We start from the raw sequence: 288,358 nt of genomic DNA on the forward strand, positions 1-288,358 counted from the left end.
CCTGTCCTGCCATCCTTCATGTGTTTTAATTAACTACTTCATTATTTTATTCAGTTATTTATTTTATTTTCCTTTTTTATATATTTTATTAAGCTTACTACTAGCTCCTTTATTATTTTAAATGTTAGGAATAGAATGGACCTTAATTGCTTACCAGATACTCACCAAACAGGTAGCTTCTTCCCAAACCAATCACCTACCTGCTTGCATGTGATGTTTGATGCTATGTTTGATTTAAATTAAAACATTACCTGTATAATCCCCCCAGTGACTCTCAGATTCACTGCTCTCTCTGTTGATTGTGACGTCACTCTGATGTTACTTTTCGATTTTTCCCTGCTCCGCTGCTGCTGCTGCTTCCGCCATGCTCCTCTCTCTCTCTCTGTCTCTGGTCTCCGACTCTGGGTTTTTGGCGCACTTTTTAAACCTCTGCTCCTGCAGTGCTCCTCTCTCTCTCGCTCTGTCTCTGGTCTCCAGTTCACATGGGAAATTCAGGAATGGATGTCCTCCATGTACAAAAGGTTAAGAAATGGCATGCAGGACCTCCGCCCACAATTGAGTACCTAAATGACAATCCCACGTGGTAATTTTTAGATTTTTTTAGATTTTTAGATTTAGAGATACAGCACTGAAACAGGCCCTTCAGCCCACCGAGTCTGTGCCGACCATTAACCACCCATTTATACTAATACTACACTAATCCCATATTCCTACCACATTCTCACCTGTCCCTATATTCCCCTACCACCTACCTATACTAGTGACAATTTATAATGGCCAATTCACCTATCAACCTGCAAGTCTTTTGGCTGTGGGAGGAAACCAGAGCACCCGGAGGAAACCCACGCAGACACAGGGAGAACTTGCAAACTCCACACAGGCAGTACCCAGAATTGAACCCGGGTCGCTGGAGCTGTGAGGCTGCGGAGCTAACGACTGCGCCACTGTGCCGCCCTAATGGATTGGGCAGATCCATTCTGTCTATCTCTTTGTCTGTCTTCATAACTGCCTCTGAGTTATGAGGCTGATTTTAACTCCTGAAGGGGAAGCTGCGAGTGTCCATGGAAGGACTCAGCCAATTTTTTAAAAAAAGCAATGTGCGGAGAAAGGCAGCTCGCTGAATTCAGGTAGGCCAAAATAATGGGGCTTGATTGCCGCCTGCTGGCACCAAGGTAGGTTCCAAGGTGGTGATGGGCGTGGTGGGGGGGTGAGGATGTCCAGGCCAGCAGAGGTCCAGACTTTTATTATGGGGCCTGGAGGAGCACTCATCTGCCTTCTGATACCACTAAGAAAAGTCTTTGACCTACCTTAGAATGCCTCCTCTTCCTTGCCAGGTTTTACTAAGCAGTGCGTCCAAAGCATACGCACTGGTCAATTGGCTGTTAAAATTCCATCAAGGTCCTCTCGATGCCATAGTACCCCAATTAGCAGAGATTAATGAGGATTCATCTATCAGATGGGTGCCTTGGCAGCCTTGGAGACAAGCCCTGTTGAAATAGGCAGTTGGCGGGAACCAAGCAGGAATGAGGCAGAAAATCTTTGCACAATTATTAGAACCAGATGGGGTGAGTTAATTTTTTCTCCATGCTATCTGATCTAAAGCTTAACAGTTCACAGCGTCCAGAAGTTTATGTGGAAAATACATTTTACCGTTAGTTTCAAATAACACTGTGTGGCGATGTACCCTTCTAGTTGTGAGGTGGACTGCCACTTGTGCTGACAGAATCCCATTGATGCATGACAGAAAATTCTGTGAATGCTTAGTCAGTGCCATTTCCCTGAAGCTAACAGAATAATAACTCCATGTCAAAATAACAACTTCCTGGCTTTTGAGAGAGGTTGAGGGCTTCACAGAAAAATAGTTAATGAAACTATTCAAATGGGAGACAATGGGATGACCTTATGCACCTGTGAAATATATAGTGGCCAAAAATCCATGGGGGGATGTGTATCTAGATGTCAGTGATGGAAAGCTCACAAAAAGGACTTCTGAGGCTGATCCTGCTAAACTTTGAAGGAGTAGGGGGATTACAGGTGCATCTTGGGTATCTACCTGCTTAGAGAGGTCAGGATTTCTACTTTATGCTGACCACTCTGGTAGGGGTTCATTACAGCCTCCTCAACAACACCTTAATAATGTCCCTTTCAGCTCCCTTCATAAGAGGGTCGAAAAAAATTTGATTTTACCCGAATCTTCAGGGGTTCAGGACTCACTACTGCCATTCTTGGGGCTGATATGCTCTGTTCTTCTTCTGCAACCGCTGCCAATTCTGTCATTTCACAGGCTGATGGTGCAGGATCACCCAGGCAGAGTACCTGCTCCCAGCCCTGCCCCCTCCTATCCTAATTGCCTATGTTTAGCACAGATAGTGACCTGCCTCGAACAAAAAAAAGGGCGGGCTTTGATCCCTATAATTATTTATGTTTTTTGTTGTCAACCTTTGAGGCTGAAATTTCTGAGGTTAGAGAAAGTGCAATGGTGGTGGTTTTTTGCTGGGAGTGGTCTGGACTTGGGGTGGGAGGCAGATTAGCTGAATTTTGCCTCATTTAAATTGTAACATAAATTTTACTGGAAGTGAGGGTGAGCATACGAAAATACGAACATACAAATTAGGAGCAGAAGTAGACCACTCGGCCCCTTGAGCCTGTTGCGCCATTCAGTAAGATCATGGCTGATCTGATAGTAACCTCGACTCCACATTCCCACCTACCCCCTATAACCTTTCACCCCTTGCTTATCAAGAATCTATCTACCTCTGCCTTAAAAATATTCAAAGACTCTGCTTCCACTGCCTTTTGAGAAAGAGAATTCCAAAGACGCACAACCCTCCGAGAGAAAAAAATTTCTCCTCATCTCTGTCTTAAATGGGTGACCCCTTATTTTTAAATTGTGACCTCAAGTTCTAGATTCTCCCACAAGAGGAAACATCCTTTCCACATCCACCCTGTCAAGACCCCGCAGGATCTTATATGCTTCAATCAAGTCGCCTTTCACTCTTCTAAACTCCAGTGGATACAAGCCTAGCCTGTCCAATCTTTCCTCATAAGACAACCCGTCCATTCCAGGTATTAGTCTAGTAAATCTTCTCTGAACAGCTTCCAACGCATTTACATCCTTCCTTAAATAAGGAGAATAATACTGTGAACAGTACTCCAGATGTGGTCTCACCAATGCCCTGTATAACTGAAGCATAACCTCCCTACTTCTGTATTCAATTCCCCTTGCAGTAACCGATAACATTCTATTAACTTTACTAACTATTTTCTGAACCTGCATACTAACATTTTGCGATTCATGCACTAGGACATCCAGATCCCTCTGCATCTCAGAGCTCTGCAATCTCTCACCATTTAGACAGTATGCTTTTTTATTCTTCCTGTCAAAATGGACAATTTCACATTTTCCCACATTATACTCCATTTGCCAGATCTTTGCCCACTTACTTAACCTATCTATATCCATCTGTAGCCAACTTATGTCCTCTTCACAACTTTCCTTCCTACCTTTCTTTGTGTTATCAGCAAATTTAGCAACCATACCCTTGGTCCCTTCATCTGCCAACCAGAATATGACTCATTTACGCCTACTCTCTGTTTCCTGTTAGCTAGCCAATTTTCTATCCATGCCAATGCCAATATGTTACCCCTTACACCATGAGCTTTTATTTTCCACAATAACCTTTGATGTGGCACCTTATTCAATGCCTTCTGGAAAGCTAAGTACAGTACATCCACTGGTTCCCCTTAATCCACAGCACATGTTACTTCTTCAAAGAACTCCAATAAATTGGATAAACATGATTAAGGTATTCCCACCTCCATAAAACTGTTCAGAATCTGAAGGGATGACGTCACTTGTCCTAAATTTCCACCCTTCTTCTAAGGAGCACCTGGATAAAATAAGTATTGTTGCCGGGACCAGTTGATGAAGGCAGAAATGTAATCTTAAAGGCATTGTTACACATTTTGATTCTGCCTTAGATATCGGTCCTGATATTTACAGGGAGCTGGGGAACGAGGGGAAGGGGTGGGGGCTGGGGTTGTGACAATCATGAAACCCGGAAATGTGGGTAATGTGGAAACCCTGCCAAAGTAAACGGCAGGAACTCATCAGAATTTTGTTCTCCATTTCCAGGCTCATGGCCAACCAGCCATATTGAGAGGGAGGCCAGAGACAGGAAGCAGAAAGGAGGGAGGGAGAGATCACGGGTGCGTGGGGGGATGACACCACAGGGGGATCGCAGGTCAGTGAGATTGTGGGCGGGCTTCAGACCATGAATTGGGGGAGATTACGGGGGAGAAGTCGTTGTGGAGGGTATTTCAGATTGTGGGTCAAGGGAAGATCGCGGTCCTGCCCGAAGATTGGACAAGTGATCAATCAGCTCATTGCAATGGGGGTGGGCTAATCAAGGGAGTGGTGACTTATCACGGCAGGGTAGTTCGGGGGTTTGGGGAGAAGCAGCTTTGCTTCCCCAGCCCACATACAAAATGCTGGAAAACATCTGCTTGCTGGATATTGCCATTCTCACCTTCCTTCAGCTGCCAGGAGTCCTGGGCCCTAGGAAATAGGATCTGCTGCAGTTAAATGCAACAGTCTGATAAAATCTGAGGCAAGTAGCCTCATTTGCATAATTAAACCGTCCCTTGAGAGCACGTCACTTGCCTTTCCCTCAGTCTGCCTTGTTTAAACTGGAAGTTGTAAGACGGTCACCCGTTTACCCCAGGTACCTTCCCCAAAATATCGTGGAATCTTGTCTTACTCTTGATATCAATGGCACATAATAAGGGCACATAAAGTATTTGTCTCACAAACTACTTTATTTACCTTCTACCCAAACTATACAAATATACTCACTGTACTGGTAGTTGGTAACTCAACGTGCAAGAGTTCATCCTCAGGTAGTCAGTCCGCCGAATGAGTTCTCTTCATGTCTTCGATGATTGACCAGGTCACTCTTCACGATTGCAGCAACAATGTATTTGTCAGGTGTGGCTTTATACCCCTTTTTGACTCTGATCCCTTGACATATAAAGTAATGTCTCGAATTGGGTCATCCGATTGGGTTTCAGTGAATTATCAATCCCACCATGGCAATGCTTTCCAGACCATCTGCATGTGGTCATATCCTGCTCTCAGCAGGGAGGCTTTTAGGTGCATACCAGCAATGGATGTGACATCTGCATCTTGATAAGGCAGGAGGAAACCATTCACACATATTCTGACAGGCAATTGTCTATGAGAGTTGTTGCAGCCAGACTGTCTGATGTTGTAATAATAGTCTGGGGCTATCACCTTAGTGGCATGTCCTGAGTCGTCTGTGTGTCTGTGTGGGTCCTAGTTCAGTTAAACTGTCTTTATTTTTTAAAAGTCCAATATGAGCCCCAGCGATGATGTCAGTGGTCGGAATTCTTCTCCATTCATCCCAATGTCCTCCGCACTCCATGTTTTAAGAACCCATTTGTCAAACTCTGCATATGAAATCATCAAATGCCAGTTTACATCTGTAACAAACACATTTTGCAATTTGACAGAACAGTTAAAACACAAACTGAAATCCAGCAAAAACTGTTACAAGCAGATAGCTGTTAAATAGACTGTCGGCTGGGTTATTTCACAAAATAGCTCATCTGGCTTTAACTTGGATCTCCAACCTCTGATTTTATTTTTAAACCTAATTGAATTCACTTTATTTTAAAACTAATTCCCAAATCCTTTTAATAAACTATGAAAAATTGACAGGCATACTGTAGAACATTTTGAATAGGAAAATCTTTTGTTTCCCCATAACTTTGCTCTAGCCGCATTTTGTTATTTTTTGAATGTCCAAAATTCCCCTCTAAATTTGTGTATAGGGAGGTAATATTCAACCCAGACATTCTGGGGACCCTTGCTTACTGCTGCAGCTGGGACTGCAGACCTGATCAGGAGCTAGCATTGTGCATCCAGTTGTAGGGAAGGTCAGTTTTGCTAAGCTGTTATATGTAACTTTGGAAGCATAAATCAATTTAAAGTGCATACTTGCATAAGTTAAGTCATTAATATGGTGTTGCCATTGCATAATTTTGATAGAGTTACAGGATTTCAAAAATGACTTGAGCAATTGTACCCATGTAGTTAATCGTGCCCCGACTGACAATGCTCATAATTTTGTGAAGAGAAACACCCTGAATGTTCAACTATTATGCAATTACCAATGCCAGTTCCATCATGCGATTGCAAAAACTTCTGGTAACTGTCATGACGCATTTGACCTTTAAAAGCATCCCTGCCCTGTTTTACAATGAAATAAAGACTTGCATTTATACAGAGCCTTTAACAACCTTAGGATGTCCCAAATTGTTTCACACCCAATGAATTACATTTGAAATGTAATCACTGTGGTAATGTAGGGAATTTAGAAGCTAACTTGTGCACAGCAAGATCCCACAAACAACAATGAGATAAAAGATATGAGATTGCTACCATTGAGCCAAGGTTGACACCAATGAAGGTCATGTTTCAGAATGGCTCTTTAGAGACAATGGCTACCCCGTACCTCCATGGTGCATGGCATCACTGCATAGGATCACCAATGCATTAGAAGGGAGGTACAATGACTATCATATAAGATCAAGAATTCAGAGAACAACCAATAGTCATGCTGAAAGTAAGATTGAGGTGCCTGTTCCCATGGAGCTGTTTTTTTCTCCTCTATTTAAAAACAGTGTGCCTTTAAGATTCTGTTTATAAACTGTGTGCCTTTAAAAACTAAGGGGCACAGTGTGCCAGCAGCTGCACCTGTTTCCTAGGCAACAGCAGGAGAGCGAAGAGGTCACATGTTGTATTGTAACTTTTGACTGTATGTAAAGACTGGCTATAACCGGTTTGAACAGGAGACCAGCGAAGCATGTTCGACACTGAAGGAAGGATCCCTCTCTCCTAGCAGAAAAATCTACATTTATCTTCAGGCTCTGTATTGCTAATGGAGAGAAAAAGCCCTGGAAAATAACATTTGCAGTTTTGGAGATAGTAAATCACTTTTTTTACTTCCAAACTCTAAGAAGTCTCTGCTTCAGGATTGACTCTCTGTTGCCTGTTTGTGTTTTCTGGAATTCTCAGCAAAGTTCCTACTGACAGACTACCAACTTTAAAATCCAAATAGGCCTGTTGCTATACTTCTTGTTGAAAGAACTGTGTGACGCCTGCTGAAACCTAAGTGCTTTGGACGCCTATCCCTGAAAGACTGTTTGTCGAATTCGCCTGGACACTTCGAGTGGCATCTGATTATTCTACTCTGGGACACCTCACCGACTGGGAATGTAAATCACCAGGACTTACAACCCAGCTACTTATTTATTCCTAAAAAACATCATTTTTAAAACGGTTAACCATTGCTTTTTGAATGTATGTGTGTGTGCATTAGGGTTAAGAGAAAAAAGAAGTTATAAAGTCTTTTAGACATAGGTTTATCTCAATAGTGTTTAAGATTTAGCTTATTAACAAATAGTTAATTTGTTGTTGTTTAAAGATACCTGGTTTGGTCTGTTTTATTCTGGAGGTTAATAAAGTGTTTAATTTGGCTAATTTCCGGTAGGTGGGGAAAATTTTAATAATATGCTATGACCTATAGTGTAAAGACCTGCTATCTGACCCGAACCCGACAGGACCCGGTGACATGTGTCGGGTTTGGGTCAGGTCGGGCTCATCTTCCGGATCCGGCTTTCGGGCTCGAGTCGGGTTGGGCCGGGGCCGGGTCGGGTTGGGCAGGACACACATGGTAAGTGCTCTGCTGGTAAGTGTTAAAAAAAAAACTTAGCTGAGCTGGGAGTCCGGGATGAAACTGAGTCTGGCAGTGAGCGAGTGACGTCACTATGACATCATCACACATGCACCGCAGCTTCGTGGAGCTTCCCAGTCGGAGGGTAAGTAAAAGGATGGTTGGGTTGGGTTCTCATCAGGTCGAGTGGGGTTGGGCTCGGGTTGGGCTGGGCTCGGAGCAAAATTGGAGGGACTCGGGCTGGGTCGGGCTTGAGTCCACTGTGGATCGGTTGGGTTCCGGTCGGGTTCTTTTTCCTGACCTAAGCAGGCCTTTACTATGGAGTAATGGGACTGAATTGACAGTGCATTACTCCCTCCTCAACCGTAACACTGTATAAGTCATGAGGAACCATTTTGTACGCTTCTAGCAGCATCTCAAGATTTGTGATAGCCTTGTTATGTCCTTGCTGTCCAGAAAGGAGTAGATATTGTCATGTCACAGAAGGAGATGGGAGAAACAGATGGAAGCACCTTGGAGGCAGAATCATAGGCAGAAAAAGAAGAAGCAACTGTAAGAGCAACATACAAAAGAAGCATGCTAAGGTTACCTTTACTGAAGCCTACATTACTGCTTGTCAAATCATTTTCCTTACATAAGGAAGCCCTTTTTATACCCACGAGTCTTGTCCTTACTTCATTCTATTGTTCCTTGTACGTAACAATGACTGGAAAAATCAAACCTAACACATTACAGTCACTAAAAAGGAGATATCCTTGTTTAATGGCTCCAGAAAATCATAAATTCACAATATTATCTGAGGGGAATAATTCTGCTGCAGAAGAAAGCACTGGACTCCATTGTTATCCCATTCATGTGCCATGCATCTGCTAAGAGGTTGCATATTCCAAGCAAAAGTATCTGACGCTCTGCAAGTATTTTTTTCACGGAGCCCTGAGATTGTCATCCACGCACTTGGCAGCCAGCACCTGACATCCCTTTAACCTGCACTCAGCAACATCAGACTAGAATTCTACGCATTCATCCTCTGGTTTCCCAGTGCTCCGTGTTTCACCCAGTGACATTTCATCTTCTAAATTATTTTGGTGATCCTCTATCTGGGCTGGTGATTACAAGTGCAAGTGATAGGGTGGGCAAGTTTCTGTGCTTGGTGGCAGATATCGATGGACCAGATCTCTCATCACAAAGCATTTCCAGTGCTTCTTCTTTGTCTGCTGTTCCTGAAGATATAAACGATAAACAAGTGTTATCAGAAGTCTGTGATGGATGCATGGCAAGCCACTTCTTTGGTTTTAGTTCATTCGCAGCTTTGTTCCGTTCCCGTCACGTGCATTTGGGGGCATTATCTTCCTTCCTCTGCCAAGATTTCTGGGCCTACTTGGGTGAAACTTGCCTGTTTTTGGGAAAATTCATGTTCTTGTCCTGTGCAGCTATGTTTAAATTAACTGACCCCGGAATATCTGGTGAGGGCAAATTCCATGTCATGTGCAGCATTTTTAGCCCATGTTTGATGAATGAGACTACAAAAGGGGAGAAGTTTTTCATGTGATATTACAGACTTCATTGTCTTCTTCCCTTTGTTGATAGGTTCCGCTCATTGGTCGATCAGGATTGATTGTTATCATAAATCCTGGGTGGTTTCTTTGCTTTTTATTTGTTCGTGAGATGTGGGCATCACTGGCCAGGCCAGCATTTATTGCCCATCCCTAATTTCCTTTGAGAAGGTGGTGGTGAGCTGCCTTCCTGAACCGCTGCAGTGTAGGTACACCAATAGTGCTGTTAGGAAGGGAGTTCCAGGATTTTCACCCAGCGACAGTGAAGGAACGGCAATATAGTTCTAAGTCAGGATGGTGCATGGCTTGGAGAGGAACTTGCAGGTGGTGTTCCCATGCACCTGTTGCCTTGTCCTTCTAGTTGGTAGAGGTCGTGAGTTCGTAAGGTGCTGTCGAAGGAGCCTTGATGACTTGCTGCAGTGCATCTTGTAGATGGTACACACTGCTGCCACTGTGTGCTGGTGGTGAAAGGAATGAATATTGAATGTTTGTAGATGGGGTGCCAATCAAGTGGACTGCTATGTCCTCAATGGTGTCGAACTTCTTGAGTGTTGTTGGAGCTGCACCCATCCAGGCAAGTGGAGAGTATTCCATTACACTCCTGACTTCTAACTTGTAGATGGTGGACAGGCTTTGGGAAGACAGGAGGTGGGTTACTCGCCACAGAATTCCTAGCCTCTGACCTGCTCTTGTAGCCATGATATTTATATGGCTACTCCAGTTCAGTTTCTGGTCAATGGTAGCCCCGAGGATGTTGATAGTGGGGGATTCAGTGATGGTAATGCCATTGAATGTCAAGGGGAGATGGTTAGATTCTCTCTGGCTTGAGATGTTCATTACCTGGCACTTGTGTGGCGTGAATGTTACTTGCTACTTATCAGTCCAAGCCCAGATATTGTCCAGGTCTTGTTGCATATGGACATGGGCTGCTTCAGAATCTGAGGAGTCACAAATGGTGCTGACCATTGTGCAATCATGAGCAAACATCCCCACCTCTGATCTCATGAAGGAGGGAAGATCATTGATGAAACAGCTGAAGATGGTTGGGCCTAGAACACTACCCTGAGGAACTCCTGCAGTGATGTCCTGGTACTGAGATGATAGATCACCAACAACCACAACCATCTATCTTTCTTTGTGCTAGGTATGACTAACGAGCGGAGAGTTTCGCCCTGATTCCCATTGACTCCAATTTCGCTAGGGCTCCTTGATGCCATACTCCGTCAAATGCTGCCTTGATGTCAAGGGCAATCACTCTCATCTCACCTCTGGAGTTCAGCACTTTTGTCTATGTTTGGACCAAGGCTGTAATGAGGTCAGGAGCTGAGTGGCCCTGGCAGAACCCAAATTGAGCATCAGTGAACAGGTTGTTGCTGAGCAAGTACCATTTGATAGCACTGTTGATAACCCCTTCCATCACTTTACTGATGATTGAGAGTAGACTGATAGGGCGATAATTGGTTGTGTTGGATTTATCCTGCTTCTTGTGTACAGGACATACCTGGACAATTTTCCACATTGCTGGGTATATGCCAGTGTTGTAGCTGTACTGGAACAGCTTGGCTAAGGGCATGACTAATTCTGGAGCACAAGTCTTCAGTATTATTGCCAGGATGTTGTAAGGGCCCATAGCCTTTGCAGTATCCAGTTCCTCAGCCGTTTTTGATATCTTCTTCTTCTTTGGCTTCCTTGTCTCGAGAGACAATAGGTAAGCGCCTGGAGGTGGTCAGTGGTTTATGAAGCAACGCCTGGAGTGGCTATAAAGGCCAATTCTAGAGTGACAGACTCTTCCACAGGTGCTGCAGATAAAGTTGGTTGTCGGGGCTGTTACACAGTTGGCTCTCCCCTTGTGTTTCTGTCTTTTTTCCTTCCAACTGCTAAGTCTCTTCGACTCGCCACACTTTAGCCCCGCCTTTATGGTTGCCCGCCAGCTCTGGTGATCGCTGGCAACTGACTCCCACGACTTGTGATCAATGTCACAGAACTTCACGTCACGTTTGCAGATGTCTTTAAAGCGGAGACATGGACGGCTGGTGGGTCTGATACCAGTGATGAACTCGCTGTACAATGTGTCCTTGGGGATCCTGCCATCTTCCATGCGGCTCACATAGCCAAGCCATCTCAAGTGTCGCTGGCTCAGTAGGGTGTATATGCTGGGGATGTTGGCCGCCTCGAGGACTTCTGTGTTGGAGATACGGTCCTGCCACCTGATGCCAAGGATTCTCCGGAGGCAGCGAAGATGGAATGAATTGAGACGTCACTCTTGGCTGACATACATTGTCCAGGCCTCGCTGCCGTAGAGCAAGGTACTGAGGACACAGGCTTGATACACTCGGACTTTTATGTTCCATGTCAGTGCGCCATTTTCCCACACTCTCTTGGCCAGTCTGGACATAGCAGTGGAAGCCTTTCCCATGCGCTTGTTGATTTCTACATCGAGAGACAAGTTACAGGTGATAGTTGAGCCTAGGTAGGTGAACTCTTGAACCATTTCCAGAGCGTGGTCACCGATCTTGATGGATGGAGCATTCCTGACGTCCTGTCCCATGTTGTTCGTTTTCTCGAGGCTGATGGTTAGGCCAAATTCATTGCAGGCATCCACAATCCTGTTGATGAGTCTCTGCAGATACTCTTCAGTGTGAGATGTTAATGCAGCATTGTCAGCAAAGAGGAGTTCCCTGATGAGGACTTTCCGTACTTTGATCTTCGCTCTTAGACAGGCAAGGTTGAACAACCTGCCCCCTGATCTTGTGTGGAAGGAAATTCCTTCTTCTGAAGACTTGAACGCATGTGAGAGCAGCAGGGAGAAGAAAATCCCAAACAGTGTAGGTGTGAGAACACAGCCCTGTTTCACTCCCCTCAGGATAGGAAAGGGGTCTGATGAGGTGGCGCTATGCTGAATTGTGTCTTTCATATTGTCATGGAATGAGGTGATGATACTTAGTAGCTTTGGTGGACATCTGATCTTTGCTAGTAGTCTGAAGAGACCACGTCTGCTGACGAGATCAAAGGCTTTGGTGAGATCAATTAAAGCAACGTAGAGGGGCATCTGTTGTTCATGGCATTTCTCCTGTAGCTGGCGAAGAGAGAACAGCATGTCAATGGTGTATCTCTCTGCTCGAAAACTGTTCTGTGCCTTAGGGTAGACACGCTCAACCAGCTTCCGGAGCCTATTTAAAGCGACTCGAGCGCAGACTTTCCCCACTGTGCTGAGCAGGGGGATTCCACGGTAGTTGTTGCAGTTACCGCGGTCACCCGTGTTCTTATAGAGGGTGATGATATTGACATCGCGCATGTCCTGTGGTATTGCTCCCTCTTCCCAGCACAGGCAAAGCAGTTCGTAAGCAGGCAAAGAAAGTATAGCAGGCTTGGCACTCTTGATTATTACCATCCTTCCCAGGGGCTTTTCCGCTGGTTAGAGAATCAATGGCATCACTGAGTTCCGATTTTGTTGGCTGTATCCAGTTCCTCAGCCATTTTTGATATCATGTGGAGTGAATCAGATTGGCTGAAGACCGACATCTGTGATGCTGGGGACCTCAGGAGGAGGCCAGGATGGATCATCCACTCTGCACTTCTGGCTGAAGGTGGATGCAAATGCTTCAGCCTTGTCTTTTGCACTGATATGCTAGGCTCCATAATCATTGAGGATGGGGATATTTGTGGAGCCACCTCCTCCTGTTAGTTGTTTAATTGTCCACCACCATTCACAACGGAATGTGGCAGGACTGCAGAGCTTAGATCTGATCCGTTGGTTGTGGGATTGCTTAGCCCTGTCTATCGCATTCTGCTTTCACTGTTTGACATACAAGTAGCCCTGAGATGTAACTTCACCAGGTTGACACCTCATTTTGAAGTATGCCTGGTGCTGCTGCTGGCATGCCCACCTGCATTCTTCATTGAACCAGGGCTGGTCTCCTGACTTGATGGTAATGTTAGAATGGGGGTTATGCCAGGTCATGAGGTTACAGATTGTGGCTGAATACAATTCTGCTGCTGCTGATGGCCCACAGCGCCTCATGGATGCCCAGTTTTGAGTTGCGACATCTGTTCAAAATCTCACCAATTTAACACGGTGGTATTGCCACACAACACATGAAGGCGGGACTTCATCTCCACAAGGACTGTGCAGTGGTCAGTCCTACCAATGCTGTCATGGATAGATGCATCTGCGACAGGTAGATTAGTGAGGATGAGTTCAAGTAGGTTTTTCCCTCTTCTTGGTTCTCTCACCACCTGCCGCAGACCCAGTCTAACAGCTATGTCCTTTAGGACATGGTCAGCTTGGTCAGTGGTGGTGCTACGAGCCACTTTTGGTGATAGACATTAGACATTGAAGTCCCCCACCCAGAGTGCATTCTGTGCCTTTGTTACCCTCAGTGCTTCTTCCAATTGGTGTTCAGCATGGAGGAGTACTGATTCATCAGCCTTTGGGGGGTGGTAGGTGGTAATTAGCAGGAGTTTTCCTTGTCTATGTTTGACCTGGTGCCATGAGACTTCATGGGGTCTGGAGTCAATGTTGAGAAGTCTCAGGGCAACTCCCTCCTGACTATACCACTGTGCCATCACCTCTGGTGCATCTGTCCTGCTGGTGGGACAGGACATACCCAGGGATGGTGATGGTCATGTCTGGGACATTGTGTGTAATGTATTATTTGGTGAGTATGACTATGTCAGGCTGTTGCTTGACTAGTCTGTGGGACAGTTCTCCCAATTTTGGCACAAACCCCCATATGTTAGTAAGGAGGACTTTGCTAGGTTGAAAGGGCTAGGTTTGCCGTTGTCGTTTCCAGTGCCTAGATGGATGCCGGGTGGTCCATCCGGTTTCATTCCTTTACTTAGACTTCGTAGCGGTTTGATACAACTCGTTGGCTTGCTGGGCTGTTTCAGAGGGCATTTGAAGCAACCACATTACTGTGGGTCTGGAGTCACATGTAGGCCAGACCAGGCAAGGACAGCAGATTTCCTTCCCTAAAGGACATTAGTGAACCAGATGTGTTTTTACAACAATCGACAATGGTTTCGTGGTCACCATTAGACTAGCTTTTAATTCCAGATTTATTATCTGCCGGTTTCTGTGGCTATGGCCAGTTTGAGAGTGGAGTCCCGCAGGCGTCTTTGCTAGGCCTCAACTTTTTACAATTTGTATCAATGACTTAGATCAGGGGAGCGATGGCATGGTAGCTAAATTTGCAGATGACACAAAGATAGGTAGGAAAGTATGTTATGAAGAGGACATAAGGAGGTTGCAGACTGATATAGATAGGTTGAGTGAGTGGGCAAAAATCTGGTAGATGGAGTATAATGTGGGAAAATGTGGTTGTTCACTTAGGCAGGAAAAATAAAAAATTAGAATAGTACTTAAAGGGAGACAACTGCAGAACTCCAAGGTACAGAGGGATCTAAGTGTTCTCGTGCATGAGTCACAAAAAGTTAATATACAGATACAGCACGTAATAGAGAAGGCTAATGGAATGCTATCCTTTATTACGAGAGGAATTGAAAATAAAAGTAAGGATGTTTTGCTTCAGTTATACAGGGCATTGTTGAGACTACATTTCAAATACTGTGAAAAGTTTTGGTCTCTTTATTTAAGGAAAGATGCGAATGCGTTGGAGGCCGTTCAGAGGAGATTTACTAGATTGATACCTGGAATGAGCGGGTTGTCTTATGAGGAAAGGTTGAACAGACTGGGCTTGTTTTCACTGGAGTTTAGAAGAGTGAGGGGAGATTTGATTGAAGTATATAAGATCCTGAATGGTCTTGACAAGGTGGATGTGGAAAGGATGTTTCCTCTTGTCGGGGAGTCCAGCACTAGGGGGCACTGTTTTAAAATTAGGGGTCACCCATTTAGGACAGAGATGAGGAGAAATTTTTTCTTTCATAGTGTTGTGCGACTTTGGAACTCTGCCTCAGAAGGTGGTGGAGTCAGGGTCATTGAATAATTTTAAGGTGGAGGTTGATCGATTCTTATTAGGCAAGGGAATCAAGGGTTATTGTGGGTAGATGGGAGAGTGGAATTCGAGATACGAACAGATCAACCATGATCTTATGAATGGCGGAGAAGGCTAGAGAGGCTGAATGGCCTACTGCTGCTTCTAATTCATATGTTCGTATGTATATTACTAACTGAATTCGACTTGTTGCTGTTTTAAGAATATGAATTTTGAACCAATTAAGAAGTGTGATACCAAAATGTAACACTAAAATGTAATGCCCAAAGTGTGGTGCCCAAAATGTGATGCCACAGTGTGACACAAAAAGTATGACATGCTGGACAGAATATGTGGATTATTGTGCTAGTTTTAATACACACATAAGAGTGGATCTCCTCAGGTACTGCTCGTGGTAAGTCATAATATGTGTAGCCTTAGAAAGACAGAAGCATTATAATGTTTAATGCAAAATGTATCACTCTGCTGCTAATGTTTAGGTGCATGCTTTATTATATTGTAATTGTTTTGTATTCTTCAAATCAATACTTGGGCAGCACAGGTCAGATTGCCATTCTTTCTGTTTTTTTAATGCTGCAAAGTTAGTTGTCATTACTAAGTAAACAGAAACTAATATGACTCAGAGTTTCATCAGTGAAGGTATTGTGGCGATGGGAATGCACCTGTCAGTTTCAGGCTGCCGCTGATAAATATACATTTATAAGTTGCTCTGTATCTGTAACGAAATGTGACGTATTGCTTGAACAGATAATCCATTAGTAATATATATTGCAACAGCACAGTACTTGTCAGGCTGCTGTGCACATGTGCACCCACACAGCTGAGCAGGTATATTAGTGCCAAGGCACTTCATCGGAATGTTATACACAAAATATGACACTGAACCACATAAGGAGATAATAGGACAGAATGACCAAAAGCTTAGTTAGAGTTATGTTTTAAGAAATGTCTTAAAGGAAGAGAGAGAGGCAGAGATGTTTAGCAAGAGATTTCCAGAACTTAGGGCCCAGGTCGCTGAAAGCATAACTGCCAATGGTGGAGTGATTAAAATCAGGGATGCACAAAAGGCAGAATTGGAGGAATGCAGAGATCTCAGAGAATTGTAGAGCTGGTGGATTACAGAGATAGGGAAAGGTGGGGCTGCGGAAGAATTTGAAAACAATGTGAGAATTTTAAAATCCAAGCGTTGTCGGGCCAGGAGCCAATGTAGGTCAGCAAGAACAGTGGTGGTCGGTGAATGAGACTTGGTGCCAGTTAGGTTATGGCAGCAGAATATTGAATGAGTTCAAGTTTATGAGGATGGAAGATGGGAGCCAGTCCAGGAAAGCATCTTACTGTCAGGTCTTTTTTTTTCCTTCTTTCCTTTCTTTGGCCTCCTTATCTCGAGAGACAATGGGTAAGCACCTAGAGGTGGTCAGTGGTTTGTGAAGCAGCGCCTGGAGTGGCAATGAAGGCCAATTCTAGAGTGACAGACTCTTCCACAGGTGCTGCAGATAAAACTGGTTGTCGGGGCTGTTACACAGTTGGCTCTCCCCTTGCACCTCTGTCTTTTTTCCTGCCAACTGCTAAGGTTCTTCGACTCACCACTCTTTAGCCCCGCCTTTACGGCTGTCCGCCAGCTCTGGCGATCACTGGAAACTGACTCCCACGACTTGTGGTCAACGTCACAGGACTTCATGTTGCGTTTGCAGACGTCTTTAAAGTGGAGACATGGACAGCCGGTGGGTCTGATACCAGTGACAAGCTCACTGTACAATGCGTCCTTGGGGATCCTGCCATCTTCCATGCGGCTCACATGGCCAAGCCATCTCAAGTGTTGTTGGCTCGGTAGGGTATATATGCTAGGGATGTTGGCCGCCTCGAGGACTTCTGCGTTGGAGATACGGTCCTGCCACCTGATGCCAAGGATTCTCCGGAGGCAGCGAAGATGGAATGAGTTGAGACGTCGCTCTTGGCTGACATACGTTGTCCAGGCCTCGCCGCCATCGAGCAAGGTACTGAGGACACAGGCTTGAAACACTCGGAATTTTGTGTTCCATGTCAGTGCACCATTTTCCCACACTTGCTTGGCCAGTCTGGACATAACAGCAGATGCCTTTCCCATACACTTGTTGATTTCTGCATCGAGAGACAGGTTACTGGTGATAGTTGAGCCTAGGTAGGTGAACCCTTGAACCACCTCCAGAGCGTGGTCGCCAATATTGATGGATGGAGCATTTCTTACGTCCTGTCCCATGATGTTTGTTTTCATGAGGCTGATGGTTAGGCCAAATTCGTTGCAGGCAGCCACAATCCTGTCGATGAGTCTCTGTAGACACTCTTCTGTGTGGGATGTTAATGCAGCATCATCAGCAACGAGGAGTTCCCTGATGAGGAGTTTCCGTACTTTGGTCTTCGCTCTTAGACGGGCAAGGTTGAACAACCTGCCATCTGATCTTGTGTAGAGGAAAATTCCTTCTTCTGAAGACTTGAACGCATTTGCGAGCAGCAGTGAAAAGAAGATCCCAAACAGTGTAGGTGCAAGAACACAGCCCTGTTTCACGACACTCAGGATAGGAAAGGGGTCTGATGAGGCACCGCTATACTGAATTGTGCCTTTCATATTGTCATGGAATGAGGTGATGATACTTAGTAGCTTTGGTGGACATCTGATCTTTGCTAGTAGTCTGAAGAGACCATGTCTGCTGACGAGGTCAAAGGCTTTGGTGAGATCTATGAAAGCAACGTAGAGGGGCATCTGTTGTTCGTGGAATTTCTCCTGTAGCTGGCAAATGGAGAACAGCATATCAATGGTGGATCTCTCAGCTCGTAGGCCGCACTGTGCCTCAGGGTAGACATGCTCAGCTTCTGGAGTCTGTTTAAAACGACTCGAGCGAAGACTTTCCCCACTATGCTGAGCAGGGAGATTCCATGGTAGTTGTTGCAGTCACCGCGGTCACCCTTGTTCTTATAGAGGGTGATGATATTGGCATTGCGCATGCCCTGTGGTACTGCCCCCTCATCCCAGCACAGGCAAAGCAATTCATGGAATGCTGAGAGCTGGGCAGGCTCGGCACTCTTGATTTTTTCAGGGGTAATGCCGTCCTTTCCAGGGACTTTTCCACTGGCTAGAGAATCAATGGCATTACTGAGTTCCGATTTTATTGGCAGTTCGTCCAGCTCATCCATGACTGGCAGAGACTGGGCTGCATTGAGGATGTAACAAAGGCATGGATGAGGGTTTCAGGAAGTAATTCTACAGTGGTGCTGCTCAGTGAGCTATACAAAGCCTCGTTAGACCCCACCTGGAGAAGTTGTGGGCACCACATGTTGGGAAGGATAGATTGACCTTGGAGAGAGCGCATTGTGAATTTACCAGAATGATACCTGGCCTTCAAGAGTTAAATTGCAAAGAGAGATTACACAAACTAGAATTGTATTTCCTGGAATTTAGAATGTTAAGGGTTGATTTTCAAGATATTAAGGGGAGCAGATAGGATTGATAGGGAGAAACTATTTCGGTTAGTTTGGGAATCTAGGACTAGGGGGCATCGTCAAAAAATTAGAGCCAGACCTTTCAGGAGTGAAATTAGGAAACACTTCTTCATGCAAAGGATGGTAGAAATTTGGAACTCTCTTCTGCAAATGGCAATTGATGCTCCATCAAATGTTAAGTTTAACACTGACATGGATAGATTTCTGTTAGCCATGGGTATCAAGGGATATGGGGCAAAGAAGCATATATGGAGTTAGGTCGCATATCAGCCATGATCTCATTGAATGGCAGAACAGGCTCGAGAGGCTGAATGGCCTACTCCTGTTCCTATGTTCATGAGATGTGCTGTTTTATACCATTAGGGAAATTATACCAATTATGTATCGCTTTACTGTTATAGAGTATAATTGTTAATTAAGCACTGAGTCCATGCAACAGTCAATTAAGATGCTGCTGCTGTTAAGTAAACAGTGGGTGAGTTCATAAAAATAAGAACATAAGAAGTAGGAGCAGGAGCAGGCCATTCAGCCCTTCGACCCTGCTCCACTATTCTATAACATCATGGTGGATCTGATTGTGGCCTCAACTCCACTTTCCTGCCTGTCACCTATAACCCTTGACTCCCTTGTCAATCAAAAATCTCAGCCTTGAATATATTCAATGACCCAGCCTCCACTGCTCTCTGAGGAAGGGAATTCCAAAGATTAATGACCCTCTGAGAGAAGAAAATCCTCCTCATCTCCATCTTAAATGGGGGAACCCTAATTTTGTAACTGTGCCCCCTAGTTCTTCATTCCTCTCAGCATCTACCCTGTCAAGCCCCCTCAGAATCTTATATGTTTCAATAAGATCACTTTTCATTCTTCTAAACTCCAATGAGTATAGGCCCAATCTGCTCAACCTTTCCTCATAAGCCAACCCCTTCATTCCAGGAATCTGCCTAGTGAACCTTTTCTGAACAGCTTCCAATGTAAGTATATCCCTCCTTAATTAGGAGGCCAAAACTGTATGCAGTAGTCTAGGTGTGGTCTCACCAATGCTCTATACAGTTGTAGCAAGACTTCCCTACTTTTATACTCTATCCTCCTTGAAATAAAGGCCAATATTACATTTGCCTTCCTAATTATTTGCTGAACCTTCATGCAAACTTTTTGTGATTCATGTACATAGAATCACAAGGGCATCCAGATCCCTTTGAACCACAGCATTCTATAGTCTCTTTCCATGAAAATAATATTCTGCTTTTCTATTCTTCCAACCAAAGTGGATAACCTCACATTTTCCCACATTATACTCCATCTGACAAATTTTTGCCCACTCACTTAACCTAACTATATCCCTTTTGACACGAATGGATGCAAACCCCCTTGTAAATCATGTTGTGCATTTGAGTATTAATGTTAACTGCCATTTTATACAGCATGTTTTAAGTTTGTACTTCTGTGTTCCAATTGTCAAAATAGAGGAGAGAGGTCAGGTGGGACAGCCACTCGAAAAGAGTCTAGCTTTAGGACCCAGGAGATTCCTATCCAACCTGTGTGGACTCGAAACTGTAACCATTTGTGATACAGCCTGTCCTCCATTACACAGCTGCCATGTGCTAGAAACACATCTATCTGCAAGAAGGCACAGCCTGTCTTCAAGCTGCATAGAATTCTCTCTAAGGCCTTTTCAACAAGAAAAAAATGAAAGAGAAGCCACACTTTGACAAATCCAACAAGTAAAAATCAACAAGATAAGCTGCAAGTAACAACAGAAAAGTCTGATTTCTACCAATTTCCTCTCCGTCTAAAATAAAGTGACTTCAGCAATTTAGCAGTCTCCATTATTACCTTTGGGAGTGCACAGAAAAAGAAATTTGCAGGAGCAGAGATATCTCCAACAGCTCCTCCTCTATTTGGCATTTCTAATCGGTGATCTCCAACTTTTGGACACTCTTTTGTTTGATATACATGGACACTAGTTTTAACTGAAATTCATATTAGCTGGTAGTTAAGATAAGTTTCTATTTAATAAATGTCCTTGCCTTTTTTATGCCTTTAATCTTTCCTTGAATGTTTGTAAGCATGTGTGGCAAAGTTAAACCCCTTCCCAAGTTCAAGAGTATAGTAATAAACCCTAATTCTTTGATTTAACTTTAATATCTGTGTTGTTGAAGAGGTCTTTTATTATTAGGTTTTAAGGGAGGGAAAGAAATACAATCACTAGTCTAATTACAGACAGGCAGTTTAAAAAAAACAGGGAAATTTGAACAGAGGGGAAAAAATTAAATTAACTGCCTGTTCGTAACACTTTGCAGACTTGCTTTCCCATCTATCTTTGTATTGTTATGACCGAGGCGGGAGGAGTGCACTGTTTATTCTAGTTCCACTTCTCCACAGGTCACAGCATATATTTAAATTTTCCCACTTACCGATACGGTCAATCATATACTCTATTTTTCCCCACTAACACACTAACCAGGTTTATTTAATAAACAACAAAATTATCAGTTTATTATAAATCAAGTCTTAACCAGTAATGAAGTAAAGCATAAACACACAGACTGAAATTTTAAAGTTCCTTTTTTACCTTAGCCGCTCACACTGTCACATACATACATATACCGGTTAACCGGAAAAATAAAAGGAATTTTTATTTAGAGCTCTCTTACAGACAAAAAAAAACACTTGGGCTGAACTTGCTTATTCTTGAAGAAACAGCTGATGAGCTATGTTGTGTTCCAAAACTGGCATACAGCCTGGCCTCTGAGTACACATGGATGGGTCACTGGGATCTTTTAGAAAAGTTTTCAGGCGGTGTTGAGAATTAATTTAGCAGGCTTTTCTTCAAAGACAGGAGATGAGATGAGTTAACACAGTGGACTTTTCAGGGTCATTTAGAGAGGTGCTGGAAAGCTGAGCTGAGTTGTGGTCTTCTCTCCTTCCTTGGGAGTTCCCTGCTTCTTCTGCAGGCTTTTTAAAGAGATGGAACAGGCTGAGCTGAGCTGGGGTTCTGTTCTTCAGTTTTATTTTTTAAATCTCCAACCCCTTTTAAACAGTTCATTCCCAACTCTAAACAATTTTTTTCAGAGATACAGCACTGAAACAGGCCCTTCGGCCCACCGAGTCTGTGCTGACCATCAACCACCCATTTATACTAATCCGACACTAATCCCATATTCCTACCACATCCCCACCTGTCCCTATATTTCCCTACCACCTACCTATACTAGGGGCAATTTATAATGGCCAATTTACCTATTAACCTGCAAGTCTTTGGCATGTGGGAGGAAACCGGAGCACCCGGAGGAAACCCACGCAGACACAGGGAGAACTTGCAAACTCCACACAGGCAGTACCCAGAATTGAACCCGAGTCGCTGGAGCTGTGAGGCTGCGGTGCTAACCACTGCGCCACTGTGCCGCCCCAAAAGACAAACCAGAAACAGAAAGTCCATCTTCTGACCTGTCATTTCTCTGCATATTTTCCACCAGTTACCTAGGTTGCTATTCTATTTTTAACTTGAGTCATGTGACAACCAGTAAATGGTGTTGCCAAACAAGTCCTTTCAGTGTCTTCTTGATGTCTCTCTTGAAAAAAAACAGGTCCAACATTTTTTCAGTTTGACTATGAATTCCTCAAAAAATATTTCCAACAAAAAACAGAAGCACTTTCATAACAGTAATTGTCAGCAAATTTGGCTACAGTTAACTCTGTCCTTTCATCCAAGTCATTAATATAGACTGTAGATAGTTGAACATAACTTTGATCATAGAATAAATTATGAGATCTGCTTGCCTGTGATCTGTGACACTATCCCCACCATGGCTTGCAAGAAGAAGAAGTGGTCATCCAATTGATGCCTGCCTACCCCTTCTGATAACATTCTGACCTCATCTGTGCATTCCCCACTCCTTTCCCACTATCAGTAGCTGTTACATCAGCCATCTAAACCCTCTGGAATTCCCTCCCTAATTCTATCTGTCTCTCTACCTCTCCTCCTTTAAACTCACCTCTAACCAAGCTTTTAGGATCACATGTCCCAATATCTCCTTCTTTAGCTGGCTGCTGAAGTTTGTCTTATTCCACTCCTGAAAAGCAACTTGGGGTGTTTCCCTACTGTTACAACCAGGTGAGCAATGTGTCTTCACCTGGTCTTATTGTAACAGGGTTTACTTTTAAACAAACTGTGTTTTGAGCTCTCCCTTTGTGAATCCTTGTTCACAACTTTCCAATTATAAGGCAAAGAAATGAGCACAAACAGGCTTTCTTTGGTTTAAAGCAGAAAGATGAAACTTATTAAACCTTAAGCTTAACTCTAATATGGTTCACACCTATGGATATATGATGCGCTCATGCTAGCATGCACACATGATTAAACATTAAAAAAACAGAAAAGAGCAGAAGAAAAGATAAATAGAACAGTTTGAGGCAATATCTTGTTACTGTTTCTCGGGCCCGCTGTAGTCCTTGATTGAAGTTATAGTCTTGCGTTTCGTTGGGGCCCAGTAATTTTCTTAAAACTTTGTTCACCTGGCAAACCTTTCTGTCTTTGAGTTTCACGTGTCTTCAATGGTTTCAGTTCCCTGAGAGATGAGCAGGCAGGAAGACAGGCAGGAGAGAGATGTACTCAATTCAGTTCCAGGAGCACATGGCATGCTGCCCTCAAATCCCTTTGTTTGGGAGTTCAAATTTTTAAAAAAACCTCCCAAGTTGCCCAGCTGCCTAGTCATGTGACTAGCTCCTTATATGTAACAGTCGCTTCAAAAATCCTTTCTGGGAAGTGCAAATTCTCTGCAACAGCCATAGTCATGTGTCTAAAACTGGTCTGACCACTTCTGTGTATTGGGAAGCAACTGCTGGGGCCCCCATTGTTACAACATTGTCTGGCATTATGTAAATGTCCTTCCACTCAGGGCTTGCGATTTTAAGTTTCTGTTCATGTGGTGAAATAATGTGTGCCTCAGTCTTGGTTTTAATCTGGAACGCACTGCTTGAAGAGGTGGTAAGGCAGGAACCCTCACAACATTTAAGAAGTATTTAGATGAGCACTTGAAACGCCATAACATACAAGGCTACGGGCCGAGTGCTGGAAAATGGGATTAGAATAGTCAAGTGCTTGATGGCCGGCACAGACATGATGGGCCGAAGGGCCTGTTTCTATGCTGTATAACTCTATGACTCTATGGCAGGTGGGGTTTGCCTGACACCTCCACACCCAGCGGAATGAAATGCGATTTGAAGAAAATGGCACATTTCATTACAGAGTTTGGGAGAAATAAAAGATACAGAAAGAAAACTGTGCATTTCTCTCATTCATTTTCATTCATTCACCACTCTTGAAGCTCATTAAAAATTGTCTGTTCTGGGGTGGGGGGCCTGGGCTGATTTAATTACCTATTTTTTTTCTCCAGGAGAGTTAGTAGAGAGCAAGTCTTTCTTGAACTCTAACTCTATGACTTTAACTCTCTGAATCATGCAAAGACTTTTGTCTTCAGGGGATGGGTGGTTCCCTTTACCTCTGACTGTGGGGGAGGAGTCTCTGTTACTCTCTCCTTTGTTCTCTGAGACACTCCTACCTGCAGGTATTTGTGCAGACTTAACTGCATTTTCCGATGACCATTCGACTAGGTGAGGCATCACCCTCACAGTTTCTCTGCCTCTTAGAGGGCTCTCTTTGTTTCTGCAGGTTCCTGTAAATGCTGTTAGCAACTCTGGTGGGGTGCTTCTAGAGTCTGCATTTACGTAGGAGGATGTGGGGCCTAGCTTTTCACATTTTTCTGGGTTGTCTAACCGTGCGGTAGGGGTTTTCATCAGGGATTCTTCCCAGACTTCCTTTAACCTGCCCGCTGGATCACTTTTTTCCCCTTCTCTTTCTAAACCTTTGCCAGCCATGTGCCTGCCTGTCCCCTTTTGTTCTCGGCGGGGTCCCTTACAGTTCACCAACCCTCTGCTGCAGGGTCCTCCTAACACTTAGGGGTGCAGGTTTCACTGTAGGTTGGGGTTTCCCCTCAACCTGGCACATGTGGCAACTCCTGCAGTACTCCAACACATCTATGTGGATTTCTGGCCAGTCAATCTGCTGTCTTACGTGGGTTTTGTATACTGGCTCGTACAGCCACTGTAGTCTCGTGGGCCCTTCTTAATATTTCTACCGGTACCTCTGTGGCACCACTAATTGGTGAACTACTGTCCACTCCTGGACCTCAGTTCTCTCAGGATAACTCCATTTCCTCATCAGTACCTCATTCTTTAAATAGTAGCAATCAGGGACTACCTCTGCCTCACTTTCAGACTAGGCAGCCTGTGCTAACGCTTGCATTACTGGGTTGGCTTGCTGAGCCTCAGCTAGGGAAAATCCATTTAATTCATTCCCCAGGTCTCCTAACTTTCCAAGGAAAGTCTCTCCCAGGCAGACCTCATGGTCATTTGCCTGCAGTGCCAATGCAGTCTCCTCTGGGGGAGCTGGTTTGATCATGGCCTGACCCACTATACTTTCAGGGACTCTGCTGGAGATAGTCTACTGCCACCGCCCTGTCTCTCTGACGTCCTGCGGTCTTTCTTTCACTACTGGGGGGGTTACCACCTTCACACCTGCCAGATCATTACCTAGGAGCAGGTCAACCCCGTCCACAGGTAAATGAGAGACAATCCCTACAGTCACCGGTCCCGAAACTAGGTCGCACTCCATGTGCACTCGGTGTAAAGGTACAGACATACACTGCCCTCCAATACCATTCACCACCATTCTGGTGTTCACTGCACTCTCTGGGGGAAAGGTCAGGCCTTTTCCCAGTAAAAGGGATCTAGTGGCCCCTGTGTCCCTGAGAATCACTGTGGGCTTGCTTGCCCCACTCGAGAGATATAGGGTTACTTTCCCTTCAGATGCAAAACCGTGATAACCTTCAGGAATCCTATTAACTTTTCCTGCACTGGCCATAGTAAGTTTCCTGGGTTGCACCCTTACTGCAGTCAAAGCCACAGCTTGTTCTGTTTTCCATCAGAGACTCGGCTTCACTGAGTGGGTGTGCCCTGATTAACCTACCGGTTTCTCCTTTAGTTTCCAGCAGTCAGCTTTTAAATGCCCTGCCTTGTTACAGTGGAATCACACAGGTCTCCAGGTCTCACTCTTGCTCACAGCACCTTCCTTTTTAGCTGGAGGAGGGCCCCCTGTATCTCCTGCTTTCCTTTCTCTTCCAGGACTTCTATCACCTTCCCACCCTTTGTCCTTTTCGGATTTGTGGGGGTGATCAGGAAAGGTTCTCCCTGGGAAACCGACTTATAGATTAAAGAAAATTAATCGGCCAGAATGGCTACTTGCCAGGCTCCCTGAACCCATTGCTCCTCAACATGAGTTTTTATTGAGAATGGGAGAGAGCTTTTAAGTTCTTCTAACAGGATTACTTCTCTGAGAGTCTCATAGCTGAGCTGTATTTTTAAAGCCTTAAGCCACTGGTCATAAGCCAGCTACTTGCTTCTTTCAAACTGCAGATAGGTTTGATTGGCTTGTATTTTGAGGGTTCTAAACCTCTGGCGATATGCCCGGGGATAGCATTTTTGGTCAGTTCATAGTTTGATGAACTCTCATCTGGCAGCGAGGAATAGACCTCATGGGCTTTTCCAGTTAGTTTGCTTTGCAATAAAAGAGACCAGGTCTGAGCTGGCCATTTTAGTTGCCTTGCCAGTTACTCGAAAGACACGTAAAATGCTTCCACACCTTCCTCATTGAATTTTGTAATCAATTGGGCGAATTTTAGCAATCCTGTACCCAAGCCTGAATTCTGATCTTCCATATTGGCTATGCTTTCACTCGTGTTACTCTGTCACCTCCTAGTTAGCTCAAGCTGCCGTAACTCTTGTTCTTCACATTCCTTCTGGAATATTCTTTTGCTCTCTCACTCCTCTCTCACCCTTTCCTTCTCCTGTCTTTCTTTCTCTTCACATTCCATTTGGAAAGCTCTCCCTTTCTCCCTCTCCTCCAATTTAAGTTTCCTTTGTTCCAATTGTTTCTTTGCTAACAATACCTTTTATCCCTGTTTCTGCTTCTTTGGATTCAAGGGAAAAATGGTTGGCCACTAGCCTTAGGAGTTCAGACTTCCTAGCCTTGCCATGTACAGTGATCCCACACTACTCAGCCATTTTTCTCAGCTCCTCCATAGACAGTGCTTTTAACTTATCCCAAGTTACTTCACCCTGGCTTGGAGAGCTACTCGTTTCAGTTGCAGACATGTTAGTATTCAATCACACACAGCCACAAGAAAACCTGTATTGATTTGCTCTTTTTGATAGGGAACAATTTGGCTCCCACTTCCAATTTCCACTAGTTTGTTTGTGGGTAACAATCCGGACATTAGCACCCAATTTCTGTTATGACCAGGTGAGCAATGTGTCAGGGGTTTTATTGTAACAGGGTTTAATTTTAAACACACTGCGTTTTTGAGCTCTTGCTTTGTGAATCCTTGTTCACAACTTTCCAATTATAAGGCAAATAAATGAGCACAAACAGACTTTCTTTGGTTTAAAGAAGAAAGATGATATTTATTAAACCTTAAACTTAATTCTAATACGGTTCACACCTATGGACATACAATGCAGTCACGCTAGCATGCACACGTGATTAAACATGGAAAATAGGGACAGAAAAGAAAAGAAAAGATAAGTAGAACAGTTTGAGGAAATATCTTGTTACTGTTTCTTGAGCTTGCTGTAGTCCTTGATTGAAGTTACAGTCTTGCGTTTCGTTGGGGCCCAGTTTTCTTCTTCAAACTTTGTTCACATGGCAAATCTTTCTCTCTTTGAGTTTCACATGTCTTCAATGGTTTCAGTTCCCTGAGAGATGAACAGGCAGGCAGAGGAGATGTTGTTGCTTCAGTTCCAGGAGCACATGGCATTCTGCCCTCAAATACCTTTGTTTCGGAGTTCAAATTCAAAAAAAGCTCCCAGAGTGCCCAGCAGGTTTGTCATGTGACTAGCTCCTTATATGTAACAGTCTCTTCAAAATTCCTTTGTGGGAAATGCAAATTCTCTGCAACAGCCATAGTCATGTGTCTAAAACTGGTCTGACCACTTCTGTGTATTAGGAAGCAACTGCTGGGGCCCCCATTGTTTCAACATTGTCTGGTATTATTCAAATGTCCTTCCACTCAGGGCTTGTGATTTTAAGTTTCTGTTCATGTGGCAAAATAATGTGTGCCTCAGCCTTGGCAGGTGGGGGTTTGCCTGACACTGCGTTAAGGGATGTTTTTGTTATTGTTATCATAAAAGAAGTTTAACTTAAGTAAGTCTCATATCAGATATTTGTTGATTTGGAAAGTGGATATATGTAGATGCAGTAGTACCAAGTCAGAGGATTCTTTCATGAGATTATTTTTCAAGGTCAGTCAAAATGTTTTGCAGAAATCTCACAAAGTTAAATAAATTAATTTAATATTGCATTGTTCACACTCCAGCTGCTCAGATTTTCACTATGTGCTCAGTGTCCAGCAGCTGTGACACTGCTGCTGGTTTGATTAATTACTGTTCGCTCACTTCATTCTGTGGTCTTATTGGCTTTAGTCCCAACTGCATTATTTAAAACGATCAATATTCTGAACTTGCGCAATTTGAAACCTTGCCTTTGGCCTTGGCCTGGCTGAAAATGCATGATGAATCCATTGATTGCAGGTTGACCTCTGCCCACTAACCCTACCCACAACCCACCAACCATCCCAACCAGGGTTTAAGGTTTACTTTGAAATCAATCAATGATGTCAGCTGTGGGCTGCCTTTCCTCAAGTTGACCAACTTTTAGGTTTGTCATGGACCAATCATCCATTACTCTCCCCTTGCCAGACTCTCCATTTAGTGGGTCGTAAAAAAATGAAAAGCTTTTGAGCTTTTTATAAAACAGAATCAAAGGGCCAAATGTTATATTTGAGACGCCAGTCCTGCCATCGGGACCAGAGCCAGCTGCAAGGCACGTCGGGGGCAGCATCGGCCAGCTGCAAACAATTCAGTGGCGGCCGGCCAACTAAGCCTAATGAGCTGTGACACCCGACCAATTGCATGGCCCAGAGGCGGTAAGTACAGCGTCAGGTGATGCCTCAGCAGGTGCTGTCGCCTTTTTTAAAGGGTTGGCAGTCCTGCATTGAATTCTGCATTGTGAAGGTCTGGGAGAGAAGGAGATAATTGCAGAAACAGGAGAGATAGCAGAGAGGAGACCTCGGCTATCCCATGCTTCCTTGATGCCTCCCTTCAGGTGCTTTTGCAAACTGCCAGGGAGAGGAGGAACGTATTGCTCTGAATGAATGGGATGAAGAGACCTGGGAGCCAAATCAAGCAGGCCTGGTTCCAGATCACAGAGGAGGTCCGGAGGCATGGGATCACGCTGCACACATGGGCACAGTGCTGAAAGTGGCTCAGCGACCTCATCCAGGTAGCAAAAATGAGTACCTTTTAATGCCTTCAACTTCCTGGGCCTTTGATTTGGCAAAGCAGGAAGGTGCATTGGGAGAAGAGGGATCAAGCCCCCTAGATGTGGGCAAAGTGTTAGGGGATGCAAGCTGACTGGCAGTGGCATGACGAAGTGGCCGTGAAAGGAGGCTCCCTGTCATATCGCAATCTCACAAGGTCCCTGGAAAAGGGACATGTGCAGGAGGCACCTGTGTGCCCCCGTCAGTGGCAGCTGCACTGCCAGCATCCTATGTATTGGGATTGACTTCGCTGGGGGATCAACAGCTTCCTTCCCTCTGTCTGCAGGAGAAGACAGCACACAATCGGAGAGGGCAGGCCAATACCGGCAGTGGGCTGCCCATTCTCCATGGCTTGGCCCTGATGGAGGAGGAGGAGGCCATGGAGCTGGCTGGACTGCAAGGCGGCTGGAGCATCGCATATGGAGAAACAGGGGCACCTTCCGAAGACAGTGAGTAAAATCGCCATGGGGCTCTAGGCTGCAAATGCAGCGATGGAGCCATGCTGCTCATCAGGCAACTGGTGCTCACAGGGGTCTATAGTGTAGGGGTGTGTGCTGCGTCTGTCCTCTCATGCAGGTCAAGCGGTACCAAATCAGACAGCTTCAGAGACTGCGGGAGTGCCTGCCACCTCTGAGGAGGAGGAAGGAGCCTCAGAGGGTTCATCGGTTTCTCATGCACCTGCACCCTCCACCAGCACAGATATACGTACCTCAGTGGGTTTGTGCTCTGTCATGAATGTATGTGTGGGCTTGAGTATTAGAGAATACATGGTACTTGAAAGGGAAACTGAAAGTAGCTTTGTGTTTTGGGGAAAACACCTGACCTGGGGGTTGTTGTAAGGTCAAATAGCTTTGTAGCCACAGTGAGAGCAGTAAGCAAGACCTCTACAGAAGTCTTTAATAAAATATTTGTTCAATCTTTGTTAAAGTTACAGCTGTGATTTCAAGTGTGATTCATTTCAGCCTGAGATGTGACACGCTCCAGTTTAGATTTGAATGTACAACCTGGTGAGCACAGCACAGACCTGCCTGAGCAGCAGATGAAACTGTGACAGTCAGACCTCTGACAGTCAGAGAACTGGGAGGCCAGGCCCATGCTGAGCCCCAGGCTAATGACCTGCCTCCAGTGTTGACAGCATAACGGGAAATGCTGCAGCAAGAGGTCCGGCAACATCTGGCAGAGATGCCAGAGGTAATGCGTGCCAAGGCACGGAGGTCGGAGGATTCCATCCAGGCCTTGAGCTTGACATTGTCTCTGACTAGTGCATGAGTTGCGTCTTCCATTGAGAGATCAGCGGCACTGATGGAGAGCCACATCCAGCAGAGCACACAGTATCTGCAGAACATTAGTGCAGATCTGGATATCCTCGTCTTGACCATGGGCGCAAGGCAGCTGTGGCAAGGTGAGAGGGGGACTGGGGACCTGGATTCACCAGCAAGTCCTCTTCACTTTCAGGTCACAGAGAGGCAGAAGCCTGCCTTTCTAGGGAGAAGGAGTGACTTCCTCCTGCAGCTGGGGGCTCCTGTCAGTGTGCTCCTGGTGTGGGCAGCAGTCCCTCTGCCCCTCTGCCAGTGTCACCAGATCCTTCTTCTTCCCTGCGACAGAGGCTAATACTGCTTCTGTACAGGAGCCCCTCAGCATTCTGCGGTGCTCCAGACCTAAGGCATTCAGAGGACGACTGCCAAGGTCATCCTTTGCCAAGGCGCAGCAAAGTCAGCAGCCAGCCTCCACCTCAGCTGAGAGTGCAGAGGGAGCACCACATAGGCATTCATAAAGGTGAATAAAGAAATGCACAGAGTTATCATGACTGAGTGAGTCTTTCATATGCAAAGGGCAGGCTCTATTGTGAATGTTAATAAATTGTTTTTGATAAGCATTGACTCCCTCTCTTTCTCTTTTGTCAAGCCTGTGGCCCTTCGCTGCAGCCCAGCCTCTGTGAAGAAGCTGGAGGATACACAGCATGCTGTGAGGGTCATCTCTGGAGCCTTATCAGATCTGCGCTGCGTGATTGTTCAAAAAGTCCTAAAGGAAAGAAGGTGACAACATGACTGCATAAAGGTAGGTCATTAGTCATCAAGCTAGAACTGATAGTAATGATAAAATGCAACGAGAATGTATAAGGCCTCCCTTTCACGTATCTCATGGCCACTATTCTGTTGCCCCTGGGGCCCTTCATCTGCCTGGCTTTCCCATCTTCCCCTCTGTATCCTCATCATTCAAGGAGGCACTGCTTCTCACTTTCCTCGTTGCTCATCGGTTTCCCACTCTGCAGGGCCAGGTGGTGCAGTGCATAGCAAACCACGACAATAATAAAGACCCTCGCTGGGGCATACTGAAGGGCTCCACCAGACTGATATAGGCACTGGAATCGCGTCTCGAGCAGACCAATGGAAAAGTTCTGGCACCTGGGAGTGCCTTAAAATGCAGTTGATGACACCCTGCATCTTGGGAAATCCAGCGATAGCCCCAATCCTGATGGACCCCTCAGCTTGAGAGTTGGGATCCATGTGGAAGCGCACATAGCCGCCAGTCCTCCTGAAAAGGCCATTGTGACCTCCTCAACGCACTGATGGGCTGCTGACTGTGAGATCCCACACATGTCCCCAGTAGATCCCTAGAATGATCCAGAGGGGTAGAGGTTCAGTGACACTGTCTTAAGATTCTCACCAAGTCCCCTGGGGCACAGCTTGTCTTGTATCAAGGCGCAAAGGTCTCTGACAGCCTCCCTGGAGATACGGAGTCTTCATTGGACTGCCTCTTGGATACCTCCAGGTAGTTGAGCCTCGACCTGTAGGCCCTCCCTGGAGGCTACCTCCTGTGTGGGGTGGCTCCTTCTCTCTCTCGTCTGTACCCTTCTCCAATGTCTGGAGGCTGCTGCTGACCCTCCGACCCTCCTGTGGGCTCACAGGTCATTGTGGTGCCACTGCAGGCGCCTGACCCTCCCCCCCGCTCTGTTGCACCTCCATCTTCAACAGAGTCCCCAAAGCCTGGATGAATGAGGCCCTTGATAATTGGCCTCTCCCTGAATGCAAGTCCTTCTTTGCCAGCGGCCCTGGCCCTTCTTGCCCCCACATGTGAGACTTGGCCAGGTGTTACTTGCCCGTTGCCCCCTTCGTAATGGTCACTCCTCTGGCAACTCAAACAATGTTCCCCTCACTCTTCATTGCAATGCAAGATGCCCTCCCTTTGTCACCCTGCCAGGCCCTCAATGGCTGCCCTCCCGATGGTGTCCCTTAGCAGGCAGCCATGCTCTTCCACCTCCATGTCACCTCCTTGAAGGAGGTGAGCCTCTGAAGCCCTTTGAAACACATGTGCGATTTGAAAAATCCAATCCACACCATAAAATTGCTTCCAACTGGCCACTGAAGTATCTTAATTACCTGCCCAGTGCATCGTCGTCAGACCTCCACTGAATTCTGTGGTGATGTACAGTGCCTGGGCAATTAACGGCTCGGTACCGGGATCCCTATCCCTTTAAAGACATGGATCCCTCCTCCAAGAGCTGCTGGCCAATCAAAGGACAAAGCAGGACAAATCCAACCCGGCCAATTACAGCCTTATCAGTCTAGTCCCAATCATCTGCAAAGTGATGGAAGGTGTTGTCAACAGTGCTATCAAGCAGCACTTGCTCAGCAATTACTTTCTCACTGACACTCAGTTTGGGTTACACCCGGGCCACTCATCTCACGACCTCATTACAGCCTTGGTTCAAACCTGGACAAAAGAGCTGAAAAAGGCAGCATTTGACTGAGTATGGCATCAAGGAGCCCTCGCAAAACTGGAGTCAATGGGAATCAGGGGAAAACTCTCTGCTGGTTGGAGTCATACCTAGCAGAAAGGAAGATGGTTGTTGGAGGTCAATCATCTCAGTTCCAGGACATCAATGCAGGAGTTCCTCAGGGTAGTGTCCTAGGCCCAACCATTTTCAGCTGCTTCACCAATGACCTTCCTTCAATCATAAGGTCAGAAGTGGGAATGTTTGCTGATGATTGCACAATGTTCAGCACCATTTGCAATGACTCAGATGCTGAAGCAGTCTGTGTAGAAATGCAGCAAGACCTGGACAATATCTAGGTTTGGGCTGATAAGTGGCAAGTAACATTCGTGCCACACCAGTGCCAGGCAATGACCATCTCAAACAAGAGAGAATCTAATCATCTCCCCTTAATGTTCAATGGCATTACCGTCACTGAATCCCCCACTATCAACATCCTGGGGGTCACCATTGACCAGAAACTAAACTGGACCAGCTACATAAATACTATGGCTCCAAGAGCAGGTCAGAGGCTGGGCATTCTGTGGTGAATAACTCACCTCCTGTCTCCCCAGTGCCTGTTCACCATCTACATGGCACAGATCCGGAGTGTGATGGAATACTCTCCACTTGCCTGGATGGGTGCAGCTCCAACAACACTGAAGAAGCTCGACACCGTCCAGGACAAAGTAGCTCACTTGATTGGCACCCCATTTACCACCTTCAACATTCAGTCCCTCCATCCCAGATACACATTGGCAGCAATGTGTACCATCTACAAGATGCACTGCAGCAACTCACCAAGGATCCTTCGACAGCACCTTCCAAACCCACAGCCTCTACCACCTAGAAGGACAAGGCTAGCAGATGCATGGAAACACCACCATCTGCAAGTTTCCCTCCAAGCCACACGCCATCCTGACTTGGAACTATATCACTGTTCCTTTACTGTCGCTGGGTAAAGATCCTGGAACTCCCTTCGTAGTAGCACTGTTGCTGTACCTACACCCCAAGGACTGCAGCGGTTCAAGAAGGCAGCTCACACCACCTTCTCAAGGGCAATTAGGGATGTGTAATAAATGCTGTCCTAGCTAGCAATGCCCACATCCCCCGAATGAATAAAAAATCTGAGGTCCGGCAGCTCAGTCGTATCGGCAGAACCACTGGGACGGCGGCCACTGCCAGTACTGCAGAGGCCTTTGACCCAGGTCCAGCACTGGAGCCCTGGACCCCAAATATGTGAGGCGAGGTCGTCAGGGCCAGTCCGGCAGACCCCGGCGAGAGGTCGGGGGGAGGGCGGGCAATGAGTACAGGGTAGGGGGTGTCAAGGAGGTGGTTTGTTTTGTGTCAGAGGCCCTTTATGGGTCGCAGATTGCCCACGAGGAGGGTCCCTCCCAAACCCGCAGAGAGGTCGCCTCGTTTTACTGGGTGACAAGCCTGCAAGGCGAAGGTCCCCCCCGCCTCTGGCTGAATGCCAACAGCGAGGTGAAGAGGCCTTTAATTGGTTGTTAATAGGACTCATAAGGGCCTCAAGTGGCCTCTGGGTGGATAGGCCATCTTCAGCCTATCCCAACGCTGACAAAATTGCAGTGTGACGGGAAGGTGATGGGAAGGCGATGGGAAGGCGACTGGCCCTCTGACCCCACCCCCCCCCCCACCCCCGCCGCAATTCAATGGGAACCCCGCCTCCTAGTCCATCTCCAGGTGGCTCATAAAAATTCACCCTTCCGTGTTTGCCGCCATTGACGTGTCCCATGCCGACTTTATGTCCCCTATATGCCTCTGATCCCGTACACTTTGTTCCCTTAAAATTCAGCCCAACTATTTGAAACTTTTAGGCCCAGGCAGTGTGGTTTGTAATGCAGCAGAGGGGCCGAAATTTGAGGTGGACCTGCTGGAGTTCTCTATCTTTTCAGCCACATTAAAAATCAGAGGCACTTTCAGGAGTGGATGTAACATAATGCAATGTAAATGAAAGAAATACAGCATGCAATGTATTTTGTCTTTGATGCGCAAAATGGAATGCAGGGAGGTTGAAAGGCAGTTGGAAATTTGTCACTTTCACTCTGATCAGAAAGCACACTGTCCATCGTCTTGAAGTCCACATACTTGCTGGAATAGTTACTGGCCTGGATCGTAGCTGCAAATGACTGCAACGGTCTTATGAACAAGCCAACTTCCAGTCTTCAATTTGGAGTTATAATTTTCTAAGTTTTAATAACTTATAGGATATGTTAAAATGTAAAATTCCCCGAGGTCCTGTGAGCAAAGTAATGTTGTATTAAGGTAAGGCAGCAAGTTTCCTTCTGCACAATCACTGTCCCTCGCCCCACCCAATCCCCCTCAGTGAGCTCTCCAGTTGTACGAGAAATGGCTCAAGTGGCTGCCCAAAGTACTTCGATGATGCTGACCCCAGGATGTCATACAGAGCAGGGACATAGAGTCATAGAGTTATACAGCACAGACACAGGCCCTTCGACCCATCATGTCTGTGCCATTGTGACATTGACAGTCGGCAGGAAGAAATTCTGTTCTGCTCTAAATTTGCCCACCCTCCCCTGACCAGCCAGGAATTTTAAAGCTTTGATTTTTATTTGAAAATTGTAGATAGGCGACTATGTTAAATAGATTAAAAAAGGTGGGTGCTTAAAAAAAAGGCAGCAATTTAAACAAAGGGGCGATGGGATGATGGCTGTTTTTGTTTAAAACAGAAGTGGCTTTGTCTGAAAAAGATGAAGGGGGTTATTTGTTTGTGTTGTTAAACTTCGGGAAAAGGGGTAATGCAAATTGCATGACTGTATTTGGATAAAATTTTGAATTGTTAAGCAATATGGAAATTCAAAAGAGGCATGGTTACAGCAAAGGGGTGTGCCTTAACATTGTTTGATATTTGTACTGTGGTGTTTGGCAATACTGCAGATTGTCTGTTGCTGCACCTTTGTATATGACCGAAACGATTTGAATGAGGGATCTTTCCATCTCATTTGTTGAAACACGCTGACTGTCTTTAATGAGGTACGGATCCGAGCAAATCATTACCTACAATAAAGTGACGGTTGAAGTTTGACAAAGTCTATTTGGTATTTGGTTCTTACTTTGTTACTTTCAGTCTCTGAACCGAAGGAGATAAAGCAAAAGCCCACAACCTGATTGACAGGTAACTGAAAAATTTACTTGACATATTGCAGCTGCTGTTTGTGTGTGATATGAAAATGTAAGACTTTTTGTAAAGCAGTGTTAGAACTTGCAGGGGTTGCTTCTGAAACAGAGCCTTGTATCAGGGTGAAGAGGTTTCCAAAGGGCGTAGTTCTGGGTTAGTATTATGCAAGTGACAGCTGTTGGCAAGCTTATACGACAAGGTACAGTAAAAAAAAATGTTTCTGTTCTACAATTTAAACAGTATATTTTAAAATAATTTTATCTAACAATGTTGAAGCACACTGCGAAAAATAATCAATTCACTAATTTCTCTGAGTGATATCTTCTGTAATCTAAGGAGAAAATAAGTTCCATGTTGTCTCGTGACCGATTTGTGCTTTTATTCATTTTCTGATTGAAGTTTTAATGGTTTGACTGCAGACTGCGATGCTGATTTGAAAAAAGAATCGTTAAACAGCTCTAGTAAAATGTAAAAATGGTGACTGTCTGCGACCCACCCAATTAATACAACCTGTTACAATCAGGTCTGACAGGTTTATAAAAGCTTGATGTGCTTCTGCATGGACTCTTGACATTATAAAACATTCGCTTATAAATGATGACTGGTACTATCCACAAATTATTCCATTGAAGTAAGCAGCACTCTTTATAACATCAATATATATTGTACCTCCTATTTAGAATGGTTTCTGCATTTTTTTGATGTTTTAAAAGCAAACCAGCCTGGAAATCATCCTGTATGGTATTATCTTGCAAAAATAAACAGATTAATGTCTCCTATAGCAGACAGAAGAATTTGTACAAACATTGAGAACAAAGGTGCTCAGTGTTTGGACATTATTGCACCATTGCACCATGTAATTTCCATGTTACAGATTAATTAAAATGGTTTCAATTTTAATGCTTTTTGTCACTGTTCTTGGTTGCTTTTCAAAATAGCCCATGTTTTAGCATTCAATAATTTGTCGGGAACCCACTTTTTTTGGTTTGATTTCTTTAGAAATTGTGTAAATCATAGTCAATTTCATAAAGTATGATAAGTTTCCAGATTAAGAACTAAGGTATGGCTTAAAATTGAGCAACTGTTAACATCTGCAGGAGAGGCTTCTGATAGAGACTGTAGGTGGAGGTGAAAAGAAACCACAGAGTGGTTATTCTTCTCCATTAAAAACAACCCATTGATGAGACTGTGTGTTTCAATGCCATATATTCCAGCAATTCCATTAGTCAGTTTTTAAATACAGAAAAAAAGTAGGCTTCCTCTCATTGATGGTTTAAATATGGGACTTCAACCCCACCCTTCTGCATCCCCAAGGAAATCAACATAAGGCTGTCCTCACACATGTGTTAGTGCTTAAGGAGCAGTATTCACTGAGGTTCGGGAGTAGTGACTCCAAACTGCTATTGTTATCTGGGAAATGGCAGGAGGAGTCTAAAGAAAAGGAAAAACTAATTTTAGAATCTAAGGGAAAAAAAAGTGTTGTTTATTTCCCAGAATCTGATCTTGGCAAAATACATACTCGGTATGTTCTGCTTTGGATCAGATAGTGTTGATATGTTCAGGTCCTATTATGGTATTATCTTGCAAAAATAACTTCCATAAACCTCTTTGTCCATATCTCATTGCCACCATATTTATGCACACCCGTTAGATTGAAGAGTGAAGGCATTGAGCAATTTGTCTATCTTCCCTTCTCTGGTACCCACAGGAATCTGCTATTGTTATTCAATGAGGACTCATTGAAACAGCCAAAAAAGACCATGTTGTGAAGTGGCCCTGCCAGTTGATTCTGTTGACGTTTAGCATTGTTACCACTGCTGCATCCTGTTGTGTGAGGATGTCTTCCATGGTGTTGAAGAATTCATGCCACAAAAGTGAATTGCAACTCTGCTTTCCTTGGGTGTGATGAAATAGCTGGGAGTTACAAGGCAGATTCTTTAACAATGTCATAACACACAAAAGTGAAGGTCAAACAGTTTACAAATAGTGGTGGTTCCACAGATAAGGTTACCGACTTAGAACACGCTGCCAGTTATTTACTATTCTTAATAATGTTGAGTATAGTATATTTGTGTTTTCATTTATCCTACTTTTTTTATACTAAACTAAACATAGTAGATGAAACATAAATGTAAGTGTAGAATTGAGGGTGATGGGAGACTTGAAGGCACTTTGGTCTATAAATTTGGCTGTGCGATGTCTGTTTTTAAGGAGCTAACTTACTTACTATGCCCCCAATATGGTGGGCAGGAAATGTACATGCATTTCTGCTGGAAGTGCACTGCCTGCCAGATTGAAAAAGGACAAAAAAATAGGCAGCCTTTACCCACACCTGAAGCAGGCTTTAGGCCTTTTGCCTATCAAGTAAGGATCGTAATGCCTGCTTGAAGCCTCCTGTTCAAGATTGGTTTACTGTGAAGCAACCAGTGCCATCTCTGGTTGGGAAGCCATCCATCGGGATTGCCTGCCAACCAAGAATGTACCTAATTTAGCTGAATGTGGAGCTTCTCCAATCCCAGACCCATAGCATCCTCTGCCAACCTCCCGATCTGCCCCACGATTCTTGGATCCCTGTCCCCAGTCCATCCTGATCTGATCCCATACCCAATTCCAGGCCCACCAGCAGCAGCCCGATATTGCCCAACTTTTCGCTGGCAGGCTCCGATGCTTCATTGATTCCATTATAAATAATGAGGACTGAGGCTCAAATATGTGGGGAGCCTTGGGCCTCACTATTCAGGCACCACAAATATTCTTAGTGCTCTATGTGTGCCCAAAAATGGCATACCTGAGTTTCTAGGCCTTGAATCTGTCCACCTCCTGCTTATACCTCACCTGCACCGCTGACTCATTGGCTCCACATCTCTAGTTTATTGAATCCAATTCCTTATTTACAAATTATATAATATTGTACTCTACCTCTACAATTTCTTCAGTCCTATGTCTAAACTCACATACTCCTCTCTAATTTCAGTGGCAGAGCTTTTACTAATCACATCCTCACACTTTGCAACTCTTCTTAAATACTCTGGCTTGCTGCATCTCTGTCCATCTTTAAAAGTCTTTCTGCTTCTCTATCCTATCATCCTGGAACTCTAGTCTTCCCCCTCAAGTTCCTTCACTTTCTGTTATTTCATCTCTTCGCTTGTAAGGTGCTTTGACAATTTTGTATACATGAGGAGTGATATGTACGTTATCTATAACATAATATGATTTGTAGCTTATTAACAATAGGGTAGATATTCATCTTCAGCACCTGGCTGGTAATGTGGCGGGATGATTGCATACACTTTGTAGAACCTACTTGATTTCCATTCCATTTATTTCAATGGAATCAAAATTGGGATAATTCCATAAAGAGGCTGTGAGCCTTCTCATCAGATGGAAGCGGAAACCTTTCGCAAAATTTTTTTCAACCAGTAAATTGCTGGCCTATAAATTATTTTATGTTTTATGCAGTTTTAAAATATCTGCCGAAAGTGCTTTAAAATTGTATGTAGAATATTCTTTTACCATGCTGTCCTTTTTGCAATTAAATTTTGTTATTCATTTGTGTCCATGTGACAGATACCAAGACATCATGACATCCAGTCAACCGCAGCGCGATAAGCTGTTTTTACTTTCTGTTGCAATGGTAAGTTTTCATAATGTATCCGTTTTTATTTTGCAATATATATTGAGTAACCTTTTAATGATCTCTTAATGTGAGTTGAATTATGCATTGGATATGACAGATTTTGTTTTATTGAATGGAATTGTAGCTGAGTACTAGTTGTTCTAATGTTCTTGGGATTTTATCAGCAAAATGCGGTGGGCGATCTCCCTTTTCTAATATGGTAGTGAATGTTTCTGCGCAAATATTTACCCAATTACCTGTGGCCACACCTTCAACACTGGGAGCCCGGAGTAGATTGCTTAACTGGAATTTGAATTCAGAGACAGACTTCTTTGTTCAGTAAGGCGGCAATTAAGAAACAGTTTGCCTGAGGAAATAAATTCAAATCTCAGCAGCACAACAACTGGTAAGGTTATCTCATTGGACCACCAGCTAAAATTTGACACTATTCCCCTTTTAAGACTGCTAATATCCTCTTTAATTGTAGTTAACTCAGCAAGGAACAGTAGGTATTTTATTAAATATTGTATTTATTGTTAAGTGGAGAAATTATTAGAACACTTGCTGAAAGTTTTAAGCCATGAAGACATTCAGACGTGTCCCACATGCACAGCAGAATGCACAGCGATTTTAACTGCTGAGCTTCACCAGCATGGCACCAGACAACTTCCTGCATGAAATGAGCAGGGAGCAGTTGTTGTCCTTTGGGAAAAATTAAAAAGTTAGCATAAAGGCCCCTTCTGCCTCCAATCCTTTTTTTGACTTGATTTCACCTGGAAGGCAAGATCCAGGTGGGACGTCAGCGGGTAAGTCACCTGGTTGATTTTACTGACCACCCACCCAGTTCCTGTAGTAGGGTTAAAGTTGGTCCCTGTTAACTTAATATTCCCACAGTTTATCAATTTAATTCCCTTGCACGAGTTCTGACTTGTTTCATTCTTCAAACATAATGTCATTGTTAAATCAAAGAGAAACTCCATTATTGTTCCTTTCTACGCAGTCTCCAAACTGTTCAAAATAAAAAACTCCCCTTTGAAAATTGCTATTTCCACCTTCTGTTGTACTTAAGTCAGCAAAGGCTGTTTCCATTTATAGTCAACAAGAGTTTAATCAAACTTTGAATTGATTAGTAGGTGGAGAATCTACTAGAATGTTTGCTTAAGGTTTGTTCCCTCTCCCCCAACCTGAATCATTTCGCTGTGACACTCCCTCAATTAAAGGGCAATCTCTTTGACTTTAATTCCAAATCTTCACAGACTGATTATGCTTTCTTTGTGTCACACGGTGAGTGAATTTCCCCTCTATCCTAATGTTTGTCCCAATCCCTAGTCTCTTCTTTGGTTGGATATTCTGTGTGTTGCAACTGCTACACCCTGCAAATAACTTGAAAAAAGAAATACTGCATGTATGTAGTGCCTTTCACAACCTTAGAACATCCCAAAGTCCCTTACAACTAATGAAGTACTTTTGTAGTGTAGTCGTTCCTGCAATGTAGGAAACTTGTGTGCATTTTCTTTTACACATTATTATGCTTTATTCATCGGATTTTAATTTCTCAATAATAACACCCACTGCAAACTCTCACACTTCAGCTATTTGCTCTAAATGTAGGATAGAGTTTCCTCTTTGATCGCAGTTGGTGATCCAGGTACAAATTGTGTCCAAGACAGTGCTCGTTTTGAAGTTGTTTATTTTGAGTTTCTGCTCAAATTCATTTGTATATCTCCAAATGCAAAACCAGCCATGTACCAGGGCAATCTGGCAACATTTTAAAATGTAAATTATTTTTAAAAATTTGCCTTAAAAACTTTTTACTGATATATTTGAGTGGTAACTGGTACAGTTGTGTTAATCCATTAGAAATGATAAACCGGTGGCCTTGGCCATAGCCAAAACTTTGCATGCCTTAGGCAAGGCCATTGATCTACATCTTTAAAACAAATGGAACCCTGGATGTGATCCCCAAATTATTGCATAGAATCCAAGAAATAAAAATGAAATTTGACTCATTCAGTCCATAAATAAATGGCTCTACTGATTTAAAAAAAAATTACTTCTTGGAATCTGGGAATCATGTGGGCATCCCCATCCCACGTTACACTGAGAAGGTGATGGTGGGTCTTCCTTTTGAATTTCCTCTATTCTTTGTAGCAGGTTGTTATAACTGATTGTCTAGCTAGGTCACTCCATTGGGCAGTTATGAGTCAACCAAGTTGGTGTGGGTCTAGAGTTACATAAAGATGAGGCCAGGTAAGGATAGCAAAATTATAAAAGACTTCAGGATAATGCAGACATGTTAGAGGAATGGACAGACAGGTGGCAAATGTGATTTAATGTGGATAAAAATGAGGTAACACATTTTGGGAAGAAAAGAATGAAATAGGAATTTTTATGCATTGGAAATGTGCTGAAGAGTGGTCATGAATAGAGTAACCTAGGAGTTCAAATATATAATTCCCTGTAAGAACAAATGCGATGAATTAAGCTATAACAATACCGGCAATATTTTGGGTTTTATAAATAGGGACATGGAGTACAAAAATAAAGGAATAATAATTTTATACAGTATTGCATGCCATTCTGGACAAGTTATTAAGAATATTATTAAAGCCATAGAGTGCTATCAACATCTTGGGGGTTACCATTGACCACAAACTGAACTGGACGAGCCACATAAATGCTGTGGCTACAATAGCAGGTCAGAGGCTGGGCATTCTGCAGTGAGTAACTCACCTCCTGTCTCCCCAATGCCTGTCCATCATCTACAAGGCACAGATCAGGAGTGTGATGGAATGCTCTCCACTTGCCTGGATGGGTGCAGCTCCAACAACACTCAAGAAGCTCGTCACCATCCAGGACAAAGCAGCCCATCTACCACTTTCAACATTCACTCCCTTCACCACTGACACACAGTGGCAGCAGTCTGTACCATCTACAAAATGCACTGCAGTAACTCACCAAGGCTCCTTCGACAGCACCTTCCAAACCTGCGATCTCTCCCACCTAGAAGGACAAGGGCAGCAGATGCATCACCTGCAAGTTCCCCTCCAAGCATTTCCTTCACTGTCACTGGGTCAAAATCCTGGAACTCCCTTTATAAGAGCACTGTTGGTGTACCCAGGCCCCAAGGACTGCAGTGGTTCAAGAAGGCAGCTTACCACCACCCTCTCGAGGGCAATTAGAGATGGGCAATAAATGCTGGCCTTGCCAGCGATGCCTACATCGCATGAACAAATAAAAAAAAACAAACAGCCTATTGATGTTTGGGGTGGGAAAGTGTAGTTATGAGGTGAGACTGGAGATGCTTTGTCTTTTCTGCTTCAGTGAAAATAGTCGAAGAGGAGATTTAATAGAGGTTTTTAAAATTATGAAAGGTTTTGATGGAGTGAATAAGGAAAGATTATTTCCTCAATTGAGTCAGTAACGAGAGCTCATTTTGTTTAGAATTCTCACTTCAGTGAGAAGAGGTTAGGAGAAATTTTTTTTGTTGAATTTTTGAAGCATGTAATACTTGGCTACCGAGAGTGGTAGAGACAGAGATCACTGCATCTTTTATTGGATAATTATATAAATATTTGAAGCAGAGCAAGATGTAAAGCTATAGGGGAAGTGCAGTGCAGTGGAATCACTGTTGTATTACTCTAACATAAAGCTTTCATAAACATGATGGGCCAAATCACCTCCATCGGTGCTGAAAACTTCTATGGTTCTATGGAGCATAGGCTGTTTCAGGTTTGCTGATTTTCAACAACGATAGTTGACAAATATGCATGCTCACCTGCTTTATTCATTGAAAAGCACTAAAATCCTATTTACTATCATCTAATGTTGATCTCTTTGAAATCAACATCCTGTTTGTACTTGTAATTGGTATGAAACTGAGATAGCACCTGATGTTGCCAGTTTGAAAATGTTTAATGTAATGACTGAGTTGCATATGGCATAAAAACTTGTGTGATTGGTGATTCTTCACTTATCACTAACCTCCAACTTAGAGGTGTCCCAAAAATACCATCCTACATATTCTTCCTTTAGTCATTTAGTAGTACAGAACTTGAGTATTGCTGAAAATAGAGCCATGTTGTCAAAGCTTTTCATCTTGCACTCATCAGGACAATTGCAAGAATAACCAATGTAAGCGAAAATAACAACTTGTACTGCATGAGAAGAGAGTGCTGATTTGTTGGTAATTGAACTCTGGTAGAGGTGTTGCCATGGCAAATGTACCAGTTTACAGTGACTGACAGTCAACTGCCAAGCTTTGTTTAAAATTTAAACCAGGCAGCTTGATGCTGGTCAAGGCATTGCCCTGAGGAATGAACCAGTGAATGGCTGTCACTTATTTTGTTCAGCTGAAACAGGCTCAACGTTTGTACATATTCTTTCTGTCTGCAAATATAAATAGCTTCTAGTACGTGAAAATGCACCACAATGCAAGCCCTACTGACAATCTTAAATTGGTTGTCAGTGTAATTTTTAGCACACTTCTTAGCACAAGTAGTACAGAACTTGAGTATTGCTGAAAATAACGTCATGTTGTCAAAGCTTTTCATCTTGCACTCATCAGGACAATTGCAAGAATAAACAATGTAAGCGAAAATAACAACTTGTACTGCATGAGAAGAGAGTGCTGATTTGTTGGTCATTGAACTCTGGTAGAGGTGTTGCCATGGCAAATGTACCAGTTTACAGGGACTGACAGTCAACTGCCAAGCTTTGTTTAAAATTTGAACCAGGCAGCTTGACGCTGGTCAAGGCATTGCCCTGAGGAATGAACCAGTGAATGGCTGTCACTTATTTTGTTCAGCTGAAACAGGCACAACGTTTGTACATATTCTTTCTGTCTGCAAATATAAATAGCTTCTAGTACGTGCAAATGTGTCACACTGCAAGCCCTACTGACAATCTTAAATTGGTTGTCAGCGTAATTCTTAGCACACTTCTTAGCACAATGTTGTCCAATCGTGGAATCCCATCTAATGTTGGACAGTGTGTTTTGAATTTTGCTAGCATGGGCTGGTTGGGTACGGTCTGTACCTTGCCCTTTGCGAACAGCAGAAGGGACATGTTGTTTGATACAATCCGCCAGGCTTTGGGACGTACAGCCTATATTCCTAGCATCACACTGGCATTGAAATACATTACTCATTTGTGTGATAGGCAGAACGTCTTTTTGGCTTGCTGACAGCATCCTGTTAGTGGCGAACACCACATGTGTTGCTACTGCATAGAAGTAGCGTGAAACAGCTAGCCTTACCTCTTGCTCAAAATTTTGGGATACATCACCCTTCCAGGGTAATCAGAGGTAGACTGGGCACTTTTCGGGGCTGAAAAAGAATGCCTTAGGCCTATTCATAAGATTGCGCGATATATAGCGAGAAACGATCTGATCAGGGTAGCCATTGTCACACAGGATGTCTCTGATTCGCCTTATTTCAGCATCAAGCTCGCACGGTGAGCAAATGGCTTGGGCCCTTTTTGAAGTTGCCAATAAGGACAGTCTTATGGCGCGTGGAACTGTAAGAATCCCAACGTGTGTATTGTCCAGTGAAGGTAGGCTTGCGGTAGTCTGTAGTAGAGAACCCCTTAGCAGATTTCTCAACTAGTACATCAAAGAAAGGGAGCTCATTTGACTGCTCCATTTCAGAGGTGATTTTGAACACAGTATGGATTGAGAGCAAGCATAATAAAATATTAACATGAGTTTCTAAACATATATGGGGTCATTTGCTGACATGTATCTTCAAGTTCTGCATCACTGTGTAGGGCAACTAGGTTATTTTAAGCCGTACAGTACTGGGGCATAATTCCTCCATGAAAATAACTGCCTAATGGACAAACAATTGTGGATTAGCAGAAGCAGAAAAGCCCAATGAGATATTCCTTAGCAGTGGAATAATGTATCGTATTAAACTCCTGTTCTTGTAAAATGTTTCCAATCCCCCAATCCCTCAAGTCTGGCTTCCACCCTGCCTACATCATAGCCACCCTTGTTAAAGTCATAAATGATTTCCTCTGTGACTGTGACCATGGTATGTTGTAACTCCTTTTTCTTCTTGGTCCATTTACAGTATTTACCCCAGTCAGTCATAACATCCTCCTTCACTGTCTCCACTCTATTGGGACTGCCGCAGTGTTGCTCTTACAAGGCAGTCAGCACATCTCCATTGATGGCTTTTCTCTCCACCGTTCCATATTTCTTCAAGGACTCTTCATTGGCCTATTCCTTGCCTTGTCTGATATTGACACAATGGATAGCATTGGCCATTCCTGGCATCTACTGCTGTCACATATCGGGATTTTTGATTTCTTTTATCGTCTTCACTGAGGATTTGGGAATTTCTTATGTTTAAGGGTTGTGTGTTGTAATGAATTGATTTTGCACAATGGTTTATTTGTTAGTATTCAGGAACTGAAAGTCTGTTTTTTGAGTTCAGATATGTCTTTACACAGCTTGTGGTTAGGATCTGGAATGCACTGCCTGAGAATATTGTGGAGGCAGATTTAATCGTGGCTTTCAAAAGGAAATTGGATAATTATCTGAAGAGAAAAGATTTTCAAAGCTACAGAGAAAAGCTGGGGACTGGGACTAGGTGAGTTGCTCTCGCAGAGAGCCGGCATGGACATGGTGTAACCATTCTGTTGATCTATGCTTCCATGAAGCCTGTTTTAAAGTGACATCACTCACAATCTAAAACAATGGCTGAAATTTTATGTGCCCCCCACCCCCGAAGAGTAGGAATGGCAGAATGGGGGTGGGTGGAGACGTAAAATGGAGCGGGAGGCTCAAGGGGGCCCTTCCCGACCCGCTCCCGCCTCCACTGCAACCTTACACAGGGCAGTGGTGGTGAAAAACGACCCGCCCACCCCAGGCCAATCAAGGCCCTTAAGTGGCCACTTACCGGCCACTTGAGAGCCTCCGCCTGCTACCGCTGGGATTGCACCTGTGTCAAGCCCAGGCCCTAGAAAAGCCGCCTGTTAAAAGCGGGCGGCTCTCTGACTGCCGGGGGGATGGGGGGGGGATGGCCCTCAGGATTGGGCACCCTGTACCCAACAGAGGGCTGCCCTCGGTGCCCTGACCACCCCCAGCACCCAACACGTCCTGTCCGCTCAATCGACTGCGCTTGCTTCGCCGGGGCCCGACTGATCACTCCCGGCGAGGCAACAAAAAGTTGCCTGCATTCCGGGGTTCCCTGACATCTTCCTCACGAAGCTGGGCTGCAGTCCCAGCAGTCGCCATCGCTCCCGGTGGCGCTGCTGGGACAGAGAGCTGCTGGCCCGCTGAATGGCCGGCATCTCTATTAGTTGGGACTTCCTGCTGCAAGCGCAGGAAGTCCTACATCAGAACACTGAAAAGCTGGGGACCTGCAAAATGCGCATCGGATCCCCAGGCCAGGCGGAAGTGGATTCGCCACCAACTTTTTAGTCGGTGGATGGCACCCGTCTGCCAAGGGTAAAATCCTGGCCCATGAGAGCCCATTGTCTCACACCATGTCCATTGTCAGGAAAACCCCTATTCAAGGGTAATTTTGACATTGTGAGAGTGTAAAACGGTTGATAGCAAGTCAGCAGCCTGCTTTACATCTCTCCCAACTGAAGTCAATGGAGATTAAAATTGGGTCGATCATAAAGTCAAAAGCTATCTTTATATCTTTAAAATTACGCCCTTGAAAAGCCGCCTGTTAAAAGCGGGCGGCTCTCTGCCTGGGGGTAAGGGGGGGGGGCATGAGGTGCGGTGGTGTGGCTCTCATGATTGGGCACCCTATGCCCGACAGAGGGCTGCCCCCGGTGAGAATAGATGGAGATATTTTTCTTTAAACTTTCAATCGAGGCAGGATGAGAGTTAAAATAAAAACAGAAAGTGCTGGAAATACATGGCAGATCTGGCAGCATCTGTGGAGAGAGAGAAACAAAGTTAACATTTCAGGTCAGTGACCTTTCATCAGAACACAATTCTCTCTCCACAGATGCTACCAGATCTGCTGTGTATTTCCAGCACGTTCTGTTTTTATTTCAGATTTCCAGCATTCGCAGTATTTTGCTTTTATTTCAGGATGAGAGTTACTTTGGTTTTCTTGATGGGCCAAAAGACTTGCAGGTTGATAGGTAAATTGGCCATTATAAATTGTCACTAGTATAGGTAGGTGGTAGGGAAATATAGGGACAGGTGGGGATGTTTGGTAGGAATATGGGATTAGTGTAGGATTAGTATAAATGGGTGGTTGATGTTCGGCACAGACTCAGTGGGCCGAAGGGCCTGTTTCAGTGCTGTATCTCTAATCTAATCTAATCTACTGGCAAATCACTGAACAGGGCAGAGTTCAGAGTGTCAGCCATTCTCCTGGCTAGGAACAGAAGGCGAAGAGCAGAAAGTGACACAGAAGCAGGCAGTAAGACAGCGAATCTGAGAGGGAGTCTGGCCTAGTGAGAGGAAATGACCGTGAAGATATCTACAGCGTACCCAAAACCTGTAACAGTCACACATTTGCACAGAGGCTTTGCACTGGCTTCATATGATTTTCTCTCCTTTTCACAGCCCCTGAGATCTTTGTCAGAATGCTCTTTACCAGGGCTGGCTTTTCCTTAGCCTCTGCTCAGGAATATGTTTGCTCACTTCAGCAACCTCTTCTGGTTTCCTTGTGCAACATCCGGTGTCTACTCATTCAAACCATTCATATCCCACCAAGTGCCTCTATCTGGGCTAGTTAGTGACAGTGGGAGCATAGGAAATTCCTGTCATTGAAGGTCCCGCCATTGGGTAATTTTCTCTCTCTGCTGCTTCTTTGTTCTTTCTTGCTCCTGTGGAGAGAAATGGACAGAGAAATGCACTGTTTCCTGCTTTTCTATGTTTTTTCCTTTTACTCTTTTTGGAGTAAGTGTCTCAGCAAACAGAACACCTTTTTGTCCCCTTTTTTTTGATTGTTGATCACTAGCATTTGTTCTCACAACCCAACTGTAGGTGCATGTTTCCGAACACGAATTGGGGAGCAGATCTGTTGGAGAACAGATTGCAGGACTGCTGTGATGCCCTGGAAGCCCCTTTGCACTCTGGTATCCAAAGCCATGATGGCAGCAGTCTGAACTTCCGTTGCAGCACTCAAATGCCACTTGTGCTGCAGTGGAAGTTGAGTTATCAGCCATCAGATGCTGCATCATATTTGGGCCTACAAGTGTACTAATATAGTTGGCCTTTACTTCCATGCTGGAAAGGATGGGCTCCAACCTACGCTGAAAGCTCGATGCCAAGTTGGTGCCAAATGCTTCCATGCTCTTGGATATTGACTGCAACCTTTCTGGAAGGCTTCCCTATACATCAAGCATTTAGTTGTGTAGGCCCACCAGTTTCCTTCTATAACCAGCCCCTTTGGAGTGCTCATCTGAGTTCTCTGCAGCAGAACTCATGCTATTTCACCCCTGGCAAGCTGGCACCAGCACTATCCTTGTCTCCTTCCTTGACCGTAGCACACATGCCCAGATCCTCACCATATGCAGATCCTGCTAGTTACATGCAGTGTTATTATCTGAGCTGGTGGTTACCAGTATGAAATCAAGTGATACTGTGTCTCCATCATCACTCTCTTCTTGATATCCTCCACTGCCTGACCAGGTTGCTGTTTCTGAATATCTGAAAGGTAAAGGGCTTAAAGGTCAGGGTTGTGATGAGGGAAGGGAGGAAAGTAAGAGGTTCATGCTTATACCACCTGCAGCTGGTAAGACAAAAGAGATTGTGGGATGTGAGGAGGATTAGGTATGAGGATACTGTCATTTTCAATGATTTCAGCCCTGCTACTGGCCATAACCTCAGCAAGGGCCATTTCAACAATGCCCAGCAACTCAATGGTCTCCTCTATGGGAGGGTTAGGATGTGCATGCACACTTGTGCTCTTGCAGTTAGTTCCTGCTGCCTCCAATTATGTGTCACCTTGTCGTGCAAGGGAGGGGAATTTCCAGTGAGTGATGTGCAATCTGTTTGGTTGATGTGGCTGCCATGGTTGAGTACTGGCAGTATATACACTCTTTGATATGCATGTGAGACTTGCAGTACAAACAAGCAAAGAACAAAGAACAGTACAGCACAGGAACAGGCCATTCGGCCCTCCAAGCCTGCGCTGATCTTGATGCCTGCCTAAACTAAAACCTTCTGCACTTCTGGAGACCGTATCCCTCTATTCCCATCCTATTCATGTATTTGTCAAGATGCCTCTTAAACGTCATTATCGTACCTGCTTCCACCACCTCCCCCGGCAGCAAGTTCCAGGCACTCACCACCCTCTGTGTAAAGAACTTGCCTCGCACATCCCCTCTAAACTTTGCCCCTCACACCTTAAACCTATGTCCCCTAGTAACTGACTCTTCCAACCTGGGAAAAAGCTTCTAACTATCCACTCTGTCCATGACGCTCATAACTTTGTAAACCTCTAACATGTCGCCCCTCCACCTCAGTCGTTCCAGTGAAAACAATCCGCGTTTATCCAGCCTCTCCTCATAGCTAATGCCCTCCAGACCAGGCAACATCCTGGTAAACCTCTTCTGCACCCTCTCCAAATCCTCCACGTCCTTCTGGTAGTGTGGCGACCAGAATTGCACGCAATATTCTAAGTGTGGCCTAACTAAAGTTCTGTACAGCTGCAGCATGACTTGTCAATTTTTATACTCTATGCCCCGACAGATGAAGGCAAGCATGCCGTATGCCTTCTTGACTACCTTATTCACCTGCGTTGCCACTTTCAGTGACCTGTGGACCTGTACGCCCAGATCTCTCTGCCTGTCAATACTCCTAAGGGTTCTGCCATTTACTGTATACTTTCCACCTGCATTAGATCTTCCAAAATGCATTATCTCACATTTGTCCGGATTAAACTCCATCAGCCATTTCTCCGCCCAAGTCTCCAACCGATCTATATCCTGCTGTATCCTCTGACAATCCTCATCATTATCCGCAACTCCACCAACCTTTGTGTCATCCTCAAGCTTACTAATCAGACCAGCTACATTTTCCTCCAAATCATTTATATATACTACAAACAGCAAAGGTCCCAGCACTGATCCCTGCGGAACACCACTAGTCACATCCCTCCATTCAGAAAAACACCCATCCACTGATACCCTCTGTCTTCTATGACCGAGCCAGTTCTGTATCCATCTTGCCAGCTCACCTCTGATCCCGTGTGACTTCACCTTTTGTACCAGTCTGCCATGTGGGACCTTGTCAAAGGCTTTACTAAAGTCCATATAGATAACATCCACTGCCCTTACTTCATCAATCATCTTTGTCACTTCCTCAAAAAACTCAATCAAATTTGTAAGACTCGACCTCCCCTTCACAAAACCATGCTGTCTCTCGCTAATAAGTTTGTTTGTTTCCAAATGGGAGTAAATCCTGTCCCGAAATCCTCTCTAATAGTTTCCCTACCACTGACGTAAGGCTCACTGGCCTATAATTTCCTGGATTATCTTTGCCACCCTTCTTAAACAAAGGAACAACATTGGCTATTCTCCAGTCCTCTGGGACATCACCTGTAGACAATGAGGATGCAAAGATTTCTGTCAAGACCCCAGCAATTTCTTCCCTTGACTCCCTCAGTATTCTAGGGTAGATTCCCATCAGGCCCTGGGGACCTATCTACCTTAATGCTTTGCAAGACACCCAACACCTCCTCCTTTTTGATAATGAGTTGACTGAGATTATCTACACTCCCTTCCCTCGGCTCATCATCCACAAAGTCCTTCTCTTTGGTGAATATTGATGCAAAGTACGCATTTAGCACCTCGCCTATTTCCTTTGGCTCCACACATAGATTCCCATCTCTGTCCTTGAGTGGGCCAACCCTTTCCCTGGTTACCCTCTTGCTCTTTATATATGTATAAAAAGCCTTGGGATTTTCCTTAATCCTGTTTGCCAATGACTTTTCATGACCCCTTTTAGCCCTCCAACTCCTTGCTTAAGTTCCTTCCAACTGTCTTTATATTCCTCAAGTGCTTTGTCTGTTCCTAGCCTTCCAGCCCTTACAAATGCTTCCTTTTTCTTTTTGACTAGGCTCACAATATCCCATGTTATCCAAGATTCCCGAAACTTGCCAAACTTGTCTTTCCTCCTCACAGGAACATGCTGGTCCTGGATTCTAATCAGCTGATGTTTGAAAGACTCCCACATGTCAGATGTTGATTTACCCTCAAACAGCCGCCCCCAATCTAAATTCTTCAATTCCTGCCTAATATTGCTATAATTAGCCTTCCCCCAATTTAGCACCTTCACCCGAGGACTACTCTTGTCCTTATCCACAAGTACCTTAAAACTTATGGAATTATGGTCACTGCTCCCGAAATGCTCCCCCACTGAAACTTCGACCACCTGGCCGGGCTCATTCCCCAATACCAGGTCCAGAATGGCCCCATCCCTAGTTGGACTATCTACTTACTGTTTCAAGAAGCCCTCCTGGATGTTCCTCACAAATTCTGCCCCATCCAAGCCCCTAGCACTAAGTGAGTCCCAGTCAATATAGGGGAAGTTAAAATCACCCACCACCACAACCCTATTACCTTTACATCTTTCCAAAATCTGTCTACATATCTGCTTCTCTACCTCCCGCTGGCTGTTGGGAGGCCTGTAGTAAACCCCCAACATCGTGACTGCACCCTTCCTATTCCTGAGCTCCACCCATATTGCCTCGCTGCATGACCCCTCTGAGTTGTCCTCCCGCAGTACAGCTGTGATATTCCCCTTAACCAGTAATGCAACTCTCCCACCCCTTTTACATCCCCCTCTATCCTGCCTGAAGCTTCTAAAGCCTGGAACATTTAGCTGCCAATCCTGCCCTTCCCTCAACCAAGTCTCTGTAATAGCAACAACATCATATTTCCAAGTACTAATCCAAGCTGGAGGTTCATCTGCCTTAACTGTTATACTTCTCGCATTGAAACAAATGCACTTCAGGCCATCAGTCCCGCTGTGCTCCGCAACATCTCCCTGCCTGCTCTTCCTCTTAGTCCTACTGGCCTTATTTACTATGTCCTCCTCATTTATTTCACTAGCTGTCCTACTGCTCTGGTTCCCACCCCCCCCCTCCCCCGCCACACTAGTTTAAACCCTCCCGAGTGACGCTAGCAAACCTTGCAGCCAGGATATTAGTGCCCCTCCAGTTTAGATGCAACCCGTCCGTCTTGTACAGGTCCCATCTGTCCCTGAAGAGAGCCCAATGGTCCTGATACCCTTCTACACCAGCTGCTCAGCCATGTGTTTAGCTGCACTATCTTCCTATTTCTAGCCTCACTGGCACGTGGCACAGGGAGTAATCCAGAGATTACAACCCTAGAGATCCTATTTTTTAACTTACTACCTAACTCCCTAAACTCCCCCTCATCACTCTTCCTGCCTATGTCATTGGTACCAATGTGTACCACAACCTCTGGCTGTTCACCCTCCCCCTTCAGAATGCCCCCTGTCCGTTCAGAGACATCCTTGACCCTGGCACCAGGGAGGCAACAGACCATCCTGGAGTCTCTTTCACGTCCACAGAAGTGCCTATCTGTGCCCCTGACTATAGAGTCCCCTATAACTATTGCTCTTCTGCGTTTTGTCCCTCCCTGCTGAACAACAGTGTCAGCCGTGGTGCCACTGCTCTGGCTGCTGCTGTTTTCCCCTGATAGGCCATCCCCCCCAACAGTATCCAAAACGGTATACTTGTTAGATAGGGGGATAGCCACAGGGGATTCCTGCACTGACTGCCTGCCCCTTCTAGCGGTCACCCATCTATCTGCCTGCGCCTTGGGTGTAACCACTTCTCTAAAACTCCTGTCTATGACGCTTTCCGCCACCTGCATGCTCCTAAGTGCATCCAGTTGCCGCTGCAACCGATCCATGCGGTCTGTGAGGAGCTGCAATTGGGTACACTTCCTGCAGATGTAGTCGTCCAGAACGCTGGAAGCGTCACGGACCTCCCACATCTCACAGGTGAAGTACATCACCCCTCTAACTGTCATTTCTAGCACTAATTAGTTAATTAATATAAAATAAATAAATACTTATTAAATCCTTACTAAATTATGATTCACTTAACTATATGGTCCCTCGTGCTAGATTTCTACAATAAATACTAAATGCTATCTAAATACAGTAATCTCCTCCCTCTGGTTTAGTTACTCTACTTATTAATTAGTTAATTATTGTTTTAATCAATTTTTATCAGTTTTATTTTCAAATTCGGTACAGATTCCCTCCCAGCCAATCAGGTCACAGCTTTCCTGTGACGTCACTTTTTCAGTTTTTTTTCCCCACCCGAGGTAACTTACCGGTCCGGAACTCTGCCCTCCGAGTCTGCTCCAAGAATCCCCGAGGTGAGTTTTTTATACTTGCCGGTCTGGAACTCCGCCCTCTGATTCCTGTGCCCGTTTTTGGGAGATATCCAATTTAGCTTCCTATATCTCTTCCCCAGTTGACTGCGCTGAATGGGATCCCAGTATCTCCATCCCCACCTTCTCCTGCTACATTAAGGGGAATGTTGGATCGTGGTAATGCTAATGCTCCAAAGACAGGAGTTCAAATCCCGCCATGGTACCTGGGGGAATTTAAATTCAATTAATTAATAAAACTGGAATGAAATGCCAGTCTGATTAACAATGATCAGGAAACTACCGGACTGTTGTAAAAACGCACCTGGTTCACTCGCGCCCTTCAGAGGAGGAAATCTGCCATCCTCACCTGGTTTGGCCTACATATAACTCCAAACCCACAGCAATGCCTTCTGAAATGACCTAGCAAGTCACTCAGTTGTACCAAACCCTGACAGAAAAAAGAACTGTGGGTATACCTACACTGCACAGACTCCAGTGGTTCAAGAAGGTGGCTCATCACCAACTTCTCAAAGGCAATTAGTGATGGGCAACAAATGCTGGCCTTACCAGTGATGCCCACATCCTAGGAATGAACTAAAAAAAAGGATAAAAGGACTTGCATTTATATAGCATCTTTCAAATCTGCTAGAACTACCCCACCTCCCCGCCAGAATTCTTCACAGCCGATTTAACTACTTTTGAAGTGTTGCCACTGTTGCTTTTTTGGCAAACGTAATGTTAATTTTTAGACATCAAGCCCACACAAACAGCAATGAGATGAGTGACAAGTTAATCTGTTTTTTGGTGTTGCTCATGAATGTCTCATTACTCTTCAAATAATAGTATAAATCTTTTACATTGACCTGAACAGGCATTAAGTGCCTCAGTTTAATACCTCATCTGAAACCTCCAGCAGTGAATTGCCGTCTTGGCTCAGTAATCGTACTGTATGTCTGAGTGAGAAGTTCAAGCCCCACGCTAGGACTGAAACCTAAATTCCTGCTGACACTGCGGAACTGAGGGAATGCTGTATTGTCAGAGGTGCGGTCTTTCAGATGCAATGTTAAGCTGAGTTGCTGTCTGCCCTCTCGGGGGAATTAAAAGATTTTGTGGCACTATTCAATGAAGAACAAGGGTGTTTTCACAATGTCCTGGCCAATATTTACTAAAAGAGATTAACTGGTTAGTTATCTCATTGTTATTTGTGAGACCTTTCTGTACACAAATTGGCTGTCATGTTTGCCTATGTTATTTCACTTAGAGATATTGTATTGGCTTGAACCCACTACCTTTTGATTAAGAAAGCTGAAACTTGGCTCAGTGATACCTGCTGTTCCTTTTCCTGTAACTTGTAATTCATGGAAGTTATGTTCCCTTAGGACAGAAGGCTTGTTATTTTCAAGCACAGACATGTTTATTCTACAACTATTGGAGAACTTTTATTACTTCTCTTTTATAGAGCTTCCATTCCAAAAATATTGCCTCAAGGGGTTTACATGCATTAAAGGATTCTACAAGCAAATATATACTTTGCTTCTTTGGTATGAAGAAGTTTCTACAGTGCATTTAACTCATAGGGTGTTACAGATCTAGTTTTAACAACAGATGAGTAGCAGCTTGCTGCCATTATACTTACTTTTGCTGATCTTGTGAGGTCATTAAACTTCTTCCTGCACTAAAGAAAGGGTTTTCAGGGTTAGGGAGTTTCTACTTACTGCCTGCATCACTTCCCATTGTTTTATAATTTTTATAAAAGATCTGGAAGCTGGAATTTTGTCCAAAGTTTCAGACAACACAAAATTGAGAGCAGTGGCAAATGATTAATATCAGTCTGCACAAATGCAAAAGGGTCTTGATGAGCTTGATCAATGCGTGGAGAAATTGCAGATGCATTTTAGTACAGGAAAATGTATGGTTATGAAATTTTGTAGAGGAATGTTGATGTGAATTATGTGCTAAGTGTGACTAGTTTGGAGGTATTGGAGCAGGGGAGAACTCTTGGGTTTGCCAGGCTGCTAAAAATGTAAACAGAATATTAAGATACATAGCGAAGGGTATAACAATATAAATCTAGACAGGCCATTTTATAATTGTACTTGGCCCTGGTGAAACTACATCAGCAGTACGTTGTGCAGTTTTAGTCTCCCTATAATAAAAGGAATATTTAGTTATTGGAGGAGATACAGGGAAGGACTTGAGTATGAGGGAAAATTGATTACCCTGGTTCTTTTCTCTCTTGGAAAAGAAGACTGAGAGGGGGGATGATAGAAGTATTTCAAATTGCATCAGCTTTGGACAAATTGGATCAAAATAAATTTTTTTACTGTGTACAGAATTTAAGTACAAGGGGTCTTATTTACAATTTTAGGACAGCGAAAGAAAATAGGAAATGCGGGAAGATTTCTTTTGTTGAAAGGCTGGTAAATATGTGGAACAGATTACCAGAATGTGTGGTGAGAGAATAAGCCCGAATGATTTCAAGAAGAAACTAGACAGATTTTTGTCAAGAAATGGGGTTGAGAGTTATTAGAATTTCCCTATATTATGGATATGCAGGTAAGTGTGAGCTCATCCATTTTGGACCAAAAAAGTATAGGTCTGAGTATTTTTTTAAAATGGTGAAAGGCTAGGAGCAGTGGCGGTCCAAAGATATTTAGGGGACCAATTGCACAGATCACTAAATTGTAGTGGTCAGGTACAAAAATTAATCTAAAAGACTAATGAAATGTTAGCATTTATAACTAGAGGGCTATAATATAAGGTTGGTGGGGGGAGGGCTGGTTGTGTGTTGGGGGTGGGGGGGGGGGTGTTTTGCAGTGAGAACAGAAAGTGCCGGAAATACTCAGCAGACATATCCAACACTTCATGTTCTCATTTCAGAGTTCCAGCATCTGCAGTATTTTGCTCTTATTTTGGAATTTTGCTACAGCTGTATAAAGCTTTGGTTAGACCACATCCGGTGTACTGTGTACAGTTCTGGGCTCCATATCCTTGAAAGGGTGTATTGACCTTGGAAGGGGTATAGCACAGACTCACCAGAATGTTACCAGGACTCCAAAGGTTAGAATATGAGGAGAGATTGCATAAACCAGGCTTGTGTACCCCGGAATGTAGAAAGTTAATTTGATAGCAGTTTTTAGGATTTTTAAAGTAATTGATATAGATGGAGAGAAACATTTTATTGCTGGTGGGGGTGTCAAGGACAAGGGACTATAACCTTAAAATCAGAGCTAGGCCGTTCAGTAGAGAAGTTTCCATACAAAGAGTGGTAAAAGTGCAGAACTCTTTCCCCAAAAATCAGTAGATGCTAGCTCCATTAATACTTTTAAATCTGAGATCAATAGAGTTTTCCTAGACAAAAACATTAAGGGATCTAGAGCCAAGGCAGGTGAATGAAGTTAGGATACAGATCAGCCATGATCTCATTGAATAGCAGAACAGGCTCGAGGGGCTGAATGACCCACTCCTGTTCCTATAAGTGCGCTAGATGGGTCAAAGGTCTTCTCCGCCAGAGACAGTCATTATGCATTGGTAAGTGTCTTGTCATATATATCGACAGTTGCATCCCTTGTTTCAGTAAGATGATTATTGAGTGTCACTCTGAGAAATTTACTGTTCACCTTTTAGCAGTTCTCAATAATAGTTCAGCATTTTTTTTGCTTTAACTGCAGTTTGGCTTTAATTCCTGCATCTATACCCTTCAGAACATGTTCCTCCGATCCTGTAATGCCTCCCCTCCATTATTCAACTAGGTGGAATTTCCCTCACTTGGTTCCACTCCAATTGTAACCAGAGTATCTCCAGCAATGGCTTCTCTTCCTACCCCATACTGTTACCTGTGGAGTTCCCAAAGATCTGTCTTTAGCTTCCTCCTCTTTCCCATCTACATGCTCTCTCTTGGTGACATCATCTGATGATGACTACTTATTAGGCATTCAGTTATGACCGAGCCACAATTTCCTCCAACTTCTTCCAGATGAGATATTAAACTGAGGCTCCGTCTACCCTCTTGGGTCGATGTAAAAGATCCCATAGCACTATTCAAAGATGAGTGGGAGAGTTCTCCTTTGTGTTCCGGCCAATATTTATCCATCAACCAAAAACACTAAAATAGATTACCTGTTCGTTTATCTTATTATTTTTGTAGGACCTTGCTCTGTACAAATTGGCTGTTGTATTTCCCCACATTACAACAGTGATTACACTTCAGAAATAATTAATTGACTGTAACGTGCTTTGGGATGTCCCGACATTGTGAAAGATTTAAATGCAAAACTTTCTTTCTTTCCTAGTTTAGTCATTGGGGGAAGCTTGCACAAATACATTTGCATCCTAAAGTGATAGGGGTATGAGGTCTGTTTTATGAAATTGCTATATAGGGGTAAACACATGACAAAATAAGATAGCATCTGACTTTAGCAATGACATTCGCATATGCTATTGAAATAGCTTCTGTATGTGTATGATTTTATTTCTTTATATTATCTACAGGTTTTAACCACTGGAATTAATGCAAACTTTCCCAAAGGCCCATTGAGGACAATGGAACTGAGCACTACTGAGGGACATGATTCTCCTTTTATACTTTATCAGGTAACTCTCTTATAATTTTGACTGCAATTTATTTATTTTATATTTTTATTTAGAGATACAGCACTGAAACAGGCCCTTCGGCCCACCGAGACTGTGCCGACCAATAACCACCCATTTATACTAACCCTGCAGTAATCCCATACTCCCTACCACCTACCTACACTAGGAGCAATTTACAATGGCCAATTTACCTATCAACCTGCAAGTCTTTGGCTGTGGGAGGAAACTGGAGCACCTGGCGAAAACTCACGCGGTCACAGGGAGAACTTGCAAACTCCACACAGGCAGTACCCAGAATCAAACCCGTGTCCCTGGAGCTGTGAGGCTGTGGTGCTAACCATTGCACCACTGTGATCATGTAAAACCAATACTAAACTGTGAATATTAAGTGAAAGGGTTAAGATTTTTTGTTTTAAAAAAATGAGCAAATGGGTTTGCTGGCAGTCAGGGGCTGAACATGTCTTGAGTGTCCATTCCACTTGATGGGCTGTATGGTCTACTCCTGTTCCTATCTTTTATGTTCTTGTGTTCTTAACTGCACCAGACTGCACCCCCTGGCTTCCTTGTGCTTTGTGTCACCTGTCAGGCAAGTTCCCCACCTACCAAGAGGCACACATTATTTCGCTACATGAACTGTAAAACTTAAAAATTACAAGACCCTGACTGGAAAGACATTTGCATAGTAACAGGCAGAGTTGGAACAATGAGGAACCAGTCCCTGCCCCAATACACAGAAGAGACCAGGTCAAACCAGTCAGTCATGTGACCACCTGCTGGCCAACTAGGGGAGTTTTAAATTGGAAAAACAGAATTTGAACTCAGAAAGCCATGTGTTTCCAGTTGGAACAGGACCTCCTCTCCAGTCCTGCTTGCCTCCAACTTTTTCCCACAGAACTGAATCTTGTGAAAACATGTGAACCTCAAAGAGAGAAAAGTCTCCTATGTGAAAAACGTTTAAGAAGAACACTGGGCCCCGATGAACAGCAAGACTACTTACAATCAAGTGAGCTCGAAGCACAGTAAATAAACTCTTCTGATATTGCCCCAAACCCCTCTCTACTATATTTTCCTCTCCCCTTTTCTGTCCCTATTTGCATGTATGTATTGCATGTGCATGCTAGCGTGGGCACGTTATATATCCATAGGCGTGAACCATGTTTAAGTTTAAGTAAGTTTAATAAATTTCACTTTTCTTCTTTAAACCTAAGGAAACCTGTTTGTGCTCATTTCTTTGCCTTATAATTGGAAAACTGTGATCAGGGATTCACAAAGGGGGAGCTCAAAACACCATGGGTTTAAAATTAAACCCCGTTACAATAAGACTAGGTGAAGACAGCAACAGACCCCTAGACACCTTTCTCACCTGGTCGTAATGCACCACATCACTTTCTCATCCATACTATCTGTATGTACTGCCTTAAGTGGGTGCCTGGGTTGCTGAATGTAAGGTGGAGTTAAGAGCAGAGTGGGTGAGCCGTTGCTAGTGTTTCTAGAGGCAGAGAGGACTCTTACGAAAGCTTTTCCATTGTATCCTGGCTTGTGGGCTCTGGAAGAAAAATGCACTGTTAACTGTGGAGTGCTTTGGAATAACATTCTGTCTTAATCAGCTACTTTGTGAATATCTAACGAGGAAAGCCATGGCTGGTGAAGAGATTGGAGAATAAAAACAAAGATCTATGTTTTGATAAGCTCACTGAAGGCACAGAAACCTTCACATCTTCATCCTCACCTGCCAGGCCAGTTATGGGCTTTGCTTCCTTTTCACGTGGGATCAATTACTAGATAGTGGTATATCCTCCTCCTGTGGCCTGGCATTAGCTGGAATTCTATCCTGTCTTCTCCTGCAGGAGGACTGGGTAGTGTTAATTAGCTGCCAGCATTCATGCTTTTCCATGCTGCTGTGTGAAACCTAGCTGATCTTTTAATTTTCTCTTTTTTTTAAATCCCAGGGGATTGTGCCCAATTGTCATTCCCCAATTTTTTCCCCAGCTGAGATCAGCTAAATTAACATAGACTAGAAATCCACCAAGGAGTTTTCCTGAATAACAAACTGAACAATGCATTATCTACTAATCTACTCATACAGATAAAATAGATTTTTACTTTAGTCATTTGTACTGTCAATGCTAGACTAAGATGGTACTTGACTGCATATTTGATTGTAATGCACACCACCTAAATCTGGTATAAAAACAGAAAGTGCTGGAAATTCTCAGCAAGTCAGGCAGCATCTGTGGAGAGAGAAGCAGAGTTAGCGTTTCAGGTCTGTGATCTTTCATCAGAATGTTCTGATGAAAGGTCACAGACCTGAAACGCTAACTCTGCTTCTCTCTCCACAGATGCTGCCTGACTTGCTGAGTATTTCCCGCACTTTCTGTTTTTATACCAGATTTCCAGCATCTGCAATATTTTGCTTTTATTTATCTAAATCTGGTATACCATTTCCTTTTATTGTAGTTTACAACAACCAGCACTGCTGTGAAGTCATTTCAAATAACTGGTGCAGCAGACAGCACGTTCTACTTTGAAAACAATAATTGGTTGTCTTGCAATGTGACCCTGGACCGTGAACAACAAGCAACTTACAAGTTACAGGTAACCAGAAAGAAGAAGCAATTATTGAGACATTGGTTTATGACGTTGAGGATACAAAAATAAAGGATGAAGAAAGACAAGTTAAGAATTCTTGGGACTATGGGCAGCAAAAACATTTGGGGCCATCCGCCCTGCCCCCACCAACACCCCATCCATTAGAACCTGCCCCAACAGAGTAGGATGGGCTGCTGCTCTCTGGCACTGGGATTCCCAGTCATTGACTGGCGGCTTCAAGGACAGTGGAGGCAGCCTAATGGACAGGGCTCTCCGCCCCCTGTGGGCAACTATATTTGGCTGGGACCCCTGGGCAAGACCCCGTAAGCCCGTCCATTACTGTGCCCCTGAGATGATTCCAGGTATCCAGTGATTTTCATATTTAAATTAGTGGAAAATTGCATAACAAATCAGCAGTCAACAGGATTAACATTGACATTCATAGGCAGCTTTTATTTGCACAAAGATGAGTATTTTAAACATCTGTTGAAATAATGGAAGATCTGATAACGTATGTTCAAATTCAAGGGGCGTTATGACAGTTGATTCAGTGATTATGCAATTTATGCAGATTTGCGATTTTGAATATTATAGATTTGAATACAGTGCATTTTTTCAATCAAATAAAAACTTTGAGAACTTTGTGTGGCTGTAAACTGCAATTTAGAAAAGACTGGACATAATTTTGAATTAAAACTCTGAGCTGGCCCTGATTTCTATCTGGTGGAAATGCAGTTTCATCAAATGTAAGAATATCATGCAAAGCTAATGCCCATAGCAACTAATAACATCAAAGAGACTGAATTGAGGCAATAATTGGCAGAATGAAAACTGAATTTTTCAACTGATAAATAAATACTGGCATTTATATAGTACCTTATCACACATCTGTAAATATTTCACCCAATAAATTGTGATTTGGAGCGCAGTAACTGCTGTTAAGTATAGAGTAGTTCTCTGGAGTATAGTGTACACCATTCACGTGTTTTCCAGGAATGTTGTTCTGTTGCAGAAACATGGGGGGAATTTTAACCGAAAAAGAGAGTTTGGGTCACTATGGGATTCCCGACGCAAACCCACTTCCAACCCTCCCTTTCCAGCTATGAGACATTCAATCCACTGCAAACTTCTGAACTCCAGTCCCTCCACCAAGGCATCTGTACCCCACCAAGGCTTCCGATTTTCCCCCCACCCCACTCATGAAAATGAATTCCACCCCCCCCCCCCCCACCACCTCAAGGCCTCTAATTCCCCCCCTCAGGCCTCCGATTCCTCCTGCCAGCAAGGCATACAACCAACCCCTCACCGCCCCACCTCCCCCACCCAAGGTCTCCCCTGCCCTCAGGCTTGCAATTCTGCTACACCACCGAGGTCTCCAATTCTGCCCCTGAGGCCTATAGTTACCTCCACCCCGAGACATCCGACTGACTGCCCCCCCCGCCCACTTTGTCACATCCACCTAAGGCTTCCAAATTCCCCTTCAGGTCTGTAATCTACCCCTCCCTCAACAAGTCCTTCGACCTCACTCTCCCCACTCCTAGGCCTCCAACTTCCCTCACTGGGATCGGAAGCCCATTCAATGGACCCCTCTCCTCTACTCAGCCTGATAGAAAACCTCCTCCTTCCCACCACCCATGGTCAACCACCACACCACCCCCCTGCCCGCACCCCCATTCCCTGGCACAAGATTACCTGCTGCTTTGGCCTTCACTGATCAACTCATTGAACTTTTGTTTGATCTTCTGCTTTTCCTTATGTTGCCCAGTCTCAAATTTTTGTTTGATAACACTCCTGTGACGTGTCTTGGGATGTTTTACTATTTTAAAGGTGCCATATAAATACAAGTTGTTGTTGCAGTTTTCTGAAAATCTCATCATAATTATAAGAAAGCTTCTGAGCACACAAATTTTAGCAACCTTTTTTATTAGGCTCTATAACTTTGGGATAGAACCAGTATTATTTGCAGAGATGCATTCAGGCAGAAAGATCAGTATGCAGCCGTGAAAGATTGAGGAGATTTGGGTGTGTTGTATTTACATGTGTCACTCACCTATCTCCAGACTCACATTTTTTTAAAGCTGCCCCTTAACAACAACAGCAACTTGCATTTATATAGCATCTTTAAAGTAGTAAAATGTTCCAAGATGTTTCGCAGGAAGCCACATCAAACAAAATTTGACACTGAGCTACATAAGCAGATGTTAGGACAAGTGACAGGCTTGGTTAAAGAAGAAGGTTTTAATCGATTGAACCTGTCTTCTGCTCTCGGTTGTGCATACTGCTCATTTTGCTGCATTTCTGCCCATGGGTAAAACTCGAGGCCATTATTGTCCAAGTCAAGTTGAAATCTCGAAACTATTGTAGATCCCTTACTTGTTGCTAGCCTTATGTCATCTCATAGTTCCAGATCATGGCTTTGAATCTGAACTGAGGTCTAGAACATACCCTCCGCAATAGTTTACTGCTGAAACCATCCATTATTCTACCCAAAATGATTTTATGTCTCTCCTTTCGTTTTTTTTTTATACCTCGCATGATAAAACTTTGAACGGAGTAGAGGAGCTGAAAGATTTGTTCAGATACACAGAACTTGAAAAGTAGGAGAACAATTTGATAAAACTGCAAAAAAGTGATCTAACATTTTATAAAGAGCAGGGGAATGGAACTAAATGAAGAGCTTTCCAAGGCAATTGGTACAGGAGTGACAGATTTGAATGGTCTCTTTGTATGTTTTTATCCAAAGGTCAACAGAGGGTTTCACTTTTTGTAATTCATTGTTGTTTTGGTTTCTTTGTTTTTAGATAGTGGGCCTAAATGAAAAACAAGAGACAGTTGAAGGTCCTTTCACTGTGACAATCATAGTTCAGGATAAAAATGACAATGTACCTAAATTCACTAAAGAAGAGTATGAAGGAGTTGTACGCCAGAATTCCAGGCCTGGTATGTAACATTTTGTTAACTTAAGGTACAACCAGAGAGAAGAGTGGCCAAAATTTTGATAAGGCTGCTGTGCTGATGAGAGTGCTGGGGTGGAGAATCCCAGATCCAGTTCTAAATGATGAGGTAAGGTCATTGGAAAGATCAGAGTTGTTGAAGAGTATTGGGGAGAGTCAAATTGTACTGAAGGCGGTAACAGTGGCGCAGTGGTTAGCACCGCAGCCTCACAGCTCCAGCGACCCGGATTCGATTCTGGGTACTGCCTGTGCGGAGTTTGCAAGTTCTCCCTGTGACCGGGTGGGTTTTCGCCGGGTGCTCCAGTTTCCTCCCACAGCCAAAGACTTGCAGGTTGATAGGTAAATTGGCCATTATAAATTGCCCCTAGTATTGGTAGGTGGTAGGGGAATTGAGGGAAGGTTGGGATGTGGTAGGAATATGGGATTAATGTAGGATTAGTATAAATGGGTGGTTGAGGGTCGGCACAGACTCAGTGGGCTGAAGGGCCTGTTTCAGTGCTGTATCTCTACATAAGTAAAATAAATAAACTCCAGCTGTGATAGAAAACAATGAGATTAATTGATCCCTTCTGGGATTAAAAATCTTTTGCTGCTGGCTCTTTTGAGAGGCTTCAGGGCAACTCACGACAGTTCTCAGTTGCAAGAACTGTGCAGAGGCGTACTGGGCAGGTCTCCCAAGAGTACCTGCAAACTACCTTGGGCATGTTCTCTTCATGGGAGTGGGTGGGGGTGTGGAAACCCAATGAACCCCCGCACCATCACCCCTCACCCCTCCCCCAACACGCCCTCCACGCCCCCACCGACCAGAAAGGAGATCATGGAGTGGAATCTTGGCGGAACCCTGGTGGGGCCATTCACTACAGTTTCATTTCGAGACTGATCGGAATATTCATCCTCAACATTTCTATTTAAAGAGGTAGTAAAGATGTTTTCATATGCCATTTTCTTTGATACTGTACTTGGATAGAATGTTCATGGCAATCTTTACTTGATTGGCCATGTTCTGGTCATCAGTCTTGGAATTATAAAATGTGCAAAAAGTGCAAATGTCTGATTGTGTCTGCACGGCAGTTCTTGCTTTACCACCAAGAGTGACAAATCACAATGTGGTGAACATGGTTATATTACATAATTTACCTTGTAATGATTCTGTATGTTGGGCAATTCACTGTTTACTTGTTCTGAAAGTAATGTCTGCAATTGATCTGACGAAATTTCCTTAAGAATGACCTCAATATGTTGTAAATGCAATGGTAAACAAAATGCAGTAAAATTCTTACTCATGCTTTATTCTAATGACCTATAAATCAAAGACATTCTTTTAAAAAAAATTGTTCTTGGGATGTGAGTGACACTGGCAAGACAACATTCATTGCCCATCCTCACATATCACACACCTATTGCTGCCGAGGGTCCCTCCATGGGCCATGGAGCAGCCTTAAAGGAGGCTGCCCCCCGAAACCTGCTGGGAGTCGGCCAGGATTTACCCGGTGGTCTCTCTTCACAGCGGCGTTCCCACCCAACATAGCCAGAATACTGGCAGGGTAATAGCCTTTAATTGGGCATTTAAGTGGCTCAATTGGTTGCCCAGCGGGTGGTCTCACCACTGAGGTTCCCATCACCGGTAATATGCCATGGAAGGTGTCATCGACAGTGCTATCAATTGGCACTTACTCAGCAATGACCTGCTCACTCATGCTCAGTTTGGGTTCTGCCAGGGCCACTCAGCTGCTGACTTCATTACAGTCTTGGTCCAAACATGGACAAAAGAGCTGAACCCAAGAGGTGAGGTGAGGTGACTGCCCTTGACGTCAAGGCAGCATTTGAACGAGTCTGGCATCAAAGAGCCCTAGCAAAACTGGAGTCAGTGGGAATCGGGGGAGAACTCTCCACTGATTGGAGTCATATCTAGCATAAAGGAAGATGGTTGTGGTTGTTGGAGGTAAATCTTCTGAGCTCCAGGACATCACTGCAGGAGTTCCTTAGGGTAGTGTGCTCGACCCAACCATCTTCAGCTGCTTCATCGATTACCTTCCCTCCATTATAAGGTCAGAAACAGGGTACTCGCTGATTGTACAACGTTCAGCACCATTCGCGTCTCCTCAGATACTGAGGCAATCTTTTTTTATTCATTCATGGGATGTAGGCATCGCAGGCCAGGCCAGCATTTATTGCCAATCCCTAATTGCCCTTGAACTGAGTGGCTTGCTAGGCCATTTCAAGGGCATGTAAGAGTCAACCACATTGCTATGGATCTGGAGTCACATGTAGGCCAGACCAGGTAAGGACAGCAGATTTCCTTCCCTAAAGGACATTAGTGAAGCAGATGGGTTTTTACAACAATCGACAATGGTTTCATGGCCATCATTAGACTAGCTTTTAATTCCAGATTTTTATTAATTGAATTCAAATTCCACCTTCTGCTATGGTGGGATTCAAACCCATGTCCCCAGCGCAATACCTGGGTCTCTGGGTTACTAGTCCAGTGACAATACCAGTACGCCACCACCTCCCTTATGTCCGTGTCCATATTCAGCGAGACCTGGGCAACATTCAGCCTTGGGCTCATAAGTGACAAATTACATTTGTGCCACAAGTGCCAGGCAATGACCATCTCCAACAAAAGAGAATACAATCATCTTTCCTTGACATTCATGGCATTACCATCGCTAAATCCCGCACTATCAACATCCTGGGAGTTACCATTGACTAGAAACTGAAGTGGACCAGCCACATAAATACTGTGGCTACAAATGCAGCTCAGAGGCTAGGAATTCTGCAGTGAGTAACTCACCTCCTGACTCCCCAAAGCCTGTGCACCATCTACAAGGCACAAGTCAGGAGTGTGATGGAATACTCTCCACTTGCCTGGACGGGTACAGCTCATGTCAATGGGAATCAGAGGCAAAGCTCTGCTGGTTAGTCATACCTAGCACAAAGAAAGATGGTTGTGGTTGTTGGAGGTCAATCATTTCAGTCCCAGGACATCACTGTAGGAGTTGGAGTATAAATATGCAGGCAAGTGATGGAGCAGCCCACTATAAGACTCCACATTTGATGATGGCAGAAGTGCAGGTTCTCTCATTATCAGTGAAACTTTGTATGCACAGACAAACATGTGAAATTCCCTACTGTTATCACGCTGCCTGATTGCTATCTTAAAATCAAGCAGGCTGTGGTGGAAAATCCAAGCCTAAGCATAGAGCAGGTTTCTATCCATGGTGGTGGGCAGGACAATACATCAATTAATGTTCTCACCAGATGCCCTACACAGAAACCACTCGTATCTTGGAAAGACAAAACAATATATACTTTATTGGTGCAGATAAATCTAATTTTACAGAACTAAGATGTCTGTATTGCTTCGGGTTCTCCTATCAAGGGAGCTAAGCTTTGTGCAACAGTGTGAAATGGGTGATAGAAAATCAACAAACTATTTTACACTCTCTCTCAAAGCTAAAGTTTAATTCAATATCTCTAACAGTAGATGCAGCTGATAACTGTGTCCGTGATGTATCAGGAACAAAACCAAAGGAGGAAACAGCATTCAAATTTGGTATCACAGTTCTATCTGAGTCAGAAGGATGGGGAGTTGAGACTCATACCAAGATTTGAGTTTGAGAGGGATTGTTTCCATTGGTCTCTGAGTCAGTACATAGGGTTACGTTATATCCGATTACTTAGAATATACAGCACAGAAACAGGCCGTTCGGCCCAACCAGTCCATGCTGGTGTTTATGCTCTATCCGTGCCTCCTCCCATCTTTCTTAATCTAAATCTATCATTGTAAGCCTCTATTCCCTTCTCCCTCACATGCTTGTCTAGCTTCCCTTTTAAATGCATCTATACTATTCAATGTGGAACTCCCTGTGGTAGCAAGTTCCACATTCTCACCACTTTTTGGGTAAAGAGGTTTCTCCTGAATTCCCTATTCGTTTTCTTGATGACTGTCTTCTATTGATGGCCTCTCATTATGCTCTTCTCCACAAGTGGAAACATTCTTTCCGTATCCACTCTATCAAAACCGTTCATATTCTTAAAGACCTCTATTAAATCACCCCTCAACCTCTTCATAAAGCAACCACCCCCCCCCCCCCCACCCCCTGCCTCTTCCCCCTCACCCCTAACAGTAAACACGAGGAACTTATGACCTTTTTGGATACAAAGATAGAGACTATCCATTCAGCTGCCTCTGCCACTTCCCTCTCTTCCCCTAGCCCTTCGGGACAAACACCCCCAAAAATTCCCCGCTGCTCTAGCCCTGAACTCTTATCTTTCTGTAGATTTGGCCCCATCTCCTGCAATGCTCTCTGACCTCATCTAGTCCATGAAACCCACCTCCTGCTTCCTAGATCCTATTCCGAACAGTTGACCACTCAACTTCCCTTACTGGACCCCTTGCTAGCTGATATTGTTAAAGGTTCCCTTTGCTTAGGTTCTCCTTCTCTTCAAATTTATTGTCATCACTCCTTTCCTCAAATAAATCTATTCTTGATCCCTCTGTACCTGCAAACTACCTGCTCATTTTCCAGTCTCCCTTTACCCTCCTTGCACGTGTTGTTGCTTCCCAAATCCATAACTGCCTTATGCGGAGTAAGACAGTGTTGAGTTGAGTTCCACATATTCGTACCATCACCGGGACTGTCTACTTCCACTTCTGTAACATTGTTCAACTCCAACCTTCCCTCAGCTCATCTGTTGCTGAAACCCTTATCCATCCCTTTGTTACCTCTAGACTTGAATATACCAATGCTTTCCTGGCCAGCCTCCCATCTTCCACCCTACATAAACTTGTGCTCGTCCAAAACTTTGCTGCTTAACTCGCTCCAAATCTCGTTCACCCATCACCCCTTTGTTTGCTGACCTTCACTGGCCCCCTGTCCAACAACACGTCATCCTTGTTCTCAGCTCCTCCCTATCTGTGCAGCGTCATCCAGACCTACAACGTTCCAAGGTTTCTGCACTCCTCCAATTCTGCCTCTTGCTCACCCCAACGTTAATCGCTTCAGCTGCCTAGACCCTAAACTCTGGAATTCCATCCTTAAACTCTCAGCCTTCTATCTCTCTCCACTTTTAAGATGCTCCTAAAAACCTACCTCTTCAATCAAGCCTGTGGTCATCTTTCCTGATATCTCCTCTAAGGCTTGATGTCAAAAATGTTTTTTATTGATATTACTCTTGTTGAACACCATGGGACATTTTACCATGTTAAGTGCGCTATGTAAATGTTGAACTAGATAGTTTCTTTTGATAAAGAGGGGAGCGAGCACAACAGTGGGATTAGACATTACAAATGCATGCTGCCAGTGGAGAGTCATGGCTATTGGCTATGCACATCAGCAAATTGCATGCCTGCTGCCTACTATATTCCATCCAGACTCTCGCATGATGCCACTTGGGCGAGGTATAGGGGACATTGCTGGCATCTGTGGAACTGTACAAAACAGAGCGTTCAAATGAGGTAGGTAGGGGAGTAACATTTGCCTGTTTATAAAGTAAATAAATTCTCTTTCTATTCACAGGCAAGCCTTTCATGTCTGTACATGCCACAGATTTGGATGATCCCGAGACTCCTAATGCTAAAATTGAATACAGCATCTCACAACAAATACCAAACAATGATAACATAATGTTTTTCCAGATCGATGATCAAACAGGGGCAATCTCCACAACTGATGAAGGTATGTGGACATGAAACATTTCTGCGATCAACATGACAATTTAAACCATAGGACACTTCTCTACATCATTTTTGAGAATGTCATCTTTACACTTAAATACAAGTGGTGCCAAATGATACTGTGATATCAGAATGTATTTGCCACTGTGCTATAAACAGTTAACATATGAATGTTATTAAAGTATTACATTAGTTAGATAAATTCATGTTAAAACATACATGTATGATATTACATGAATACTGGTGTTAAGTATTGCCTGAAGTAACTAGAAGTAACAGTTGTTGATCTTCTGGAGAGTTGCTCACAGGTATTGGAATTTTTAAGGGTAGAAATTCGTCTTGGTCAGTAGCACAACATGGGCGTTATCCCATCGAATGGCTGTTCTACATGCCACCCGATAGTGAAGTCAATAGTGTCAGCTGTGGCTCAGTTGCCTCTGAGCCTCTGAGTCAGAAGGTTGTGGGTTCAAATCTCACTCCAAAGACTTGAGTACAAAATTCTAGACTGACACCCTAGTGCAGTATTGGAGGAGTGCTGCACTATTGGAGGTGCCACCTTTTAGATGCAATGTTAAAACAAAGCCCTGTCTGCACACTCAGGTGGACATAAAAAAAAATATTTCAAAGATGCACAGGGGAGTTGTTCCTGGATGTTCTGGTCAATATTTATCCTTCAGTCAATAAAAACAGATTATTTGGTCATTATCATATTTCTGTTTGTGGGATCTTGCTGTGTGTTGCTGCATTTCCTACATTTACAGCAGTGACTGCACTTCAGAAAAGTACTTAATTGGCTGTAAAGCACTTTGGATTGTGGTCCTGAGGATGTGGAAGGTGCTATATAAACACTAATCATTTTTATTCAATGGAATTGAATATCAGACAGGTGTATAATTAACAGCTGAGACAACTGTGCCTTAGACAAACTGCTGTCACATTTATATTATGGCAAACACTGTGAAACAGCAAATTTACTGAAGAAATATATCACTGACTCAGGTTAAAAAAGTACACCTTCAGAGTACTGCAATACAGTAAATTGGATCTGTCCTACTCCAAACCTCTTCTGTCTAAATGTCCACAACTTCATCGATTTATAATATTTGCTTAAGATGCAATTACTTTATATATTTGCTCGTTCTTCCTTCCTTCCTTTCCTTCCTTCCTACGTTAAACTTTCTTCCTATTTGTAGCACAGAATTTTTAACTTACTATACAGACCTTTTTTTAATGTTTTTCCACCACTTGCACTGAAGTTATTTTCTGCTTTGTTTCCTTCCACTCTTTTTTCATCTCCTTACCTTCTCATCTCTTTTCAACACCTCTACTCTGTTCTTCTCTTCACCCTCACCTCTTTCACCCCTCCTTTCCCCTTTCCTCCTCTCCTCTCCTCAACTCCCCCTTTCTTTTTCTCTTATCTCCTAATCCCTCTTCTAACCCATCTCTCTTCCTTTCCCAACTTCCTCTCTCCTTTTCCCATTCCTTACTTTGTCCACCCTTCCCTCTGCCTTCTCCACCTCTCTACTTCCCTGTTCCTCTGTCACTCCCCTCACTGCTTACCTATTCTGGTATTCCACCAGTTCCCTTTCACTCATCTTTCTCTCTCAGTCCCTTCTTTCTATAGTCCCCTCTCCTTCCCCTTCTCCAACATGTTCACTCCCTTTCATTTTCTTCTTTCCCAACCCCAAACCCATCTCCCATTCCTTGACTGTAACCCTGGCTGCTGCTCCCTTAGGGTAGGATTTCTGGGCCCTGCCAAGGGGTGGGAACATAGGCAGGCGGGCACTAAAAATAGTGCCATTGGCTGGTGTGCTGGTTTTCGTCGCTGTTCCTGCTGCTGGCGAGTTTCAGGACGGGGGAATGCAATCTACCCGATTCTGCAATGAGGCCAATTAAAGTAGTTAACAAACTCATTGAGAGCTGTCTGAGGACAGCATGAGATTTTGGTGGGGACGCATGGGTTGCATGCTGGGTCAAGGGCAGACCAGGCGCATGGAGATGGCAACACAATGGGGGGCCAGACATGACCACACCATTGACTTAGGCAGGCCCTTAGAAGGGAGCATGGCTGAGAGGGGCATTCAGCTTTTGGCACACAGGTGCCATCAGGTGTGCACAGGTTGCGGGGAGAGTGTTCTGTATGTGCTTGGGCAGTGCAGAGGGTGGTTACCCTGCTGGCATCTCAGGGACATGAGTGAAGAGGGGTAAGGTCTGCAAGGAAGACATAGCTGGTAATGGGGACATGACTCTCAGATTTTGGGTCTAGTGGCAATGAGGAGCAACATCAGCAGGAGAGGCAGAGCTCCAGGCATGAGGAAGGCAGTGGGGAAGGATCAGGGGCAGGAAGGCAATGGAGGTCATACCCACTGCATTGGCTATACCCCTCAAGATGGAGCTACATTGACATATTGGAGAGCCAGTGCCACTGGAGACTGCGCCTCTCCAGGCAATTGGTCACAAATATTTGTGGCCATGTCGCGGAAGACCACACACCTCACAGCACTGCTCGCCATGCCCTGCCAGGAGCCATCAAAGTCACTGTAGCCTTGAACTCCTTCACCTCTGGCTCCTTCCAAGGATCAGCAGCAGACCTTGGTGTCTCGCAAACAACACACCGCTGCATTTTGCAGGTCACTGATGCCCTATTTGCGAGAGTTGGGCAATATATTCAATTCCAGACAGATGGGGCCTCGTAGAACAGTGGATTTCACCTTTATCATTGGAATTCGCCCATATGCAGGGCATCATCAATTTGCACCTACGTGGCCATCAAGGCACCCAGTGACCACCCAGTCAGATTCATCAACAGTAAGGGCTTCCACTCCAACGTTCAGCTGGTCTGCGACTACAACAAGAGCTTCCTGCATGTGTGTGCGCTTTCCTGGCAGCTGCCATAATTCTTTCATCCTTCTTTCAGTCCAGGGTGCTGCAGCTCTTCATTTCACTCCCCAAATTCCTTGGATGGATTCTAGTGAACAAGGGTTACCCCTTGTAAAGCCATAGAGGCACTCTCACTGCAGCCCTCTGCACACCAGGACAGCCATCTAGCAGGCCATTGGATTTCTGAGATGTGTCAGGTGCCTGGGCAGATCAGTTGGCACCCTGAATACACTCCTGCAAGGGTCTCACACATTGTGGTGGTCTGCTACGCTGTCCATAATATGGCCCTCCAGAGAGGTGTGGACCTTGAAGAGGGTGAGGCTCTGGAATGATACAGCTCATTGGAGGAGGAAGAGGAAGAGCAGAAGATCGAAGAGGAGGAGAAGATGCAGAACACAGCTGCACTGGCTGCACATGGAGGTGGCTGAGGCCAGCGGAGTACTTGAAGGTCTCGTCAAGATGCTGTCAATGTCCAGGATCATCAAACCCAGGCACATTTCAGCTCAGCCCTTCTAACCGAGGAGGAACGGCATGGTCTGGAACTCACTTCAGGCTGCCTGTAAGAGCACTTCCATTGAAGACGCAGCCTGGAGTCAGTCAATTCTTAGCGCTAATAAATAATGCCACTCTGTCTAGCGATATCACTGCCCCACTTCAAGGACCTTTGCTTCCCTTCTCCATCTCTTCACTCTTTTCCAATGTCGCATTTAGGAATGGAAGCTTACATGTCTGGCATCATGTGCCAGTATTTACAATGTGTTGAGTAAGAAAAAAAGTGCACATTTATAGGTGAGGCACAACCCAGCGAACCATTCAGTGCTCTACGTGATGTGGTGGCCTACTATCAGCCATTTCTACGTGGTACTCCCCTTGTAGCCTCGGAGGAGGTGGAGGCAACCTCATTTGTCTCTGCGTGTGACTGAAATGCACATGGTGGTCGTCCTTGTTGTGTAGGTGGCAATGGGGGCATGTGTGGCCTCTATGGCCCATGCCAGCAGCTCATTAACATAGGAAGTTGCACATATCAGTTCTGGCAAGTCATCGATAGCGCTAGGGCTCTAAGCCTGTAAGCACCCTGGGAACACATTCTTCCCATGTTCAGGAGCAGCATGCACCCTCAGGTTCCTTAGCTGGTGTGTCTTTTTGGAGGTTGAATACCCAGAGGCCTGTCATGAGGGTCTGGCATTGCGTTCACCTTCCAGAAGCGAATAGGATAATTGAACCTTTTCCAGCACTGGACCCAATTCTTCCTGACCACACTTCATCTGCTACCGCTCTCAGCAACCTCAATCCCATGTCTGCTTGGTTTGAGAGGGTGGCCTTCTCCTGCCACCGTCTGGAAAGAGGACCTCCCTCCTCTCCCTCACTGCCTCAAGGAGGACTTCCAGGTTGGCATCAGTAAACTGGTCGCCAGTCCTCTGCCTTTCCTTTTTCATTATTGCTGTATCTGTTCCTTCAGTAAAATGATAGCCACGTTAATGGTGTTGTGGTCTGATTAAATCTCACCCGCACTTGCAGAGACCTGCCTCTGTGGCTGTCCAAGCCGCCCTCCAGCCAGTTAGCAGCTTGTCTCTGTGAAAATCGGGGGCTGTGACTGCTTCCCTCAGCTGGGGTGAGGTCAGGACCGGAAATGGTCCAAATGTCGACTTCCTGACCCTGGAAGAGAAATCAGGCCCTCTCGTCCACACATTAACACACATTAAATTTATCCACAGAATTGGAAATCATCAGCACGGCAACAATGTGAAGATGCTAACTTAAGCTCCAGACATTAGGCAGAGGGGTGTGCCAGTGTGGGGGGAAATGTTTACATGCATTTCTAACATAGAACAATTGATTTTATGGTTAACATTTGCGACATATTTTCAGAATTGTGAATATTTTTTGTGTTACATTATACGTTAACCTAAGTGAAGAAGGAAAATAATTAATATAAACTCTGGAAGAAATTTTTTGAACAATTGGATCCTTATTGGTGCCCAGCAATGGAATCAAACTGCTTTTCATTGGTTCATGCGTAATCAATTGTATATGTGCTAACTGCACATTTAAGTCCATTATTAAATGGACATCTGCTGGGTACAGAATGTTAACACGATGTCGATACTGGGTGAAATTTTTGTCATCAGATTTTAAAAGAGCACTGCCTTTATGAAAAAGTTTCCAGCAAACATTTCAAGTTTGTTTGCAAAAGTACAATTATTGTGCCACTTGCAGATTGATGTCAATGTGAGCAAAAGATCAATTCACATCTTCGTACTCCATTGAAAGAAAGGTTCATTGCTAACCAGCCCTTCACGAAGATGGCTTGAAGAGTAACGGTTTATTAATAATGTATTTTTTTACAGGATATAAGTCACTTGATCCAACAACGATCATTTCCTATCAGCTGATAGTTGTAGCAAAAGATTTGGCTCCCTTATCTCTGAGCATGAACGCTATAGTAAAGATTACTGTAAAAGAGAACCTGTGGAAGTCACCCGGGAACATAGAAATTGTTGAGAATTCTACAGATCCTCATCCCAAGAAAATCACACAGGTAGGACTTTCAAGTCTGAGAACAACATAATATGTTTATGCCTATTCTTAAGTCCAGCTGAAATGCACATCATGCGCAAATGTTTGGAAGCACAGGATCATGGGTCTCCACTCCTTTTTCCAGTCCATTATGCACCATGTACTGAAACACTTGGGGCTACAATCAATATTAAAATTGAAATCAGTAACCCAATTTCATTGGTTCAGATTTCTGAAAAAATATTGGCAACATTATTAATGACAAGGTTGGTCAGCAACTTTCAAGCAAGGAAGAGATGCCCCATAAGTTAGAAATAAGTCACAAGTTGCTTTGTGAAAACTGCATCATGCACTTAACGTCCCTGTGATTCGATGAAGTTGTTGCATTTACACATTAATTGCCCATTAAACTCACTACAGAAAGTTGTTTAGTAATTAACAGTGTCTGTACCCTGTTAGCAAAGTGATAATTGTTGATGAGTACCAATCAACATACTTTGCTCAAAAAGTGAACAATAATAAATGCCTCATTTCTTCAGATTGCAAATTGTTGGAGATATAAAAATGTCAAACTTTTAAGTTTTTCAATTTTTTACTTTTCTCTCTCAATCCAATCTTTCTCTTAATTTCTCTTTTTGTATCTGATTTGACATTGATTTCATCTCTTATTCACATTCCTTCTCATTCCTTCCTCTGTTTATTCCTCAGTCCTTTAATCTCATTGGTTAAGAAGTTTGTCCCATTGTTCGCAAAGGTCCCTGATGCCCTATTGCCTTCTCTGCACCATTATCGGCTTGCAATTGCAGCAACTGTGTGGACGAAATTTGTTAAAACCCAAATGTGCATGAAGAATTCTAACTACTAGGGCACGCCATGAGATACACTGCTCCAGGAAAATCTGGGCTATAGTTTTGGTCATTTTTCATTGATAGGCCCTGAAATTTCACAGGGGTTCTCCTGGTCTCCAACCATAATTCCAGCTATTTTGCACCACTTTCCTGGGGATTCCACCAGAGTTACAAGGGGAGATTGGAGAACTCTTGCAGAATTTCAATGCCATTGTTTTTAGTTGCTGTGGTTGTCCAATAAATAGATCTTCTGTGCAGAGTTTCTTTATGTATTTCTAGAGATTTTCTAAATGTTACAACACTGAAACGGGTCATTTGGCCCAACAAATCTATGTTGGTCTTTACTCTCCACAAGAACAAGTAGTCTTAAATATATTTACCCACCCTGTTTCTGTTGTGTTTAGGCCAGGTTACTGGGTTTAATTTCGATGCCCTATTTATCTCTCAGCAATGCAGATATCACACTTATATTAAATCACCAACAGGTTTATTTACAGCACATTAACTTTAAGGATTGTTACACAATTTCAGTACATGTCTTCCAGAGCAGCCAGCGTGTGTGTGTTCTGTAGAAGCTTCTAGCAGTGCGTCTTAGTTTCACTTTTACTCTGCAGCTCCATTCATAGGCTTAAGCAATCAAACACAGTGAACACAGATAGTGGACAGATTGATAGAATCAAACCCTAATCAATCAAACACTACAGTTTCCATATCACTTTGCTCCCTTTGCCTCCATCCATCTATCCAATCTTGAACGTTGGTGTAGCTTCTGCCTTGACCACTAACCTTGGCAGTGAATTCCAAAGCCTTGTGGTGTCAGGAGTCATGGTGGGGTGGGGCCGGAAAATACTTCCGGGAGAGGCCTGCCACAGGCCTCAATGCCGGGAAGACCTGATATTGCCAGCGGCGGCGAGGCCTCATGGTGCCCCCCCCCACCCCCCCCCACCAACCGTTCAGCAATGGGACCAGAATTTACATACATAAGCAAATTTCATTAAATACCTGTATTAATGAGCGACTCACTCCTGACGTCCGTGCCGCACTGATATTAGTGCTAGCACTCTCATGCCTTTTGGATCTCTCAGACAGGGGGAAGCGGGTTCAACTTATTCTGATTGATCTAGAGAATGGTAAGAAGGGGTTGAAGGTAAAAGTTTTTAAACTTTGGTGGGGGGGGGGGTGGAGGAAGGTCAGGTACACGAGGTAAGTATTTTTGGGGGGGTGGGGTGGAGAAGAGGGCAAGTAGTGAACTGTATGGTTGTGGTAGAGGGGCCAGAAACATTAATTTTAATTTTTCTAATTACATTTAATGTTGCTAAGCTAAGTTGAAGGGCTCGGAGCACTTTAAAAATGGCGTCAGTGCCTGCACAGTGGCGCCAGACACTGTTGCCAGGGACGAACGCCCGCCTCCACCACATCAGTGGGAGTTGGGGCAGTCTGCCCCGGCCATTTAAATGAGCTGCCGCATTTAATATCGTGGCGGCTCCACGACGAGCAGTCTACACATGCAGACTGCCATAGTGGCGGTGGCAATGTAAAATCCAGGCCTCTAAGGAAATTTCTCTTGCTCTTTTGTCCTGAATCTCTTGCATTTGATGTGTCTGTCAGCCCTCAGACCTCTCAACAACTGGAAATAGTTTTATATCTACGCTTTTGTTTTCTTTTCATAATTAAACATTTCTATCCTATCACCCTGGAATATATGTTGCTCTAATGCAAACATCTCTTATTTTTGAAGTCTGTCTTTATATTTGTATTGCTTATACAGGCAGCATCATAGTGAATCTGCATTGTACCTTCTCTAAAGCCTCAATATATTATCTACAGTGTGAGGTCCAATACTGTACACAGGATGAATAAGACACTGTGATCTTTTTAATAGGTTCATCATTATTTCTTGTCTTTTATATTCTATATCTTTTGTAATAAACCTGGAGAACGGTGGGTAGTCTTAAATTAAATGGGAAGTAAATTCAGAGGGAGTGTTAAGTCGGCAGCAGTTTTAATCCCCTCAGTTTCCCACTGGGCGGGTTATGTTTAAAATTAACCCTCTAGAATTCCATTAACTTTTTATGATTTATCAATTGAAGGCATTGTCTTTTAATGTCCTGTGAATCTGACCCCAAATCCCTCAGTCTTCCACAGCACCAAGTCTTCTTCCATTCAGAGCATAATTGCTACTGTTTTTAACCAAAATTCATCATCTCACACATAGGGCTGGATTTAAAGAAATTGGCGGCGAGCTCAAACAATAGCGGACCACACATGCCAAAGAGCCGCTGCGATCTCGTGCACGACGGCTCATTTAAAAGCCAGGGTGGCCCGCCTGCCCCCCATCTCGTGGAGGGGGTGGGCTGTCCATGCCCGGCAATGGCGTCAGCTGCCTGTGCGCAGGCACTAGCGCCATTTTTAAAGGGCAGCCAGCCCTGCCAGCCCATTTGAATTTTTAAACTCATACTGCCCAAAATTTATTAAATAAATTTCTAATGCCTCTTTCCCACCCCCTAATACCAATTACATTAACTATTTGCCCCCCCCAAACATTTACCTTCCAAATCTGACCACCCCCAACCCCCTCAGACTGCTCAAAGTTTGAAGTTCACTCCTTCCCACCATCCCCTAAACCCATTAAGTTTATTTGACCCTGTCCCCCCCGAAATGAAAATCTTAACTTCTCCCCCCTCCCCACCTGTGTACGCCAGCTTTCCCCGGACGGGAATTGAAGGCACGGGAGTGTTGGCCGCCGTGCCGAAGATTGCAGTGGGCCCGGAAGATTGAACATAAACTTATGCATGTAATTAATTTAAATATCGAAATCCAGGTCCTGCCTCCCAGCGGCGGTGGGGGGTGGTGGGGGGGCCACCATGGAACCTTGCCGCCGCTGGGAGGATTGGCCTCCATGGTGAGCCACTGCCGGCCCCATCTTTCAGCCCTGGAGCCCGACGTTGAGGGCTTGGTAACATCCAGCCATTGAATTTCATCTGACACCTTTTAGATCGTTGCTCCATCTTGTAAATTATCCTTTTGCAGTTTACTTTGGTCTTTTAAATAAATAAGTATACCTTCTATTTTGGTATCCTCTGCAAATGTTCACACCACTCCCTCTAGGCCTTTATTGAAATCATTGATATACACAGTGAACAGACTGGCGTCAGAATTGAACCCTGTGGGACAAACTGTCCTTAATTCCTATTTTCTTTGTTCTCCCTTCTAACCAATTTTTAATGCAGTTTGTGATGATCCCCTTAATTCCATACCCCTTAATCTACTCTAGTAATCTTCCATGTGGCACGTTTGCCAGATTTGAGGGCACTTATTAGCACATGGGATTATGATATTGCTATCACAGAGACATGGCTGAGGGAGGGGCAGGACTGGCAACTCAATATTCCAGGGTATAGAATCTTCAGGCGAGATAGGGGGGGGGGATAAAAGAGGAGGTGGTGTTGCACTGTTGATCAAGGAGTCAATTACTGCAGTAAGAAGGGATGATATTTTTTTAAATTTAGAGATACAGCACTGAAACAGGCCCTTCGGCCCACCGAGTCTGTGCCGACCAACAACCACCCATTTATACTAACCCTACAGTAATCCCATATTCCCTATCACCTCCCTACACTAGGAGCAATTTACAACGGCCAATTTACCTATCACCTACAAGTCTTTGGATGTGGGAGGAAACCGGAGCACCTGGCGAAAACCCACGCAGACACAGGGAGAACTTGCAAACTCCGCACAGGCAGTACCCAGAATCGAACCCGGGTCCCTGGAGCTGTGAGGCTGCGGTGCTAACCACTGCGCCACTGTGCCGCCCATATCTTAGAAGGTTCCTCAAATGAGGCCATATGGGTAGAACTTAAGAACAAAAGGGGGGCAATCACTTGGCTGGGCGTGTACTACAGGCCTCCAAACAGTCGGAGAGATAGAGGAACAGATATGTGGGCAAATCTCAGAGGTGTAAAAAGAAAAGGGTAATAATAGTAGGGGATTTCAACTTACCTAATACCAACTGGGATAGTCTTAGTGCAAAAGGCTTAAAGGGGGCGGAACTCTTAAAGTGCATACAGGAGAGCTTTTTGAGCCAGTATGTAGAAAGTCCTACAAGAGAAGGGGCAGTACTGGACCTAATCCTAGAGAATGAAACTGGATAAGTGGTAGAAGTATCAGTGGGGGAGCATTTTGGGGATAGTGACCAAAACTCTAAGATTTAAGGTAGTTATGGAAAAGGACAAAGACAGGCCAGAAATAAAGGTACTGAATTAGGGGAAGGCTAATTTCAATTTGATAAAACAGGATCTGGCCAAAGTGGACTGGGCGCAGCTATTTGTAGGAAAATCTACATCAGGCCAGTGGGAGGCATTCAAAAAGGAAATAGTGAGAGTTCAGGGCCAACATGTTCCCATTAAGGTCAAAGGTAGGACCATCAAGTCCAGGGAACCCTGGATGTTAGGGGATATAGAGGATTGGATCAGGAAAAAAAAGGAGGCTTATGGCAGATTCGGAGCACTGAAAACAGTGGAGGCACGAGAGGAGTACAGAAAGTGTAGGGGGTACTTAAAAAAGTAATTAGGAGAGCAAAGAGGGGACATGAAAAAACATTGGCAGTCAAGATAAAGGAAAATCCTAAGGCATTTTATAAGTATATTAAGGGCAAGAGGATAACCAGGGAAAGAGTAGGGCCCATTTTTGACCAAAGTGGCAAACTGTGTGTGGAGCCGGAGGACATAGGTGAGGTTTTAAATGATTACTTTTCATCTGTTTTCACTGTGGAGAACAACGATGTAGGTGTAGAGATCAGGGAGGGGGATTACGATATACTTGAACATATTAACGTTGAAAGGGAGGAAGTATTAGATGCTTTAGTGGGCTTAAAAGTGGATAAATCTCCAGGCCCAGATGAGATGTATCCCAGGCTGTTGTGTGAGGCAAGGGAGGTGATAGCAGAGGCTCTGACACATTTTCAGATCCTCTCTCGTCACGGGAGAGGTGCCAGAGAACTGGAGGACAGCGAATGTGGTACCATTATTCAAGAAGGGTAGCGGGGATAGACCAGGTAATTACAGGCCGGTGAGTCTAACATCAGTGGTTGGGAAACTATTGGAAAACATTCTGAGGGACAGGATTAATCTCCACTTGGAGAGGCAGGGATTAATCAGGGATAGTCAGCATGGCTTTGTCAGGGGGAGATTGTGTCTAAGTAACTTGATTGAATTTTTCGAGGAGGTGACTAGATGTGTAGATGAAGGTAAGGCAGTTGATGTAGTCGACATGGACTTCAGTAAGGCTTTTGATAAGGTCCCGTATGGAAGATTAGTTAAGAAGGTAAGAGCCAATGGGATCCAGGGCAATTTGGCAAATTGGATCCAAAATTGGCTTGGTGGCAGGAAACAGAGGGTAATGGTTGAGGGTTGTTTTTGCGAGTGGAAGCCTGTGACCAGTGGTGTACCACAGGGATCGATGCTGGGACCCTTTCTGTTTGTAGTGTACATTAATGATTTAGACATGAATATAGGAGGTATGATCAGTAAGTTCGTAGATGAGACGAAAATTGGTGGTGTTGTAAATAGTGAGGAGGAAAGCCTTAGATTACAAGACGATATAGATGGGCGGAGTTGTGGCAAATGGAAATTAATATTGAGAAGTGTGAGGTGATGCATTTTGGGAGGACTAAAGGCAAGGGAATATACAATGGATGGTAGGACCCTAGGAAGTACCAGAAGGTCAGAGGGACCTTTTTATTTATTTTTTATTTAGAGATACAGCACTGAAACAGGCCCTACAGCCCACCGAGTCTGTGCCGGCCATCAAACACCCATTTATACTAATCCTACACTAATTCCATATTCCTACCACATCCCCACCTGTCCCTATATTTCCCTACCACCTACCTATACTAGGGGCAATTTATAATGGCCAATTTACTTATTAACCTGCAAGTCTTTGGCATGTGGGAGGAAACCGGAGCACCCGGAGGAAACCCACGCAGACACAGGGAGAACTTGCAAACTCCACACAGGCAGTACCGAGAATTGAACCCGGGTCGCTGGAGCTGTGAGGCTGCAGTGCTAACCACTGCACCACTGTGCCACCACCTTGGTGTACTTGTCCATAGATCACTGAAGGCAGCAGCACAGGTAGATAAGGTGGTTAGGAAGGCATATGGAATACTTGCCTTTATTAGCCGAGGCATAGAATATAAGAGCAGGGAGGTTATGATGGAGCTGTATAAAACACTAGTTAGGCCACAGCTGGAGTACTGTGTACAGTTTTGGGCACCACACTATAGGAAGGATGTGATTGCACTGGAGATGGTGCAGAGGAGATTCACCAGGATGTTGCCTGGGCTGGAGTATTTCAGCTAGGAAGAGAGACTGAAAAGGCTAGGGTTGTTTTCCTTAGAACAGAGAAGGATGAGGGGGGACATGATTGAGGTATACAAAATTATGAGGGGCATTGATAGGCGAGATAGGAAGAGACTTTTTCCCTTAGCGGAAGTGTCAATAACCAGGGGGCATAGATTTATGGTAAGGGGCAGGAGGTTTAGAGGGGATTTGAGGGAATATTTTTTTACTCAGAGGGTGGTTGGAATCTGGAACGCACTGCCTGAAGTAGTGGTAGAGGTAGGAACCCTCAACATTTTAAGTATTTAGATGAGCACTTGAAACCCATAGCATACAAGGCTACGGGCCAAGTGCTAGAAAATGGGACTAGAATAGTTAGGTGCTTGATGGCTGGCACAGACACGATGGGCTGAATGGCCTGTTTCTGTGCTTTATGACTCTATGTCGCCAAAACCTTCTCCCACTACTTCTATACACTCAAAACACTTCCAGCCCTCCTTCCGCTACTCCAGGAACCCACTTTTCATTAAAGCTACTGAATTTCTTCTTTGGGAAAACTATAGTAAGGGCAGGGGGGTTGCTTTTATGAGGCTGGTTATGAAGAAGGGGGTTTCAGCACTGTCATAGGGTGCACTGTATAAATGTAACATCTAACACGCAGTCATTTGAATGAGACACGTATTTAGGAGGTACGAAAGTCAAAAGGTAATGTTGTGGAATAATCAGACTTGGCACGGGGAGTACTCGCAACTGACTTTTATTAACTTGTGCACAAGGAGAACAAACACAGTAAGAGCTCACATTGAGACTCAGTGCGATGTTCTGAAGAATTTCAGTAAAACAATGGCAATTATACTATTCTGCGACCAATAATCTTACAACAATAGTTCAATCCTTAATTTGCATTCTAAAGCACCAATAATATTACAATTCAGTTTTTGCTCTAAACGAATAAGATACAGTATTTTTAAATCCTTCGTTTACATATCTATCTCACCATTGGCCTTGCAGCTGGTACAGCGCAATAACAGAAAGAGACATTATGCTTCAACAACACTCTTCTTATCTCATCACCCAGACATGACACATTCCTAAGGAACAGTTAGTGTGAGAAACATACTGACCAGGCAAGCCCACACCCTTGTCCGAGGGTGGCTCACCTCAGGTTCCACAGTAACGTTGTGAGATTCTGTTGCCACAAACCCAGACATGTATTAAAAGGAATTTTAAAGCTGAAATGACCCCAACGCTCCATTCGTTTGGCTTATTAACCTTTATCCAAATGTATCAAAAAAGCATCACACAACAATATAGTTTCAAAGATAAAGCTTTTAAAAGCAAAAAAGAAAAAAAAAACACGGAAACAAGGCATTTATGTTTTGGTTTCAGATTTAATTTGTGATTCTTGTATTTTAGATGAATGAAACTATTTTAAAGTATATAATTGTACAATTAAAATACTAAGGATCATAGGAAGATTAGCTTTTGGTTAGCCCTGGTCTCCTCTATTTGAAAAGAACTGTACTGATCTGTTGTCCCACAGTCCCGCCACCCCCCCCCCCCCCCCCCCCTCCCCCATTCAAATTGATCCTATTCCTGCTCCCTCTTTCTTTTGGAGAGGTGTTCTTATTGGGCTCATTCCTTGTATTTACTCTCTGCTTTTCTTGATCTACAGGTTGTTCTCTATCATTTATTCCACATGTTTAGATTGTTAACTGCTGTATTTGATTGTGTCATGTCACATCCAATTTTTGTACTGCAGCATAAGTATTTTCATCTATTCAAAAATGTTTGGTGTGAGTATAAACTGGAGGAATTCCTTTATGCCCGCACTGAATTCTTTTCTTTAATATTTGTGGAAGAGATGAAAATAGTGTCAACTGTTAGATAATGGATGCTTTTACATCTAAATTTAGAAGTTATTCCATAAACTAATAGGCATTAAAGCTTTGCTTGTCATTCAATATGTCATAATATTGATCATTTTTTGATATGTTATGGGTAGAAAGGGGTAGAAATTTGCAAGACAGAATAGATTGAGATGGATACACAACATGACTGAAATAAGGCTTTGTGATGGCTATATATATTTTCTCTGGCAAGGTGGTGACTGTAAGGAAATGGTTAAATTCTTTATATTAACTTCAGCTTTTAAGCAACTTTCTGTTGGAAGGCTTCAAAAGTAAGTTTGATTTTCTGGTGAAAATTCAGTTTTTTTGATGCAGAGATTTCAGCTGATAAGCATGTAGTTGCAGGTTTTCTTTATCTTAGCAGGTGTCCTCTTAGGGATGCATCAGGCAAGTGATAACTCATCCAGTTGAATGATTTGATCAAGTCAGTCAAAATAAAGCCTTGATAAGGTGTATGGGAGGCCTCCTTGTTAAGACTGAGATTCATTAAGTGAATAATAGGATGAGGTAATACTTTGAAACTTGTGGATTCTCATATAGCTCGTGTGGAAGATAGGTATAGGTATTAGAATAGATACTTTGTAATTTGAGAAGGCTTGACCAACCAATTCCCTTGAGCTTGAGAACTGTAATGTAAGAATTCTTCGGTAATTCATATTATCCTAAGTGTAATCTTAAGTATTTGAGTAATTATTAAAATGGTTGACAACAAATGCCTTTGAACCTTATTATCTTGTGGAATAACATAAATTTATAAGTAAAACATCTATTCCCTAAAACATGAGATGACTTCATTGTTGCTGGGTCAGAATCCTAGAATTCCCTACCTAACACCATTGTGAAAGCATCATCATCTTGAGGACTGCAGGAGTTCAAGAAGAGGGCATCACCACCTTCTCAGAGCCACTAGGGATGAGCAATAAACGTGTTACCTACACATCAAGAACATATCCAGATGTGATTAATTGCAAACCTGATTAGTAAATAAAAAATGTGTGAAGACATCATCTTGGTCATATAATCGCAATACTCATATTTGCATGGTGCATTTAACCGTTTTTCTGCATTTGTTGGTAAAATTATAAAACATAAAGCAGACTATGCAAGTGTTTTTGGTCACTGTGAGTGCTTTACTTCATTGGTTACTGAATAATGGTTGATGCTTGTTAAGTGAATGTACACATGTGAAGTACATTTACTTGTATTGTGTTTAGGGCATCTTCTACTAAAGTTAGTGCATGTGGCTACGATGATGTTGCCGTAGCCATATCTGTGGCCAGTCAACGAAATCAATTGGTCAACACTACACTATTGCAGCCCTTCCCCATAACTAAGTAAGAAGTATATTTGTACACCCTCTGAGAAGGTTTGTGCTTGTTCCTGAGAGTCATGTTTACTGCAACTGGTTCTGCTTTAATAAAAGCAAAATGCTGCGGATGTTGGAAATCTGAAATAAAAATAAGAAACGCTGGAAATACTCAGCAGGTCTGGCAGCATCTGTGGAGAGAAGCAGAGTTAACGTTTCAGGTCAGTGACCCTTCTTCAGAACTGGCAGATATAAGAAATGTAAAAGATTTTAAGCAAGTAAAGCGGGGGTGGGGCAAGAGATAACAAAAGAGAAGATGTTGATGGGACAAGGTTACAGAATAGCTGACCAGAAGGTCATGGAGCAAAGGCAAACAATATGTTAATGGTGTGCTGAAAGACAAAGCATTAGTACAGATAGGGTGCTAATGGACTGAAAACTGAAGAGCCACAGGCACAAACATGAAAAAAACACAGTGGGTAGGCACAGTAGAAATAAACTGAACAAACTAAAATAAAATAAACACAAAAAATAAAAAATAAAAGTACAATGAGGGGCCCGTCCGCTTTAATAGTGGTTCAACTTTAAATGCTGCAGCTGGGTCCTCAGAAGAACTTTCCCTGCCTCCTCCACATATTTATTGGGTCTCCCATGCAGAGAGCATCAGTTGTCGGCAGGACTTGTGCCTTTGTCCCACTTAGCAAAAATCTACGATTTCAGCCTGGTGAATGGAAATCCCTATCTGGTGAACCTCTGGCAGCAGATTGTGGGACTCAGAATTCCAATGCTTAGATATTGTTAGAATAATTTCAACTTTGATAAAGGAAAGAGTCTAGTAATAATGCATAATGAATACTGGAAGTATTAATAAGTAAGTCTGAAAGCTATAGAAAAGAGCAATATTTAACATGGGCAGAAAACAGGCAAAACCATTAATCAGTACATATCTGCATTAAAAATGTGAAGTCGCATCTATGAATTTGGTGAACTGCCAGAACAATTTGTGGAATGTCAGATAGTTCTCTACATCAACAACCTACAAAAACTGGTATATATGTGCCTTTAACACAGAAAAACATTCCAAATCACTTCAGAGGAATGTTATCAAACAAAATTTGAACACTGAACCACATAAATAGATAGCAGAGCAGATAACCAAAAGTTTGGTAAAAAACATAGGTTTTAGGGAGTGTCTAAAAGGAGGAAAGACAGGAAGAGAGACAGAGAGGTTGTGAGGGAATTCCAGTGCTTACAGCCTTGGCAGCTGAAGGCATAGCTACCAATGGTGGAGCAATTAAAATTGGGGATGTTGAAGAGGCCAGAATTAGAGGAGCAGCTATCTTGCAGGGTTGTGGGGCTGGAAGAGATTACAGGGATAGGGAGGGGAGAGGCATGGAGGGATTTAAAAACAAGGAAGAGAATTTTTAAATTGAGGCATTGCTCAGCCAGGAGCCAATGTAGGTCAGTGAGCATAGGCTGATAGATGAATGAGGCTTGGTGCGAGTTAGGATATGGGCAGCAGAGTTTTGGATGACCTCAAGTTTATAGAGAGTAGCATGTGGGAGGCCAGCCAGGAAAACATTGGAATAATCAAGTCTAGAGGTAACAAAGGGAATGGATGGGTGTCTCAGCAGCAGATAAACTGAAGCAGAGGCTGAGTCAGGTGGTGATATGGAGGTGGAAATGGGTGATCTGAGTGATGGCGCACATGTGACACCAAGGTTGCAAACAGTCAGAGTCAGATTCAGACTGCTGGCAAGGAGAAGGATGGAGTTGGTGGCTAGGGAATGAAGTTTGTGGTGGGGACCGAAGACAATGGCTTGACAATGACAATATTTAGTTGGAGGATATTTCTGCTCATCCAGTACTGGAGTCAGACAAGCAGTCTGACAATTTACAGAGAGTGGAGGGGTCGAGAGAAGTGGAATTCAGTTAGAGCTGTATTTTGTCAGCATACATGTGGAAACTGATGCTGTGTTTCCAGATGATGTCCTGAAGGGCAGCATGTAGATAAGAAATAGACGGGACCCAAAGCTAGATCCTTGGAAGACATCGGAGGAAACAGTGCGGGAATGGGAAGAGCAGTCATTGCAGGCAATTCTCAGGCGATGACAGAATGGCTAAGAATGGAACCAGGCGATGCAGTCCCACCCAGCTGGTTAACAGTGGAGAGATGCTGGAGGAGGATGATGTGGTTAACCATGTCAAACGATTGACAGGTTGAGAAGGATGAGATTTAGGGCCCCTGGAGGCGGGGAGTGTGCGGGAGAGGCAGAAAATGGCTGAAGAACCCAGCAAAGCTGGAACGTAGAGGCCCTCATTAACATTTTGTAGGCCTGTTTCTTGCCTGGCTGTCTCAAATAGACAGTCTGGCCTATCGGTGGGAGGGAATGATGGTGACGGGAGGGCAGAGCCGGGGTTCCCTTTGGACGGTGCCTGGCAATTGGTAGGAGTAGACATCCACAATCAGGAGGTGGAAGTGATCTATGATTGGGACTGGGGATGTGGGGTTTAGCAAGGAAGGCTTGTCAGGAAGTGGGCAATTGTAATTGGAGGAGGCTGAGGGCTTCCGAAGGGACAATAGTTAGGAATGTGATTTAGGAAACTATCAAAAGTGAAATCTGAAATGCTATTGATCAAAACTAAGGGAAAGAACGGAAAGAGGAATTGCTGTGAGTAGTATGAAATGCATACGAGACCCAAACATAGACCCAGCCTTTGGTGAAGCATGTATCAAATGCTCAAATGTAACTGCTAAGTAAGATGCTACAAATTGCTGAAAAATGTCTATTGCATTCTGTGGAAGAAAAGTCGAGCACAGCCTTCCCCACACTTGTAAAGTGGGTGCAACAATGTTGTGTTTCTATCTTAATATTTCATTATTCATTTGAGAATAAGCTTTTAAAGACAGTCCCATAACCATCAGAACTTCACAATGTACAAATTAGGCAGAACCAGTTAGAACAGATTTGGAGCAGTTGGGTTGAGGAAGGCAATTAACGACTGCATATTGCCCAGAGATGAGATTATTTTGCGACAAATAAATATTTTTGCATTCAGTGTTGAACTATGAGTAACACTAAGCAATGGTTCAATGTAAGAATACAGAACTAAATAAATTTATATCACTGTAGTGCATTGCTATGCTACCTCTTGTAATAATCAATCCTCATCACTATTCCCACAGGAGGTAATTCTTCCATTTTTCACAATCTCGGTGAGCTCACATTGACACTGCTGGCAGCAAATAGCTCTCAATACTTGGAAATTCTCCACTCGAGTATTCATATTCTTAGAATTGTCCCTAATTGTTTGGTCATGCCAAGTAGACATGGCATCATTTAAATGCAGTCACTAATTAATGATTAGAATTAGAACATTACAGCGCAGTACAGGCCCTTCGGCCCTCGATGTTGCACCGACCTGTGAAACCATCTGACCTACACTATTCCATTTTCATCCATATGTCTATCCAATGACCACTTAAATGCCCTTAAAGTTGGCGAGTCTACTACTGTTGCAGGCAGGGCGTTCCACGCCCCTACTACTCTCTGAGTAAAGAAACTACCTCTAACATCTGTCCTATATCTATCACCCCTCAACTTAAAGCTATGTCCCCTCGTGTTTGCCATCACCATCCGAGGAAAAAGACTCTCATTATCCACCCTATCTAACCCTCTGATTATCTTATATGTCTCTATTAAGTCACCTCTCCTCCTCCTTCTCTCCAACGAAAACAACCTCAAGTCCCTCAGCCTTTCCTCGTAAGACCTTCCCTCCATACCAGGCAACATCCTAGTAAATCTCCTCTGCACCCTTTCCAAAGCTTCCACATCCTAGTAATAACTTTATCTGATTCGTTTCTTGCCTGGGCTTTCAACAACTCCTCTGCAGGTAGTGTGCAATGACTTATACAAAAGCAAAATACACAGACGTTGGAAATCTGAAATAATAACAGAAAATGCTGGACATACTCAGCAGGTCTGGTGCATCTGTGGAGGGAGAAACAGTTAACATTTCAGGTGGCTAACCTTTCGTCAGTTTTACTTCACTGTGCAGGTTCGGCTAGGACAGATTTTACAGATGGTAAAAGGAGGAGGTTTTCAGATTCCTAGGACATTGAGACCAGTTCTTGGACAGAGGGAAGTTATTCAGAGGGACGTATCAATTTGCTTTCAAAAAGGGTGAATATGGCAGTGAGGGGTGGATTTAAACTAATACGGTAGGAGAGGGGAAAGCAGAAGAGACAATAGAATAATTTGGAAAGAGGGAGGAAGGATATTGAAGGATAATCTAAATTGTGCATCTATAAATGTAAGGACTATAAGGAGTAAAATGAGTCCTTAGTCGTGCCCAGGTCCCTTTCACCCATCACCCCCAGTGCTCACTGCTTAACTGGAAGCCAATGTAAGTCAATCATTTGATTTTTAAATTCTCACCCTTGTTTTCACATTCCTCGTGGCCTTGCTCCTCCCTATCTCAAATCCAGCCCACAACCCTCCAAAATATTTGTGTTCCTGTAATTCTGACCTCTTGAGCATCCCTGATTTTAATTGTTGCATTATTGGTGACTGTGCCTTCGGCTGCCAAGGCCCTAAGTTCTGGAATTCCCTCCCTTAAACCCCTCTGCCTCTTGACCTCTCCTTCCTTCCTTTAAAATGGTGCTTAAAACCTACCCCTTTGACCAAGTTTTTGGTCATCAGCCCTAAAATCTCCTCATTGGCATGGTGTCGAATTTTGCTTTATAATGCTCCCGTGAAGTGTCTTTGGACATTTTAGTGTGTTAAATTATTTATTTAAATGAAAGTTAATGTTGTTGAGAACGGTTGGTACATAGGGAGGGAATAGATGTTGTAAGATAACTGAAACCTGGTTGAAATCAAATGATTAATGAGGAGTTTACTGGCAGTTAATGAGTTCTGATGAAGGGTCACCGACCTGAAAAGTTAACTCTGCTTCTCTCTCCACAGATGCTGCCAGACCTGCTGAGTATTTCCAGCGTTACTTGTTTTTATTTCAGATTTCCAGCATCTGCAGTGTTTTGCTTTTATTTTAGTTAACTGGCAGGGCTTTGTGTGTTTTACAAAGGACTGTGAAGGTAAAACAGGAAGTGGGTGGCATTATTTGTTAGAGAGGGACTGATTTATGATGGAGTTAGATGCTGGAAGTGGTAGTGAGTCTCTTTGGATGGCAAGAGAAAAAGCTAGTAATAGAAATATGCAACAGCCCACCAAATAATCAAAAGGAGGCTAATGCATTTTTGTGAAGTATGTTAATGCAGATGATTACCAAATATTAATCCTGGTCATGTCGTTATCAAAAAGGAGGAGGTGTTGGGTGTCTTGCAAAGCATTAAGGTAGATAAATCCCCAGGGCCTGATGGGATCTACCCCAGAATACTGAGGGAGGCAAGGGAAGAAATTGCTGGGGCCTTGACAGAAATCTTTGTGTCCTCATTGGCTACAGGTGAGGTCCCAGAGGACTGGAGAATAGCCAATGTTGTTCCTTTGTTTAAGAAGGGTAGCAAGGATAATCCAGGAAATTATAGGCCTGTGAGCCTTACGTCAGTGGTAGGGAAATTATTAGAGAGGATTCTTCGGGACAGGATTTACTCCCATTTGGAAACAAATGAACTTATTAGCGAGAGGCTTCATGGTTTTGTGAAGGGGAGGTCCTATCTCACTATTTGATTGAGTTTTTTGAGGAAGTGACGAAGATGATTGATGAAGGAAGGGCAGTGGATGTTGTCTATATGGACTTCAGTAAAGCCTTTGACAAGGTCCCTCATGGCAGACTGGTACAAAAGGTGAAGTCACACGGGATCAGAGGTGAGCTGGCAAGATGGATGCAGAACTGGCTCGGTCATAGAAGACAGAGGGTAGCAGTGGAAGGGAGGGCTGTGACTAGTGGTGTTCCGCAGGGATCAGTGCTGAGACCTTTGCTGTTTGTAGTATATATAAATGATTTGGAGGATGTAGCTGGTCTGATTAGTAAGTTTGCGGAGGTTGGTGGAGTTGCGGATAGTGATGAGGATTGTCAGAGGATACAGCAGGATATAGGTCGGTTGGAGACTTGGGCGGAGAAATGGCTGATGGAGTTTAATCCGGACAAATGTGAGATAATGCATTTTGGAAGGTCTAATGCAGGTATACAGTAAATGGCAGAACCCTTAGGAGTATTGACAGGCAGAGAGATCTGGGCGTACAGGTCCACAGGTCACTGAAAGTGGCAACGCAGGTGGATAAGGTAGTCAAGAAGGCATACGGCATGCTTGCCTTCATCAGTCGTGGCATAGAGTATAAAACTTGGCAAGTCGTGCTGCAGCTGTACAGAACCTTAGTTAGGCCACACTTGGAATATTGCGTGCAATTCTGGTCACCACACTACCAGAAGGACGTGGAGGCTTTGGAGAGGGTACAGAAGAGGTTTACCAGGATGTTGCCTGGTCTGGAGGGCATTGGCTATGAGGAGAGGCTGGATAAACTCGGATTGTTTTCACTGGAACGACTGAGGTGGAGGGGTGACATGATAGAGGTTTACAAAGTTATGAGTGGCATGGACAGAGTGGATAGTCAGAAGCTTTTTCCCAGGGTGTAAGAGTCAGTTACTAGGGGACATAGGTTTAAGGTGCGAGGGGCATAGTTTAGAGGGGATGCACGAGGCAAGTTCTTTACACAGAGGGTGGTGAGTGCCTGGAACTTGCTGCTGGGGGAGGTGGTGGAAGCAAGTACAATAGCGACGTTTAAGAGGCATCTTGACACATACATGAATAGACTGGGAATAGAGGGATAAGGTCCCTGGAAGTGCAGAAGGTTTTAGTTTAGACAGGCATCAAAGAACATCAAGATCGGTGCAGGCTTGGAGGGCCGAATGGCCTGTTCCTGTGCTGTACTGTTCTTTGTTCTTTCTTTGTTCTTTGAGAATGTATGGGGATAGTAACATTGGAAGAGATACTGAAAGGAAAAGATGTGGAAGGAAAATTGAATATTTTCAAAGTCATTGCTTTTAAGATGCAGCATTACTTTGGATCTGAAATTGATCAAGGACAGAATAAATGAATAAGATCAGTTTTATTTACTGACAAAAGGTAAAAGGCATTAGGGAAGAAGAAAAAGCGCAGACAATTTTAAAATGTCCAGGAAAAGAGCTGGATTGAGAGATCTATAAAGATATGGCAAGGAATTTCAAGAAACCGATAAAGGCTGCAAAGAGGGATTGCGAGGGAAATATCGTTCAAAATGTAAAGCAGAACAGTAAAGCATTCAAAATCCTGGAACTCTCTCCCTAACAGCACTGTGGGTGTAACCACGCCAGATGGACTGCAGCAATTCAAGAAGCAATTCACCACCTTCTCAAGGGCAATTAGGGATGGGCAACAAATGCTGGCCTTGCCAGCGGCACCCACATCCTGTGAAACGAATAACAAAAAATGTATGTCAGGAGTAAACAAAAGGGTGCAAAGCAGGATTGGTCCACTAAAAAAATGACAATAGGGAAGTGGTGTCTGAAAATAGATAAATTGCTGAAGTACTTAATTGTTGTTTTTCACAAAAGAAATGGGAAGAGAAATGCCAGAAATTGGGGATATATGTTGCAGGTGAATGTAGACTAAAAAAATTTTAAAATCACAAAAGAAGACATATTTGGAAGATTCAAGAAGGAACTAGACAGGTTCTTGTCAACAAATGGTATTCTGGGTTATTCGAAATATGACAAGGGAGCAGTATGGCTGGATGGGTTAGATGGATCAAAGATCTTCTCATGCCTGAGACTGTTACTATAGGGGGAACTTTATATCTGAGGAGGGAAAGCCAGTGGCATGGGTAGGCTGCCCACCTGGGAATCTGTGTGGGAGTGCCTGATTTATATTATTTGTTGGCCTCATTTACATCCGAATGGCCAGTAGGCTGCCTGAACAAAGGCTGGAAGGCTGCCAGCAGAAAAAGATAGAACAATTTGTGGACGGCCCACTGTTACTCAGTTAAGCTGTGGAGGAGGCAAGTTCACCAGGATCTCATGGGTGGGAAAGGGATGAAAGCCCAGGGCAGCAGAGGCCCAGATTTTCCTTGTAGGTCATGGAAAAGCTCTCCTGCTTCTCCTGGCCCCACAATGATACATTTAAAACTTACCTTTTAGGGCCGCCCTTGAAAGGCTTTACAGAGCAGGGTGTCTGCTGCAGCCACCCGCTCAGTATGATCCCAATTAGAAGATATAATGAGACTTCCAACTGAGACAGGCGGGCATGTATTTGACAAAGCCAGACCTCTACTCCCATTTACAAACTAGACAATACTGTGCTGTCTATCAGAAGGGGCAGTGGTTAACACAAAGAGGAAAGAGATGCAGGACATGCCTTCTGATGAGATGATAGTGCACACTAACATAAGCAGAGTTAGATTTTAACTTTGTGATCGTGTAAAATGGGTGATGGTATCAACAGCCCATTAACATCTCTCCCAATTTTTATAATATAAGACAGGAGGCTAATTTACACTATCTGATGAAAGGTCACAGACCTGAACTGTTAACATTGCTTCTCTTTCCATAGATGCTGCCAGACTTGCTGAATATTTCCAACATTTTCTGTTTTTATTGCTGATTTACATTATCGCACAATCAAAATCTACCCCGCAGTATGATATTTACATCATTTTAGATCCGGTAGATATTTTATAAATTAGGTGGGTAATTGCTAAGTTCCAGTAAAGCGGTTGCTATTTGTGATGATGAATTCTTCACAGGAATTTTGTGGGACTCTCCATTTTTAGAGTCATAAAGTGATACAGCACTGAAACAGGCCCTTTGGCCCACCAAGTCTGTGCCGACCAACAACCACCCATTTATACTAATCCTACATTAATCCCATATTCCCGACCACATCCCCACCATTCTCCTACCACCTACCTACACTAGGGGCAATTTACAATGGCCAATTTACCCATCAACCTGCTGGTCTTTGGCTGTGGGAGGAAACCGGAGCACCCGGCAGAAACCCACACGGTCACAGGGAGAACTTGCAAACTCCGCACAGGCGGTACCCAGAACTGAACCCGGGTCACTGGAACTATGAGGCTGCGATGCTAGCCATTGTGCCGCTTTTGTGGAGCTATTACACATTTCAAAATGAGATCACGAGCTTTTCACCAGCTATTAAGTGGCATTTTATTTGCATTCGAAATGTGAAAGAAAAATTACTATGATTGATTGGTTTTATGTTGTTCCTGCTAAGTAATTCATGTTTCATGAAAATGCCTGCCAGTAAACCATCTTGACTGGTAGTTGTCAAAACTTATATCTGAAAATATAGGTTTATTTACTTCCTTTCCACCAAGGAAGAAAATATGGGCAATAAGTTCTTAATTCTTATGGCTGTGCATTATTTCTCTAATTCAGGTGCAGTGGAATGAACCTGGTGCAATATTTGAACTCAAGCCAAAGGACAAGATGGCTTATCCTACGTTTCCATTTGTAATCGATGCTAGTGGTAACATTAGCGTGACAAAACCATTGGACAGAGAGGAGATCAGTGAGGTGCGTTCCTGTGTACACTGGTTACAAAACAGACTTTCCTCAAAGGATGGTACTAAGATCGTAAAGGGGCTGGAGGAGCAGAGCAAATAGGTGGTTTTGTACCTAGAGCCATATGGGCGATAATCTGGTAAAGAGCATTGCCTGGCCATTGTAGAACCTGCCCGATTTTCATGCAATTGATTTCAATACGTAGAGTTTGGATGCTCCATTATAGAGATGTAAAAACATTGGAAAAGTGGAATTATTTTCAGTGGGGCATCTGGGTGTACAAATGTGTCATTGCCCTGAGGGGCATGTCCAGCATCCATGCCATCTTCTGCTAGTACTTTCTATGCATGTTCAGAGATCTGTGAGGGAGCAGACAGCTTGGTTGAATTAGTTGAAGCTCTGCATTATGGCTTTCTTAACCTGATTAACCAACATAGTGAATCAGCAAATTCCAAAATGTTGTAGATTGGAGCTCTGAATCTCCAGAGAATATTCATATGGAAACTATGCCTGCTCTTAGAACCTCAACCAAGGGCCCTTCACTGCAGAAGGGCTTAGAATGGACACTTTCTCTGCGATGGGCTGCAACTTAGTTAGGCAGTCATAGGAAACTCCAGTCAATAAGTTGGAACTCCCGAAATGCAACCTCCATTTGCTCATCACCCCTGTGATCAGTGCTACAGCTGGTACTCTTCAAACCTATGGGAGCTGATTTTATGAATGCAAACAACTGGCAGGTGAAGCTGTGTGTCATAGCATGCATTTATCAAAATGGCTCTACTATTTGTATTCCCAGAGTGTTATTACCTGCAACTATAGGAGCGAGTGATGCAGATGTCCTAAGATGCATGCATTAGAGTGGATATTGGCCTTTGTCACCAACTCCTCTTGGCCATTTATAGGATCAGATGAACATCCATTAATATGCAGGCAGTGAGACACTCCCGCAACAGTGTGTTTCAGCTCCAGCATGAATGCTGGTGCGTGAGTGAATACTGAGTGAAAAAATTAATGGCAAAATATTGTAGCAGTCATGAGCTTGGTGGCAGTGTCCCTTCTCAACTTCGTCCACTCCATCCATTGTGTCCAAAATCAAATGAATGCCCTCTCCTTGTTAGCAGGTAAAAAGTTTTGATACACAGCAACTGTTTTGGCCTCCTTTTTTATAATCCAGTATTCATGCATATTGCAAAGATATAGCCACAGTTTTTGTAAGTGATGTAGTGATATTAGTTAATCAACATGAAAATATACTGTAATCTGTACAAGCCTTTATTTGGTGGTGTAAAAGTCATGCAATTTCCGATCTACTTGTTTCATATCTCTCACCATCCAGTAAGTATTTTTTAAATGTGTGTTTAGTATGTACTGTTGGCGTATGCTCTGGATGAAAAGAGAGTGCCGCTGGAAAATCCATTGGAAATTGTGATTATCGTAGAAGATATCAATGACAACCACCCAGTTTGTGAACATGCAGTAACGTTGATTGAGGTGCAAGAAAATGAAGATATGGGTGAGCTTAATCACATTCTAAAATGTTCTCTATGTAAAAGGACTTGGGATGCTATTAACTATACAAACATACAAACATAGGAATTAGGAGCCGGACTAGGCAACTCAGCCCTTTGACCCTGCTCTGCCATTCAATAAGGTCATGGCTGATCTGATTGTAACCTCAACTCCACATTCCTGCCTACCCCTAATATCCTTTTACCCCCCTGCTTATCAAGAATCTATCCACCTCTGCCTTAAAAATATTCAAAGACTCAACTCTGAGAAAAAATTTTTTCCCCTCATCTCTCTTAAATGGGCGACCCCTTATTTTTAAACAATGACTCCTAGTTCTAGATTCTGCCACAGAGGAAACATCCTTTCCACATCCACCTTGTCAAGACCTCTTAGAATCTTATATGTTTCAATCAAGTTGCCTCTTACTCTTCTAAACTTCTAAACACAGAGGATACAAGCCTAGTCTATCCAACCTTTCCTCATACGACAATCGCCCATTCCAGGTATTAGTCTAGTAAACCTTCTCTGAACTGCTTCCAAAGCATTTACATCCTTCCTTAAATAAAGAAACCAATGCTGTACATAGTACTCCAGATGTTGTCTCACCAATGCTGTGTATAACTGAAGCATAACCTCCCTACTTTTGTACATAATACCCCTCACAATAAATGATCACATTCTATTATCTTTCCTAATTACTTGCTGTACCTGCATATTCACCTTTTGTGATTCATGCACGAGGACACCCAGATCCCTCTGCATCTCCGAGTTCTGCAATCTCTCACCATTCTGATAATATGCTTTTTTTATTCTTCCTGCCAAAATGGACAATTTCACATTTCACACATTATACTCCATTTGCCAGTACTTTTTCCACTCATTTAACCTATCTATATCCCGTTGTAGCCTCCTTATGTCCTCTTCACAACTTACTTTCCTACGTATCTTGTGTCATCAGCAAATTTAGCAACCATACTTTCAGTCCCTTCATCCAAGTTATTTATATTAATTGTAAAAATTTGAGGCCCCAGCACTGATCCCTGTGGCACACCAATCATTACATTTTGCCAACCAGAAAATGACCCACTTATGCCTATGCTCTGTATCCTGTTAGCTAACCAATCTTCTATCCATGCCAATATGTTACCTGCTACACCATGAGCTTTTATTTTCTGCGATAACCTTTGATGTGGCACCTTATCAAATGCCTTCTGGAAATCTAAGTACAGTACATCTACTGTTCCCCTTCATCCACAGCACATGTTACTGCTTCAAAGAGCTCCAATAAATTGGTTAAACACGATTTCCCTTTCATAAAACCATGTTGACTCTACTGGATTACCGTGAATTTTTCTAAGTGCCCTGCTTTTAACGCCTTTCATAATAGCTTCTAACATTTTCCCTAAGACAGATGTTAAGCTAACTGGCCTGCAGTTTCCTGCTTTCTGACTCCTTCTCATTTTGAATAAAGGAGTTACATTGGCTATTTTCCAATCTAATGGCACCTTTACCAAATCTAGGGAATTTTGGAAAATCAAAATCAAAACATCAACTATCTCATTAGCCACTTCTTTTAAGACCCTAGGATGAAGTCCATCAGGACCCAGGGACTTGTCAGCCGGCAGCTCCAACAATTTGTTCAGTACCACTTCCCTGCTGATTGTAATTTTCTTGCGTTCCTCCCTCTTCTTTTCCTGATTTACAGCTATTTCTGGGATGTTACTTGTATCCTATATGGTGAAGACTGATGCAAAATATCTGTTTCATTCTTCTGCCTTCCCTCTATTTTCTCTTATTAATTCCCCAGACTCACTTTCTGTAGGACCAACACTCACCTTTGTTAACTCTTTTCCTTTTAAAATATCTCTAGAATCTCTATCTGTTTTTACATTTCTAGCCAGCTTTCTCTCGTACTCTAATTTTTCTTTCCTTATTAATCTTTCAGTAATTCTTTGCTACTTTTTATATTTTGTCCATTCTTCTGACCTGCCACCCATCTTTGTGCAATATATGCTTTTGCTTTAAGTTTGATACTATCTTTAACTTTTTTCTGCTTCCCCCTCACTATACTGTCCCCTACTACCACTACTTTCCTTTTTGCATCCCCCACTTGAACGGCTTCCTGTACCATGGTGCCATGGTAAGGTCGCTCGTCCACACTACAACCCTCACCCTTGTCCATACAAACTGCACGCACCTCAAACTTGTTGCACAATTGCAAGGGCTGAGGCTCCTCCACTCCCACCTTCTCAATCCACTTACCTGCCTGACTTGCAGTCACACTCTCCAGGCCCTGACCACTGTTCAAAATAGATGATCCTATCCGAAGAGGTGTGACTGCCTCTGGAACAAAGTGCTCAGGTAGTTTTCCCCCTCCCTGATGCTTTGCAGTGTCTGCAACTCAGCCTCCAGCTTGATGAGGAGCCAAAGCACCTCAAGACACAGACACTTACTAAGAACATGGTTGTCATGGATTGCCGTGGCATCCATGAGCTCCCATATACTGCAGCCATGACACAGCACCTGTCCTGCCATCTTTATTGTGTTAAGTTAATTACATTTATTTTTTCTTAATTGATTTATAGTTCCCCTTCTTACCAAAGTCCCTTCTTCGCACTCTGTTCCCTCCAGCAGCACTCAGTGCAGACAAGCAGCACTGAGATTCCCCTGAATTTATACTCTCTGGAAAACAATGATGTGTTAGCTTTGATAGAGCTCAGAAACCAGTTTAAGTTAGCTACCTAATTAAGCAGCTAAATCTACTCTCAGAGCTTGTATACCCCTGTTTAAAACTGTAAAAAAAAACTTGCCTCTTAACTTGAACAGTAATTTCAGTTAATTGCAAAATGTAAACAAAAAAAACTAGACTTTAGAGATTAACCCTTAAAATCCCTTCACTTACCAAACTCCCTTCTTCACTCTCTCGCCCTTCCAGCAGCACTCAGTGCAGACCATATACTGTCAAGCCCACTTAAATGCCCCTTGGCAGCAATGCCTGCCCCCATGGCAAAGGTGGAGTCATTGGAATATGACCCCACCCGATTGCCCGGGCCTGCTTGCCTGGTCCCAGCTTGGTTGAAGACACTTACCTTCTCTTTTGAGGGCATCTTGGCATTGAGGTGCCCTCTCCTTCATGCTTCAGCCTCAGCAGTGGTCACCTGTAACGGTGATGCTGCTGAGATTGTAGGCGCTGATTGGCTGCAGGTCTGGGGAGTGGGGATGGGCCGCCACCCTCAATTGGACAGCAGTCCCGGCGGCCACCGCCAGTAAAATGCTGCCCCCGGGTCCCACCACCCTACGATGTGGGATTTGCTCCCATTTTCGGTCCCGACAGCAGGACTTCTCACCACTTGACAAAATTCAGCCCCGAGTTTCAGACTTACCTGCACTTGGAAACATTTCTCTATGTCTGCCCTATCAAACCCTTTCATTATCTTGAAGATCTATATCAGGTTACCCCTCAATCTTCTCTTTTCCAGATAAAAGATCCCCATCCTGTTTGACCTTTAAAGATACCTCTGCTCAGATCACTGAAGTGACATTGTTGAGGTCCACATGAGTGTTCCAGACCAGGGTCATGGACTGCATGAGATAAAAGACAAGAGATAAAAGATAGCCAATTAAAATATTCTTTTCTTCTTTCATTTGGGTGCGAGATGGTGGGTGCTATGGCTTGCTGTGGTGGAAAAAGGGTCTATCGAAACCTGCATTTGAGGTGGAGGTTGTGGGGAAAATGTGGCCCTCAACCACTCCTTTCCCATCTCCTCCACCAATCACTCATGCTTGTCACACCCCCTTTTATCCTCTACCCTTTCACTTCCCCCCTCCATTTCTCCTTCGTAGGGCGGCACAGTGGCGCAGTGGTTAGCACCGCAGCCTCACAGCTCCAGGGACCCGGGTTCGATTCCGGGTACTGCCTGTGTGGAGTTTGCAAGCTCTCCCTGTGTCTGCGTGGGTTTTCTCCGGGTGCTCCGGTTTCCTCCCACAAGCCAAAAGACTTGCAGGTTGATAGGTAAATTGGCCAGTATAAATTGTCACTAGTACAGGTAGGTGGACATATAGGGACAGGTGGGGATGTTTGGTAGGAATATGGGATTAGTGTAGGATTAGTATAAATGGGTGGTTGATGTTCGGCACAGACTCGGTGGGCCGAAGGGCCTGTTTCACTGCTGTATCTCTAATCTTCGTACCATCTCCTCACTCCTAGCATTACCCCAACCTCTACCATGTTACAGGTTCACTTTGGCTCCTGTATCCTCCCTCATCCTTGCTTGACTATTATTCACCTCATTTCTATCCATCCATCCACTCTCTCTCCATCCCTCCAAGGATGTGTGCTGAGCTGCAAGAAGTCCCCATACCCTGGCTGGATTTTACAGCTCCCTCGACATCTGGCGTCTTGGCAGGGTCTGGAAAATGCCTCTGGCAGAGGCCTGCCACGGGCCTTGACACTGGGAAGGCCCGGCCTGATATTGCCGGTGATAGCGAGGCCCCCCTGCTGGTGGGGACGGGAGCCAAATTAGCATCGGGAAATTTATTTAAATCAACACATTAAGTACTTAGCCGCTCCGCCATCTATCCCGGTGCCATATTGGCGCTGGTGGCTGGCAGCTCTGCGCCTTCAGATACCCGTCCGGGGATCCTATGTGGGATACTGGTGGGGAGGGGGGAGCAGGTAAGTATTTCAGTGCGGGATAGGGTAGGCGGTGGCATATTGGTATTATCACTGGACTAGTAACCCAGAGACCCAGGGTATTTCTCTGGGGACATGGGTTCGAATCCCACCACAGCAGAAGGTGGAATTTGAATTCAATTAATCTGGAATTATAAAAGCTAGTCTAATGATGGCCATGAAACCATTGTCGATTGTTGTAAAACCCATCTGGTTCACTAATGTCCTTTCGGGAAGGAAATCTGCTGTCCTTACCTGGTCTGGCGAACATGTGACTCCAGACCCACAGCAATGTGGTTAATTCTTACATGCCCTCTGCAATGGCCTAGCATGCCTAACCGCTACAAAGTCAATAAAAAGGAATGAAACCGGACGGACCACCCGGCATCGACCTAGGCACCGGAAACGACAACGGCAAACCCAGCCCTGTCGACCCTGCAAAGTCCTCCTTACTAACATCTGGGGGCTTGTGCCAAAGTTGGGAGAGCTGTCCCACAGACTAGTCAAGCAACAGCCTGACATAGTCATACTCACGGAATCATACCTTACAGACAATGTCCCAGACACTGCCATCACCATCCCTGGGGATGTCCTGTCCCACCGGCAGGACAGACCCAACAGAGGTGGCGGGACAGTGGTATACAGTAGGGAGGGAGTTGCCCTGGGAGTCCTCAACATCGACTCCGGACCCCATGAAGTCTCATGGCATCAAGTCAAACTTGAGCAAGGTAACCTCCTACTGATTACTACCTACCGTCCTCCCTCAGCTGATGACTCAGTATTCCACCATGTTGAACACCACTTGGAGGAAGCACTGAGGGTGGCAAGGGCACAAAATGTACTCTGGGTGGGGGACCTCAATGTTCATCACCAAGAGTGGCTCGGTAGCACCACTACTGACCGAGTCCTAAAGGACATAGCTGCTAGACTGGGTATGTGGCAGGTGGTGGGGGAACCAACACGAGGGAAAAATGTACTTGACCTCGTCCTCACCAAATTGCCTGCCGCAGATGCTTCTGTCCATGACAGTATTGGTAGGAGTGACCAGCGCACAGTCCTTGTGGAGACGAAGTCCCGCCTTCACATTGAGCATACTGTCCGTCGTGTTGTGTGGCACTATCACTGTGCTAAATGGGATAGATTTTGAACAGATCGAGCAATGCAAAACTGGGCATCCATGAGGCGCTGTGGGCCATCAGCAGCAGCAGAATTGTACGCACCCACAATCTGTAACCTCATGGCCCGGCACGTCCCCCACTCTACCATTACCATCAAGCCAGGAGACCAACCCTGGTTCAATGAAGTGTGCAGGAGGGCATGCCAGGAGCAGCACCAGGCATACCTCAAAAAGAGGTGTCAACCTGGTGAAGCTACAACACAGGACTATCTGCGTGCCAAACTGCGTAAGCAGCATGTGATAGACAGAGCTAAGTGATCCCATAACCAACAGATCAGATCGAAGCTCTGCAGTCCTGCCACATCCAGCCGTGAATGGTGGTGGACAATTAAACAACTAACTGGAGGAGGTGGCTCCACAAATATCCCCATCCTCAATGATGGGGGAGCCCAGCACATCAGTGCGAAAGATAAGGCTGAAGCATTTGCAACAATCTTCAGACAGAAGTGCCGAGTTGATGATCCATCTTGGCCTCCTCCTGAAGTTCCTAGCATCACAGATGCCAGACTTCAGCCAATTCGATTCACTCCGTGTGATATCAAGAAACGACTGAAGGCACTGGATACTGCAAAAGCTATGGGCCCTGACAATATTCCGGCAATAGTACTGAAGACCTGTGCTCCAGAACTTGCCATGCCCCTAGCCAAGCTGTTCCAATACAGCTACAACACTGGCATCTACCGTACAATGTGGAAAATTGCCCAGGTATGTCCTGTACACAAAAAGCAGGACAAGTCCAACCCGGCCAATTACTGCCCCATCAGCCTACTCTCACTCATCAGTAAAGTGATGGAAGGTGTCATCAACAGTGCCATCAAGCGGCACTTGCTTAGCAATAACCTGCTCAGTGACACTCAGTTTGAGTTCCGCCAGGGCCACTCAGCTCCTGACCTCATTACAGCCTTGATTCAAACATGGACAAAAGAGCTGAACCCAAGAGGTGAGGTGAAAGTGGCTGCCCTTGACATCAAGTCAGCATTTGACTGAGTACGGCATCAAGGAGCCCTAGCAAAACTGAGGTCAATGGGAATCAGGGGGAAAACCCTCTGCTGGCTGGAGTCATACCTAGCGCAAAGGAAGATGGTTGTGGTTGTTGGAGGTCAATCATCTGAGCTCCAGGACATCACACCATCTTCAGTTGCTTCATCAATGACCTTCCTTCAATCATAAGGTCAGAAGTGGGGATTATCGCTGATGATTTCACAATGTTCAGAACCATTCGTGACTCCTCAGCTACTGAAGCATTCTGCGTAGAAATGCAGCAAGACCTGGACAATATCCAGGCTTGGGCTGATAAGTGGCAAGTAACATTCGCGCCACACAAGTTCCAGGCAATGACCATCTCCAACAAGAGAGAATCTAACCATCTACCCTTGACATTCAACAGCATTACCATCGCTGAATCCCACACTATCAACATCCTAGGGGCTAACATTGACCAGAAACTGAACTGGAGTAGCCATATAAATACCATGGCTACAAGAGCAGGTCAGAGGCTTGGAATCCTGAGGCGAGTAACTCACCTCCTGACTTCCCAGAGCCTGTCCACCATCTACAAGGCACAAGTCAGGAGTGTGATGGAATACTCTCCACTTGCCTGGATGGGTGCAGCTCCAACAACACTCAAGAAGCTCGACACCATCCAGGACAAAGCAGCCCGCTTGATTGGCACCCTATCTACAAACATTCACTCCCTCCACCACCGACGCACAGTGGCAGCAGTGTGTACCATCTACAAGATGCACTGCAGCAATGCACCAAGGCTCCTTAGACAGCACCTTCCAAACCTGCGACCTCTGCCAACTAGAAGGACAAGGGCAGCAAATACATGGGAACACCACCACCTGCAAGTTCCCCTCCAAGTCACACACCATCCTGAGTTGGAACTATATCGCCGTTCCTTCACTGTTGCTGGGTCAAAATCCTGGAACTCCCTTCCTAACAGCACTGTGGGTATACCTACCCCAAATGGACTGCAACGGTTCAAGAAGGCAACTCACCACCACCTTCTCAAGGGCAATTAGGGATGGGCAATAAATGCTGGCCTGGCCAGCGTCGCCCACATCCCATGAATGAATTAAAAAAAAAAGGGAGGGGGTGGGGAGTGGGGTCAAACTCTCTGGTGTAGGAGATGATGGCGAGTTTATAAAATCCAGCTCCCTCAATCAGTTTCCCTCCTCCCCTTCTTGGTGATAATTCTACAATTCCTCTAGATCAAACTTTTGTTTCTTTACTTGTCCCATTACCATTGCCTTTTTCCTTGCACCATAATCTTTTTGTTATTTAATCTCTCCTGCAATAGAACTTCCCTTTTGTTCTTTCCCTTTTCCCCCTTTCCCTGCCTCTGTACTTGATAAAACATGTTACATCTCTAACTTTCTGCAGTTCTGGTGATATAATCACTGACCTGATTAGCTCTGTTTCTCTCTCCACAGATGCTGCCTGACCTGCTGAGCATTTTCTGTTTTTATTTCCGGTGAACTTTAATGCATATGTTATTTTATGTCATTTTCTAAACTCAGGAAGCGATATTGGAGTTGTGAGTGCAACAGACATGGATGAAGAGGGAACACTGAACGCTGTTCTGAGCTATAAAATCCTCGATCAAGATCCAAAGATTCCAGAAGACAAAATGTTTAATATTGATAATTTCAGTGGAAAGATCCAACGTTTCAAAGGGCATCTAAACAAGAAAAATACACAAGGCTATATTTTAAAAGTCCTAGTTACAGACCTAATGGGCTCAGAAAGAGGTCTGTATAAATCTCACCAAATAAAATATAATACGACGTAATGTCTGTAGATATCGATAAATACTCAGGATCTCACGGCACTGTTCAAATGCTTTGCTTTTATTTGTTCCATAAATACTGTATTGTGAAAACAGACTTGCAAATTCATCCAGCAACTACTATTTAGATATATACTGCAAGATTCTGTCCATGTTTTGGTGGTCCTGGAATGCAAAATAGAGAAAAATGAGATGGGGAGGCTTACAGCTGACTGGAAATTCCCAGTCGGCGTCTGACATGTCTTACGTGGCCATTAACTCACTGAATTGGCAAACTGCTGCTTGCAGACAGGTAACCCTGCTGCCACCCCCATTCGGCCTCCTGGAAAATGGGCTGGTGGCAGGACGGAGTGGGGGAACCCGCATGCAGGCTGTCAGCACAAAATTCCATGCTTGCCAGCCTCCATTCCCAGCCCAAGGGGCCTCCCAATGCAATGGGTGTGAAGAATTTATTGATTACTGAAACAGACTAATGTATTGCTTATTGGTTGCAGACTTCAGGAAATATTATAAGAACTTAAATAATAAAATAAAAACTGAACATGCTGAAAATAGTCTTCAGGTTGGGCAGCATCTGTGGAGAGAAAAAGTTAATGTTTCAGGTTAATTCTGTTTCTCGCTTCTCGTATGCTGCCAGACCTGCTGAGTATTTCCAGCATTTTCTGCTTTTATTTCAGATTTCTAGCATCTGCACTATTTTGCTTTTATATCATCAGAATTTAATTCATTACCGTTTTAACCACTTTTTTTGTCTCCGTGCTCTTTCCAAACTTATAAATATTTTAAAGAAAAGTGTATTCACATATTAACTGTAACTTTTTCCCCACATCTTTTCTGTAGAAAATTGGTCAAAAAACCCCCCAAAAATGGGAAACCTCCATAATACGAATTCCCTTTCTGGGAGGTGCTTTTATAATGGCTTAAGTGCCACGCTGGTCCTGTTTATTTTTGCCTTGGGTTTCTGGCAGCCAACCTTAGCAAGTTTACTTTGGAGTTGCCAGTTACTAGATGAGGCCTGTGCATTGGGAATTGGCAGCACTAACGCAGGTCTCGTAATGTAACAGCAACTTAGAATAGCTATTAAGAGGATTTCAGATCCTGAACCTAGAGCTATTCCAAGTTGTTTGACAGTGATGGAGTGTTTAAACCGAACTGTACCTATTTGAAATGATGCTGGATGGAAAGTTGTCGTTCCAGTCTAATGTTTAAAAAAAAAAATCGGGCAGCACCCTCACCCCTTTGCCCATGCCCCACTTCCCACATATGCCTGGAACATTAAGAACATGCCAGAAGCCCTTCACTGGCTGCTGGTGCCTCACAACGTGGCCGTAGCTATCTGACGTGCCATGAGAGATGCATCCAGAGTGCCAGTAAATTATTCAACATAGAAACATCTATGGCACGGAAGGAGGCCATTCAGCTCATTGTGTCCATGCTGGCTGAAGAAGAGTTATCTAGCCTCATCCCTCCTTTTCAGCTCTTGGTCCCTCGCCCTGTAGTTACAACACCTCAAGTGCATAGCCAAGTGTTTTTTTAAGTGCGATGAAGGCATCTGCCTCTACCACCTTTTTCAGGCAGTGAATTCCAGACCCCAACTACCCTCTGGGTGTAAAAAGTTGCTGCTCAACTCCCCTGTAATCCTTCTAACAATTACTTTAAATCTATGCCTTCTGGTTATTGACCTCTCTGCTAAGGGAAATAGTTACTTCCTATCCCCTCTAGCTAGATCCTTCATAATTTTATACACCTCAATTAAATCTCCCTTCAGCCTTCTCTATTCCAAAGAAAACAAACCCAGCCTAGCCAATCTTTGCTCATAACTAAAATTCTCTAATCGTGGCACCATCCTTGTAAAGCTGTCTTGTACCCTCTCTACTGCAATCGCATCCTTCCTGTAATGCAGTGAAACCAGAACTTTACGTAGCACTTTAGCTGCGGTCTAACTAGTGTTCTATACATTTCTAGTATAACCTTGCTGCTCTTGTACCCTATGCCTCATTCAATAAAAGAAAGTATCCCATATGCCATCTTAACCACCTTTATCTACCTGTCTTTCTATCTTCAGGGATCTGTGGACTTGTACGCCAAGATCCCTCTGTTTCTCTACACCTCGCAGAATCCTTGCCTTGTTTGGCCTCTCCAGATGCATTACCTCACACTTCTCCAAATTGAATTCCATTTTTCATTTTTCTGCCGACCTGACCAGTCCATTGGTGTATCCTTTAGGGAAAAAAAAAACACCCACAAAAACACCCATCAACCATAACCGTCACTAAGCTAGTTTTGGTTCCAACTTGCCACTTTCCTTTGGATCCCATCAGCTTTTACTTTTTCTGGCCAGTCTGCCATGTGGAACCTTGCCAAAAGCCTTGCTAAAGTCCATGTAGACTGCATCAAATGTGCTACCCTCATCAACTCTGCGTGTTACTTCCTCAAAAAATTAAATCAAGTTCGTCAGATATGATCTTTCCCTAACAAATCCATGCTGACTGTCCTTGATTAATCTGTGCCTTTCTAATTTGCCCACCACTGAGGTTAGGCTGACAGGCCTGTAATTACTTGGGCTAACCTTTCCTTCCTTTTTAAGCAACAACAACAAATGGGATGACTTCACTTTCTGTAGTGAGATCATCTCCTTTGTGCACAGGAACATATACAATCATAGAATTTTACAGTTCAGAAGGCGGCAATTCAGCCCATCATGTCTGCGCTGGTCAACAACTAGCCATCCAGGCTAACCCCACTTTCCAGCTCTTGGTCTGTAGCCTTGTAGGTTATGGCACTTCAAGTGCATATCCGAGTACCTTCAAAATGTTATGAGGGTTTCAGCCTCTACAACCCTTTCAGGCAGTGAGTTCCAAATTCCCGCCACTCTCTGGGTAAGAAAAACTCCCCTCAAATCTCCTCCTAAACCTCCTACCTCTTACCCTAAATCTATGCCCTCTGGTTATGGACCCCTCCAGGCAAGGGGAATAGGGCCTTTCTTGCACTCTATCTAGACCCCTCATAATGTTATACACTTCAATTAGTTCTTCCCTCCGTCTCCTCTGTTCCAAAGAAAACAACCCGAGCCTATCCAATCCCTGTACGCTCTCTGTACCCTCTGTAGTGCAGTGGCCGGAACTGCACACAGTACTCCACCTGTGGCTTGACTAGAGTTTTATACAGTTCCAGATAACCTCCCAGCTGTTGTTCTCTATGCCTTGGCTAATAAAGGTAAGTATCCAGAATGCTGCCTTGACCACCTTGTCTACCTGTCCAGCCACCTTCATGGAATTGTGGACATGCACTCTAAGTTCCCTCTCTTCATCTACACTCCTCTATCCTACCATTTATTTTGTATTCCCTTGTCTTGTCAGCCTTCCCCAAATGCATTACCTCAAACTTCTCCGATTGACCTTCATTTGCCACTGTTCCACCGACCTGACTAGCCCATTAATATCTTCCTGCAGTCAACTGCAGTCTCCTTCTTCATTATCAAGCACACGGTGAATTTTTGTATCGTCTGCAAACTTCTTAATCATACCCTTACATTCAAGACCAAATCATTGATAGATACCACAAAAAGCAAGGATCCTGGTACTGAGCCCTGTGGAGCCCCACTGGAAACAGCCTTCGAGACACAAAAACACCCACCAACCATTACTCATTGCTTCCTGCCTCTGAGCCAATTTTGGATCCAACTTGCCACTTGGTCTTGGATCCCATGGGCTTTTACATTCATGACCAATCTGCCTTCTGGGACCTTATCAAAAGCCTTGCTAAAATCCTGATTCCTGTTTTTATTACCAGTTTCTTAATCTAACCCATGTTCTACTGTGGGTTCCCTGTGGCTTTTAGTTCAATTAAAGGTTTTTCTTCTGATGGAGGGAAGAGTTGGCAGTGACATTCTTCCACAGTGTGGTAGATATTCCTGGCTAGGTCACATGGTTTAGATGAGAAAAAGGGGGATTGGTTAGACCCTGGTCACACACAGGAATAAGTCCTGATACCTGGTTAGCTCAGTCACAGCCGGCTGCAGAGACTTTGGGTTAGGTTTGAAAAGATCTTGCCTTCTGCAAGATTCAAAACTCAGTAACAGTTCAATACTTCACCACTGATGCAATCACCCCCTGTCCTCTCTGCACGTTGCCACCTACATTCCAGCCCTGCCTTGTCTTCCCAAGCCAGCCTTCTGGCCTATAATTTGAGTGCTCAAATTTTGGCAAGACACATTCTATACCAACACGATTTGCTGAAATTTCCACTTTATTGATTGTTTGTTCAAATCAAAGTTTGGACTATTTCACAATTAAAGCTTTTTATTTCTTTCCTAGGACTATCCACTGAATGCATCGTCAATATCTCTGTTATTGATATCAATGACATGATCCCTATCTTTGAGAAATCGGAGGTAAAAATCAAAAATAAAAATTTCACCATGCCTGTAATATCTGAAGGACTCTAAGGGTTGAATTTTATGCTGTCCCCCGTGACAGGTTTGGAGGTGGGGAGAACATAAAATCAGATGGGATGGTGGTTGTGATTAGATTAGATTAGAGATACAGCACTGAAACAGGCCCTTCGGCCCACCGAGTCTGTGCCGAACATCAACCACCCATTTATACTAATCCTATATTTCTACCAAACATCCCCACCTGTCCCTATATTTCCCCGCCTACCTATACTAGTGACAATTTATAATGGCCAATTTACCTGTCAACCTGCAAGTCTTTTGGCTTGTGGGAGGAAACCGGAGCACCCGGAGAAAACCCACGCAGACACAGGGAGAACTTGCAAACTCCACACAGGCAGTACCCGGAATCGAACCCGGGTCCCTGGAGCTGTGAGGCTGCAGTGCTATCCACTGCGCCACTGTGCCGCCCCTGTGGGGGGGAGGTGTTCCTGCCACTAACCCGCCACTGACGAAATTTAATCCGGGGTCGGAAAGCCTGTGTATGGCCTTCCCGCCCCATTGCCAATTGAGGCCCTTAACTGGGAATTGTTTTTATTTTTTCTTGACATGTGGGCATCTCTGGCATGGCCAGCATTTGTTGCCCATCCCTAATTGCCCTTGAACTGAGTGGTTTGCCAGGCCATTTCAGAGGCACCTAGTGCCTGAACAAGGGGAAGGGGTGGGGGGACCCATGTGGGCCACCCCCTTGCCCTTGCTGCCGACCCCCTTTCCCTGCAATCACCACCCTGCGAGACCCCTCCTACCCTGACCTACCTGAGACCTGGCTGCAACGACGATCCTTGCCCTCCTGTATGGTCATCTTCAGCAGCAGCCATTGCCTCCACGGAGGTGCAGCAACTGCCAGCCTCTGTTTGGCTGGTAGCTCTCCAAGAGTGGGACTTCCAGCGACGGGATCCTAAATCCTATGGAAGGCCCGCCGCTGTCCACTTAAGTGCCTGATAGGCCCGCCGAATTTAGTGCCATTCGGAAAAGAGGCGCCGTGGGGATCTTGGCGTCGTTTTCCCCCGACATTCAGACCCCCGCTGCCAGCATAAAATTCCCCCCTAAGGGGATGTGTTTCTGCTGTTTTATGCAGCAGAATGCAGGACAGGGCCTGATTTGTGAATTAGAGTTTGTTTATGTTTATGTTCGCAGACATACATTTGGCAGAACGTTACAGCAAATCAGTATGGTGTTAACCTACACGGGTCAATGTAATTATTGAAGACCAAGTTGTTATTCACATTTGAGCCTAGACAGTAGATGTCAGCTATTCAACTGTGATAGACATTACAGCTTTGACAAATCCTATTCTCACTCGGCACACATAAGTACACAATTGGGCTGAATAGTAACTCAGGTCAATAATTAACAAGAGCAGGAATTTTAGCTTATTTTCCTTTTCCTAGTCCAGAGAAACTGAAGCCAGTTACATTCCTGCCCATGGCTGCTTTGGCTAAGAACAGCGATCAATGTTGAGACCTTCCTGTTCTAAATGGTTTGCTATCACACCACATGGTGTATGCATCCACTAAACGATCAGATCTATTCTTAATATTACTTTCTATATGTTTTTGTTGTCCCTCAAATTAAGCCAATTTGTAATACTTGCAACTTATGATCCTTTATGAGGCTATTGGTTGACTCACATTGTGTGGGATTGTTTCTGAGGACTGATTGTTTCCTGAAGATTGCTGATTATAGTTGTCATTTGGTCAGCCCTTGATGCTTGTGACGGACAGTAGAGTCAATTGTTATAAAGCACTGATAAATTTGTTTCCTGCTAAGTAGCACAGCAATTTATAATCCCACACAGTAGTAGTCCACAAGGTTCAACCGAGTTTCCTCTGCTACAAAAAAGGAACAAAACAAATTAAAATGGTTGACATCTTGCCATGTTCACTTGATCCATTCGTAACTCTTTCAGTTGAGAGCCATCGCACTCAGGCTTAATATATCCAGGGGCTGGGTGTGATGTATTAATTATTTTGATTGCAAAACCATGCCTGCAACATTTCTTTACCTGCTATTGTTTTGTGTTTTGTGTGCCAGTATGGTCCTATTACTTTACCTGAAAACATTTCATTGGATACGGTGCTGTTAGAAATTCAGGCCACCGATAATGACGAGCCTTTCACCGGCAGCTCTGAGATATTGTACAATGTTGTAAAAGGTGATGAGAATGGAACTTTCAAAATAATAACTGAAGAAAGTACAAATAAAGGAATGGTGCAGCTGGTTAAGGTAAACTTATGAAAAAATTATCATAGCTTCTGCGGTTGCAAAGTAAACTTTGTTGCATTTGAAGGGCTGTATTCTTGGAATGTTGTATGTTCAATGTTTTCCTGATAACCACTGAATAAGCCAAGTCCTATATTGTGATAAATCAGATCAGGTTAGGTAGCACAATGTGATACTTCATACCTTTAGCTCTCTGTGTTATATTATCTTTCTCTTTCACCTATTTTGTGTTGTCTATACCACATGCGGTGCACAAAAAAAAAGTAAACACACTATGTAACATAAGCACTATCTGCAAAAGAGTTGAGTTGATTCGCTCCTTCCAGAAGAACCTGGATAATAACAGGTTGGTAATGGAATTGGAGGTTATAGCATTAGGCATAGAATATAAAATACTCCAGGGGCCACAAAGGTTCCTGAGCTGTTAGTGCTTTGTTTGATAGGAGAGGGAAGGAAAATATAAGGAAAATGTTTGTGAAGGGCAAGAGGCCAAGGTTGAATAAGCGATTTGGGGATAGATGAATATTTTGGAGTTTTCTTGTTTACCTATGGGGATTAGGGAATATTTATACAGGCCTTTGCCTAGGATGATGCTTTTCAAACTTTTTTGTGGAGGGGTGGGAACATTGTAAAAATCAACATACTCTAGGACTGATTGCACATATTGACATGCACAGCTGCAAGCAAGGTCAGGGGATGCTATAGTATTGGCTGAGAATTTTTAAATTTGTTTTTTTTATCTCCCATCCTTTGTTGAAGGCAGTGTCTCATGTGAGTATCTGTACCCTTCTGGTACGTTGCTCAAATTATAATTCTTCATGTGACAATTATTCACGTGGGATTTGAGGCTTTGAATCTATTAAGCTATTCAGTAACAGGAAGCACTGCAGCCAAACCCAATCTTGAAATAGGTACTTCAGAAACATCTTTAAAATCTATTGTATCCAATTCTGGGCACCAAACTTTAGGAAGGATGTAAAGGTCTTAGATAAAGTGCAGAGGGGATTTACTCAAGCACTAGGTATCAGAGATGAGGGGTATCAGTTACATGGAGGGACAAGAGAAGCTGGGATTGTTCTCCTTGGAGCAATGAAGGTTCTGGGGAGTTTTAATAGTTGTTCAAAGTTGTGAAGAGTTTTGATAGAGTAACTAGGGAGAAACTCACCGCTGGCAGGAGGATCAATAACAAGAGAACACCGATTTGAAGTAATTGGCAATTGTACCAGCGGGGTGATGAGGAGAGATTTTTTACACAACATATTGTTATGGTCTGGAATGCACTGTATGAAAGTATGATGGAAGCAGATTCAATAATAACTTCAGAAAGGGAAATGAATAAATATTTGAAAGGAAAAATTTACTAGGCCGTGAAAAAAGCAGGGGAGTGGGACTAATTTGATAGCTCTTTCAAAGAGCCAGCACAGGCACGATGGGCCAAACTGCTTGCTTCTATATTATTCTATGATTCTAAAGCTCCCATTACAGCTTGGCTAGTTAAAGCTTATGTGATAAAGTGCAATATTACTGAAAAACTTTCTTTAACTATATGCATCTGCATGTACCATGTAATCTATTAAGTAGCATGCACTTGTATTATGATTTCAGAAAGTATGTAATCTTTTCTGCACAGTAAAATGATTAAATAAAACAAAGAATAACATTTAGGGTTGACTTCAACATAGCTGCAAAGCACATTAGTTTAATCTGTGTTAAAGTGGAGTAACTGACAGTGCTAAAATCAATCTAACTGACTGATATGAAGTTGTATTGGATAAAACATTTTGTGCCACTGAAATCTGATCTACGCATGATAGTTCTTATACAATCACCAATTCTGAATGTAATCCTCATGATATGCAGTATTCTTCTAAAGTTTAAATCAACACCTTTTCTTTTAAAATCAAGGATGATATAGACTCACTCATACAGCACCACCAAGTAAGTCCAGTGCCAAGTGTGACTTGGCTAAGAAGTGGTTCGACGCTTCTCCAGGGGAACATCATACTGACTTACCTGTCTTCTCTTGTGCATCTCCTGATTGCCAGCTATGGAAAGGCAATGGCAGTAGTCTAGGAGCAAGTAACTTAGTCAATTCTTTAGCCAGGGATGGTGTGTGGTACAAGAACATTCAGATAGAGAGAATATCAAGTTCAATGAAGTGAAGCGATAGTTAGATAAAACCCCAGTTTGTTTCATCAATGAGTACTGGTTTCACTTATTGAATGCAACACATCAAATCAATCAATGTAAAATTTGATATGTGAACCTAAATGATAACATTGAAATTTACTTTTCTTTAGGAATGGAGAGACTTGTTCTGTGTTGAGTCATTTAATTATTTCTACTGTGTCTGTTCCCCTAGCCGCTAAACTTTGAAGAGTGTTCAACATATACATTAAAGATTGCTGCCACAAATCCAGAACCTCTCGTAGCAGGAGTGGAGTACAACTCAAGCTCATTCACTTTCCTGATCGTTAATGTCACTGATACTGATGAACCACCATATTTCTTAGAGTCTTCATATCAACAATGGATATTCGAGAATGCCTCCAAGGGCGATACCTTGCTTAAAGTAGAAGCAAAAGACCCTGAAGGCGCTGGAGTGAGGTACTAATGGTCAGAATCTGGATACTGAAACTTATGTAGAAGTGCACACAAACACAATGCAAATGGCCATCCAAGACCACAGACTTGGAGATTTTTAAGAATTATTGTTGAGAAAGTTAAGCAAAGAGCCAAAGCCTTAATAAAAAAACCAGGAGAGACAACCAAAATTAAAAGTATTCCATGGTACATTGATTTAATACAAAGGAGTGGAATTACTATCAATATATAACTAGCTTTGAACATTATAGGATCAAGCATTGACACAGATGATCAATTACTTAAGGGCTCCATTTTTGTTGAGACCATGGAAATGTTGCCTAGGGAATTTAACTGGTTGAATAAACATTGGACTAATAGGCTACTCAGCTTAATGAACCTGCTCTGTCATTTTTCTAGCTGAGGGAAGGAGAATTGGGTTAAGTAATATAATTTATACTGTTTGTTTGATGGCCTGGAGATTTACTGCAAATACCTTTCAGTTTAGGAAGACATTTCACAGTATTTTCTCCTTTTGGAACTTGTGCCTGTTCACTTCCTTCAACAAAATAAGTAGTTAGGAAGATTCCATGACTGCACATTACATAAAGATCAACAGAAGAAGCTAAATAACAGTGCTGTAGTTAAAAAGATTTATAGTCACTGATGCAGTCATTAATACACTTAGCATGGAAGACCTTCACTACATAACTAAGATTACTATTCAAGTCCAGAGTATCTGAAATTTGTTACCCTTGGAAACAGTATCTGATATAAATATGAAGGTCAAATCATTAAATAGTGACTCAGACATATGGAAGTATATTTTCTCAGCGTACAGCAGATTGTCAGTGGGTGGAACAACCGGAACATCCACCCAAAGGCAGCAGCCAAAGGGCTTATCTATTTTAATATTCATGCCGACAGGCACTGATGGGCAGCTTGGTAAAGGTGGAGGGAGGGGAATTCTTTGTGGAGTAAAGCAGGTATTTTCTAATTAAAGGGCCATGGTGCATGTCAATGAGAAATTGGATTGAGCCATTCTTCTGTTATAAACTTTGGAATACATTACGTGAGCCAGGTGATATTTCAGTGCACTGATGATTTTGACCGGCTCGCTTGGCTCATTGATAGGACCTGCTGGGATAGACCTTTCACTGAGATCTGGAATGCTTCCCATTTTACTCCTCTGGAGGCCAGTTCTCTAATAGATTGAAGGACGTAGCTAGAAATGCCATGGGAAACTTAACAGTGGTCTGTGCTGGCAAGCTGCATCGATTTTGTTGTTTGGGTAGAGTATAATGTTAATAGTAAGGGAAGTTACAAGTAAAAGAAATACTTCAAATTGAAGTACTACTCATAGTAACTTTTGTCATAAATCATTTTATACTTCAGCTAAACTTCTGCAGTAACATTACCATTTCATGAGGGAGAGGAAAATTTACACATAGTTGTTTTAAATTGTAGAGCGTGACTGATGCTGGGAAATGGGCATTATTCTGACTGAGAAATAAGACTAATGGACTATTTATGATTGATTTAGATATGGACTAACATCTGATCCACATAACTGGTTCAGGATTGACCCTAAAACTGGAGAGATCTTCGTTAATAACAAGTTGGACATGGAGAAGGAAAGATATTATAATATTAGGGTCATTGCAATGGAGGAAGGTAAGCACTGTAAATTAATTCTTTAAAGTGGAAAGAGTAATGAGAATATAAGAACATAAGAAATAAGAGGAGGAGTAGGCCATTTGGCCCTTCAAGCCTCCTGCACCATTCAACAAGATCATGGCTAATCTTCTACCTCAACTCCACCTTCACTCACTATTCCCATATCCCTTAAATTCCCTTAGTAAGAACAAATTTGGGCTTACACAACAGATACTATTCTGCATTCCTGATCAAGGATAGGAGAATGGAGGAAAAATAGGGGAATAACATAAAACAACAATGTTCTATGGCAGCACATGTGCAAGGTAATAGGGGTTCCAATGCATGATGATCCTTGCATGTTATTCAGTTTGATTTTATTTTGTGAAAATGCTCTTGATTAATGCTATTATCTGCTCATAGGCTGTAGTTTCTATGTTTCAGTCTTTCATACATATATTTAAAAAGATGTTTGTATATGTGTTGCATTTTTGGGTTTGTACTCCAGATATTTCCTTGGGTTCAGTATTACTGTTTAATCTTTAAGTGGAACTTGCATCTCCATGAATCAAAATATGTTTTTAACTTCCTAAAGTGTATGTTTCCTGTTTTATATCAAGTTTTGGATGAGTCATAACTATGGAATTGTCATCAAAAAAAACAACTGATCCTCTGGGGAAGGAAACCTGCCACCCTCACCCTGTTTAGCTTAGATGTGACTCCAGTCCTACCCAATGTGGTTGATTCAGCTGCCCTCTAAAATGGCTCACCATGCCACTCAGTAGTATGAAACCATTGCACCACTTTTTCAGGGCAACTAGGGATGTACAATAAATCATGCTTTGCCAGCAAGCCCACATCCTGAGAATGAACAAAAACTTGGTCACATGAAAAATCTGGTATGCCTGTAAGCATTGTTGTGATAGACCTTTTTACAATGTTAAAGCTCATGTACATAATGTTAGTTGCATAACCCATTGCATGCAGATCAACTACAAAAGTGCTGAGTGGCAGCACAGGAATTGGTTAGCCTTTCTGACAAGACATCAATGTGAGGATAAAAGGCAAAACTCGTGCAGTGAAATGAACGTTAATCTGAATTCAAGTGACAAAAATTTAGTCTGCACCTGTGCTTGAAATTTGAAACCAACACAACCACAGAAGAAATTTTATGCTTCCTCCAGCATGACTCACCCACCATCTGACCACTAACTAACCTCCAATCCCACTCCATACAATAATAATAATTAGTTGATCCTCCTCCCCCCTCCCCCCACCCCCCCCCCAAAAAAAAGCTGTGACCAACCCCCTGTCTCGGTTTTTACCAGTGAGAAACTTACCTGCCGTGGCCACTTTTGAACTTTATTTCCCACCCCACTTCCTACTGACCCGCTGTCCCCCACAGCTACTCAGTATCGTTTATTTGCCAAAGCTATACCCCCCCCCCCCACTGCTCCCCAAGAGATTATATCTGCTGGTCTACCCACCTCCTATGCTGAAGTGAAACTCCAAGCTTGGGGAGGAAAGGAAGATTACACTCCTCTACTCACCGATGTTAAGATTTGAATTTTTCACAATACAAACATATGAATTAGGAGCAGGAGTAGGCCACTCGACCCCTTGAGCCTGCTCCGCCATTCAGTAAGTTCATGGTTGAACTGATTACTCCACATTTCCACCTACCCCCAATAACCTTCCACCCCCTTGCTTATCAAGAATCTATCTATCTCCGCCTTTAAAAATATTCAAAGACTCTGCTTCCACCGCCTTTTGAGGAAGAGAATTCCAAAGACTCACGAACCTCAGAGAAAAAAATTTCTCCTCATTTCTGTCTTAAATGGGTGACCCCTTATTTTTAAACAGTGACCCCTAGTTTGAGATTCTCCCACAAGGGGAAGCATCCTTTCCACATCCACCTGGTCAAGACCCCTCAGGATCTTTTATGTCTCAATCAAGTCGCCTCTTACTCTTCTAAATTCCAGCGGATACATGCCTAGCCTGTCCAATATTTCCTCGTAAGACAGCCCACCCATTCCAGGTATTAGTCTAGTAAACCTTCTCTGTACTGGTTCCAACGCAATGACATCCTTCCTTAAATAAGGAGACAAGTACTGTACACAGTACTCCATATGTGGTCTCACCAATGCCCTGTATAGTTGAAGCATAACCTCCCTACTTTTGTTTTCAATTCCCCTCATGATAAGTGATAACATTCTATTAACTTTCCTAATTACGTGCTGTACCTGCATACTAACCTTTTGCGATTCATGTACTAGGACACCCAGATCCCTCTGCATCTCAGTGTTCTGCAATCCCTTACCAGTTAGATCATATATTTTTTTTATTCTTCCTGCCAAAGTGGACAATTTCACACTTTCCCCTAATCCTGCTGAGGAGAGGCACACTAAGGTGCACATGTCCAAAAGGGTTGGTTTTCAGCTGAATAGGATTGCTGAAATCGAGATTCAGTTTCCAGGCAGGTCCAGTAATGCCCCAGACTTGTTTCAGGGTTGTAATGGCATCCTGCATCCTCCATGGTGTGCTTTGGGGAGAGGAATTCAGTTGCAATATTTCAAGGAGGAGGGGAGATCAGTAAGGGAGAATGAGGATCTGGAATTGGGCAATAAAGATTAGTATAATATGGGGAATTCAGGGAATGTTCCTGTACCTGGGCTGAGATATTGGAAATGTCCTTAGAAGACATCTTTTCGTTAAAACTTATGCTCTGCTTCACCTTTTCGGGAAAGTCCGCATCATTCCATGCCTCCACTTTTCCAGTATGTGAAGTGGCGTACCTGCCTTTTCAGGGAATCCCTCAATCATTCAATACTCAAAAACACTTCCCTTTCTCACAAGACTGTCAATGGACTGCTACAGTGTGAAGAAGCCCTGATTATATTTCATAGGCTATGGACAGACCTCCCTAGCAGAGCAGCTAGATAAAGCATATTTTGGTAAGCATCCTGCATCTTGCAATTCCTGCATTTAGGCTCGATGTTCCACTATCATTTTGTGTCTGAAAGCATATGCCTAGGCTTCACTACCATGGTCTGACTCATTCAGAAATGTCATTTGCCTCCTTCTTCTCTTCCTCCACCCACCTTCTTTATGGTCATAGGAACGTAGGACTTGCTAGATGAAAAAAGCCCAAAGTCTATCTAGTTTGTCTTCTATCATTGTATCAATGATAATGGTTGATTAATTATAGCAATCAATATATAACAATTAGTCTACAATGGACCAGAAGCAGGGGTCAGCAATGTGTCCATACACTGACATCGGTGTCCATGGTAAAAGATGTTGAATTCCTTGACTGGTAATTTCAGGGCCAAGACCTTTCCCATTGGCTGCTTCTTTCCGAGCAGCATGACTTTAAAAGAAATTGTAAGTGTCTGACCGGTGTTGAGCAGGAACAGCAGTTTCTGAACTTCGGACAGATTCAGGGTTTTCCGGCAGGTTCCAAGTTTTTCTTAAAAGCCCACTGGAAAACCCCAGATCTGTCCGAAGTTCAGAAACTGCCGTTCCCGCTCTCCGAAATGGTCAGAAAGAGAAGGGAGAGGGATGGGGGCTGGGGGTGGGTGGGGGTGGGGGAGAGAGAGAGAGAGAGAGAGACGGGGAAAGAGAGAGAGAGGGACAGAGGTGCAGAAAGGGAGAGGGAGAAAGAGGGTAGCAAAGAGTGGAGAGAGAGTGGATGGAGGCAGCAGAATAGAGAGGTGGGGACAGAGAGAAAGAGATTGGAAGAAAGAGGGGGGATGGCAGAGAGGGAGATGACACTGTGGGGGGGGAACAAAGAGGGGAGGGAACAATATCGAGAGGCGGGAACAACACCGAGAAGGGGGGATATAGAGAATGAAGGGGAGAGATAGAGAGAGACAGACAGAGAGAGGAGGGAGAAAGCGATCAAGATCACTCCTGATACATGAATATCTCTCCAAATACCCCACATTGCTAAAAGACGCATGCAGGCAGACATTGACTATTTGTGCAAGCAAATGAAAAATGCTAGGTATCTCACTAAATCAGTGTCCAGAAAGTGACGAGAAAGTAAGTCAATAAATTAGTCTTTCCATTTAAAGCTTCTTAACAAGAATACACATTTGTTATTTTGATAGTAAGATAGATATTTAATGTTTTTTCTTTCTGAAATTGTCTCACTGGCCCCCTATGTAAGACAAAAATTGTAATGTGGCCCCTACGCTAAAAGGTTGGACAACTTTGCTTCAAGCCTTTAACCTTGTGTTTTAAAATAAGCTAGCAGTTATGTAGCAGCTAAGTATGTCAAAGATCAGTAATTGCAATGTGCATCATTTACTACTCAGTTTGAGGCCAGATAACCTGAGTGGCCAAAGTCATTTGAAAATTGTCTATCATATAATTACGTTATATTAAAAGTGCTAACAGGTAATAGATTTGGCTTGGATGTAAATTGGTTAGTCTGGAGTACAATCTTACAGACAGTGACTAAACATTTTGTAACTGAATAATACATGCAGTAACAACTTCTGAACTTCTTGCAGAAAGGCTTTTTGTTAATAATTATCTTATCAGAGCTGAATCGGAATCGACAGTGATAGACTGAGATTTAGCCACAAGTGAATTTAAGAGAATCACTTTATTGGAGGAACTGAAATGTGCTCTTTATTTGTAATTCTGTTTATCTAATTTTGTCACTAACTTTGGCGAGTAAATGACATTTTGTCCATGAGAGATGTTTCTGTATTTTAGAATCCAGATCCTGGTTTAACAGCCTGTCAAGATGAATAAACGAGTCTTGGCTACCTACCATCAACCTCTCTGTCCCTTCCTGTCACACTGTGCTTTTCTGTTTCACATGACTCTCATGAAGTACTTTCAGCTCCAACTTATAAAATTCTCCTGATTTAGAGATCACTGGCCTTTTGTTGGTTGCTCTGTCTTCATACACATATTACAAGCAGATAGAGAAGTTGCACAAACATTGACCATCACGGGCTAAATTGTTTTGTGACAACAGCAGTGTGAGAAATGGTCCGTCTTCCTGTTGCTGGTTTTTCTACTGCCTTACCTCAATAACCACAATAACAATCCGCTCCTTGAGTTTCATGTTTAATTGGATGAATTTGCTCTCCTGACACAATGTGAATTCACAGAGGTCATCTGATAAGGTCCATCTACCACCCGTGACATGCTTATTCTCTCAACAAAAATAATTTGCATTGGCATTACATATTGTTTTGCTTGCTAGCTAGCTAATTCAGATGTGCTGCTCTCCATTGATGCTTGTATGATTAGCTACTTTAGAGGGAGAAATGTGTTTTAAATCGGACTGTATTTTGATGACAGTAGATTAGCTATATACTTTACATACAGATTAATTACCCCATGTCCATGGCTGAGTCAATAATTGTGTCAAATATCCCGTGGTGCAACATGTCAGTGCCTATCCCTGCCCAGAAGACCACTTAAGACTTTGTGTTTCCCCACTGCATTGGCTTTCTTATTGCTAGTCTTACGTTCTCTGGTGCTGGTATCTGGGTGGTGCTGGGAACTAAGGGAATTGTCATGCATGGAAGAAGCTGTGATGAAATAAACAATGAAATGGAAGAATTATGAATTTAAAAATTCATCTGCGAAACAAAATCACAAATATATGGACACGTTTATACACAGTCAAAATCCTGGAAACACTGGAAATCCACAAACCTGTCTGCAAAGATGGATCTTGTTAACCCTGACTGAAATAGTTCTGGGGAGAGCCCCTTTGAAATTGAAAGGAACTATTGCATATTAATGACTCTGGCATGAATGGACTAACAGAGGATGCTGGAGACAATCTGGTTCATAGCCAAACCAAGGCGAATAAGGTGTGAAGCAGCAACATCATAACAGAATGATTCTCATTTAAACATCAAACGATGGCCATGATTATTATATCTTGGCCCATTGAGTGGCCACAACAGGGGAGAGGGCCATGCATCTCCTAACCGAAACTCCAATGTGAGAGATTTTTACCTTAAAAAGGTAGCACTCTGGAGAGAGAGGGGGAGATCAAGCCAACATCAAGGAAAGCCTGTGAGAAGGATCCAGCAGGCAAGAGAAGAGCCCTGAAGACCAAGAACAGCCACCTCAGCAGAGACATCAGAAAGTGACTTCAAGACTAACCATCTGTGAAGGTGCAAACTACAACACCAGCTGTATTACAAGCACCAGAGCTCTACAATACCTCCACAAGTTCGAGACTGCGAATAATCAGACCTGCAATTTAAAAAAAAAGACTTTTCCTCCAGAGAAGACTCAATCATCTTATCTTGCCAAGGACTTTAAACCATCTGTTACCCTTTTCTCTTTATCTATTCTTGTGTATATATGGGTGAATGTGTGAGTGAGGTTGCGATCATTTCGGAATTTGTTTTAAAATAAAAGTTTTTTTTTTAAACCGATGTGGAACCTGTAATTTGTCTGTTTATTTGACCATAAAGACACTCGGGCTAGAGAAACATTTTAACAAAACATGATTGTGGTCATTTGGGAGGTGAACGGTGGGAACCACCCACACCCCTTACCATCTGACGGTAACAGAATGAATAATGATGTGAGCAAAGGTGTTTCGGTAGGATAGCAGTTAGAGTAAATGGACTCGTCTTTCTCAACTTTATTATGCATATCAGGATGTGTCTCATTGGTTGGGAGTGCAGAATAACAAAAGTTTATATTTTTCTCACTAATAAGTATCCTATTACACTTAATGATGGGTTATATTGTTGTATTGTCTGTGATTATTATGATTCTATTAATTTGGTTACACTTAAGCTCAAATTCTGCGGCGCAGCAGTCGTCGCACCACAAGGCCAAAAGCAGGGCAGCAGGGGGGTGACCTTGTTTCAGCGGGCGGTGGGACCTGGGGCAGCATTTTGCCAGTGGCAGCCAATTAAGTGGTTGCCATCCTATTAAGGATGCCAGCCTGTCCCTAAGAGCTGCTGGCCTAATCAGAGGGCAGTAGCCATTGCTGGGGCTGCACCTGGAGGATGAGGGCATATTGATGGCCATGCACACTCACAGTCAGAAGTGGGGTCAGGGTGTGCTGGGGCCAGTCAGGCAGGCCCCAGTGAGGATGCTGGGGATAGGTGGTGCCATTGACACAGGGGTGGCCATTGTGTCTGGGGGGCGGGGTGGGGTGGGGGGGTTCAATGCCCTCTTTGGGCCACAGAGTGCCCAAAAAGGAGAAACCTCTCCCTCAGCACCCCCCCCCCCCCCCCACCCCCCGATCCTACTGGGAGGCCACCACAGTTTATCCGGCTGTCTTCTGACATGGGAAAAATTCCCTCGGAGGTGGGAAGATGTCCTTAACTGGCCACTTAAGTGGCTTATTGAGTTCTGGGTGGGTGGGCCATCTGCCACTTTTCCCGCCACTGGTAAAATGGCATGGTGGCAGGAAGACTTCAGGGTATGCCACCCGTGCTTTCTCACGCCATTTTGCGCAGTTAGAGACAATCTGTACTTGGACCTCACGTCGAAACCAGCTGATACAAGCTCGCTCTCTCTCACAGCACATTGTCCACTTTTTTCAAAGAAAGGTCCATTTTTATAACTCTTGAGGGTGAGTTCTTGAAGTTTCAGTCGCTGCACTTTGTGAGCGTCACACCTCCCCCAAAAGGGAAAAAATGAAATTCCTTGCATTTCATTTTTATGGTGTTTTGTTTCTTGGTTTGGAAAAAAAAGGTAAGAAGGAAGGTATAGGCATCGCACCACTGCACACATGGTATCCACACCTGAATCTCACAACTGCTATAGCTGGTATTGTCTGTAACAGCCATTTCCTGTTCCAAGTTTAAGTTTTACATCATCCTTTCTTTAGATGAGGCACAATTGGAATTAATTTTTTCCTTTTTTGGGCGTTGAAGTTTTGTCCCAGGAAAGCTTCTGTTTAGAACATTTGATAGTCCCCTTTATCCATTCCCACTTTTACTGTGTCAAGTTTGTGACATGCAAATTTTCCTTACTGCATTGTTCTGGGTTGCTTGCAAATTCACTGTGCGTAAGGGCTTTAACTCCTTAAGTGCTGTTTCCAAAACATGTGGGTTTAATGGTTCTGGGACATTGATAATTCTTATTTCTAGGGTGATAGTGGGTGATTTTTTTTTCGCCCTTGTGAGGCATTTGGGTTCTCCTCCTGCACTTAGTGAGTTCTGAATCTGGCTGGGTTCAGTTAGCTCTGGATTTAGAAGCTGACCCTTTGATTTTTCACTGAGCACATCCACAGTGACCTCACTTTTAGTTTTCTGGTGGCTTCCACAAATGTTGTTTACTTCAGGGTATTTTACCTTCCCTTTTCCTTTTACATCAGGGATGGGTTTTTCCCTAATCTGCCCATGTCCTCTGGGACACTATTGCTTGCAGGTGGTTGTCCACCTTCCATTGTACTCCCCTTCAATTGGTGAAGCATCTCCCTCATTCTTGGCTAGCCTGTTTGGGAACTTTCCTTGTCCCTATTTAAATTTAGAAAGAAGGTTTCGGCTAAGCATATCTCTGATGCTTTTCCTTCAATCTTTGCTGCTTTTCTCTCAGCTCGTTTTAAATTCTACTGGCTGTATCTTAGCCTTTTTAAATTCTACTGACTTTCCCTTAGCCTCTTTAATCTTTACTGGCCCTATCACCCACTGTGGGATCTTTTGGGACTTCCTGAGCCCACTGTGCAGAGTTTTGTTTGTTCCCCTTAGTTTCTCCAGTCTCTGTGGACTGCTCTGGACCCTCTGGGTACAATACTGTACTTCCCACCAAGTCATTGCGCAGCAATAGGTCTACCTGCATTAGTAAGCTCAAAATGATCCAAACTGTCACAACCCCGGTGACCAACTTACTCTGCAGGTAAATATTAACTAAGGGAACCTTCAAGCATTTGCCACGAAGCCCTTTTACTAATACCGTGATATTTGTTCTGCTTTCGGGTGGCATTTCTGTGAACTTGGCTGCCAGTAGGGCACCAACAGTAACATTTCTAAACAACGCTCTGGGCTTGCACTCAATGAAGGAGAGTTTTCTTAGATAGAAAGAAATTACAGCACTTGAAGAGGCCATTCGGCCCCCTATGTTGGTGCTGGTGCTGACGCTAAGAGTGGAGCAGTCAGTAAATGGCAGAGTTAAACCTGTAATGTTCAAATCATGTTCTAATTTCTGCCTCAATTGCCACTTGTGAGATATTCCATTGTATAATAACCCTCAGTTCAAAAGCCTTATTTTTGCCTTCCCTCTGGCTCTTTCCAGTGAGAATCCTCATGCTCCATTTACCATACACCCAAAAGTAGAAACAATCTTTGACTATTTACCCTGAGTAAAGTACCCAGGTTTCACTCATTCCTTTAGTGGCTGCTCCTCGCACAGCACCACTCTCCCTAACACTTGGCTGTTGCTGCTTCTCCTGGATCTGCAGAAAATGCTGGACCTGGTGCTCATCCCATTCCCCAGTCTTCCTCTTTCTACACATCTGAGCTTCAGTCCCCTGATCTCCATCTGTCAGTCACCCTTTCTCTTCTTGCTTGAGCCCCAATCACCTGACCTCTATGCCTCAGACTCTCAGTCTTCCCCATTTGCTGATCCCCATTCCACAGTCTCGCTCTTGCTCTCCATCTCTCTCCACCCAGCCCATCTCTTGGCCCCATTGTCCAGTGTCCCTTTCTTTCCAACCTCCATATCGCAGTCTCCCTCCATATCACCTAACATCTCTTCCCAGTCTGCTCCCCTTTATCCCTGAGCTCCATTCCCCTGTTTCTCTTTCTCTCTCCCTGCCACAGTACCCCACTCCCCCTGCCTCCTACCCTGCCCCTACCCTCAGGCCCTGGTCACCCATGCATCACCTCCCCTCCCCTGAGTCCCAATCCTTTACCCACAGTCAATGAAGCCCTGCAACTATCCCGTGTGTGTGTGTGTTCCCCACCGCACCCCCCCAGATTCTCAACAACCTGTCGATCCTGTCTTTCCGGTTACCCTTACGTCTCTCAGCAGTGGTGGGAATGTGCTGTCACCGGGGGAATACTTCTCCTGGTGAATAGCGATTGATGCCAACGAGTTGGGTGGGAGGGGGTGGGGGCCGAGTTTTTTTTTAGAGATACAGCACTGAAACAGGCCCTTCGGCCCACCGAGTCTGTGCCGACCATCAACCACCCATTTATACTAATCCTACACTAATCCCATATTCCTACCATATCCCCACCTGTCCCTATATTCCCCTACCACCTACCTATACTAGGGGCAATTTTTAATGGCCAATTAACCTATCAACCTGCAAGTCTTTGGCATGTGGGAGGAAACCGGAGCACCCGGAGGAAACCCACGCAGACACAGGAAGAACTTGCAAACTCCACACAGGCAGTACCCAGAATTGAACCCGGGTCGCTGGAGCTGTGAGGCTGCGGTGCTAACCACTGCGCCACTGTGCCGTGGGGCAAGATGGAGAACACGACTGAGTTGAGAGATTTAAAGTGCAAAGTTCTCCTGGTAGTTGCTAGGAGATTCTTGGGCAATCCAGGAGTGTTGCCAACCCTATCACTGCAAGTTATGAAAGGTTATTACAGCACGTAATCAATAGCAGAGGGACCTACTGTACCTGTTACGATGGAGTTCACTGATAACAATGTTGGAAACATGAATCACCCATTATGTATCTTTTTTTATTATCCATACATGGGATGTGGATGTTGCTGGCTAGGCAGCATTTATTGCCCATCCCTAATTGCCCTTGAGAAGGTGGTGGTGAGCTGCCTTCTTGAACCGCTGCAGTCCTTGTAATGTAGGTACACCCACTGTGTTAGGAAGGAAGCTCCAGGATTTTGACCCAGTGACAGTGAAGGAATGATATAATGTGTGACTGGGAGGGGAGCTTGCAGATGGTGGTGTTCCCATGTGCCTGCTGACCTGTCCTTCTAGGTGACAGAGGTCACGGGTTTGGGAGGTGCTGTCGAGTTGCTGCGTTGCATCTTGTAGATGGTACACATTGCAGTAGTTGTGGAGAGAATGAATGTTGGTGAATGGCGGGGGGAAATGTCAGTCAAGTGGATCACTTTGTCCTGGATGGTGTGAAGCTTCTTGAGTGTTGTTGGAGCTGCACCCATCCAGGCAAGTGGAAAATATTCCATCACACTCCTGACTTGTGCCTTGTGGATGGTGAACAGGCTTTGGGGAGTGAGGTGGTGAGTCACTTGCTGCTGAATACTTAACATCTGAGCTGCACATGTAGCCACAGTATTGACATTGCTGGTTCAGTTCAGTTTTTGGTCAATGGTAACCCCCAGAATGTTAATGGTGAGGGATTAAGCAATGGTAATGCCATTGAACATTAGGGGAATATAGTTAGATTCTCTCTTTGGAGTTAGTTATTGCCTGGGACATACATGGCATGAATATTACTTGCCACTTATCAGCCCAAGCCCAATTGTAGTCAAGGTCTTGCTGCATGTGAGCACGATTGCTTCATTATCTGAGGAGCTGCGAATGGAACTGTGCACCATGCAATCTTTAGTGAACATCCCCAATTCTGACCTTAGGTTTGAGAGTAGGTCATTGATGAAGTTGGTGAAGGTGGTTGGGCCTAGGACACTACCCTGAACCAGTGTGCTAAATCGAATATTAAGGGTGTCATTAGTGTGAAGATGGGACTTTCTCCACAAGACCTGTGTGGTGGTCATTCATATCAGTATTATCATGGACAGATGCATCAGCGACAGGTAGGTTGGTGAGAACAAGATCAAGTAGTTTTTTCCCTTGTGTTGACTCTCTCACCACCTGCTGCAGACCCAGTCTGGCAGATGTGTCCTTCAGGAGTTGGCTAGTAGTGGTGCTACTGAGTCACACTTGATGATAGACATTGAAGTCCCTCAACCAGAAAACATTCTGTGCTTCTTCCAAGTGGTGTTCAACATGAAGTACTGATCATCAGATGAGGGAGGACGGTAGTTGGTAATCAGCAAGAAGTTTCTTTGCCCATGTTTGACCTGATACAGTGTGGTCCAGTGCCAATATTGAGGGCCACTCCCTCCCAACTTTATACTACTGTGACATTACCTCTGGTGTGTCTGCCCTGCTGGTGGAACTGGACATACTCAGGGATGGTGGTTGGAGGAGTCTGGGATATTGGCTGAAAGCTATGATTCGGTAAGTATGACTATGTTGGGCTGTTACTTGGCTAGTGGGACAGCTGTCCCAATATGGGCACCAGTCCCCAGAGTTGACAGTGAGAGTTGACTGGGCTGGGTGTGCCTTTACCATGCCTAGGTCAGTGCCAGGCTTCTGTCTGGTCTTAATCTTATTGTTTTTGTTGCTGTTTAATAGAATGGAATGGTTTGCTAAGCCATTTCAGAGGGCAGTTAAAGGTCATTCCTGTGGGTCTGGAGTCACATATAGGCCAGACTGGGTAAGAATGTAAGATTTCCTTTCCTAAAGCATATTAGTGAACCAGGTGGGTTTTTAATGACAATCTGGTAGTTTTGTGGTCACCATTACTGATGGCTTTTTATCCAGATTTCACTTAACTGAAATTACATTTCTCAGCTGCAGTGGTGGGATTTATATTTATGTCTCTGAATGATTAGTCTTGGCCTCTGGATTCCTACTCCATTAATGCAACCACTATGCTATCATACCCAATCTGGTGCAGGTTAATGGCCTATTCCTTAACTTCATAGTTACGGCCAGGTGAAGAGAGGGTCACAGTCGCCCCTCTTGCCCTTCCTCTTATTTGAACGCAATAGGGTTTATTCCTTTTTTAAACAGTGGTTGTATTGACCACCTCAGTGAATGTTTTATCGTTTACCTTTAATGTGATCGTGAAAGAACCAGTCAGACAGGTTTTCTTGAGTTTAAACAAGAAAGAGGGAAGTTTATTATACTCAACAAGCTAAACCCGGTCTAAAAAATAATTTTAAAAATATGCTACGCATTCACGCATACAGTCACACGAGGATCTCACACACACACAAATAGATTACAGAGTGGAAAGTAGGTTTTTGATCGGATTAAAGTCCAGAATAAATAACAGTAAAATACACGGTCTGAAGTTGGATGAATCGGTGGTCTTCCAGTTGGAGTTGTATTCTTGAAATCTTTGGCTGGTCAAAGTGCACTTTGTGGCTGGTGCACTTGGCTCAGGGTTTTCTTGACAGCTTTGTAAGTGGCTTTCTTTCCCTGGTCCCTGCAGCAATCTGTAGGCTTGGAGGGTCCACAGTTGCAGACAGTTTTCAAACTTGATGTTTTCTCGAGAGAGTGAGCGAAAGGGGAGGCACACAGCCGTTCTTGCTGCTGCACACTCAGTTACTGCTTGTCTCTTTGTATGTAACAAAACACCCAGTTTCTTCAGAGATGGACAGAGGGTCACATGACTGCCTCAGTGTATTCTCTGGAACCTTCCAATGGGATACAAGGTTCAGAATTGGCTGCACAGGCCCCAGGATGCCAATATTTACACTTGGAGGGGTTTGCTCTTTCAAAGTCAATGTGTCAAGATTGCCTTAACTGCTGTGCTAATGAAGCAATCCTGGGCAATTCATTCTTCTGGGTCCAGGGATTCTCAGACTTCTGTCTCCGGCTGGGCTTTGGAATGTGCAAAGGTGTTTCAGATGCAAATTAGGGTGGCCATCTTGGCTGTCAGTTTTTAAAAAGTTAACTGTAGGATTTTCTCCATTAAAAGTCTAACATAAGTTTCCAACAGATGAACTAATATTTCTCATTTGGCATATTATTATGTTTTCTTGACATCACTGTTACATTACCTAGTGCTCAGCATCTTGCTATTTATATGATGGGTTCTACTTTGTTGGAATTGCAGGCACAATGAGTTCCAAAATGGTGACTTATTTATTACTGTTCTGTATTGACTTGACATTGCTGAATGACATTATTTCTGTTTAGTTGAATAAAGACTGATCCATCAATTAATGATTGGTATTAAGTTTATTGTATTTGGCCATTGACCATATTTATCAACAACAGGAAGCTCAGAGCTGTAAGACTGGAAGATGATCAAGGCTTCTTTTGTATCAGATAACCACAACAGTTTTTTTTTAATGGGCAAGCTCCCTGAATACAGGCAAGCACAGGGTTACTAGATAGATATAATTACCCATTTCCCTGGCTCAGCCCTTTTCTGGGGACAAAGTCCAACTAAATTGTTTCAACTCTCAAATATGAATTATTTTGAGTGTATGCATAGCCATAGTAACAGTAATGCAGTGTACTATGATTCTATCCCAAAGCATTGTGCAGTGAAAAGATATTGTTGCTACACAAAATAGTAACTGCATTTATTCTCTTCATAATTCTTCAAAAAATTGTTTCTTCTTGCTAAATTGTCATAATTTGTTTTTAGGCTAGGTTTCACATTAAAAATCTTCCAGTCTTGCAACCTGTCTTTTATAATCTAACAATTTAACCCTTTAAGGCCTGGTATCATTCCAGTGAATATGTGCTGCATCTGAATCCCCAGTTTCCACTGTTCCTCTACCACATTTAAACATTTATTTTCTAAGGAGTATATGGTCTCCTTATTCTTCCTACCAAATGTACTAACTTACACTTATCTATAATGTTTATTTTCCAATCTGCAAGTTTATTAACGTCTTACTGTATTTTACAGTAGTCCTCCTATGTATTAACTATACCCCCAAGGACAGAAAACAGTGAGTTGTGGTAAATTGTTGTTTTTCAGACTGGAAGGTGGTAGACAGTGGCGTTCTCCAAGGGTCAGTGTTACAAGGTTAGGTTTGAGAAGCTGGGGTTGTTCTCCTTGGAGCAAAGATGATTGAGGGGAGGTTTGATACACATGTACAAGATTGTGATAGGTTTAGATAAGGCAAATAAAGTTCTCATTAGCTGATAGTACAAGGATTAGGGGATGCAGATTTAAGTTGTTGGGCAAGAAGTGCACGGGGTATGTGAGGAAGAATTTTTTTTATGTGGATAATGACCTGGAACTCGCTGCCTACAAGGGTCGTGGAAGCGGAGACGATCAACGATCTTAAAAGGAAGTTGCACGGGCACTGGAGGGAAATAAACTTGCAGGGCTGCGGGGATAGAGTGGGGGAAGTGGTCTGACTGGATTGCTTTACAGAGAGTCAGCATGGACTTGATCGGCCGTATGGCCTCCTGTGCTATTATGACTCTATGGGCTGGATTTCATAAGCCTGCTGCCGATTTCGGCGGCGAGCTCAAAAAATGGCCACGATCTTAAGTGTGGTGGCTCATTAAAATAGCCTGGCAGCCCACCTCCCCAATCATGTGGAAGGGGCGAGCTGTACGTCGCCCTCCCCAATCATGTGGAAGGGGCGAGCTGTACGTCGCCGACAATAGCATCAGCTACCTGTGCACAGGTGTTGGCGCCATTTTTAAAGGGCAGCCAGCCCTGCCAGCATCTTTACATTTTTAAAGAAAGATTCCCCAAAAAGAAAATAAATAAATTTCTTATGCCCCTTTCACACCACCCCCAATAACAATTGCAATAAGTATTTGCCCTGCCCCCCCAAAACACATACCTTTTAAAAATGACCTTCGCCCCCCCCCCAAACTGCACCAAGTTTAATGTTCAACCCTTCCCCCCATCCCCTACACCCATGACGTTTATTTGACCCCGTTTCCCCCCTTCCTGCACTGATAAACTTACCTCTTCCTTCCTCCCCACCTGTGTCACGCCTCAGTTTCCCGGATGGGGATTTGAAGGTGCGTGAGGGCGGCAATCCTCAAGATCTCCGTTAAATGTATTTTCAATGTATTAATTTGATCAATTTGTATATGTTAATTATGATCCCATCACCCAGCAGTGGGGGGGCCGCCACGGAGACTAGCCACCGCCAGGAGGATCGGGCCAGGCCCTGCAGGCGTTGAGATCCATGGCAGGCCTCATTTGGAATCACCTTCAGGCTCCCCCCAACCGCCCCCCCCCCCACCCCGCCACGGATTATAACATCGAGGGCTTCTTAAAATCCAGCTCTTTGACTCTATATAGTTTTGTATTTACCTCTAAATCCATTTATGTCCTGTCAGAGTCCTCTTCATTCTTTTCTATAGATCTGTGAGATATTGATTGAAATGAGCATCTATGTATAAATCTTAGCTGCTTTGTCACTAAAGATGAAGACAAGTTTTTCAGACTAGCGCAAGTTATGTTTGTTGTTTGTAGGATTGTTGCAATTTTGCTTTAATTAACCCCACACATAAAACCCCGTAAAGTTTAGTGTTATCTAAATATTTGTTTTGTGCTTTCTTACAGATGACCATAAAAAGAGTTCTGCAGTGGAAATCTCCATTTACTTAAAAGATATTAATGAACACCCTCCTAAATTAGCAAAAGATTCCTCTTCATTTTTCATTTGCCTCCCAGCTGAAGAAGAGAAGAAAGTAATTATCCATGCTGTAGATGATGATGCAGTAATTGGTTCTCCATTTAAATTTTCTATTCGTCAAAATCCAGGCACAAAATGGAAAATCGAACCAATAAATGGTAAGCAAAGACAAATAGCTCAAGCTTGTTTATGTGTAATAATAAAATCCAGGATTTCTCATTATAGTCTTTGAGTCATAGAGAGATACAGCACTGAAACAGGCCCTTTGGCCCACCGAGTCTGTGCCAAACATCAACCATCCATTTATACTAATCCTACATTAATTCCATTTTCCACTCACATCCCCACCTTCCCTCAATTCTCCTACCACCTACTGACACTAGGGGCAATTTATAATGGCCAATTTACCTATCAACCTGCAAGTCTTTGGCTGTGGGAGGAAACCGGAGCACCCGGCGGTAACCCACACGGTTACAGGGAGAACTTGCAAACTCCGCACAGACAGTACCCAGAACTGAACCCGGGTCGCTGAAGCTGTGAGGCTGCGGTGCTAACCACTGTGCCACTGTTCTAAAATTGTATGCAAACTGTATTTTAATGCCATTTGTTTTGTTTATATATATTTTAGAATATAGGGATTTCAGAGACTTCATGCAGCGAAACATGTTTAGGTGGCATGTTTCCAAATCACAACCTGTTGCTAAGAACCTTTTTTTAGACTTGCATGATGGCACAGGGCCTAATGTTGGTCTGTCATTGCATGATTGCCTGAAACAGGCCATGTTAGGGCTGGCAAACAGATGCACTGGTTGAGGTCATGTGGTTTTGTTTCATCAATGATAATCTGTGTGATATTTCTTTGCAGACAATAATAACGTAATTGGGTTGGATATTTGTCCTCATATCACTCTGACTGTGGACACAAACAGGAGTGTAGGGGTTGTACTATCCAATGCAATTTTGGTCCTGCTATTGGACCAGGCATCCAGCTCCATCAGCATTGATTGTTAGGCAATTGGCTTAGGCTGTTCTGAAGGGGTGACAGTCTGGGTCTTGGGAAGATGTTCCTACCATGTAACTGGACTTCCTCATGCTTTGTGTATGCTCCTCCTAACAAGAAGAACAAAAGGGTGTAAATATTTTTGTGTGCCCTCATCCTGTAGCTGCATGTTGATCATCATTTACATAAAGACAAGCAGAAGCATCAAGCGTGGCAAGAGGGAGAAGTAGTTACAAGAGGTGGCGGGTGATGGGGGTGTTTTTCAGCGTGTGAGGAATAGCAGAAAGGAAGTTCAACAAAATCGTTCATGCAACATTTTGAACAGTTAGGTGAAACAGGGACTTGGGGGTGAAGGCAAAGGACTTGGGCGGTAGAGTGGAAAGAATGAGAGATATGAGTTAGGTTTCCTACTGTAACCATCTTGGTATGATTGCTGAATTTCTTGGAACACTCTGTCTAGGTCTTGCATTTGTGCTTTGTGATATCTGCCAAATATTTCTTACATATATTTTGATGATGGTCAACATCAGTGTATGTAACAAGGCTGACTCATTAGTAACCATCTTCAGCTGGAAGTGCTGAGTGGATGATTTATCTCTGCCTCCTCCTGAGGTCCCCAACATCACAGATGCCAGTCTTTAGCCAATTCGATTTACTCCATGTGATATCAAGAAACTGCTGAAGGCACTGGATACAGCAAAGGCTATGAGCCCTGACAACATTCCAGCAATAGTACTGAAGACTTGTGCTCAGAACTAGCCAACCCCTAGACAGGCTAAGCACTGGCATCTACCCGACAATGTGGAAAGCTGAAATAAAAACAAGAAATGCTGGAAATACTCAGCAGGTCTGGCAGCATCTGTGGAGAGAGAAGCAGAGTTAACCTTTCTGGTCAGTGACCCTTCGTCAGAATGTGGAAAACTGCCCAGGTATGTCCTGTCCACAAAAAGCAGGCCAAATCCAATCTGGTCAATTACCTGCCCCTTAGTCTACTCTCAATCATCAGCAAAGTGAGGGAAACTGCCATCAACTGTGCTAGCAAGCGGCACTTACACAGCAATGACCTACTCACTAATGCTCAATTTGGTCCCTCCAAGGCCCTTGGCTCCAGACCTCATTACAGCCTTGGTCCAAACATGGGCACACAAGCTAAATTCAAGAGGTGAGGTGAGAGTGATTGTCCTTGACATCAAGGCAGCATTTGACCAAGTGTGGCATCAAGGAACCCAAGCAAAATTGAAGTCAATGGGAATCAGGGGCAAAACTCTCCACTGGTTGGAGTTATACCAGGCACAAAGGATGTGGTGGTTGGAGGCCAAACCTCAGAGTCTCAGGACATCACTACAGGAGTTTCTCAGGGTAGTGTCCTAGGCCCAACTGTCTTCAGCTGCTTCCTCAATGACCTTCCCTCCATCATAAAGTCAGAAGTGGGAATGTTTGCATATGATTGCACAGTGTTCAGTACCATTCGCAACTCCTCAGATACTGAAGCAGTCTGTGTCCACATGCAGTGACAACATTCAGGCTTAGGCTGATAAGTGGCAGGTAACATTCGTGCCACACAAGTGCCAGGCAATGACCATCTCCAACAAGAGAGAATCTAACCATCTCCCCTTGACATTCAACAGTATTACCATTGCTGAATTCCCCCACCATCAACATCCTGGGCATTACATTGACAAGAAACTTAATTGGACCAGCCATTGAAATACTATGGTTACAAAAGCAGGTTGGAGGCTGGGAATTCTACAGCAAGTAATTCAACTCCTGACTCTCCAAAGCCTGTCCACCATCTACAAGGCACAAGTTATGACTGTGATGGAATACACTCCACTTGCCTGGATGAGTGCAACTCCAACAACACTCAAGACGTGCAACACCATCCAAGACAATGCAGCCTGCCTGATCAGTAGCCCATCCACCACCTTAAACATTCACTCCCTCCACCACCAGTGCACGGTGGCAGCAGCATGTAACATCTACAAGATGCTCTGCAACATCACGCCAAGCTTCCTTCGACTGTACCATCCAAACCTGTGACCTCTACCACCTAGAAGGACAAGAGCAGCAGGGCACATGGGCACACCACCACCTGCAAGTTCCCCTCCAAGCCACACACCACCCTGACTTGCAACTCTATCACTGTTTCTTCACTGTCACTGTGTCAAATTCCTGGAACTCCCTTCCTAACAGCACTGCGGGTGTACCTACATCACCTGGATTGCAGCGGTTCAAGAAGGCAGCTCACCACCACCTCAAGTGCAATTAGAGATGGGCAATAAATGCTGGCCTAGTTGGTGACACCCACATCCTGTGAAAGAATAAAAAAAAATAACCTATGTTCCTGTTTGCAGAATTTCAGCATTGGCAGAGTTTGCTTTTATTTCAACCACTTTCTTGCTTGGTGGTATTTCACAAGAAAAAACATATTTTTTCATTGATTCATATTGATAATGTCCAATTCCAATCATATTAGTCAGCAGGCACAACTGGAGAGTCAGAACCAATTTGATAAACTGCAGGGTACAACTGAAAGCTACTAGAATTGAGCTTTCTGCCACTGTGCTTTTATTTAAAATGTTCCCCCAAAGAATGTGATGAAAGTAGGCTGCTAAAATGCTGCTTTTAAAGCTTTTAATTTTCCTTGAAGAAACTTTCTGGTGCAAGTTCAGCTGTAGTCTTAAACAGAGATGGATTTTCCTCAAGACTAGTTGAAGGCCCATTTTTAAAATAAGGAGGATGTGCCCTGGTGAGAATGCATTCATGGGCTTTTTTTAGCAGAGCATTCTTGTCACTGCATCAGTGAAATTGACAGGGTTTGGAAATAAAGTTTGGAATCGAAATAGTAATGAGCTTTTCTTAAGTCAAATTAAGACTCCCATATTTTGGGATTTTACTACATGCACACATGCTGCAATGTGTGATGTGGGTCATTGGTTGGTTTGCGTGTGAGTTGCAGTTCTTGGTAATAGAACATAGAACAGTACAGCACAGTACAGGCCCTTCGGCCCACAATGTTGTGCCGAACCTTTAACCTACTCTAAGATCAAACTAACTACCTACCCTTCATTCTACTATCATCCATGTACCTATCCAAGAGTCGCTTAAATGCCCCTAATGTATCTGCTTCTACTACTACCGCTGGCAGCGCATTCCACGCACCCACCACTCTCTGTGTAAAGAACCTACCTCTGACATCTCCCCGAAACCTTCCTCCAATCACCCTTAAAATTATGCCCCCTGGTGATAGCCCTTTCCACCCTGGGAAAAAGTCTCTGGCTATCCACTCTATCTATGCCTCTCATCATCTTGTACCCCTCTATCAAGTCACCTCTCATCCTTCTTCGCTCCATTGAGAAAAGCCCCAGCTCCCTCAATCTTTCTTCGTAGGACATGCCCTCCAGTCCAGGCAGCATCCTGGTAAATCTCCTTTGCACCCTCTCTAAAGCTTCCACATCCTTCCTATAATGAGGCGACCAGAACTGAACACAATATTCCAAGTGTGGTGGAACCATGGCCTTATAGAGCTTCAGCATAACCTCACGGCTCTTAAACTCAATCCCCCTGTTAATGAAAGCCAACACACCATACTCCTTCTTAACAACCCTATCAACTTGAGTGGCAACTTTGAGCGATCTATGGACATGGACCCCAAGATCCCTCTGTTCCTCCACACTACCAAGAATCCTGTCTTTAAGCCTGTATTCCGCATTCAAATTCGACCTTCCAAAATGAATCACTTCACACTTTTCCAGGTTGAACTCCATCTGCCACTTCTCAGCCCAGCTCTGCATCCTGTCAATGTCCCGTTGCAACCTACAACAGCCTTCCACACTATCCACAACTCCAGCAACCTTCGTGTCATCGGCAAACTTGCTAACCCAGCCTTCCACTTCCTCATCCAAGTCATTTATAAAAATCACAAAGAGCAGAGGTCCCAGAACAGATCCTTGTGGAACACCACTGGTCACCGAGCTCCATGCTGAATACTTTCCATCTACTACCACCCTCTGACTTCTATGGGCCAGCCATTTTTGTATCCAGACAGCCAACTTTCCCTGAATCTCATGCCTCCTTACTTTCTGAATGAGCTTACCATGGGGAACCTTATCAAACGCCTTGCTAAAATCCATATACACCACATCCACTGCTCTTCCTTCATCAATGTGTTTTGTCACATCTTCAAAGAATTCAATAAGGCTTGTGAGGCATGACCTGCCCCTTACAAAGCCATGCTGACTGTCTCTAATCAAACCACACTTTTCCAAAGAATCATAAATCCTGTCTCTCAGAATCCTCTCCAATAATTTGCCCACTACCGACGTAAGACTGACTGGTCTATAATTCCCAGGGTTATCCCTATTCCCTTTCTTGAACAAGGGAACAACATTTGCCACCCTCCAATCATCCGGTACTACTCCAGTGGACAGTGAAGACGCAAAGATCATCGCCAAATGCGCAGCAATCTCTTCCCTCGCTTCCCGTAATATCCTTGGGTATATCCCGTCTGGCCCCGGGGACTTATCTGTCCTCATATCATTCAAAATTTCCAGCACAACCTCCCTCTTAACCTCAACCTGTTCGAGCAAATCAGCCTGTTCCACGCTGTCCTCACAAACGACCAGGTCCCTCTCACTAGTGAACACTGAAGCAAAGTATTCATTTAGGACCTCCCCTACCTCCTCCGACTCCAGGCACAAGTTCCCTCCACTATCCCTGATCAGCCCTACCCTCACTCTGGCCATCCTCTTGTTCCTCAACTTATGCTGTTTTTAGTTTGTTTAGATATACATGGCTGAGGTCCCTTTTGATTCCCTGGAATAACTGAGGAAAGAGCCCATATCATGAGAGAAGTCAGCAGCATCTCTAAGGGAACATCTTATAGTGAAATGCAAGGATTGAAATGTGAGGAGTGAGAACATTAATTGATCAGTGCATTAAATTGCACCAAACAAGCCTTAGGAATCTACAACAGTAACCAATTTCTTCCCCCCCCCCCCCACCCCCCCAATGGGCGGGCTGTCCATGGGGAGCACATTTCATTCCTGCAGCTCACTCTCAAATAAGGCAGAGGCTGAAAACCCAGACAGCTGTCCTCTGCCTTGGCTGAAGGCTGGAAATCTCCTCATCAACCTGCACTTCTGGATTTATGTTCAGAGCCCAAAATCAGGTCCCTTTTGTCCTGAAGCATTTTTAATTTTAGGAGATAATTTAATAATGCTAATTTGCTTAGAGAAATCAAAATAGTTACTGCATTGCAACAAAATAATCTTAGAATTTTATTTTAACCACATTTGGGGATTAATTGAGGTGAAACTTATTTTTGGAATCCTTTTTAATGTATTTATGAATTCTTGTATCTGAGCAGTGTCACTTCTGCAATGTTTGTCTTCACAGGTACTCATGCCTATGTCACCATGAAATTTGGCCCACATAAGGAAGAAACAGATTATAAGACACTTGTGACAATTACTGACAGTGGCTCTCCACCTCTAGAAGGAAAGACTTTCATAGCAGGTAAAAGTTCATTGGAATCGTCTTAAAATTCAAAGTAGTGTTTAGTGCATTATTGTAATTATTGTACTACATATTACAACAAATGACTTTTTTGTAAGTAACTCATTTTGTTTTGTTTCATGACCCACAAATTCGAGCTTCATGGGTAAAGGAATAGCAAAAACATTACAATTCATCTGGTTAGTCCCAAAAACAAAGATCTCTCAATTGCCCAATCACTCATTTATTTCTGTTAAATCTTTTCACTTTGTCTGTCTCCAATGCTTCTGCATAGTTTATTCCCGACAAGCACTCTCTATACAGTTAAATCTTAACTGTGTGTGCATCTTCCTTTTTCTAAGTTTGAGCCTGTGTCCCCAGTTCTAGAGTTTACAGCAATCTTGAACATCTCAGGGTTTAATTCATCTCTTTCCTTAAATTTCCCAACATTACAACAGTGAATGCAGTTCAAAAGTACTTCATTGGCTGTGAAAGGCAATATATACAATGTGAGCTTCTTTTTTTCTGTTCTCTATTTGAATACTATTTCCCCAAAGCCTTCTCGAGAAGCAACAGCAAAATGAGGAAAAACTTTTTTACGCAGCGAGTGTTTAGGATCTGGAATGCACTGCTTAAGAGTGTGGTAGAGGCAGATTCAATTGAGGCCTTCAAAAGCGAATTGGATAAGTATCTGAAGAGAAACAAATTTGCATGGCTAGGGGGAAAAGGCAGGGGAGTGAGACTAGGTGAGTTGTTCTTGAAGAGAGCTGGCATAGACACAACGGGCTGAATAGCCAGCCACCTTCAGTGCTGTAACCATTCTATGATTCTGTGATAAATTAAGCAATCCCAGTCCTTCTATCTGGGTGTAGAGGGATCTAGGTGTATATGTGCACAATTATTGAAGGTAGTAGGGCAGGTTGAGAAAGTGCTTAATAAAGCATATGGGATCCTGGGCGTTTATAAACAGAGGCATAAAGTATAAAAACAAGGGGGCTAGATTTTACAGCACCACCGATGTCAGCCGTCATGGTGGGGCGGGGAAGGGGTAGGGAGGCGGGGGGGGGCACCGGAAATGCCTCTGCCAGAGGCCTGCAATGAGCCTTGATGCCTGGAAAACCCAGCCCCATATTGCCGGCAGTGGCGAGGCCTTCTGGTAGCCACCCCACCCCCCCCCCCATCCCCCCCACCCACCGGCCGCTCGGCGACAGGAGCAGAATTTAAATATTTTAAACCAATGCAAACAAATGAATTAATCACCTTACCTGCTCCCGACATCCGCCCTGCTCTGATATTGATGCTGGTGACCGGCACTCCCGCGCCTTCGGATCTCTGTTTGGAGGCGGGGAGGTGGCTTTGAAATGGGAATTGGATAATTATTTTAAGAAGAAGAAATTGCAGGGCTATGGGAAAAGGGTAGAGAGTGGAACTAGGTGAGTTTGCTCTTGCAGAGAGCCGGCACAGAAAAAAACAGTCAAATGGCCTCCGTCTGTGCTGTTACCATTCTATGATTCTATGATTTCTGCTCAGATGCTTTAAACTCGTTTTAAATTTGGCTGTTTTTCGGCACTTCTTCCAATGTTTGAATAAACTTGCTGTAATATGGCAACCTAAACTGTACGCTGTACTCCAGAAAGGGTCTTATGGATTTAATATCACCTCTTGGGATTTGTGTTTAATCTCTCTAGCTATGCATTCCAAGATATGATTAGCTTTCCATACTGCTTCTGCTTGTGATAGTTATTTCAGTGAGCTGTCCACCAATACTTCTGGATCCCTCTCCTTTACCAAGCCCTGTAGGTCACAGCTGTTTACTTTATGTTCCCACTGTTTTATTTCCCTTCCCTAGCCTATTCAATTTGTCTTTGTCCACATTAATGCCATTCGCCACTCATTAGCTGTTGCATTCAAGCCTATGCATCTTTGTATTTTGGCTGGACATTAAATTATTCAAGTGCCATGAGAATGGATTTCTTCTGAACATTGTAGGTTTGTCAATTAATGTTAGGTTATGTAAAGTTGCACTGACTGTGCTGTCTACAGGTGCAGTACCAGTGGAATGCAGACACCATTATCTGTTTAATGTGTAACAGATAGGGGATTCCATAATCATGGATATAAAAAGGTGCTTTTGTAACTAACAGAAAGTGCTGAATGGAGGACTGTTATTTCAGTGCTACATGCTGTTGGAACAATAAGCTAAATGGATGGCTGGAGAGATGATGTAAGGAAGCAAATATTTTGATTCCTGGGCCATTTGCACTGGTTCTGGGGAAAAAGTGGCCTATACAAGATGAACACGATTTTAGCTAAATCAAGCTAGGATCAATGTCCTCACTTGGAAAGCAACTAATGCTGTGGAGAAAGGTTTAAACTTAAATGAAGAAGAGAGAAAATTCAAGAGGAGGAGGCAGAAAGGAAAGCAGAATGGGCAGGACTGTAATGAAGATAAAAGAGAAAAGCAGGAAAGTTGAAAAGAACAGATCAAAAGAAGGAGGAATTAAAAGACTGCCAATCAGACAGAGGCAGGATTGAATTGTATGTCTCTAAATTCAAAAAGTGTGGTGAATAAAATAAGTGCGGGTTGCTTCCGGGCTCTGGAGTGGGGGTGGGCCTCTCGTTCAAAGGCACTTAGTGCCTGAACGACGGACCTGGCATCAGGAAGGGAGAGTCCTGCTGAGAGCCACCTCCCTGCCCTTGCTACTGACATCACCCCCCTTCACCCCCTCCCTGCGACCCCCCCACAACCCCGTGAGACCCCTCCCGCCCTGACCTCCTTGTGGCTTGGTCCAACGACACCCCCCTGGGCCTCGGGTAGGTGCTCTCCTGATGGCAGCTACCACCTCCACAGTGATGCTGCTCCGTGGAAGAGCTGCTGGCCTCTGATTGGAGGGAAGGACCTCTGTCGCTGTGGTTGTCTGCTTAAGTGCCTAATTGGCACTAGATTCGGTGGGCCTTCCACAGAAGAGTGACACGGGCCCTTAGCGTCGCTTTTTCTGAATGTCGAGACCCCCGTCGCAGCATAAAATCCCAGCCGAAGTGCCCTGAAGTGGTGCAGGGATTGCAAGCAACAGGTCTCAGTGCCCATCCATGATCTAAAAAATTTCCATTTCCTCTTTTAGAATCTAGTTAGTACCTTGCTTAAACTATCTATTTTTATTAATGCCTCTAGACATGCTCTGTCCTAATACTCTTATTATTAATTCACTAACCCCGATGGAATGTTTTCAGCAGTTTTGAAAGGGAGGGGGTTAGTACCTGAGGAGAAGGAAGATTTGCAATGCCACTTAGCTAAGGACCAGGAAGGGAAATTAGATAGTCGGCAGTTCAGTGGGAATGGGGGTCAAAGTAGCAGGAAGTGGGTCTCTTGGTAACTTGAGCACACAAAAAGAGGGGAGAGAATTCAAAAGGGATGGGGTTGAGGGCTAGGACAGGGGTGTTCTGAGGGAGGTTTGTCTTGGCGGGCAAGGAGAAGGGGTGGAAGCAGCAGAGCTATCTTAATCACCAAGGCTCCTTCGACAGCACCTTCTAAACCTGTGATCTCTGCCACCTAAAAGGACAAGGGAGGCAGATGCATAGGACCTCCACCACTTGCAAGTTCCCCTCCAAGACACGCACCATCCTGTCTTGGAACTATATCACTGTTCTTTCACTTTTGCTGGGTCAAAATCCTGGAACTCCATTCCTAACAGCATTGTTGGTGTACCTACGTCCCATGGACTGCAGTGGTTCAAGAAGGCAGCTCACTGTCACCTTCTCGAGGGCAATTAGGGATGGGCAATAAATGCTGGCCTAGCCAGCGACACCCACATCCCCGAATGAATAAAAAGAAATGGATAGTCTATATTTAACAAAGGAGTCCATGAGCTCTTCACACTTGAGTGAGGATGGTGTGAGCAGAAAAGAGGGGTTTAAGGAGGTGATTAGTAATGAAGAAAACAAGTCACAGGTTATCTTTGTTTTCCAGAAATAATCCTAGAATACTGAATTGTTTCTGCAGAGACTGAGGTCCCATAGAACTTGTTATGGTTGAGACAGATTGGACATGGCTGGTCAAGTTAGTTGTGTGCCAGCTATTCTTAACTCCATGTTATACTCACCACAAAATCTCGATCTAGTCTTTGGGAATTTTACCGGTTGCCATTTCTCTATAGTTGCCAGTTCAGAGGCTGTCTATCTGAGCATGTTAAGACAAATGCTTCAAGGAGGGATGATTTAAGCATACAATACATTCCTTCATAATCTTGCCTATGCTAAAATACTACTCCTGCCAGCTCTTTGCCTTTTATCACACTGATCTGAAATCACTAGTTGTATGTGTGGGGCATTTTCATCTGTGTTGCACTCTTCACCTACAGCTGACACCAAAATTTACTCTGCTCCATTCTATTCAAACTCAAACAAAATTAAGTAAATGAGTTTTATTGTATGGCATAAGATTGCAAAATTATCCAAAAATTTAATGTGAAAGTGGCTGTGTTGGTCTGTGTCGGTAACTCCTAAAGATTGCAAAAGTTAAAGTAAACAAATATGAAAGATAGGGGGAAAAGTACATGTACTGGAAATCTGAAATATTGAAAGAAAAATAAATATGCTGTGTGTGATCATAGTAAAGAAAACATTGAAATAGCATAGAGAATGAAGCCCGTACCCTAAATGCTTACCTATCTCAGTAATTTCTGCTTTTAAAATTTGATATTCCTTATAAAAAAGTACATATATTTAATGAAGTCACTGTACAATTGTCATATTGTACTTACAGAGGAATATATTGCTATATTGGGGTAGACATATCTTTCGGAGATCAGCATAATTTGTCAACGGTCTCTTTGGCTTGGCTGGTCATGAGTATTGATTGTCTTATGAGGGCAGTGTTTGGTCATATTGGCTTTCAGACTTCCTGATAATTCCCAAGATCTCAGTCGAGTCCACATATCACTCCTTCTGACTGGCATGTGTCACATAGATTCCGCACTGCCATAATTTGGGGACTGCATCATCTTACAGCTAGCAGTAGCCCGTTGGTAGCCTGCATGTTTCTGGTGATATTTACATCCAATTAAGTAGATCCAGCAGGCGTAGGTTTGAACATGCAGAGATTGTGAAGTCTCTTTTTTTGGCCATTTGCCAAGAATGGCTAAATAAGAAGGGCAGGAAAAGAACAAATGCAGCATTCCCTCAAACTAGATATAAGCTGTGGTACGCTTGGAATATTATTTGGTTGTCAGGATGTGAATCCACATTTCTTTTTAAAAAAATTTGTTCTCAGAATGTGGATGACCTGATAAGGTCACATTTATTGCCCATCTCACGTTGCCTTGAGAATTGACCTGGGTGTCACACTTATGCCTCTCTTGGGTGTCTATGAGGCTTCCAGTATGCTATGCGCTGTCCCAGTGCCTAGGCATATGATGATATCAGATGCTGCACACAAAGCACCGTATTGATTAGGACATTTATATGGCATTGTATTGATCATATGTGTATTTTATACAGTTTTCTTTGTTTTCCCCCCTCAGTTAAAGTCTGTAAATGCACAGATGCAAAAGTGTGCTTCATTCAGGTAGACACTGAGTCTGGACCATCAAGAGTAGCTCTTGCAGTTGGAATACTGCTTGGAACCTTTGCTGTTATAGGTAGGTGTGAACCAAAAACTGAGCTACAGGCATGTAAGAGCTTCTGATGCTAAAATATAATTTAATTTTTTTTCTAGAGAAGTGACTTTAATAATAACATTAATTCACAATTTTTCCATAGGTTTGATCCTTGCAGTGATATTTTTGAAAATGAGACGCAAGAAAAATGGGAAAAAGGTTAAAACAGATCCAAAAGCAGCACAGACTGGGAATGAAACTATACCTCTGGCTAATGCATAATACTAGAAACTGGAATCCCACACCCGAAGGAAATCATTTCACAGGATCTACTTTGTAGTCTTTTGAGGATCCTTTTCCAAATTCTTCTCTTTTTAATGAGTGACCAAAGTTTTGAATGCAACTTAATTCGGTGTTGATTTTACCAGAAACATTTATTTATAACTAGAATTTTACAGAGTCCTTAAAACATTTAGAAGAATGTGTGCTTGGAGTGAGTTCATTACATTCTATTGTGCCATTAAAAGTACTGTATAATATTTGGAATATCTTTCATCAATCTCACTTTCTAGAACTTTAATTTGAATCTTATTTTGAGTGAATGTGACAATAGAATATTCATTCTTGGAGTTTTATTGGTAGGATCTGTCTGATTTAAAACAAATAATTTGCAATTAAAATTTGATTTATGCCAGTTTGCAAATGTTTCTTGCCGAAATCTCAGTTATGGTAATTTTATTATTTTATTCGCTAAAATCTGTAAAAAGGGATGATTCTGGGTGAGCACAAGACAAGACAATCATATAGGACAAGCTAGTGTACCCTCTGCACTTGTCAAAGGGGCACTGTCTTCATGAATTATATTTTGGCATCCAAAATAAAAGGGCCAAGATTTTCAATATTTTTTTCTAAAAAATGCCTCGGCCTTAAGTTTATACCTGATCTTTTGCTTAATGAGTGAGACGAGTCATGCATCATTTCTGATTTGATGTAGTCACGTGCCACTGATGCAATTTGACCTGATTGTGTTTTATGTTTAAGAAAAATACTTTAGAAATACTTCATGAATACAGTAGACCTTTAAATATTCTGACAGATGAGCAATGCTGAGTTCGGTGATCTCAGCCAGAGCAGCAGTATGGGCACTGCGCTTGGTAAAAGCATCTTTGGGCTAAGGAGGAGAAAAATCAGCCAGGATTTTCATTCCTGAAAACTATAAAGTGACCCCTGCTGCTACACTGGCCATGTGCAAACATCAGATGAAGATATGGTTGGGCTTGGCTGTGATGCTGTCCATGTTGAACAGCCTGACAGCATTTACTATCTAGATTCACGCACAAAGGATGCTCCTGGGCAGAACATTGGATTGCTTCTGACATCTGTGGAGCTGTATCTCAACAAGCATCAATACCTTCAGGAAAAGAGGAGAAAGCAGGAAAGAGAATTAGATGGGTGAAGGTGGGGGTGAAATAGTTGCTGTAAATACACAGCTTCAGTAGCACTCCAGATATGTAGATTTTGTTGTTTGTTAGAATCGTTTGTGTGCCAAAGATGTCTTTCTTCTTGTATTCCCTCTGGCTCTTCATGCCAATGAAAGTACTGTGTAAATAAGATTTATGTTTGAATGATGTTTTTGTGCCAGCTGTTAATAAGTATCTTTCCACTATGTTAATATTAAACTGAAATGTTAAAGGCACAAAAAAGAACAATGCTTCTGATGCTCCTGCTGTGAGAGGATCAAAGGGCAAGTTTAAAAAAAAATGATTAATGCAATTCCTTTGTAATTTGGTGTGATGTGTTTGAGGTGGCAGTAGATATATCGTTGATTTTACTTGTGGAAATTGTTTTTGATCTCAAAGTGTTTTCTACTTAATGGCTGTATGTGCTAATTTTAAAGTGAAAATATCTGCCAATCTGACTTCTTGTGCTCCAGTGGTCATTTCCTTCTGTCCATGATCCTCTCATGGGCTTCCTTCTTACTGGTGCTACTGATAATTAATAGGACAGTGACAGGAATATCATGCTCCAGGACCTGGCCTGGAATGACTAGTTTGTTAGAAATTATTTTTAGTTTTTTTTTAATATCACACTATAATACCATTTTTGAACTTTTCAAAACTCTCAGAAACCCAGTGAGAATAGGGTCTCACCTGTCTGGTTGTCAAATTTAACAGCTTTACTTTCAAGTCAGAGAGAAAACCTAATTATAAAGGTTTATCAAGATGCATACAACTTCTCAAAGCTGATGCAAACAGTCACTGTACAATATCAGTATGTAACCTTCTTTGCGGCATATTTATCTCCTGTGAGAAAAAATATTCTGCAAGACATACATTTGAAATATTTTAATGCAACATTTTCCAAATTGTGGACTGCTCTTGAGGATTATAGTGCTAAGATAATGCAGTGTTGCCCTGAAAAAAATTGAAGTGTGATTGAATATGTTTATAACACTCAAGTAAAAGTCTGCCAGCTAAATAGCGTATTAGCTTTTCCAGTGTGGATATTGGAAATCATCGTAGCACAATCTAAAACTGCGTTGTACCCAGAATCACATTGAGCTTGTCTGAATGTTGTAATTAATTGCATAAATATAGTCCCCAATATCCGACATTAAATAACTAGAAACTCATCTCATCTTTTTTTTTTCTTGTAGGGTCAAATCAAGGTAAATGTATCTGTACAGTAAGTGATGTGATATTAAACGACATGAACCAGAAAGGTCTTAGTTTCAAATGATGGTCATGCTGTTAGCGAATCTTAGTCGGGATGATAATAGGGCCTTACTAATGGCCTCAGCATAGCTGGTCTTGGAAGGGAAAATTAATGAGAATTTCTACGTCCAGTGACTTGAGATCAGCTAAATCAGTACACACATGGGATCAAACCTGGGACCTTTGTGGTCAGTATATCTCTGTTCCACACTGAGCAGTGATCCATTGGAAGAGCACAAATGAAAGATTAAATGCTGAAATGCAAGTACAGCACTTTGAAGTCAGATTGTTTCTATATATATTTAGGAGCCAGGTGGTGTAATGGGTTAGTGCATTTTCCTTTCAGCTATGGTGTCTGGGTTCAAATTAATGGGATTAAAGTTTCCTCTTTCTACTGGCTGTAAGGGTCCTGTGTGAAATGAGTTTGGATAGTCTTAACTTAGCTCCTAGTGCAATACAAAATAGGAAATCTCAGAGAAAGTGGCCACGAGGATAGCTGGTGTGGGTAAAGGAAAATCCAACAGCTGTATTAGGCACATTGTTGGACATAATAAGGGAGAGTGTTGCTGTGCATCAGGCAGGTGCTATCCATGAGACTTGGGGAAGTTTTCTAAACTGGCACTGGGTGCCTAGTTGGAAACCGTCAGATCCTTCTCCTTGTTGCCACTGTATTGTTTTTGTACTTTTTATATGAATCACACAATTCCAAGCTGTAGTATTTTTATTCTTGGTCTAACCTCAATGCTAGGGATGACGAAAACTGCAATGAAATAAAAAACAACTAAGCTACTCTAATGCAACATTTTTGTATGGTCTGGGTATTAAAAAAACAAATAAAAATTGAGAAAACATTAAAAGATTTGTTGGAATACTTATTTAAGAAGTCTATGGGGTTTAATTTTAACATTCTTTTCTACTGTTGTAAACTCAGGTTTTTGTATTTCCCCTGATGATTTTCTGTACACTTCTACTTTGTTAATATGTTGATGCTTTAATTGTTTCATTGAGTCCTTAGCTCTGTGTTTGTTTGTGTGTTGTTACAGCCACATGGTGCGATCTGGGTGGTTCTCACTGTTCAACTACCCACCTGACCGCAGCAAGTGTGTTTTGTTATTAGAGTTTAACCCCTTTGGTGTTTTATTTGTCAAATAAACTGACAGCAACAGGTTTGCTTGTAGGTTTAAAAATGGAGAATTAATTGTTTATTGATCAATATGCTTTATCCCGAAATTGTCGGAACCGCATCTACTCACGCATTCACTTGCAGGCGCACACATACACACACACACACACACACACACAAGAGACAGATAGAGAGGGAGAAAAGGGAAAGTGATTTCTAGTGGGGGGGGGAGGTCACGATAAACCTGTTGAATTCTCTTGGAAAGCAAGTTCTCGATAGGTGCAGGCCTGAGATGATTGTAGATTTCTCTCTTGATTGAAAGTGCAGTTGAGGACGGTAGATAACTTTGAGTTCACTGCTGTTTAATGTAGAGTAGGATTCGACAGCAGGGCATGTGCCTTCTGGCTTTCTGGTAAACAAGCTGCTGGATGCTGCTTCTCTTCTCTTTTTGGCGTCTCTCTCTCTCTCTAGTATGTCTTTTTTATGGTAAAGCTGTGCTATGTCTCATCTAACAGGAGACATTCTGATCTCTTCCCCCATGGTGACCGTACAACGCCCTGGGATATGGTTACTTCACACCTTCTTTGCTTCAGAAGAAGACATTCAATTCTGGAATATTTTAGGAGGGGATGCAGTTGACACCTTTTAGCTTTGAAGATTTTTCCTTTGTCCTTGTCGGACAATTTGAATCCACAAAGGCTAATCCCTTTCTCTTCAGTGGCCATTTTGGACCATTGTTCACTTTTTAAAATAAAGGTCCATTTTTAAAAGACAAGTCAGTTTTTCATAACTCTTCAGAGTTAGTCCATAATTTGTATCATTACATTTCTGGTGTGCATGACAGTGGGCTGGATTTTACGTTCCCGCTGCCAGGAGCAGCGGTGGGTGAAAAAATGCACTGCCATGCTGTAGTACGTGGCGGCTCATCTGAATTTTCCAGTCGGGCTGCCCTCACCAACCCCCCCCACCCCACCCCACTAATCATGGGGCTGGAGGCCTCAGTGATGCTGTGAATGGTGTCAGCTGATGCGTGAGCAGGTGCTGGCACGGTCTTTAGAAGGCAACCAGCCCTGCATGAAAGCTCTTCCTTCATTGTTGTTGTAGTGCTGGAGCAGAAAGGCCAAGAGTGTCTGCAACACTGCACCAGCCTTCAAGCAGCACCCCGGGAACCCCTGTGCCAATGGTGGACCTACGGGAAGGGTGGCCCCACGGTTTAGTGATACCTCCCTGCTCACTCTCCTCAGGCTGCAAGGGAATGGTGAGAGGTCCTTTTCCCCAGCAATGGCAAGAAGAGGACCTCCCGCCTGACCAAGGAAGCCTGGATGGAAATCGCAGAGGAGGTAAGCTGCCATGGGGTCATCCGATGAGACTGGGTCCTGTGCTAGAAGAGGGTCAACAATCTCATGCACTCAGCAAAGGTAAGTGGCACGTTGCAGAGCTGCTCGATTTGAACTGGGTGTCCCCACATGGTATGACACATGGGTGCCACTGCCATGTCAAAGACAGGGAGGTCGGGGAGGATAGATGCCACATGACTAGCAGCCTATGCGCATCAAGTCACCCTCGTTTCCACCCTCCATGTCGCACCCATGACAGGGTGAGTCTGTATACCAAATATCCCCCAGCTGCTGCTGTTCTGCCCATGTTGTTACAACCATGATGTTGATGTTTGGAAATGTTCAATATCTGCATCCTTGCTCTTCCAGGCGACAAGGGCCCACAATAGTAGGGAGTCGTGCAGGACTGATGTCAAGGTGCCAGACCTGAGGCCGCTCATGCAAGCCAAAGAAGAGGCGCTGGAGTTAGCCAGGAGCCAGGGAGCACGTGCTGTTTCAGACGTGGAACTTGGGGTCCCGGGAGAACAGAGTGATTGTGTTTGTCATCAATCGTTCCTACAAACATTTCATATGCAGATGCTATGCTGTTATCATTGTGAAATTTGTACCATAAAGCCTTAATGTCTGTTCTTCACATTGTATCTTGTAGGGCGATGCTCCCGAGTCGGCCTTGGAGGCCCTGGAGACTTCGAGCACCTCTGAGGAAGAGACAACCTCGGAGACCGCACCGTCCCATGACACTCCTGCACCTTCTACCAGTGCAGATACACTCACCTTGGTGGGTAATCGATCGGTATTAGAATCTGGGTCACAAGCTGGTGAAAACACCACACACATGACCAAACAGCTGATGAGGCTGAGACAGCCGCCGCCTCTGATAGTTGGAGGACTGTGGGTGTCCAGGCCCATGTTGAGCCCCAGGCTGCTGATGAGCCTCTGGTATCGGCAGCACAGGGCATGCTGGAGTTGCAGGGAGCGGTAAGGCAACATCTGGCAGAGATGTCAGAGGCCATGCGCAGCCTTGAGCAGATGATGGGGAAGTCCATCCAGGCCATGACAGCTACCATGTCCCAGGTATTTGAGCTCATGGCCTTATCCAGCGACCCTCATGAAGAGCCAGATTCCACTAATATATGCAGACCTGCAAACCCTCGCCTCAGCCATGATCTCAACGCAGCAGTGGCAGGGTGAGAAAGGGACCAGAGGCCTGGAGAGTGTTTCTGCTCCTGGTCTTCCAGAGAGCACCAAAGTTCCTATGAGACTTGAGAGGGGGAGGTGAGCCTGCGCTCTACAGCTGAGGTCCACCCTCGGTGATTCCAATGTAGACACCTTCTCCTCAGCCCCTCCTCTGGTGAGTCCAGCTCCAGCAGCCACGATGCCCGACGACAGCCGTGGATTGGTGCAGGAGGTCTTCAGGTAGCCAGGGCCCTCCACTTCACAGGTGCGCAGAGGACAACTGCCAAAGTCATTCCCAGACCAAAGGGCATCCTGATCAGCAGCCTGCCTCCAGTCAAGCTGCTAGCGCAGAGGTCACACCTCAGAGGAGCACCCGCAAACGTTTAAAAAGACGCCTTGACACATATGGGTATTCATGGGTGAAACAGCTATGTCATACTCAATTTAAGTAAATGTGCTTTTCTGACAAGTGTAACCTTTCCTGTGTGAATAACGTTTGCCACCATGTACCGATTATGTGTCCTCCAATTACATCATTCGCGTGACAGTACTGCCAATGTAAGGAATAACATCATTGCCATGCCAGTATGTGTGATGTGGCATTGTACAGATGCAGTCACATGGGCAATGGCTCAGACATGCTGCCAGTCATGCTGGAGAGACATGTTACAGAGGCAGAAGACTTCAGACGAGATGAAGGATGGTGGTGTGTGAGGAGCATTTGTTGCACTTCAGGGATTGTGGATGCGCTCAACGATCAGGCGTTGTCTTGCATCCCTTTCTTGCCACTCACCATGTATGCCTTCCATCAATGCTGTCCATGCTCCCATGCGTGCTGCTGCTGGATGCCCTCTGTGTCCTCATTGTCCACGGATGCTCCTGTACCTCATCATCCTGTAAGGCCTTCCCCCTCTGTTACTGCAATATTGTGCAGAACGCAGCATACAGCAATGACGCACCCAAACCCGTTTGATACTGTAGGGCCCCACCAGATCTATCCAGGCAGCGGAAACACATCTTCAGCATGCCAATCGCCTGCTCGATCGTAGCTCAGGTAGAGCAGTGGCAGACGTTGTAGTGCTCTTCTGCATCACTGCTGTGGTTCCTCACCAGTGTTAGAAGCCATGTCAGCAAGGGGTAGCTCTTATACTCAAGAATCCACTCCTGAATTTGAGCCAGTGAAGAGCAGCGGCACCTGGGACTGGCGCAGGCTGAAGGAGTCATGGCAGCTGCATGGGAAGTGAGCACACACTCTCAGGAAATGCTTCCTGTGGTCACATACTAGCTGTATGTTGAGCAAATAGAAGCCCTTTCTATTGAGGTATGCGGCTGGTTGTTCTGTGGAGCCTTGATGGGCACATGCGTGCACCCCTTGCACCTGTGGGACTCCTGCAATGGCCCCAAATCCAATGACCTGCTCGGCCAGACTCTCGGGGTCAGTCCTGAAGTATACCTAGCCACTGACACTACTGTTCAAGTCATCGGTGACCTCCCTGATACAGCGGTGTACTGCTGATTGCGAAACCCTACACAAGTCACCGGTGGATCCCTGGAATGATGCAGAGGCGTAGAAGTTAAGAGCCGCTGTCATTTTGAGGGTCAAGGCATAGGGTGTTGACCTGCAGCCACTGGGCTTTGGTAATTATTCAGCAGTGCATAGAGATGTATCCGCCTCTCTGGACATCTGCAGTTGTTTCTGACAATGGCGCTTTGACATCTGCAGGTAGGTCATGTGGGTCCTATAGGCCCCCTGTCCTCTCTAGGCTAGAATGTGCCTTGGTGGCTGTTGCTGCTCGCTTCTGGAAGCTTCCACATGGGCTGCGCCTGCTTCTTGGTTCTGCCTCAGGTGGCGATGCCTCAACACGGCACGAGCATCCAGAAAGACAGGGTGGACCATCCCCATCTCTATGCTCGAGGTCAACTCAGTTCCTTCACAAGGTCAATGGCACCTACCTGGGCAGAGAATTATGTCAATTGACATTACCTGTGTTAGCTTTAAATAAGAATAAGCCAGCCTGACCCCTGTAATATCATTCCAGTTGCAAAAGGAGCTTATAATGCTTAACATTTTTGCCCTCCACCCCACATAAAGGGCTCATCCACTTCCATTGGTCCCCCCCTCCCCCAAACATCATTGCCCGACTCCAGGATGAGCCCCTTACCCACTCCCTCATCCCTCAAGCCATTCACGGGTGCAGAGTGGTTCGCTTTACAGCACAAGGATACGGAGTTCCCCTCCGCCCTCCCCCACCCCCCGCATTGATGCAGAGTTCAGACCCCCATCAGGCGATTTAACTCAGCTTGGCAAAGAACAGGAGAGCAGGACAGCACTTACTGACCTTCGTAGGCTCCGAGGACTCTCGCCTCTGGTGCCAGCTTTTCTGGGATGCGAAAGTGCCGCACATCCAGCTGAAGATCATAAACTGATGGCTGAATATCAACGTGATGCATATTAATGTATGCAGAGAGGCTGTTTGCATATGTAAAGTCAGTTCCCATCGTCGAGCGGCAGGGAGTCCGTCACGGAGCCACACCACTGCTAGGAAGATCGACTGTGGCTGCAGTCTTCCAGTACCGCCCGCCACGGAGCACGATGTCGGGAGCTCAACAAAATTCAGCCCAGTGTGTGTATGTGTGGGTGTATATCTATATGAAAAAACTTGAAAAATCAATTTAAAAGGGAAAGAGACTTTATTGATGAAACAAAAATAGAGATTATCTGTGTTATTCAGTTCAAGATGCACTGTATGTTTTCAGCTCATTAACTGAGCTACAGGTGACAGACTGGGGAAGTTGAATAAGAATATTGAGGTAATTAGAATTGGGATGGGAAGTGACAATCTCAGCTATGCTGCACAAAGTATACTTAGATGGTAATTTCACTACATCATCAAAAAGCTGCAGTATAACTGTGGCCTGATGAAATCCCAAGTATAAAAAGTTCCCAGATTTGCTTCCGCAGTGGGTCAGGGAGTAGCTGTACAACACAGATCCAGATTCATAGGAATATAGAAAATAGGAGTAGGCCATTTGGCCGCTCGAGCCTGTTCCACCATTCAGCTAGATCCCTGCACTATCCCCACATTCCTTGATATCTTTAATATCTAGAAATCTATCGATCTCTGTCTTGAACATATTCAATGACTGGGCCATTACAGCCCTCTAGGGTAGAGAATTCCAAAGATTTACCATGTTCTGTGTGAAGAAATTCCTCCTCATTTCAGTCCTAACTGGCCTACCACTTATTCTGAAACTGTCCCCTGGTTCTAGAACTCCCAGCCAGGGGAAACATCCATCCTGCATCAACTTGTTGAGCCCTGCAAGAATTTTGTCTGCTTCAATGAGATCACCTCTCATTCTTCTAAACTCTAGAGACTACGAGCCCAGTCTCCTCAATCTCTCCTCACAGGACAATCCCGCCATCCCAGGGATCAATCTGGTGAACCTTCATTGCACTCCCTCTATGGCAAGTATATCCTTCCTTAGGTAAGGAGAACAAAACTGTACACAATACTCCAGGTGCTGTCTCACCAAGGTTATGTACAATTGTAGAAAGACTTCTTTACTCTTGTACTCAAATTCCCTTGCAATGAAGGCCAACATACCATTTCCCTTCCTAATTACTTGATGCACCTGCATTTGAGTTTTAACTGACTTACGAACAAGGACACCCAGGTTCCTTTGGACTGCAACACTTCCCAATCTCTCACCATTTAAGAAATATTCTGCAAATCTGTTTTTCCTACCAAGTGGATAACTTCACAATTTTCCATATTATATTCCACCTACAATGTTCTTGCCCACTCGCGTAGCCTGTCTGAATCCCCCTGAAGCCTCTTTGCATCCTTCTCACAACTCACAATCCCACCTAGTGAGAAAAATAAATAAAAATTCCCGAGTATGTCACTCAACCACTTAAAATAAGGAACAAGTGCACAGTATAACATTTGTGTACATGTCTTTTTAGAGTGATGGTAATAAAATGCATTAAGGTTGCAAGTTGGAACATGAATTTTTACTTTGTTTTTCTCCATTCTACAATTGGTTTAAACCTGTTCTCTTCATCATGCATTTATATGAAAGAACTAAAAAAACTTTAACAAGTAGCAATAATAAAATAATTGCTAACTCTTTTAAGCCAGCATCATCAATGAAATGGACCCCAGGGCCACTGGTAAGGTACGATTACTATCTTTTATTGCAGAATCATGAAAACTGCACTCCCATGTGAAAGCTATCCTATCTTGCTCCAACTCTAACTCTCCTTTACTGTCAGATCATACATGCCTCCTTGTGCTTTAGGTCTTGAACACTACTGCATGCTATGGGTGGAAATCATCGTGAGATAAAAAAATTCCTGCCCAGTGTGCAGCAGTGATTGACTCCTGAGGCAATTCCTGCAACCAATGGAAGATGAGACAAATCAGGAAGGAAATATTACAATGATGGGTGGGGGGGAATGAGGGGGAGAAGAGTGCCAGAATGGACTGATGGTGTTGTGGGAAGGTACAGGGGCAAGGGAAAGAAAAAATGGCTCACTCAACTGGGAAGGGAATTAAATGAAACAATTTTAATGCAATTTAACAATCAGATTTAGCTACTGGAAGTTCCATATGTATACCGATAGTCCATGATATCCCAGCAAGAATAAAAGAGAAGTCCCCACAGTTTTTACCACCATATCCCACAATTTTCAGGTCTTAAACATTGCATCCAGGTCACTGAATCTGGTTGCTGTAACAGATATTGAAAGCTTGTGCAAACGTCAGGACCATACACATGGGAATGAATGTCTTCCGTAAAAGTTCAATATTGGTTTTGTAAAAAACATTCTGGCAAGAGGAGGGAGACCTTGTGACCCGGCTTAGCGATATCCTTATTGATAAAATCACACTCCAGTTACTCAGAAAATGTTTGTTTTCAGTACAGAGAATCACTTATCAGCACAGAAGAAGACTGAAATCCATTTCATAACGTAAGACTTTTATTTTGTAGCATTGCCGAGGAGTCACTTGCAATAGCAGGCCTATTCCAACCCTCTGCCTCCACACACCCTGACACAGAATCGTGGCTTCTGCAACTGCAAGAATAGCAGTACCCTGGTTTTTAAAATGACTTTCTTCAATCTGTTCTGGCATTAAGTTTTACATCAATGGGTTAATCAGCTGCACAGTAGGTCAGCTCTTCCTTTCAATCTACTTTTTCCTGCTGAGTATCCTCTTATTACAGTGTTTATCTTGTGCCATTGAGTAACTACCATTCAGGAAGAGCTGTTGTATCACAGCTTCCCACTTGCTGCTATTGACTAACAATGTGTGTGCAGGGAAAGTTTAACAGGAAAATAAAGCAGCAACAGGATCCATGGATCTGAGTCACACAACAAATAAAAGGTCTAAACCACCTTATGTCTATATTGGCTATCATTTCTGCCTTTGTTGAAAAGACCTCATTTATATTATATATTTTGTCATGCTAGGCCCCCACCTGCCAAGAATGAGGCACATTAATTTTGCCATGAACATTGATTTTAAACTGTTACTGGAGTGAAGAATGGACTTGTTAAACAGATCAGCCATGGTTGGAAAAGACATTTGCATATTAACAGACAAAGGACTATTCCCTGCCACATTCAACCCACAATGGACCTTGATCACCAGGTATTGTGTGTAAGAGGAGCATTCCAGAGACTGCTGTAATCTAAGATGTGGTCAGACCAGTTAGTCACATGACTAACCTGCTTGGAACCTGGGTTTTTTTGAATTGTACAAACAGTTTGAACTCAGAAAGTCTGTTTACACCTGAACTGATGAGACCCCTCCTGTCCCATCTCTTTCTGACAAGCCTTTGAATCCACTGAAGCCACATGAACCCCCAAGAGAGAAAAGTTTCCTACAGTAAACAAGGTTTAAGAAGAATACTGCGCCCCAACAAAAAGCAAGATCTACCTACAATCAAGGACTCTGCAGTGCGTGCGATGAACTGTAACAAAAACTCTTCAGATATTGCCTCAAACCTTTCCACTTTATTTTTTTCTTCTCTTTTCTGTCTCTATTTGCATGTGTGTATTGCATATGTATGTTAACGTGGGCGCATCATGTATCTGTAGGCGTTAACTGAATTAGAGTTTAAGTTTAACTTTAATAAATTTCAACTTTTCTTCTTTAAACCTAAAGAAACCGGTTTGTGCGGGTTTCCTTGCGTTATAATTGGAAAGCGGTGACAAGGATTCACCAAGGGGGAGCTAAAAACACGATGTGTTTAAAATTAAACCCTGTTACGGTTAAGACCAGGTGGAGGCTGAGAGGGACCCCCTAGACTGCTTTTTCACCTGGTCATAACAATTTCTACATCAATTGGGTCTGTTTGAAAACAGACAGCCTTGAAAATCTGCAGCCCTTCCAGTGCACTCCTACTCTAACTCTGGCAGGCCTACGCCAGAAGGGCTGGAAATTTGGTCACAACTGGGCTAAGTCATGTCTCAGTCCTATTCTGGGGACATTGCAGGGCCCTGCAAGGGGCCTGTACCAAACTCTTGAAAGTAAGCAGCACAGAATGGGGTGAGACTCCGAATGCCAGTCATTCTTGGCCTCCCATCAGTTTTCTGTAGCAATATATCTGGTGAGACAAAGTTTCCAAGCAGCTACTTTTCAGTTGTCATTAAGTGATAGAGTCATTTACAGCATGGAGGAGGCCATTCGGCCCATCAGGACCATGCTGGTTCTCTTTGAGCAATTCAGCCAGTCCTACCCCACTGCTCGATCTCCGTAGCCCTGCAAGCTTACTTCCTTCAAGTGGCCATCCAATTTCCTTTTGAAATCATTGATTGCCTCTGTCTCTGCTTCCACCACCCTTGTGGGCAGCGAGTTCCAGGTCATTACTACCCGCTAAAGGCCTGTTACCCGATCCAAACCCGATGGGACCCGTCGACATGTGTTGGGTTTGGGTTGGGTCGGGCCCCTCTTCCGGATCCGGCTTTCAGGCTCGGGTCGGGCCGGGCTGGACCAGACACACGGGGTAAGTATTAAAGATAAAAAACTTAGCTGAGCTGGGAGTCCGGGACGAAACTGAGTCTGCGCAGTGAGCAAGTGACGCCACTATGACATCATCCCGCATGCGCTGCAGCTTTGTGGAGATTCCCAGTCGGAAGGTAAGTAAAGGGATGATTGGTTTGGGCTCGAGTCGGGTCAGGCTCAGGGAGAAATCGGAGAGACTCCGGTCAAGTCGGGCTTGGGTCTGCTGTGGATTGGTTAGGTTCGGGCTGGGTTCTTTTTCCCGACCTGAGCAGGCCTTTACTACCCACTGCGTAAAAAAGTTCTTCCTCACATTCCCCCTGCATCCTTTGCCCAAAACCTTCAATCTGTGTTCCCTAGTCCTTGTACCATTAGTTAATAGGAATAGATTTTCCTTGTCTAACCTTTCTAAGTCTGTCAAAGTCTTGTACACCTCTATCAAATCTCCCCTCAATCTCGATGGCTCTAAGGAGTACAACTGAAGCTTTTCCAACCTAACCTTGTAGCTAAATTCCCTCATCCCTGGAACCATTCTAGTAAATCTCATTTGGACCCTCTCAAAGTCCTTCCTTCCTAAAGTGTGGTGAACAGAACTAAACACAATACTCTTGCTGTGGACTAACCAGAGCTTTCTAAAGGATCAACATAATTTCCCTGTTTTTGTACTCTATGTCTATATATATCTTTGGCCTCCTTATCTCAAGAGACAATGGGTAAGCGCCTGGAGGTGGTCAGTGGTGTGTGGAGCAGCGCCTGGAGTGACAGGCTCTTCCACAGGTGCTGCAGAAAAATTTGTTTGTCGGGGCTGTTACACAGTTGGCTATATATGAAGCCCAAGATCCCATATGCTTTGCTAACCACTTTCTCAATGTGTCCTACCACCTTCAAAGATCAATGCACATGAACCCCCAGATCCCTTCCTGCACACTCTTGAGAACTGTGTCATTAAGTATATATATTGCCCTCCTTATTCCTTCTGCCAAATTGCATTAGCTCACACTTGTCAGTAGTAAATTCGATCTGCCAGCTCTCTGCCCATTCAGCTAGCCTATCTGTATCCTGATGCAGGTGGTTCATATCATCCTCACTGTTGGCCCCACCTCCAAATTTAGTGTCATTGGTAAATTTTGAAATTCTACTCTGTATTCTAAGATCCAAGTCATTTATTTATAGCAAAAAAATCAGTGGTCCCAGCACTGAGCCTTGGTGAACACTACTATCTACCATCCTCCAGTCTGAAAAACAAACATTTATCATGACTCGCTGTTTTCTGTCCTTAAGCTAATTTTTTTGTGCAATTGGACACTGACCCTCCTATTCCAAGAACCTCAATTTTTTAAACCAGTCTTTTATGTGTACTTTATAAAACACTTTCTTAAATCCATATAGACAGCATCTACCATATTCCCTTCACCAACATTCTCTGTTACTTCATGAAAAATTTCAACTAGATTAATCAAGCATGATCTGCCTTTTACAAATTGATGCTGGCTTTCCTTAATTAACTTGTGTGATTGCCTTTAAGAGTAATGTACCTTTAAGATCTTAGTATGCTAATGAGCCAAGTATCAGGATGCAGTCTGGGACACTGTAACTGTAACACCAAGACGCAAATCCTGTTAATAGTTAGCTCTGCACTGTATATACTTGTTAGCTGTTAATAAACCTGTTTGAGATCTTCAATCAACTGAAGTCCCTGAATCTCATTTATTTTGCATCAGACAACATAAACAGCTTCTCATTACATGGTGGCAGCTGTGGTGAGAAGACCAAATCCAAGATTGAAGACCACAGGAAAATATTCAAATTGCCTGCGAGCAATCATTAAAGAGGCTGCATGCCATTTTGATGGATAGTTCTTGACCTAACGCCTCTCATAACTGTGACCTGATGATTGGGAGTAAACAAGTTGTTGCTAAGCAGTTCTAGCACTACTTAAAGGTATATCACCTTTTACTGTTCACTTGGAGGTTTGAAGAATGTTGGGGGACGACCTTAAGTGCAGACCACCTTACGAAGGTCACCAGAAGAAATGATGTTGCATCACACATGATCAGAGAGTTGTGGGTAGAGCCCAACAGAGTGAGACATATGCCCATGCGGTAAATGGTTGTATGCATTTGTTCTAGTTAAGATAGAAGAAAACCCACATTTTCTTTGGTTATGACTTGTAGACCTGTGAACCTTACAATAATTTCCACCCCAAAAGGAAAAATAATATTACACAATGGCAACATTTGGGATATATTTTTTCTGAAGACCACCAAATATTACATCATGGCAACATTTGAGATTTTTCTGAAGAACACACCCAATTGAGAACAAAGAACAGCTAGCTGCCTATCTGGAGTGGCTGAAGAACTGGCAGGAGAGCAGTTAGCAGGAGACTGCACAACACTGCAGTGAGCTAGGCTACAGACAGGACCCCGGGAGGTGTTGAAACTCTGAGACAGAGGCAATCTGCTAGAAGATCGGAGCTTGCACCTAGTCTGGTAGTGAGTCAAAAAATATGAAATGCAATAGCTGTAGCCAGTAGTTTTCTCAATGTTTTATTTGTGGGTGGGACCTAAGCTGAAAAGAATGGAAAGAACTCGACAACGCCACTGGAGGTTCATCACAAAGTAAAAGGCTAGCTGTGGCAGCTGCCAGTACTGCATACTGCATCTCTCTTTTTGAGTAAACAGTTCTCAGTTTAAAAAGCCAGCTCTCTTGAGTTTAAAAAAAAAATGACCAACTTTGTTAACAAAGAGCTGATCTCTCGGTTTAAAAATAAGTTGTGTAAACAACAAAAACTGTAGTCTCTCACTCTTAAAAGGGGCAGGCCCTCCAAAAAATTGAAGCTGTCTCAAAAAGGAAACAAAAATAAATGTTCCCATGAAAAACAAAATCTGTAAAAAGTCCTATATTTATAAAAGAAAGCAGCATAATTAAGACATTGGCTTTTATATTCTAGTTATAGATTGGAAGGCGTCAGACATTGTGCTTGAATTTAAACTGTTCTGACATGGATGGAACTGTGTTTTCTGGATCAAGAAGTAAGAAAACCAGAGAAACAAGCTATCAAAATTAAGATCGCCCTGGGCAACGAGGGCCTGCAATAGAGCAATGCATCAGGATTGTCAGCTGAGGATCAGAAGGACCGTAGCAAGATATGAACATTCCTGGAGCAGCAACTGAAGGTAAAGGTGAATTTCCAAGTACACTGTCTTGAGCTTTTGACCTACCGGCAAAGGCAAGATGTGTTCCTTGACCAGTTTGTTGCAAAGTGTCAAGAGGAAGCGCAATATTTTGACTTTGCAGATATTGAATTGCTGGAATGGGTTGTAGAGCTATTGATTGCATCTACCCCAAAAGAAGCCTTTCAAAAAGACCTGCTAGAAATGAAGAAAGGGCAGACCATAGATGCACTACTCAATGATGGAAGGAAATGTGAAGCCATCATGGCTGGGTGTCAACAGTTACAAGCGTTGGGAGCGGCTACGACACTTGATATGGTAACCAAGGTTCATAAGTCTTTTAAGATTTGTAGCAAATGTGGTCTGACTCACCCAACTCGCATTTGTCCACCTTACCAGGACCAGTGCAATGCTTGTGACATGTGAGGACATTGGGCAAGGCAATGCAGAAGACTAAGCTCAGACACTACACACAGGAATGGTGGCAGATCACATGCAGAGAGAACGTCTGCAAGACAGGATGGCAAACACAACAAAAGGTATGACAACACACAACAAAAGCCCAAGTGGGTACATCAGGCCAGCAGAGAGACAGATTGCTGGAAGGATGCGGGTAAAGAATGCACTCGTGAACAGCGAACAAGCATTCCAAATAGTTAATTTGGATCAGCAGGTCAATGCTATTACGCAATCTGAGGCATTTGCCATGATCAGGATTATATGTCCACAGGATAGCGGCAAGCATAAGCTCAGAGTGAAAATCAACACCAGAGCAAGTGCAAATATTCTACCCATCTGTGTACTGAGGATATGTATTTAAAGAAAAGGGAATCTATGGTACGACCCACCACAGCTAGGTTGACTGCCTACAATAGTTCTCCAATTAAGGGCATTAGAATTATAACCTTGCAGAGCTATGGGAGGTCCGAAAGACTACCACAAATGTTTTAAATTGCTGACACAACTGGACTAGCTGTCACAGAACTTCCAGTCTGCCCAAGATTTACAAATCGTCACAATACATGAAGTCAGTAATGCACCAAAGATGGTATCTTGAGCGTATCAGCTTGGTCCATGTATAGGACAAGACACATAAGTGATATGACTGGGAGTCTCTCCTCGGGCTTCAGCTCATTGCAGCAAATACCCAGAGACCAGAGGGATTGCTGGTGATTGGTGAAGTTGTCAATCATCATTTTTCAAATTTTTCTAAACAAGGGAAGATGAAGGCATCGTATGACAGGCAAGCAGGACCTGAATTAGCTCGATTGCAAGTAGGACAGAAGGCCAGAGTCCTCAGTCGTGTATCACGAACCTTGGTATCCTGCAGAGGTTGCGAGGATATGCGACCAGCCCAGGTTGGACAAGGCCCAGACACCCAATGGTGCAATTCTCAGATGGAATCTAAGTCAACTAAATGTAACTAAGAGAGGTATGACAACACTATATGCGACAACCCTGTGGCATCGCGGACACATTCAAAGTCAAAGGGACAAGTAATATGACAAACAGAACTGTTGAAACACATAGGGAGACCTTCTGTGATGTTTTGTCAAGAGTTCACCAAAACTCTACAAACATTCCATTATGGAAATTCTGACGATTTCACGTAAAAAGTGTAAATGTTGTGCTACTCTGTGTTATTAGACACCTTATAGGAGTACCAGGAGAAAGGGAGTTCTTGGTCACTGGCAACTTGCTAGGGATCCACCTTGGTCTGCAGCAAGCATAGAAGGAGGACATGATGCCAGCCAGCACTGCACCAGCTGCTGCAGAAGAAAAGGACAGGAAGGAGGGGAGGATGGGTTCCTTCTCCCTTGTGAGTACAGGACATCCTCCACCAAGGCCTCCTCCACCAGTACTAGTGCCTATTCTGAGAATCTGTGAGCCATCTGTGGTTCCAAGGCCATCTTGAAACCTGTTGCTATGTGTTAACTAGCCCACACCACACCTTCAGTGCAAGTGGTCGAGTGTGTGTGTATATATATATCAACTCCTGCTTGAGTGCTAAACTTGAGTGCTGCTTGAGAGAGGGCTGCAGGGTGGCTGAGCAAACTGACCATGGAACCATGGTGCAGGAAGCCATTCAAGCAGCGGGAGTTAATAGGAATGTAGTGGAAGTTGGGGACCGTATAGTCAGGGGGATGGATACCGTTCTCTGCGCCCAAGAGTGAGAGTCCAGAAGGCTGTGTTGCCAGGGTTCAGGACATCTGTTCGGGGCTGGAGAGGATCTTTCAGTGTGAGGGAGAGAATCCAGTCGCCATGGTCCATGTAGGTACCAACGGCATAGGCAAGGCAAGGAAAGAGGTTCTATATAGTCAGTATGTGGAGCTAGGCACCAAATTAAGAAGCAGAACCTCAAAAATAATAATCTCTAGATTATTACCTGAGCCTGTACAAATTGTAGTAGGGCAAATAAGATTAGAGAAATGAATGCGTGGCTCAAAGACTGATATGGTAGAAGTGGGTTCCGGTTCATGGAGCGTGGCATTAGTACTGGGGAAAGTTGGGGCTGTACACCTGAACTATGCTGGGACCAATGTTCTAGCGAGCGGCATAACTAGGGAAGTAGAGAGGGTTTTAAACTAAATAGTGGGAAGCAAGGCATCAAATTTGGGAACTTTGCTTCTCTCTCCACAGATGCTGCCAGACCTGCTGAGTATTTCCAACATTTCTTGTTTTTATCTCAAATTTGGGAAGCGGTGGTAAATCAAAGAGTAGAGATAAGGTAAGAGAGAAAGGTATTAATATGGGAAATGATAAACAGACTGTGTCAGGAAGGGAACAAAAGTACAAATCTAAGAGTAAATCAGCAGATAAGACTAGAAGTTACAAAAATAATAAAAGGACAAAATTAAAGGCTCTGTATCTGAATGCATGTAGCATTCCAAACAAAACAGATGAACTGATCATGCAAATAGAAATAAATAAGTACGATCTGATGGCCATTACAGAGACAGGGCTGCAGGATGACATAGATTGGGACCTGAATTTGAAGGGTACATGACATTTAGGAAGGACAGGAAGCTAGGAAAAGGTGGAGGTGTGGCACTGTTCATTAATGATGGTATTAGCACAATAGACAGGGATGACTTAAGTTCAGGAAACCAGCAGTTTGGGGTCAATATTAGAAATGATAAAGGCAAGAAATCACTTGTGGGAGTGGTGTACAGGCTCCCTAACAGTATCCATATGGTAGGATGGGGTATAAAGGAAGAAATAATGGGAGCTTGTCAGAAATGTACCGCGATAATCATGGGGATTTTAACCTACATATAGACTAGAAAAATCAGATGGGCAAAGTTAGCCTAGATGAGGAGTTCATAGAATGTTTTTGGGACAGTTTCTTAGAACAGCGTCTTATGGAACCAACCAGGGAGCAGGCTATACTAGACTGGTACTGTGCAATGAGATAGGATTAATTAATGACCTCATAGTGAAGGTGCCCTTCGGCAGCAGTGATCATAATATGATTGAATTTTACATTCAGTTTAAGGGAGAGAAGAGTGGATCTAAGACTAGTATTTTAAACTTAAATAAGTGCAATTATGAGGGCATGAAAACAGAGCTAGCTAAAGTGAACTGGCAAATTAGGTTAAGGGATAGGTCAATAGAGATGCAGTGGCAGACATTTAAGGGGATATTTCAGAATACACAGAATAGGTGCATTCTAACGAGAAAGAAAAATTCCAAGGGGAGGATCCACCACCCATGGTTAAATAAAAAAGTTAAAAATAGTATCAAACTTAAAGAAAAAACATATAATTGTGCAAAGATGGATGGCAGGTCAGAAGCTTGTACAGAATATAAAAAACAACAAAGAATGACAAAATGATTGATAAGGTAGGTAAAATTAGAGTACGAGAGAAAGCTAGCTAGAAATAGAAAGCCAGAAAGTAAGAGTTCCTACAGATATTTAAAAAAGAAAAGAGTTAACAAAGTGAGCATTGATCCTAGAGAAAGTGAGTCTGGGGAATTAATAATGGAAAATAAGGAGATGGCAGATGAATTGAACAGGTATTTTGCATCCGTCTTCACTATAGAGGATACAAGTAACATCCTGGAAATAGCTGTAAATCAAGAAATGAAAGGGAGGGAGGAACTCAGGAAAATTACAATCACCAGGGATGTGGTACTGAACAAATTTTTGGAGCTGTGGGCTGACAAGTCCCCAGGTCCGGACAAACTTCGTTCTAGGGTCTTAAAAGATGTGGCTAGTGAGATAATTGATGCGTTGGTTGTAATTTTCCAAAATTCCCTAAATTCATGGAAGGTCCCATTGATTGGAAAGTAGCAAATTTAACTCCTTTATTCAAAAAGGGAGGGAGACAGAAAGCAGGAAATTGCAGGCCAGTTAGCTGAACATCTGTCATTGGGAAAATGGCAGAACCTGTTGTGAAAGACATTATAGCAGGGCACTTCAAAAAATTCAAGGTAATCAGGTACAGTCAACATGATTTTGTGAAAGGGAAGTCATGTTTAACCAATTTACTGGAGTTCTTTGAAGAAGTAACGTGTTGTGGATAAAGGGGGACTGGTGGCTGTACAAAGAACAAAGACCAGCACAGGAACAGGCCATTTGGCCCTCCAAGCCTGCGCCGATCTTGATGCCTGCCTAAACTAAAATCTTCGGTACTTCCGGGGACTGTATCCCTCTATTCCCATCCTATTCATGTATTTGTCAAGATGCCTCTTAAACGTCTCTATGGTACCTGCTTCCACCACCTGCCCCGGCAACAAGTTCCAGGCATTCACCACCCTCTGTGTAAAGAACTTGCCTCGCACATCCCCTCTAAACGTTGCCCCTCTCACCTTAAACCTATGTCCCCTAGTAACTGACTCTTCCACCCTGGGAAAAAGCTTCTGACTATCCACTCTGTCCATGCCGCTTATAACGTTGTAAACCTCTATCATGTCACCCCTCCACCTCCGTCGTTCCAATGAAAACAATCCGAGTTTATCCAACCTCTCCTCATAGCTAATGCCCTCCAGACCAGGCCACATCCTGGTAAACCTCTTCTGTACCCTCTCCAAAGCCTCCACGTCCTTCTGGTAGTGTGTCGACCAGACTTGCATGCAATATTCTAAGTGTGGCCTAACTAAAGTTCTGTACAGCTGCAGCATGACTTGCCTATTTTTATACTCGATGCCCCGACCGATGAAGGCAAGCATGCCATATGCCTTCTTGACTACCTTAGATTGTACCTTAGTACTGTACTTAGATTTCCAGGAAGTATTTGATAAGGTGCCACATCAAAGGTTACTGCGGAAAATAAAAGCTCATGGTGTCAGGGGTAACTATTGGCATGGATAGAAGATTGGCTAGCTTACAGGAAACAGAGAATAGGCATAAATGGGTCATTTTCTGGTTGGATGCTTGGCAAGATGCAACAAGTGATGTGCCACAGGGATCAGTGCTGGGGCGTCAATCTTTTACAATTGATATAAATGATTTGGATGAAGGGACCGAAGATATGGTTGCTAAATTTGCTGATGACACAAGATAGGTAGGAAAGTAAGTTGTGAAGAGAATGTAAGGATGCTACCAAGGGATATAGATAGGTTAAGTGAGTGGGCAAAGATCTAGCAAATGGATATAATGTGGGAAAATGTGAAATTGTCCATTTTGACAGGAAGAATAAAAAAGAAGCATATTATCTAAATGGTGAGAGATTTCAGAACTCTGAGATGCAGAGGGATTTGAGTGTCCTAGTGTATATATCGCAAAAGGTTAGTATGCAGGTTCAGCAAGTTATTAGGAAAGCTAGTACAATGTTATCGTTTATTATGAGGGGAATTGAATACAGAAGTAAGGAGGTTATGCTTCAGTTATACAGGACGCTGGTAAGACCACATCTGGAGTACTGTGTACAGTATTGGTCTCCTTATTTAAGTAAGGATGTAAATGCATCGAGAGTGGTTCAGAGAAGGGTTACTGGACTCATACTCAGAATGTGCGGGTTGTGTTATGAGGAAAGTTTGGACAGGCTAAGCTTGTATCTGCTGGAGTTTAGAAGAGTAAGAGGTGACTTGATTGAAACATATAAGATTCTGAGGGGTGTCATGCAGGTCCCCACCTGCCAAGAATGAGGCATATTAATTTTTTCATATGATCATTGATTTTAAACTTGCTGGGAAGAAGAGAAAGCCTGTTACAAGGGCTGCCAGACACTTAGCTGAAAAAATTTGCATACTAACAGACAGTGTTTGTGGAGACAAAAGGACCATTCCCTGACACATTCAACCCACAATGGATTTTGATCACCAGACATTGAAGGTGTAAGGAAGAGCATTCCAGAGACTGCTAAGGTGATACTATCCACAAAAGCCAGGACTGGTTAAACCAGTTGGGTACATGACTAACTGACTGGTCCATGGTTTTTTGAAATAGCCACAGAATTTTTGAACTGAGAAAGACTGCTCCTGGAGTGAGAAGACCTCCCCTGTCTGCTCCCATCTCTTTCTCACAAGCCTTTGGATCCACTGAGGACACATGAACCACAAGAGAGAAAAATCTTCTACATCGAACAAGGTTTAAGAAGAACACTGGGCCCCAACAAAAAGGAAGACTTACCTACAATCAAGGACTCAACAGTGAGCTCGAAAAACAGAAACCAAAACCATATTCAGATATTGCCTCAAACTTTTCCACTTTATTACTTCTGCTTTTTTCTGTCTCTATCTGCATGTATGTATCGCGTATGCATGCTAGTGTGGGTGCGACATGTATCCGTAGGTGTTAACCAAATTAGAGTTTAAGTTTAATAAAGTTCAACCTTTATTCTATAAACCTAAGAAAACCTGTTTGGCTAGTTTCTTCGCCTTATAATTGGAAGTTAGTGAACAAGGATTCACTAAGGGGGAGCTAAAATAACAGTGTGCTTAAAATTAAACCCTGTTACGGTAAGACCAGGTGAAGGCTGAGAGGGAACCCTGGACCCTTTTCTCACCTGGTCATAACAGGGGTCTTGACAGGGTGAATATGGAAAGAATGTTTTTTCTTGTGGGAGAATCGAGAACTAGGTGTCGCTGTTTAAAAATAAGGGGTTGCCCATTTAAGACAGAGATGAGGAGAAATGTTTTTTCTAAGAGGGTTGTGATTCTTTGGAACTCACTTTCTCAAAAGGCAGTGGAAGCAGAGTCTTTGATTATTTTTAAGGCAGAGGTAGATGGATTCTTGATAAGCAAGGGGGTGAAAGGTTATCGGGGGTAGGTGGGACTGTGGAGTTGAGGTTACAATCAGATCAGCTATGATCTTATTGAACAGTAGAGCAGGCTCAAGGGGCCGAGTGGCCTACTCATGCTCCTAATTCGTATGTTTGTTTGTAAACCTACTGTTGTCGGTTTCAGAGCCTACAGGCATGTTTAAATCGTGATAATCATCAATTCTCCTAAAATATGCATGCTAAATTCACACTTTCAAACATTTGTTTCATATTAGCAGAGCAGCCATTTAGTGCCTGTTTTCACCCTTTGGCTAAAACAACCTCCCATTCCTCTTATTTAAATAACATGTGTGGAAGTCATGTAAGAATCACTCTAAAAACATGGTAAAGCAAAACTGTTACTTCTTTGATTATTACAATAAATAATGAGAGCTAAATTAGATAGCCCCTAAAATCAGATGCAGGGATCGGGATACATGATTAATCCAAAACCATTCAAAGAGATGCAGACAGAATGCAAACTTCATGCTGCCTGTTAATTATAGTGATTGAGGCCTGCAGCACAGAGCTGAACATGCTGTTGAGTGGCTGCACACCTCAGCAGTCACTAAAAGCTAACCTACACTACTTAAAACCAGACTGCACCTCTTAAAGGCAAAGTACATTCTGTCTGTAGCAGGATCTGGAACTGGTTACAGAAGAGTTGAGGAAGAATACACCTACCTTGGAGACGGTACAGTGAATATTCACTAGATTAGTCCCTGGTTTGAGAGGGTTGTCCTCTGATATAAATTGGGCCTATACTTTCTGGAGTTTAGAAGAATAAGAGGTGATCTTATTGAAATATAAAAGAGTCTGAAGTGGCTTGACAGGGTAGTCACAGAGAAGTTGTTTCCCCTGGTTGGGGAGTCTAGAACGTAGGGGCACAGTCCCAGTATAAGAGACCAATCATTTAGGACTGAGATGAGATGAATTTTCTTCATTCAGAGGGGTGTGAATCTTTGGAATTCTCTACCCCAGAGAGTTGTGGATGCTCCAGCATTGAATATATTTAAGGCTGAGATAGACAGATTGGGTGGAAAAAGGCAAATGGGCATGCCACAGAAGTGCTTGGTACTTTGGCTGGCCTGTTGGAGAGCCTGCTGTCACTCTCAAGGAGCATGGAGGGGCCTGGCTGCAATTTGGCACAAGGCATTGTGCACAGCTTGAAACCCATCCTTCCTAGTGGGGAAGTGGTAGCCAACTCCATTAGAGCACTTGCGAACCCAATCATGATGCAGCTTCTGATGGGCGATGTTTCAGCTTCCACATCTACTGGTTCTCCTTTATCTATCTGACTAGTTACATCCTCAAAAAACTCTAATAAATTTGTCAAACTGGATCTCCCTATAGGAAAACCATGCTGACTTGCTCTAATCATACTATGCTTTTCCAAATGCAATGTTAAGACTCCTTTAATAATAGTTTCCAACATCTTCCCAATGACTGATGTTAGTCTAACTGGCCTGTAGTTCCCTGTTTTCCCTTTACCTCCTTTCTTGAAAAGTGGTGTAACATTTGCCAACTTCCAATCTGACGGGGCCATTCTTGATGTAAGGAGTTCTGCAAAATCATAGCCAGCGTATCCACTTTCTCTGCAGCTATCCTAAAACCCTAGGATGTAGGCCATCTGGTCCCAGGGACTTATCAGATTTTAGTCCCTCAAGTTTCTCCAATACTTTTTCTCTGCTGAAATGAATTTCCTTACTTTCCTCACTCTTTTTAGCCCCTAGGTTACTGCCTATTTCTGGGTATGGAACTTGTGTCTTCTACTGAGAAGGCAGTCACAAAATATTGGCAGGCATTCATGTGCTGAGTGTGGTTGCAGACCAAGTGCACATTGAGTGAGTGGTAACTTTTGTGGTTCCAGTACGTCTTAGCATTGAGGTACAGTGCCCACAAAACCATGCAGTTGATGGCAACCTGTACCATGAGGAGGGCTGCTATCCTGGCAAAGCCACCTGTGTGCTCCGCCTGCTTCTTTTTGGTTAGAGCGAAAACAACAAAGTCCCTCTCCTCTCAGAGCCTCTGTCATCTCGCTAATGCAGCAATGAACGACAAACTGAGAGATGTTATATATGTCGCTTGTGCCAGCCTGGATGGATCCCAATACATAGAGGCTGAGTGCCACTGTCACCTTAACTGCAACTGGTAGCTCTGGCTTCACACAGCTCTGAGGCTGCAGGGTTGGTTCCAAAAGCTGGCAGTGTTCTATGAACACCTCTGTCATGAATCTCAGCTGGCAAAGTCACTACTCCTGGCTTAGGTAGAGGTAATAAAAATACTCCTGGAAGACCTGAGATGAATAAGACATCCTGCTGACAGCCCTTTCCCTTCTTCCACCTCCCCCCACCCCCCACCTTGTGGTCCTCTTCTTTGCTGCTTCTGCCTCATTGCCCTTCCATGCTGTAACCCAAATGGGAGGACCATTATGGTACCCATGACTAGGAGCAAGTTGCGTGCCCAGAGCCCTTGCAGTAAGGAACAACATCTTCCCCATGAGCAGCACCACTCCCTGCTGCCTTCACCAACTTTAAATAACTCTTTCAATACTTCCACAAACTCAAGCAGAGACAGTAAAGAGTAATAAGAAACTATGGAGTGTTATGAAAGTGCTTCCATTTTATGTTAAATATTTTTTGAGGATTCATATTTAAATTGTGGAAATTGATTCATTTTTTGGAAGGTTGAAGATTTCATAGATGCTGGACTTTGTTTTGTTGAAAAGACTCCATGGACATATTTTTTACAAGGGTCACTGAGAGGTCTTGTTTGAAAACAACATTTTACTGGAAATCATATGCCTTAAGCTCAATAAATAACAGATGCTTTGGCGACCTGGGGAAGATGTTTACAGAGAAATGACATGTCAAGATTTATGAGGGTCAGGAGGTTCTGATTGGCTGTTTGCAGTTTCACTTCTGAGATATTGTTTTGGTTCAGTTGGGGTGTGGACTGTGTTTGAAAAGCAACTGAAGAGCAACCTGCCAAGAAAGTAACCCCAGCTCATTTTTCCTGCACCTCTCTAAGAGACCCTGAGAGGTCCAGTGTGTCAGCTCTTCTTCCCTCCTGTCTTTGGAAAAACCCTGTGAACCAGAGTGTGAAGGGACTTCCGGGCACTGAAAGCTGCCCCAACCCGGTGCTCTCTACCACCACTGCCACCTACTGGCCTGGAGGTGCGCACCCTGAGGAGAATGTTCAATGAAGCAGATGCTGATCCAAACTCCGAGGAAATGCTTGTTCATCAGTTCACAGCAGCCGACGAGGAGACAGCGCGCCTCTCCCGTTACATCTGGTTGGGCCCAAACTAGAGTGTTGAGTGCAGTTCTGGTCACCACACTTTAGGAAGGATGTGAGGGGCCTTAAGAGGGTGCAGAGGAGATTTACCAGAATGGTTCGAGGGATGAGGGATTTTAGTTACAAGGTTAAGTTGGAGAAGCTGGCGTTGTTCTCTTTCGAGCAAAGGATATTGAGGGGAGATTTGGTAGAGGTGTACAAGATTATGACATGCTTAGATAAGGTAGACAAGGAAAAACTGTTTTCATTAACTGATGGTATGTACAAGGACTAGGGGATACAGATTTAAGGTTTGAATAAGAGATGCAGAGGGAATGTGAGGAAGAACGTTTTATGCGGCGAGTAGTAATGACCTGGAACTCACTGCCCCCAAGGATGGTGGAAGCAGAAACAATCAATAATTTCAAAAGGAAATTGGATTGCCACTTGAAGGAAATAAACTTGCAGGGCTGCGGGGATTGAGCAGGGAGTGGAACTGACTGGATAGCTGCACGGAGAGCTGGCAGGGACATGACTGGCTGAATGGCCTCCTTCTGTGCCGTGAATGACTCTATCAGTCTAGGACTCTAATACATCAAATGTCTGCTGCATAAGAAGCCTCATTTCAATGAAGTTCAACTCATTTTTAATTTGAAAATGAGATGATAGAAAGTCTAAGCCTCATTAATATGCCTTTATTTCTGATGGTGTTCAGTGGCCCTAAAATTGTATAATAGATTTTTTAAAAGTGTTCGACTGATAAAGTCTTCAATGTAAAAGTGTACAATTACTATTATTTTTCTGTATTCCACTGGAATTTTCAAAAGGAATTTTTTCAATTTTCTTGTGTTATCGTCGTCTTGTATTCCACTATTAAAGGATAAAAATAATTTTCTGAAGAAAATAGGGATTAGGAGACCAATCAACAAAAAGGTACTTTGTACAACATTGCATAGCTCCAGTAATCTGCTGGATAAATACATAACAACTTAGCTTAGGTTGGCCCCCATTGCCTGTTCCATTTCAGGGTGTGGAATTGCTTTAATCTCTTAAGAAGGCAGCTGTATGTCATAGTTGTGGGCTCCTTTTCAAGACTGTGAGCTTAATCAGTTTGCAGTTATTGTTTATAATAGCACCACAACTAGGGAATTTGATATCTGGTCATCTTTTCCTGTTGGTTGGCCTAGGCTTGAATCCTGAGTGGTTAACAACAAGCAGATCCTGTATATAAAATTTGATGTATGAAAAGATAATGTGGTCTTACCTGACTGTTCATATGTGCAACTTTCTAGTGCTTGATTCAAACTGAAGTCCAAGTACTCGAATCAATGAGGCCTGCACTGAATTTGAATCACATTTATCTCACAATTGTGGTTAAACTATGATTTTTTTCTGTGGAATAAATATAATGCATGGAGGAACTTCCAGCAAACTGACAATTTTATCATTGAGTGCCACATTAGGTGCTCACAGATCAAACATACAATATCTAGCATCAGATCAAAACTGCCTTCAATTGTGCTCCAATAAGGTTCATTTGCTCCATACGAACATACAAATTAGGAACAGGAATAGGCCACTCGGCCTCTCAAAGAACAAAGAAAATTACAGCATAGGAACAGGCCCTTCGGCCCTCCAAGGCTACGCCGATCCAAATCCTCTATCTAAACCTGTCGCCTATTTTCTAAGGGTCTGTATCTCTTTACTTCCTGCCCATTCATGTATCTGTCTAGATACATCTTAAAAGACGCTATCGTGCCCGCGTCTACCACCTCCGCTGGTAATGCGTTCCATGCACCCACCACCCTCTGCGTAAAGAACTTTCCACGGATATCCCCCCTCTCGGGCCTGCTCCGCCATTCAATAAAATCATGGCTGATCTGATTGTAACCTCGACTCCATATTCCCGCCTACCCCTGATAATCTTTCACCCCTTTGCTTATCAAGAATCTATCTACCTCTGCCTTAGAAATATTTAAAGACTCTGCTTCCACTGCCTTTTGAGGAAGAGCATTCCAAAGATTCACGACCCTTTGAGAGAAAAAATTTCTCCTCATCTCTGTCTTAAATGGGTGACCCCTTATTTTAAATAGTGAGCCCTAGTTCTAGATTCTCCCACAAGAGGATACATCCTTTCCACATCCACCCTTTCAAGACCCCTCAGGATCTTATATGTTTCAATCAAGTCACCTCTTACTCTTCTAAATTCCAGCGATACAAGCCCAGTCTGTCCAAGCTTTCCTCATAAGACAACCTGCCCATTCCAGGTATTAGTCTAGTAAATCTTCTCTGAACTGCTTCCAACGCATTTACATCCTTCCTTAAGTAAGGAGACCAATACTAAGTGAGAATACCAATTTTCCACCAAATTAATTTGTTATTTGACCTCACGTCCACAAGACACTGGATTGAGAATGCTCACATTTCATGTAAGACCCAAATGTCCACAGACAGGGGAGTTTTTCATTCAGTCTCATGGCTTAGCTGTTGAATGAAGATAAGCAATTTTTTTGAGAAACAGATATTTCAAAATGAGTAGCTCCAAAGATTTACATTCAGCTTCCTAGAAACAGGAATAAGCTTATCAGCCTCATGAACCTGTTCCACCATTCAGTTAGATCGTACCTGACCTGTACCTCAACTCAATTTGCCCATATAATAAAAGCAAAATACTGCAGATGCTGGAAATCTGAAATAAAAACAAGAAATGCTGGAACCACTCAGCAGGTCTGGCAGCATCTATGAAAAGAGAAGCAGAGTTAACGTTTTGGGTCAGTGACCCTTCTTCAGAACTGACAAATATTAGAAATGTCACAGGTTATAAGCAAGTGAGGTGGGGGTGGGGCAAGAGATAACAAAGGAGAAGGTGTAGATTGGACAAGGCCACATAGCTGACCAAAAGGTCATGGAGCAAAGGCAAACAATATGTTAATGGTGTGTTGAAAGACAAAGCATTAGTACAGATAAGGTGTTAACGGACTGAATATTGAACAGCAGCAAGTGCAAACATGAAAAAAAACTGAACAAACTAAGATGAAATGAAATAAATGCAAAAAAAAGATTGTAAAAAATGTAAAAAAGAGAAAAAGACAAAAAGAAAAAATAAATAAAAACAAAGTAAAATGGGGGGCTGTCATGCTCTGAAATTATTGAACTCAATGTTCAATCCGGCAGGCTGTAGTGTGCCTAATCGGTAGATGAGATGCTGTTCCTCGAGCTTGCGTTGATGTTCACTGGAACACTGCAGCAATCCCAGGACAGATTTGTGAGCATGAGAGCAATTTACCCATTTTTGCTTGGAGTCATAGAGTTATACAGCACAGAAACAGGTCCTTCATCCATCGTGTCTGTGCTGGCCATCAAACACCTATCTATTCAAATCCCATTTTCCAGCACTTGGCCCATAGCCTTGTATGCTATGGCGTTTCAAGTGCTCATCTAAATACTTCTTAAATGTTGTGAAGGTTCCTGCCTCTACCACCTCTTCAGGCAGTGTGTTCCAGATTCCAACCACCCTCTGGGTGAAAAAGATTTTCCTCAAATCCCCTCTAAACCTTCTGCCCCTTGCCTTAAATCTATGCCCCTCGTTATTAACTTCTCCGCTAAGGGAAAAAGATTCTTCCTATCTACCCTATCAATGCCCCTCATAATTTTGTATACCTCAATCAGGCCTCCTCCTCAGCCTTCTCTGCTCGAAGGAAAACAACCCTAGCTTATCCAGTCTCTCTTCATAGCTGAAATACTCCAGCCCAGGCAACATCCTGGTGAATCTCCTCTGTACACTGTCCAGTGCAATCACATCCTTCGTATAGTGTGGCAACCTGAACTGTACACAGTACTCCAGCTGTGGCCTAACTAGCATTTTATAGAGCTCCATCATAGCCTCCCTACTCTTATATTCTATGCCTCGGCTAATAAAGGCAAATATTCCATATGCCTTCCTAACCATCTTATCTACCTGTGCTGCTGCCTTCAGTGATCTATGGACAAGTACACCAAGGTCCCTCTGACCCTCTGTAATTCCTAGGGTCCTACCATCCATGCTTCATAGCTGTTGATACCCTTTACCTGTTTATCTAAGTCTTGAAAATTACTATTGACCTAGAATCCACAACCTTTTGGTCAGAGACTTCCAGGTCTCTACTATGCTTTATGCAAACTATTGTATTTGATTTCACTCCTAAATGGCCTGGCTCTCATTTTCAATTATATTCCTTGACTGGATTCTCCCACCAGAGGAAATAATTTCTACATATCTATATAGTCAAATCCCTTTATCAAAGACCTTATTCAGATCACCCCTCAACCTTCTAAACTCAAGGAAATACAAGCCAAGTTTAGGCAACTTGGTTATATAATCTAACCCTTTATGCCCCAGTGTCATTATGGTGAATCTGTTCTGTACCCCTTCTAAGGCCAATATATTCTTCCTGAGGTGCAGTGCCCAAAACTCAACACAATACTCCAGATAGGGTCTGGTCCAGAGTCTATACAATTAACACCCATAAAAAGTGACATTTTGTGATCGCACTTACTTACTTTTGAATTTAAACTCTTTAATACATAGGTCAACTTTTCATGAGCCTTTTTGGTTACTTTTTGTACCTGTTCACGAGCTTTTATTGATCTGTGCACATAAACACTCAAATTCCTTTATCTTCCACAGTTCCTAGTCTGTTGTCATTAAGAAAATATCCATTTTGCCTTTTTTGGATCCAAACTGGATAACCTCCCACTTTTAAAATAATAAAGTTACATTGATAGAGTAGATTAAGGAATAATTCTTCCCCCGGCAGGGAATCCAGAGGAAGGAGACATCATCTTAGAATTTGAAGTAAACAAATTAAAAGTTATTCATAGAAAACATTTCTTCATAAAAGGTAATAAGAATGTAGAGCAAAGTTGCCCTAGAAAGCCATTGATATAAATCAGCTGATATACACAGAGCCCTGGGCTTTCTCAAGCCAGGCTGGATACTGGCGTCTGCACAGCAGCAGCAAGAGTATAAGTGGCATGGTTATAAAGCAGCAGTGACATCAATACATCTCTTGCCTCATTTTCCTGAGGTTCTGCTTGGTGAAGGACCAAATAGATTGACACCCAAAAAAAGTGACCCTTTGTGATTGCACCCAGTCCCCTCAGATCTTAGAATCAGAGTTGGGTCAGGCAGCAAGCATATGAAGGCACCAAAAGGATTATTAACATTTCTCCCAGGTGCAGAAAAATTCAATCTTTGGAACTGAAGGCCTTTTGGCTGTTGTTTTCAGACAGCAACCAGACAGCCTCATATCGTTGGGTCCATTGCACTTTGCGGTGCATTCTATAACTTGCAGGAAGAGCAGGGAAAGAAAATCTGCCCAGTGTCTAAGCAATGTTAAGAGCTACGGCTTGTTGAGGAGGTGGACTAGAGGGAGCTTTACTCTGCATCTGGCTGGGTTGGCCTGAGCTAGAAATATTTGATGCTGACACTGGAAATGAAAAGATACAAACAGTTTCCAGTACCAGCATTCATCATTTCAGCGAGAAATTAAAAGAAAAAAAAACATCTGGCATTGGCAAACTTGCATAATCAAAGAAATCCAAGTCAATGAGCCAATATCATCTTTGATACAATTACATTTTTGGCCAACTTTAATTCAGGTCATTTCAAAGGTACAACATGTACTATTCTGGAGCTGATCCTCTCAACCAAGCGATGGTGCATATGCTGTCCTAACATACTAATCTCTCTATTTAATAATCTCCTGTCATCTGTTTTTCAAAAGTGGTATCATTTCTGAATGATTAAAATGTTAGATCATGTTAAAATGCTGTGGCCTAGCTCCATTCTTTTCACTTTTGATGTTTGTTGATTTTGTATCTTCATCATGTACATGCAAGCTCTTATCTTAATTCATACATCAACTCTTAGCCTAGAGCTACTGCTGAGCTCATATGGAAAATATTTTGATTTCCAACATGTCTGGGGAGACGAGTTTTCTTAAAGCACAGGAAAGAAAGGGCTGGTTTCAATAAACACACAAAATGATGGGTCTAGCAGAAGAACTACTGAGGTATGGGTTTCTGAGCATCTCATGTTTTTTATCCAGCAGCTGTAAATGATTCCATGAACTACATTTGCTAGAAGCACTGTGTAATTTGAAGATTCATTATTTTTTATTTATAAAGTTAATAAGCAACAAAATCCACTTTCTTAGTACTTCCATAAAATCAAGTTTTTCAGATCTATAAATGCAAATAGTTTTCATGCATTTAATTTCTGCTGTTTTTCTTTAAACTACTTTTCAAATTTCAAAGCAGTTTGCTAAGATTATCCTAAAGCTACTCAGGGTAGTAATAGAGGTCACTGGATGGTGGCTTTTAAATGATAACACTTAGAATCCATGATTAAATGAAATGCTATAACGGTAACATTAACAGTGGAACTGAGGCTATAAGAAAGAGAGAACTTGAATTTATATAGTACCATTCACAACATCAAGACTTCCCAAACTGCTTCACATCTAATGAAATAACTTAGGGAAATGCAGCAGACTCAGAAACGAGAGTGTTATCAATGAATCATGACTGGCATCTAGCCAAGTAAATGAGCAGAATTTTTATTAAAAAAAGGATGACAGCTGTTCTGACCAAAGGCCATTGACCTGAAACATTGGTTGGAATTTTATGCCCACCAAACGAGTGGGCTGATGGCAGGGGTGTGAAATTGAGACGGAAGCGGTTGGGGGGGGGCCCACTGCAATTTTACATGGGACGGCACCGACAAATGGCCCACCTGCCCCAGGCCAATCAAGGCTCTTAAGTGGCCAATTAACTGGCACTTAAGGGTCTCCACCTGCCACCATGTTTATTTTACCCTTGGCGGCCGGATGGCAGAAGCCTCAAAAAGCCCGCCTGGTGAAACCAGGCATCCTTTTTGCGGGCTGGTAGGGGGCTCTCCTGATCGGGCACCCTGTGCCTCACGGAGGGCAGCCCCCGAAGCCCCAACCACCCCCTTTGCACTACACTCCCCCTGCCCCCGTAACCAACCTCTCTTGCCTCGCTGGGGCCCGACCGATTACCCCTAGCGAGGCCCTAAAAAATTACCTTAGTTCCAGGGCAATCCTTCATCTTGCTTGCGATGGCTGGATGTAGTCCCAGCAGTGACCATCGTCCCGGAAGTGCTGCTGGGACGAAAAGCTGCCTCCTCGCTGATTGGCCGGCAGCTCCATTAGGTGGAACTTCCTGCCTCAAGGAGGTGGAAGTCCCGCCCAAGACCAATTAAAAGCTTGGGGAGAAAAAATCCTGGTCTGGCTCCCCAGGCCCGGCGGAGGCGGGCACACCACTGACTTTTCGGTTGGTGGACGGGGCCTCCTGGCCAACAAAAAATTCCGGCCATTACCTCTATTTCTCTCTTCACAGATGCTGTCTAACCTGCTGAATATTTCTAGCAGTTTTTATTTTTATTTTGGATGAGAACTAGGACTATTTTTCAAAATAAAATGGACCAGTAGTGCCAGTAGGGCCCTTTTAAAAGAAACAGTAATATCAGAATCAGGCTTTTTTTAAAAAAAGGCTATCAGAAGGCTCAGGCTGTCAGAAGAAAAGCAGCACAAGATTCTCTCTGGACCTCATGGTATCAGGTCAAATATGGGCAAGAAGCCTCATTACCACCTACCACCCTCTATCAGCTTTGTTAAGGTCTCACATAACAGGATAGTGTGTAAAATTAAAGCACATGGGATTAGGGGTAATATACTGGCATGGATTGAGAATTGGTTGACAGACAGGAAACAGAGAGTAGGAATAAACGGGTCTTTTTCCAGGTGGCAGGCAGTAACTAGTGTGGTACCGCAGGGATCAGTGCTTCGGCCCTAGCTATTCACAATATATATTAATGACTTGGGTGAGGGAACTAAATGTAACATTTCCAAGTTTGCAGATGACACAAAGCTGGGGGGGAATGTGAGCTGTGAGGAGGATGCAAAGAGGCTCCAATGTGATTTGGACAAGTTGGGTGAGTGGGCAAATGCGTGGCAGATGCAGTATAACGTGGATAAATGTCAAGTTATCCACTTTGGTTACAAAAACAGAAAGGCAGATTATTATCTGAATGGTGATAGATTGGGAAAGGGAGAGGTGCAATGAGACCTGGGTGTCCTTGTACACCAGTGGCTGAAAGCAAGCATTCATGTGCAGCAAGCAATTAGGAAGGCGAATGGTATGTTGGCCTTCATTGCAAGAGGATTTGAGTACAGGAGCAAGAATGTCTTACTGAAGTTATACAAGGCCACATATGGAGTATTGTGCACAGTTTTGGTCTCCTTATCTGAGGAAGGATGTTCTTGCCATGGAAGGAGTACAAAGAAGATTTACTAGGCTGATTCCTGGGAAGATAGGATTGATGTGTGATGAGAGACTGGGTCGACTAGGCCTATATTCACTAGAGTTTAGAAGAATGAGAGGGGATCTCAGAAACCTATAAAATTCTAACAGGACTAGACAGGCTAGATGCAGGGAGGATGTTCCTGATGGCTGGGGAGTCCAGAACCAGGGGTCACAGTCTCAAAATACGGGGTATGCAATTTAGAACTGAGATGAGAAGAAATTTCTTCACTCAGAGGGTGGTGAAGCTGTGGAATTCTCTACCTCAGAAGGCAGTGGAGGCCAAGTCATTAAATATATTCAAGAAGATGATAGATATATTTCTTAATGCCAAAGAGATCAAGAGATATGGGGAGAAAGTGGGACCAGGGTAATGAAGTAGACGATCAGCCATGATCTTTTTTGAATGGTGGAGCAGGCCCGAAGTGCCGAATGGCCTACTCCTGCTCCTATTTTCTATGTTTCTATCAGCTGATGAATCAGTAGTCCTCCATGTTGAACACTACATGGTGGAAGTACTGAGGGTGGCAATGGCACAGGATATACTCTGGGTGGGGGCTTCAATGTTCATCACCATAAGTGGCTCGGTAGCATCACTACCGAACAAGCTGGTCGAGTCCTGAAGGACATATCTGCCAGACAGGGCCTGCAGCAAGTGGTGAGGGAACCAATAAGAGGGAAAAACCTACTAACCTACTAGACCTTGTCCTCACCAATCTACCTGTCACAGATGCATCTTTCCATGACAGTATTGATAGGAGTGACCACTGCACAGCCCTTGTGAAGACAAAGACCCGTCTTCACACTGAGCCTATCCTCCATCGTGTTGTGTGACACTACCACTGTGCTAAATGGGATAGATTCAGAACAGATCGAGCAGCTCAAAACTGGGCATCCATGAGGTGCTGTGGGCAGCAGAATTGTATTCAACCACAATCTGTAACCTCATGGCCTGGCATATCCCCCACTCTACCATTACCATCAAGCCAAGGGATCAACACTGGTTCAATGAAGAGTGCAGGAGGGCATGCCAGGAGCAGCACCAGGCATACTTCAAAATGCGGTGTCAACCTGGTGAAGCTGCAACACAGGATTATTTGCATGCCAAACAGTGCAAGCAGTATGCAATAGACAAAGCTAAGTGATCCCACAGCCAACGGATCAGATCAAAGTTCTGCAGTCCTGCATATCCAGTTGTGAATGGTGGTGGACAATTAAACAAGTAACAGGAGGCCGAGGATCCACAAATATCCCCATCCCCAATGATGGGGAAGCCCAACAAATCAGTGTAAAAGACAAGGCTGAAATATTTTCAACCATCTTCAGCCATAAGTGCCGAGTGAACGATCCATCTCGGCCTCCTCCTGAGGTCCCCAGCATCACAGATGCCAATCTTCAGCCGATCCAATTAACTCCATGTGATATCAAGAAACAGCTGAATATTGGATACTGGATACTGCAAAGGCTATGGGCCCTGACAACAGCCCGGCAATATTACTGAAGACATGCTCCAGAACTAGCTGTGCCCCTAGCCAAGTTGTTCCAGTACAGTTACAACACTGGTATCTACTTGACAATCTGGAAAATTGTCCAGGTATGTCCTATTCACAAAAAGCAGGACAAATCAAATCCGACTAATTACTGCCCCATCAACTTCCTCTCGATCTTTAGCAAAGTGATGGAAGGTGTTGTTGACAGTGCTATCAAGTGGCTCTCACACAGCAATAACCTGCTCACTGATGCTCAGTTTGAGTACCCCCAGGGCTACTCGGCTCCTGAGCTCATTACAGTCTTGGTCCAAACATGGACAAAAGAGCTGAACTCAGGGGAAGTGAGAGTGACTACCCTTGAAATCAACGCAGCATTTGACTGAGTATGGCATCAAGAAGCCCTCATAAAACTGAAGTCAATGGGAAATTCTCCACTGGTTGAAGTCATATCTAGCACAAAGGAAGATGGCTGTAGTTGTCGAAGGTCAATCAACCCAGCCCAAGGACATCGCTGCAGGACTTCCTCAGGGTAGTGTCCTACGCCCAACCATCTTCAGCTACTTCATCAATGACCTTCCCTCCATTATAAAGTCAGAAGTAGGGATCTTTGCTGATGATTGCACAATGTTCAGTCCCATTCACAACTCCTCAGCTACTGAAACAGTTCATGTCCCTGTGTAGTGAGACCTGGACAACATTCAGGCTTGGGCTAATAAGTGGCAAGTAACATCTTCGCCACACAAATGCCAGGCGATGACCGTATTCCCTTGACATTCAATGGCATTGCCATCACTGAATCCCCCACTATCAACATCCTGGGGGTGTTATCATTGACCAGAAACTGAACTGGACCAGCCATATAAATGCTGGGGCTATAAAAGCAGGCCAGAGACTGAGAATTTTGAGGTGAGCAATTCACCTTCTGACTCCTCAAAGCCTGTACATGTACAAGGCACAATTCAGGAATGTGATGGAATACTCTCCACTTACCTGGATGAGTGCGGCACCAACAACACTCAAGAAGCTTGACACCATCCAGGACAAAGCAGTCTGCTTGATCGGCCCCCCATCCACCAACTTAAACATTCACTCCCTCTACCACTGACGCACAGTGGCAGCATCTACCATCTACAAGATACACTGCAGCAAATCACCAAGGCTCCTTCCACAGCACCTTCCAAACCCTTGACCTCTACCACCTAGAAGGATAAGGGCAGCAGCCGCATAGGCCGGGATTTCATGAGTACCATGGCGTTCCCGACAGCAGAAGCGGAAACTAGAGTAACTTCCACCATTTTTCCTGTTTTCCACGGGATTAAATACGTAAATTAAATGTGCAGCGATGGGCACGGGCAACATGTGGGATTATACGGCAGGGACGGCCTTTTATTGGTGGAACCCGCTGTCATTGGGCCAAGCACCATGATTGCCATGGCTATAAGACGTTCTGTGCTTGCAGCCTCAAGGATCAGAGGCCTTCCAGTCATGTAAGTCTCTGCATAGGAGCCTGAAATGAAGATTGAGATCAATTCAAAATTCTTTTGGCTCCCTTAATTTTTGCAATCCAGCACCAACTTCATATCATTTACTTTATTTCTGCAGCCACACTGAACAATGTGCCAGCCTGCAGGCAGCATCTTGCCCCTTGGTTCAGTGATGCCTTCCTGCAGGTTCTCCTCCAGGCCATCAGTGTAAGGTGGAATATCCTCTTCCCTGCAGATGGTGGGCGAAGACTCTCCTGCCTGACCAAGGCAGCTTGGACAGAGGTAGCAGAGGAGGTCTCGAACTGTGGGGTGATGCACAGAACCTGGGTACACTGTTGCAAACGCATCAGTGACTTGCTTAAATTGGTGAGGATAAGTGGTCTTGGCAAAGCTGCTCCATGGTTAGTCACCCTGGCTCCACCTCTTCAAGAAAGAGGGCAAACAAGGCATGCATTAGATTGCGTGAGCAGCCTTGGTACTGGAAACTAAATGATTTTGCACAAAGTTGATGATTGGCATTGTTGATGTGCTTGGATGTGTTGTGCAAAAGCCAGTCCCAAATGAGTGATTCGATGCATGTTTACAATGGTTGTGATGCATCTTTTAAAAAATCCCATTCAATCTTGTTACGTCCAGGTGAGAAAGGTGTCTAGGGGTCCCTCTCAGCTGTCACCTGGTCTTACCATAACAGAGTTTAATTTTAAACACACCTTGTTTTTAGCTCCCCCTTGGTGAATCCTTGTTCACCACTTTCCAATTGTAAGGCAAAGAAATGAGCACAAACAGGCTTTCTTAGGTTTAAAGAAGAAAGATTGAAATTTCTTAAACTTAAACACTAATTTGGTTGACACCTACGGATACATGACACGCTCATGCTAGCATGCATACGCGTTACACACATGCAAATAGAGACAGAAGAGAGCAGAAGAAAAAAATAAAGTGAAAAGTTTGCGGCAATATCTGTAGAGTTGTTGTTACAGTTCTTCGAGCTCACTGTGGAGTCCCTGATTGTAGGTAGATCTTGCTTTTTGTTGGGGCCCGGTATTCTTCTTAAAACGTGTTCACTGTAGGAGACTTTTCTCTCTTGGGGTTCCTGTGTCTTTAGTGGATTCAAAGGCTTTGAAAAAGAGATGGGAGCAGACAGCAGAGATCTTCTCAGGCCAGAAGCAAACAGACATTCTGAGTTCAAACTGTTTGGCAACCTGGATTTTTCTGCATTGTACAATCAGGTTAGTCATGTGACTAACTGATCTGACCACGTCTTGGATTGTATCACCTTAGCAGTCTCTGGAATACTCCTCTTACACACAATACCTGGTGATCAAGGTCCATTGTGGGTTGAATGTGTCAGGGAATGGTCCTTTGTACTTCCAATCACCATCTGTTAATATGCAAATATATTTTCCAGCTATGGCTGATCTGTTTAACAAGTCCTTTCTCCACTCCAGTAACAGTATAAAATCAATGTTCATAACAAAATTAATGTGCCTCATTCTTGGCAGATGGGGGTCTAGTATGGCAATCTGGACTGTATCCTGCAGGACAAACACACATACAATCAGCGCGAGTGAGCCAGGACAAGAGGAGGTGTAGCAGACATTAAAGTGCTGATGCTGGCTGAAGAGGAGGCTGCACAAATAGCGAAAGAGGAGGAAGACAGGGCCATATCAGATGGTGAGGCAGAATCCTCAACGTGTAAGGATGAAGCGTCATCTTCAGTCTTGCAGCCATCTGTGCTCACCCAATGAAAGTGTGTGAACTCATGCGCAGCTGATGCTTAATGTGCCTCTGTTTGTGTCACCATTGCAGGTGTCCATACTTGAGTCTCTGAACAATGCAAGGCCCAAGGCACCTCTGCCGGAGAGGAAGAGGAAGTCAATGCCCCAGAGGGTGCAACGTCACCTGCCTCTTCTTCCACCTCTGCCAGTGCAGATATATCCATACGGTCTGCCGGGGGTTTATGGTTAGAATCTGAGTCACAATCTGGTGTGCACAATACAGACACGTCCCAGCATCTGAGGGAGCATGTGCCCTCCAGGTCCCCTGACAATTGGAGGACTGCTGAGGCCCCTGCTCAGCCCCATGCTCCTCTGATGGTCCTGTTTATTACTACGAGAAGCCTGCTGGATGTGCAGCAAAACCATGTGGAAAATATGAGGGAGATGCCTGAGGTCATGCGTGGCTTTGTGCATGTCATGGTGGAGTCCATGCAAGTCATGATGTCTGCCATGCCCCAGGCGTTTGAGCGTATGGTTTCTTGAGTTGAGAGTTTGGTAAGCTCTGTGATGAGTCTGGTTGAGCACTTGAGCCATATGCGATCTGACCTGCACACCATCACTGTTGCCATGGGCTCCATGGAACAGAGTCTAAGCGAGAGGGGGATGAGGAACTTGGACCTCTCCATAGGTGCTCCTTCCCCTCAAGGAGACAGCAGGTGGCATCATGCGCCCAGATGAAGGAGGAGCATGTGCCAGCATGGGTGCTGTAAATATTGTGAAACTGTTCAACAAGCATACAAACAATGATGGACAAGAAAAATTCCTTTGGCTCATCCAGACTGTCCCTCACAATTGTGATAACTTGTATATCACAATAAATACACTATGTACCCCACCCAAAAGCTATGTGATTTTCTGAGAGGGACAAAAAAAACCCAGGACAATTTGGGGGAAAGAAAATCGGGAAACTCCTCCCTGACCTCTCTAGGCGTTCAAAACTAGTTGAGATCACTCTGGCCCTGATAATTTTATGCAGTACCCACCCTTTGTAAGATGTGATCTCTGCCCCAGGGAGAAACAGGAACAGCTCTCATTGAAAGGAATTCACCGTATTGGTGTCCATCACAAATGCCTGTTGCAAAGGTCCACTTTTTGTGAAAAGAACAACCTCCTGACAGCAATGACCATCTCCAACAAGAGATAATCTAACCATCTCCTCTTGACATTCAATGGCATTACCATCGCTGAATCCCCCACTATCAACAACCTAGGGGCTACCATTGACCAGAAACTGAACTGGAGTAGCCATATAAATACCGCGGCTACAAGAGCAGGTCAGAGGCTAGGAATCCTGCGGCAAGTAACTCATCTCCTGACTCCCCAAACCCTGTCTACCATCTACATGGCACATGTCAGGGGTGTGATGGAATACTCTCCACTTGCCTGGATGGGTGCAGCTCCAACAACACTCAAGAAACTCGACACCATCCAGGACAAAGCAGCCCGCTTGATTGGTACCCCATCCACAAACATTCATTCCCTCCACCACCAACGCACAGTGGCAGCAGTGTGTACCATCTACAAGATGCACTGCAGCAATGCACCAAGGCTCCTTAGACAGCACCTTCCAAACCCGCGACCTCTACCAACTAGAAGGACAAGGGCAACAAATGCTTGGGAACACCAACACCTGCAAGTTCCCCTCTAAGCCACACACCATCCTGACTTGGAACTATATCGCCGTTCCTTCACTGTCGCTGGGTCAAAATCCTGGAACTCCCTTCCTAATAGCACTGTGAGTGGACCTACCTCACACGGACTGCAGCAGTTCAAGAAGGCAGCTCACCACCACCTTCTCAAGGGCAAGTAGGGATGGGCAATAAATGCTAGCCTTGCCAGTGCCGCCCACATCCCATGAATGAATTAAAAAAAACTTAGATCTAGCCTGATACAACTTAAAAATGTGACTCCCAATCTTCCTTAATGCATTTAATTACAACAAAATGTCAACTGGAACACAATCTATTCGCTTCATCATCTTATAAACCCCAATCAGATCACCCCTAATTCTACGCTTCTCTAAAATATAGAGTCCAAATTTGTTTGAACATACATCCTGCCCACACTGCCGTTATGCCAATGTGTTTTGGTTCACTGGCTGGAGATCTGAATTTGCATTTTTTTAAAAAAGACAAGCTGCCAGCAAAGTCATCCTTCAACTTAAGATGATCACCTAGTTTGAACACTGTATCCTACATTTCAAAGGACTGTGAGGAGACAGACAACATGTCTGTTAATTTCCCAGCAAGAACCAAGACCCAGGAAGTTTAAAGGAACTACCTGTTCTCTTAGCAAGCAGAGAAATACTGCTAACTGCTATGTTTGAATGACTGAGTGACTTTCAGGTGACAAGCCCCTCCTCATCTGTTGTTTTAAGCTGGTGTTTTCTCTGCAGCAGAAGAGAAACAACTGGACTCTGACATGAGCAGACACTAAGGGTCCCCCTCTCCCTCCATTCCAGCTTGAAAGCTTTCAAATCCTGCTTGTTAACTGACCACCTTTGCATACTCCGGCTACAATCAGAAACCTTGTTGGAGGAAATGATCCACCTCACTATTTTCACAAGACTCATCGAACCAGTCATCTACCTCGTCAAACTAAAAGCCTCAGGACCACTGAATTCAGCTAGAACCCAGCCGAATTACCAAACTTCACAGACTGTATACCTTTTGTTATGGACTCTAACTCAACCAATCTACCTTTCCCCACTCTATAACCTATTTGTGTGTATGTAAACGTCTAGTGTGTGCATGAGAGTGAAAGTTGGCGCGTTGTTTATTAGTTTTATTAGTTCGGTTCAGGTACAATACAATCAATTACTTTCTTTGTTAACTCAAGAAAACCTGTCTGATTGGTTTTTGCTATGATCATAGCAAGTAAATAATCAAACACTTACTGAATTGGCCAGTACATCCACTTTAAGAAAGAATTAAACCTGCTGTGGTTGAACAAGGAGAGGGAAAAGAGGGAAGTCCTTCGACCCCTCCTCACTTGACCACAACACTGTACTTTTCCAATTTAAACATCAATTGCCCTATGAGTTCTCCCCCCTCCCCCAACACCTTATTTGCTTGAGCTATTGCTTCATGGAATTGCTCATGAACCTTTTGAGATGCATGCACTAGAATACTGAGATCTTTCTTTCTCCACCTTCTTTAATGCTTTTGCCTGAAAAGTATACATACACATATACATGCACAGTAGATATATTTTGAACATTCACCCTGCCTCCCACATGCATAACACTGCACTTTTTCCAATTTAAGCATCAGTTGCTAGTTATGTGCCCAATCCCGCAACACAGTAACATTTGCCTGAAGCAGTAGGCATTGTCTAATACCCACACTTACCTTTGTATCATATGCAAATTTGCAGGTTATGCCGACAACGTTTACATCTAGATCATTAATAAAGACAGTAAAGAGCAAAGGCCCCAACACTGATCTCTGCGGGTCATCACTGGTCTCCAAACCACATAAAATGTTGGTTAACAAAATTGAGGCACATGGAATAGGAGGGTCAGTGTCAAATTGGATTGGATTGGGCAGCACAGTGGCGCAGTGGTTGGCACCGCAGCCTCACAGCTCCAGCGACCCGGGTTCAATTCTGGGTACTGCCTGTGTGGAGTTCTCCCTGTGTCTGCGTGGGTTTTCGCCGGGTACTCCAGTTTCCTCCCACCACCAAAGACTTGCAGGTTGATAGGTAAATTGGCCATTATAAATTGCCCCTAGTATAGGTAGGGGAATATAGGGACAGGTGGGGATGTGGTAGGAATATGGGATTAGTGTAGGATTAGTATAAATGGATGGTTGATGGTCGGCACAGACTCGGTGGGCCGAAGGGCCTGTTTCAGTGCTGTATCTCTAAATAAAATAAAAATAAATAAAATAAAAAGATCCAAATCCATCTGTAACTACTTTCTGCCTACGTCCTTCTAGGCAGTTCCCAATCCAGTTGAATATATTATCACTAATACCATGGGCTTCAATCTTTTAGGAAAACCTCTTGTAGCACCTAATGAAAAGCGTTTTGGAAGTCTAAGTAAACAGTTTCTACAGTGCTTCCCTCCGTCTTGGTGACGTCTTCAAGAAAGTCAGCTCCATAGGTACGATTTTTAAAATGAAAATATTAGGGACTTTTTTTATGAGAGAGAAGTTTACTAGAGTGAGTGCGAGGAGTAGGTTGTATTATGGGGTTGATCCAATGAAGGTCATAAATAACTGGTCGGGATTATCCTCATGTAGCAGAATGAAGGTCCATTGTTTATCTGAATTGCGGTTAGCATTTATATTTTCCACTCTATTGAAAGCTGTTTTTTTTCCACATTATTTTTTTAAATTTCAAACAGACATATTTAGGAATTATTGAAACAGAGTCCAACTCAGTATTTTTATTTCTTGCTAGCATCAACACAGCTTTACGCAAGCTATTTTCCATATTAGAACTTGTCTTTTTCCATTACACTGTGAATCCATTATTCTGTCATACCCTTAGCATATATTTTATCTTCCTGATACTTTATCGAGAAACATAATGGGCTGAATTTTACCAGTCCCGGGTGGTGGGAACAGAGGCAGGGGCCTGTAAAATAGCAAGGAGCTGTGTCGAGATGGCCTCCCGACACTGTCCCACTGCCAGGGAAATTTCCCAGTGTTCGGCAGCAGGCAGGCTGGGATGCGGGCAGCCGACTTGCCTTACTAAATTCCTATTAAGCAGGGCTTGCTGTGTCGGGGCAACCCCCAGCCGTCTGGGGAGGCCAATAGCTATCATGGAGGCAGCTTCCCTGCGACAGCCCAGCAGGTCATCAAAGCAGGAGGCTCCAGGACCCAAAGAGGGGGCAGGGAAGGCAGTCCCCATGGCCCCAATGCTCCCCCGGAGGGGTTTCCCTGAAGTGATTTATTACTTTAACCCCTTATAGTGACTAAACCAAATCAGGAGTACATCCCTATGAATCTCCTTTACTCAAGTTCAAACCAAACAAATTCTTATAGACACTTATTTGGGGCCAAAGAATTGAACTAGTTTTCTCTCAAAGAAAGAAAACTAACAGAGAATATTACCATCTTTTTGATAGCCTATTTTTTAATAATTATGGCTAAGTCATAAATATCCCAGATATTATAAGGGTCTGGGAAACTCTTTTCAATACATATCTCTCCACTTAATGAGACACAGAGAGGGGATTCTTGTAGTTCTATACAGAATACTACATGAGACGATTTATTAATTTTTATATATTTATTAAAGAATTTAACATGCAATTCACTTTTAAGTGGATAAGTATATCACAATATCAAATATTACTAAGAGATGTAACACATAATCTTATTTCTAACATAGAATCCAAACATTTAACCATGCCAATGTTACAGCAAAATATCTTAGAATAGCCATCAAAAGTTAAAGCAAACTTTTACCTTAAATTCCCCAAGTAAGCCATAGGTTGAAAAATATTGATGAGAATTCAACACTTCTAATTTTTGCTCGAGAACCTCTAATGTTTATATAATTCTAAGGTATCATCTGACCTTTTAGCGAATAGGTGTTACCTTTCTGTATGTGTTTTTCCTGCTCTTGAAATCCATATTTGGTAGTATCATTAACAAGCATCTCTTCTTAATGTTTTGCTGGAATTCCCCTGCTCTTGAAGTTGTGAGCATTTATCTGGTCAAAATGTTTATAATTGTGTTTAATTGACCTCTTGTTCCTGTAAGTATGATTCCATTTATTGTTTTATTATCTATAATTGTCTTTTTTGGTTGGTTGAACTCTTCTATGAGTCAATCTGTCTCCATTTTACCAAAACTATCAATTAAGTTTATTGCTACCTCTTACTGATGTCACACAGGATATTTCATTATGTGTTTATCTTCCAAGTCCCTGGCAACAGAAACACTGAAATGGATTTCCCAACTTAAAAAGTGTTTCTGGTTCACATTCTATTGTAACAGGGACCTTGAAAGACCTTGAAATTTCTAACTCTACATTCTTAAAGGGGAATTTCAGTGAGTCTTGAAAACTGACCATTTATCCAATCTCTAATTCTAAAAGGTATAATATATTAGCTATATCTAAATTCTACCTAATTAAGCTTATTATACCTATATTCCATCACATATTCGCCGACCCTTGGCCCTCTGAATTTTTCATTTTTAATTTACTTACCTGGAGGGTCCCTGAGGTTTCCTAGCTGCCTCAGCAGTGCCCACATCTCCTGGTGGGGCTGCTGAGGCTTTAGAGCTGCTGGCCCTCTGATTGGGCCAGCAGCATTAGGAACCTGCCCGCCATCCTTAATCGGAGAGTAACTGGAGGAGTCCACCAGCTGGGACGCAACTGACATCCCCTCCAAATCTCTCTGTGTTATCAGCACCACTGACCGGTCAAGGCTACATAGTGTCGCATGCATCCCGTGTACGTAAGTGCTCAGTTCCTGCATGCACTCCAAGTGCTGCTGAATATGGTTCTCCATAAGGTTAGCCACTCTCTCAATGGAGGAGTTCATGCTCAAAAAACCCTGAGCTATTGTGCGGCACAGTGGCGCAGTGGTTAGCACCGCAGCCTCACAGCTCCAGGGACCTGGGTTCAATTCTGGGTACTGCCTGTGCGGAGTTTGCAAGTTCTCCCTGTGACCGCGTGGGTTTTCGCTGGGTGCTCCGGTTTCCTCCCACAGCCAAAGACTTGCAGGTGATAGGTAAATTGGCTGTTGTAAATTGCTCCTAGTGTAGGTAGGTGATAGGGAATATGAGATTACTGTAGGGTTAGTATGAATGGGTGGTTGTTGGTCAGCACAGACTCGGTGGGCCGAAGGGCCTGTTTCAGTGCTGTATCTCTAAATAAATAAAATAATAAATAAATATGAGCTGAATGGTCTCCTTCAATCTGAACCCATGACTGTGCTCTGCCTCAGGGAGCTCCAACATGTCGGAGCATTTGTTGCTGGTGGGCAAACTACAGACCCCTTCCTGTGATTTCCCAGGCGATCAGTGAGGGCTCCGCTTGAAGCACTTATATAAATGCACATAGTATAAGGAACAATTTTAATGAATTGTAGGCGCAAATTCAACTTGGAGGGTATGACATGGTAGCCATTACCGAGACATGGCTGCAAGATGGTTAGGCCTGGGAAATAAATATAGCAGGTCTACAGGAAAGATAGGGAAAATTGTAGAAGGGGAGAAGTAGTTGCAGTTAGAATCATAGAAAGTTTAAGACACAGAAAGAGGCCACTTAGCCCATCGTGTCTGTGCAGGCTGACAATAATCCCACCTTCCAGCATTTGGTCCGTAGCCCTGCAGCTTATGGCACTTGAGGTGCATATCCAGACTCCTTTTGAATGAGTTGAGAGTCTCTGCCTCAACTACCCTTTCAGGTAGTGAGTTCCAGACCATCACCACTCCCTGGGTAAAAACGTCTTTCCTCATCTCCCCTCTAATTTTTCTACCAATCACTTTAAATCTATGCCCCTCGTCACTGACCTCTCTGCTAAGATGAATAGACCCTTCACCTCCACTCTATCCAGGCCCCTCAAAATTTTGTACATTTCAATCAGACCTCCCCTCAGCCTTCTCTGTTCCAAGGAGAACAACCCCAGCCTATCCAATCTTTCCTCACAGCTGCATTTTTCCAGTCCTGGCAACATCTTTGTAAATCTCCTCTCTACCCTCTCTAGTGCAATTGCATCCTTTCTGTAATGAGGTGACCAGAACTACACACAGTACTCAAGTTGTGGCCTAACCAATGAGTTATACAGTTCCAGCATACCCTCCCTGCTCTTATATTCTATACCTTGGCTAATAAGGGAAAGGATTCCATATGCCTTCTTAACCACCTTATTGACCTGTCCTGCTACCTTCAGGGATCTGTAGACATTCACTCCAAGGTCCCTTACTTCCTCTACACTTCTCAGTATTTTCTCATTAATCATGGCTTGTTTAGCCTTCCCAAATGTATCACCTCACACTTCCCCAAGTTGAATTCCATTTGCCACTTTTCTGCCCATCTGACCAGACCATCAATATCTTCCTGCAGCCTATATCTATCCTCCTCGCTATCTACCACACGGCCAATCTTTGTGTCGTCCGCAAACTTCTTGATCATGCCCCCTACATTTACATGCAAATTGTTAATATATACCACAAAAAGCAGGGAAACTAGTACTGAGCCCTGCGGAACGCCACTGGAAACAACCCTCCAGTTGCTAAAACAACCATCAACAATTACCCTTTGTTTCCTGCCATTGAGCCAATTTTGCATCCACCTTGCTGCATTTCCCTGGATCCCATGGGATTTTATTTTTTTAACCGGTCTGCTATGTGGGACCTTGTTAAAAGCCTTGCTAAAATCCATGTAGACCACATCAACTGCACTAACCTCATCTATCTTCCTTGTTACTTATTCAAAAATTCGATCAAGTTGGCCAAACAAGATCTTCCCTTAACAAATCCATGCTGACTATCCTTGATTAACCTGTGCCTGTCTAAGTGACAGTTTATCCTGTCTCTCAGAATAGATTCCAATAATTTGCCCACTACGGAGGTTAGTGTAACTGGCCTGCAATTATTCAGTCTATCCTTCGCTCCCTTTTTAAACAGAGGTACAATGTTAGCAATTCTCCAATCCTCAGGCACCACACCTGTATCCAGTGAGGACTGGAAAATGATGGTCAGACCCACTGCTATTTCCTCTCTTGCTTCTTTTAACAGCCTAGCCCTCGTGATCTATCAACTTTCAAGGATGCTAATCCCATTAATACTTCCTCTCTCCCTATGTTTATCACATCCAATATGTCACACTCTTCCTCCTTAACTACAATATCTGCATCGTCCACCTCCACAGACGCAAAGTATTCATTAATATCCATACCAATATCTTCTGCTCCTACACATAGATTACCTTTTTGGTCTTTTATGGGCCCTACTCTCCCCTTAGTTATCCTCTTACTCTTAATGTATTGCCTCATCAGACCCCTTTCCTATCCTGAGTGGCATGAAACAGGGCTGTGTTCTCGCACCTACACTGTTTGGGATCTTCTTCTCCCTGCTGTTCTCACCTGCGTTCAAGTCTTCGGAAGAAGGAATTTTCCTCCACACAAGATCAGATGGTAGGTTGTTCAACCTTGCCCGTCTAAGAGCGTAGACCAAAGTACGGAAAGTCCTCATCAGGGAAAACCTCTTTGCTGACGATGCTGCATTAACATCCCACACAGAAGAGCATCTGCAGAGACTCATCGACAGGATTGTGGCTGCCTGCAACAAATTTGGCCTAACCATCAGCCTTAAGAAAATGAACATCATGGGACAGGACGTCAGAAATGCTCCATCCATCAATTTCGCGACCACGCTCTGGAAGTGGTTCAAGAGTTTGCCTACCTAGACTCAACTATCACCAGTAACCTGTATCTTGATGTAGAAATCAACAAGCACATGGGAAAGGCGTCCGCTGCTACGTCCAGACTGGCCAAGCAAGTGTGGGAAAATGGCACACTGACATGGAACACAAATGTCCGAGTGTATCAAGCCTGTGTCCTCAGTACCTTGCTCTACGGCAGCGAGGCCTGGACAATGTATGTCAGCCAAGAGCGACGTCTCAATTCATTCCATCTTCGCTGCCTCCGGAGAATCCTTGACATCAGGTGGCAGGACCGTATCTCCAACACAGAAGTCCTCGAGGCGGCCAACATCCCCAGCATATACACCCTACTGAGCCAGCGGCGCTTGAGATGGCTTGGCCATGTGAGTCACATGGAAAATGGCAGGATCCCCACCGGCCGTCCATGTCCCCGCTTTAAAGACATCTGCAAACGTGACATGAAGTCCTGGGACATTGACCATAAGTCGTGGGAGTCAGGTGCCAGTGATTGCCAGAGCTGGCGGACAGCCATAAAGGCGGGGCTAAGGAGTGGCGAGTCGAAGAGACTTAGCAGTTGGCAGGAAAAAAGACAGAAGCGCAAGGAGAGAGCCAACTGTGTAACAGCTTCGACAACCAATTTTATCTGCAGCGCCTGTGGAAGAGTCTGTCACTCTAGAATTGGCCTTTATAGCCACTCCAGGCGCTGCTTTACAAACCACTAACCACCTCCAGGCACTTACCCATTGTCTCTCGAGACAAGGAGGCCAAAGAAGAAGAAGAAGATTGATAAAACATCTATGGGTTCACCTTGATTTTGCTTGCCAATATTCTTTCATGTCCTGTCTTTGCTTTCCTAATTTCCTTTTTGATTTCACCCCTCCACTTTCTATACTCCTCTCAGCTTTCTGTAGTATTGAGCTCTCAGTGTCGGACATAAGCTTTCCTTTTCTGCCTTATCTTACACTGTAGGCTCCTTGACATCCATGGGGCTCTAGATTTTCCCACCTCACCCTTTTTGTTTGTGGAAACATATTTACCCTGAACCCCTTGAATCTCCCCTTTGAACGCCTCCCACTGTTCTGACACTGATTTACCTTCAAGTAGCTGTTTCCAGTCCACTTTCACTAAATTACTCCTCAGTTTAGTAAAATTGGCCTTGTTCCAATTGAGAACTCTAACTCCTGTTCCATCTCTGTCCTTTTCCATAATTATGTTAAAACTGACTGAATTATGATCCCGATCATCAAAATGCTCTCCCACTGCTACTCCTTCCACCTGCCATCTTCATTTCCTAAAACTAAGTCTAAAACTGCACCCTCTCTTGTTGGACTTGCTGCATACCCGTCAAAAAAGTTCTTCTGAATGCACCTCAAGAATTCTGCTCCCTCAATTCCTTTCACACTAAATTTATCCCAGTTAATATTGGGGTTGTTAAAATCCTTTACTATTACTGCCCTATTGTTCTTGCATTTCTCAGAGATTTGCCTATATATCTGCTCCTCTATCTCCCTCTGACTGTTTGCATTGTGATTACCCCTTTTTTGTTCCTTAGCTCAATCTATATGCCCTCATTTGATGAACCTTCCAACATATCACTGCTGTAATAGTTTCCTTGACCAAAATTGCCACTCCCCCTCATTTCTTATCCCCCTCCTTTCTTATCCCCCCTCCCTGTCGCGTCTGAAAACCCTGTAACCAGGAACATTGAGCTGCCATTCCTGTCCCTCCTTAAGCCATGTTTTTGTAATAGCTATGATTTCATTATACCATGCGTCTATCTGTGCCCTCAGCTCATCTGCTTTATTTGCTATACTTCTTGCATTGAAGCCCTTGGGTTATTTTCTAACCCTCATTTCCTCTGCCTTCCAGATTTTGCCCCAGCTGATTCTACCCTCAGGTCCCCATTCTCCTGCCAAACTAGTTTAAACCCTCCCCAACAGCACTAGCAAAACGTCCCGCAAGGAACTCAGTCCCGGCTCTGTTCAGGTGCAAGCCATCCGGCCTGTACAGGTCCCATCTCCCCCAGAGCCAGTCCCAATATCCCAGGAATCTGAAGCCCTCCCTCCTGCACCATCTTTCCAGCCACGCAGTCATCTGTCTTTTCCTTCTATTTCTATACTCACTTGCGCATGACACTGGGAGTAATCTGGAGATTACTACTTTTGAGGTCTTGCTTGTTAATTTTTTACCTAGTTCCCTAAATTCTGACTGCAAGACCACATCCCTCTTTCTACCTATGTCTTTGTTTCCGATGTGGACCACAACTACTGGCTGTTCACCCAGCCCCTTCAGGATGTTCTGCAGCTGCTCAGTGACATCCTTGAACCTGGCTCCAGGGAGGCAATACACCATCCTGGATTCACGTCTGCGGCCACAGAAACACCTGTCTGTTCCCCTGACTATTGAATCACCTATCACTATGGCTCTTCCAGTCTTCCCTATACCCCTCTGTGCAGCTGAGCCACCCGTGTTGCCATGGACTTGGCTCTGGCTGCACTCCCCAGGTGAAGTCTCACTTTCCTCAGTATTCAGAACTGAATACCTGCTGGAGAGTTATTAAGGATGAAATCACTTGATTGGTAAGAAAGGATATAATGAGAGGTAAGTAGTAGTGGAGACTTTATGGGCAGAATTAAGTAATAGAAAAAGATTTGAGTCTCTAGTGGAGTTGTGCATAGGCCTCCTTGTTGCAGCTATGAAGTGGTAGATTATATGGATGGAATTTTATGCTGGTAGCAGTGTCTCAACATCAGGGGAAACTGGCGCCGAGATCCCTTCTTCCATGGAAAGTCTGTGGAATTTAGTGCCAATCGGGCACTTAACTGGACAGCGGTGGGCCTTCATAGGATTTAGGAAACCATTGTCAGAAGTCCCGGCTTTGCAGAGCTGCCAACCTGTATATATAGAAGGCTAGAATACAAGGGGGTAGAAGTCATGATTCAGCCATACAAAGCCCTAGTTAGACTACCTGGAGTACTGTGAGCATTCTGGGCACCACACCTTAGAAAGGATATATTGACCTTGGAGGGAGTGCAGTGTTTACCACAATGATACCTGGACTCCAAGAATTAAATTATGAGGAGAGATTACACAATCTAGAGTTGTATTCACTGGAATTTAGAAGTTAAAGGGTGATCTGATCAAAGTTTTCAAGATATTAAGGTAAACAGATAGGGTACATAGAGAAAAATTATTTCAACTTCCTTGGGGAGTCTAGGATTGGGGGAGCATAGCCTAAAAATAGGAGCCAGAACTTTCACGAGTGAAATGAGGACTTCTACACACAAAGGGTGGTAGAAGTTTGGAATTCTCTTCTGAAAATGGCAATTGATGTTAGATCAATTGTAAATTTTAAATCTGAGATTGATAGATTTTTGTTATCCATAGTGTCATGCCCAGTGTTGACATGACCTAATCCTAACTTTAAACCTAGACTATCTTCAGCATAGCATCTTCTGGCACTGAACTTTCCTTTTGTTTTAAATGAACCACAATGGACATTAAAAGTGGACATGGGCTGCAAAGGTGGCCACCGAAGGTCAGATAACCTGGACTTGTGTATTCAAGAACTAACTCATTGTCTGAATACCTCCCAGACCAAGAAGTGTCATCAACGTCCATCCTGAAATCATAGGGAGACATTCCTGAACTGAATGATTTTCTCCTGAAACAAAGAAGGTGATTGTCTTCACACTCCTCAGGATGAATGTCTTGGAACAACAGACAAGATGAAGCTAATCAACCTAGATCTCCTACTATATTTGGAAAAGGAACTGTGAGAAGTCACATGGTGGGGCAGCCATGTTAGTCTCCTTTTAAAAATCTTTAAAATACAGGCTGCAGAAAAAGCAGAAGGCAGACAAGGCATAACAATCGTGCCTTAAAAGAATTAGAGTCTGTAACATCTTAAGGTCTCCTAACATGTTCCTTTTCAAGTCCATCAGTACAGAAAACCAACCTCCCAGTGATAAGTCTACAAGAAACTAACTTCGTGGCCGACTGAAAATCCACCTATCCAACGCAATCCAGGACAAATGTGTCTGCTGAAAGTGTAAGCAGCTCGAGGAATTTCAGATCAGGATTATTGATCTGGAAGCTGATCTGTAGACACTGCACAACACCAGGAAGGGGGAGAGATACCTGGACACTTTGTACCAGAAGACGGTCACACTTCTTAGAATAGGGTTGTCTGTTTTGGTCAGCCGTGAGGGACAGGAGGGTGTGACTGTGAATGAGGCAGGTAAAGGGACCAAGCAGACAGTAGTGGAGGAGCTTCACCTTTGCAATTGTCAAACAGGTTTGAGGTGCTTGCAACCTGTGTGGATGCAGCAAGATCTGCAGAGTGGATAAGCAGACTGGCCATGGCACCATGGTACAGGAAGCCATTCGAGCTGAGGGAGCAAAAAGGAAAGTAGTGGTAGTAGGGGACAGTACAGTGAGGTGGATTGACACTGTTCTCTGCAGCAAAGAGTGAGAGTCCGGAAGGCTATGTTGCCTGCCTGGTGACAGGGTTCGGGACATCTTCTTAATGCTGGAGAGGATCTTACATTGGGTGGGGGAGGATCCAATGGTCGTGGTCCATGTAAGTACCAACGACATAGGCAGTACAAGGAAAGAGCTTCTGCATAGTCAGTATGAGGAGCTAGGCACCAAATTAAGAAGCAGAACTTCCAAGGTAAGAATTCTGGATTATTACCTGAGCCACATGCAAATTGGCATAGGGCAAATAAGATTAGAGAAATTAATGCGTGGCTCAAAGACTGGTGTGGTAAAAGTGGGTTCCAGTTCGTGGAGCACTGGCACCAGTACTAGGGAAAGTGGGGGTTGTACTGTTGGGACAGTCCACACCTGAACCGTTGTGGGACCGGCATTCTAGTGAGCCATATAACTAGGGAGGTAGAGAAGGTTTTAAACTAAATAGTGGGGGCAAGGCATCAAATTTATGAAGATGTGGTAAATCTAAGAGTAGAGACAAGGCAAGAGAGAAAGGTATTGATATGGGAAATGATAAATAGACCGTGACAGGAAGGGACAGAGAGTCCCTTCTAATCTAAGAGTAAATCAGCAGATAAGGCTAGATGTTACAAAAATAATAAAAGGCCAAAACTAAAGGCTCTGTATCTGAATGCATGTAGCATTCAAAACAAAACAGATGAACTGATAATGCAAATAAAAATAAATAAGTATGAGCTGATAGCCATTACAGAGACCTGGTTACAGGATGACATAATTTGGGACCTGCATTTGAAGGGTACATGACATTTAGGAAGGACTGGAAGCTAGAAATAGGTGGAGGTGTGGCATTGTTAATTAATGATGGTGTTAGCACCATAGAGAGGGTTGACCTAAATTCAGAATACCAGGATCTAGAAGCAGTTTGGGTCAAGATGAGAAATGATTAAGGCAAAAAGTCACTTGTGGGAGTGGTGTACAGGCCCCCTAACTGTAACCCCATGGTAGGACGGGGTATAAAGGAAGAAAGAATGGGAGCTTGTTAGAAAGGTATGCCGATAATCATGGGGGATTTTAATCTACATATAGACTGGAAAAATCAGATGGGCAAAGGTAGCCTAGATGAGGAGTTCATAGAATGTTTTTGGGATAGTTTCTTAGAACAGCACATTCTGGAGCCAACCAGAGAGCAGGCTATACTAGACCTGGTATTGTGCAATGAGATAGGATTAATTAATGACGTCATAGTGAAGGTGCCCCTATGTAGCAGAGATAATAATATGATTGAATTTTACATTCAGTTTGAGTGGGTCTAAGACTAGTATTTTAAACTTGAACAAGGGCAATTATGAGGGCATGAAAGCAGAGTGAAGTGAACTGGCAAATTAGGTTAATGGATAGGTCAATAGAAACATAGAAACATAGAAAATAGGGGCAGGAGTAGGCCATTCGGCCCTTCAAGCCTGCTTCACCATTCATTATGATCAAGGCTGATCAGCCAACTCAGTAACCTGTTCCCGCTTTCCCCCCAGATCCTTTGATCCCTTTCGCCCCAAAAGCTTTATCTAACTCCTTCTCGAAAACATACAATGTTTTGGCCTCAATTGCTTTCTGTGGTAGTGAATTCCACACGCTCACCACTCTCTGAATGAAGTAATTTCCCCTCATCTCAGGCATGAAAGGTTTACCCTGTATCTTTAGACTATGACTCCTGGTTCTGAACTTCCCAACCATCGGGAACATCCTTCCTGCATCTACCCTGTCAAGTCCTGTTCGAATTATATAGAGATGCAGTGGCAGACATTTAAGGGGATATTTCAGAATACACAGAATAGATACATACCAATAAGAAAGAAAAATTCCCAGGGGAGGACCCACCATCCCTGATTAACTAAAAAAGTTAAAGATAGCATCAAATGTACAGAAAAAGCATATAATTGTACAAAGATGGGTGGCAGGTCAGAAGCTTGGACAGAATATAAAAAACAGCAAAGAATAACTATAACATTAATAAGGAGGGAAAAATTAGAGGACAAGAGAAAGCAAGCTAGAAATATAAAAACACATAGTATGAGTTTCTATAGATATTTAAAAAAAGAATAATTAACAAAGTGAGGGTTAGTCTTACAGAAAGTGAGTCTGGGGCCTTAATAATGGAAAATAAGGAGATTGCAGATGAATTGCACATGTATTTTACATCAGTCTTCACAATAGAGGCTACAAGTAACATCCCAGAAATAGCTATAAATCAGTAAATGGAAGGCAGGGAGGAACTCAAGAAAATTAAAATCACTGGGGAAGTGGTACCGAGCAAATTGTTGGAGCTACGTGCTGACAAGTCCCTGGGTCCTGATAAATTTCCTGCTAGGGCCGTAAAAGAAATGACTAGTGAGATAATTGGTTGTAATTTTCCAAAATTCCCTAGATTCGTAGAAGGTTCCATTAGATTGGAAACTAACCAATGTAACTCCTTTATTCAAAAAGGGAGACAGAAAGTAGGAAATGACAGGCCTGTTAGCTTAACATCTGCCATAGGGAAAATGTGAGAAGCTATTATTAAATACATTATAGCAGGGCACTTAGAAAAATTCAAGGTAATCAGGCAGAGTCAACATGGTTTTGTGAAAGGGAAATCATGTTTAACTATTTTATTGGAGTTCTTTGAAGAAGTAACGTGCTGTGGATAAACAGGAACTGGTGGATGTACTGTACTTAGATTTCCAGAAGGCATTTGATAAGGTAATACATCAAAGGTTATTGCAGAAAATAAAAGGTGTAGGGAGTAACATATTGGTATGGATAGAAGATTGGCTAGCTAACAGGAAACAGAGAGTAGGCATAAATGGGCTATTTTCTGGTTGGCAAGATATATTTAGTGCTGTGTCACAGGGATCAGTGCTGGGGCCTCAACATTTTACAATTTATATAAATGACTTGGAAGGGACCAAAGGTATGGTTGCTAAATTTGCTGATGACACAAAGATAGATAGGAGAGTAAGTTGTGAAAATGACATAAGGAGGCTACAAAGGGATATCGATAGGTTAAGTGAGTGGGCAAAGATCTAGTAAATGAAGTGTAATGTGGGAAAATGTGAAAATGTCCATTTTGGCAAAATCAAGCCAACTTGCTTTGTTGACTGATAATTTTCTTTAATCCACTGACTGGAGATCTGAATTTATATTTTTTGAAGAAATTTGAGAGAGAACAGATGAAGGATGACTTTGCTGGCAGCTTAGCTTGGCCACTGTGGTACTTGCACCACAGTATTCTACATTGCAAGGCCTGTGAGGTGTAGACGAAATGGTTGCTCATCCCAGCAAAAACCAAGACCCAGGAAGTTTAAAGGAACTACCCATTCTTTTTAGCAAGAAGAGAAACAGTCCTACCATGTTTGATGTCTGTCATATGACAAGCCACTCCCCATCTGTGGTTTTAAGCTTATGTTTCTCTGTAGCAGCGAGAAGCTTCTTGACTCTGACAATTGTAGACCCAAGTGGGGGTCTCTCTCTCTCTCTCTCTTTCTGTCCATTTCAGCTTACAAGCTTCAAACTCTGCCTGTTGACTGTCCACCTTTGCATACTCCGGCTACAATCAGAAACGCCATTGGAGAAAATCATCCGCATCGCTATCCCCACGAGACTCACCGAAACAGTCAACTATCTCTTCAAACTAAAAGCCTCAGGACCATTGAATTCAGCTGGAAGCTAGCTGAATCAGCAAATCCCACAGACTGTTTATCCCTTTTTCTATGGACTCTAACTCAACCAATCTACCTTTCCCCACTCTGTAACCTATTTGTCTGTGTGTGTAAACCTCAAGTGTGTGTGTGTGTGTGTGTGTGAGAGTGAAAGTTGGTGTGTAGTTTATTATTTTTATTAGTTCAGTTTATGTATAATACAGTTAACTACTTCTTTAGTTCAACTCAAGAAAACCTGTCCGATTGCTTCTTGTTATGATTATAGCAAGTAATCAAACACCTACTGAATTGGCCAGTACATCCACTTTAAGAAAGAATTAAAACTGTTGTGCTCAAACAAGGAGAGGGAAAAGAGGGACAGCCCCCTTCTATCTCCTTCCTAAAATCCACAAACGCAGAGGAGGGAAAAGAGGGAAGCCCTTTCACCCCACCTCACTTGACCGCAACAGAAATTTGGAGGCTTATCCAGTTTCAAACCCAAAGACAAACAGGAAATTGGAAGTGGGAAACCAAATTGATCCCTAGCGATAGTTAAAAAATTTCAACACAGGTTTTCATGTGGTTTTCAGTGCTAGAGCAGTAAAATGTCCACATTCAAGACCAGTACATTCCTAGAACAGAGTGAAGTAACTTGGGCCATGTTAAAAGCCCTAACTGTTGAAGAGTTGAGGAATGTACCTGGGCAATTAGGGATTATCATCCATCCAAAAGCTAGGAAGCCTGAAATCCTAAACTTGTGGCCAACCATTTCAAAATTGACACCAAAGAACTGGAGATAGGTATAGAATGTGAAACAGACAAAGTAACTTTAGCTAAGGTACAAGTAAAACAAGGAGACTAGAATTAGAATTCCAGAAGGAGAAAGAGCAGAGAGAGGTTCAGGAAAGAGGAGGGCGAAAGGGACAGTGAGGATGAGTTTCCCTGATGGGAAAGTGAAGCAGCGTGAATACTGGCAACCGCTCAGATGATCACGAGCCCAACGGTAAGATTGGAGTCAATTTTATTTAAATGTATGCATTCCGTTAATTTGAATATTTGAATCCGGGTCCTGTCACCCAGCGGCGTGGGGGGTGGGGGAGGGGGTGCTGCCATGGAGCCTCACCACTGCTGGGAAGAACGGGCCCAGCTGTCCCGACTTCAGGCTCCGTGGTGGGCCGCTGCCAGAACAATCTTCCCGGCCCCCAACCCCCGACACGGAGCCTGACATCGGGAGCTTTGTGAAATCCCGGTCCATTTTCCTGCCCTTTCCCTATGTCCCTTGATTCCCCGAAAGACCAAAAATCTATCTCAGCCTTAAATATATTCAACGGTAGAGCATCCATAACCCTCTGGGGTTTCACAACCGCTGAGTGAAGAAATTTCTCTCATCTCTGTCCTAAATGATCGACCCCTTATTCTGAGACTGTGCCCTCGTGTTCTACATTCCCCAGCAGGGGGAAACAACCTCTCAGTGTCTATCCTGTCAGGCTCCTGCAGGCTCTTGTACATGTCAATGAGATCACCTCTCATTCTTCTATACGCCAGAGAATATAGGACCAATCTAGTGAACCTTTGCTGTACCGCCTCAATGCAAGTAAATCTATCCTTAGATATGGAGACCAAAGCTACTCACAGTACTCCAGGTGTGGTCTCACAATTCCTTATTCTTGTACTCCAATCCCCTTGCAATAAAAGCCAACATACCATTAGCCCCCCTAACTGCTTGCTGTACCTCCATGCTAACTTTTTGTGTTCCTTGTATGAGTACTCCTAAGTCTCTCTGAACATCATTTAAAAGTTTCATGCCTTTTAAAAATGTTTTGTTTTCCTATTCTCACTACCAGAGTTATTGTAAATAGCTGAGGCCCCCGCACTGATCCGTGTGGCACCCCACTAATTACAGCCTGCAAACTTGAAAATGCACTGTTTATCCCTACCCTCTGCTTCCTGTCTGTTAACCAACCCTCCATCTGTGCCAATATATTACCCCCAACTCCACGAGTCCTTATCTTGGATGTTAACCTTTTGTGTAGCACACTTATCAAACGCATTTTGGAAATCCAAGTATACCACATCTACTGGCTCCCCTTTATCTTTATCTTTACCTACTAGTTACAACCCAAAAAACTACTATTTGTCAAACATGACTTCCCTTTCATAAAACCATGTTGACTCTTTCTGATCATACTATGATTTTCTAAGCGCATAGTTAATACGTCCTTGATAAGTAGTCGTTTGGTAGTAGAGAACTTGAGTATTGCTGAAAACAAAGACACTTTGTCAAAGCTTTTTGTCTTGCACTCATCAGGACAATTCGCAAGAACACCAATGTAAGGGAAAGCAACAAATTTATACTATATGATATCATGAAGACCCCACTTGCCAAGAATGAGGCATATTAATTTAGTCATATGAACATTAATTTTAAACTGTTGCTGGAAGGAAGAGATGACTTGTTTAAAGAGATCAGCAGTGGCTGGAAAACATTTGCATACTAAGAAACAGTGACTGGAGACAATGGAAAAGCTTCCTGATCCAATTAATCCAAATGAATTTTGACCACCAGATATTGAATGTGTCCAAGAAAACAGTGTATTCAGTGTATTCACACCTAATCTGTACTAATGCTTTGTCTTTCAACACACCATTAACATATTGTTTGCCTTTTCTCCGTGACCTTTTGGTGAGCTATGTGGCCTGGTCCAATCTGCACCTTCTCCTTTGTTATCTCTTGCCCCACCCCCACCTCACTTGTTTATAATCTGTGACTTTTCTAATATTTGTCAGTTCCGAAGAAGGGTCACTGACCCGAAACGTTAACTCTGCTTCTCTTTCCACAGATGCTGCCAGACCTGCTGAGTGATTCCAGCATTTCTTGTTTTTGTTTGTAAAAGTAAACCCTGTTACGGTTAAAGCAGGCGAAGGCTGAGAGGGAACCCCTAGACCCCTTTCTCACCTGGTCGTAACAATGAGAAGAGAGTGCTGATTGATTGGCAAGTGGACTCTGATTGGTGGAGACGTTGCAATGGAGAATGCATTCCTTTACATTGATATTCTTGCGAAATGTCCTGATGAGTGCAAGATCCAATGCTTTGACAATATGTCTAGTTTCCAGCAACACTCAACTTCCTTTCATAATAGATTCCAGCATTTACGACTGATATTGGGTTCACTGGGATGCAGTCCCCTGTTTTCTCTCTCCCTCCCTTTAAGCAAGTACAGAAGTAGGGAAAGGGGGATGGGGAAGAACAAAAGGGAAGGTCTGTGATCGGGTGAAAGGCAGGACAGGTTAAATGACAAAAGGATGATTGTACAAGGCAAAAAGAGATGGTAACAATAACATCATCTCTTTTATTGTTTAATCTCTCTTGTCCTGCACTACATCACAGATCTTCCCTTTTGTTATTTTCCCCCACTCTCCCCTTTCCCTCCTTCTGTACATCTCTAAATTTTTGAAGTTTGGCAGAAAGGTCATCAACCTGAAATGTTAACTCTGTTTAATTCTCCACAGATGCTGCCAGACCTGCTGAGTATTTCCAGCATTTTCTGTTTTTATTCCTAAAAATTCTTAATTTGGTTCTTTTGGGAGCGGAGTCTTGAGAGTGGAAGCAGCATCCAAATGAAAAACAGCACAATGTGGTCTGGAGCAGGCGACTTCAACTTGTATATTGAAGCTATTATTAGGCAACAGGGAAAACAGACAGTGATGGCTATATACGGTACCTCCAGGAGCAGGACTTTTGTTGTGCACACCAGGACCACATTTTTGGCTCAATCTATAATACATTAAATTTGCTATGCATGTTGCACACTGCTTAGATAGAATTTTACCAGCTGCTTGGTGACAGGCTCTGAGGTGGGAAGGCAGGCAAAATGGCGCAGGATGGCGGGGGGTGGGACATGCCCAACATCTTCCTGTGGCTATGCCATTTTGCCAGCAGTGGGAAAGCTGGAAGATGTGCCACCTGCTGGGAGCCCAATTGAGCCACTTATGTGGCCAATTCAAGACTTCTTCCCACCTCCAGGGCATTTTGCTAGCGGTGTTCGCCGTCGTGTGGGAGACTGTCGAGTACAACCTGGCAGCCTCCCTGTGGGCTCAGGGTGGAGGGTGGGTGAACTCCTTTTTTAGGAAGTCCACGGCCCGCAGAGGGGCTCCCTGGAAGCCATAGCCACAACTGCAGCAACAGTGCCAGCTGCCCTCAGTGAACCACCTCCGATTTCCAGGGCCTGCTTGCATGGTCCCAGTGTCCTCAGACCCTATGTACCACTCTTTGAGGGTGCACGACCATTGATGCGCCCTCATCCGGCAGGTGCAGCCTCAACAATGGCTGTGCCACTGAGGTTGCTGAGCTGCCATCCCTCTGATTGGGCCAGAAGCTCTTGGGCATGGGCCACCATCCTTAATAGGGATGGCAGACCTAGCGGTGGCCACTTAATTGGCCAATGCCAGGAATATGCCTTCCCAGATCCCGCCGCCGGCTGAACCAGCTCATCTCCCGCTTTTGGCCCTGGTGTCAGGACTTCTGCCGTCATGAGAAAATTCAATTCCTTATTCAGGCATCTTCATTGTGACACAGTTCCTCATGCAGCTACAAAATTCTTCCAATAGATGGAGCTTCATCTCCTCATACCTATACCTACCGCTGCACTACTCAGGCAGACTCACAATTCCTTGCACTTTCAACATTCCCAATCTTTCTTCTGGTTAACAGTATGGTTGGGACCCACCACTTACTTCTTCCATTGCTTCAACTGTCCCCCTCTCAATTTTCTAAGTAAATGATTCATGAAAATTACTTACGTTTTTTTTCCACAGGCTATTCCTGCATGAGACCTGAATATCTATCTTGCAAAATTTTCTGCTCCTTCTAAACACATTTTAAAATGCTTTTCCCATCATGATTACCTATCTTTAAGCTTCCTGACTATCTTTAAGATTCCTGACTATCTTTGGCAGCCTGTCAGATTTCTGTTTACACAGAGGTTTCAATGAATTTTTTGAGTTGACAGGTGGGGTGTGGTGGCAGCGGATTATGGTTTCATGATCCTTTGCTGAATCTTGTGCCATGCATTAATTGTTAGCAACTGTTACCAAGGACTGCAGTAGTTCAAGAAGACCGATTACCATCACCTTCTCAAGGGCAATTAGGGATGGGCAATAAACGCTGGCCTAGCCAGTGATGCCCACATCCCATGAACGGATAAAAAAAGCAGAAAACTGTTAAGCTTACACACTTTCACACATATCCCTTCTCACTTACCCACATACCCTAGTCTGATGTCAACTTGAACACAGAGGCAAACTTTGTTTGGCCTAGACATCCTTATGAGTTTTCTGAGGCCTATTTGTGCCAGCACATGAAACAATATAGCATTAATTATGAGAAATCAAACATAGGTTTAATAAAAACCACCTGTTCTGCAGTAATGATGAATTATTACTTAGTAACTCAAGAAAGACAAGTTTAAAAAGAACAGCCTCACACTATTCACAACTTAATATTGTTACCATATCAAAGTATCTAAGTTTATTTTGAGCTTTAATTAAGTTTCAAGTGCAGTTCATCCAAGAAATGGTAAACTCCAGGGAGCATGCTACAATGGGAGCCAAGAAAACACTTCCGTGCAGAACAGGGAGGCCTGTGGAAAGAAATTTATGGTAGAAAAGGAGTATTTTAACCTGCCTATGGATAAGGTGAGAAACAGTCATATAAGTTAGCACCGCAGCCTCACAGCTCCAGCGACACGGGTTCAATTCTGGGTACTGCCTGTGTGGAGTTTGCAAGTTCTCCCTGTGTCTGCATGGGTTTTCTCCGGGTGCTCCGGTTTCCTCCCACATGCCAAAGACTTGCAGGTTGATAGGTAAATTGGCCATTATAAATTGCCCCTAGTATAAGTAGGTGGTAGGGAAATATAGGGACAGGTGGGGATGTGGTAGGAATATGGAATTAGGGTAGGATTAGGATAAATGGATGGTTGATGGTCGGCACAGACTCGGTGGGCCGAAGGGCCTGTTTCAGTGCTGTATCTCTAAAAAAAAAAGTAGTAAAGTAAATAGGGAGCCAAAATTCTTTGTTCCTCTCCCTGCAATCGCAATAATATGGACAGAATAAATAACAATCAGGCATATTTCTGTTTCTGGTATCTGTGGCTTTGGTGTAAATGAAGCAAAAAGACATTTTAATCAGTCAACAATCAGCCACAAATTACTTTCCAGCTTTTTGATGAATTGAAAAACAAAGCACTTCACCAGCCCACATTGAAGCTAAATTTAACTGGATTTAAAAGATTAACTCAACCTGGCCCAAATCAGACCATTGAGTTTGGAATATTTTGGTGCTCATCCTTACAATTATTACAAATGTACAAAATTTCTAATGTTGGCCTGGATATTGTGGCAGTAATGATGGCAAAACAGTCAGCAACTCCTGGGCTGGGATTTATCCTTTGGCGGACGGGAGCACTCCACCGACTGAAAGATCAGTGGCGAACTGGCTTCCGCCTGGCCTGGGGATCTGACCCGCATTTTGCAGTTCCCCGACCTTTAATTATTCTAAGGCAGGACATCCACACGCCTGAGACAGGCCAATCAGCAGGCCGGCATCTCTTAGTCCCAGCAGTGCTACTGGGAACGGTGGCCATTGCTGGGACTGCAGCCCAGCTTCACGAAGAAGATTTTGGGGAACGCTGGGACCAAGGTAAGTTTTTGCTGCCTCGATGGGGGTGATTGGTCGGGCCCCGGCGAGGCAAGGGTGTTCGAATGGGGGGACAGGGGCGTGTTGGGGGTGGTTGGGTCAGAGAGCCACATGTTTTTGTCAGGCGACTTTTCTTGGGTCTGGGCTGCCCAACTAGCCACGGGTAAAATCCCTGTGGTGGTGAGCGGAGGCCCTTAAGCGGCAATTAAGGGCCTTGATTGGCCTGGGGTGGGTTTTTCACTGCCATTACCCTGCGTAAAGTGGCGGCAAGTGTGGGAGTGGGCCGGGAAGGGCCCCCCAAGCCTCCTGCTCCATTTTACGCCCCCCAGCACCACCTTCCCGCTCTTTGGAGTGGTGTTAAATTCCAGCCCTGGAGACTGAACATGTGCAGTTAACGTGGATATCCAGAAGTTGCTGTCAGTGATTCTATGCTTGTCCATGGGGTGTGCTGTTACATACAAATGTACGAAAATACGAATTAGGAGCAGGACCACTCGGCTCTTTGAGCCTGCTCCGCCATTCAATAAGTTCATGGCTGGACTGATTACTCCACATTTCCACCTACCCCCGATAACCTTCCAGCTCCTTGCATATCAAGAATCTACCTACCTCTGCCTTAAAAATATTCAAAGACTCTGCTTCCACTGTCTTTTGAGGAAGAGAATTCCAAAGACACCCGACCCTCTGACAGAAGAAATTTCTCCTCATCTCTGTCTTAAATGGGCGACCCCTTATTTTTAAACAGTGACCCCTAGTTCCAAATTCTCCCACAAGGGAAAACATCCTTTCCACATCCACCCTGTCAAGACACCTCAGGATCTTATATGTTTCAATCAAGTCGCCTCTTACTCTTCTAAATTCCAGCAGATACAAGCCTAGCCTGTCCAATCTTTCCTCATAAGACAGCCCGCTCATTCTAGGTATTAGTCTAGTAAACCTTCTCTGTATTGCCTCCAACACATTTACATCCTTCCTTAAATAAGATCACCAATGCCCTGTATAGCTGAAGCTGAAGCATAAGCTCCCTACATTTGTATTCAATTCCCCTCGCGATAAACGATAACATTCTATTAGCTTTCCTAATTACCTGCAGAGACTTTTTCCCAGGGTGGAAAAGGCTATCACCAGGGGGCATAATTTTAAGATGATTGGAGGAAGGTTTCGGGGAGATGTCAGAGGTAGGTTCTTTACACAGAGAGTGGTGGGTGCGTGGAATGCGCTGCCAGTGGTGGTAGTAGAAGCAGATACATTAGGGGCATTTAAGCGACTCTTGGATAGGTACATGGATGATAGTAGAATGAAGGGTAGGTAGTTAGTTTGATCTTAGAGTAGGTTAAAGGTTCGGCACAACATCGTGGGCCGAAGGGCCTGTACTGTGCTGTACTGTTCTATGTTCTATGTTCTATGTACCTGCATACTAACCTTCTGTGATTCATGCACTAGGACACCCAGATCCCACCGCATCTCAGAGTTCTGCAATCTCTCACCATTTAGATAATATGGTTCTTTTTTATTCTTCCTGCCAAAGTGGGCAATCTCACACTTTCCCACAGTATACTACATTTGCCAGGTCTTTGCCCACTCACGTAACCTATCTATATCCCTTTGTAGCCCCCTTATGTCCTCTTCACAATTTACTTTCCTATCTATCTTTGTGTCATCAGCAAATTTAGCAACCATACCTTTGATCCCTTCATCTAAGTCATTTAGATGAATTATAAAACGTTGAGGCCCCAGCATAGATACATGTGGCACATCACCCGTTACATCTTGCCAACCAGAAAATGACCCATTTATGCTTACTGTCTGTTCCTGTTAGCTAGCCAATCTTCTATCCATGCCAATATGTTACCCCCACACCATGAGCTTTTATTTTCCGCAATAACCTTTGCTGTGGCATCTTATCAAATGCCTTCTGGAAATCTAAGTACAATACATCCACCGGTTCCCCTTTATCCACATGTAACTCCATCAAAGAACTCTAATAAATTGGTTAAACATGATTTCCCTTTCACAAAACCATGTTGACTCTAGCTGATTACCTTGAATTTTTCTAAATGTCCTGCTATAACGTCTTTAATAATAGCTTCTAACATTTTTCCGAAGACAGATGTTAAGCTAACTGGCCTGTAGCTTTCTGCTTTCTGTCTCCCTCCATTTTTGAATAAAGGAGTTACATTCATTATTTTTCAATCGAATGGAACCTTTCCCGAATCTAGGGAATTTTGGAAAATTAAAACTAACGCATCAACTAGCTCATGAGCCACTTCTTTTGCCACCTAAGGATGAAGTCTATCAGGATCCGGGGACTTGTCAGCCCGCAGCTCCAACAATTTGTTCTGTACCACTTCCCTGGTGATTGTTACTTTCTTGAGTTTCTCCCTCCCTTCCATTTCCTGACTTAAAGCTAATACTGGGATGTTACTTGTATCCTCAATAGTGAAGGCCGATGCAAAATATCTGTTCAATTCACCTGCCATCTCCTTATTATCCATTATTAATTCCCCATACTGATTTTCTATAGGACCAACACAGGTCGTGTCTTACTAATTTGATTAAGTTTTTTGAGGAAGTGATGAAGATGATTGATGAAGGAAGGGCAGTGGATGTTATCTATATGGACTTTAGTAAAGCTTTTGACAAGGTCCCGCATGACAGACTGGTACAAAAGGTGAAGTCACACGGGATCAGAGGTGAGCTGGCAAGATGGATACAGAACTGGCTCGCTCATAGAAGACAGAGGGTATCAGTGGATGGGTGTTTTTCTGAATGGAGGGATGTGACTAGTGGTGTTCCGCAGGGATCAGTGCTCGGACCTTTGCTGTTTGTAGTATATATAAATGATTTGGAGGAAAATGTAGCTGGTCTGATTAGTAAGTTTGCGGACGACACAAAGGTTGGTGGAGTTGCGGATAATGATGAGGATTGTCAGAGGATACAGCAGGATATAGATCGGTTGGAGACTTGGGCAGAGAAATGGCAGATGGAGTTTAATCCAGACAAATGTGAGGTAATGCATTTTGGAAGGTCTAATGCAGGCGGGAGGTATGCAGTAAATGGCAGAACCCTGAGGAGTATTGACAGGCAGAGAGATATGGGCGTACAGGTCCACAGGTCACTGAAAGTGGCAACGCAGGTGGATAAGGTAGTCATGAAGGCATACGGCATGCTTGCCTTCATCGGTCGGGGCATAGAGTATAAAAATTGGCAAGTCATGTTGCAGCTGTACAGAACCTTAGTTAGGCCACACTTAGAATATTGCGTGCAATTCTGGTCGCCACACTACCAGAAGGACGTGGAGGCTTTGGAGAGGGTACAGAGGAGGTTTACCAGGATGTTGCCTGGTCTGGAGGGCATTAGCTATGAGGAGAGGTTGGAAAAACTCGGATTGTTTTCACTGAAACGATGGAGGTGGAGGGGCGACATGATAGAGGTTTACAAAGTTATGAGTGGCATGGACAGAGTGGATAGTCAGAAGCTTTTTCCCAGGGTGTAAGAGTCAGTTACTAGGGGACATAGGTTTAAGGTGCGAGGGGCAAAGTTTAGAGGGGATGTGCGAGGCACGTTTTTTACACAGAGGGTGGTGAGTGCCTGGAACTTGCTGCCAGGGGAGGTGGTGGAAGCAGATACGATAGCGACGTTTAAGAGACATCTTGACAAATATATGAATAGGAAGGGAATAGAGTGATATGGGCCCCGGAAGTGCAGAAGGTGTTAGTTTAGGCAGGCATCAAGATCGGCGCAGGCTTGGAGGGCCGAATGGCCTGTTCCTGTGCTGTACTGTTCTTTGTTCTTTATTCTTTGGGTGCATAGCGTATTTTCGTAATTTTAGCTGGTTTAGAGGGTTAAGGATAATAAACTTATATCTTTCTTGTTTAAACTCAAGAAAACCTGTCTGATTGGTTCTTTGGCAATTATATTAGAGGAACAGGAGCAAGAGCTCACTGAGGTGGTAAGTTCAATCACTGTGTAAAAAAGGATAAAGTCTGTTGCAGTCAACCTAGAGAAGGGTGAAAGGGGGAGCCTGAGACCCCTTCCTCACCTGGCCGTAACAAAGGCCTTCCAGCGCCCGCAAGAAACACACCCTCATGCACCCTTCTCCTTCAGCAATACCATGCGGGCAGCACAGTAAGTAACTGGTGGTGAAGTCCACATAGGAAAAGCAGTGCAAGGCTTCCATGGGCTACAAGTGGCTCTATGTAGTGCAATGTGGGGCAATATTGAGCCAATAGAGTTTTAAAGAAAGTGGGAGTTGAGTGAGGGTGCAGATTAGGGGTTTGTTTAGGAGGAGATGGAGGTCATGGAGGTTGGCCAGCATATTCTGAGAATAGTCCTAATGCCTAACTAAGGAATGGAATGACCCACAAGCAGGGTTTGACCTTCTAAAGTTCACAGTAGAGGTTAAATTTTGTTTTAAGGTGCAGCTGAGTGCACTGCGATTACTCAGAATGTGCATGTTCAGTGATCAGCTGAGTCATGGCTGCTGCATGAGGTCAGCTTTCTATAAATCTGAGATAATTAGTAGTTGTTGATGAGCATAGCAGACCAAGTGTACAGCCTGGCAGCTGGACTGCCCAGTTTAGTGCTTCACTGGAAAATGCCTAAGTTATTGAAAAAGAAGGAACTGGCATCTACATCTAACATCGAAAGGGAAAAATGATTGGACAAGGATGACCACAGCTTTCTTCGTTGAACAAATATATGTATAATTGAATGCTATAAATCATTATCCAGCCAAAGGTTAGCCAAATTCTGTTATTCAATCCCATGTTGCTTTCTGCCCAGAGGGGATGGAGCTCAGTGCTTGCAAGCTCACTCACTGGGTTCCTGGGTTAAATGTTAATGCCAGAAGAAAGTGAGTGGGAATGTCAGTTCTTTATTATAATTGATAAGATTCAGAATTAAGCTTAAGATGTTTTTAAACAGGACTTTCCAATGGAATGTTGTTGTACTGGAGTGGGAGTGAATCCCAGGCAATGTTTGACTACCTCCTGGAGATGATGTCACAGCTTGTCTCTTTAGTGTAGTCTGCTGTTGGATTGCTACCCATAGCACCCGCCTGTATTAACTGATTTGTGTCAATATGTAGCTGAAACTGCAGAATAGGTCGTAAAACTGGCCTGTGTGAGACGTGCTAGGGGTAGGAGAATGGTAGATGTCTTCTGAAGGATTTTGATTAAAAAAAAAGGTTTCGGGGGATAAATTGAGCTGTGTGACACCTTTTTTTTAGGCATTACCTGGTAATATAAGGCTCAAAAATGGGGTCTAAGATGGACATACACATTTCTGATGGGATGGATGCAGGATGCCACCTTGGGAAGCCCCTTCCCATGATGGCCAGCTTTATCTCCTACATGAGGGTTAAACTTTTAGGCTGACTTGTCCTCCAGTTCTTTACTGATGCTTCCCATTATGTGCTATCTTCTCTTGCAAGAAAGAGCAAAGTATGTCAGTAAGTTTGGCTGATGTGGCTGTCATGGTTGAATAGATGCCAGTATTTGAAAGCTGAGAGTGGTGAGTGCAAGGTTTTTATTTATTTATTCATGGGATATGGGTATTGTTGGCAAGACCAGTGTTTATTGCTCATCCTTAATTGCTCTTGAGAAAGTTGTATGGGCTCGAAATGCAGCAGTCCATGGGAGGAAGGTACTCCCACAGTGCTGTTAGATAGGGAGCTTCAGGAAATTGACCCAGAGGCAGTGAATGAATACTGATTTAGCTCCAAGTCAGGATGGTGTGTGACTTAGAGAGCAACTTGGAGGCACTGCTGTTCCAATGCACCTGCTGCCCTTGTCCTTTTAGGTGATAGAGATCGCAGGTTTGGAATATGCTGTCAAAGTAGCCTTGGTGAGTTGCTTCTGTGCATCTTGTAGATGATCCATACTGCAGCCACATTGTGCTGCTGGGTGAGGGAGTGAATGCTGAAGCTTGTGACTGGGATGCCAATCAAGTGGACTGCATTGTCTTGGATGGTGTCAAGTTCCTTGAGTGTTGTTGGAGCTGCACTCATCCAGGCAAGTGAACAGTATTCCATCACACTCCTGACTTGTGCCTTGTAGATGGTTTAAAGTCTGCATGGTCCCGCATGGTAGGCTGGTTCAGAAGGTTCGAACACATGGGATCCAGGGTGAGCTAGCCAATTGGCTACAAAATTGACTTGGTGACAGGAGGCAGAGGGTGGTAGTGGAGGATTGTTTTTCAGATTGGAGGCCGGTGACCAGTGGTGTGCCGCAGGGATCGGTGCTGGGCTCTTTGTTGTTTGTCATATATATTAATGACTTGGATGTGACTGTAAGGGGCATAATTAGTAAGTTTGCAGATGACACCAAAATTGGTGGTATTGTGGATAGTGAAGAAGGTTGTATAAGGTTACAACAGGACATAGATCAACTGGAGAAGTGGGCAAGAGATTGGCAAATGGAATTTAACGCAGACAAGTGCGAAGTGATGCATTTTGGGAAGTTAAACCAGGGCAGGGCATATACAGTGAATGGCAGGGTCCTGGGGAGTGTTGTTGAGCAGAGAGACCTTGGGGTGCAAGTAGATAGTTCCCTGAAAGTGGCAACACAGGTAGACAGGGTGGTGAAGAAGGCGTATGGCATGCTTGTCTTCATCGGCCGAGGCATTGAGTACAAGAGTTGGGACGTCATGTTACAGTTGAACATAATGTTGGTTCGGCCGCACTTGGAGTACTGTGTGCAGTTCTGGTCGCCGCAATACAGCGATGTGATTAAGCTAGAGAGGATGCAGAAAAGATTCACAAGGATGTTGCCTGGTTTGGAGGGCTTGAGTTATATAAAGAGAGATTGGATAGGCTGGGTCTGTTTTCCCTGGAGCGAAGGAGGCGGAGAGGGGCCATGATAGAGGTATATAAAATTATGAGAGGCATAGATAGGGTAGATAGCCAGAGTCTGTTTCCCATGGTAAGGGTGACTAAAACTAGAGGGCATAGATTTAAGGTGAGAGGGAGGAGGTTTAAAGGGGATCAAAGGGGTAAATTTTTCACACTAAGAATAGTGGGTATCTGGAATGAGCTGCCTGAGGAGGTGGTGGAGACAGGAACAGGAGCAACATTTAAGAGGCATCTGGACAGGTACTTGAATGAGAAAGGCATAGAGGGATATGGAGTTAATGCAGGCAGGTGGGATTAGTATCAATAGGCATTATGGTCGGCATGGACGCGGTGGGCCGAAGGGCCTGTTTCTATGCTGTACGACTCTATGACTCTAATACCAAGTGTTTGAGGGTTAGGTGAAGCATATGAAGTGAAGGGATGAGTGCTGATTGATTGAGATTGTTGGTGGGTGGGTGATGAGACTCTAGTGAATTGAAAAGTGGATTAGGCTACTGGTGCAGTTGGTAGGATATGCCATTTAAAGATTGTACTCATTGACCCTAACAACTCATGTCAGATTGTTAAACTTCTTCCTGCACTGAATTCATGTTCTTGGAGCTACATTCCTGGCATTGACCTTAGCCACTACTTCTTCCCACTGCCTCCTGAGCATATATATGGAGGTCCTCCTGCCCCGCTTCAGATACAGGATGTCCTTCCTTTTCTACATGTCTTGCACTGTGATCTCCAGTGCATTGTCAGCAAACCTTGGTGAATGCTCCCTCGCGTGTTCAGCCATTCCTCTGAGTATCACAGCACAGTTTTTAAACGGTTCCCACCATTTCCTTAAGCCACAAAGCACCTTCCCCTTAAGAGGTGCAGACTGCTTTTAAGTAGCACTAGCCACTCACGCTCTTGGGCACCTTGATGATGTGTGCAGCCAATGAACAACACGGGTAGTGACGGCCGCATGCAGCAATAATGTAAAGCAGCACCAATTTAATATGCAATGAACGGGTGCACAATAATCATGTACCCTGATCTCCACGCCCATTTTTTGGATGTCTGCAAAAGTTCTCAGTGCCATAACAAACAAACAACAATATGAACTGATGTGTGAGAAAATGGGGGTGAAGTTGATTATCACCATTCACACAAGATGGGCTTGTAGTGATTTGGCTTGTTTTATGCTCTGCCCAATGCTTGCTCTATTGATGTCAAATTAGCCGTGGTGTAAAACAGGCTGCTGATTTGCTGTGAACCTGTTTTGCACTAATGGCAAAGATCAATTTCAACTCCCGTGTATAAACATACACGGACATTTATCTTTTGAATCACAGTTGTATTTCAACAGTATTCCTTATGCAGGAAGATGTCTTAGAGTACTTAATTAAGGCAAAAAAAAAGAATTATTTTAGGAAATTTTGATTTGATCCATGTTTTTCTTTACATTCCCAGAAATAAATTTAGTTACCTTTATCAGTCATGTGATTGTCAGTGAGGAGCAACAAAATAACCATTATACATGCACTTTCATGAGGGATCTCATCAATTGTTTGTCTCATGGATTACCAGTTATTATAACCTATGATGCTAGCAAAAATTGTCTGTCATTTGAAATGACATCAATATGTTGCTACATTTTGGAGCTAATGGTCCATTTTAAACTCTCATGCCTGTGGAAATTTAAAATGGCTACAAGCTGATTGGTGCATAAAAGGATTATGGCAACATTCATAATGGAATGAAAGTTAATATCCACTGAGCGCAATAACATGGAAGCCTAAATCTTTAAATGTGGAGTTAGTCCAGTCTTTTAAAGCTGATTGAATTGTATTCTCCAAAATCCTCTAGTGTATAAATCTCTAAATCTTAACCCTGTCATTACTATATGCCACTAGCACTGTACAACAAAGTGTATCAACCAGAACCAAATTACATTTTTGTGCATATATGTGAGTTACTGACTACCTTTTCCCTGTTTCTATTGCTCAATCTTCCCAGGCATACATCATATTCCACTGGAAAGGAGCTTTTTTCAAGACTCTTTTAATTCCACTCTATTAACTTTCATTAGTGGATCTCAGGAATGGGCCAGCTGATTTCCTCTTATTTTTCATCCTTTTTAATGGGAATCACTGAGCTCTTTGCATGATACATTTGTTACCTTCCGGGAGCGGAGGGGAGAGGAGTGGACCTGCGGGGAGAATGCCAAGCGAGAGAAGAGGATAAATAGAGCCCGAGGATCGCGGCCTAGACACTTACCTTCCGGGAGCAGAGAGCAGTCCAGGCGCTGAAGTTTTTGACAAAAAAAAAGATAAAAGAGTCAACAGTGACATCAAAGGAAAGCTGCAAGGTGATTGGTTGGTGAGTAACTGTTGTTAGGGAATAACTCTAAATAGCTGGGTAAGTAATTAAAAGTAAGGGGAAAGGTCTACAGTTTTTTAAAAATATAGTAGGTAGTGTTTTTTTTAGGAAATCAAGGTCCCTAGTGTAAATAATCTAATTTTTGGGTAATTTAAGGGGATAAATTAAGGGTAAGTCATGGCAGGGCAGCTCGACAACGTGGAGTGCTCCTCCTGTGCAATGTGGGAAGTCAGGGTCACTTCCAGTGTCCAGGGCGAACACGTGCGCAGGAAGTGTCTCCAGCTGCAGCTACTCAAAATCTGCGTTTTGGATCTGGAGCGGTGGCTGGAGACACTGTGGTGCATCTGCGAGGCTGAGATCATCGTGGATAGCATGAACAGGGAGGTGGTCACACCGCAGGTAAAAACTGCTCAGGCAGAAAGGGAATGGGTGACCTCCAGGCAGAGTACAAGAACTAGGCAGGTAGTGCAGGAGTCCCCTGGGTCCATCTCCCTATCTAACAGATTTTCCACTTTAGATACTGTTGGGGGTGATAGCTTCTCAGGGGAATGCAGCAAGAGCCAAGTCTGTGGCACCACGGGTGGCGCAGCTGCACAGGAGGGGAGGAAAAGGAGTGGGAGAGCTCTAGTGATAGGGGATTCTTAAGTAAGGGGTACAGATAGGTGTTTCTGTGGCTGCAAACATGACTCCAGGATGGTATATTGCCTCCCTGGTGCTAGAGTCAAGGATGTCACGGAGCGGCTGCAGGACATTCTGAAGGGGGAGGGTGAATAGTCAGAGGTTGTGGTACACGTTGGTACCACTGACATAGGTGGAAAGAGGGATGAGGTCCTGCAACAAGAATTTAGGGATTTAGGTAGCAGATCAAAAAGCAGGACCTCAAAGGTTGTAATCTCTGGATTGCTCCCAGTGCCACGTGCGACTGAGTATAGGAATAGGAGGATAGAGCAGATGAATGGTGGCTGAAGAGATGGTGCAGGAGGGAAGGCTTTAGTTTCCTGGATCACTGAGTCTGTTTCTAGTGAAGGTGGGACTTGTACAAGTTGAATGGATTGCACGTGAACCGGAACGGGATCAGAATCACAGAATCACAGAGTAATACAGTGCAGAAGAGGCCATTCGGCCCATCGGGTCTGCACCGATGCATTAAAGACACCTGACCTGTCTACCTAATCCCATTTGCCAGCACTTGGCCCATAGCCTTGAATGTTATGATGTGCCATGTGCTCATCCAGGTGCTTTTTAAAAGATGTGAGGCAACCCACCTCGACCACCCTCCCAGGCAGTGCATTCCAGACCGTCACCACCCTCTGGGTAAAAAAGTTCTTCCTCAAATCCTCCTTAAACCTCCTGACTCTCACCTTAAACTTGTGTCCCCTCGTAACTGACCCTTCAACTAAGAGGAACAGCTGCTCCCTATCCACCCTGTCCATGCCCCTCATAATCTTGTACACCTCGATTAGATCACCCCTCAGTCTTCTCTGCTCCAGCGAAAACAACCCAAGCCTATCCATAGCTTAAATATTCCATCCCAGGCAATATCCTGGTGAATCGCCTCTGCACCCCCTCCAGTGCAATCACATCCTTCCTATAATGTGCCGACCAGAATTGCACACAGTACTCCAGCTGTGGCCTTGCCAAAGTTCTATACAACTCCAACATGACCTCCCTGCTTTTGTAATCTATGGACAAACACGCCAAGGTCCCTTTGTTCCTTGGAACTTCCCAATGTCAGGCCATTCATTGAATACTTCCGTGTCACATTACTCCTTCCAAAGTGTATCACCTCACACTTTTCGGCGTTAAATTCCATCTGCCACTTTTCTGCCCATTTGACCATCCCGTCCATATCTTCCTGTAACCTAAGACACTCCACCTCACCGTTAACCACTCGGCCAATCTTTGTGTCATCCGCGAACTTACTGATCCTACCCCCCACATAGTCATCTATGTCATTTATATAAATGACAAACAATAGGGGACCCAGCACAGATCCCTGTGGTACGCCACTGGACACTGGCTTCCAGTCACGAAAACAGCCGTCTGTCATCACTCTCTGTCTCCTACAGCTAAGCCAATTTTGAATCCACCTTATCAAGTTACCCTGTATCCCATGTACATTTGCTTTCTTGATAAGTCTCCCATGTGGGACCTTGTCAAAGGCTTTGCTGAAATCCATGTGAACTACATCAACTGCACTACCCTCATCTACACAGCTGGTCACATGCTCAAAAAATTCAATCAAATTTGTCAGGCATGACCTCCCTCTGACAAAGCCATGCTGACTATTCCTAATCACATTTTGCCTCTCCAAGTGGAGATAGATTCTCTCCTTCAGAATTTTCTCCAATAGTTTCCCTACCACTGACGTGAGACTCACTGGTCTGTAGTTCCCTGGCTTATCTCTACAACCTTTCTTAAATAGTGGGACCACATTAGCTGTTCTCCAGTCCTCTGGCACCTCCTCTGTGGCCAGAGAGGAATTGAAAATTAGGGTCAGAGCCCCTGCAATCTCCAACCTCGCCTCCCACAGCATCCTGGGACCTGGAGATTTGTCCACTTTTAAGCCTTCCGAAACCTCCAATACCTTGTCACTCCCTTTGACAATTTGCTCAAGAACCTCACAGTCTCTCTCTCTGAGTTCCATTTCTACATCCTCATTCTCTTCGGTGAAGACAGATGGGAAGTATTCATTCAACACCCTACCAATGTCCTCTGGCTCCACCCACAAATTTCCCCCTTGGTCCCTAATGGGTCCTACTCTTTCCCTGGTTATCCTCTTCCCATTGATATACTTATAGAATATTTTGGGATTTTCCCTACTTTTACCAGCCAGATCTTTCTCATATCCCCTCTTTGCTCTCCTAATTGCTTTCTTAAGCTCCATCCTACACTTTCTGTATTCCACTAATGCTTCCATTGATTTGCTCTCCTTGTACTTGCTAAAAGCTTCTCTTTTCCTTCTCATCATACCCTGAATATTTCTGGTCATCCATGGTTCTCTGGGCTTGTTGCTCCTACCTATTACCCTAGAGGGAACATGTTGGGCCTGTACCCTCCCCATTTCCTTTTTGAATGCCCCCCACTGCTCTTCTGTAGATTTCCCGACAAGTAACTCTTTCCAGTCTACCTTGGCCAGATCCTGCCTTATTTTACTAAAATTCACTCTCACCCAATCCAAAACCTTTTTTGCAACTTGTCTATTTCTTTCTCCATAACAAGCTTAAATTGTACCATGTTATGGTCACTATCACCAAAATGTTCCCCCACCAACACATCAACCACCTGTCAGGCTTCATTCCCCAGAATTAAGTCCAGCACTGCACCCTCCCTTGTTGGATCCTCTACATATTGAGCTAAAAGGTTCTCCTGTATACATTTTAAGAACTCCACTCCATCTAAGCCCTTAACATGATGACTATCCCAATTAATGTTGGGAAGGTTGAAATCACCTAATATAATTGCCCTATTATTATTTTTACATACCTCTGCGAATTGTGCACATATTTGCTCCTCAATTTCCCGCTGACTATCTGGGGGTCTATAATAAACACCTAGCAATGTGGCTGTCCCTTTTTAAATTCCTAAACTCTGCCCATAAAGCTTCATTTGATGCCCCCTCCAAGATATCATCTCTCTTTACTGCAGTAACTAACTCCTTAACTAATATTGCAATGCCCCCTCCTCTTTTACCCCCTCCTCTGTCTCGCCTGAAGATTCTATATCCCGGGATATTGATCTGCCAATCCTGCCCCTCCCTCAACCACGTCTCCATGATGGTTACTATATCACAATTCCACGTGTCAATCCTTGCCCTTAACTCATCCGTTTTACCTGTAATACTCCTGGCATTAAAGTAGAGGCCATCCATCATGGTCTTACTCCCTTGAAACTTACTTCCGCTGTATTCCCTCTGACTTGTTTGCTTTCCTGTGTTTAGCTGTGTCCCTATTCTGCTAGGAGTCTGTGTCCCCTCCCCCTGTCAAATTAGTTTAAACTCCTCCCAACAGCACTAGCAAACCCACCAGCAAGGATGTTTGTCCCCCTCTGGTTCAGATGTAGACTGTCCCGCTTGTACAGGTCCCACCTTCCCCAGAAACTGTCCCAATGGTCCAGGAATCTAAAACCCTCCCTCCTGCACCAACTCTTAAGCCACGCATTCATCTGTGCTATTCTCCTATTTCTATACTCGCTAGCACGTGGCACTGGGAGTAATCCAGAGATTACAACCCGAGAGGTCCTGCTTTTTAGTCTACTGCCTAACTCCCTGAATTCTTGATGCAAGACCTCATCCCTCTTTCTACCTATGTCATTGGTACCAACATGCACCATGACCTCTGCCTTATCACCCTCCCCCTTCAGGATGCCCTGCAGCCGTTCAGTGACATCCCGGACCCTGGCACCAGGGAGGCAACACACCATCCTGGAGTCACGTTGATGGCCACAGTAGCGCTTATCTGTTCCCCTGACTATAGAATCCCTATTACTATTGCTCTTCCTCTCTCTCCCTTCCTGTGCAGACAGGCGGCTTGTGGTGCCAGAAACTTGGCTCTATCCGCACTCCCTGGAGGAACCAGCCTCATCAGCCTCCAAAATGGAATACCGATTTGCAAGTGGGACCCCGGGGGACTCCTGAACTACCTGCCTGTTTCTCTTGGACTGCTTTCCTTCCTCAAGTCCCTTCAGCTGTGGTGTGACCACCTCTCTAAACATGCTATCCATGATGCTGTCAGACTCGCGGATGCTCCACAGTGTTTCCAGCCTCCGTTCCAGCTCCGAAACCCAAGCTTCCAGGAGCTACAGCTGGACACAATTCCTGCACACATGCTGGTCCCATGGACAGAAAATGTTCCCAGATTCCCACATGCAGCAAGAGGAGCAAACCACGGCTTTAAGCTCTCCTGCCACGACTAAACCCTTTAAATTTAAAACTTTAGAAGACTATTATAATAAAAAAAATCAACTAAGTATTGCTAAAACAATGACTTACAATTCAATCCAGTTTGAAAAATACCCACCAGGACTTATTCACCAGTCAGCTGTGCTCTTTGGAAACTCTCGGCTCCCCTCATGCTCTTTGAGGATAGGTAGGAAATGAAAGGAGCTCCTCACTCCCTCCTCACCGAACTCCCTCAGTCCCAAAACTCCCACTTTAGCTCTCTAATGCAGCTCCCAGTCAGCACTCCAGTGCAAACGAAGTCAGCATTGCAAGATGACCCACTTTTATACTGTCTGACTCTAACCCCCGAAAACTGGTTTAAGCCAGTTATCTAATTAACAAGGTGCAGCTGCAAGCAGAGCCTGAGTGAACTCTGTTTAAAGCTGGTCTAAAACTCACCTTCTCCAACCCAAACAGCAACTGTTAAGTTAATTTGCTAAATAAAAGAAAGAATAGACTTTCAATAAAACTAACCCTTAATTACCCTCAGTCACAAAACTCCCACTTTAGCACTCTAATGCAGCCCCAAGTCAGCACTCCAGACCAACATCCTTTCTGGGAGGTTTGCTAGTGCTGTTGGGGAGGTTTTAAACTAATCTGGCAGGGGGATGGGATACAGAGTGCAGGTACAGTAGGGGGTGATGCACAGTCAAATACAGAAGAGAAACTGAGTCAGTCTGGAAGGCAGAACAAACACAGACCTGTTAAGGCACAAGTGAAAAATGCAAGGCTGGGCTGCATCTATTTTAATGCAAGGAGTCTTACTTGTAAGGCAGATGAATTGAGGGTGTTGATTAGCACATGGGAATATGATATTATTTCTATCACAGAGACATGGTTGAGGGAGGGGCAGGACTGGCAGCTCAATATTCCAGGGTATAGAATCTTCAGGCGTGACAGGGGAGGGAGTAAATGAGGATGTGGAATTGTACTGTTGATCAAGGAGTCAATTACTGCAGTAAGGAGGGATGATATCTTAGAAGGTTCCTCAAATGAGGCCATATGGGTAGAATTTAAAAACAAAAAGGGGGTAATCACTTGGTTGGGAGGGTACGACAGGCCTCCAAACAGTCAGGGAGAGTTAGAGGAGCAGATATGTAGGCAAATCTCAGAGAGGTGTAAAAATAATAGGGTAATAATAGTAGGGGATTTCAACTTCCTTAATATCAACTTGGTAGTCTTAGTGCAAAAGGCTTAAAGGGGGCGGAATTCTTAAAATGCATGCAAGAGTGCTTTTTGAGCCAGCACGTAGAAAGTCCTACAAGAGAAGGGGCGGTACTGGACCTTATCCTAGGGAATGAAGCTGGACAAGTGGTAGAAGTGGTAGAGTGGCGCAGTGGTTAGCACCGCAGCCTCACAGCTCCAGCGACCTGTGTTCAGTTCTGGTACTGCCTGTGTGGAGTTTGCAAGTTCTCCCTGTGACCACGTGGGTTTCTGCCGGGTGCTCCGGTTTCCTCCCACAGCCAAAGACTTGCAGGTTGATAGGTAAATTGGCCATTGTAAATTGCCCCTAGTGTAGGTAGTAGAATGTTGGGGATGTGGTAGGGAATATGGGATTAATGTAGGATTAATATAAAAATGGGTGGTTGTTGGTCGGCACAGACTCAGTGGGCCAAAGGGCCTGTTTCAGTGCTGTATCTCTAAATAAATAAGTGTCAGTGGGGGCGCATTTTGGGGATAGTGACCATAACTCTTGTCAGATGTAAGGTAGTGATGGAAAAGGACAAAGATGGACCAGAAATAAAGGTACTGAATTGAGGCAAGACCGATTTCAATATGATAAAACAGGATCTGGCCAAAGTGGACTGGGAGTAGCCACTTGTAGAAAAGTCTACATCAGACCAGTGGGAGTCATTCAAAGAGGAAATAGTGAGCATTCACAACCAACACGTTCCCATTAAGGTGAAGGATAGGACCAACGTGTCCAGGGAAACCTGGATGTCAAGGGATATAGAGGATTAGTTCAGGAAAAAAAAGGAGGCTTATGGCAGATTCAAAGCACTGAAAACAACGGAGGCACTAGAGGAGTACAGAAAGTGTAGGGGGGTACTTAACAAAGTAATTAGGAGAGCAAAGAGGGGACATGAAAAAACACTGGCGGGCAAGATAAAGGAAAATCCCAAGGCATTTTATAAGTATATTAAGGGCAAGAGGATGACCAGGGAAAGAGTAGGGCCCATTAGGGACCAAAGTGGCAATCTGTGTGTGGAGCCAGAGGATATGGATGAGGTTTTAAATGATTATTTTTCATCAGTGTTCACTATGGAGAAGGATGATGTAGATGCAGAACTCAGGGAGGGGGATTGTGATATACTTGAACATATTAGCATTGAAAGGGAGGAAGTATTAGCGGTTTTAGTGGGCTTAAAACTGGATAAATCCCCAGGCCCAGATGAGATGTATCCCATGCTGTTATGTGAGGCAAGGGAGGAGATAACAAGGGCTCTGACACAAATTTTCAGATCCTCTCTGGCCACAGGAGAGGTACCAGAGGATTGGAGGACAGCGAATTTGGTACCATTATTCAAGAAGGGTAGCAAGGATAAACCAGGTAATTACAGGATGGTGAGTCTAACATTAGTGGTTGGGAAACTATTGGGAAAAATTCTGAGGGACAGGATTAATCTCCACTTGGAGAGGCAGGGATTAATCAGGGATAGTCAGCATGGCTTTGTCAGGGGGAGATCATGTCTAAATAAGTTGATTGAATTTTTCGAGGCAGTGATTAGATGTGTAGATGAGGGTAAAGCAGTTGGTGTAGTCTACATGGACTTCAGTAAGGCTTTTGATAAGGTCCCACATGGGAGATTGATTAAGAAGGTAAGAGCCCATGGGATCCAGGGCAATTTGACAAATTGGATTCAAAATTGGCTTACTGGCAGGAGGCAGCGGGTGATGGTCGAGGGTTGTTTTTGCGAGTGGAAGCCTGTGACCAGTGGTGTACTGCAGGGATGCAGGGATTGGTGCTGGGACCCTTTCTGTTTGTCGTGTACGTTAATGATTTAGACATGAATATTGGAGGTATGATCAGTAAGTTCACAGATGACACGAAAATTGGTGGTGTCGTAAATAGTGAGGAGGAAAGTCTTAGATTACAGGACGATATAGATGGGCTGGTAAGATTGACAGAACGGTAGCAAATGGAATTTAATCCTGGGAAGTGTGAGGTGATGCATTTTGGGAGGACTAACAAGGCAAGGGAATATACAATGGATGGTAGGACCCTAGGAAGTACAGAGGGTCAAAGGGTTCTTGGTGTTCTTGTCCATGAAGGCAGTAGCACAGGTAGATAAGGTGGTTAGGAAGGCATATGGGATATTTGCCTTTATTAGCCGAGGCATAGAATATAAGAGCAGGGAGATTATGATGGAGCTGTATAAAATGCTAGTTAGACCACAGCTGGAGTACTGTATACAGTTCTGGGCACCACACTAATGGAAGGATGTGATTGCACTGGAGAGGGTGTGGAGGAGATTCACCAGGATGTTGCCTGGGCCTGAGCATTTCAGCTATGAAGAGGGACTAGATAGGCTAGGGTTGTTTTCCTTACAGCAGAGAAGGTTCAAAACCTTGATTGAGGTATACAAAATTATAAGGGGCACTGATAGGTTAGATAGGAAGAAACATTTTCCCTTAGCAGAGGGATCAATAACCAGGGGGAATAGATTTAAGGTAAGGGGCAGGAGGTTTAGAGGAGATTTGAGGAAAACTTTTTCACCCAGAGGGTGGTTGGAATCTGGAACGCACTGACTGAAGAGGTGGTAGAGGCATTTACAACATTTAAGAAGTATTTAGATGAGCACTTGAAATGCCATAGCGTACAAGGCTATGGGCCAAGTGCTGGAAAATGGGATTGGAATAGTTAGGTGCTTGATGGCCGGCACAGACACAATGGGCCAAAGGGCCTGTTTCTGTGCTGTATAACTCTATGATGCAACATTGATATGAAGATATCAATTCTATCACAGACTCCATATTACATTTACATTTTTTTTTTAAATAGCCTCAGAAATTCTAGTAATGTGCCAATTACTGCACCATATGGTAAATAACTGCACTGGAAATCATAGAACTTTGCAATGCTCATGGAGGCCATTTGGCCCATTATGTTCATATAAGGAGCTATGCAATTAGACCTACCGCCCTGATCTTTCCCCATAGCCCTGCAAATATATATTCAATTTCCTTTCGAAAGTTACTATTGAACCTGCTTCCACTGCCTTTTTAGGGAGTGCAATCTAGATAATTCAGTGCCTAAAAAGAAATCTAATTCTGTAACACAATTGCCATTTTGCTAATATATTGTGAAACCATCTATGCAACTAAATCTGCCTGTATTGTTCAAAGAACATCGACAGTTCCAATGATAGGATGCCCACTTCATTTTACTAAGTTTCTAAATGCTGCACATTTTGTTAAGTATTGTCCACTTGTGTCTTTCACCTGCATGATAACTGTTGCTATTCCAGCAGTTACAGCACCCATGAATAAAGAAGCAATCAACTGATGACTGATCATTTCCATTTTTAAGAGTCAAGCTAAAGGTTATGTGCATGACAAAGATTTAAAATAATTGACCTGTAAAGAAAGAACAATGTGAGGTATCCACCCTGCAAACTGTCACTGTCTTGGCATGAAACTTGCTGGGCTCCTTTAAACTACAGGATTACAGCCACCAGACAATGTGCAATTCAGTCTCCATCTGTATAAGTGCCCTCAAATTTTAGGAATTATAGTAGATTCACAAATTAAGGGATTACAGGAATTGGTTTGTGTAAAGGCAGGGAGCTGGTCCCTCACATTTTTACTGATAGAGCATCTGAGTCTAAGAATTTGCCTACTTTGAGCATGCACAATGATTCTCACTTGGGTGATGATCTGCAGTACACCACAATTGATTGCATGTCCCTCACAAAAGACAAAAACATGCTGGTTATTTCTGATGCGGGGGCCTGTGTAGATACAAACCACACTGTGCAATTAGGAACAAAAATTGCTGGACCTAGTGTGAGACAAATTGCAGAACAATTAAGATGTGGCAGTGGAATCCAATGCCACTGGAATCCAGTGTCATTGACTCCCAACTTTAAAAATTGGGAGGGCGTTATAGGAGGCCACTATCCCTGAACAGGAGGGGAAAAAAGACAGGCAACATATAAGTATCTCCTTTTTTTGGTAACAACACTTTTGTGCGTTCTGTGCTTTGAAAAGACACCACAGCTTTATGCATCTCAATTGCTCTGCAATTTGTCTCATACTGGGTCCAGCAATTTTTGATCCTAATTACACGGTGTGGTTTGTATCTACAGAGGCTCTGACATCAGAAATAACCAGCAGGTTTTTGACTTTTATGAGGGACACAATTAATTATGGTGTTTTGCAGAGCATCACATGAGTATGACTTATCGTGCATGCTAAAAATAAGCCGATTCTTTCATTTTCTCAATTAGGATACCCCATAACCTTATTATAGAGTTTCACACACTTCATCACATTCTTCATGTGATGCTATGAGTTATTTTCAGTTCTTTATTTAGTGGCAAGGAATATGAGAATGCTGAAGTAGACCAGGGTGCAAATTTGTAGTGCAATGCGAACTTATGAAGACTGTAATTTCAGATAAGGCTAAATTGTTGAGTGGGATCCCGGAAGAGTTGATGCTTGGACCCTTTTGTTTATAATCTACACACAGGATCTGGGCACTGAAATCAGCTGTAATGTGGTCAAATGTGTTGATGAAACAAGAATAGCAATAGAGGCCCTAGCAAAAATTCAAAGGAAGATATTTAGATGGGTTAGGCAGTTAAACAAACACACTGCAGATTAAATTTAACACTGATATTTTCTTTTGTGATGACAGCTGGTGCCCCACGAATTTCCTCTATGGTCTCAGTTACACAGATTGAAAAAAAAGTGAGACGTAAATATACTTGAATGGAAATTAAATGGCACAGGGAGAGTTTAAAAGGGATCTGGAAGTATCAGTGGGCATGTCACTCTAAATGTCTAGGCAAATTTTTTTATTTGTTTGCGGGATGTGGCCCAGCCCTAATTGCCCTTGAGAAGGTGGTGGTGAGCTGCCTTCTCGAACCGCTGCAGTCCATGTGGGGTAGGTGCACCCACAGTGCTGTTAGGAAGGTCGTTCCAGGATTTTGACCCAGCAACAGTGAAGGAACAGTGATATAGTCCCAAGTCAGGATGGCATGTTGCTTGGAGGGGAACTTACAAATGGCGGCGTTCACATGCATCTGTTGCCTTGTCCGTCTAGGTGGTAGAGGTTGCGGGTTTGGAAGGTGCTGTTGAAGGAGCCTTGGTGAGTTGCTGCAGTGCATCTTGTAAATGATACACACTGTGTCGAGCGTGGAGGGAGTGAATGTTGAGGGTGGCCAATCAAGCAGGCTGCTCCTGATTTGTGCCTTGTAGACAGGCATTGGCGAGTCAGGAGGTGAGTTACTCACTGCAGAATTTCTAGCCTCTGACCTGCTCTAGTAGTCACAGTATTTATGTGGCTAGTCCAGTTCAGTTTCTGGTCAATAGTAACCCCCAGGATGGTGATAGTGGGGGATTCAGCGATGGTAATGCCATTAAACGTCAAGGGGAGATGGTTAGATTCTCTCTTGTTTGAGATGGCACTTGTTTGGTAAGAATGTTACTTGCCACTTATCAGTCCAAGCCTGAATGTTGGCCAGGTATTGCTGCATATCTACATGGACTGCTTCAGTCTCTGAGGAGTCACGAATGGTGCTGAACATTTTGCAATCATCAGCCCTTATGATGGACGGAAAGTCATTGATGAAGCAGCTGAAGATGGTTGGGCCTAGGACACTACCCTGAGGAACTCCTGCAGCGATGTCCTGGCACTGAGACGATTGATCATCAACAACCACAACCATCTTCCGTTGTGCTAGGTATGACTGCAACCAGTGGGGAGTTTTCCTCCGATTCCAGTTTTGCTAGGGCTCCTTGATGTTACACTTGGTTAAATGCTGACTTGATGTCAGGGGCAGTCACTCTGACCTCACCTCCGGAGTTCAGATCTTTTGTCCATGTTTGGCTGTAATGAGGTCAGGAGCTGAATGGCCATGGTGGAGCCCAAACTGAGTGTCAGTGAGCAGGTTATTGCTGACCAAGTGCCGCTTGATAGCAGTGTTAAGGACCCCTGCTGATGATTGAGAGTAGACTGATAGGGCGGTAATTGGCCAGTTTGGATTGATTTATTTATTTAGAGATACAGCACTGAAATAGGCCCTTTGGCCCACCGAGTCTGTGCCGACCAACAACCACCCATTTATATTAACCCTACAGTAATCCCATATTTCCTACCAACCTACACTAGGGGCAATTTACAATGGCCAATTTACCTACCACCTGCAAGTCTTTGGCTGTGGGAGGAAACCGGAGCACCCGGCGAAAACCCACACGGTCACAGGGAGAACTTGCAAACTCCACACAGGCAGTACCCAGAATTGAACCCGGGTCCCTGGAGCTGTGAGGCTGTGGTGCTAACCACTGCACCTGCTTTCTGTGCACAGGCCATATCTGGGCAATTTTCCACATTGCCCGGTAGATGCCAGTGTTGTAGCTGTACTTGAACAGCTTGGCTAGGGGCACGACTAGTTTTGGAGCACAAGTACCATTGCCGGAATGTTGTCAGGGTCTATAGTCTTTACAGTATCCAAAGCCATTTCTTGATATCAGGTGGAGTGAATCGGATTGGCTGAAGACTGGCATCTGTGATGTTGGGGACCTCAGGAGGAGGCCGAGATAGATCATCCACTCGGCATTTCTGGCTGAAGATAGATGCAAATACTTCAGCCTTGTCTTTTGCATTGATGTGCTGGGCTCACCCATTGTTGAGGATTGGGATATTTGTGGAGCCTCCTTCTCCTGTCAGTTGTTTAATTGTCCACCAACACTCACGACTGGATGTGGCAGGACTGCAGAGCTTAGATCTGATCCGTTGGTTGTGGGACTGCTTAGCTCTGTCTATCGCATGCTGCTTACTGTGTTTGGCACATGCAGGTAGTCTCATGTTGTAGCTTCACCAAGCTGACACCTCATTTTTAGATATGCCTGGTGCTGCTCCTGGCATACTCTCGTGCACTCTTCATTTAACTAGGGTTGGTCCCCCGGCACAATGGTAATGGTAGAGTGGGGGATATGCCAGCCATGAGAGAACAGATCGTGGTTGAATACAATTCTGCTGCTGCTAATGGCCCACAGTGCCTCACGGATGCTCAGTTTTGAGTTGCTAGATCTGTTTGAAATCTATCCCATTTAGCACAGTGGTAGTGCCACACAACACGATGATCGGTACCCTCAATATGAGGACAGGACTTCATCTCCACAAGGACTGTGCGGTAGTTACTTCTACCAATACTGTCATGGACAGCCACATCTGCGACAGGTAGATTGGTGAGGATGAGGTCAAGTAGGTTTTTCCCTCTTGTTGGTTCCCTCACCACCTGCTGCAGACCCAGTCTAGCGGCTGTGTCCTTTTGGACACGGCCAGCTCAGTCAGTAGTGGTGCTACAGAGCCACTCTTGGTGATGGACATTGAAGTCCATCACCCAGAGTACATTTTGTGCAATGGCAATGTTGTGAAAGAGTTAAAAAGGCTAATAAAATTCTAGGATACATAGGTGGATCAGTAGATACATACATAATCGCACAACTGAAGGAGAGCTTAGCCCACAAAGGGCTCGATTTTATCCGCCTTGTAAGATGAGGTGCATTCTTTGCGGGCTCTGGACGGGGGGGAGCGGCCCTCCTCCATGGGCAATCTGTGGCCCACGGAGTACCACCGCTCGCAAAACCTACAACTCCATGGACACCCCCCTCCTCCTGGACTCGCTGGGACATCCCAGATTGGCCCTGGCTACCCGCCTCACTTACCTGAAGTCCAGGCCTCCAATGCTGGGCCTAGGTCCAAGGCCTCTGCAGTACCAGTAGTGGCCACTGCTCCCAGTCAATACTGCTGAGCTGCCGGCCCTATGATTGGCCGGCAGTTCTTCAAGGCTGGATCCCCATCTTTAAAGGGACAAGGATCCTGGCTTGAAAACACTGAAGAATCACTCTGGGAGGCACGAAAAGGCCGAGGCGGGGCTCCCCCTCACAAAATCCAGCCCTAAGGGTGTATATTAGATATAAAAACAAGAAATGCTGGAAATACTCAGCAGGTCTGGCAGCATCTGTGCAGAGAGAAGCAGAGATAACGTTTCAGGTCAGTGACCCTTCTTCAGAACTGGCAAATATTAGAAATGTGAAAGGTTATAAGCAAGTAAAGCCGGGGTGGGCAAGAGATAACAAAGGAGAAGGTGTAGATAGGACAAGGTCACAGTCTAGTTGACCAGAAAGTCATGGAGCAAAGGCAAACAATATGTTAATGGTGTGTTGAAAGACAAAGCATTAGTACAGAAAGGGTGTTAATGGACTGAAAATTGAATAGCCGCAAGTACATACATGAAAAAAAAGTGGGTAAGCAAACTGAACAAACTAAGATAAAATAAAATAAGCACAAAAAAACAAAAGCAAAAAAATTAAACAAATAAAAAAGAAAAAGAAAGAATAACTAAAAATAAAAGTAAAATGGGGGAGCCTGTCATGCTCTGAAATTATTGAACTCAATGTTCAGTCCGGCAGGCTGCAGTGTGCCTAATCGCTAAATGAGATGCTATTCCTCGAGCTTGCGTTGATGTTCACTGGAACACTGCAGCAATCCCGGGACAGAGATGAGAGCATGAGAGCAGGGGGGAGTGTTGAAATGGCAAGCAACCGGAAGCTCGGGGTCATGCTTGCGAACTGAGCGGAGGTGTTCCACAAAGCAGTCACCCAGTCTGCGTTTGGTCTCCCCAATGTAGAGGAGACCACATTGTGAGCAGCGAATGCAGTATACTACATTGAAAGAAGTACAAGTAAATCGCTGCTTCACCTGAAAGGAGTGTTTGGGGCCTTGGATAGTGAGGAGAGAGGAGGTAAATGGGCAGGTATTACACCTCCTGCGATTGCAGGGGACGGTGCCATGGGAAGGGGATGAGGTGGTGGGGGTAATGGAGAAGTGGACCAGGGTGTTATGGAGGGAATGATCCCTTCGGAATGCTGACGGGGAAGGGAGGGGAAGATGCATTTGGTAGTGGCATCACGCTGGAGGTGGCAGAAATGGCAGAGGATGACCCTTTGGATATGGAGGCTGATGGGGTGGAAAATGAGGACAAAGGGAACCCTGTCGCAGTTCTGGGAGGGAGGGGAAGGGGTGAGGGTAGAGGTGCAGGAAATGGGCTGGACATGGTTGAGGCCTCTGTCAACCACAGTGGGGGGGAATCCTCGGTTGAGGAAAAAGGAAGACATATCAGAAGCGCTGTTTCACATTTCTAATATTTGCCAGTTCTGAAGAAGTCACTGACCTGAAAAGTTAACTCTGCTTCTCTCTCCACAGATGCTGCTAGACCTGCTGAGTATTTCCAGCATTTCTTGTTTTTATTTCAGATTTCCAGCATGCGCAGTATTTTGCTTTTATTTTGGTGCATGTTAGATATTTGGGCTATACTCCCCATAATCTTTGGTCCGTAATTTCCATTCCAATATGTTCTTTCAGTTCAAAGTGCATAAAATTAATCGTTATGAATCTGCAAAACTGGTCCTGAGACAATGCACTGCCCTGACTACATTTAAAATACTGTATTCATTTTTGGACACCATACTCTCGAACGTACAGCTGAAGATATTAGCAAACAAATGTTTAGTGCATTTGTATGCTATTTTCCTGTTCAATTTTTTTTACATTGAATTACATAGAATATACAGCACTGAAACAGGTCATTTGGCGCAACTATGAAGGTGTGAGGGCCGGTTGGCAATGGTGGTTTGGAAAAATACATGAAAAGATTTGATGGAAGACAGGCAATGGCTAGTAATTAAAGAAGTATTACATGGTTTACAACAAATATACCTTCCTATAAGACACAAAAACGCAACAGGAAAGGTGAATCAACGTGGCTAACAAAAGAAGTTAAAGATTGCATTAGATCAAAGGAAGTGGCTTATAAGGGTGCCAGAGAAAGTGGTAAGTCTGAGGATTGGGAGCAATTTAGAATCCAGCAAAGGATGACCAAGAAACTGATGGAGGGGGAAAAGAGAATATGACTGCAAGCTAGCTGGGAACATAAAGGCGGACTGTGTTATGAGTGCTTCTATTTTATTGTTACATTTTGAGGACTTGTGTTTTAAAACAGTAAAAAGGATTCCATAGATGCTGGACTTCGTGTTTTTTTTTAAAAAGAGGTCATCAGAAGGTCTTTTGGACTTGGTTTGTAAACACAGTTACCGGAAGGCGCCTGTTTTCAGATAAGTACGCAGCGGGGACTTTTTGACCTGGGAAAAGATGTTTACTGAGAAGTGATAGGTCAAGATTTATAGGGGTCAGGAGCCTTGACTCCTGAGTTTTATTTTTGGTTGCAAGACAGAAATCAATAGATTTCTGGATACTAGGACATCAAGGGATATGGGGATAGTGGGGAAAAATGGTGTAGAGGTAGATGATCAGCCATGATCTGTTTGAATGGTTTGAATGTTTCTAGTTTGCTGGTATTTATACTCCACACAGTCTCCTCCCATTCCATCTACCTCATCTCAGCCTTCCAGCATATCTCCTTTCTATTCCATTTTCTCTCATGTACTCATCTAGTTTCCTTTTGAAAGCATCTAAGCTTTTTGCCTCAAACACTTCCTGTGGTAGAGAATTCCACAATATAACCACTCTCTGAGGAAATAAGTTTCTCCTTATTTCCATATCTTCAGTTTTGGCCCTTACAGAACTGTGCTTTTCTGTCTTAATCACCAACAGCAAATTTTGGAGTCAAATCCCAGAGGACTTATGCATCACAAAAGGGCGGCACAGTGGCGCAGTGGTTAGCACCGCAGCCTCACATCTCCAGCGACCCGGGTTCAATTCTGGGTACTGCCTGTGTGGAGTTTGCAAGTTCTCCCTGTGTCTGTGTGGGTTTTCTCCGGGTGCTCCGGTTTCCTCCCACAAGCCAAAAGACTTGCAGGTTGGTAGGTAAATTGGTCATTATAAATTGCCACTCGTATAGGTAGGTGATAGGGAAATGTAGGGACAGGTGGGGATGTGGTAGGAATATGGGATTAGTGTAGGATTAGTATAAATGGGTGGTTGATGGTTGGCACAGACTTGGTGGGCTGAAGGGCCTGTTTCAGTGCTGTATCTCTAAGCTTAAAGCCAGAATTTTACTTTGGGTGGGCGGCCCCGCCTACCGTCCAAAAAGTCAGGGCGAGCCCACCTCTTCCAGGCCTGAGAGCCACGCTATGATTTTACGTGGCCCAGGCCCTTAGTTGGCCTTGGGCAGCACTTCTGCCCCTCTGAGGCAGGAAGTCCCACCTCCAAGAGCTGTCGGCCAATCAGCAGGCCGGTTGGGAGGGGGAATGTAGTGCAGTGAGGGCCATCCATGGCACACAGGGTGCCAGATTAGGAGGGCCCCCGCCCAGCCTGCAAGCAGGCCACCAGCTTTTACTGGGCAACCTCCTGGGGGACCTGAGCTGCCTGCCGGCTGCTGGTAAAGTACCAGTGGCGCCGGGAGGAGGCCCTTAAGTGGCAGTTAATTGGCCACTTAAGGGTCTTAATTGGCCTGGGGTGGGCGGGCCGTGTCTCACTGCCACTCATAAAATTGCAGCGGAGGTGGGAAGGCGACTACGATGGCATCTCCCCCCTCCTCACTCAATTCTACGAACTCCCCACCACCACCCCCGCCTCCAGACCGGTCCTGTGTGGGTGGGGGGGGGGGGGGGCATAGAATTCCAGCCTTAGAAAAGATCAGTGAGACTGATCACAATGCAAAAGCGATGAGCTATGAAGTGTAAAGAAGTTGAAACTTTAGTCTGGAAAGAAAGCATTTAAATAATTAAATATTAAATTAATTAATGTAAAGTCAAATTATTACTCTAAAACAGGTCAAGAAAGTAGGACCAGGAGGCATAAATAGAAATTTGCAAAAAAGAATTTAAAAAGAAACTACAATTGATAAGGTTTGGAATAACCAACCAAGCAAAGAAGAGAGGCAAAACAAAAACATTTGGGATGTCCAAAATACTATTCACCATCTCAAAGGGAGAGTTAATGTACTGGAAGGATATCTTCCATGGACCAAATAGCACTTCGTCATTCCTGACTTTTTTATGCACTTAGTGCTAATGATTCCACTTGAAATTATGTTATCTGCAATCATGATTGTCATTATATTAATTTGTACAACTGGGTGTTTATCTTCCTCTGGTACCAAACGAATGTGTGCTATAAGTTAATTTGCTGACATGGAAGTGATTGCATTTGGTAAAATAGCTCAATGTGTGCCAACAGCAAAGGTGGGAACACACTTTTTTGGGAAGTTGAAAGTTACTCTCTGTCCGACATCAGAACATTAGCCCTTTTATTTTAAATGGGATAAACCTTCCTTTAAAATAATTGACAGCAGTATCTCACACAAACTTGTTAAAGCTTCATATAACAATAGTACATCAGAATATCTCAAAGCACTTTGTAGCCAATTAATAATTTTGAAGTGTAGTCATTGTTGTTTTGTAGGCAAACTTGGCAACCAATTTTCACACAGCAAGGTACTACATACAGCAATCAGATAAATAACCGGATAAATCTTTTTAATGATGTTGGTTGAGGGATAAATATTTTTCATGGCTTCTTTAAATAATCCCATGGGATAATGAGTAATTCTCCAAAAGTGTAACACTCTCGGTGCTACGCTGAAGCTTCATCCCAGGTTATGTGCTCAAATCTCTGGATTGGGCCTTGAAATTCCAAGACATTCTGACTGAGAGGTGAGTTTTGCCACTGAGCCAAGGCTGACACTACCTTCCATTAATTTGGGTGGCACAGTGGTTAGAACTGCAGCCTCACAGCTCCAGGGACCCGGGTTCGATTCTGGGTACTGCCTGTGCGGAGTTTGCAAGTTCTCCCTGTGACCGTGTGGGTTTTCGTCGGGTGCTCAGGTTTCCTCCCACAGCCAAAGACTTACAGATGATAGGTAAATTGGCCATTGTAAATTGTCCCGAGTGTAGGTAGGTGGTAGGGAATATGGGATTACTGTAGGGTTAGTATAAATGGGTGGTTGTTGGTCGGCATAGACTCGGTGGGCCGAAGGGCCTGTTTCGGTGCTGTATCTCAAAATAAAATTCAGAAGATAATGATTATGTTATTTAATTATGTTTGAAGTACTGCTGTAATGCTGAAAGTTGGTTTAGATATACTATAATAATCAAATATATATAAAGACTTTGCATCTACATAGCATCTTATCACATTTTTAATGAGTCTCAAAATGCTTCACAGCCAATGGATTAATTTAACTCTATATAAACAAATGCAGCAGCCAATTTGCACAGAAAGTCAGCAAATGAATGAATGAAAGGTGAAAGCCATGAAGTTCCTCATAGCTGGTCTCACTCCATTGCTGTAACTTAATCAGATATGTTGTGGAAACCTCATTCATGTGTGTAAATGTTACAGTGGTGTAGCGGGAGCAATTCTGAGCAAATTCTTGGCCCAGATAATTATTTTGGGTGGTGTTGGTTGAGGGAGGAATGTTAGTCAGGACACTGGGATAACTCCCTTACCTTCTTTGAATTGGATGGGATTTCTTCATTAAGAATCACATACCATAGCTAAGACCGCCTAGTTCCACCTCTGTGACATCATCCAACTCCATCACTGCCTTAGCTCATCGACTGCTGAAATCCTCAATTGTGCCTTTGTTACCTCTAGACTTGACTATTTCAATGCAATCCTGGCTTAACTCCTACACTTGACCCTCCATAAATTTGAGGCCACTGAAAACTCGGCTGCCCATGTCCTTAGACGCACCAAGTCCAGTTTACCCATCACCCCTTTGCTCGCTAACCTATATTGGCTCCCGCTTAAGCAAGGCCTTAATTTTAAAATTCTCATGCCTGTTTTCACATCTTTGTTTTTAGAGATACAACACTGAAACAGGCCCTTCGGCCCACCATGTCTGTGCCGACCAACAACCACCCATTTATACTAACCTTACAGTAATCCCATATTTCCTAACACTTACCTACACTAGGGGCAATTTACAATGGCCAATTTACCTATCACCTGCAAGTCTTTGGCTGTGGGAGGAAACCGGAGCACCCGGCGAAAACCTACACGGTATCAGGGAGAACTTGCAAACTCCGCACAGGCAGTACCCAGAATCGAACCCGGGTCCCTGGAGCTGTGAGGCTGTGGTGCTAACCACTGCGCCACTGTGCCGCTCTCTTTGTAGCTTTCCCCCTCCCTATCTCTGTATTCTTTCCCAGCCCCACAATCCTCTGAGATATCTGCCCTATTGTAATTCTGGCTTCTTAAGCTTCCCTGATTTTAATTGTTCCACCATTGGTGGCTGTATTTTTAGCTGCCAAGGACCTAAGCTGCGGCACAGTGGCGCAGTGGTTAGCACCGCAGCCTCACAGCTCCAGCGACCTGGGTTCAATTCTGGGTACTGACTTTGTGGAGTTTGCAAATTCTCCCTGTGTCTGTGTGGGTTTCCTCTGGGTGCTCCGGTTTCCTCCCACATGCCAAAGACTTGCAGGTTGATAGGTAAATTGGCCATTATAAATTGCCGCTAGTATAGGTAGGTGGTAGGGAAATATAGGGACAGGTGGGGATGTGGTAGGAATATGGAATTAGTGTAGGATTAGTATGAATGGGTGGTTGATGGTCGGCACAGACTCGGTGGGCCAAAGGGCCTGTTTCAGTGCTGTATCACTAAATAAATAAATAAAATAAAAATAATTCCTTCCCTAAAATTCTACACCTCTCTTTCCTCCTTTAGGCACTTCTTAAAACCTATAAAAGCACTAGTTGTTGTTGTTATTGTGCCCATCAGCATATATTATAATTATTGGCTGTCATGCAGGCCCCCACCTGCCAAGCATGAGGCATATTAATTTCACCACATGGACATTCAATTTCAAATTGTTGTTGAAGTGAACAAAGGACTTGCTTTAAAAAATTGCCAGATCTTGGCTGGAAAGATATTTGCATATTAACAGACAGTATTTGGAAGGACAAAGGACCATTCCCTGATACATTCAACCCAGAATGGACTTTTGATCACCAGACGTTGAAGGTAGGGGAGTTCGCATTCCAGGTTGACTGCTAAGATGGCTGAATACATAAGTGAACATAGTCAAACCAGCTAGTCACATGACTAACCTGCTGGGCAACCTGAGTTTTTGAATTTGTACAAACAGTTTGGGCAGAAGGCAGAATGCTCCTGAACTGAGAAGATCTCTCCTGGCTGGCTCGCCACAGCCTCTCCTGTCTGCCTGCTCCTATCTCTTTCTCACAGAACTCCAAATCCACTGAAGACACATGAACCCCAATAGAGAAAAGTCTCCTACAGCGAACGAGGTTTAAGAAGAATACTGGGCCCCAATGGAAAGCAAGATCTACCTACATTAAAGGACACTACGGTGAGCCCTAAGAACCATAACACAAAAAACCTCCTCAGATATTGCCTCAAACTTTTCCACTTTATTTCTTCTGTTTTTTTTCTGTCTCTATCTGCATGTGTGTATTGCGTGTGCATGCTAGCATGGGCGCGTCATGTATCCGTAGGCGTTAACCAAATTAGAGTTTAAGTTTAATAAATTTTAAATTTCAATCTTTCTTCTTTAAACCTAAGAAAGCCTGTTTGTGCTGGTTTCTTTGCCTTATAATTGGAAAGCGACGAACAAGCATTCACCAAGAGGGAGTTAAAAACACAGTGTGTTTAAAATTAAACCCTGTTAGAATAAGACTAGGTGAAGGCTGAGAGGGACCCTCAGACACCTTTCTCACCTGGTCGTAACATGGCGAGGATAATTATCTTCTGTGAGTCCGAAGATGGCCGATGAGACCATATATATATATATATATGTTTGTGTATTAAATGTAGATGCTCACAGTTTGGATCTTAGTTTCTGTACTTAGTGAAGATCAGTTGACATTTGGCTTGTAATCAAACTCAATATATTGACATCAACATTGAATCACTCCCCTCCACCCCATTCAGTGTCATCATAAGTGCTGTGTTCCAAAGAAAACCACCCAGGCTGATTTTTTTCCCACTTTAAATGCTGATGTTCTCCAGACTTTTTTTTTGTTGAAAAATGTATTACCCAGGAGAAGCTATTTACAAGCCAGCTGGAAGTCATGTAGAGTTACATTTCAGGCTCAGTTTTTCCACCCTTGGGATTAGGTTCAGTAGTTAAGTTGTCTGAAAAGAGGCAGGAAGTGAGAAACTGCTACATGTCTTATGATACGAAAACAGTTTTGGTTATTTAAAATCTTGTGGAATGACTTATTTTGATACAGTTCCGCACAAAGGTTGAAAGAATTGTGCTCCAATAACCTGTTTTACAGACAAGAGTTTAAAGATACCATTAAAACATTAAAGGATGACGGTGGATAGGCAATGGCAAACATTTAAAGAGTGCATGGATGAACTGCAACAATTGTTTATCCCTGTCTGGCGCAAAAGTAAAACGGGAAAGATAGCCAAACCATGGCTTACAAGGGAAATTAGAGATAGCATTGATCCAAGGAAGAGGCATATAAATTTGCCAGGAAAAACAACAGACCTGAGGATTGGGGGCAGTTTAGAATTCAGCAAAGGAGGACCAAGGGATTGATTAAGAAGGCATATGAAGTGAAAAAGATTGGTGAAGACAAATGTAGGTCCCTTACAGTCAGAAACAAAGGAATTTATTATGGGGAACAAAGAAATGGCTGACCAACTAAGTGCATACTTTGGTTCTGTCTTCACAAAGGAGGACACAAATATCATACCAGAAAAGTGGGGGAACACAGGGCTTCGTGAGCGAGAAGAATTGAAAGAAATCAGTATTAGTAGAGAAATGGTGTTGGGGAAATTGATGGAATTGAAGGCCGATAAATCCCCAGGGCCTGATGGTCTGCATCCCAGAGTACTTAAGGAAATGGCCCTAGAAATAGTGGATGCATTGGTGGTCATCTTCCAAGATTCTATCGACTCTGGAACAGTTCCTACAGATTGGAGGGTAGCTAATGTAACCCCACTATTTAAAAAGGGAGGTAGAGAGAAAGCAGGGAATTATAGACCAGTCAGCCTGACATCGGTAATGAGGAAAATTCTAGAGTCCATTATCAAAGATTTTATAGCAAAGCACTTAGAGAACAGTGGTAGAATCGGGCAGAGTCCGCATGGATTTACAAAAGGGAAATCATGCTTGACAAATCTACTAGAATTCTTCGAGGATGTAACTAGTAGAGTTGATGAGGGGGAGCCAGTGGATGTGGTTTATTTGGACTTTCAGAAGGCTTTCGACAAAGTCTCACATAAGAGATTGGCATGTAAAATTAAAGCGCATGGGTTTGGGGTTAGTGTATTGCGATGGATAGAAAATTGGTTGGCAGACAGGAAACAAAGAGTAGGGATAAATGGGTCTTTTTCTGAATGGCAGGCAGTGACCAGTGGGGTACCGCAAGGATCTGAGCTAGGACCCCCGCTATTCACAATATATATTAATAATTTAGATGAGGGAACTAAAAGTAATATCTCCAAATTTGCAGATGACACAAAACTGGGTGGGAGGGTGAGTTGTGAGGAGGATGCAGAGAGGCTTCAGGGTGATTTGGACAAGTTGAGTGAGTGGGCTAATGCACGGCAGATGCAGTATAATGTGGATAATTGTGAGGTTATCCACTTTGGTAGCAAAAACAGGAAGGCAGATTATTATCTGAATGGTTATAAACTGAGAGAGGGGAATATGCAGTGAGACCTGGGTGTTCTCGTACACCAGTCGCTGAAGGTAAGCATGCAGGTGCAACAGGCGGTAAAAAAGGCAAACGGTATGTTTATTTATAGATACAGCACTGAAACAGGCCCTTCGAGTCTGTGCCGACCAACAACCACCCATTTATACTAATACTACATTAACCCATATTCTCTACCACATCCCCACCATTCTCCTACCACCTACCTACACTAGGAGCAATTTACAATGGCCAATTTACCTATCAACCTGCAAGTCTTTGGAGGTGGGAGGAAACCAGAGCACCCGGCGGAAACCCACGCAGACACAGGGAGAACTTGCAAACTCCGCACAGGCAGTACCCAGAGGTGAACCCGGGTCGCTGGAGCTGTGAGGCTGTGGTGCTAACCACTGTACCACTGTAGCGAGAGGATTCGAATACAGGAGCAGGGATGTCTTGCTGCAATTATACAGGGCCTTGGTGAGGCCACACCTGAAATATTGTGTGCAGTTTTGGTCTCCTAATCTGAGGAAGGATGTTCTTGATATAGAGAGAGTGCAGCGAAGGTTTATCAGACTGATTCCTGGGATGGTGGGACTGACGTATGAGGAGAGATTGAGTCGGTTAGGATTATATTTGCTGGAGTTCAGAAGAGTGAGGGGGGATCTCATAGAAACCTATAAAATTCTAACAGGACTTGACAGGGTAGATGCAGGAAGGATGCTCCCAATGGTGGGGGAGTCCAGAACCAGGGGTCATAGTCTAAGGATATGGGATAAACCTTTCAGGACTGAGATGAAGAGAAATTTCTTCACCCAGAGAGTGGTGAGCCTGTGAAATTCGCTACCACAGAAAGCAGTTGAGGCCAAAACATTGAATGTTTTCAAGAAGGAGTTAGATATAGCTCTTGGGTCTAAAGGGATCAAAGGGTATGGGGTGAAAGCAGGAACAGGCTACTGAGTTGGATGATCAGCCATGATCATAATGAATGGTGGAGCAGGCTCGTAGGGCCAAATGGCCTACTCCTGCTCCTATTTTCTATGTTTCTATGTTTCTATTAGCACTTTGTTTCTTCAGAGCATCTTTGAAAAGAGCAGCAGGCAATCAGTCTACTTGTGTAGCAGTATGATAATTTCATGATATATCCGGATCACATGCTGCATTTCCAGGCTCTGATTTCAACCTTCCTGACAAATGCACCAGTAATTTGGTCAATTCTCAGCTGAACCACACAGTGGGACATTTCACTCTAAGATAATCAGCAATTGGCTGGAACAGGAAAACTTAACTAACACATTTCTGGGCAGTGCACACCTCCTACTGGCCACTCCATGAAGCAACGTTGTTCTTTTAGCTCTGGTGTCCCCTTGACTTACTCTCTTGGATTGAGATTCACAGCAGTTGTGCCAAAGGCCTTTTGTAGAAAATATAAGGTGAACGTGATGAATTTGGAATTATAAACCATCAGATAACTTCAGTAAGTATAACTGAGAAAGACTACTAAACTGAGCATATCACCATGCACTTTCCATTAATGATCAACACAAATAACATTTATCTATTTTATGCTAGCAAAAATGTTATTAAAGTAGGTAAGTTATTTTTAAATGTGCAAATTTGTATAATTTTCCAGCTCTTCGACTGCATTTGGCATATGGATCCATCATTGTAACATCCAACCACAGTGCTGTCATACTGTGTTGTTTGTCACAACTGTTAGCAATTTCTTACAGGAAGCAGAAACCAATGGTCACAGGTATGTCAGAATGTGGTAACATGTGACACATACAAGACAAAATCCGAAAATAAAAATGATATCACAGACCAGGGGATCACAGAGAATAGAAAACCAAATGAATGGTGCAGAACTCATATTGTCACAGACCTATAAAAGTCAAGTTGGCCAATAAATAAGTGGTTTATTTCTCACATGTCACCTACCTCCAACATGTTGTGAAACAGGATTATTTAACCTCACCGCCTTCACAAACTAAACTAAATACTCTTCAGTGAATGTTTATGCATTGTAGGACATAAATCTATTGACTCATGTTTTACTTACCTCTGACTCACAAAAATCTAATAAATTCTTCAATGCTGTCCTCCTACGTTTACTGAGCCAACACTAACCTTGTGGTATCAAAACAAGTTTCCACTTGTCTACAGTTAACCAGGTCATAATGGAAATGCCAAACCAATTAGTAACAAAGTTGACCTACGATGTATCCTAAGCTGCAATTCCACTGTAGCTATCAATTTTGAGAGTGGTTTGAGACTAAAATCCAATTGGGTCGATTAGGCACTCCTGTCCTGCGAAACTGTGAGCCCAGAGGACTAAATCATTATACATACTTCCACATTTGAGTGTTTAAATTACTCGGATGTTACAACTCCAATTCAAGCAACAGTTCTATTACAACCGACAGACCTTTTTCTGGCCAACTAAGACTATTTTTGATGGCCATGTGATAGGGTTGCTTCAGTGTACAATGATTAATTGTTTGTTATCTTTGCGTGAGCTGCACATTTCAAAACACTAATATGTGTTTCGCAGCACTCATCACTACTGACAGCGACAGAAACTTTGCTCACTTTGCAAAATGATTTGCCCAACCCTTTCAATGTCCTCTGCTGCAGGCAATCCTGGGCTACTCCCAAGAAAACCAGATTTAAGTTTGATGCATTACACCACAAAGAAGCATTTGAGTTTCACTAAAATGTGGGGCAGGATTTTCCCTGTCTGCAAGTGCGGGCACGGGACATGCATTTCATTCCAACATCGGGACTTCATTCGTGATGGTAAAATTCCGGCCATCGTGTTTGACAAAGTTATTGAGGATGTAATGAGCAGGGTGGACGAAGGGGAACCAGTAGATGTAGTATATTTGGATTTCCAAAAGGCATTCAATAAGGTGCCATATAAAAGGTTACTACATAAGATAAGATTTCATGGTGTTGGGGGTAATATATTAGCATGGATAGACAATTGACTAACTAATAGAAAACAGAGAGTCGGGATAAACAGGTCATTTTCAGGTTGGCAACTGTAACTAGTGGAGTGCCACAAGGATCCGTGCTGGGGCCTCAACTATTTGCAATCTATATTAATAACTTGGATGAAAGAACCGAATATGTTATAGCCAAATTTGCTGATGATACATAGATAGGCGGAAAAGCAAGTTGTGAGGAGGACACAGAGTATGCAAAGGGCTATAGGTAGGTTGAGTGAGTGGGCAAAAATTTGACAAATGGAGTAGAATGTGAGAAAATGTGAAGTTATCCAGTTTGGTAGGAAGAATAGAAAAGCAAAATACTATTTAAATGGAGAGAGACTACAGAATGTTTCAGCACAGAAAGATCTGGGTGTTCTCATACATGAAACACAAAATGTTAGCATGCAGGTACAGCAAATTATTAGGAAGGCAAATGGAATGTTGGTCTTTATTGCAAGGGGGATGGAGAATAAAAGTAGGAAAGTCTTGCTACAAAAGTACAGGGCATTGGTGAGATTACACCTAGGGTACTGCATCTGCATACAATTTTGGTCTCCTTATTTAAGGAGGGATGTACTTACATTATAGGCAGTTCAAAGAAGGTTCACTAGGTTGATTCTTGGGATGAAGGGGTTGTCTTATGAGGAAAGGTTGAGGAGCTGGGGCCTATACACATTGGAGTTTAGAAGAATGAGAGGTGATCTTATTGAAACATACAATATTCTGAGGAGACATAACAGGGTAGCTGCTGAGAGGATGTTTCTACTTATGGGAGAATCGAGAACTAAGGGACATTGTTTCAGAATAAGGGGTCGCCCATTTAAGATGGAGATAGGGAGGAATTTCTTCTCTCAGAGGATTGTGAACCTTTGGAATTCTCTACCCCAGAGAGCTGTGGAGGCTGAGTCATTGAATATATTCAAGGCTGAAATAGACAGACCTTTGAACTATAGGGAAGTCAAAGGTAATGGGGAACAGGAAGGAAAGTGGAACTGAGGCCAAGATCAGATCAGCCATGATCTTACAGAATGGCAGATCAGGCTTGAGGGGCCGTATAGCCTACTCCTATTCCTATTATGTTCTTGTTTTCTTCTAGTGGGGTTGTCCCCTGGTGCACTTAAAAGGAGGCTGGCTACAAGTTTTAAAAACAAACTGCAACTTATCAAGAAACTTTTCTGAGGTGCTTTTGGAGGAGGGGCTAGAAAGAATGCAAGAGGCACACTATAGTCAGGAGTACTGCCAGAGCAGCCTAGATGAAGATGATACAGAGAATTAATGATGTCTCATCTATGGCCTAAATCCTAACAGCAAGTGAGCAAGTAATTTGAAGCACTACACAAGTGCATTAATGTTTCATAAAATAAAAACAAAATACTGCAGATGCTGGAAGTCTGAAATAAAAACAAAAAGCGCTGGAAATACTCAGCAGGTCTGGCAGCATCCGTGGAGGGAGAAACAGAGTTAACATTTCAGGTCTGTGACCTTTCATCAGAACTCTGAGTATTTCTAGCACTTTTTGTTTTTATTGCACTAATGTTTCTCTTGACTCCACAGAAACCATTTTAAAAGCTTGTACTTGAGCCTGCTGCAGCATTTAAGCATTTGCTGACTAGGCTGCTCTATGCGAAAAAGTACCAAAGGGTGGAGCTTGTGTGGTGCATGCTCTGCACAATGGTACCTGGATACTGTATCGTGGTTCTCTGTACTTCATGGATCTCAATATGATGACATTAATAAGGCTGACAAAACCTTGGCTCCAATGTTTGTAATCAGAAAACTGTGGTAATATCATAGATAAATTTTGGAAAGAACAAATGAAATGCTTTAAATGATGGATACCTACAACTTTCTTCATAGAATATAGTACCAAGACGAGTTGACCTATTTTTATTGGTTGCATGCTTTATGCCTCCTCATGTATTTGGCTTTGCTAACTCATGCGTTCTGTCATGATTCCCCCCACCATGGTTGACAGAGCCCTCGACCCAGTCTGTCCCATTTCCCATACTTCTGCTCTCACCCCTTCCCCTTCCTCCCAGAATCATGATAGGGTTCCCCTTCCACCCCACCAGCCAATGTATTCAACAGACCATCCTCTGACATTTCTGCTATCTCTAGCATGATGCTACCACTAAACACAACTTCTCCCCTCCACTTTCAGCATTCCACAGGGAGCGTTCTCTCCATGATACTCTGATCCACTCCTCAATCACAACTAACACTCCCTCCCCTTTCCACAACAGCTTTCCATGCAAGTGCAGGAGATGCGGCACTTGCCCTTTTATCTCCTCTCTCCTTACTGTCCAAGGCCCCAAACACTCCTTCCAGGCAAAACAGCAATTTATTCTTTCAATTAAGTATACTGTATTCGCTGCTTACAATTCTTTGAATTGGGGAGACCAAACACAGATTAGGTGACTGCTTTGTGGAACACCTCCAATCAGTCTGCAAGTGCGACCCCGAGCTTCCAGTCGCTTGCCATTTTAATTCTCCACCTTGCTCTCACGCTGACCTCTCTGTCCTCTGCAGTGTTACAATGAAGCTCAATGCAAGCTCAAGGAACAAATCTTTCGATTAGACACTTTACAGCCTTCCGGACTCAACATGGAGATCAACAATTTCAGACTGAAACCTTTGCCTCTGTTTTGTTGCCTTTTTCTTTGCATGGTTTGGTTTTACTGTCTTGTTTTTCTCTTTTTTTTTTGCTTTCAGGCAGTAGCTGTTCACTATTCTGCCTTTACACCTCCCCGAGACCCATCTTTTGTTTCTTTACTTGTCCCTTCGGACTTGCACAATCAATCCTTTAGTCATTTAATCTCTCCTGTCTCCTACCCAATCACAGACCTTCCCTTTTGTTCTTTTTCACATAACCCCCCCTTTAACTTGCTAAAAACCTATTACATTTATAACTTTTTCCAGTTCTGATGAAAGGTCATCCACCTGCAACATTTAATTGTTTGTTTCTGCCCAGATGCTGCCTGACCTGCTGACTATTTTCAGCATTTTCTGTTTTTCTTTCAGATTTCCTGCATCTGCAGTATTTTGCTTTTGTATCGATGTTTTCAGGTTTATCCTGTTTCACTTGAATTGTGCAATTTATCTTTGGTGATGATTAAGTCAGGTTTAATCCTTAAATGAGAATTGCTAGTCATTAGTTGGGCTACAATTTAGCACTCCAGGGACACAGCTTTGCAGAATCGAAATGCATATTGGGAATTTAGGCCAGAGAGCCTAATGCATGTCCTGTATGATTTTTCTTTCAAAACGGTGTAAGCTCACCTCCACACACAAATTTCTGCTGTGTGTTTCTGTTGGGTGAAGACCAGCACCTGGAACACTAAATCTTGTAATTTATGCCATCATTGTTTCGTTCTTGGAAATTTCTGTTCAATAGAAACCACTGAATGAAGCCTTTAATGACAACAGTACCCAGAAAGTATCTCACAATGCTCCTGTTGCCTGGAAATGTTAAAAACATGACCTCATTTGGCGTGACTACAGACAGTCTGAGGATTTTCCTACACCTTATTAAAGAGCAGAAATACAATTTTTTTCTGCTTTACTATTCAGTTCAGCCTTAGGTCTCATATTCCCTGCTGAAGGAGTCTGATAGTTTTAGGTTATGATTTTATTACCAGCTTGAAACATGTTTTTTTAGAACTTGGTATGACTTTGAAACTATTGTTATCCAAGATTATAACTCTGACTAAAAATTGGCTGACAGTTTATCTTTTCTGACAATGACAATGACATCAGCTGTCTGCAGAATTTTAGAAGTGACATTTCTCACTCAATGGCATAGATTATACCTGAAAGATGTTAAGGCCAAATGAATCCCACATTAATGATCTCTCAAAGGTTTTTCAAATTGTGCTACTTTTTCATATTTTTATTACTGAAAGGGAAATATATTTACCAATACTGCAACACAATTAAACCTTCAGATTTTAATGTTGACCCTATTAATCTAGAAATAACCATCCCTTTTCATAAAATAAAATCCAAAATTCGGGCCATACCTAAAAAGATAAGAAAAATCAAGGTTACCACATTACAACTCTCCTGAAGGAGCATACAGCCACTTTTTTGGCCGAGGGAGCACTTCATCTTCTCCCTGTACCTGCAGTGTACCTTCATTCACATCCACTATGCACGGACAACTGACAGAATGGGGATAAAAGCAAAATACTGCGGATGCTGGAAATCTGAAACAAAAACAAGAAACGCTGGAATCTGTACAAAAATGTACATTTTTCACTATCTTTTTTTGCATTTATTTCATTTCATCTTAGTTTGTTCAGTTTGCTTACCCACTGTTTTTTTCAGGTTTTTTTTCAGGTTTGCACTTGCTGCTGTTCAATATTCAGTGTATTCACACCTAATCTGTACTAATGCTTTGTCTTTCAACACACCATTAACATATTGTTTGCCTTTGCTCCGTGACCTTTTGGTCAGCTATGTGGCCTGGTCCAATCTGCACCTTCTCCTTTGTTATCTCTTGCCCCACCCCCACCTCACTTGCTTATAATCTGTGACTTTTCTAATATTTGTCAGTTCCGAAGAAGGGTCACTGACCCGAAACGTTAACTCTGCTTCTCTTTCCACAGATACTGCCAGACCTGCTGAGTGATTCCAGCGTTTCTTGTTTTTGTGACAGAATGGGGAAGCAGGTCTGAGGATGCAGCTATGGTGCATGCTAATTGCTTTCAGCCTCATGCATTTAAAGGCCTTTGTCATTGCAAATATTTTATTCATTTCATCCACTTCATATGCTCAGATTCAGATAGTTGGAGATGAATAATATCAGATTTAAGATAAATTAGATATTCTAAAGTATCACTTAACTTACCTTAGGACCAACTGGAAGCATGGAACCTTCTTCAGGAGCTTAAGTAGGAGGAGTGGAGTCCACGATGGTGCATGATTTAAGAAGGTTTGTGAAAGGAACAGTCTTGATCGACTAAATGGCTTTTACTTATTCTATTCTTTCTTCAGTTGCTATGAATAATTTGTAACAGATAAATGCAAGTTGCAGTAAAGCAAGTGGTTCAAGTGATTTGAAATGCCAGAAATCCCACTATCTGGATGTTATTGTCAGATCTGTTCTTACTCTATTTCATGAAATTCCAGCTTGGCAAAATCATCAATAAAAAGTTTTATGGTATTTGATAAATGTTTAGCTTTTGAAGAAAATTTGCTAAAATACGATTTTTTGAGTTGACTTTCTTCCATCAACATTATTTTATGAAGTCTAATTCTGGCAGAAGTAAACTTTAGGCATTTAGGGATTAAACACCATGGATGGGGTGCCCAACAGTCAGATTTCTAACAACTGTAGCATATGTTTAATGATTTAACACATTTCAAACATTTTTCTCTGTGCTTTTATTTATTATTAACTTTGCTTTATTGTTCCAAGGTAATGTGGGCACATCTATAAAAAAGTGACTGAAAATTTGTCAGTATTACTGCCATTGTGGTTAGATTTATTTAATCCCAACAGAAGCCTGGATCCTATGTTTAGAGAAATTTTACAATATTCATTTTATTTTCATATTTCGGATCATATTAGGGACCAGCTTTTTTTATTTTATGGACTTAATCCAAGACTTGAAAATAGCACTCTAGCATAAGTAGGATTGTCTGCAGTTTGCACATGCCCAGCTCAAAATCTACTGAACCCTGCTGTACTTCCAGCTTCAGTTAACTTGCACAAGGTTGGCAAGCAACAATCGTGATTCCTGCCTCCTTTGGAGCTTACCTGTTGTGGGGAGTGGGCAGGAATTTGTGGAGTTAAGTTTTTCAATATCAATGAATGAGACCTCTAATGTCAGCGGATCTGGAGCACTGTTAGGAACCCAAAATAGTGGGATGACTTCAAGGAACAATATCCCTGGCTGGCTTACAAGGAAAGGCAATTTGGCAAATGCAGGTCACATAGATACATCAGGTTGCCAGTAATGCAGAACTGTTTTGCTGATTGGTCTCATGACTTCATAGTTCTAGTCTAATAGGAAATTCCTAATTTTCTTTTGATTTTCAGGCTGGTTGGACTGAGGTGCCACAAAGTCACCTGACTAAGTATGGTGTGTACTTCACAATGAGTGGTGCAGTGATTAGGTAGAAGCCAGCAGAGGTATAAAGAGGGAGAGAGACTGGAGTATTTGGCTGACAGAAGGTGCCAGCTTGGGGAAACCTGATTCATTGGGAGTGACCCTGAGGTAGGTCCCAGGGGGGTTTGTTGTGGGCTATGGGAAGTTGAGGTGTGGAGCAGCAACTGTGCTCCTGTGGAGTTGGGGAGCATTCCTGTTCCTCCTAGTTCTATAGGAAGGTGTTTTGTTTTTTTAAATTGCATTGGTTTGCCTTTGGCTGGTGCCTACTGGAGCCACTGAAGAATCCTGAGTCGTTCATTGATGATCATTTTGGCAAAGGGGTGCTTTAGCAGATATTAGACCCTTAATTTACATATGTAAAGGATCGAATACATATGTTAGACATCTGTCTGGATCACCTAAAAAATGAACCCTGTAAATTTGGCAGTGGGTCCAGCGCCTGTGCAGATTGGGCATAGGCTGTTCTGGTGTTAATTTGGTATGCTTTGAGTTTTGCACTAAAAAACTGAGCGCAACACCCACCGATTTTCACCCCTGTTACTCCAGAGTGCACATGTGAAATTGTGAAACAAAGGCGAGCAAAGATGATTGAAAGCAGAATGGAACAAATGGAAGGGACCAGAAATGAAGTGTCAAAAATGGACATTTTCTGGAAGGACTTGCCCCCAGACCCCCATAGATATACAGTATTCCCATTTACAAAATTCCCAGTAAAGAATATTATAAATTCTGTTGCAAATTGCTATAAAATTCACCAAATGAAGTCTCAAAAATGAAAATTCTCTTGGACACACGTTTCAAGAACATCCCTAAATGTATAGTATATAGCATTTCAACTTTGCAAAGCTGTGTCCCTGGAGTGCTAAATTGTAGCCCAACTAATGACTAGTGATGACTTGTGGAAACCATGGAAATAGTTGGAAAGAAAGAGCTTGCTAACCATACTAAAGAAACATATAAAATGTATATTAAATTTAAAAATAAGTAAAAGTAAAATGATAAGAGAGAAAAAGTCACATACCAAACAAGTAAAAGATGAAACTTTAGCGACCTCAGAACTTGCTATACATTTTGAAAATCGAGAAAAGACCAATAAGTATAAAGAATTTTCTTTAATGTGTCTCAGAGAAACAAGATGGGATTTAATTATGAAAAGCCTCTTTTCTCTTTGTCACTCTATAAATTTTCTTAGTTTTATTATCTTGGATCTTTAACAGTTCTTGTCTAAATCATTGTTAAACTTTCTGTGTTAATCCCCAAGTCTGTTATGCTTTCCGCTCATGTCAGTTGACTTTATTTAGAAGACTGAGGTCAGAGTATAGCAGTATCTAGGATACATGTTCCAAAACAGTGGTCCACACAAACCATCAAACGGATGATAATACATGTAAAAGGGCGCAACCAAGGTTTGCAAGCCTTCATCAGTCATAATAAGTTTACAGTGGAATACATGGAGTACACGCTTAGGAATGGTAGATACAGACCATTTTTGGACTTTATTTTTTAACACCGTCTAGCAGATGGTCACTTTCATCACTTTAAGGATTCAAGAACTTCATGCCAGCATCATTTGTTTAAAAGAAATAAAACAACTATAGTAAGCAAACACAGTCAACAGAAAAAACAGTTAGGCACAGTTTAAAATTCAACTACACATACAATGACACTCCTTTCTCTTCTTGCCAACACTATGATACATTACAGTAAACAATATTGTGCTGTACAGAACTTGTTAAAGAACTCAAAGACAGTTTGAAGGCATAATCAAGGTGTGCCAGAAATGATGGCCAGGGGAAACGTCAATTTGTCTTCAGACAGTGACAGTGATCAATTATGTCAAACAAATACAAAAACATTAAATGGCAGATTATAAATTAGTGCTTGCTGATATGGCATAGAATTCCAGTTATCTTAGAATGTTGTCATTAGCAGCATATAAACAACAACAACTTTTTTATGCATTAGTGGGATGTGGGCATCACTGGCTAGGCCAGCATTTATTGCCCATCCCTAATTGCCCTTAAGATGGTGGTGGTGAGCTGCCTTCTTGAACTGCTGCAGTCCTTGGGGTGTAGGTACACCAACAGTGCTGTTAGAAAGGGAGTTCCAGGATTTTGACCCAGCAACAGTGAAGGAACAGTGATATAGTTCCAAGTCAGGATGGTGTGTGGCTTGGAGGGGAACTTGCAGGTGGTGGTGTTCCCATGCTTCTGCTGGACTTGTCCTTCGAGGTGGTAGAGGTCGTGGGTTTGGAAGGTGCTATTAAAGGAGCTTTGGTGAATTGCTGCAGTGAATCTTGTAGATGGTACACACTGCTGCTACTGTGCATTGGTGGTAGAGGGACTGAATGTTGAAGGTGGTGGATGATGCGCCAATCAAGTGGGTTGCTTTGTGCTGGATGATGTGAACCTTCTTGAGTGTTGTTGGAGCTGCACCCATCCAGACAAGTGGAGAGTATTCCATCACACGTCTTCCCACTGCCACGGCATATTGCTAGTGGCAGGCACCTCAGCGGCTTGATCACCCGCTGGGTGGCCAATTAAGCCATTTAAGCACCCAATTAAGGGCCTCTTCCCATCTGCAGGCATTTTGCCCATGTTGGGAAGGCCCGCCAACACAAGGGGCGACCACCAGGTAAACATTCCCAACATGTTCCCGGAGGGGTCCTCCTCAATGGGAGCAGCCCCCCGGCGGCAATGGCTGGCCCTGCAGCAACAATGCCACTGATACATCACAACCACACACCCCCCAAACCTCGATTGCAAGGGCCTCCCTGTCTTCCCCTCAAAAGGTTATCTGCTCTTTGAGGGCGCCTCGCCATTGAGGTGCCCTCATCCTGTAGCTGCTGCCTCTGCAGTGGCTACCGTTAGTGTTGGAGATAGCGAGGCTGATGAGCTGCCGGCCCACTGATTGAGCTGGCAGCTCTAGGGTGTGAGGCGCCATCAGCAATCAAACAGCGGCCTGTTGCCACCAGCAAAACGCCGCCACAGGGTCCTGTTGCCTGCCGAAGCGGGATCAGCTCCCACTTTCGGCCCCAACGGCGGGACGTCAGCCCAACCTTTCAGGTCTTTAAATGAAAGATCACAGAACTGAAACATTAACTCAGCTTCTATCTCTGCAGATCTTGCCAGACCTGGTGAAAGATGAATGCTTGCGAGATCTGTCTCCAGTTGCACTGTGTTCTTATTCCATCTGATATCCAAAAACACTAGTTGTGGCTGGTCGGTAATTGCCCTAAAAGTAAAACCACTGCCAAACATAACAGACAACGAGCAGCAGTACATGAGCTGTATCATATTAATGCACGTCTGAAAACAACATCCTCCGCCCATTTATTAGAAACGAAGGAGGAAAGCCATATATATACTCATCAAATTGAAACAATTTACCAGTGGCATTGTTTCTTATGTAAACAATATATATTTTTAAAACCAGAAAGATCTCATGGAAACACAGCATATGTAGATCTTGTATAAACAGACAATGGATATCAATTATTTGAATAATTGTAATTAATATTACAAAAGCACTTTCTGTTGAAAGGAGGAAAATGTTTTCTTTATTGCTCAGGTTGTGAAGTAATAACAGTAACTATGAAAAGGCAATGCTGGGAATGGTTACAGGCCACAAATGCTTTTGGTACATATTTTGGGTAATTAATTGCAGAGCCTACAAAACGTTGCTCTGATGCATGTTTTATGGGTGTCGTTGGTACATAATTTTTTGTCAGCTTTGACAGCTCTTTGGTGATGGAGTGTACCAATGAAAAGCTGACAAATTTGACTATGAACAGCTGAGGGTGAGGACATCTGTTCTGTGTAACGGGTTGTGAGCAGCACGACTTTACAGTTTCAAAATAAGGGGCCTCCCATTTAAGAAGCAGATGAGGAGGCATTTCTTCTCTCAGAGGGTCATTAATATTTGGAATTCTCTTCCCCAGAGAGCAATGGAGGCTGGGTCATTGAATATATTCAAGGCTGAGCTAGACAGATTTTTTGACATACAAGGGAATCAAGGGTTATGGGGTGCCGGCAGGAAAGTGGAGTCAAGGCCACAATCAGATCAGCCATGATCTTATTGAATGGTGGAGCAGATTTGAGAGGCCAAATGGCCTACTCCTGCTCCTATTTTTTATGTACTTATGTTCTTATTTCAAGCTGGCACTGCAGGCTCTATACTGCTGCAGTGCTATACCATATGTTGCTGGTATTTCTTGTTTGTGGGCCTCTTTGGACACTTTAAATACAACATGGTGCGATTATCAGTAGACATAATGCTAATTTAAGGATAATTTAGGTCAGCTTTCTCTTCTCAAAAGATGAGGGGAATTTTGTAAAGTTTATTGTATTTCATTATTGTCATTTTATTGAACCTTACAGAAAGAGCCCAGCTACCTGAAATATTAAAGAATTGATACCATGTTGATATCAAGTTGTATGTTTATTTTATTCGGCTTACTGCACTGACATTTAGGAGTCAATAATGTGCTCAGCACAGAGACACAAGGACTGCCAGTGCATATACCTGCAGCGTAAAGAGTTATCCTTGTGGTATAATGCAATATTAGTTCCTTATTATATTATGATGATGCTCTTGATTCACAGCACATGCAATGTGATATTGAGTGCCAGCAGATCTTAACAGGTTCCTGATCACCCTTAAAGTGTAATGCTATCCATAGTGAAGATTGATTGCAGTGATGCCAAGGGCTGAATTTTACCAGCCCGGGAGGTGGACTGGGAGGTGAGGGGGGAGGGCCAGTAAAATCATGAGGCGCCTCGTTGGATCGGTTCCCCGACATGGTCCTGCAATCAGGGCATTTTACTGACGGTGGGACTGGAAGCGGATAGGCTTTCGCTCCAAGGAGGCAAACAGCCAATTTCCATACTTAAAGGCCCAATTAGGTGGCATTTTACGGTGCCGTTGGCATCTTGCCAATGGCGGGTTGACCCCTCCCCCCTCCCCTGGCTGCATGGGGAAGCCACCAGCTAAATTGAGGGAGAAATTTTAATGCAACAATGTACTGTTCTTTGTTCTTTGTTAAAGAGGGGGCTGGTGGCAGGGAAGGCAGCCCCGCAGGCCCAACAGTTTCGCCTCCAGCACTTGGCGTTTGATTATTTAAAATGTTTTCTTCACCTACCAGCTGTAGGCCCCAGGTTTTTTGCCTGCCTCAGCAGCGACCAACTCTCCTGGTGATGCTGCTGAGACGGCTGAGCTGCCGGTCTCTGATTGGGCCAGCAGCTCTTGAGGGTGGGCTGCCACTGGCAAAATGCGGCCCTGGGTCCCACTGAAGCGGGGCCGCCCCCTACTTTTGGAGGAGAAGAAAGGGGAGGAGGAGGAAGAGGAGGAGGAGAAAATGAGGGGGAAACCAGCACATCCCTTTCTGATTATGCTGTCTGTCATTAGCTCATCTGACTGCAATACCAGTGGACACAACCCAAATTCCCCATTCAACAACAGTCTCGCACCTCACTATTTCTCTTTTACTCCCCATCACAATGTTCTCTTGGCCGCAATGCTGAACTAAAATCCACTACAAAACAAACATTTCAAATCAATATTATCAAACAAACCATTCAATACTATATATAAAAGCCAACTAATAACCCTTGTGCATCCATATGTCTTCCATACATCCTTGTCAGGTATAGTGCTCCTCTGCAGTGCTGCCCCAGTTGTTGCAGCATGGCTTGTGGAAAGCTGCTGACTTTGACTGGGGGAGATTGCAGATGGCTGCAGGATGACCTCAGCAACTCTGGGCCTAGAAGACCCTGCTTTGGACTGCACCACCTCGACATGGATGGCAGCAGTCTGGACTGGCTGGCTGATGGGCAACAGCAAGGGCATTGGTGGAGTGGCAGAGGTGAGAGGATGAATGCTGTCACCCTGAGAGACGAGAGCAGGTTTGTGCTCCACGGAGCTATTGCTACTCCTTCATGATGGCACCTCAGCTAGCACAGTAGTGTGTTAGAGGACAGATTGCTGGATGCTGTGACTCCCTAAAAGCCCTTTTGCACCCTGGTATCTGCAACCATGAAAGCAGCAGTCTGACCTTGCTTGGCAGCATAACAATTCCTGTTACTATTCAAGACTGCTTTTCACATATCTTACTTCTCAAATTGAAATAAGAATTATCAATCAGTGTTATTCTAGGGGCAAGCAGGACAACTAGCTTGCTATCTTTCAATCCTATGCACAATGTAAGTACAGTCATGGTCAATGTTCACTCTAATCTGTGCGGTTGCGTGACCATGCAGCTGTCCAAAAGTCCCTGCGCAGGCTGTGCACAAGTCGGCCTCTTTAAATTACTGCATGTGTGCAGTTGTGCAAAAGAACTTAAAGAGACCATACGCTTAAAGAAATAGTCTGCGCACTCGGAAAAAAAAGTTAGAAAGAACGTTGGTCATGATTACCATGTAGTTTTTGCTACAATTTAACTCATTATTAAGCCAACTGTTATCTGCTGACACAGAGTGGTCACACAAAGTAGTCATAAAGAGAGTGTACCAAAAACAGAGTGTAAAAGTTGGGAATTTGGTGAGAGTGGAATCTCTGTTAAGTAGTGGGTGAGTAATTTCAAACTGAACTTTAACAACTTTTTGAATTTAACTTAGAACTTTAAAAACTGTAAAAGGAACTGCAAGCTAGTCAATATTTAACAGAAACTGTCAGTGGCACTTAACAGTTAAGCCAATCAGCCTGAATAGTTTAGTTTAGAGATACAGCATTGAAACAGGCCCTTCGGCCCACCGAGTCTGTGCCGACCATCAACCACCCATTTTATACTAATCCTACACTAATCCCATATTCCTACCACATCCCCACCTGACCCTATGTTTTCCCTACCACCTACCTATACTAGGGACAATTTATAATGGCCAATTTACCTATCAACCTGCAAGTCTTTGGCATGTGGGAGGAAACCAGAGCACCCGGAGGAAACCCACGCAGACACAGGGAGAACTTGCAAACTCCACACAGGCAGTACCCGGAATTGAACCCGGGTCGCTGGAGCTGTGAGGCTGCGGTGCTAACCACTGTGCCACTGTGCCGATAGTGGCTAATCACTGTGAGCAGGGAGCTAAATGAACACTTGCAACATGGGTGTGGCTCAAAAAGGTTATCTGTCGACACACAGAGTGGTCATTAACAAAGTGCATCATAAACAGAATGTACAAGTTGGGATTTGATGCAATTGGGAATTTGGTGCAGAGGGGAAAGGAGGTTCTGCTTTTTGCCTTGAATACATGTAGTGATTTGTATGACAGGTAAGTATTTGATTTATTCTGCCTATGATTTAAACTGCATTAAGTAATTAGTTATACACTGAAAACTATAAGTTAAGTTGATTATATGCACAAACTTTAATTAATTAAATAAATAAAACCTCAGATGGATATTGGGCATCTCCCGGCAGGAGAGAGTGCTGAATACACCAGTGTGCAGGGATCCACAGCATGTTTGCCCTCTTGAGTCAGCAGCGATTCTGTTATTTGGGACATGTGCGCTGAATGGATGCATCCCAGCCGCATCCCCAAAGACCTGTTCTATGGTGAGCTTGCTATTGGCACGAGAACAACAGGTTGCCCACATCTGCGATACAAGGATGTCTGCAAGCGAGACCTCAAGTTGACTGGGATCAGAGTCGATGCATGGGAAGTCCTTGTTGCTGACTGGAGCTCCTGGAGAATGGCAGTCAGGAAGGTTAGGTAGTGCTGGCAGTGTAGATAGTGTGCCACAACTGCAGCATATCGGAATTTGTGAAGTGCATTGCCAATCCCAACATGCACATCTGCATTAAGTGTCTGCATCTTGAGGAACATCAGCTCAGAGTTGTTGAACTGGAGTCTAAGGTACAGACATTGCGGGCATCAGGGAGGGGGAGAGTTACCTGGACACGTTGATCCAGGAGGTAGTCACACCCCTTGCATTAGGAAGTGATACAGCTCTGGTTACTGGTCAAGGATAGGAGGATTTGACTGCGATTTAGGCAGGTAATGGGATCCCAGGTACAGTGCTGGAGGACAGGCACAGGGTTCTTGCTGCCTGTGTCACTGAGGGAAAAATCCACAGGGAGGAGAAGCAAACTGGTAACTTGTCTGTGGTGTGGGAACCAGGAGCAAGTATGAGAGAGGAATACCAAGGTGCACAGAATGCTGGGGGAGATAGATAGATAGAGAGTAGGGAATAGTACGTTATTGGGTGGGGTCAGAGTAAGGGAGAAAGTAATAAAGTCTGAATCAGGGTTAATGTACATGTATGTGAATGCATGGAGTGTGGTTAATAAGATTGGTGAGGTACAGGCGCAGATTGCCATGTGGAAATATGATGTTGTGGCTATAACAGAGACCTGGCTCAAAGAAGGGCAGGACTGGGTGTTAAATATTCCTGGATGCAAGGTGTTCAGGAAAGATAGGAAAGGGAAAAAAGGGGAAGGGGTGGTGGTATTGATTAAGGAGAACATTACAGTGCTGGAGAAAAAGGATGTCCCAGAGGGGTCGAGGACAGAATCAATTTGGCCAGAGCTAAGTAACAAAAAAGGTCCAGTTACATTGCTGGGTGTTGTCTATAGGCCACCAGCTAGTGGGAAGGATGCGGAGGAACAAATTTGCAAGGAAATTAAAGAGAGGTGCAAAAATTATAGGGTAGTTTTAATGGGGGACTTTAATTATCCAAATACAGACTGAAATAATAGTAGTGTAATAGGCAGTGAGGGGCAAGAGTTCCCAGAGTGTGTTCAGAAAAATTTGTTGAACATTATGTTGCCAGTCCAATGAAAAAGGAAGCACTGCTAGACCTGGTTCTTGGGAATGAGGCAGGCCAAGTGGTAGGAGAGCATTTAGCTCAAGTATCAGTAGGAGAGCATATGATCATTGTATCATAAGGTTTAAGCTGACTATGGAAAAGGATAAAGAGCAATCCAGGGTAAGAATAATTAACTGGGGGAAGGCCAACTTCAATGGGGTAAGGAGCTGGGACGAATAAATTGGAGTCAAAAGCTGGCAGGAAAACCAGTAGATGAACAATGGGCTACCTTCAAAGAAGAGATAACTCGGGCATTGTCAAGGTATGTTCCCTTGAAGTAGAGCAAACAAGTCTAGAGCTCCCTGGATGACAAAAGAGGTACAGATTAAGATAAAGAAGAAACAGTATGCTTATCACAGATGCCGAGTAGAAAATACTATTGAGAATCAGACTGAATATAGAAGGTCCAGAGGGGAAGTGAAAAAGCAAATTAAAGAAGCAAAGAGAGAGCATGAAAAGAGACTGGCAGCGAGCATTAAAGGAAATCCCAAAGTTTATTTATAGGCATATAAATAGTGAAAGGGTAGTAAAAGGAGGAGTGGGGCTGATTAGAGATCAGAAAGGGGATTTGCACGTGGAGGTAGAGGGCACAGCTGAGATATTAAATGAATACTTTGCGTCTGTCTTTACCAAGGAAGAAGATGCAACCCAGGCAATGTTGAAAGAGGGGTTTAAAATTGATAAAGAGGAAGTATTAGATAGGCTGTCTGTATTTAAAGTGGATAAAGCACCAGGGCCGGATTAGATGCATCCAAGGATACTGAGGGAAGTGAGGGTGGAAATTGCAGATGCACTGGCCATAATTTTTCAGTCTTCCTTAGACTCTGGGGTGCCAGAGGACTGGAGAATTGCAAATGCTACACTCTTGTTCAAAAAAGGGTGTAAAGATAAGCCCAGCAACTACAGGTCAGTCAGTCTAACTTCGGTGGTGGGAAAACTTATAGACAAAATAATTCGGGACAAAATCAATAGTCCCATGGACAAATGCAAGTTAATTAAGGAAAGCCAGCATGGATTTCTTAAGGAAAAATCATGTTTAACTAACTTGCTGGAGTTTTTTGAGGAGGTATAAGAGAGCGTTGATGAGGGTAATACTGTTGATGCGGTGTACATGGACTTTCAAAAGGCGTTTGATACAGTAACACACAACAGACTTGGGAGCAAACTTGCAGCTCATGAAATAAAAGGGACGGTAGCAACATGGATACGAAATTGGCTGAGTGACAGGAAACAAAGAGCAGTGATTAATGGATGTTTTTTGGGCTGGAGGAAGTATTGTAATGGAGTTCCCCAGGGATCAGTGTTGGAACCCTTGCTTTTCCTGATATATATTAATGACCTAGACCTTGATGTACAGGGCACAATTTCAAAGTTTGCAGATGATATGAAACTTGGAAGCATTGTGAACTGTGAGGAGGATAGTGTAGAACTTCAAAAGGACATAAACAAGTTGGTGGAATGGGCAGACAGGTGGCAGATGAAGTTCAATGCAGAGAAATGTGAAGTGATTCATTTTGGTAGGAAGAACATGGAGAGACAATATAGAATAAAGGGTACAATTCTAAAGGGGGTGCAAGAGCAGAGGGACCTAGGTGTATATGTGCATAAATCATTGAAGGTGGCAGGACAGGTTGAGAGAGCAGTTAATAAAGCATACAGTATCCTGGGCTTTATTAGTTGGGGCATAGAGTACAAGAACAAGGAAGTTATGTTGAACTTATATAAGACACTAGTTCGGCCTCAGCTGGAGTATTGAGTCCAATTCTAGATGCCACACTTGAGGAAAGACGTGAGGGCATTGGAGAGAATACAGAAAAGATTCATGAGAATGGTTCCAGGGATGAGGAATTTCAGTTATGAAGATAGATTGGAGAAGTTAGGACTGTTTTCCTTGGAGAAGAGAAGGCTGAGAGGTGATTTGATAGAGGTATTCAAAATCATGAGGAGTCTGGACAGAGTAGATAGAGAGAAACTCTAGATAGAGATGTAGGAGACAACAATATAGGGAGAACGAAGAATGAGACTCTTTTGAGGGTTTTGAGTAGCTGGGGTCCAAATGAATAAGCAAAACCTCAAAGGTAATGATCTCTGGATTACTCCGTCAGCCATGTGCTAATTGGCATAGGGTCAAACAGATCAAAGTGTTGAATGCACGACTCAGAGGGATGTGGTAGACAGAGGTTTTGATTCATGGGGCATTGGCACCAGTACTGGGGAAAGAGGGAGCTGTTCTGTTGGAACCGGGCCCACATAAACTTGGCTGGGACCAGTGTTCTGGCAATACAAATAACTAGGGCTGTATGGCTGTAGATAGGACTTTGAATGAAAATGTCGGGGTGGGGGGAGGGTGCGGGTTGGGGTTCAGGTGAGGGGAAATTCATAAATCTAAAGAGAAAAGTCAAAGCCAAAGAACAGTGTAGCGATTTGGGTAAAGATAAGTAGAGTGTGACTGCAAAGGAATTGGATATCTAGTGCTGAGAAGAACAAGGGCAGCAGGTGCATGGGAAGACCACCATCTGCAAACTCCCCTCTATGCCACACACAATTCTGATTTGGGACTGTATCACTCTTCCTTCACTGTTGCTGGGTCCAAAACCTGGAACTCCCTTCCTAACAGCACCTTGGTTGTTCCTACACCAGATGGACTGCAACGGTTCAAGAAGGCAGCTCACCACCACCTTCTCATAAGCAATTAGGGATGGGCAATAAATCCAGGCCTTGCCAGTGATGGTCACATCCCAAGAACAAATAAATTAAAAAAAATACTATTCAAGAAAGAAGGGAGAGAGAAAACAGGGAACTACAGCAATGCCAGCCTGACGTCAGTCAGGAAAATGCTGAAATCCATTACCAAGGAAATTGTTACGGCCAAGTAAGGATATAGTCGCAGTCCACCCTCTTGCCTTTCCTCTGATCTGACCTCATTAGCAGGGCCAGAGCAGCCACCCTTCCCAGTGACTTGGAGGAGACAGGTTAGCCCTCCCCTGCAACGGTGTCCAGCACCATTTTAAAAGGACTTAGAGCTCTAAATGACAGGTTGAATTTTTAAAGCCACAGTCCATTAAAAATTGAAAATGATTAAAAAATTCTTTCCCTCCCCTCTCACACCCCCCCTTACATTTAATGCCTTGCCCACTCACCCCCCCAAAATACTTACCTTGACTACAAGACCTTCCCCTCAAAGTTCATGAACTCTAACCATCAACCCCTTCCCATCATCCCCCCAACCAATCTGAAGCATTTGACCCCTCCCAACCCCCCCTCCTGCACTGAGAAAATCACCTCCTCCCCCCTCCCCACAGGTGTTCCGCCTTGAGGCCTCTCCACCTCCATTGAGATCCGGCCAGGCCCTGCTAGCTTCGGGGTTGGTGGCAGGCCTCATCCGCAGCGATCTTCATGCCACCCCCCGCCCCCCCCCCCCGCCACCACCATTCCCGACATCAAGGGCTCGATAAGTTCAGCCCAATGTATCCAAGTTTGCTAATGATACAAAACTGGGTAGGAAAGTAAGGTGTGACAAAGGCATAAATTTTGGTCCTGATTACACAGTTAAAATTAGGCCCCAAGTGTCTGCAAAGGGATGTGATAGCTTAAGTGCACATGAGAAATGGGTGCAGCTCCAACAACACTCAAAAAGCTCGACACCATCCAGGACAAAGCAGCCCACTTGATTGGCACACCATCCACAAACATTCACTCCCTCCACCACCGCCGCACAGTGTCAGCAATGTGTATTATCTACAAAATGCACTGCAGCAACGCACCAAGGCTCGTTCGACAGCACCTTCCAAACCCGTGACCTCTACAAACTAGAAGGACAAGGGCAGCAAATGCATGGGATACCACCACCTGCAAGTTCCCCTCCAAGTCACACACCACCCTGACTTGGAACTATATCGCCGTTCCTTCACTGTCACTGGGTTAAAATCCTGGAACTCCTAACAGCACTGTGGGTGTACCTACACCCCATGGACTGCAGCAGTTCAAGAATGCAGCTCACCATCACCTTCTCAAGGTCAGTTAGGGATGGGCAATAAATGCTGGCCCAGCCAGCGACGCCCATATCCCATGAATGAATTAAAAAAAAAGTGAGTGGGCACGGAGGTGGCAGATAGAGTATACTGTGGAGTTATTAACTTTGGTAGGAAGAATAGAAAAACAGAATATTTTTAAATGGTGAGAAACTATTAAATGTTGGTGTTCAGAGGGATTTGGGTGTCATGAAGTGCAGAAAGTTAACATTTACATATAGCAAGTAATTAGGAAAGAAAAAGTATGTTAGCCTTTATTGCAAGGGGGTTGGAGTACAAGAAGTACATGGACGTCTCACTGCAATTGTACAGGGCTTTGGTGAGACCACACCTGAAGTATTGTGGACAATTTTGGGGCTTAATTTTCCTGGCCCATTTGCTACAGGCTGGAAGATGGAAGAGCTGGCAAAATAGGGATCAGGAGATGAGTCCAATTTCTTCCCGCTGCCATGCCATATTGCCAGCAGTGGGAAGGTTGGCTGCTTGGCCACCTACTAGATGGCCAATTGAGTCACTTAAGTGGTCAATTAAGGGCCACTTCACACCTCTGGGGCATTTTTCCCACGTCGGGAAGTCCCGACGCCATGTGGGGAAACCACCCAGTGAAACCTGATGGCATCCCAGCGGGCTCTGGGGGTCCACTCCTTTAAGGCCACTCCACGGTGAGGTACCCCAGAAGCAATGGCGCACTCATGTCAATGCCGCCTGTGCTCCATGACCCACACCCCCCCCCCCCTGTCCACCGCCAATCACTGGGGCTTGGCTGCTAGGCCCTGGATTCTCCTAATCTAATGCAACTCTCTTTGACATTGAGATGCCCTCTCCCTGGAATTACAGTCTCAGCAATGGCTACCACTAGTGGTGGCCCTGCTGAGGCTGCTGAACTGGTGGTCCTCTCATTGAACTGGCAGCTCTTGGGGTGGGCCGCCATCCTTAAAGCCACCGCTGGCAATATTCTGCTTTGGGTCGCGCAACTGGACTTGCCGGTGAATAGTAAAATTCAGCCCTTGGTTTCCCTACCTAAGGAAGAATATACTTGCCTTAGAGAGGTGCAATGAAGGTTCGCTAGGTTGATTCCTGGGGTTAAAACATTTCCTATCAGGAGAGATTGAGTAGAATGGCCCTACACTTTCTGGAGTTTAGAAGAATGAGAGGTGATCTCATTGAAACATATAAGGTTCTGAGAGGGCTTGACAGGTCAGATGCTGAGAGGCTGTTTCCGCTGGCTGGAAAGTCTCAAACCTGGGGGCATAGTCTCAGGATAAGAGGTCGGCCATTTAAGATTTGAGATGAGGAGAAATTTCTTCACTCAAAGGGTTATAAATCTTTGGAAATCTTTACCCCAGAGGGCTGTGCATGCTCAGGCATTGAGTATTTTCAAAGCTGAGATCAATAGATTTTTGGACTCTAAGGGAATAATCAAGGAGTATGAGGATCAGGCAGCAAAGTGTATTTGAGTTTGAAGGTCAGTCATGATCTTATTGAAGGCGGAGCAGGCTTTAGTGGCAATATGGTCTACTCTTGTTCCTATTTCCGACAGATTCATTTCATTATCCTTCTGGAGTTTTGTAGAATTCACAAGTTGTAGGCTTGGCTGTTGCTTTTCAAAGATTTTCTCCCATATTTTTGTCTTCTCCCTGGTGTATGCTGCAGCCTGATTCCACAGATGCCAGCAGCCCTCCAGGACCTTGCTAAAGTGGCCATTATTCATCTGTGAGTCTATAAATTGAATATTGGCGGACTGTTCCATGGTACGAACAAACATATTAGGAGCAGGAGTAGGTCATTCGGCCCTTTGAGCTTACTCCACCATTCAATAACTTCATGGCTGAACTGATTACTCCACATTTCCACCTACCCCCGATAACCTTCCACCCCCTTGCTTATCAAGAATCTATCTACCTCTGTCTTAAAAATATTCAAAGACTCTGTTTCCACCACCTTTTGAGGAAGAGAATTCCAAAGAATCACAACCCTCTGAGAGAAAAAATTTCTCCTCATCTCTGTCTTAAATGGGTGACCCATTACTTTTAAACAGTGACCCCTAGTTCTAGATCCTCCCACAAGGGGAAACATCCTTTCCACATCTGCCCTGTCAAGACCCCTCAGGATCTTATACGTTTCAATCAAGTGGGAGAAAGCACTATTTAAATCTGTTCCTGTCCTCACCCATTGACCCACACAAGAACACTATTGAGCAGAAGTGGAAAGCCTGGTTGATCGTTCCCTTCCTTACCAAGAAAATGCTAAGGCCAATTGTAGTGCCCTTGCCATTGCTCCAACTTAGATTAGTGAAGTAAGCATGGATCAAAGAATGAATCAAAGGATCTTCCTGGTCAGTATGGCACAGCTTCAAAGTGAGCAGTGCTTTTCCCCATTGAGTACAAGAGCTATCAGAGTGTCAAATATTACCTGTTTATTACATATTAATTTATGATAGTTCCACATTAGTGATGCACACATAAGAGCTGGTTTGGGCCAACCATCAGGAAGATTGCCCCCCTCAAGTCTAAATCAGGGGACACAATCACTGACCAACACAAGCAAATGGACCGCTGGGTGGAGCACTACCTAGAACTGCACTCCAGGGAATATTTTGTCACTGAGACCGCCCTCAATGCAGCCCAGTCTCCGCCTGTCATGGATGAGCTGGATGAACAGCCAACAAAATCGGAACTCGGGTGATACCATTGATTCTCTAGCCTGTGGAAAAGCCCCTGGGAAGGACGGTATTACTCCTGAAATAATCAAGATGCCAAGCCTGCCATACTTTCAGCACTCTATGAACTGCTTTGCCTGTGCTGGGAAGAGGGAGCGGTACCACAGGACATGCACGATGCCAATATCATCACTCTATAAGAACAAGGGTGACCATAGTGACTGCAACAACTACCGTGGAATCTCCCTGCTCAGCATAGTGGGGAAAGTCTTCGCTCGAGTCACTTTAAACAGGCTCCAGAAGCTGGCTGAACGTGTCTACCCTGAGGCACAGTGTGGCTTTCGAGCAGAGAGATCCACCATTGACATGCTGTTCTCCCTTCGCCAGCTACAGGAGAAATGCCAAGAACAACAGATGCCCCTCTACATTGCTTTCATTGATCTCATCAAAGCCTTTGACCTCGTCAGCAGATGTGGTCTCTTCAGACTACTAGAAAAGATCGGATGTCCACCAAAGCTACTAAGTATCATCACCTCATTCCATGACAATATGAAAGGCACAATTCAACATAGCGGCGCCTCATCAGACCCCTTTCCTATCCTGAGTGGCGTGAAACAGGACTGTGTTCTCGCACCTACACTGTTTGTGATCTTCTTCTCTCTGCTGCTCTCACATGCGTTCAAGTCTTCAGAAGAAGGAATTTTCCTCCACACAAGATCAGGTGGCAGGTTGTTCAACCTTGCCCGTCTAAGAGCGAAGTCCAAAGTACGGAAAGTCCTCATCAGGGAACTCCTCTTTGCTGACGATGCTGCATTAACATGCCACACTGAAGAGTGCCTGCAGAGTCTCATCGACAGGATTGTGGCTGCCTGCAACGAATTTTGCCTAACCATCAGCCTCAAGAAAAAGAAACATCATGGGATGTCAGAAATGCTCCCTCCATCAATATCGGTGACCACGCTCTGGAAGTGGTTCAAGAGTTCACCTACCTTGGCTCAACTATCACCAGTAACCTGTCTCTCGATGCAGAAATCAACAAGCGCATGGGAAAGGCTTCCTCTGCTATGTCCAGACTGGCCAAGAGAGTGTGGGAAAATGGCGCACTGACACGCAACACAAAAGTCCGAGTGTATCAAGCCTGTGTCCTCAGTACCTTGCTCTACGGCAGCGAGGCCTGGACAACGTATGTCAGCCAAGAGCGACGTCTCAATTCATTCCATCTTCACTGCCTCCGGAGAATCCTTGGCATCAGGTGGCAGGACTGTATCTCCACCACAGAAGTCCTCGAGGCGGCCAACATCCCCAGCATATACACCCTACTGAGCCAGCGGCGCTTAAGATGGCTTGGCCATGTGAGCCGCATGGAAGATGGCAGGATCCCCAAAGACACATTGTACAGTGAGCTCGTCTCTGGTATCAGACCCACCCGCCGTCCATGTCTCCGCTTTAAAGACATCTGCAAACGCAACATGAAGTCCTGTGACATTGATCACAAGTCGTGGGAGTCAGTTGCCAGTGATCGCTAGAGCTGGCAGACAGCCATAAAGGCGGGGCTAAAGTGTGGCGAGTCGAAGAGACTTAGCAGTTGGCAGGAAAAAAGACAGAAGCGGAAGGCGAGAGCTAACTGTGTAACAGCCCCGACAACCAATTTTATCTGTAGCGCCTGTGGAAGAGTCTCACTCTAGAATTGGACTTTATAGCCACTCCAGGCGCTGCTTCACAAACCACTGACCACCTCTAGGCGCTTAGGCATTGTCTCTCGCCAAAGAAGAGAAGAATGAGCAGGATGTCCAATGCAGCACCATTCTTAATAAACTGATGAAGCAGCAAGAAGAGTAATTGTCACCATTTGTAAAAGTCCATTCACCCAGCAGGCTATCTTACAGTTTTGCCAAGCTGAAGAATAAAGCAACTTGTCAGCCTTCGAAGGCTTTGCTCCAATACTTAATGGGAGGCAGGTATGAAAACCAGCAGCAATAGGTGCCAACTGGAGACATCTTGGAGACAGCCATCATAATTGGGATGGGGGAGTGAGTGAGAAATTGAGGCGTGTGGGAGATTGTCAGTTGGCTGCATTCACAGCATACCCAGTCATTTTGTTGTCAGCTTTCCCGAACATTGTGAAACCCACACAGCAACTGTTAAATTTAAATAAGGCTCCCAATTGCACTGTGGGAGCCTCTTTTAAATACATTAATTAAGTGCTCTGCTTTTGCACGACACAATAGCCACCGTTGTAAAAATGCAACACATACCTAACTGGCAGGTTGGGGATGTGTTCCCCAGTTTTTAATTTTTAAATCCCCTCCCACAAACCCCCCAGCCAACAAACCTGTCCTACCCATCGTGGGGGGTAAATATTGAGTTTTTTATCAAAGAGCTGGAAAGATTCAACAGGTCAGGTGACATCTCTGGAGAATATGACAGACCTTTAGACCTGAAACGTAGACTGACTGACTTCTGTTTCTCCACAGATGCTATCTGACTTGCTGAGTATATCCAGCTTTTTCTATTTTTATTTTCAGATTTCCAGAATCTGTAATATTTTGCTTATTGTTTATAAAGGATTCATCTCGCTCTCTTCAATCTTCCTTCTTCCCTTCTCTTTTCATGCTACCTTAATCAGACTGAAAAACATTTTCCTACAATGATGGTCCTTTTCTAATTTCTGAAGATAGAAAAGAAGGAATATCGTAAAACAATGGGAAAAAGAAAAAATGGCATACTTGGTCAAAATTAAAATAAATAAAGAAACCATAATACAACAATAAATGCTTTGGAAACTCTTGACAAGTGTAATAATTTATAGAGAAAAATAGAATTTTTATTTGTTTATTCTTAGGTAATATATTGATTACAAATGGTGGTAATATAATTAGATCAGACTAAACTGGAGAATAAAACCTTTGTTGGTGAGTAATCTAATAAAAACAATCCATGAGTCCAAGTACCCCAGCAGCTAAATTCTGTCAGAATTAGCTTCTGGCTTGCGACCAGGGTCAGGTCACCAGTTTCCACTTAGCCTGCCATGTTGTGGGCTGTTGACTGCTGTGATGGTCCCAGTGGGTCAGACATTAGAACACAGAAAGATGCCTTGATCTTAACAGTCACAGCAGACCTCAAGCAAATATGTTTCTGACTATCAATTGTGGGCTAAGCAGCTTTGAGTGAGAACTGACACTTTTTAATATGGTACTTTATGAATGTAAAGTAATCATATTATCTAAATAATGATGGAGGGGACGGAATTCAATGTCTCATTCATCTTGTGTTCTCAACTCATTTCCTGATCGTGTAAACAAACATGCAGGATTGACAAGAATAACAGTATTTCTAAGCTGTAACTTCTCCTTCCTTATAATTGACTGGCCAATTTAAAGCAATTACCTACAGGTCATTCAGAATCAGCCAACTAATGAATTCTATGCACTCGAAACAACTCAGAGGGTGAAATATTAGTGACCGAGTGGATGTCTTGAACACAGTTTGTAAACAAATTTGAAAGATGATTGGTTTGAATTAAGTAATTACAGCAATTAAAATGTACTCATTACCCCTCTGTTCGCTGATTTACATTGGCACCCTGTCCACCAACACATCAATTTTTAAGTTCTTGTCCTGCTTTTCAAATCCCTTTAATGTCCTCACTACTCCCTGGGCTGAATTTTTGCCACGGAGGCAGGAAACAGAAGCTTCGTTTGTTTTTCGGTCAGAAACCCAACTCCAGTGAGAAACTGATGGATAAGCCCTTAATTGTTATGGAGATGGGTTTTCTGTCGACTCAGAGCCAGTCAGGTTGGGAGCAGAGGCAGGTCAGATGAAGGACTGAATTTTTGGGCCTCTCCCCCGAGGCGGTGGGGAGGGGGGACCCGAAAATGCTGGCGCCGACTGGCACGTCAATTTCAAGATGGCGATCACCATCTTGAAATATTCACCAGGGCTGAGGGGAGGGAGGGACAGGAATGCCACTGTGCTTCCAATTGAAGCTATTTAAAAGGTCGTTAAGAGCTTGTGAATGTTTGAGATTCCAATTTTTAAAGGGCTGGACAGGTAATTGGTGCCTTCAGAAACTGATTATGTGAAGGGAGGCAGGTACAGAGTGGGGAGACAGCCATGGCTGCCCCAGAGCATCACCATGGCCCCTTAAGAGGGTCAGTGGGGCAAAAGGGGACTGGGCACTTGGTAAGGGGGAGTTGCCCTTGGTGCTGTGCAGGTGGCAGGGAGAGCGGGCATTCAGTACCTGGGATTTGAATGGGGTCAGCACCACCACCCCCGGTATTGCAGGGCAGAAGAACAGGGGGCAAGGCTGTCAAGAACAATTGGATGACTGCCTGCCCAAAAGGAAGGCTCCAGCTGGCAATGGGGCACCACTGTCAGATTTTGGTTCCAGTCGTGATGAGGTGCAACACCCTCTGTAGGAAGGGCAGAAACTTCAACAGCCTCGATTCTACCCTGGCCCAAAGCTGGAGGCCGGAAGGGACAGGAGGGAGATCCTCTTCCCGAAGGGTGGCAGGAGGAAAAGGGAGGTGCCCCTGCTGCATGACGAGCTGGCCTTCTCCTCCACCCTCTGGGAAGAGGACCTCCCTCCTGTCCCTTCCGGCTTCCAGTATTCGGGCCAAGGTAGAATCGATGGTGTTGAAGGTTCTGCCTTTCCTGCGGAGGGTGTTGCCACTCATTGCCACTGGGTCCACAATCTGACAGTGGTGCCCCCATTGTCAGTTGCAGCCTTCCTTGTGGACAGGTGGCCACTGTATTGTGATTGGCAGCCTTATCCCTGCTCTTATTCCCCTGCGATGCCAAAGGTGATGACTCCATGTCCAAGCGCTGAGTGCCCACTCGCCCTGCTGTCTGCACAGTGCAAATGACACCTCCTTACCAAGTGCCAAGTCCCTCTTTGTTGCGTTGACCCTCTTATGGGACGGGTTGATGCCCTGGGGCACCGATGACTGACTCCCCACTCTGTACCCACCTCCCTTCAGCAAATCTGCAACAGACACCTCCTGAAAACCTTGTGTCCACTTCAAAATTCCACTCCTCAAATGTTAACAAGCTCTTAATGAGCTTTTTAAATACCTTTTTTATTGGTGCCTGGTGCCTCATTGGGGAGAAGAGCAGGATCCATGTTCTGCCCCCCACCCTGGTTAACATTACTGGCACCAGGAAGAGCATCCTGAAATTGACGCGCTGGCTGGTGGCGGCATTTTCAGGTCCACCCTGCCTCTGTTCCTGACTTTGAGGGGATTTGAAAATTCAGTCCCCAGTCTCTGTAAGCTTCTCCAGGCCTACAATCCTCTTAGTTTTCTGCACTCCTCCAATGCTGGCCTTTTCTGCAATTTCTATACATCACCAAAAAACACTTATTCATGGCTGGGTCCACAAGTGGGCTAATAGAGTTGGCCACCCCTGCAATGTTGAAAAGGATGGGATCTGAGCTCTGCAGAAAGCTCTATGTCAAGTTGGTGCCAGACTCCTCCATGCTTTTTGATATTACACATAGACTTTCTGGCAGGCCTGTCAATACACAGGGCGGCACAGTGGCGCAGTGGGTAGCACCGCAGCCTCACAGCTCCAGCGACCCGGGTTCAATTCTGGGTACTGCCTGTGTGGAGTTTTCAAGTTCTCCCTGTGTCTGCGTGGGTTTCCTCCGGGTGCTCCGGTTTCCTCCCACATGCCAAAGACTTGCAGGTTGATAGGTTAATTGGCCATTATAAATTGCCCCTAGTATAGGTAGGTGGTAGGGAAATATAGGGACAGGTGGGGATGTGGTAGGAATGTGGAGTTAGTAATAGGAGTAGGGTTAGTGTAAGTGGGTGGTTGATGGTCGGTACAGACTCGGTGGGCCGAAGAGCCTGTTTCAGTGCTGTATCTCTAAACTAAACACCAACCATTTCATTATGCATACTCATCAACCTTTTTCTGTAGTTTGCCCCATCAAAGAGGCCATCTGAATCCTGATCAGTACAACTCGTGCGACCTCACCTTCAGGCAAGCTGGCACCTGTGCAACCTTTTCCTCCTGCCCTGGCTCCAAGCCATTCATACCTAGTGTCTCACCATGTGCAGATCCGACCTCTCTGTTGTCCTCTAAATTATGTACACTGTCAATATTTGAGTTGCTGGCTGTGAATGTCAAATCACTTGTTGGTGTTTCTTCATCTTTCTTCTTTTGCTGCTCTTCCATTTGTTTCTCTTCCACTACTGCCGAGTCAAATTGAGTTCTTGAGTGTCTGAAAGGAGAAAGATGTAAGGATAGATTGTGGTGCAGGGAGGGAGAAAAGCAAATGGTGCACACTTACATCATCGGCAGCTTGAAAATCAGAAAAGGCTGTGAGAGAATGAGGGGGAAGTGGGATGTGAGAAGGAGGATTAGGTGTGAGGATACCATCATCTTCTACAGTTTCAGCCCCAGCACATACCCCCGCCTCAGCAATGGGCACTCCAATAATAGCAAGCACAGTCTCCTCCATGGGCATAAGGACGCACAGGCATGCCTGTGCCCCACCAGTTAGCTTCTGCTGCCTGTGGTTGTGCGCTACCTTGTCCTGCAAGAGAGAAGGAAGTGTGCCAGTCAGTGTGGTGCAGTCAGTTGGTTGATGTGGCTGTTATGGTTTAGTGGCTGGCAGTCTGTGCAAGCTATGAGATGTGGGCGTGAGGATAGTAGCAGTGCTAAATGTGTGAAGGTGAGTTGAAGCTGTAAATGCTACCTAAGAATCATGATTTCTAGCGATTGTTGATAGGTGAGTGATGGGGGTGTGGTGCATTGAGCTGTGTGTGAGGGGTACGGTGCAGTTGGTGGAATATGGAATTTGAAAATACATTCACTGACCTTGACCACTTGTGTGAGGCCATTGAACTGTTTGTAGTACTGTATCCAGGTCCTCGGGCTTGAATCCTGCCATTGACCGCCACAGTTATCTACTCCGACTGCCTTCTGAACGTTTGTCTGGAGGGCCTCCTAGCTCCTATGGATACAGCACATCCTCCTTTGCACCTCCTTGAGCAAAGCCTCTAGTGGAGCATCTGAGAAAACTGGAGCACGCTTTCTCCCATGATGTGCCACTGTTCAATCTTTTTCCACCTCAGGATGACTTATACAGGGCTTTCAGCACCTGCACCAGTGACAATACAGTTCTCTTTTAAGAGGTGGCTTTAAAGTAGTGCACACTAGATTTAACTCTAGTATAGGTAATCATGCATTGTGAACTCCACACCCGCTTTCAGGGGCTGTCCAATTTAGGTCCCTAAATATTGTAATTTATGCATCTTCCCCATATGGACTGTGGTTAAATCCAGAATAACACCATAGGGGTAATTTTCACCTTCAACTCCTGGACAGTAATCTGGCAGTGCAAATTCCCTACCATTACAAAACCCATCCCATTTTTATCCCATTGATTTCTTGGAATGAAAATCAGGCTAATTCTGTTTCTCTAGAAAAGGCTTGCATTTATATAGTGCCTTTCATGACCACCGGTCATCTCAAAGCCAATGAAGTAGTTTTGAAATGTAATGTAGGAAATGCAGCAGCTAATTTGCATACAGCAAGCTCCCACAAACAGTAATGTGATAATAACCAAATAATCTCTGATGTTGCTTGAGAGATAAATATTGGCCAGGACACTTGGGTAACTCCCCTGCTCTTCTTTGAAATAATACAACAGGATCTTTTACATCCACCTGAAAGGGCAGATGGGGCCGCGGTTTAACATCTCATCCAAACAACTCTACCTCTGGTAGTGCAGCACTCCCTCAGTACTGCAGTGGAGTGTCAGCCTTAATTTTTGTCCTCAAGTCCTGGAGTGGGACTTGAACACAAAGCCTTCCTGGCCTTGAGGCTCAAGTACTACCAACAGCTGACAGTCTGGAACTGATAAATATATTGAACAAAGGGTCCATGATATTGCTGGGTAATGAAGTATAATATTTGCAAATATTTGACATATCTGATCTGTCTAAAGTTCTGATGGAAGGTCATCAACTTGAAGCATCAATTCTATTTCTTTCTCCACCATTGCTGCCTGAACTGCTGGATATTTCCAGAATTTTACATTTTTATTTCAGCTTTCCAGCATCTGCAATATTTTGCTGTTGTATCTGCTCTGTTTTTATCTCTTTCCACTTTTCAAAGCTGGTTCTCTTTGTGTAATGACCTGAGGATCTGGACTGTGGAAATTTATTAATCTGTTAGTTTGATATGAATACTTATCCTCACTTTGAACCTTCCAGTGAGTTATCTCATAACCTGCCGTTTACATTTGACATAATTTTCTGTACTTGAGAACAAAGCCTGCAAGATAACACTGTGTTTGAGTTCAGTGTTTGAAAATGAAGGCAAATCTCCAGCCAGCTGCTGAGCTGTCAAACACTGTTCCTTCGGTCATGGTTTAGTAATTTGAATTCATCCAGAGTTAGCTAAATTTGTCTGGAAAATAAAGCACTGCTTGATGAAAGATTTAGTGGGAAAAATATTTTGGCTGTTTTTACATTAACATAAGATTCTTTGATTAGGCTTTGCTGATGAACCACAAGCATAACAAGGTGAAAATAAAGCTGGGAGACTACATTAATCTTAAGAATCTTGTGAAGTGTTGGAACAGTGAACAAGTATCTGTAGCGCTGATAGTGGCAATTGCAGTGTTTATATTACTTATTTCCTTTGGCTGATGACTTGTCTTTGCTACCTTTACTTTGCTGTTCCTCAGAGGCAAAAGGAAATGACTTTGCACTCCAAGTGGATCATGTTACTGCAGTAAAAAAGTGGGTGGATATTCAGGGTACCCTAGAAGTTTGTTACTAGTTTGTTTAGCATGTCTGCCATTGACACTTTATACTAAACAATTTGCATTATGCCAAAATGGATTGGACGTTTCATCAACTCCAACGTGGAATCATAGAGCTAGATTTTATGGGGCCCCAGAGGTGGGGTCGGAGGTGGAGGGGCCCATGAGGTGCCCATAGAATCGCAGCAAGTGGCAGGGTTAGTGGTGGAGGGGGTTGGCTGGCAGGGGGTGTGGAAGGCCGGTCGTCTCCCCATCACCAAGCGATTTTGCCAGGGACGGGACAGGCCGACACGACAGCCTTCCCACCTAAAGGCTGATTGAATGGCCTATTAATGGCCACTTAAGGGCTTGTTCCCGCCGAGGCACACTCCCTGTGGGCTTTGGTGGGGGGTCCCTGCACCGTGGGAAATCTGTGGCCCAAGAAGGATCCCCGCTGGTAAAACCTCCACCACTCTGGACCCCTCTCCCCCTGGACTTCATGCCCAACCCCTCCACCACCCTTTCGCCGGGGTCTTCCGGACAGGCTCCGGCGACCCCGCCTCACTTACCTGAGGTCCAGGGTTTCAGTGCTGGGCCTGGGTCCAAGGATTCTTGCAGTACCCACAGTGGCCTTTGCTCCCAGTGGTGCTGCCAATGTTGCTGAGCTGCCGGTCCTGTGATTAGCTGGCAGCTCTTGGAGGTGGGATCCCCCTCTTTAAAGGGATGGAGATCCCGACGCCGGAAACCTTACGTCCGGAACACTGGAAGATTGCGCCGGGGGTGGCGCAAAAAGGCCGAGGCAGGGTTCCCCGGCTTTTTCGGCCGGGCGCCAGGAGCCCCGCCACCTCCACAGTTATTGAATCATGAGTCATTATGGCAAGAAGGAGACCATTCAGCCCATCAAGGCAATGCCAGCTCTCTGTAGAGCAATCCAATCAGTCCCATTCCAGCACTTTATCCCCATAGTCCTGCAAGTTTATTTCCTTCAAGTGCCCATCCAATTTCCTGTTGAAATTATTCATTGTCTCCGCTTCCAACACATTTGTAGGCAGTGAGTTCCAGGTCATTACCACTCTCTGCTTAAAAAAAGTTCTTCCTCACAGCCCCACTGCATCTCTTGCCCAAAACCTTAAATCTGTGTCCTTTAGTCCTTGTCTTATTAGCTAATGGGAATAACTTTTATTTGTCTACCTTTATCTAAACCTCGCATAATTTTGCACACCTCTCTCAAATCTTCCCTCAATCTCCTTTTATTGCAAGGAATTTAGCAAGGCCTTTGACAAGGTCTCGCATGGTAGGCTGGTCCAGAAGATTTGAACACATGGGATCTCGGGTGAGCTAGCCAAATGGATACAAAATTGGCTTGGTGATAGGGGGCAGAGGGTGGTAGTGGAGGGTTGTTTTTCAGATTGGAGGCCGGTGACCAGTGGTGTGCCGCAGGGATCGGTGCTGGGCTCTTTGTTGTCTGTCATATATATTAATGACTTGGGTGTGACTGTAAGGGGCATAATTTGTAAGTTTGCAGATAACACCAAAATTGGTGGTATAGTGGATAGTGACGAAGGTTGTCTAAGGATACAAGAGGATATAGATAAACTGGGAATGTGGGCAAGGGGTTGGCAAATGGAATTTAATGCAGACAAGTGTGAAGTGATGCATTTTGGGAAGTTAAACCAGGGCAGGACATATACAGTGAATGGCAGGGCCCTGAGGAGTGTTGTTGAGCAGAGAGACCTTGGGGTGCAAGTACATAGTTCCCCAAAAGTGGCAACACAGACAGGGTGGTGAAGAAGACATATGGCATGCTTGCCTTTACCGGCCGAGGCATTGAGTACAAGAGTTGGGACGTCATGTTACAGTTGTACATAACGTTGGTTAGGCCGCATTTGGAGTACTGTGTGCAGTTCTGGTCGCTGCACTACAGGAAAGATGTGATTAAGCTAGAGAGGATGCAGAAAAGATTCACAAGGATGTTGCCTGGTTTGGAGGGCTTGAGTTATAAAGAGAGATAGGATAGGCTGGGTCTGTTTTCCCTGGAGAGAAGGACACTGAGAGGGGACATGATATAGGTATATAAAATTATGAGAGGCATAGATAGGGTAGACAGCCAGAGTCTGTTTCCCATGGTAGGGGTGACTAAAACTAGAGGGCATAGATTTAATGTGAGAGGGAGGAGGTTTAAAGGGGATCAAAGGGGTAAATTTTTCACACAAAGAATAGTGGGTATCTGGAATGAACTGTCAGAGGAGGTGGTAGAGGCAGGAACAGTAGCAACATCTAAGAGGCATCTGGACAGGTACCTGAATGAGCAAGGCATAGAGGGATATGGAATGAATGCAGGCAGGTGGGATTAGTATAGATAGGCATTGGTCGGCATGGACGCGGTGGGCCAAAGGGCCTGTTTCTATGCTGTATGACTCTATGACTCTATGAGAACAACCCCAGCTTTTCCAACTTTGTCACTAAAATCCCTCATCCCTGCAACTATTCTGGTAAATTTCCTCTGCAACCTCTCAAGGACCCTCATATCGTTCCTAACCTGTGGTGGCCAAACAGAATGTAATATTCTAGTTGTGGCCTAACCAAAGCTTATAAAGGCTCTGCATAACCTCCCTGCTTCTGTACTCAATATCTCTATTTATGAAGCTTTGCTAACTACTCTCTCAATATGTCCTGCCACCTTCAAAGATCTATGGACATGTATCCCCAGGTCCCTCTGTTCCTGCACACTCTTTAGAACTGTGCCATTTACTCTATATTGCCTCTTCCTATCTTTTCTGCCAAAATGTGTCACCTCATACTTCTCTGTATTAAATTCCATCTGCCACTTGCCTGCTCATTCTGCTAGCCTATCTTTGTCCTGTTGCATTTGTTACAACCAGGTGAGGAAGGGGAGTCAGTTTCCTCTCTTGCTCTTCTCTGGCTTGACCGTAACAGGGCTTATCTTTTTAAAACAGTGATTTTAGCTTACTACCTCAGCGAGCCCTTGCTCACTGCACTCTCATCACAATTGCAAATGAACCAATCAGACATGTTTTCTTAGGTTTAAACAAGAAAGATGTAAATTCATTAGCCTTATCATCCTAACCTGGTTAAAACTACTAAAATTCGCGATGTAACACTCACATGCATACGAAGGGACACACACACAAATAGATAAGGAGGGGAAGAAAGAATTAGGGGGGTTGAAGTAGAGTTCATAATAAATGGAATAAAAACAAGAAATGCTGGAACCACTCAGCAGGTCTGTCAGCATCTGGGGAAAGAGAAGCAGAGTTAACGTTTCGGGTCAGTGACCCTTCATCGGAACTAACTGATGAAGGGTCACTGACCCGAAACGTTAACTCTGCTTCTCTTTCCACAGATGCTGCCAGACCTGCTGAGTGGTGCCAGCATTTCTTGTTTTTATTTCAGATTTCCAGCATCCGCAGTATTTTGCTTTTATCATAATAAATGGAATACAGGTACGGTTCTTAGTATCCTTGCGGTAGTGTCCTTGATTGAAGTGAAGGTCTTGGAGTTCTCACTGGGGCCCAATGCAGAATTTCAGACTTGTTTCTCTGGTACTAGAAGGCCAAAGAGTTGCTTTGTCTGTAGTTTTGAAATCTAAGCTGCCACCATGGGTTCTCTGGAACTTTGCTGGGGAGAGAGAGAGAGAGAGAGAGAGAGGGACTTTTCTTCTGCCAGTCCAGTTGCAGTATTTTCCTTTCTGTGAGGCAGCAGCTTCTGGGATGGTTGTTGGATTTCTAAGCTTTACAGACACACTTGGTGCGGGGGGTGGGGTGGGGGTGGGGTGGTGGTGGAGTTCTGGCTCTCACACAAAGGATGTTAATCACCACTATTGTCCAGACCAACCTTGTTAATTGAATCAAAGAGCACCCCCATTGTCTCTCCATTCATGTCTCTCAGAATGCAAACGTGTAACCATGTTTTCAGCCGCTCAACTCTGCTTTTTTTAAACAAACTATTTGCAATATCCAGTAAAAAGTTTCAAGTAGTGTCCCAGATGACAAAATTAATATGTTTCCATTTGGCAGGTGTGATTTCCGTCACACAGTCGATTGGTATCATCCTCATTGCATGTCACACCTCCAAGTTTGCTATCATCGGCAAAATTTGAAATTTTATTCTGTATTCCAAGATCCAAGTCATTTATTAGAACACAAAAGTCCGAGTGTATCAGGCCTGTGTCCTCAGTACCTTGCTCTACGGCAGCGAGGCCTGGACAACGTATGCCAGCCAAGAGCGACGTCTCAATTCATTCCATCTTCGCTGCCTTCGGAGAATACTTGGCATCAGGTGGCAGGACTATATCTCCAACACAGAAGTCCTTGAAGCGGCCAACACCCCCAGCTTATACACACTACTGAGTCAGCGGCGCTTGAGATGGCTTGGCCATGTGAGCCGCATGGAAGATGGCAGGATCCCCAAAGACACATTGTACAGCGAGCTCGCCACTGGTATCAGACCCACCGGCCGTCCATGTCTCCGCTATAAAGACGTCTGCAAACGCGACATGAAATCGTGTGACATTGATCACAAGTCGTGGGAGTCAGTTGCCAGCATTCGCCAGAGCTGGCGGGCAGCCATAAAGACAGGGCTAAATTGTGGCGAGTCGAAGAGACTTAGTAGTTGGCAGGAAAAAAGACAGAGGCGCAAGGGGAGAGCCAACTGTGCAACAGCCCCGACAAACAAATTTCTCTGCAGCACCTGTGGAAGAGCCTGTCACTCTAGAATTGGCCTTTATAGCCTCTCCAGGCACTGCTTCACAAACCACTGACCACCTCCAGGCGTGTATCCATTGTCTCTCGAGATAAGGAAAAAGTGCTCATCAAGGTGAGGAATGTTAATTAAAAGCAAAATACTGCAGATGCTGGAAATCTGAAATAAAAACAAGAAATGCTGGAAATATTCAGCAGGTCTGGCAGCATCTGTGGGGAGAGAAGCAGAATTAACATTTCAGGTCAGTGACCCTTCTTCAGAACTCTGAATGAGGAATGTTAATGTTGTACATTGAACCACTTTAGATTTCAGGTAACCAATATCAGTATCAAGCACTCTCATAGGAGTTGTTAAATTCTGAGATGCAGACTAAAGCTCCCTCCATCTCTGGCCAACTTTTATCCCAGCCGTAACCCCAGAAAACCCAGATAAAGTATAATGTGGGAAAGTGTGAAGTTGGTCACTTTGGCAGGAAGAATAGAAAGGCAGAATATTATTTACATGGAGAGAGACTGTAGAATGCTGCGGTACAGAGGGACCTGGGTGTCCTTGTACAGGAATCACAAAAAGTTAGCACTTAGTACAGCAAGTAATTAGGAAGGCAAATGGAATGTTGGCCTTTCTTGCAAGGAGGATGGAGTACACAAGTATGGAAGTCTTGCTACAACTGTACAGGGCATTGATGAGACAGCACCTAGAGTACTGTGTACAGTCTGGTCACCTTATTTAAGGAGGGACATACTTGCATTGAAAGCAGTTGAGAGAGGGTTCACTTGGCTGATTCCTGGGATGAGGAGTTTGTCTTATGAGGAAAGGTTGAGCAGGTTGGGCTTATACTCATTGGAAGTTTAGAAGATTGAGAGGTGATCTTATTGAAACACAAGATTCTGATGGGGCTTGACTGGGTCAATACTGACAGGATGTTTTCCCTTGTGGGGAAATCTAGAACTCGGGGGCACAGTTTCAAATTAAGGGGTCTTCCATTTAAAATGGAGATGAGGAAGAATTTCTTCTCTCAGAGGGTTGTTAGTTTGGAATTCTCTTCCCCAGAGACCATTGGAGGCTGGGTCATTGAATATATTCATTTCTGAGTTAAACAGATATTTTATTGGCAAGAGAGTCAAGGGTTATGGGGGCAGGCAGGAAAGTGAAGTTAAGGCCACAATCAGATCAGCCATGATCTTATTGAATGGCGGAGCAGGGTTGAGGGGCCAAATAGCCTGCTCCAGCTTCTATTTCTTATGTTCTTATGTAAAAGCAGCTCCTACTACACTGATGTGGCATTTCTGCATTTCCCACACCAGCCATCCTATTTACTATAGGTGAAATTGTCAAATTTTCACTGAGGTATAGGAATCCCAATGATGTCCATTGTTTTTCATTTGAAATCAACGTTAAGTTTCAGTTTCCATTCTGTCAAATTTACATCAGCCATTCATAGAATCCGAGAGCATCATTTCACTGGCCCCATGCCTGGCAAAATAGTGGGGAGCCATGTTGGGACAGTTTCCCGATGCCTTCCCACTGATAGGGAAGTTTCCCAGCAATAGGCTGGGACCCAGATTGACTACCAGCACCATGGAGGCAGGCAGCCAAATTGAATGTTTAAAGACCCAATTAGGGTTGATTTTGCAGGCCAGTTGACATCTTGCCAGTGGCAGAGCGGCGCCCGGCTGCATGGGGAGGCCTCCAGCTTAATGGAGGTGGCCTGACTGCAGCAGCCCAATGGGCCAACAGACCCAAAGGCTCCATGGTCCATTGAAGTGCATGCATGAAGGAAAGGCCACCCCCAGGGGCCAAACACTCCTCCTGGAGGGATTTCTCCTCCATTCTGAGGGTCTTTTGTGCTCAGCCGCTCAGAACTTCTGTTTTACTTCCCCCTCTGAGGGCACCTCTATTTTGTGGCACCCTCAAGGTCCCAGACCAGTCTCAGCAGTGCCTACTTCACCCAGTGAGGCTGCCGAGGCTCTACAGTTGCAGTCTGGGGGGCCTGCCTGCCATCCTCAATAGGACAGCGAGCACAGAGATGACCAATTAGGAGGCCACCTCCAGTAAAATTGCTGCACCAGTCCTGCTGCTGGCAAGTGTGGGCTCAGGACCCCCATTTCATCCTGACATTGGGCACCTGAAGCCGACAGTAAGCTCCTTCCCTATAATATCATAGAATGGTTGCAGTACAGAGAGAGGCTATTTGGCCCGTCAGGTCCGTGACGATTGTCTTCAAGAGCAATTTAGCTAGTTCCCTCCGCCTGCCCTTCCCCTACAGCTCTGCAATTTTTTCCCTTCAGCTGCTTATCCAATTCTTTCTTGAAAGCTGCAATTCAATCTGTCTCCACCACTCTTTCAGCCAGTGCATTCCAGATCGTAACCACTCACTGTGTAAATAAAGTTTTTCCTCATGTCTCCTTTGGTTCTTTTGCTAATCACTTTAAACCTGTGTCCTCTGGTTCTTGACCCTTCTGCCAATGGGAACAGTTTCTCCCTGCCTATTCTGCCCAGACCCTTCATGATTTTGAACATCTCTATCAAATCCTCTCTCAACCTTTTGTTCTCGAAGGAGAACAGCCCCAGCTTCTACAATCTATTAGTGTAACTGAAATCCCTCATCTCCGGAACCATTCTCATAAATCTTTTTTGCACATCTCTAAAGCCTTCACATCCTTCCTAAAGTGTGGTACCCCGGACACAAAAACAAGAGTTAAAGTTCTAAATTGGGGGAAGGCAAATTTTACGAAATTGAGAGGTAACTTGGCAAAAGTGGACTGGAAACAGCTACTGGAAGGAAAATCAATGGCAAACCAGTGGGAGGCATTCAAAAGTGAGATTCGACATGCACAGTATAGGCATGTCCCCACAATGATAAAGGGTGGTACGGCCAAATCTAGAGCCCCCTGGTTATCTAGAGGCTTGCAGGATATGTTGAAGCAGAAAAAGAAAGCTTATGACGATCACAAAAAACTTAATACTTTAGATGGCCTAGAGGAGTACAGAAAGTGCAGGGGTGATGTAAAAAAGGAAATTAGAAAAGCAAAAAAATATTGACAGGTAAAATCAATGAAAACCCAAAGATGTTTTATCAGTACATTAAGAGCAAGAGGATAACTAAGGAAAGGGTAGGGCCTATCAGAGGTGTACAAGGGAACTTACACATGGATGCAGATGATGTGGGCAGGATTCTTAATGAGTTTTTTGCCTCTGTCTTCACAAAGGAGAGGGATGATGCAGACATTGCAGTAAAAGACGAGGAATGTGAAATATTAGATACAATAATGAGAGAGGAAGTACAAGAGGGTCTGACATCCTTGAAAGTGGATAAATCACCAGGGTTGGATGGATTGCATCCCAGTTTGTTAAAGGAAGCCAGGGAGGAAATAGTGGATGCTCTGAAGATCATCTTTGGGACTGGATCGGACCTGCTGGATGTATACGAGAGTATGCTCCTGGCCGGCAGCATGTCAGAATCCATGAGGAAAGGCATCATCACCCTCATCTACAAGCGGAAGAGGGAGAAGGCAGAAATCAGAAATTGGCGGCCCATCTCACTGCTTAATGTTGACTACAAGATTCTGTCAAAAGTCATAGCCAGTCGAGTCAAGTCTGCTCTGGAGCTGGTGATTCACCCTGATCAGACCTGCACTGTACCCAGCAGGAAGATCTCCGATAGTCTTGCGCTACTCAGGGATACGATCGCCTATGTACGGGACAGGAGGGTGGACACCTGCCTCATCAGCCTGGACCAGGAGAAGGCTTTTGACAGGATATCGCACATCTACATGATGGACGTGCTTTCCAAAATGGGGTTTGGGGAGGGAATCTGCAATTGGATCAAACTGCTCTACACAAACATCAGTAGCGCAGTCTCAAATCAATGGGTGGGAATCAGAAGGTTTCCCGATCCAATCTGGAGTCAGACAGGGCTGTCCTCTCTCCCCGGTCTTGTTTGTTTGCTGTATTGAACCCTTTGCTGAGCCTATTAGGAAGGATGCAAGCATAAGAGGGATGACAATCCCAGGCAGTGGAGGCACTCAGGTTAAAACCAACTGTACATGGATGACGTCGCTGTCTTCTGCTCGGATCCGCTGTCTGTGCGCAGACTGATGAGCATCTGCGACCAGTTCGAACTGGCCTCGGGAGCCAAAGTTAACCACGGCAAGAGCGAGGCCATGTTCTTTGGGAACTGAGCTGACCGATCCTTTGTCCCCTTCACCGTCAGGTCAGACTACCTGAAGGTGCTGGGGATATGGTTCGGAAGGGCCGGGGCGTGCACCAAAACCTGGGTGGAGCGAGTAGCCAAGGTACAACACAAGCTGAGAATGTGGGGGCAGCGATCTCTCCATTGTGGGTAAGAACCTGGTCATCAGGTGCGAGGCGTTCACATTGTTGCTGTACGTGGCGCAGGTCTGGCCCATACCCCACTCCTGCGCTGTGGCAGTCACCCGAGCCATTTTCCACTTCATCTGGGGATCCAAAATGGACCGGGTCCGGAGGGACATGATGTTCAAACCTCTGGATAAGGGCGGGAAAAATGTGCCCAACGTGGCCCTCATCCTGATGACTACCGTCGTGTGGAGCTGCATCAAGCTGTGTGTAGACCTCCAGTACGCAAACTCCAAGTGTCACTACGTGCTGAGGTTCTATCTGTCCCCGGTGTTGCGAAGGATGGGCCTGGTCACATTGTCGCGGAACGCTCCATCCAGTTGGACCATGCCATAACACCTATCCTTCGTGGAGCAGTTTCTGCAGGAAAACACCTTTGACCACCAATCCGTCAGGCAGTGGTCTGCACGGAATGTCCTCAAGGCCCTGCGGGAAAAGGAGATGGTGGACCCTGTCGGATGATTCCCCGAGCAGACCCCCAAAGTCATTTGGTGGAATGCCTCATCACCAGAACTTTCAAACAAGCACCAAGATGTAGCTTGGCTGGTGGTGAGAAGTGCCCTCCCTATCAGATCCTTCCTGCACGCCCGAAGTCTCACCCCCTCCGCACAATGCCCCCGTGGTGGCTGTGGTGGGGAAGAGACGGTTGCCCACCTCCTTCTGGAATGTGTATTTGCAAAGCAGGTGTGGAAAGAGATGCAGTGGTTTTTGTCGAGGTTCATCCCAAGCAGCTCTGTAACACAGGAGTCTGTGCTCTACGGGCTGTTCCCAGGGACACACACCGAGACAAACATCAACTGCTGCTGGAGGACTATCAATTCGGTGAAAGACGCCCTTTGGTCTGCCCGAAACTTGCTGGTCTTCCAGCGCAAAGAGTTGTCCACGACCGAATGTTGCAGACTGGCACATTCCAAGGTCCAGGACTACGTGCTGAGGGACGCACTAAAGCTTGGGGCAGCCGCAGCAAAGGCTCAATGGGGAAAGACCACTGTGTAAGATCCCCCCACCAAGATGAACTGAGGGTCTGGATCCATGGGAAACCCCTCGAACTGTATCGGGAAAAGTTTCGTTTGCTGTAAAATGTAAACGTGTATATGGCATGACAATGAAATGGAAGGGTTGTGAGGCAGCTCATGATTGTATTGAAGGAAACTGATCACTTTTGCACTGTTTGTATTTTTTGACTTGGTGCTGTTTGAAACTCTTTGGTCATGTATTTTTTACAGATTTTTATGAATAAAGTATATTCTGGAAATAAAAAAAAATAATCTTCAAATCCTCACTGGATACAGGCGAGGTGCCAGAGGATTGGACGTCTGCAAAAGTTATACCATTGTTTAAAAAGGGTGCAGGGGTAGGCCAAATAATTAACGGCTGGTCAGTCTGACCTTGGTGGTAGGTAAATTATTAGAATCAATTCTGAGGGACAGGATAAACTGTCACTAGAAAGGCACAGACTGGTCAGGGATAGTCATCATGGATTTATCAAGGGAAGGTCATGTCTTATTAACTTAATTGAATTCTTTGAGGAAGTAACAAGGAGGATTGATGAGGATAGTGCAGTGGATGTGGTCTACATGGATTTTAGTAAGGCATTTGACAAGGTCCCGCATGGAATACTGGTTAGTAAAATGAGAGCCCATGGGATACAGGGGAATGTGGCAGGTTGGATCCAAAATTGGCTCAGTGACAGGGAGCGAAGGGGAATATCCGAGGGATGTTTTTGTGAATGGAAAATTGTTTCCAGTGGTGTTCCACAGGGTTCAGTGTTGGGTACCTTGCTGTTTGTGGTATATATTAATGATTTGCACTTAAATGTGGGAGGCATGTGGGAGCTGATGACACATAAATTGGTTGTGTAGTTGATAGTGAAGAGGATAGCTGTAGACTCCAGAATGATATCAATGGTTTGGTTGAATGGACAGAAAAGTGGCAAATGGAATTCAATCCAAAGAAGTGTGAGGTAATGCACTTGGGGAGGGAAAATGAAGCAAGGGAATACACAATAAACGGGAGGATATTGAGAGGGGTAGAAGAAGTGAGAGACCTTGGAGTGCAGGTCCCTAAAGGTGACAGGACAGGCAGATAGAGTGGTGAAGAAGGCATATGGAATGTTTTCCTTTATTTGCCGAGGTATAGAATACAAAAGCAGGGATGTAATGCTGGAACTGTATAAATCGTTGGTTTGGTACAGTTGGAGTATTGTGTACAGTTCTGGTCGCCATATTACAGGAAGGACATAGTTGCTCTGGAGATAGTGCAGAGGAGATTTACAAGAATGTTGCCAGGGCTTGAAAGTTGCAGCTATGAGGAAAGATTGGATAGGCTAGGGTTGATTTCCTTAAAACAGAGGAGGCTGAGGGGTGACTTAATTGAGGTGTACAACATTATGAGGGGCCTAGGTAGAGTCAACCCCGAGCAAAGGGGTCAATTACCAAGGGGAATAGATTTAAGGAGATGGGTAGAAGGATTAGAGGGGACATGAGGAAAAACTTTTTCACCCAAAGGGTGGTGGGTTTCTGGAATTCACTGCCAGGAATGATGGTGGAGGCAGAAACCCTCAACTCATTTAAAAATACCTGGACGTGCACCTGAAGTGCTGTAACCTGCAAGGCTATGGACCAGGTGCGGGAAGGTGGAATTAGATTGGGCGGCTAGTTTTTTCAGCCAGCAAGGAGACGACAGGCTGAATGGCCTCCTTCTGTGCCGTAATCTTTCTATGGTTCTACTCCAGTTGAGGCAGGTCAAATGTTTTATAAAGGTTCATCATAATGTCATTGCTTTTGTACTCTATGCCTCAATTTATAAAGTTCAGGATCCTATATGTCTTTTTAACCACTTTCTCAACCTACCCTGCCACCTTCAATGACTTGTGCACATCTATCTCTCTGTTCCTGCACCCCCTTTAGAATTGTACCCTCTCTTTTATATTACCTGTCCTCATTCTTCCTACCAAAATATATCATTTCACACTTCTCTGCTTTAAATTTCATCTGCCATGTGTCTGCCCATTTCACCAGCCTGTTTATGTCCTCTTGAAATCCATCACTGTCCTCCTCACAGTTCACAATCACAGAATAATACAGTGCAGAAGAGGCCCTTCGGCCCATTGAGTCTGCACCGATGCATTAAAGACACCTGACCTGTCTACCTAATCCCATTTGCCAGCACTTGGCCCATAGCCTTGAATGTTATGACGTGCCAAGTGCTCATCCAGGTACTTTTTAAAGGATGTGAGGCAACCCGCCTCTACCACCCTCCCAGGCAGTACATTCCGGACCGTCACCGCCCTCTGGGTAAAAAAGTTCTTCCTCAAATCCCCCTTAAACCTCCTGCCCCTCACATTAAACTTGTGTCCCCTCGTAACTGACCCTTCAACTAAGGGGAACAGCTGCTCCCTATCCACCCTGTCCATGCCCCTCATAATCTTGTACACCTCGATCAGGTCACTCCTCAGTCTTCTCTGCTACAGCGAAAACAACCCAAGCCTATCCAACCTCTCTTCATAGCTTAAATGTTCCATCCCAGGCAACATCCTGGTGAATCGCCTCTGCACCCTCTCCAGTGCAATCACATCCTTCCTATAATGTGGCGACCAGAATTGCACACAGTACTCCAGCTGTCGCCTTACCAAAGTTCTATACAACTCCAACATGATCTCCCTGCTTTTGTAATCTATGCCTTGATTGATAAAGGCAAGTGTCCCATATGCCTTTTTCACCACCCTATTAACCTGCCCTTCTGCCTTCAGAGATCTATGGACAAACACGCCAAGGTCCCATTGTTCCTCGGAACTTCCCAGTGTCAGGCCATTCATTGAATACTTCTGTGTCACATTACTCCTTCCAAAGTGTATCACCTCACACTTTTCAGCGTTAAATTCCATCTGCCACTTTTCTGCCCATTTGACCATCCCGTCTATATCTTCCTGTAACCCAAGACACTCAACATCACTGTTAACCACTTGGCCAATCTTTGTGTCATCCGCGAACTTACTGATCCTACCCCCCAGATAGTCATCTATG

At 43.9% G+C, this 288,358-nt stretch overlaps 1 protein-coding gene across 4 annotated transcripts; it reads left to right on the top strand.

Moving 5' to 3' along the window:
* Positions 1 to 29,008: 29,008 nt before the first annotated feature.
* Positions 29,009 to 148,441, top strand: cdh17 (cadherin 17, LI cadherin (liver-intestine)). Of its 4 annotated transcripts, none has more exons than XM_068031600.1 (19): positions 29,009 to 29,134; positions 31,077 to 31,229; positions 39,653 to 39,719; positions 58,524 to 58,625; positions 61,083 to 61,220; positions 64,016 to 64,154; positions 69,691 to 69,849; positions 75,077 to 75,267; positions 95,044 to 95,181; positions 96,532 to 96,682; positions 105,050 to 105,280; positions 109,635 to 109,711; positions 111,806 to 111,997; positions 114,357 to 114,601; positions 116,121 to 116,251; positions 132,462 to 132,692; positions 138,932 to 139,051; positions 144,550 to 144,666; positions 144,788 to 148,441. In XM_068031600.1, exons 3-19 carry the CDS (start codon positions 39,666 to 39,668, stop codon positions 144,904 to 144,906), a joined length of 2,535 nt encoding a protein of 844 aa, XP_067887701.1. In that variant the 5' UTR covers positions 29,009 to 29,134; positions 31,077 to 31,229; positions 39,653 to 39,665; the 3' UTR covers positions 144,907 to 148,441. The 4 variants fall into 4 exon arrangements, with proteins under 4 accessions (XP_067887701.1, XP_067887700.1, XP_067887698.1 ...); XM_068031599.1 differs by lacking the exons at positions 29,009 to 29,134; positions 31,077 to 31,229 and adding exons at positions 35,834 to 35,940; positions 36,035 to 36,082 and having other exon boundaries at positions 144,788 to 148,440; XM_068031597.1 differs by lacking the exons at positions 29,009 to 29,134; positions 31,077 to 31,229 and adding an exon at positions 35,834 to 35,940.
* Positions 148,442 to 288,358: the final 139,917 nt, after the last annotated feature.

The sequence above is a fragment of the Heterodontus francisci genome, chromosome 5 (genome assembly GCF_036365525.1).
Source record: "Heterodontus francisci isolate sHetFra1 chromosome 5, sHetFra1.hap1, whole genome shotgun sequence".
Lineage (NCBI taxonomy): Eukaryota > Metazoa > Chordata > Chondrichthyes > Heterodontiformes > Heterodontidae > Heterodontus > Heterodontus francisci.

Coding starts and splice junctions, on each gene's coding strand:
- cdh17 (XM_068031597.1), top strand. Junction 75,268..95,043: donor ATCCCAAGAAAATCACACAG/GTAGGACTTTCA, acceptor TCTCTAATTCAG/GTGCAGTGGAATGAACCTGG. Junction 109,712..111,805: donor CTATCTTTGAGAAATCGGAG/GTAAAAATCAAA, acceptor TTTGTGTGCCAG/TATGGTCCTATTACTTTACC.